The following is a 288,358-nucleotide window of genomic DNA, read 5'->3' on the forward strand; positions in this document are numbered from 1 at the left end:
TAAAAATACAAAAGTCCACTTGGTTTAATTGAACTGGGCAACTCCAAGTAAACATTAGAGGCAAGATCCTGATACCTAGATACCCAGGTAAGAAGACCCTTGACAAATTCTGTTTTAACCTAACTTCCACTTGGATGTCTAACAAGTTGCATTAACCCATATCACATTGGTATTTTATTCAACAGTTTTCACAAAACCATTCTGAGAGAAAAAAACATCACTATTTATATTTTTATAAACCCTTCGTAAGGTGTATTTTTGTGTAAGTTTCATAATGTTCACATTAGAGTGGCAAAGTGTTAGGAATAAATAAAGATAATTGGGATGCGTGTTGAAAAGTATTTAGTGCTGAGGTGTGGTGAAATTTACAACACTAGGGGACGCCTCCTCTATACTAGAAGATCCTTTAAACACAATTATATCTTATTTTGCTTTACATATTCAGAGCCTAGCTAAGTTACTAGAAAATAGCAGTCAATAAATATATGTTGAATAAATGAAGTAACAAATGAACATGGCTATAAACTTGGTATTCCTGGACTCTATATCAGCCCATTTTCATCAATTAAGCACAAAACTTTAGGACTTGATCATAAAGAACAACTTCAGTGAGACCAACCATCAGTCTCCTTCCAACAGGAGACCCAATCTGACCTCATCAACCTCTCATCAATCATCAGATCCTTTGGACACCATGATGTTAGCTAAGAAATGCTGGTCCTTCTCATTTGCAGGCTTACCACAGCACAGAGAGCCTTGTACCTTGTCATACTGAGTAAGCAGGGCTCAGCTGTTGGAGAAAGTGTTAGCCCCTAAGACGGAAGGTAGCTGTCTGGTATAAGCTGAGAAAACATTATTCAGTACCAAACATGCCCTTCTTCCCAGCTGGAATAAACCTGGACTTTCCCACTTCGCCTTGTCTCTGACCTTGTTTTGATGTTCCCAAACAACAGAGTTTGGCTTTTGTCTTCCTAACTCCCCCTCTTCTGCTTTTATTCTACCTCCTCCACCTATGATAGACCTCCTAAAAAGGGAGGCTCTGCAAAGGCAAAAAAGAATGAGGACGATATTCATGTACTGATACGGAAAGATCGCCAATAATATTGTACAATAAAAAAAAGCAAGACACAGAATGATGTACACAGTCTATGGTGGGGGGAGATACATTAAAAAAAATAAATACTGGAATGATAAATAGGAAACTAATTATTAAATAAGTACATGAAACTGATGATGGGGAAATGAAAGCCAAGACTTTGGTGTATATATTTTGTATTGTTCTGACCTTTGAATTATGTTGATATAGTAACTTCTCAAAAAAATTAAATAAGGAAAAAAAGCCTCAAATTGAAAACAAATGGAAACAAATGAAACTATATATCAAACTGGTAAAAGTGATAGAATTTAATTCAAAGGACCTGAAAACATAGTATTTTAATTGTAAAGACTTAGTGTGAGATACTCTAAGGAAAAATAACCACATACACAAAAATAAACCTTCCTCAGTAATTATACTGTTATAAAATTGGTATTGGTGTTTTCAAACTCTTTTTAATATAAAAACTAGTAATTATGTTTTAGGAAACAAAACTTTCAGTATAAAAATAATGCAAGTAAAACGAGTAAGAACATTCCAATGTTAAAAGTCAAATTTAAATTATGAATATGAGCTCACGACTTTTTAATTATATATTCAAAGACCCCTGAAAGATTCCAGAAGCAATGCAATCTCAACAGTAGTGCATATCCCTGGTGCCCAGATTATGGCTTCTATTACCGTTCCCCATGGGAAGAAACCAAGGCTCCCAGAAGAAATGGCTGATTCAGTCTGGGAGAGAAAGAGGAGCAAGATGAGCTTGGGACCTTTTGCTGTATCAGAAAGCAAGCAAGCCTGCAAAGATTAACGGGACTATGCCAAACAGATCCAGGGGCCAACAGAGAGGCTACAACCTGTCAAAGTTGGACCTCAAAAAGAATAATGAGTTTAGTGGGTTGAAACAGATTGAATCAATGAAAAATCAATGAGTACATCATGATACTATAAAAGAGAAAGTCATAGAAATCACATTTGTCACCATTTGAGGTAAGTACTTGCACAACTCCTCTCTTTGAAAATTGGGAAGTAAAACAGCTGATCATTTATCTTGCATTTCTGGTGGCATCTGGTTTCAGGGCAATAAAAACAGCCCACTTGCTATGGGAAATTTGTTCTTTACATCAGAATATCAGCTAGCAAATGAAGGAGCAGTGGTGGAATTTCTAAAACCTTTTAGAAATTCTAACTAGATTAACCGCTTCAAGGAAGGATTATCAATTGGTGTTAACACCAGTAGGTGAATGGTTTGAGGTAATGCATTCATACACTGCCAAATAATGCCAAACAGATTACTCTCTAGTCTCAAGAGAAAAAAAGTAATTTTACAATGGAGCATTCAAATTGCCCTTATTTTAACCCAGGGGTCACTGTTAGTATCACTAATGATGGGTCAAAAAATATGTGTCCCCTGGCATACTACAATATTGTACCTCTAAAATCACCTAAAATTAGCCAGAAACGTTTGCATTAAGCTTTTTGGCATAACTTCCAGTATATGGGAAATACATGAGATTCAAGAGACGTGTGTGCCAAATGGCACCGAGAGCCAAACAAATCCAGATTATAGTACATTCTGTGGGACAACTGACCTGCATAACAAGTCAGTGGCATAAGACAGAGAGGGTGGGGAGTGCTACATGAGATTAACTGATACCAGCATCAAAGGTGTGCCGGTAAATGTTTCACAACCAGTTCAATATGATGGGGAAGCCCCAATTTGTAACTATTTGCCGATTTCCATGCAGTAAACACCCCTATAATGGTGATTTCAAGCTACCTGTGTGATATCAAATAGCTTCCAGAATTCCTTGTACACAGTACAAGCCAGCTGTAGTGTACCGCTGCTGATGGGACATAACAGCCTGCCCAGTGTGGTCCTGGACTGATAACAGGAGAAACCAACTACAAGAGTCATGTGAGTGTCCTTTGGGAGAATATTTGGTGAGTTTGCAACTTAATAAAATGGAAAGGTGGACATCATTACTGAAAAAAGGAGCAGGTTGCAGATAAGTATATACAGTATGATCTCATTTTGGTATAAATATGCACAGATGGATAGGTAATAAGGTGCTAACCATGTTGACTTCTGGATGACGAGAATGTGCTGTTGTTTTTTGTTTTCTCTAAAATTCAACAATACACCTCTACTGGTGCTGTAACATTGGGCTGTAACATGATAGGAATATTTTTAAAAAGGTGATAAATGAGGCAAAATGGACATTTTGGAGCACAGAGGTACCATGACAGATGGTGTTTGAGGGTTGATGTGTCTGCTCTCATCCTTCAAGAAGCCTTTTTTTGCCAGTGGGTCCTGTTTGGGGTCTCTGGAAACGAAACTGGCTGCACCTGGAGAATTTCACAGATAAAACAGAATTCACAGCTCCTAAGCTTTTCCTTTGCGTCCAAGAATTCTCTGTGACCACTGTAGCCCGCTGTGTTTTGAGTTCTCCTTCAGCTTCAGTCTGACAAAGCACTTTTTCATTTGTTTATTTACTTGGTCACTCACTCCTTCACCCACTATTCTGGATCCCCTGCTACTTGGGAGGCTTGACGCAGACCATGGGCATGGATACACGGATGCATGTTCATAGTCCTTGGCAACTTTCCAGGGACTCAGGCTATCCCTCTCCCTCTTCCCCCTTATGGAGCATTTTGAGGGTGAAGCCCATCACACATGCTTCTCTGTTTCTATTGTAAAGTTTAGCACAGGACTGTTTACATACTAGGTACTCCTAAAATAATTCCTGACTAGCAGATGGGCTGACTCTGTTTTCGTAATTTCCTAAGGCAATAAACGTAACAACCAGTACGGGCCATTGGCTGGTTATCTCCAAATGTTTTTGACCCTACACTCCCTCAGTACAAAAATATATGAATAAAAATTGAGCACATACACACATTTCTTTATCTATGAATTATGTACATGTTATATACCACCATACTAACTTAACTGTGTCTAAATTTTTCTTATTTTTACACAACAAAGTATTTCCACATATTCTCAAAAACACTGGGCTAAAATAGCCTTCCTGTTGTCCCTTTTTGTCCTCCCTGCCCCTTTTCCAACACCCACAAGGACAAGTAGTGCAAAATTCTCCTAAAAAGGAAAGCGGGATATGGAAATCACTGCCACCCTGGATTAACGGCAATTCTCCCAGCCTCCACCCTCTCCCCTCCCTCTTTCATCTGGAGGAAATGTCACCCGAAGGGTCTGGTTCATGTATTTCCCGCTCACACACACCCACACCTCTTCAATCCAGAATGTAAGCCAAGTAAATATAGCTTTGTTACCCACTGCATAAATAATACCAGCCCCAATGTAGCTTCCGAATGGCTCCAGATGTGCTCTCTGCACACTGCCAGAGAGAAAATAACTTTGAGCTAGTGTCATTTCGGCAAAGAGCTAACTCAGTGATTTTCATCTGGATGAAATAAGGAAGAACTATCAGGACTTGTCTATTACCCATGCAGGTGAGATAGGAATAGAAACATCCGCTCTGTCAAATTGAACGGCCCCGTACTTTAGCACTCTTAGACTCTGGTTTAACATCAAGATGTCTCAGGCTTTAAATGAAATGTCAAATATAATTTGGCTCTGGATTCCCAAGATATATGGTTGCCCTTGGAGAAAACTTGATAACTCAGCATTCTTGTGTCAAATGTGTATCTACCTGATAGGGCATTCTATAAAGCTGGTCCCCCACTCTCCCTCCACCACATAAAAACCCTCAGCCAGTCTGATGAGCTAGGCTCCATTCCTTGCTTTAATGGGCATGAGACTCCACAAGGAACGTTTTTATGTCTGTGAGGCAAGGACCACTGTTCAGAGTTCCCTTGGGACTCTAATCTGCATGGAATATGACAGCCCAGTACTAAAATGCAGACACTTTCAAAGACTTTGGACACAGCTGGACACACCCACAAAAGTTAATCACACATATTCACTTTCCTCCAAAGTTTTCTTTCTGGGTTCCACATTTCACTGCCCCTAGCTTGGCATTAATTTTCTTAATTTGTGGGAGAATCAGATTCAATGCCAAAATTCAATGAAAGAACAAAAGTAAAGAATACACCCACACACACACACACACACACACACACACACCCATATATAGATACAGATATAGATAGATATAGATATAGATATAGATATATATATAGATGATAGATAGATAGATAGATAGATAGATAGATAGATAGCAGGCTGCTTCTTTAAAGGAAAAGAAACTCACAACCTAAACTGAAAGGGCTGAGGGGCTGGTATTTGCTCAGCAGCTGTTGGATAGTGGAGATAGAATAGTGAATGAGATCAAAAGATTCACAATCTGGTCCAAAGAGATTTTTGAAGACTAACATGGTAGATAAAGAAATGTGACAGCTTTAGCCTTGAGAGTACATAAACATTTTAGTGGAATTTGATCTATAATAAAGGGCCTTTCTCTCACTGATACATTGTAGTGTCGGAAATCCTTAACTACAGCCCTTATGCTGAATGTAAATGTCATCATGAACTGTCTCTGGGAGGGGCAATGAGCCGTCCTATTATGAACATACTTACTGCTCCTTATTAAGCATTTAAAATGAGCCAGGAAGTTTATAAAGTGCATTTATTTATTTTGAGAGAGAGAGAGAGAGAGAGAGAGAGCTAGCATGAACAGGGGGAGGGGCAGAGAGAGAGGGAGAGAGAATCCGCTGACAGTGCAGAGCCCAATGCAGGGCTCAAACTCACAAACTACAAGATCATGACCTGAGCCAAAACCAAGAGCCTGAAGCTTAACTGACTGAGCCACCCAGGCACCCCTAAAAATTGAGCTTGGCATTTTAGATCCATTATCTCTAATCCGGAGAATAGCAAAGGATGACGCTATGGTTGGAATTATGTCCCCAGCCTCTAAGAAAGGTGTTGAAGGCCTCCTCCCAGTGCCTCAGAATGGGACCTCATTTGGAAACAGGGTCTTTATAGAGGTAATCAAATTAAAGTGAGGTCACAGGGGGTGCTAATCCCATGACCAGTGTCTTTATAGAAAGGGGAAGTTTGGACAAGAGACAGACACCCACAGAGGGAAGATGAAGATGATGTGAAGACACAGAAGAATGCCATGTGAACATGGAAGATTGGAGTGATCTATCTACAAGCAGGGAATCTATCTACAAGCAGGGAATGCGTGAGGCCACCAGAGGCTGAGAGAAAAACATGGAGAAGATCCTTCTCTGGTGTCGTTAGAAGGAGCACAGCCCTACAAACAAATTGATTTCAAACTTCTAGCCTCCAGAGCTGTGAGATAATATATTTCTATTGTTCTAAGCCACCCAGTTGTTAGTATTTTATTATGGAAGCACTAACAAACTAATACAGAAGGTAAGTATTATCACTACTATGTTAGAGAGGTGGAAACTGAGGCAGAATTCAAATCCAGCTCTGACTCAAGCTCATACTCATGCAACCATAGCAGTGTTTCCAAACTGGCTTCCATGGGCCTAGGATTCATAGGTGGCCAGAATTCAAAGCATTCGATCCAAAAACTTCTGAATTTTCTGTCTGTATTGCAACGGTCTTTGAAATGATGAGTATATACGGGCTTATGTTAATGGCCATCTAAAAACCAGACATTACCACATGATTTCTGTGTCTACGCTTGTGTGAAGGTTGGTAATGGAGCTGGTTACAACTGGTACTACTTTAATTGTCTAAAAATAATGGTGAAAGAGCACAGCATGTTTATTATGTAAATAATGATTACAATGTAAAGTCCAAATCACATCACAGCTGATTATTTGAAAAGAGGTCACCACAAAGTACACTCATGCTGACCTCCAAAGGCCCATGCCTTGGAGTCAGAGCCACGTGCACCTGGACTGAATTTTTTTTTTCAAATACCATCATCATACATGAGTAACACTGTTAATATAAATTTTATTGGAAAAAATATATAAATTTTATTGGAGTGTGTATTTGTTTCTGATTAATAATTTTATTATGTTTATTCTTGTGTTAAGAGGCAAAGGCATTAAAAAACATTTACTTCCTTTTATGGTTGTACAAGAGGTAAAAGGATTTACTGAGATGTTGTGTTTTGTGGTTTGTATCGCCCACCACTTCCATTCCACACAGTAACCAGGCACTTCGTGTTCTCTCACATCAGGAGTATTTGTGGGGCCGTACTGAATCTGCTTGATGAACACATCACACAGAGCTTTCCATAAAAACTTCACTGACGAAGGAAATATGCTGAGTATACAAGAGGGGGATGGAAGGAGGCAAAGGCCCTTACTAGGGAGAGAGGAAGAAATAGAAAAAATGATGTCAGACTTACCCAACTGTGGAAGGAGAAAAATCTCTGAAGGTCCATCACATAGTAGAAATCCATGCCCACTCCCCATCAGGACGAGGCACAGGAGATGGGATAAATGGGTGCCTAGCACACCTTGGAGAATTGGATCCTAGGGATTTCTGGTCCCCAGACATGGTCTTGAGGGAGCAGAGAAGTGGACTTTAACTTGCCTTGAGAACTTGGACAAGACCACCTCACTGATACATAGCAGGACCAAAGGCTTACGTGCTTTGTCCCTGCCTAAGACTCTCCCAAGACCTTTGCACAACCTTTAGTAGATATGTTAGCTGAGATTCAGAGAACAGTAATAAGATTCAATGTCCTGCAGGCCTGGCAGATTAAGAGCTCAGAGTCTTATTTGGTCTGAATGAAAGTACATAAAGTAATGTAATGCATCCTGTACACTCAAATGTTCTGCATACCTACTGAACTGATGTTATAACTTAAAATTATCTAGGTCATTACTTTGGGTCTGAAATATTTTTTTCTTCTAAAAAGAAGCCTGAATGTTACTAGGTTTAAAATGCCTGGCATTACTCAGAGTTGCCTCCTATGGTATCAACTAACAACTCAGCACGGGTTAGTCTACCTGCCAGCTAGCTGTGTCACCTTGGAAACCGAGGAGCAGAGCCCCGAGGGGTGGGGTGAGTGGATTTATAGACTTAAATACCAATTCCAGATAACAAGAGAAGAAATGTCACAGGTAGTTCATGATTGATTGCCAAACAAGCTGCACAAACAATATCTGCTTAAAAATAAGAGCTCCTTGCATTTTCTCAGGTGGGAGTTTTATAGACTATATCCATACACCTACCTCACTCAGTCTTACTGATGTCGCCAAAATGGGCTGCAGCCATATGGACCTGTTCCACCACCATCAAATAAATACTCTGCCACCCACTTACCAGTGTCTGTCACCCCTCTGGGGAGGAACGGAGAGATTCAAGCACACAAGACAATTGGGTATCTAAGGAAGATGTAAGGAAGTGAAATTTTGAAGGTAACTGCTATTACCTGGGAGACCCAGACAAGGTTTTACTCCCTATCCATAGCCCTGAGTACCACATAGCTAGTCAATCACTAAGTTCTATCTGAAGACCTTTCTCCAACCAGCTCTCCTCTCTATGTCTATCCTGCCTAAAGCAGGCCTTCATTATCCTTCATACAAGCAAGGCTAAATCTCTTAACTGATCTCCCTTGCTTCCTTTCCTAGCCCCCTTCTGACTCATAAATGATATGGCAGCACTGCATACCTATGGCTGGTCAGTATCCCTCCCCGCCTCCCCTCCCCTGGGCCAGCTGGCCTCTGTAGTCCTGACTGCCACTCCTCCCTCACAGACCCAACTTGCAGACTTGCTGAGCTTGGAGTTCACCAAACTCTGTCACCAAGTTTGTTCTCATGTGTCTGCCTAGAATTCCCTCCTTGCTGTCCTCCCTGATGAAACCCCCCCTGGTCCTTCCAGAGCTCTTCTCCCCGATACTCAGTAACTCAAGGCATTCCTGCCTCTTCCTCCCCTTGGACTTGTTTAATCCCTGGCTCCTGTTAACAGTTATCAGTGTGTCTGGGAAGAGTTTGTATTTAATGGGACATCTACCAATATCTTAGAATCTTGGCTAACACTGTGGACACCAGATAAGTAACTACACATTCTAGCAAGAAGCTGAAGACCACCTGACCATCCAGGCTATACGAAAGAACACTGGAAATGGGAAGTGAAGGAATAGAAGTTCTTGGCCTTTCTCAACCAAGGGGCTGGAGAAAGGACTTGAAGAGCATCATTTATAGATCCTGGGGTAGTCGTTGGAGGAGGAGGTTAGAGTCCTACTTCCCAGCAGGATGCCTACTGTGCCACCGAATCATAGGCCTCACGGCAGCCAGGAATCCAAATGCAGTCCAGAGCATTCTTGGGAGAGCTTAAGTTAGGTGACACATGTGGACAGAGAAGCTGGAACCTGCTTCCCACCTGGAGGAGCCTGGCTGCATAGGGTTGGCCAGAGGAGGCCAGGATGGCAGGGAAAGGGCAGCAGGGGAGCAATGTCAGGCTTAGCCTAGACGTGTACATTTCCTGTGGGCCAAGTGCATGGCACAGAGGGTACACGGCAGAGCGGGAGCAACCTAATGAGATCCTACAGAAGAGGGCTGAATGCCTCTGGATTGACCTCCAGAGACAGGAGCTAGAAAGGGGTTGCCAGGAGTCAGAGAATGTGGCCCCCACATCCGGAAACTGCACTGCAGAAATCCTGGCCTTGAGGTGTGGGGGTGGTACTGGGCAGGAGGGCCTACCTATGTGCCTCATGTAGCATTTGTACACTTGCTACAGGCGAAGGCGTGCATGCCTGTCTTACAGACCATTGGTCATGTAAATCATTGTGTCCCCTATCCCTGCAGCATCTAGTGCCTGGCCTCGTCTCTCCTACACCACCCCCAAGCCCCGAAGGAACATGAAGCAGAAGGGGGAAACATGCAAACACAAAAAGAAGAAATAGATCACACTGGTCCCCCCTGGTCACCAAGCCACCAGTTAAACCTGCTCTGAAAGAAGAGAAGCTTTAAATTAGACAAGATCTAGAAGTTTTAAAAAGGACAGAATTAGGCTTCTGAATACCCAAAAGGGACTCTACACTGTCAAAAAAAAAGAGTTACAAGGAATTGCACAGCTATGGAATCTACCCAAGATGCCACCAACAGGCAAAGAAGGGAGGTGCCTGAGTGACTCAGTGGGTTAAGCATATAACTTCGGCTCAGGTCATCATCTCATGGTTTATGGGTTTGAGCTCTGTGTCAGGCTTTGCACTAGAGCCTGGAGCCTGATTTCAATTCTCTGTCTCCCTCTCTCTCTGCCCCTCCCCTGCTTGCTCTCTCTCTCTCTCTCTCTCTCTCTCAAAAATACATAAATAAACATTTTTTTAAAAATAGGCAAAGAAGGGAAATGAGATAAAGCATGCTACAGGAAATAAGAAGAGAATAAAGCCATTTCCTGTTTATACTCTACAAAGATCAGCCCAGGTAATAAATTCATTTTATTGTTTACATTGTGCACATGCATTTATGTAGGTATATATATATGTGTGTATATAAATGTATGTGTATAAATGTATGTATGTAGGTATATATGCATGTGTATATATGCATGTACATAAGTGTGTATGCACACATACATCCTCTAAGTCTGTAGCTTTATGTAGAAAGAGGCACATTTGTTCACTTTTAGGGCCCCAGCCCTGGCAGAGCCCCAGCCCCTGGCACAGCACTTACAGCGAGATGAACACGACGGGCTGCCAGGTGGATACAGACACACTCAGTCTGGCACGCCCACAGTGTCAGGCTGTCCAATGCAGCAACCCTGGGCCACACTTCGCTCTCTCTTCCCGCAACAGGCCCTTTCAATCACTGCCGTGACTCCAGGTGGAATCCCAACAGTGCCTGGAGTCATTACAGAGACCTCTTTCATCCTTCCAACTCTACTTGTCTTCCGGAGGCCCACAGAGGGGGGATGATAAATCCCATGGCCAGGGACATACACACACATGTCACTCACCCCTTTGTCGGAGGGTTTCTACCTGTCAGCTGGGTCCAAATGACAAATGCATTCAATATGAAAATGGAACCTCCCAAGCCCTCTATTACAAAAATGACTTCCCAGGCTTGTGTGAAGTTCCAGCAGTAAATGAAATTTCTGTGGGAGAATCTTAAGAGAAAGAGGGTGGAGAGGCTGCAGCTTTGGGAGTGTGTCCCTGAGTGAAACATTTAGAGGTATTGTTGTAGTCACCTATTGCTGTGCAACAAACTACCCCAAAATAGTAGTTTAAAATAACTATTTGCCTCACATTTCTTTGTGGGTCAAAAATTTAGAAGAGGCAGCAATGGGAAGTTGAAATCTGAACGATGTGGCATCAGCTGGGGCAGCTGAGGAGGGAGGGCTCACATCCAGGACGGGGTTATCTGCCCTCACTACACTGAAGCCTGGGCTGTGTGCCTGGCACTTGATTCTGGCTGATGGCTCGGAGCCCAGATGTCTCTCCATGTGGTTTGGGCTTCTCACAGCAGGTGGCCAGGTTCCAGACAAAGCATCCCTGGAGCAAGGGTACCAAAAGGCACAGGCAGATGCTATAAGGCCTCTTACGACTAATCTTAGGCATCTCAGAACATGGCTTCTGCCACATTCTTTTGGTCAAGCATATCACTAGGAGAGCAGATGGAGAGACTCCATCTCTCAATGACAAGAATAACAAAGGATCCGTGGCCGTTTTAATCCACCACAGGGATGTCAAGATGCGGTCCATGAGAAGGGAGGGTGGCTCCCTCTCCAGTTCTTTCTTTCTTCACCTTGTGTTTACTTAAACATGGCACAGAATGGATATGATAACAAGATAAAAGCCGGGTCTTCATAACGCCCAGAGTCAACTCACTGTTCTCACCTTAAGCACGTCATTTAACCTCTCCCTGCATGTCAGAAAAGGGGTGTTTCCCCAGGTTTCAGCAAAGATAGAGGCCACATCTTTGCAGAGCATGCAAGCTAAATCTAGCCTCCCGGTTTGTTTGGTGTAAACACTGCTTTAACATACATATACAAACATATATATTAAAGCATATATTCACTTCACTGACACACTTAAAAACTGGATGATGCCAGGGGTGCCTGGGTGGTTCAGTCGGTTAAGCATCCAACTCTTGGTTTTGACTCAGGTCACAACCTCACGGTTTCCTGGGTTCTAGCCTCCCATCTCCGCACTCTTGGGATTCTCTGTCTCCCTCGCTCCCTGCCCCCCCCCAACTTGCCCTGTCTCTGTCTCTCTCAAAATAAATAAATAAACTTTAAAAAATAAATAAACTGGAGGATGCCATATAACATTCAGAACTGGCAACACCAGCACCGCAAAAACCACCCAGAATGGAGAGTTGGCTGCCTTCTACAGAAAGGCAGTCACTGTCTGGGCCACTTGGGCATGGCTCAGACCAGGGCCAGGAAGCATCAGGTTTGCTTCTCTACCACGTGGTGCAATGGTTGAGAGCACACAGATGCTGGCTTTGTAAGGCATGTGTTCAAATCCCGGCTCTTCCACGTTTAAGCTGTGTGACCTTAGTGAAGTTCTTTAACTTCTTGCTGCCTTAGTTTCACTGTCTAATAGAGATATTAATAGTGACCCGCCTCACAGGTTTTGTGAGGATTAAGTGAATTTATATGTCTTATATTAAACAATTAATATAACGTAATAATTAACATATTAATAATATATGTAGAATAATGTTTAGCATGTATTATTATTTTCACAGTACTACAATCATGGTAAGAATCAAATGAAAGGATTAATGTAAAATTACTTTGAGAATGTGCAGGCATACGAGATTATCATATTTTTATTACATGCAGCACAGATTTTAAGTTTTTTGTTTTGTTTTTTGTTTTAATTCAAATATAATTAACCTCCAGTGTTATATTAGTTTCAGGTGTACAATATAATGATTCAATAATTCTATACATTTCTCAGTTTTTATGAAGATAAGTGTCTCTAAATTCCCTTTATCTACCTCACCCATGCCCAGACCAGCCTCCCCTCTGGTGACCACCAGTTTGTTCTCCGTATTAAGAGTCTGTGTTTTGTTTGTTTGTCTCTTCTTTTCTTTATTGCTCATTTGTCTTGTTTCTTTTCCACGGGAGTAAAATCAGAATAGATAAAATAAAAACACAAGAAATAATAAATGTTGATGAAGATGTGGAGAAAAAGGAACCTTCATGCACTGTTGTGGGAACACAAACTGGTGCAGCCCCTGTGGAAAACAGTATGGAGATTCCTCAAAAAATTAAAAATAGATTTACATATGATTCGATACTTCCACTACTGGGCATTCATTCCATGGTTAGTAGTTCTATTTTTAGAAGGCTCTTCCTTACATTAAGCCTACATGAAAGCTGTCATACCATCTTTTCATATAACCAGATTTACTCACTTCAGTGAACTTCTTTAGGACTTGCTTTCTGTACTTTTCCTCTGGCATTAACTTCCTTATTCCTTCAAACATATATCATGTGTCAGACACAATGCAGGGGACCAAGAATAACAGTGAATAGCACCCAACGCCCACATAGTAGAAGCTTATAGATTAGTGTACCTGACTATATGTGTTACAGGATGCTACATGCAATAACTATTTTGCTCTTTTATGCATAAAAGTAACACCACCCTTTATTTCTCTCATGGGTTATCATTTATTAAGTGTTTCCACAAACCTTATAGCAATTGAGTCCCAGAAGGACTCTATGAAATAAACTTTCTTATTCCAATTTTGGAGGAGGAAACTGAGGTTTGTACTGTGCTCTCTCCACACCATCCCTCTGACCCATTTCCATGGCCTGGCATACGGTTGGCCCCAGAGCACAACTGGAAAAAGGATTCATTGAATGAATAAACCGCACCTGAGCCAGTGAGGAGCTGGAGTAGTTCTCTGGCCAACACCGTTTCCAAAGCTGAGCAGCTAATTCAGCCCCAAACCAATGTAGCCTGTTAAAAAACAACCCATCTAGATAGGAAGAGTATGAGCACAAAGGGCTCCAGGAGCAGTGTCTCCAAGAAAACATGGAGATCGTGAAATGTCTGATAGGTTTGACTCTATAAAAGCCTTTAATAAGAAGCCACTGGAGTTAGGGGAAAAATCAGCAATAGACATGTAGAAAAATGACCAAATCTTTATATGAGGCAATTATTACACCAGAACAAAATAAGAACATACGTAAGAAATGAAACATAATTTATGTATAACACTGGGCTCAGAGGTAAATGACACTAACATGTACGTAACTGTACTGGGAGAACAGGAGTGACAGAAAGAGAGTAGTTGCAGAATGCTAAGTCTCTGTCTGCAAGAACAAAGCCAGAGACAGAAAATAAAAGAGTGGTTGCCAGCAAGTGGTGGGGGGGGTGGGGATAGGCACAGAACTTCAGTTTTTCCGAGTTCTGGAGACTGGGTGCACAAAATGTGAATGTACTTGAGGCCACTGAACTGCACACTTAAAAATGGTTAAAATGGTGAACTTCACTTCACTTCACTTTTTCACTTCACTGCAATTAAAAAGTTTTCTTAAAATAAACAACAAACAAAAATATCACAGCCTGAAATGTGATGGAGTCCTAACCAGGTGATATTCAAATACTTACCAGCTAGCATGGCAAAGGTGTGGGATAATCAACATGGGCATAAACAGTTAAAATGTGAAAAATTCAGCCACTAACTGCATGCTTACTCTACAATATTCAATTCAAAGCTTTGACCTCTTATATCTATATGACTGTTTCATGCTATGAGTACATAGTTTAATTCTGGAGGAATTGAGCATATAGCAGAAGCCAGGAGACCCAGCACGTGATATATCAGAAAGATCACTGAACCTAAAATCAGAAGGCCCTAAGTCTAAGCTGTGTCTCCTCCCTGCTTAGCTGAATCACTAGCCCTCAGTTGATCTGTAAACTGTATAAAACAATCTTTACCTAGAGGGCCAGAGACATAATAGGAACTCAAGAAATATTTGTTGAATAGGGGTGCCTAGATGGCTCAGTCATCATTGAGCATCCAACTCTTGATTTTAGCTCAAAATCATGATCCTGGGGTCATGGGATCCCAACTCACGATCCCGGGGTCATGGGATCAAGCCCCAGATCAGACTCTGTGCTAAGCCTGCTTGGGATTCTCCCCCCGCCCCTCTACCCCTCCCCCACTCATACACATGCTCTCTCTCTAAAACAAAAAAAATTTTAAAGAAAAATATTTGTTGAATACATCAAGAAAGAAATAATTCTTTAAAAAAATCATAGATATGAAAGCATACTGTGGATGTGTGTGGTGATGGGTGTTGGCGAGATCTGTGGTAATGGTTCTACAATGTATACAAAAATGTCAACTCATTCTGAACTAATACAATGTTGTATGCCAATTATGCCTCAATAAAAAGTTTAAAGCAATGAACACCCTCCCAAAAAAGAAAAAAGAAAAAGAAAAAAGAAAAAAAAATATGACCTCTAAGACTTTTCCCAGCCTGCTCCAGCTTGTTCAAACCTGACAAGACCTCCTTCATTTCCAAGTTATTGAACAAAGTGGGACCAACACTCTAGAATTTTCCTCAGTGAGCTCTCCATGTGAGTTATCAACTAAATTCACCCTCTCCAGACATAAAAAATAAAAAGTGCACAAACAACAAGAATATGGGCACTAAATCATGTGTCCCCAAAGCATCAATCAGAAAAATAATACTGCCTAGAAGAGTTAGTTTCAGTGGGCTATAGAACTGGAAGGCTGTGTTGGATGAAGGAGTTTTTAGAGGGAGGTCTTCAAAACTAGGAGGTCAGGGCAGCAGAGACAGGCCTTCTGAAATTCATTCTTTTATCTAAGGAAAGCCCCAAAGACAGATAGTCCTAGGGGTTCCTCTGGTTTTCTCACTCTGCAAGCCTCCTTCCAGAATTAGAAACTGGAAAGACTACTGCACTGGTAAATCCAGAGTCTTGGATTTAGTGGCTCTGGCATTAACTGGGTGAATGAGCCCACTGTAGCCTTTTTTTTTACCCTTGTGGATCTCAACAGCTGCATTAGTAAAATAAGGAGATGGTTAAGATGGTCTCTCAGGCCCCTTTAGGTTCTTTGAATCAGTAAATCTGTTCCCCTGTAGTATCCAAGAGTTTCATTATTAGTCAAACTTGGTGACAAACTTTGACATCTAGTTAAAGGCAAAGGGAAAAAGACAATCTAACCTTAATCAATGAGAAATTGGGAAGAGGGAGGGTTTGAAGGATTTAATAGATTGCAAGAGCTTGGGAAGATGCAAAGTATTCAAAAGAGACAAATTATTCATTTCTTCATTCGTTCTTCCAACAGATACCTATTTAGTCCTTCTATGTGAAAATAATGAAGACAATGCTGAAAAATACCTTTTTATTTGAATGGTGCTTTATAATTTTAAGTGCAATTTTATTTTATAGTTCGACCAGATTACCTTAACAACCCTCTGGGGGCATAAATGGCAGGTTAGTGTTACTCCTCCTTAAGAAGAGAACAAGACGTAGGTTAAGTGAGTTCAATGAATGTCACAGAGATAATCCACCACAAGTCTGAATTAAAATTTAGGTTTTCTTGGGGAGCCTGGGTGGCTCAGTTGGTTAAGCGTCTGACTCTTGATTTCAGCTCAGGTCATGATCTCACAGTTTGTGGGTTCAAGCCCCGCATCAGGCTCTGCCTTGATAGCACAGAACCCACTTGGGATTCTCTCTCTCCCTCTACCTCTCCCCCACTTGTGCACACTCTCTCTGTCTCTCAATATAAATAAATAAACTTAAAAAGTAAAATAACTAAAATAAAATTCAGGTTTTCTTACTCCTGCTCTTAGGCTCCTCCTATAAGACACAGACATGACCATCTGCTCCAACAAATTCTACTTTTGCCTTATCAAGCGGATGGCCTTGAGCCTCACCATATTAATGCCCCCCTCTTTCCTTCATTTGGCTACTTGAGGACAACAACAACAACAACAAAACCTGAATATAAAAGCCATATAAGAGTTAACATATTATTCAATAGGAAGTGAGAATGTGCATTATCTACCCAAGCAGTAACAGTATCCCTGGTATCCCTGGACTATAGATGGACTCCTGGCTCTGACACTTGCTTTATATTAGCCTCTCTGGACCTCAGGCCAACACCTTCCAAACAGGTGATAACATCTGCCCAATCCAATGTAGAGCTTAGTTTCTAGTATCAAACCAGGCAGAATATGCAGAAGCCCCTGGAAAACAAGAAGAGAGGCCATAAATATGTGTTGTGTTTACTATGGTTCGTAAATGTGTGGTTGGGAGAAGATACGATAGCCACTGCTGGCTTGACTTCAGGCTTGGAGATCAAGCAAATCCAGAGGAGAGGAATTTGCTACACAAAGGAGCAAATTCCATAAGCAGCTCAATGCTTGGAAAATAAGGAACAGTTGGTCTCACAGCTTGGCTAGGCAGGAGAGCTGGCACATATCCTCAGATCATTGTGCTCCGCCTGGTGAATCGAGTTGGCCTCGCCAGGGGCTGGACATTAGCTTCCTTCTGGCTGGAGAGAGGCAAGGGAGGTTGTGACCACCTGTTCTGCTCAGGATGTCACTGTACCTCTTGCACATCTTGCTGCACAGGCAAACACAGTCTAAGCCAGGTCCTAGGCAAAATCACAAAGCAAAGAACCTCTGCCTTCATCCTCCCCCATTTCTCCTTCAATCTCCCTAGTTCCTCACATCATAGTTCCCTCAGCAGTGCCCAGTGGCCCCAGATAGCTCACACCCATGACTCTAGTGGCCCTCAGAGCCAACCTGTGGAGACAGCACCCTGTGCCACAGACACTTTTGCTCTCACCCCCAAGTTCACTGAAATTGCTCCTTCCTTTTCCTGCTCTCAGCAAGTCACCAGCTGGAAATCTAAGCTAATAAGTAGCTCACACCAAAGAGCTTATAAAAGATCACATTTAAAAGTAACTAACTCCTCTCAGAATCACTAGTCTAATAATAAGCTTTTAAATAATTTTCCCAAATGAAAGAATTAATGAATATCAAATGGATTATCTCCAGGAAAATTGGTGGGATCACAGGGCTGACACCTTGAGGCTAAGGCTGGAGAAGTAATGGAAGAATTCTACTTACTCTCCTCTGAAAACCTTGCATTTCATCATTCTGATAAAGTTCCCCTAAAAAAAGCACAATCATTAAACAACAGCCAAAAAACAAATGTGAAGCATATATAATAAAACATTAGCTTTTATCAGTTCTAAATAATGAGTACAAAGAGATTGTATTTCTCTTTTTTGAAATTAAAAAAGTTAAATGGACTCTGGAAACATCCAATGGGTAGTCCAATGTTAGTAAGACAAGTGGCTCCATGGTTGATGTCTGCAGAGGGCTCAGACTGACACATGTAACAACTCTGGATGTGCATCTTGGTTAATCTCTTTTCTTTCCTTTTCTTTTCTTTTCTTTCCTTTTCTTTCTTTCTTTCTTTCTTTCTTTCTTTCTTTCTTTCTAGAGAGTGCATGAGCAGAGGAGAGGGGCAGAGGGACAGAGAGAGAGAGAGAAAGAGAGAGAGAGAAGAATCTTAAGCAAGCTCCACACTCAGCACAGATCCCAATGCCTTATGTGGAGCTTGATCCCATGACCCTGAGATCATGACTTAAGCCAAAATCAAGAGCTGGATGCTCAACCAACTGAGCCACCCAGATGACTCTTGATTAATTTCTTTTTAACCAACTCTTCAACACATGAAGATCTGACATCGTTAGGGGTTTCACTGGACAGTGGGAGTATCAGTCTCCTCTAGAATACACCTGAGCGCTGGAAACAGGCTGAGTTGCTCAGTACTAGTACTTGCTCTGTATCCTCTCTTAGAGTGACCTATACTGGACAGAGATCCAAAGATGAAGCCTGTAGCAGGCATGTGCTTTCTTTCAAACACCTGACATCTCTTGCCTAGGTGAACCACATCATTCCCATTGCATGTGGTTCTAGTTTGAATCCATTCAAGTCCTCCAAGAAATAGACACCAGATCTGAATGAGTAAGCCAGAGATTTCTAGGAGGAAACTCCAGCAAAGGATGAAGGAGAGAGTAGAATACGTGAGAACCTTCATTTTAGACCACAATGCAGGTTTGGCATCTATAAAAGGACAAAGAGAAGGAATAACTGGGTAGAAAGGGTCTCAGATTACTGTGCAGTTTTGAGAATCTCAGCCAGACCAATGGTGGGGGTGGGAGAGTACCCTGAACTCACTAGAGCCCATTAGAGGAATCCCTCATCAGGAAGGAATGACCTGATTTGAGTACCCTCAATGTGCTTGATCACTAGCTGGGAGCAACCCAGTGAACAGGGGTCCTGGTGTGAATGATGTAGTAGATCCAAAGGAGCAGCATCTGGAGGCTGCCATATAGTGTGACTGTCAATCATATAACCCAACACACCAAGAGAGGGACAGATGAGCCAAGCAAGACCACTTAGAGCCCATCTCTGGAGCTGATATACAGATATTAGAAGGAAACAACTCATTTTTCCACTGATGGATCTATAGTAGGTGAATCTGCAGTAGGTGAATCCACTAACTTTCCTTGATAAACATGGGTAGCCAAACTGCATCAGGGAGAAAATAAGACCAAACCACAAATGGAAACAAAGTTCACACTGGGAAGCCCTGAAGCCCAAAGTCATTAAATATCTTCTTTTCATTTTTTCTCATTCCAGTTTTATTTCTACTATAGCTAAAATAGTTATTTGCCTAAAACCATCATGCTTTCACTGTAATTACCATAATATATCAGATCTTGAAAGGCCCTTGAGGTCATCTAGCCCTTACTATACATTATAATAATCTAAGGAGTTTTGTTTTGATACCTAAATTAGACCCCACTCTAGTCCAATTTAAATCAGAATCTCTATAGGTAGAGCCCACCTGTCAGTCTTTGTTTGCTGTTGTTTTTAACTCCTCAAGTGATTCTGACGTTTACCCAAGGTTCAGAACTACTGGTCTTATCAAACCTTCATTTTGCAGATGTGAGAACAGAGGTTCAAACAAAGGAAGTAAGTGGTCCCAAATATACAAGTTCTTGGAGATAGAGCCAGGAGTTCAATGCAAACCACCTCACTTCTAATTAGATTTTTTTTTAATATGATATGTCATCTTACCTTGGTTCTGTAAGAAGCTTATGTTACTCTGTCTCTCCTAGTTCTTGGAGTTATTTATTCAATTATCAAAACAGAAGGAAGTTACCAGTCTCTGAAACAAGACCCAAGTGCAAAACAAACAGTGCATTACTCCATCAGCACAAGTCACTACTACACAGTGCCATCCTCCCCTTTACAGCTGTCAACTGCTTAGCACTGCAGAGAAGAGGGATTCTTGACTGAGCCATGCCATTACGGAGAGAAGCACCAATCGGGAAAAAACTGTTGGTTTTCAGTGTAGTTGCTCTAATATACAATGGCTATTGGTTTTCTGTAGCCTAATAGAAAGATGCATCCCCTTTACTCTTGAGAAATAATGATTCCTACAACTCAAAATCCAATTAACATGTAACATTACTCAGGTTTTTGTCTTCTGAAAAGCCACCCTATTTCTGAGTTCTCTTTCTACAGGCATTTCAACATCATCAAACATGTTGTCATTTAAAATGTTAGAAGAAAGCAGACAACAAATTTATTGTGCCACTAAACTAAGTAAAATTGATTTTTGTTAAAGTATGAGTTAAAGATGACCATGTCTGGGTGATAGGGTTTGGAATCTAAAACAACATCGTAGGGGCCAAAGTAAAGGAGACCATGACCAAAAGTCTAGGCAAGCTGAAGGATGCGATGATGGTCAATAGTCTGAGGACAGGTACCAAGTCCAAGGCAAAGGTGCATGGATATAGTGGGAAGACCCAGGAAGCACTGGGGAGATCAGGAATGCATCAGATCCCTGGAAAAGGGATTCATGTTTTAAGGGGCAATAGTTTCAGTTGCCAATGCAATAACAATTCTGCCAAAAAGTTTTTTCTTGAATGATGGAGTAGAAGCATTGTAAGTTATGGCTCAGTACAAAGAACTCCTGATTCTGTCACTAACCAGTTTTGTTACTTTAGAGAAGACATTTCACCTTTCTGGGCCACAGTGATATGACTGTAAGATGAAAGAGGTGGACTAGATCAGTCAACAGATACTTTTTAAATACCCTGTTTGGGTGTGAGACAAGGACATTCAGTTCCCTGTTCTCATGGAACTTAGTGGGTAATGGTTTTTAAGCATTTTGACATGACCCACTGTAAGAAATATACAAATATATTTTAAATCAAACATCATGTATATGTGCATAAAAATAAAAATTCCATGAAAATTCCACTAATCTTTTTATATGCAGTTCACTTTGCTGTTCTGGTCTGTTCTGTTCTAATTTTTTTTTTTTTAAAGCTGACATTAAATTGATTTCATCCCCGACTAAAGGGTTATGACCAGTGGTTTGAAAAACATCATTCTAGAGGATATTCTCTAAGATTTCTTACAGCCTTTTAAATCAGTGATTCCGGGGGCACCTGGGTGGCTCAGTTGGTTAAGTGTCTGACTGCTGATTTTGACTCCTGCGGTGATCTCATGGTTCCGGGGATTGAGCCCCATTTTGGGCTCTGTGCTGATAGCACAGAATCTGCTTGGGATTCTCTCTCTCCCTCTCTCTCTGCCCCTCCCCTGCTCATGCTTTCTCTATCTCTCTCTCAAAATAAATAAACTTAAAAAAATATTTAAATCAATGATTTCATCATTTATCTCTCATCTCTTTAAGTTCCTCCAAGCAAGTGACCATTTACTTAATTCGTGTTTAAAGTTAGACCCTTTGTAATCATGTGGACAGTCAAAGTGATTTTCCAGATCCAGAAAAGCTCCACATATAAAGTAATTTTGGCCAGAGTGTATAACATTATTTCTAACATACCTTATCTACCAACTTTCATGAGTTTCCTGATAATGAATGGCTTTGAAATGTCCTTTCTTTTTTTCTTTCCAAATTTCATGCTTTCTTTTTTGTTGTTAGAGAAAACCCACATTCCTCCAGCACCTCAACTTCACAGAAAAAAAAGCACATGGCAGAAGGAACATTCAAGGAAAACATATCGACCAGATATTTCCAGGAGAATGCCCTTCTTCCCTTGCCATTTTGCCCTGGTGGAGCTGGGTTATCTAAGAGCCCAGTGCTTGCACCAAACTAAATGCTACTTTTGAAATACAGTTGTGTGACAGGATGACAAAAAAAACCCTGTACTTTCTGATAAAGAAATCATGCTTTTCTTGTTTTACAAAGGACAAATCGGGCCAAAGATGTTCCTCTGTTTTAGTATTTGGTCGGCTGCTTGTTAGCTTCCCATAGAAGGGAATTTCTGAAAGGTGGAAAATAAAAGGAATTTTTCAAATGTGTGTTATTAAGAATGTGGCATGCTCATGTCCAAGAGGCCCTAACTCTCTCCCTTCCTTAATTGGGCAGTGTGGTCTGATGGAAATACCACGGCATCGGAGACAGAAGATAAGAATTTGAGTCTGGCTTCTCTTATAAGTAGGTTGACATAAATAAGGACTAAAAGCCTTTATTCCCCCACTGAGAAATTTTACAAAATATGTGACATTAATAAAAGATAAAAAATAGGTAGAGCAAAGACTTTTTGTTAAGAATTGCATAACAACTATGAAATCTCTAGCACCTAGTAACTCCACAGATGTCGGCTCCCTCTCATTACACGTTGTCAAATAGGTGTCCTGCCAACTAACAGAAGCAGGGGGTCAGTGCGGGCTCAGGGGGATATTGAAGCATCAAACTGAAGACTCGGGGCAATCCATGTGGATGGGCAATCTAGAATCCACGGGGAGCAGACTTTGGCAATCATCTCCCCATGGAAACAGTGAAAGATCATTCAGTTTAAGTCATAAATAATGATTTGAATCCCACATCTTTTGCTTTCTAACTCTGACCTTTGCCAGATTCCATTCCATGTGAATCTTATCCCTTCATGTATTTAAAAAAAAAAAAAAGGTGAATGTTGCCTGCCCTATCTATACAACTCCTTGTTTTATTAAAAGGGACAGTTCTGATAAGAGAACTTTATACAAAGTATAGTGTCTTAGAAATAAAATTAATAAATATCAATTCCCTCAAACAAGTACTAAGGACCTGGGCTGGAGTCTGCAGACACAATCGTGAGCAACCTGGCTGCTTCTCTCCGACTGCTTGCAATGAAGGTAAATGGGAGGAGAGAGTCAGGTGAGGTTTCACAAGTAGTTGATGTATAAGCAGGTTCTTGAAAGATAAAAAGTAGCTCACTAGTCACAGAATGCAGCAGGGTTGGGGGAGACATGGCTGGAGGTGAGACATAGGAGAAAAGAAGATTCCCAAAGGAGAAATAACATGAGCAGAAATCTGTAGTTGGTTCAGTTCAATCAAATGTACATGCCTCAAACTGGGGAACCAAGATGAATATAACACAGATTCTACACCCCTAAATAGATAAGGTCAAGGTACATCCCATGAAAGAGGCATGCCCAGGATGTCACAGGTGAGTCAATCAGTGCATAACAATTTAGCCAGGTACAAGAGAAACCAGGGCAGGAAACCAGTCTGTATGAGTGTGCGAAGACATGTGAAAGCATGTTGCATGCAGGAAGGAAAAATGGCCAATCCGGGGAGAGCAAAGAAGCCAGCCTACCTGTTCTATGTTTGTGGTGATGGAATATAAAGATGGCTAGTGCATGGCTTTCAGTACACAGCTAATGAGTTTATTCTTTATCCTGTGGGTAGTGGGGCACACAACAGTCTTCTGAGCAGACAAATGATAGTATTAGGAAGAATAATTCCAGCAGCAGTGAGCTGGACATATTAAGGTGAAGAACTGGAGGCAGAGAAGACTGGTTGCAAAATAAAGGTTGAACAAATAAAGCAGACCCGAATGGTGATAGCCCAGACTAAAGTAATGGCAGGAGAAATGGAGGGATCAGACATATTTTTCTCATCTACCGAATGGTAGAAGTATCAGTTGAAGATATTAACTAACATGGATTTCTTTCACTTTAAAATCTGATACCAGGATATTTTCTGCTGTTTATTCTAGCATATATTTAAAAAATCAACATCAGAACCATTAACACTGCAAGCCCAGCCCTGAACTGGACCAATGAGGAGCCTTAGGCCAGAAAAAAAAGACTGCCTTAAATCAGCCAGTCTCAGTGGCTGATAAAGGAGAACAAACAGTTCCATTTTTGTGGCTTCCAATGAACCTCTTGTCACACCAGCATTTCACTCTAGAAACCATCCATCACCTTCCAGAGACAACAGGATACAGAGTGAGGGTGGTACCAGTGGAGAAAGGTTGTTCTTGGCTGTCCTGGTTACTCAAAGTGAGAGGCATGAACCCTCCACCCCTCAGGCACTGCCATCCCAGATCACACGTTTACTACCAAGTGGTCACCAAACCCTGCTGAGAACAGCCCTGATGCTAGAGGCTGGAAATGCAGAGACAAACACATCCCAGGCCTGTCACGTGTCTACAATGAGTCCTTATGAAGCTGAGCAGCACTTGGCTGACTCCAATTGCTAGCAGAATCTGGAATTACCTCCTGCCACTGTTAAGTCTGGAATGCTATCCACAGCATCGGTGCCTACTCTATGTGTTCACTAGGGTTGAAACGCAGATTTGAACCTCAGTTTCCCTTGGATGATACCCCTTCAAGCCTGCCTTATCAACGCCTCTTGCTGGGATGTGGGCTATGTCCCTGAAATTCTTAGCTACTGACTGGGATCTGGCTTACAACCCAACAGGCAGCTTGCCATGGGTCTGACTTCTAGCACCCCCTACTGCTCAAAGACACTCACTCCTATTTCACCCGTATCCAAATCTCTTAGATTCTACTTGAATTAAATCTCAATTTGCCATGCATTTGTATCCAAAAATTTTCATTACAGATGCTTCCTTTGGGATAAACTTTGTCAATTCTGTTAGTCCTAATACTGCCTGACCCAAGGTACTCCTCTTCAATCTCCCTACTGCAATCCCAGAAATGCCTTGGAGCAAAACCATCTGGGAAGGACAAAAGCAACAAGTATGGAAGGTAGTATTTCCCAGAAAAATCCAGAAAAAAAATGGGGCTTCCCCTCAGCAGGCAAAATGGGGCTTTTCTCGGCAGCAAAGTACCGAGAAGCAGAAGAAAAAAAAGGCAGGCACTCCACAAAGTACTGAACCCCTAAGACAAGCAACACCCAGACACCCAGTTGTTTGGACATTGCTTCATTTTTAATCTGGGCTCAGGTGTCCCAATTAAACTGTTTGGGTTATTTATATGGGAGTGTTAAGCTGCTGCAAGTATTATTCACCTACAGCTACCAGGTTTATTTGTCTTCCAACCTATCACTGTGGTTCTCAGAACAAGATAAAAAGTAAAACAGAAATAAACCACCCAGAACCATCAAAAGGGGGGCTCCTCCCTCCACTAATGAGCCACCACAGCCAAACAAATGATGCTTTCTGATAATGCACATATATTGCCGTAGCCATGGAAACATACTTAGCAACAAAGAAACCTTGACCTTTTCCCATCTGTTTAGAATCTTCACAATGACACATTAATTTCAACAGATGAAAACAAAAAAAAAAGAAGGGCACAAATGTTACATTTTCTCTAATTCCCAGGCAGCATCTAGTCAGTGTGGGTACAACTCACAGATGAGGAAGGGATGATGTTGTTAGTTCCAGCCCAGCACCCCGAGGTGGCACCCAGGTGACATTTTACTGGCATTAAGCAAAATGACTCAAATCTGTTCTGCTGCTTACCAAGAGATTCCTGGAAAGGCTCCAAAATTGGGCCAGAGATGGACAGCTAGGAGAGCAAACACTAGCCAGTGTAAATATTCTCAAGAGACAATAATGGAGAGCTCCAGAAACTAATATTCTGTGAGCACTAAAGCTTTCTTTCCATGCAAACTATTGTTAGCAGCCTAAGGCTGAAGACAATTGAGACAGATTCAGTTCAATTCTATCCAATCCAATAAACATTTAAGGAGACTGTCTCTGTTTTCATTGATGGATAAGAATTGGATAGAGAAAAAGTATACAACACTGGTTCTGTCTCTAAAATTGTACACTTTTTTGTAAATAAAGAGATATTAACTCACTTGAATCAATTACAGAAACTCTGGAAAGGCAAGATGGATGTTGCAGACATAATAAGGGAAGGTCCCTGCATGAAGTGTCGCCTGAGCTATATCTGAAGATATCAGAACATTTTTCAATAAGTTAACTGTCATATGAGCAAAGAGATGAGTCAAAGATGTATTTAACTCTTTAATAAAGGAAACAGCAGGACGGCAAAGCCAATTTGAGGAGTTAAGAAACTGATATATGTCAGTGCAAAAAAAGAAGATTGCAAACTTAGATTGAAAACCAGTTAATGTCCTACAGGACAATAAAGCCATAGCCCCTGGAGGTATCTATTCTACCTAATAACAACCATTTGCAACACATAAATCTTCCCCAATTTAGCAACCAATTTTAGAGAATCTGAGCCTTAATCTAATAATAAATAATAAACCAAACAAAGTTATCTTCCTCAAAGTGAGATGACCCTAAGGTGAATGTTACAAAATGCTCTAGGAAGACATTGACAGGGGCACGCAAGATTCTTTCTGCCTTACTTCCAAGTTTTGGATAATCTTGCTCAACAAAGGCAGAATAGAAGCAGAGAGCAACAGTGGAAACAAACCTCTATAAAACTGAAGGAAGAATTGGGATGTCAGGGTCATTACTCAACCCTCTATTCAAGTGCATTGTTAGGAGAAAAACACCACTCTCAGCTATGGACTAAATAAGAGAAAAGAGGATTCGGTTTCAATCTGAGAAATACAGAATTGAGCAAATAATCTTCACAGAATTAGAAAAATGTTGAGAATGCTTTTTTTTTCCATTGTCTAAAAATCCTTGTGGGTAGGTTACAAACAGACTAATAATGGGCTAGGAAATGACTTCTGAGAATTACTGACCTCCTAGGAAAAAAAAAATTGAGAGACACATACAAGAACGATTTTGAATTAAAAAAATTTTTTTAACATTTATTCATTTTTGAGAGACAGAGAGAGACAAGAGTGTGAGCAAGGGAAGGGCAGAGAGAGAGGGAGACACAGAATCTGAAGCAGGCTCCAGGCTGTGAGCTGTCAGCACAGAAACCGACATGGGACTCGAATTCACGAACCACGAGATCATGACCTGAGCTGAAGTCAGAGCTCAACTGAGCCACTCAGGCACCCCAAGAACGACTTTGATTTATTTGATGCTGTTTCTCTTAGAGAAATATAAAATACTCAACACTTGCTATTTTTAATTAACAGCTAATACTAATGTATTCAATACAACCAACATGGGCTGAAAATAGATATTACTCTTCAGTTTCACATTTATGTAAGTTGAAAGGGAAGAAAGCAGGAGTAAAGGTAGGGAAAGGAAGAGGAAAGGAAAAGTAGAAAAGAGAACCATCAACAAACTGTCAGACTGGAGAGGAACAGACAAAGATAGAGGCTGGATGGAATAGGGGATGTGGACAGTAGAAACGGGGGGGGGAGGAGTAAGGAAAAGTCACAAATAAGGAGGAGCAGATAGAGAAGATATTTCAAGAGGGATGAGGGGGTGGGCTCCTGGGTGGCTCTGTTGGTTAAGCATCCAACTGTTGATTTCGGCTCAGGTCATGATCTCACAGTTCGTGGGATGGAGCCCCGTGTTGGGTTCTGCTCGGACACTGCAGGGCTGATGGTACACGGTCTGCTTGGGATTCTCTCTCTCTTCCCCTTCCCCCCACCTGCCCGACCCCATTCATGCTCTCTCTCTCAAAATAAATTTTTTTTTTAAAAAAAAGAGATAAGGTTAAAAAACTAAAGTGAGAACAGAAAGGCAAAGAGCACAGTTCAGTAGAGCTATAAGCAAAGGCAAGTTGAAATTTCCATTCTCTTATTACTTATTCACTTGCTCTCTAATGTTTCTGTCATGCTGTTAGAAGCAGGGATCACTTGGTTGACCATTATTCAAAGTTCTTTAGTTATTCCCTTCCTGAAACCCAGAGGCAGGAAACTGTACTCTAATCTACCCAAGAATATCACTCTGCCTGAATGAACTCAAGCTGATTCCCTGAGGTAAGAGATTTCCACTCCCAGTGAAACTGAGCAGCTGAGAAGAGGTGGCCCACGTTCAGCAGGGCTATCACCTGACTGTGTGACCTAAGCAAGTCCCAAGGGCCCTGCCCACCTTCTCATGTGGCAATAGGAACATGGCCCATATATTGCAAGGACGTAATAAAGTTCAAGTGAAATAACAGAAGAGCACACGTTGCTGGAACTTTGGCGGCCTCCAGTCCCCAGGTATGACAGCCGCTGTCCAGATGGAGCAAGCCAGGGACATGCTCTCAGGGGACAGGACACACACGATGACTCCACAGCCACTTCTGGTCTCCTGCTTGTCTGACTAACCCTTTTTCTGATTCACCCTGGGCTCCAGACACAATCGACCCTGCCTTTAAGTAGTTAATACAAGTTAGAGACCGGCTAGTTGAAAGTTTTCTGCTTTTAATTCCTGTTTAATGACGTATTGTCCAGGGCACTATCACATTGTCTTACTTAACAGCCTTTCCTGGACAATAAACTGCTTGGTACCCACCTCGGCCCACAAACCCTACAATTAAGTGATCGTTTGTCCTCACCAGCCTGACAGAAACAGGAGTCTGAGGCGGGCTGGGAGGAACCCAGATTTATTAAAGTAATAAATAACCTGGAAGCCCCCACCACGCGGCCGCCTCCCCCTTCTATGTACTTCCTTTTTGTGGCTTCTGAGATGGGGAGATGGGGGACTTAATTGCTTGGAAAGAAAGTTGCCTAAAAGCTGCATAGCACTCTCATCCCAGAAACAATAAAATAAAACCGGGAGGCTCTAGGGCTACAGCTTAATAATGGCTCTGCTGCTGGCTGGGCTGGGCTTCTTGGCAAGCGCTCACTCATTCTGTGTTTCTAGAAGAGCAACACACACTCCCGCACATAAATGCACTCAGTGAGGCTGACAGCCATCATGCGGCCAACGGGAGGCCCTTCAAGATGAAGCCTTTATTCACCTTGTCAGTCGCCCCATCCCCTTTATTTCCTTGTTAATGATAAGGTGTTTTTTTGCTTTGTTTTTGTTTGTTTTTGTGGGGTTTTTTTTTTTCAAAAAATCATTTGGCAAATACTATCTTCGATCCAGGAATTCCTGGACATGACATTGTGCTGCATATTTTTTACACTTAATATCTTTAAATGTCATTTTCTTTCTCAGATATTCTATCTCATTTGATCACAGATTTTTAAATTATTATCACAAAATGTATTTGCACGGCCAGAACTCATCTTTCTAGAATATTCTTGTATATAAAACTTTATAACATTATTTTATATACAAGCATTAAGTAAACAAAGCAGTTTTCTAGAAAGTCAAAATAGATAACATACACACACACACACACACACACACACACTCACTTTATTTTACACACAACTTTCAAAAATGTATTTGTGTATTTTCAGAGTCCCCAATCTAGAGAGTAATATTCCTTCCTACAGGCTTATTTTTAGGCACAAGTCACTCCTCTTCCTACCTCCTTGTCCAAATTCAGCTTGGGAAATTTACATAACACAAAATTAACCATTTTAAAGTGAACAACTCGGTGACATCTAGCACATGTACAACCACTACCTCTATCTGGTCCCAAAACGTTTTCATTACCCTGACTGTGCCATTAAGATGTGTGTATCAACCACAAACATGGCCTGAGCCTCTAGCATGTGAATAACACTGAATCAGGCAAACAGGGAGTCGATAATTAAATCCCATGGCCAATATTAATCTAGTTACAAGAACTCTGAGAAGCAACCTCAGGAATGTTGTTCTTTGGGATATTACCAAGGGAAAATCAAACTTTCGAATCCTTGAACCAAAGGAAACATAAATTGATACTAAGATCATTTAATTATTCAGAATTTGTCTTTGCTGTTTGCTGTTTTCCAAACCATTTGTTCTGATGGCATTACACCTGACCAGGGTAAAATGCTAGTGTGGTGACTGCTATGGATATTAGGAGAGTTCTCAAACACCAGGGATCTGGAATCAAAGCCAGTTTAATTATTGTTTTTCTCATGTCCTGCCAATATTTTTTAATCTATTCAACAGAGACATCTAATTATATAACCTAATTATATAATTATATATATATGTATATATATATATACACACACACATATATATAATCATAATTATATAATTATAATTCTTTTCTTTGGGGATGTTTTACTTTAATCTTGGGCCCTCTAACACAGTTGATATAAATTATAAGGAATCATGCCTTTCAGTATCTGCCAAGTCTATAGATGCTGTACATGAGAAGGAGGCCCCAAGTGCCTGTAATTGTACCAAAAAGTCTAGAAAAGTCTCACTCCACACCTGTGTTTATGAGGAACCACCCAGTGCAACTGTCTGAGTTAAGGCCACATATTACAGGTGGTTGCAGTGTACTGAGGGGTTAAAACTGGAAGGAAATGTGAAATGTTGCAATGGAGTAGAGGTTTTCCTCTTATTACATAAGCCTTATTCATGATTCATATTTCAGAGATAGGATAGAGATATCCACATCCTGGCTTCTGCCTCATAATATAATGAATTATATGAGTCAGATAGTTCTTTGATTTCTCATAAGTTACTCCAGGACTGGGGCACCTGGGTGGCTCAGTCAGTTAAGGGTCCAACTTTGGCTCAGGTCATGCTCTGTTGGTTCGTGGGTTCTGGCCCCACATCGGACTCCATGCTGACAGCTCAGAGCCTGGAGCCTGCTTCAGATTCTGTGTCTCCCTCTCTCTGCCCCTCCCTCCCTCTCCCCACTCTCTCTCTCAAAAAATAAATAAACATTAAAAGTACAATAATTATAAGTTACTCTAGGACTACTGCAAAAGGAGTTCTGATCTGAGCATCAGCAAATAGCTCATGTCCAAGAAAGAACTATAAGTATGAAAACACACACACACACACACACACACACACACACACACACACACTTTATGCCCAAATGACCCACGTCTATCATTTTATAAAACACTGAATAAGTCATGTGACTTTTACAAAATTGGCTTTCCCAATCTATGATACATGAAGAGGAATTCCTTCCTTGGCTATTTCACTATATTGTACTTAATACTATCACTTGCACTGATCAGTTCTCTCCACATCCCACTTTTCATTCTCTGCATGTAAAATGAGACATTTTTTTTTATCTCTAAACATCTTTCCAATTATAACATTCTCTGCATCAATGAAAGCAAAATTAATCATTCTGAGTGCTGGATACATGGAGGAGGAAGTTAGTTTAGCTTCAGAGAGATTCCAGGACCACTTGAATTTGTCCTTGGAAACAGGTGGGATTTAGTGGAAATGAGAGAAGGAAGTTGGTTTATTTCCATTGGCCCTAGAGAAAGCTAAGACCAGACACTGGACAGTTAGTTGTTTTAGCTGCATCTTTTAGCACTGCTGGCATTAAGTATCAATTGTAGGATGGAACTAGGTGTGAAAGAAATAAGTATTTCTTGAAGACTATCATAAAGACCTCTGATTTCATCTGAACCCAGATGAAATTTTCTCATTTCCTCACATTTGTATCCCAAACTTCATTTTTCTTATTTTTCTGTGATTTTTTTCCCATTTTAAGGCTGCCGATGAGACTTCTGTTTCTGGTCAAGATGAAGTAACAGGAACCAGATTTACCCTCCCCTGAAACAAAATTTTAAAAGGCAATATATAGGGGCACCTGGGTGGCTCAGTTGGCTAAGTGCCCAACTCTTGCTTTTGGCTCAGGTCATGATATCATGGTTCGTGGGATCAGGCCCCAAGTCGGGCTCTGTGCTGACAGCTCAGAGCCTGTTTGGAATTTTCTCTCTCCCTCTCTCTCTGCCCCTCCCCTGCTCACGCATGCACTCTCCCTCTCAAATATAAATAAATAAATAAATAAATAAATAGGCAATGTAAAAACAATTTTCAAGAGATTAGACATCAAGCAATGAAGAAGGGTGATACCCAAAGGGCAGGAAACATGACTTTCTCAGATGACTGAACAAGAGGATGTCCAGACAAAATGCTATTCTGGTCCCACCTAACAAATTTTAAAAATTACACCCAAAGGATCAAACTATTCTCAGGTAATTTAACGAGTACTAAAAGAATCCAAATATATTTATAAAAATACACAAATATCCAGAACCCCCCAAAATAAAATTCACCATGTCAGACTGGCATCTAATTATAGAAGCCACGGGGCGCCTGGGTGGCGCAGTCGGTTAAGCGTCCGACTTCAGCCAGGTCACGATCTCGCGGTCCGGGAGTTCGAGCCCCGCGTCGGGCTCTGGGCTGATGGCTCAGAGCCTGGAGCCTGTTTCCGATTCTGTGTCTCCCTCTCTCTGCCCCTCCCCCGTTCGTGCTCTGTCTCTCGCTGTCCCAAAAATAAATAAACATTGAAAAAAAAAATTTTTTTTAATTATAGAAGCCAGAAAATACAATCCCTAATAAGGAAAAATGAAACCAAACGATTGAACCTAACCTATAACAAGTACAAATGTTATAATTAGCAAACAAAAATATTAAAATAGTTTTTATAACAAGTAGAAAATTCTGACATAATATAAAAAGCAACCATAGGAAGTCTCTGACAGGTAGAAAGAATACAAGGACTTGAGATACACCACAGCAGTGAGTTCCCTGGGTTTTCTTTTTGTCTTCCATATATCCCAGAGATGATGCTGTAGAAGCCTGAAACCCAGAACTCCAGACGGACACAAAGCTCCAAGAAAAGATTATTCTCTCTAGGCAAAATAGTAGGGAAAAGACCAGCCTAACAAAACAGAAATATTTTTGAGAATACTCACCCTACTCCAGCCAAACACCAATGGAAAACAATGGGAAAATGCACTGTGTTATCTGTGGGGCCAACAAGGTAGTGAATGATCCAGCCCCCACCCACAGAAGATGTCACTGGTACTCCAACCTCCCCATCACAGTGCTGATGGCAGGACCAACTAGGGAGCTGGGCTTACATACCCATGTCTCAGCAAAAAGGAGGTACAAGTTCATGCTTCATTTTCTCCAAGGAGACATCAGCAGGGCCCAACCAGAAGCTTCACCCATCCTGCATTCCTGTGCAATGAAGCCATATAAGTCAGTGCTTCTCTTTTGCCAGGGTAGTGTCACCAGGGCCAAGAAGGTAATTAAACATTCCCTCCCCAACCTGGACCTATGCACTGTACCTAATCACAAACTGATTGAGAAAAGACAATCAACAGATACTAACACAGAGATGACTCAGATGTTGGAATCATCTGACAAGAATTTTAAAGTAGTTATCATAAAAATTCTTCAATTAGCAATGATAAAGACTCTTAAAACAAATGAAAAATAGAAAATCTCAGCAAAGAAATAGAAGATATAAAAAATAACCAAAGAAAAAATGTGGAGATGAAAAATACAATCAATAACCAAAATAAAAAACTCTCAGAACAGGCTCAACAGTAGACTGGAGACAACAGAGAAGAGAATGAGTGATCTTGAAGACATATTAATAGAAATTACCCAATATGAACAAAAGAGAGAAAAGAGATTTAAAAAAATGGAGAAAGCTACAGGGACATCTGGGATAATAACAAAAGATCTAACATTAACATCTGTATCACTGTCTATATAGAAAGAGAGGAAACAGTTGGAGCTGAAAAAAATATTCAGATATAATGGCTGAAAATTTTCCAAGTTTAGTGAAAGGCATAACCTTTCATATATGAAGATAAGTGTGTATGTAGATAAGTATATGAAGATAAGTGAACCCTAAACAGAATAAAGCCAAAGAAGTTCACACCTAGATATATCATAATCAAACTTATTAACAAGGACAAAGAAAAACTCTTGAAAGAAGTTAGTCTGTTCTACAGGGGACAGAAACTTTTCAAATGACAGCAGATTTGTCACAGAAACCCTGGAAGCCAGAAGGAAGTGGCATAAAAGAGCCACATTTTTCAAATGCTGAAACAAAAGAACTGTCAACACTGAATTCTGTATCTAGTGAAAATAATCTTCAGCAATGAAGAGAAAACTGAAGTCATTCTCAGAATAAATAAAACTAAGGAAATTTTTGCCAACAAACTTCCTCTTTTTTTTTTAATGTTTATTTATTTTTGAGAGAGAGAGAGAGACAGAGCATGAGCACGGGACGGGCAGAGAGAGAGGGAGACACAGAATCAGAAATAGGCTCCAAGCTCTGAGCTGTCAGCACAGAACCCCACACAGAGCTCAAACTCATGGGCTGTGATATCATGACCTGAGCCAAAGTCAGATGCTTAACCGACTGAGTCACCTGGGCACACCGCCAACAGACTTCTTATAGAATGATTAAAGAGGGGGGCACGCCTGGCTGGTGCAGTCTGTTGAGCATCCAATTCTTGATTTCGGCTCAGGTCATGATCTCAGGGTTCGTGGGATTAAGCTCCGTGTCAGGCATTGCACTGACAGCACAGATCCTCCTTGGGATTCTCTGTCTCCCTCTCTCTCTTCCCCTCCCCTGCTCACTTTTTCTCTAAATAAACAAATAAACATTTTTAAAAGAAAAATAATGGGTAAAAATAGGTGTAAAGAGAATAGACTCTCCTTTCCATCATGAGTTTTTTATATTTATACATGATGGATGAAGCAAAAATTGTAACATCCTCTGGTGTGATACTCAATGCACATAGAGGAGATACTAAACAACATTTATGTCTTAAGAGTGGGAAGTATAAAGGAATCTAAATGGAGGTAAGGTTTCTACATTTAACTCAAAGTAATAAAATGTTGATACAAGTAGACTGTGATATGTTACATATTTACATACAAAAACTATAAAATGTTATATTTAATAATACCAGAGGAAGTGACAATGGAATTCTAATAAAGTTCAAGTAAGTCACAAGATGATAAAAAAAAAAAAGGCAAACAGAGAAACAAGAAAGAGAATGAACAAACAGAATAGAAATAATAAAATTTCTAACATTTAAAAAAGGTAACTGTATTCCAGGTGTTCAAAAAAGAACAGTAAGCAACACTATGGATGATATGAATAAAAGCTCAACAAACATTTAAAGTTTAAAATTACGTTTGAGGAGAAAAAAATACAGTGTGTATGTAGTGGTAGATTAGCCATTGCAGATGAAAGATTAGTGAACTTGAAGACAGAGAAATAAAAACTATCCAAAAGGAAAGAGAGCAAGAAAAAAAAAAATTTAAGTAACAAGGGCATCAATGAACTGTGGGATAAGCTATCTAATAAGTGTATAATTGGAGTCCTTAGGGAGAGGGGCAGAAAAAAAATATTTAAAGAAATAATGACCAAAACTTTCCAAAATCTGATGAAAACTACAAACTAATGGATCTCAAGTACAAGAACATAATCCCAAGTACAAGAACATAAAGAAAATTATACCAAGGCACATGATAGTCAATTTTCTCAAAAGCAGTGATGAAAAATAAAATACTTTCCCTGACCTCAGTGGAATTAAATTAGAAATAAATACCAAAAAGAAATCTAGAAACTCAAAGGCCTCAACTGAACAACTTTACCTTCCATCTTAAGACAGTATTAGGGGCGACTGGGTGGCTCAGTGGGTTGAGCATCAGTCTCTTGATTTCCGCTCAGGTCATGATTCTCAAGGTTGTGAGATTGAGCCCCATGTCAGGCTCGACACTGGGCATGGAGCCTGCTTGGCACTTTCTCTCTTCCACCCCTGCCCCTCTCCCCATTCATGCTTGAACACTCTCTCTCTCAAACAAACAAATGAACAAAAAAATTTAAAGGCATTATAGAAAAAAAGAGTAAATAAAATACAATGTAAGCAGAGGAAGGGAAGTTTTAAAGACTGGAATGTAAATCAATGAAAGTTATGAATTCTGATATTTGAGAAGTGTACTAGGTCCCAAACAAAACAAAATAAAGAAATCAATCCACACTAGACATCTCCTAGTGAACAACCACACAATGGAACTGAGAAAGAGAAATTCCAACTGCTACCAGAAAGAGATGACTATTTCTCTAAAAAGGAATTGTAGACTAATAACATAGACTTTTATAAGCAATAACAGAGGCCATAAAACCAAAGATTCACATTTCTAGAGTAGTGTGGAAATTAATGTCAGATTAGATTTTGAGAGGGAACAAAATAATCACTCAAGAACAAAATGCAAAATAAAATATTTTCACAAATACAAAAAGCAGAAGGACTAACTCTTTACAAATCCTGAATAAAGTAACTATACAAGAGATATACTTACACATGAGGAAAACAGAAGAAGTGGAATGCAAAAAGGAAGAAAAAAAGATAGCAAACATTGGGAAGCAGAAATGTATATTAAGGATAAAAAAAAAAGGCAAAGATCATGATTAAACTTCAGAGGATGCTTCAGAGGAGAAAAGATACTAATTAATTTTAGCCTTTGGGGGGTAAGTGTATATGTTTAAAATGTAAAAGAAACCATCAGAAGAAAACAAACTATCTGGATAACTTGTAAAGTGATAGAGTAACGAGAAATTTGAAATCTTAATCATCCCAACAGAAGCCAGAAACAGAGGAAGGGAAGAAGGAAAAGAGGATAACACTTTCTACTTTGGGTTGAGGAGTCAGAGAGAGCATCTTTCCAGGAAGTGGTATTTGGTTGAGATCTGAACAAGTTACCAGGTCTGCAAAAATCAGGGAGAGAACAAACCTACTGGCAGAGTTAAGAGCTAGAGTAGAAGCCCTAAGATGGGAGTGAACTTGATTATTTCTGGGACAAGTGCCTAGTACCTGGTAGGAATGTGCAGAAAAATCTGTCTAAGAAGGTAGAGATGCATAAAGTGTATTTAGGATCTCTGGTAAATTAAAACCTTTTTTTTTTTTCTTTCTGACTTGGAATCAGTAAGAGTTGGTGGAGCAGCTGGAACTAGGATCTGGTGATGATGCATGGGTTCGGGGTGGTTGCCACCCAAGCAAAGAAATGGAAACGAGCTCCAAAGATAAGCTAAGTCTAGTTCTGGAGCACACTCAATGCCAACTGCGATCAGAAAATACCCTGGATACACTGTTGGATCATCCTATGCCTTGGACTCTCCATTTATTCCACAAGCTCTTGTTTGCCCAATCCCCAATTCCCTGGCATGAAGGACAGAAGAAAAGCCTTTTTTTTGTTTTTTTTTTTTTCTTCTCTCTAAATGCTAAACACCATCTTCTGGGCTGATTGCTACCACACTTCCTAGGATACTACTCTTGACTACTGCAGAGGTTTTTTTGTTTGTTTTGTTTTTTGTTTTTTTGTTTTTTTGTTTTTTTTAATATATGAAATTTGTTGTCAAATTGGTTTCCATACAACACCCAGTGGTCATCCCAAAAGATGCCCTCTTCAATACCCATCACCTACCCTCCCCTCCCTCCCACCCCCCCATCAGCCCTCAGTTTGTTCTCGTTTTTAAGAGTCTCTTATGCTTTGGCTCTCTCCCACTCTAACCTCTCTTTTTTTTTTCCTTCCCCTCCCTCATGGGTTCCTGTTAAGTTTCTCAGGATCCACATAGGAGTGAAAACATATGGTATCTGGCTTTCTCTGTATGGCTTATTTCACTTAGCATAACACTCTCCAGTTCCATCCATGTTGCTACAAAGGACCAGATTTCATTCTTTCTCATTGCTATGTAGTATTCCATTGTGTATATAAACCACAATTTCTTTATCCATTCATCAGTTGATGGACATTTAGGCTCTTTCCATAATTTGGCTATTGTTGAGAGTGCTACTGCAGAGGTTCTAATTGTCCTTCAGTCTTCTTTCTTCAACGTTACCAACTCAGGTTTTACTTCATTATTTTTTTTGTGAGTTTGTGTGCAGTATTCCAAAGTCATTCTTCTATTTATCTTACAGAATTACAAACACTTTAAAACAGGATTGAGTAGTACCCATCCCAAGGAAGAATGAATTCTCCACTTCTGACCTCAATATATGTGAAGACTCACTAAAGTCCCCAGTAATAACACCCATGTAGAGAAAGTAAGCTTCTGAAAACTCCCTGCCTATGTAGAATCTGCAGTTATCAAACAGATTCACAGCACATTCAAGCTATGTGCAAATTCAGAAGCAATCCAATTCAACTTCTTTGTATTTATATATGAGAAACTTGATGCTTAGAGAGGAAACTGTCTTTCCTATCTAGAAGCAGAGCCTGCCTGAAAATCCACTGGCTTCTTTTACATGCAGAGGCCATAAGAAGGAAAAGAAGAAATGAAGCTTTCATGTTAGCCCAAGATCATTTTAAAATAAGTCCAAAACAGCAAGTCCTTTAAAGAGAATTAAATACAAACAACAGACTGGGGGAAATATTTGCAGAAAGACATATCTGATAAAGGACATATACCCAAAACATACAAAGAATTCTTAAAACTCAACAGTAAGAAAATCCAATTTAAAAAATGGGCAAAGGATCTGTATCAACATCTCACCAAAGAAAACAGATGGCAAATAAATATGAAAGATGCTCAATTGCAGATTAAAACAATGAGATACAGGGTGTCTGGGTGGTTCAGTCAGTGGAGCATCTGACTTCGGCTTAGGTCATGATCTCACGGTTCATGAGTTCGAGCCCCGCTTTGGGCTCTGTGCTGACAGCTCATAGCCTGGAGGCGGCTTCAGATTCTGTGTCTCCCTCTCTCTGCCCCTCTCCTGCTCACACTCTGTCTCTCTCTTAAAAATAAACATTAAAAAAAAAACCTTTAAAACAATGAGATACTACTACATTCCCCTTAGAATGGCTAAAATCCAATCCACCGACAAAACTAAATGCCAATAAGGATATGAAACGTCAGGAGCTCTCACTCATGCTGATGGGAGTGCCAAGTGGTACAGCCACTTTGGAAAACAGTCTGGCAATCTCTTACAAGGCTAAACATACATTTATGTCATCCAGCAACCATGCTCCTAGGTATTTACCAAATGATTTGAAAACATGTTCACAGAGAAACTTGCACGCAAGTGATAATAGCTTTATTCATAGTTGCCCACACTGGAAGCAATCAAGATGACATTCAATACTGAATGGGTAAACAAACTGGTACATCCATGCAATGGAATTTTATTCAGTAATAATAATAATAATAGCTACTACCAGCCATGAAAAGACATGAAGGAGCCACACATGCATATTGCCAAGTGAAAGGGGTCAGTCTGAAAAGGCTAAGTACAATGATTCTAATTATATGACATTCTGGAAAAGGCAAAACTATAGTGACAGGAAAAAAAAAGACAATTATATCTATCTATCTATCTATCTATCTATCTATCATCTATCTAAAATCAAGGGAGATCCAGGGTTGTTGCTGGGGGAAGGAGGGATGAATAGGTAGAGCACAAAGTAGTTCTCTGGTGGTAAAATTATTCTGTATGATGCAATAATGGTGGATACATGACACTATACATTCGTGAAAAACTACAGAACTGTACAACACAAAGAGCGAACCCTAATTAAACTATAGACTTTAGTTAAGAAAACGTGTCAATATTGTTTCCTCAGTTATAACAAATACATCACACTAATGCAAGATGTTAATAATAAGGAAAATTGGCAGGAATAGAGGCATCTGGGAACTCCCTGCATTTTTCTGAACAAGTTTCCTGTGAATCTAAACATACTTTTAAAAATAAATCTATTAAATAGAAAAAAAAGGGGGAGGGGAGTTCTTTAAAAAAAAAAAAAATTCAACAGGAACCAGGACAGAAATATTTATCATGCAAACGATCAACAAAGAGATATCAATACAGCAACTAGGACTAAACTCAAGCACATGGCCAATGTTTTCTTATACTTATAAAGTGAATATCTTTTAAAAGAATATTTAGAATAGAAAGAGTGCACTAATCAAACAAAAGAAGCTGACTTCCGACACTATTACGGTATTCCTTGGATATCTGTAATTCAAAGAGAATGAAGTTTCAAAATAGTATTTCTCCTTATAACTTATTCTGTGTTATTATTACCAAAATCACATACATCCTAATGGTATGTATGATTTTCTTTAGAACTCTTAATTGCTTATTCTTGTTTCTATCTAGTCCATATTTTGTCTGGGATGTTTATTTTCTTGATACCTATCTCAATTTTAATCATGTAAACGGAAGTTTAAAAAAATGACCCCAGTCTTCGGAAATTTAAATTTTATAAATTTTTTATAAATTTGCTTTATAAATGCTGACTCCAAAATGGACAGCTATTTCAGGAATACTGTGCTCAGATCTGCGCCTTGTTACTAACCACACTAAATTACAGTTGAGCTGAGTGGAGTTAAGGAAGGCCCTAGAACATAAAAGGAGACTTTCTTTTTTTAGTTTTTAAGGAGAAAAGCTCTTTCAGGCTGTATACTGATAAACAAGCTCTGTGAACTGCGGGCAGGGCAGCACTAACCCTCTATCTTAGTGCGCAGCGCCATCTAGTGGAAACACTTTGTTTCTAGTCTCGGTTTTACCAGCAATTAGGTGGCCAGCTTCAGGAAGTGCTTAAACTCTGCATCAGGGGTCTCCTGCATAAAATTGGAAACCACAGTGCCTGCTCTGTAGACCTTCTGAGCTACTGGGGTGACAAGTACAAAGTAATGCAGAGCCTCGGGGTCTTTATCATAAGTTCATAACTTCACTTGAAAGATGAAAGTTAATTTTTGCTCTAATGCTAACAGAAAGCAGAACCCTCAAGGTCTTGTGAGTTTAGGTAAGTGTAGCTGAAAACTATTTGTTTTCTCTCCTAGGATTGTAGCACACGTGAACCTAATTAGTGCATCTGAAAATTTGTGAAGTGACTGCTTAGAGCCCAATAACCTTTATATCGCCTGTGGCCCACACAAGCCAATTATGCAGGGAAATTATGGGCCCAGTTCTGAAGCAATCAGTGGTAAATCTCAGAGGAGGCCCTGAAGGGGACTTGATTCTCAGTGAGAAAACAGACAAAATCAGATTTGGACTTCTACCCAGCTTGGCCACAAAGTCATACCTGGGATTCTATGGCATTGAGGTGTCCTATCTGAGGCCCTCTAATTGGCTTTTCTTGCCTCTGGGCTTCCTTTGTTGCCTTCCCTCTCATTCATATTCAAGACCATGATCAGAAGCCTTGAACAGATATGCAAAGTATTTCTTAAATGTAGACAATTGAAATATAAATGTTCCTCCCATGCGCTATTAATTATTTTATAGCTTTCCCCAAGCACCCTTTGTATATATAGCAATGTAAATGGTGACCATAAAGGGTGAAGATAATTTTTCCCCAGTTTTTCTGCCCCTGCTTCTCAGTTGCCTATTCCATCAATGCCCACCCCTCCCCTCTCCCCTCCTGTATTTCAAGAAGGAAGAATTGCATCAAAAATTCTTTATGCTTTTCTTTCTTTTTTTAGTGAAATTGTAAAGAACGAGAAGATCTTTCAGTACAATCCCTGCTACTAATCACCCTTGTGACCCTAGTTAAGCGGCCTTATCACTTATCTTCATCTGTGAAATGGAAATAACATTATCAAACTCACGAAAGGCATCAGTGATGCCTGGTACAATATTAAGTGCTCAATAACAAATATTTTTATTATGATTATGATTATGATTATGATTATTAGAGATGGGGAGGGGCAGAGAGAGAGGGAGAAAGATGGAGAGAAAGAATCCCAATATTACACGCACATCTCAAATTCTCACTACAATTCTTCATTGTCTTTCCGTTTTACAAAATATCAACTAGGCCTTAGAGATGTTGAATACTTTGTAAAGAGCACATGGCTAGCAAGCTACAGAGGTGGATTAAAAACTGAATTCTGTATCATTCCGTATTATTCCTTAGGATGAGCTAGAACAGAAGGCCATCCTCAAGGGTATGAGTAAGCTTCTCCAACCAAAAATCCCTCTCCCTCTTCTACCACCTAAAACTTCATTATTGGAGAAGACAGGCAGTGCTGTGTCATAGGAGAAAAAGCATTTGTGAGATTCAATGAATTCTCGTATCTTTGGGCTGAGGCTCACTGTGGCTTTAAATCCTTTACCTGTCTAAATATCAGTTTTATCATCTTTGAAATATACATAATAAAGTCTGTCCTTCCTATTGAATAGCGCTTCTATAATTTAGAAAAATCAGAATAAGATATATGCAAAAAACACTCTTACAGTTTTCTTTCGTTGTTGAAATCCTTAAAGCATTCTATTTTTTTAATCTGAGATACATTAAGTATTCAAGAATGTCCACTTAAAACTCAATAGAAGGGAGGTGCATTTTAAATGATAACTAGTGAATAGCAGAGCTCAGAGGAAACTTTCAGGATTAAGATACATTACAGATCTGTAGGTGGGTGGTTACAAAAGACAAGGAGGTAAGAGAGGTCCTAATTCACTAATATGCCCTACATCCAGCATTAACCCCAAAAGGTCAAACATCCCAAGTACATGAGGAACCTAGGACTGACAGGGAGCCAGGTCCCCAGAGTTTTTCATCTTCATTTCAAATATTAATTCATCTTCCAAATAGCAACTGGAACACTAAATCAACTAAGAGCATCCATCTGATAGAAGATATGCAAATATCTTTATAAATATACAGTATCATCTATAATGTTGACAGGTCAGATAAAGGCACCAACTTTCCCTTCAAACTTTAAATTCCAAATACAGGATGGAAATGCAGAGATTTTAAACACACACACACACACACACACACACACACACACAACACACAGTCTATTTTATTTTCATCTCCACAGATGGTTACAAATTGCATATATTATTCATGGACTCCCCAGTCCTGACCCCCCTTCACATACAAACTAGATTCGAGTATTGAAGGAACCTCCAATGCCAAGACTTGAATTTTAAAAACCAATAGATTATCAGAATTGTCAAGAAATGCTCTGGAAATGCAATTAGGGTACATATCATCTCTGGGTGTGTTCAATAACAACTACACAAAAACATCCAAACAAAATAAACCTGGTTGAACCTTTACCAAGCACAGCCTGTCCCTCCAGCCACAGACTATCTGCTACTCTCCAACCATGGGTTCCGTCAACCATTCCTTTTGTCTCCTTAATAACTAAGTGGGATGTGAAGCCCCAAAAGGCAGTGGGAGGGTCCTCCTGGAGAAGGCAGGATGACTGCACAGAGGTGTCCCTAGAAAGGGTCTGACAAGTGGCTGCCTAGATAGTTCTCACTTGGTCCAAGCCAGCCCTGAGCCAGGAGTCCTAGAAGATGATGGATGGTTCCCCACTGACTTCCCTAATGAAGGTGCCTGTGAAGAGAGGTCCCAATTTGCAGTTCCTTTGTTCTTGTGTTTTTGTGAGCACTGACCTCCTACTCCCTCCTCCTTAATTCCCTCCCTTCCTCCTCCCCCTGGCTCTCCATGTCCACATACTTCTATAATGCCAAAAGAAAATCAGAACAAAAAGAAAGAATAATCAGGGTCAAAAGACCAGAGGGCCCATCTCTGATGTGTCCTATGTGGCTGATGAGGCCACAGGCTCCAGAGTATCTGACAAGACATCGATGGAATCAATGTGGCTAAATTAAAACATGCAGAACATCCCGTGTTTTACATGCCACTATTGGGAAAGAGCAGACACAGAGAGCAGTAGCTGAAAGAACATGTAAAGGCTGAACTGGTCAACAAGGCTGCGAAACTGGCAGACAGGGAGACCGGCAGGGGCTGATGAGAGCCCAAGCATGCAGATAAGCAGAAAGAACAATCAAAGCAGGTGGACACTGCTCACAGTGCTTATGAGTTCAGCTTGGAGGGAACTTTATCTGACCGTAAAGAATGTGTTAATTTTATAAAATTTGGAAAACCCCTAACAGAGCCCTAAAACATGGTAGGGCATGTTGAATGAATGAATGCACCCAGGTAGGCCAGTGATTTTTCAACATGCAGTCCACATTTATTGAGCTTTGACTACCAGGCATTACCTGTATTTGGTATGCATACTTTGCACCTTTCAGTAGCCTAAGAACAGAGGAGACACAGCAACTCAATGCCTAAATGAGCAACTGCTGACAGCAAGATATTGATGGCCATGGGCTAATGAATTGGCATCTTAATTCCTATTGGGCTTCACAGTCCCTCTGAAATCTTAGCCAAATCATTCAGGCACTGTTTGAGGAATAAATTGGGATTTTAACAATTTACCTACTTCACTGAGTAACAAATTAATTATTGTATATATTTAACAAGGCAATATGTCCCATCAACTCATTCTTCTAATCCAGCCAAATGCATAATTTTAATATTTCACTGTCTGGCTATTCAACATTTCCTCTTCATGAAGTCTAGCTCAAAGAAATTCCAATAACACTGTTTTTAATCAGCTACTTCCTGTCCAGTGGGTAAGCCTCATGTATGTAGGTACCCCCACGCGTGGTCTCATGTCACCAGCTCAAGACTGATCCTCTGGCTTCTCCCACCTCTACCTCCACCCCTCTGCAGCAAGCCCACAGAATGAGAGAGAAGAACTAGACGGTTCATCCACATGGCATTGTAATTATGATAATAGCGGATACTTACATGGCAATTACTATGTGCCAGGATCTGTTGTAAGTGCTTTATACACATTAACTCATTTAACCTTCATACACCCTATGATGTAGGAACTATTATTATCCTCATTTTACATGTCTAGAAGGTCTCTGGAGTGGCTTTGCTTGCCAGAGGGAACTGCAGTCTAAGGAAAAGAGAATAAACTTTTAGTTCAAGGGCATTGACTCAGGATTGAAAGGAAGAAGAGATTCAGAGCCTAGCCATACTTCTCACTCAGCTTTTCCTGTGGTCCAGCCCTGTAACTAAACATTAAGGAGGAGACTACAAGTAAAACCTCTGTGGGTTCCCTGCACTAAGGACAGAACTCAGTGGACTGGGAGCCAACTCCAGTCTATGGAACTCAGAGGACAAGAGATGGCTGGTGCACAGTTTGGGAGGGAAAGCAAAGGAGAGCCACTGCTTTGCTGGGCCAAAATTACATTAGGAGTTTCTCATGGACCAGATGTGGTCCAAGCAGGAGAGAGAGCTGGCCAGGAGCCATGCTAAATCCCACACAAGAAAATTGCCAGGAAGGATGATGGGTTCCAGCAGACAGTGTGTGTGTCTGAGGTAAATTGCCAAAAAACGTAGGGCTGAGAGCAAAGCAGCGACCTGGAGGAAGTCGCCGGCAACACATTCCCAGAAGGAGGCCTCTGAGAAGCCCACTGCAGCATGCACCTGAGAAAGGGACAGCTGTCACCTGCAGGACCCAACCATTACAAAGCTGTCTCAGGGCAGTACCATTCAAGGAATGACTTTCCAGGCCCCCCACTCACCTCCTTCTCCATCTCCCTACCTTCAGAGTCAGAAACCTGCATTAGCAAGATGAGACAGCTGAGGTGTAGACAGAAGATGGATGATGATCCCTCCAACCGCCCCCTTCGCTGGTTTTAGGGCTCTTGCCTACATCAGACTGCCAGAGGATGACTAGCACGGCCAAGCTAACACAGCTGCAGAACATCTGCATTAGGGAGGGAGGGAGGGAAGGATCTAGAGGGGACAGGGGAAGGAAGAGATGGAGGGAGAGAAAGAAATATGCTATACCTCACCACTGCTCACCATTGCAGCCAGCACTGTGGGGGAAGGAAGAGATGGAGGGAGAGAAAGAAATATGCTATACCTCACCACTGCTCACCATTGCAGCCAGCACTCTGCAAAGCTCAGTGGGAGGACCAAAACCTTCCCAGAAATCAACTGAGAGAATCAGTGCTTAAGGGTTGGTTTTAGAAAGGGTACAAGTCCCTAAAGCAACAGATAGGATGACAAAAGCATTATGGACTGCAAAGGGAAATAGTCAAAACACATTAACAACTGTTCCATCAGCCACACCTTTAAGGGTGTCCACCCCTTCCACTAAGCACTCTATAATTTTTTATATATCAACTATGCATAGTAAGGTATAGACAGACTGCTATACAGAGTGCAGGTACAGTTATTCCCAACACATCTTCCGGCTGAATTAGAGATTTTCTCCAGGTGTTGTTGTACAGGGAGGGCCGCTGTTTGGTCCACACCTAACCAGCAGATGTAAGGTTCTGAGCAAATTTCTTATAGAAATTTAAGTGTCATGATGGGGCTTCCCTGCCCGAGGGTGCTACAGACTAGTTATAAGTACAAATAACCAGGTGGGAGGTGGGAGTCATGCACCATGGGGAGAAGGCAGATGAAGCTGTAAGTCCAGAATTTTGTCTTTGAGACATAACAGGCAGAAGAGAAATGGAGAATGGAACAAGTGCTTTTCCATCCCAGTGAGGACTCCGTAAGGTGATCTGAAATACTATAGCTGAAACTCCGGATCTACTTTAGAGAGAAGAGAAACAGGAAACCCTGCTGCCTGGGCATTAATAACCCCTGACAGCCAGCAAACAGCAGCAGTTTAATCTGGACAAGTACTCAAGTACTCAAGAGTATGACAATGGGTGTTCCAGCAGGAGCATTCTTGTCAGCAGCATGGAGGTCATTTGTTGCAGAGTGAGGGACCAAAGTCTCTGGGAAGCCAGCCAAGAACCTGATCTGCTGGGCTGCACTGAGTGGGGCCTGACCATAGGTATCCCCTGACAAAAACAACACCTCAGATAACTGTCTGAAGAGGACAAATGGGTGGGACATACACTGTATCCCTAATAATGGTACAAATGCAAGAGCTTGGACTTAAATTTGAGTCATGGAAAATGAAGAGGTAGGAAGCAGTCACAGGAAAAGGTTCTGGGATCCCATCCAATCTTGTTAACTCACTAACTTAACTTTCTCATGACCATGTTACTACAAAGAAATATTGTATCTTCTCATTTAGTAGTCTGATATCATAGATCCTTCACTTAAAACTTAATCTCAAGCGAGACTCGCAAATAAAGGGGAATGCCGGGGCTGTGGCCAGAGGAGGAGCATGGGGGCCAGCGGCAGCATGGTCTGGTTGCCTTGGCCTGTGTGACTGGGCAGCACCTGCACAGCCTCCGTCTGGAGAAGATTCAAGATGACCGAGGAACCTCTTCCCAAAAAAGGTTCAACCAAGTGAAACAGACTTTAAAGCTATGGCATGAGATGAGTTAATTCTAAGATGGAAACAATATGAAGCACACGTCCAAGCTCTGGAGGACAAATACATAGATCTTCATTCTAATGATGTAACTGGGTTAAGGGAGTCTGAAGAAAAACTAAAGCAATAACAAGAGTCTGCCCGCAGGGAAAACATCCTTGTAATGACACTAGCTACCAAGGAGCAGGAGACACAAGAGTGTACTACTCAAATCCAGTACCTCAAGCAAGTCCAGCAGCCTAGCGTTGCCCAACTGAGATCAACGACGGCAGACCCAGCGATCAACTTGTTTCTCCTAAAAATGAAAGGTGAACTGGAACAGACTAAAGACAAACTGGAACAAGCCCAAAATGAACTGAGTGCCTGGAAGTATACACCTGATAGGTAAACAAATCATAGTCCCCAGTCAAGACGTCCCGGAAAGTCCCACTGCGAGAAAGCTGTGGTGGGACAGCCACGTACTCATTGCCACACAAGACTCAGACTTTTTGAGCCAAAAAAAAAGCCACATTCCTATACATTTCAGCTTGTAACTGTTATTGTAAAACTTACCAGATGAACCCTGTGTTTCAGCTTTTTTCTCTTCCCCCTCCCCTCGCTTCAGAGGCCTGATGGCATCAGACTATTCCGAAGAAGTGGCCACCTCCGAAAACTTTCCCTTCTACAACACGTAGACACTTGAGAAATGTTTCTGTTTGAAGAAAATAGAGGGAGAAGCAGAAGTCTTAAGTCTGTGGCACACTGTGTATTCAGACAGTTTGGAGGAATGAAAACCTAGAGATTTAAAATCATGAATTGAACATGTAAACTTCCAGTAAAATGTAAAAGTGGAATATGCATCGCTCTTAACCTTGAGCAAAGTGACTTAGAGACACTGTATGTCAGTTTTACCAATAAGACTGTGGACTTTGTGATTGTTGTTGAACTTCTGGGTCAAAACTCAAATGAGGTGAATTTTGCCTTTAAAGAGTTTCATTCACTAAGAACCAACTTAATAGCTGTGAGAGAATAAAATAATAGATGTCAGTACAAGTAGTTCATATATTTAACCATTTAGTTTGGGGTTCTATATTACCTGACTGAGCCTTAAATCAATGTGGTTTTAATCAGTGGTTTATTCTTTGAATGGTTGTTGGTGCTGTAGATAATCTTATGGAGGACTGTACAAACGTAAAGGTGTGGTATTCAGGTTGAGACTGAAGCATTATGAACGTTCGTTTCACTACTAGATTGTATAGGATATTGGCTGTGATGAGACTCACTGAGTTATCTTTTTTAGTAGTGAAATTAAATCCCCATTCCATTCAATAGGCACATGTTGAAAGAGCACTGTTGTTGGTGTTCATGGGGGAATGTTTCCTTCATTGCATTTGGGCCTTTTGTATTACACTCTTGACATTAAATGAAATGTGCCTTGAAGTAAAAATAATAATACTAATAATAATCTGTATCTCAGGGGTGCCTGGGTGGGTCAGTCGGTTGAGCGTCCAACTTCAGCTCAGGTCATGATCTCACGGTTTGTGGGTTCAAGCCCCACATAAGGCTCACTGCTGTCAGTGCAGAGCCAGCTTTGGATCCTCTGTCTCCCCCTCTCTCTGCCCCTCCCTCACTCATGCTCTCTCAAAAATACACAAACATTAAAAAAACAAAAATAAAAAAACTTCTGAATCTCGAATTTTGTCTTCTCTTCAGGTAAGTACTCCTATGTTATTCCTAACCCAGGAATAGAGAAATGACCCCAAAGAAAACTCTCTATGAAATATTGTCATCGAATAATTCACAGATTTTGGAACAAAGTTCACATAATTACCAGTTATAAAGGATATTCATTTCAAAGGCTGTTCCAATGTTGTAAGTTTTATTTCCTTGTTTTTTTTAAATCTTCCACAGAGAACTTTATTGCCAAGACTTCAATTCTTCCTATCACTGTTAGCTTGTTCTGATTCAGTCTATAGAAAGTTGTTGCTGCTAATTTGTCTTTTTTGTATATTTGAACATTCTAAGAAGCAAGCTCAAAATATATGTTTTTTTTCCTGTATTCAGCAACATTAAGTAGCTTATTTAGATTCACAAACCTATTTCTAACTCCTGCCTTTTGATCCTTTCCATCAGTCAAATTCAAAGAGAAATGCTTCTTCTCCAGTAACCCAACTAATTTTTCAAGTTCCTGGAGACATGGAGATTGATATCTGTTGTCCTAATGAATCCCTGGCAGTCCCTCCTCCCTTTTCATTGTTGCTTCTGTTTTCACATTCTTTCATTCTGAATTATTTGTTTCACATTGTCAGTGTGTTTTGAATTTCTCTCAAAGTCAACAGCAAAGGGGCAAAGGCAGGGGCTTCTATCCAAGAGGTAACATCCACCTTAGCTTATAACCTCTCCTTACAAACTTTATTAAGTCATCGTATCTTACCTGCCACATGTGTGCTAACCCCTCATCAACACATTCAAGGTCCAAAACAACTACAGATGTTGAAATAGACTTTAAATTTTTTTTTTAACGTTTATTTATTTTTGAGACAGAGAGAGACAGAGGATGAATGGGGGAGGGTCAGAGAGAAGGAGACACAGAATCTGAAACAGGCTCCAGGCTCTGAGCTGTCAGCACAGAGTCTAACGCAGGGCTCGAACTCACGGATCGCGAGATCATGACCTGAGCCGAAGTTGGCCGCTTAACCGACTGAGCCACCCAGGAGCCCCTGAAATAGACTTTAAAAAGCATACATATATATCGTATATATCTGATATTTATATATACCTTTTTATTTGACTTCTCGGTCATTTTACTTTCTAAGCCCAAGGCAGTGCCTTTTTACTGATATATCCTTATTTGAAATTTCCCTTGAAAACAATATTCACCTTGCTATTTGAAATACTGATAACACAAAGCAGGTACAACAGAAAAAGCTCTCTTCCTCATTGCATTCCCTTTCTCCTAAACTCCTAGTATAAGCTGCCTGCCCCCCAGTCCCAGATCTCTGCTTGTGCCATTTCTACTTTCTGTCCAGATGTCCATTTACCTCCTATTAATCCAGCCCTTCCTTCTTGCCATTGCTGGTCGTGTTCAAGTTTCTTCTGTTTTTATATTTTTAATTCTTAAGTTGTTCTTATTATTTTCCTAGTGCAAAAATTAGGCATGCATACTCCAAAATTACCAGAAAATACAGACAGGCAAAATAATATAAAGAATATTCATGATACCCACCTGCCCAGAGTCACCTGCTGATAATACACTGGCATATATCCCCTTATAAACCTTTCTATATGCACATGTATTATTTTATTCAAAAATAGGAACGTGCCATCCATTATGTTTTATAACCTACTTTATTTAACAAATCCATCACTGGCTGACAATTATTATACCAAATTTCTTCATTACAGATAGTATTAAGTAAGAAAGACTTTTTTTAAAAGCAAAAATAAAGAAGAAAACTACACAAATTCTAAGCAGAAAGAAAATGCTTAAAAAGTTATTAAATTACCCCATAGTGCACCACAGTTACCAATACTAGAAAATCCTTGGCCAAAAAGGCATTCTTTTTTTTTTTTTTTCCACACCAAATCTTCATTTCAACCAAACTGCTTTCAGCCCAAATCATCTGGAACTTCAGTGTCCCAGGCGGTCCTCACCTTGTCTAAAAGACATCCCCCAGATTTTTCAGTTGATTTTGACTCCCTGCTTCCACAAACCATAGGTCTTGAGGTTGGTATGTTGGCCTTATCATGTTCCGACTTGCTCTCTGGTTTCATTTTTTACCCTGTTCTCAGTTTCCCTCCCCTAAGTTAGGGTGCTTTGCTTATGGAAAGTGTTCAGTAAATGAATGAGTAAATGAAAATAACTAAGGATCATCCACTATTACCCAGTATCCTTGGGATTTACTTTGAAGCTTTTTCCTGACCCAGTTTCAATTCCCCTATTGGGTATAGGTAATTGCATTAGTCAGGAGTCTTACAGATAAAGGTGATAGAAAACCAATTCAAATCGGCTTAAGCAAAAAAAAAAAAAAAAAAAAAAAAAAAAAGAGTAATTCCTTACTTCATGTAATTGGGAAGATCAGGAAGACACTTTGAGCATAGATAAGGCTAGGATTCAAATGACTGCATTTGCCTCTGCCCCTCATGTCCTCTCATTTGCCCCGTTTCTCTCCTGTCATATTTCCTTTGTACCAGGGGGCTGGGAGCTAGGGTTGGGGTTGGAAGGTTGGGAAGATCCACAGAGAGCTCCAGGCTAACACCATCCCAGCTGGTAACCCCACAGCAAAGGGTTCTTAACTGACTCTCCCAGTGACAGCACATAAAGTCCCATCTGTATATAACATGCATGGGTACTATGACTAGGGCAGGGCAGGCGCAAGTCACATAGCCACCTCTGTTGCTGTGGATGCTATGAACCATAACTGGGAGGTCCCCTAGAGCTACATAGAATGTTACAAAAATGCAAAGAATTTTTGTATTGTTATTTGGAAGAGGAAAACACGACTGAAATTTGTGATGGTGTCAAAAACCCCATTTAGCACATTCTTCTCCTGCCACTTGGATTCCTTCTTATCTAAATTCAGAGACTACAATCATCTTGTTTTCTAGCCAGGCAGAATCATATAATTTTAATTCAACCCCCTTCATTTGATAGAAGAGAAAATGGGATCTCACCCATCTTCAGTGAAGATGTGCTACTTAGAGCACAGGGAAGGCCATGCAGGTGCCTCCCCACGGGAAGGAGGAGCTCGTTTGCAGACTGGGAATTCAACACATGGTCTCAGCCCCACACACATTCCCCTGTGACTCAAAGGACTCACTTAGTTGATCTTTCTGGGCCTCAGTTTCCAGAGTTTAGACTCTGTGATTTCTAAGCATTTTATGATTTTAGGCACTACAATTATGAGTTACAAAGATGTATTTTTTGCTGTTTCAAACCACTGCCATTTTATAAAATCTTATAAAAGGAACATAGCACTTTTTAGATATTTTCCCTAACAAGAAACCTTCTACCCTGCATTTCATTGAAAATGGTGGAAACCTCAGTTCACATGTAAAGAAGTTGAAGATTCAAAGTTAGAACTAACATGAGCAAAAATGTTTACCCTGGTATTTGCTTTATTCTCAAGATCCAAAGTACTTGTGATTTTTAAAAATGTAAAATCCCACCAATAAGGTGAGAAAAATTCTATATATATAGATCTGTATGGAAATGCTTTCATAACATGATACATTTCAATGGCAACATTCATTTTTAGTTCACCACTAAGCTTTCTCAACTGAGCGGAAACATGCAGAAGTGGAAAATTCCACGCCAGTTCGCTTTAGGAAAACTGTGAGAACAGGGAGGGTTAGACGACTGTCCTTTCTATCATGAGTTCCTACAAGGCATAACGTGAACTTTTGTTTTGAAGTCCAAAAGGAAATTAGGATGTAGGAACAGGAGTACCATGTATGCAACCACATTTATAACCCATTTCCTTTTTAGGAGAATGGGTAGGAATGAGGTTGCAAAATGAGGTCATTAGAGAAGCTAAATAGAGAATGAGTTGGCATTTCATTGCTAAGCTCAATTCTATATGTGCCAAGAAAATGCACTGGCTGGGACCCTGAGCAGAGATGCTATCTGATTGGCTGAAATACTGAAGAGGGCTGGCTACCCTGGTTGAACACTAAACTACAGGAGGACTGAAGTACAATTAAAAATGTTTGAAAAAGAAGAGGGAATATTTGATCATCTGAGGCAGTTTTCAGACTGTCCCTACATGCCAAGCTGAAAGAACCTGAGTCTCCTTTCCTAAGCAACTTGCATATCCCAAGAGAAGAGTTTGGGAATTTGCTCAATGGCCCTGATTTAGAATCAGGAAAAGTAGCTTCCAGCAATAAGTTCCTGACACCAGATTTTAGAAATCCTTCAACCCTGAATACTTCAGTGGCACATATCCTAAAACAAGACCATCAAGGGTTTCCATTCCAAGACATTCCCAGTTCACCATCTTTCAGTGAAATGTCAAAGTCTGGAAGGCAAAGAAATCATATAAGTCAAACCAGACAATGCTAAGAAAATAACTACAAAAGTAATATGTATAATGAATCTGGACAGGTGTGGTGATGTCAACACTACAAAAGAATTTAACTTACCTTCAGTTCCTAATGGTGAGTCATAATCATTTATTTATGCACAAACCACAAACTTAACCAACACAAGAGAAATATGCACACGATATATAACGAGGCATCACATACTGTAGACTACCATACAGTCTGTCATACCAAGAGCTCTGGGAGGGCCAGTGCTAGAATGTATGGAACAGAACCTGCAGTGCTCACACATTCCTGACACTAAGCATGCAAGGACAAAGAAACTACCAAGTGAATAAGTTGGAAAAACACAGAATTAGAGAGGACCACAGAATAATAAAATGTCCCTTCTCATCTATGGATTATGAAAACGGTCCCACAAAGAAAATCTTTAAGATTTTCTAAGTTTGTTTTTTTTTTAAGGTTTTCTAAGTTTTAAATGAAAGTACATAAAGGTCCTTGGTACACACTTAGATTTGACCACCAAAAAATATTTCCAATGTGCACATGGGTGACACCAATTTTCTTTAGGCAGATGCTGCAAGTTGCTCTCTATTCAAACCACACTGAGGTGTCACCATAAAGCAGATTTGGAGAGAGCAGCCCATCACCACTATGAGTAGTTAGGGAACCATCCTTCTCACTCTCTTCTATATGCACCAAGATGGCCCATCCAAAGCCCAGGCCTCTCAACTGAATACCCCTTACTTTTTTTCTCAACTCTTTCTTAGCTATACACTCACAGTGTCCCATTCTGCAAAGACTATGTCAACATCAGAAATTCCATTATCTACAAAATCTTGGCTTCAACTGTCACTTGGTGACTGTCACCACCTACCTTTCTATCTCACCTGCTCACCCATGCCCACTACATTTTAAATCTCCTACAGACCTCCAATGCACTGACTCCGCCACTTTCACAATCTTCTCCCTCTCCATTCTTCACATCCCATTCTTTGTGGAGTGTAGATTACATGCCTCATCAAATTCAAGAATTTCCTGAAAAAAATCCTGAATTCTCTTACTCTGCTGTGTCTTCTTCACTTTAGTGGGGTCAAACCCAAGCTCTGGACACCCCCAACAATCTAGTTTTTCCACTCTTGCAGTTGAATATTGTTAGAAAAGGAGAAATTACACAACTCTCTTCACTTTATTTCATTATCACAATCTTGAAATGGGCCAAGAACACTGTCAATTATTTACTGGGGTAATCATCCTAGCCAAAGCAATCAAGCAAGAGAAAGAAATTAGAAGAATCTGAAATGGAATGGAAGAAATAAAACTGTCTCTATTTACAGAAAACATGATCTTATATGTAAAAAAAAATCCTAAAGACTCCACCAAAAAGCCATTGGAGCTAACAAGCAAATTCAGTTACGTTGCAGGACACAAACTCAACATGCAGAAATCAATCATGTTTCTACACACTAACAACAAATTATCTGAAAAAGAAATAAAACAATCTAATTTACAATAGCATCAAAAACAACAAAGCAATTAAAAATAAATTTAACTAAAGAGGTAGAAGATCTGTACTGAGAACTATAAGACATTCATAAGAAAAACTGAAGAAGACACAAATAAATACAAAGATATCCTGTGTTTTCAAGTACTGGAAGAATTAATGTTGTTAAACTACCCATGCTGTCCAAAGCCATCTACACATTCCATGTACTTCGTATCAGAAGTCCAACAGCATTTTTCACAGAAATAGGAAACAATCTTAAAATTCATATGGAGCCACCAAAGACCTTGAGTAGCTAAAGCAATCTTAAGAAATAACAAAGCTAGAGGCATCACACTTCCTGATTTCAAACTATAGTACAAAGCTATGATAATCAAAAAAACTATGGTAGTGGCATAAAAACACGTAAATCAACTGAACAGAATTGGGGGCCCAGAAATAAACCCATGCATATACCCTCAACTAATATTTGACAAGAGAGTCAAGAATACTCAATGGGGAAAAGACAGTCTATTCAATAAATGATGCTGGGAAACTTGGATGTTCATGCAAAACAATAAAATTGGACCCCTATCTATACCACTCATAAAAATTAACTAGGAATGGATTAAAGAATTAAACTTAAAATCTGAAGCCATAAAACTCCTCAAAGAAAACACAGGGAAAAAGCTCCTTGACTTTGGTCTTGGCAGTGATTTTTTTTGGATATGGCCAAAAGCGCAAGGAACACAATCAAAAACAAATGTGGGACTACAACAAACTGAAGGCCTTCTGCACAGGAAAAGAAATGATCAAGAAAATAAAGAGGCAACCTACAGAATGGGAGAAAATATTTACAAACCACACATCTGATTAACACAATTAATTAATAATGCTTAATGTTTATTAATGATATTAGACAAATAATACAACTGGCAATTAATCTGATTAAGGGATTAATACAGAAAATATATTAAGAGCTCATACAATAGAAAAAAAAATAATAATAATCTGATTTGAAAAAGGACAAGAGATCTGAACAGACATTTCTCCAAAGAAGAGATCCAGATAGCCAATGGACACATTAAAAAATGCTCAACATCACTCATCATCAGGGAAATGCAAACCAAAACCACAATGAGATATCACCTCCTATCTTTTACAAAGGCTATTATCTAAAAGAAAAGAGACAGTTCTGGCAAGGATGTGGAGGAAGAAAAATCTTTGTGCACAAGGAAATCTATGCGGTAAGAATGTAAACTGGTGCAGCCGCTATGAAAAACAGCATGGAGGTCCCTCAAAAAATTAAAAATAGAACAAATAATATGATCCAGCAATTCTATTTTTGGGTATATATCCAAACCAAATGAAATCACTCTCTCACAGAGACATCCTCACCCTCAGGTTTACTGCAGCATCATTTACAACAGCCAAGACATGGAACAACTTACATGACCATGGATGGATAACAGTATAAAGAAAATGTAACACACACACACACACACACACACACACACACACACACTGGAATATCATTCAGCCATAAAAAGACGGAAATCTTAACATCTGCAACTACACGGATGGATATGGCAGGGATTTTGCTAAGTGAAATAAGTCAGAAAAATACAACTACTGTATGATCTCACTTATATGTGGGATCTAAAAAAAAAAAAAAAATGAACTCCTATATCTAGGGAGTTGCCAGAGGTGAGGGAACCCATGAAGTTAGTCAAAAGATACAAACTTCCAGTTATAAGAAGACTAAGTTCTAGGAATGCAGCCTATAGAATGATGACTATAGTTAAAAATATTGTATATTTGGAAGTTACTAAGAGAGTATGTTACAACTTCTCAACACAGACACATACACGTACAAAATTGTAATAATGTGAGATGATGACATTTCTAAATATAATCTTTCCCATCAAACCTCCCACAGTATCCTATCACTCTCAACTAATAACCTTTCCTACCATTTGTACACTGTGGAATTAAAAATTCAAATTAAAACTCCTTCCTATGTATCAACCTTCTTTTAAAAAAATTAACTAGAGTTCCATTCTTTTTTTTTTTTAATTTTATTTATTTACTTTAAGAGAAAGAGAGAGAACAGAGCAGAGGCAGAGACAGAGGGAGACAGAGAACCCCAAGCAGGCTGATGCTGTCACAGTGCAGAGCCTGAAATGAGCTCAATCCCACAAACCATGAGGTCATGACCTGAGCCAAAATCAAGAGTCAGATACTCAGCCAACTGAGCCACCCAGATGCCCCTGCATCAACCTTCTTATATCTTTCTCCTGCCCCACCTTTTGCCCCTGACAGTGGAAAAATCACTCTCTTGCCAAAGTTCTCCACTTGGCTCTGGATGACAAGCCTCGTCACCTTCTTGCGAACTTTACTCTTTTAGTTACAGCCCTCTCTCCATTATCAGCCTTCCTTCTTTCAATTCATAACCATCCTCTTATGGCTCTATTATCTAGTTCTGTGTTTTTAAAAAGAAAAACATCCCTTTGCCCTATATCCTCTTCCATCTGCCCCCTCTCCTACCAGCTCTGTCAATTGTCTCCACTTATTGTTTCTAGTGGAGACAGTCCTTCACCTGCCATTCACTCTACAACCCTCCCCAGCTGGCTCTGTCCCATACAAACTAATGGTCTTATCAACCTGCCTTCAAAGAGCTTAGAGTCTAATAGGAAATAAAGATAATGCTGCTTTACCAAATACAATGGTTGTTTCCTCATGCTCAGCTTGCTAGCCTCTAGAGATCTGCCTACTCTGAATATTTCATATAAATGGAACCATACAATATATGGCCTTCATGGCTGGCTTCTTTCACCTAGCATGTTCTCAAGGTTTATCTACATTATAGCATGTATCAAAATTTCATTCTTTTTTACTGATGGATAATGTCCACTGTAGTATATACTACAGTGATTTATCCATTCATCAGTCGACAGGTATTTGGGTGGTTTCTACTTTTTGGCTGTCATCAATAATGCTGTTATGATCACTTGTATACAATTTTTATGTGGATGTATATTTTCATTTATCTCAACATAGCTAGGAGTAGAATTTCTAGGTTATATGGTAACCCTGTGCAACATTTTAAGGAACTGCAAAACTGCATTCCAAAGCTTCCTGAACTATTATACAATCTCAACAGTGTATGAGGGTTCCAATATTTCTACATCCTCATCAACAACTGTTATTGTCTGTCTTTATTATTATAGCTATCCTAGTGGGTATGAAGGGGCACATCCTCAATGACTAATAATGTTGAGCATCTTTTCTTTTTTTTAAATTTTTTTAAATGTTTATTTATTTTTGAGACAGAGAGAGGGCATGAGCAGGGGAGAGGCAGAGAGAGAAGGAGACACAGAATCTGAAGCAGGATCCAGCCTCTGAGCTATGAGCACAGAGCCCAACATGGGGCTTGAACTCACAAACTGTGAGATCATGACCTGAGCCGAAGTCAGATGCTTAACCAACTGAGCCACACAGGCGCCCCAATAATGTTGAGCATCTTTTCATGTGCTTATTGGCCATTTGTATATACATACTCTTTGGAGAAATATCTATTCAGATCTTCTCTCATTTTTTAATTATTTGTCTTTTTACTGCCAAATTGTAAGTGTTCTTTATATTCTAGGCCATCATCAAATATATGACTTGCAAATATTTTCTCCCAAGCACAAAAGTTTTTAATTTTGATTTAGTGCAATTTATTTTTTCTTTTGTTGCTTATGGTTTTGGCATCATAGCTAAAAAGCCATAGTCTAATCCAAGGTCACAAAGATTTCCTATGTTTTTTTTTTTTTCCTAACCATTTTAGGTAGATTTAGCTCTTACATTAAGGCTTATGATCCATTTTGTGTTAGTTTTTGTGTATAATGTGAGGTAAACAGCCACAACATTATCCTTTTGCATAAGGCTATCCAACTGTCACAGCATCATTTGTTGAAAACCAGTCCCTACCACAATTGGATTTTCTTGTAAAAAATAAATTGACCATTGGGGCACTTGGGTGGCTCAGTCAGTTGAGCATCTGACTCCTGATTTCAACTCAGGTCGTGATCTCATGGTTCATGGTTTCGAGCCCCATGTCAGGCTCTGCATTGACAGGACAGAGCCTGCTTGGGAATCTCTCTCTCCCTCTCTCTCTCTCTGACCCTCCCTTGCTCACACTCTCTCTCTCTCTCAAAATAAATAAGGTAAAAAAAATCAATTGAGCATAAATTAATGATTTATTTCTGTATTCTCAAATATATTCCATCAATCTATATGTCTATCCTATGCCAATACCATACTGTCTTGATTACTATAGCTTTGTGGTAAGTTTTGAAACCAGGGAACTTGAGTCCTTTAAATTTGTTCTTTTTGAAGCTTGTTCTGAGCATTTTTGATCACTTTCACTTCATAAATTTTTATCCTTTAAATACCATTTACTAACAGAAAACTTGAGATTATATCCCCCAATCTTTTCTGCAGCTGTCACAAGCTGTGCTTCATATATATACATATATATATATACACACACCTACAATGGAATACTATTCAGCCTCAAAAAGAACAAAATCCTGTCATTTGTAACATCATGGATCAACCCGGAGGGTATTATGCTAAGTGAGATAAGTCAAACAAAGAAGGATAAATATCACTTTTTTTGTGGAATCTAAAAAAAAAGAATTTATAAAAACAGAGTAGAATGGTGATTACCAGAGGCTTGGTAGGGAGGGATTGGAAAGATGTTGTTTCAAGGTATAAATTTATAACTGGTAGACAAGTAAGTTCTGGAGGTCTAATACACAACAGAGTGATAAAAGTGAACAATAAATACTGTATTATAAATTTCAAAGTTACCAAGAGACTAAATCTTAACTGTTCCCAACACAAAAAGAATGATAGAGGCGTGAAAAGGGTGTTAACGTTACTGTAGTAATCACATTGCAATATATAAATGTATCCAACCAGCACATTGTATGCCTTAAACTTACACAGTGTTATATGTCACTTATATTTCAATTAAAAAATATTTTTTAAAATGAGTTACAGATGGAAGCCTCATAACAGGCACTGCTGTGCATGGTATGGGCCTTAACCTTCAAAACACCATCCTCACTGCCACAACACGCGCGCGTGCGCACACACACACACACACACTCACACACTCACACACTCACAGAGCTCCCTGACATTTTCGGATGTGCACAGGGCTCTTGGATGTTTGTGTTCTTAGAACACCACTGTCTTCTTTCCGTTTTCCAAGTGAGTTCTGTTTCAAATAAAAAGTGTGGCCTCTTAAAGCTGTCAGTGTCCCCACTTTCAGTCACAGATAGAACATAATTCTCTTATTCTCTCTTTGAGTCTCACTGAATCTCCTCTCCCCTTGTACTGTGGGCCTCCCAGAGTTCTGTGCTCACCTGGCACCATAAATGCTAATGGAGTAGCAAGGGCAGGGGATGGGGACAGACAGATAAACCTACTATGGGCATCTCCTCCTCCACTCGTGCACATGCTCCACTGTCTCAACAGACTTCAGATAAAAAACACCAACTCAAAGATTAAATTACTAAGCTCTTAACAGCAACAACAGAGCATTAAACTAAGCTCAGGGCCCTTCTAATGTGGAGTTTTGTGCAACTGCACACGTAGTACCCCCACCAAGCTGGCCCCCATCATCAGCAGGCCACCACTGGCCTCTAACTCCACGCGATTGGATGGGATAACTTCTGGAAGTGCAGACAGAAAGAACATAGGGTCCCAGCCACAAGCACTGTGGTGGTTCAACATCTAGGGGCTCACCAGAGAAGAACCCACAAAGGTGGCGAAGAAAGAGCAACCAAGGAAGTAAGGACACGATATGAAGAGATATTTGGACTTGATGCTGTTAATTGCATTTTCTGGGCATTTCTTTCTGTGACACACTAAATAGGATGGCAGTGATGTCTGAGGGGCTCACTGTTGAGTTTCTGGCATAACTACCCGGACTGTGGGTGGGTATGGCAGAAGTGAGTCCGTTCAGCTGTAGTGGACTGGCATATAAATGCTCTCATAGGAAAGAAAGTGCAGTAACATTTGAGAGCAAGTTCCAAACAGTTTTTGGATTCAGAGAGATGCTCGTAAGGAAATTTGAGTTAGGTGCGTGTACACAAGCACCAGACATTTGAGGGTTAATTCTACTGATTCAGTGGCAGCAAGGTGCATGGGGGGAGGGGGGGGTGGTTTCTCTAGGGAAAGACAAGCCCAAACCTCTGCTTCCTAGTGGTAATGCCCACAGGTACTGCAGCAGTAACCCTAGAAGAGGGATTAGAACCACTGGAGGTTTCTACCATACATTTTGGGAAGGGAGACAAATTCCTCTCCCGAGGCAAGAAAGAGTTCCGGTAATCCCAGAACACCAGTTTGGCTTTGTCCTCTCATAATTTAAGAAGCATCAATTTATAGAAAGGGCGCTACCCACTGCCAATTCACCAGCCACGCATGCTTCAAATAAAAGGATTAAAGGGGTTACCTTTTTGACGGCAGTGCAACACTCAAAAAGAGGTTATTCTCCTCATGGTGAAGTCGGTGGTGCTTTCTCACTCCAAGCAGGAGAAAGGCCCCAAAGAGAAGTGCCCAGAAGTTGGGAGGTGTCCGCTTATACCTTGAGCATGGCCTCCTGTTTGATTTCTGCCTCGCACTTGACTTTCCAGTCTCAAGCATTTTCTGAATTGAAGACTTCACGTCTCAAATAATGTATAAAGCACCATACTGTCCTTCAAGACCGAAGTCTCGCTAGCAATTTGTTATCTTGGTCGGAGTTGGGCCAACTGCTCAGGAACGTGCGTCCGTGGGCGTCTGCGAGCACCCGCCTGGGGCCTCGGACTTCTCCGTGGCTTCGAGCGGCCTGGGCTGGTCCACACTTACCCCGACAGGCAAGAAAGCTGGAAATGTGCAAGACGTCAGGTTCGGTGACTCTGGAAGGACAGCTGGTAGACGTGGCGTCCGCCAGGGCCTTGGAGGTTCACGGCAGGTCCCACAGCTACAGCGTGGGCGAAACTGGAGACGGAGGCGAAGCCCAGGTAGACACGTGGTGGAAGCGGCGGCCTGGGGTGGAGTCGCCCCGGAACCACCTGGTGCGCAGGAGGCGGAGACCCGGCCAAGGAGCCAACCTACTTCCCCGGCCACCTCTGGCGCCTCCGGAGAGCTAGGAAGCCAGCATTGCCTTGCTTTAGAGCTGGAGTTGCTTCCGATCTCTTTTCCTAACCCTGGCTTTACTGATGTACAATTTACGTAATGTAATCCTGTCGCTTTTAGTAAATATGGACTTGTGCAGCCATCACCAAATTCCAGTTTCAGAACATTATTATTACACAAAGCTCCCTCATTTTTTTATAGTCCATTCTCCTTTTTACCTCAGCGCCTGGCAACCTCTGATCTGCTTTCTGCCTCTGAAGATTTACTGTTTCTGGAGGCTTATACTACGTGGTTATTTTGTGCCTGGCTTCTTTCACTTAATGTCATACTTCTGAGGTTCATCCATACTGTTGCAGTGTAAGCAGTTTTTGTTTATTGCCGAATAATATCCCAGTGTGTGAATGCATCATGTTTTGTTTGGACACTCGTCAGTCGATGGACATTTGAGTGGTTCCAATTTGGGGGGTTATTATGAATCATGCTAGGAATATTTATATACAAGTCTTTAGATGGGCAGGTTTTCAATTCTCTTGTAGATATCGAAGAGTGGGATTGCAGTTTTGAAAGTTAAGTTTATGTCAAACTTTTTTTTTTATGCCAAACTCAGATCTCTTTATTAGGTTTAAAAGAGAAGGTTAGATCAAGAATCCAACTTAATTAAAGTTGGTGATGGAAGTTCTAATTATTATCTTGTTAACTGAGAATTAACCATTATTTTACTTTTTGAAAAACTGAGCTAGATAGACATTGTACTAAGTATTTGGAATTTGGTATAATTAACTAAACATAATTGTTTCCTTTGATGACTGGTAATCTTGCAAAGGGTCATGATTATGAACAAAACAGTAATTGTTCAGTACTGTGTAAAGAGAATGTGGCTGAAGGTATAGAGGCACTAGGATATACTCTTGAGGTGGTTTTTTTTTTTTTTTTAGTTCACTTTTCACTGAATTCCTGCAACTAACTTGGTTTATTTGCTTTTTTCTTCTAAATATATATATATATATATATATATATATATATAGGCAATACCTAGTTATACAGCACGAAAGGTAAACTTTGACTCTCACAGATTCATTCTGTGGATGGATAACGGCCCAAGGAAGTCCAGAGGTTTGGGAGACAGGGGTTGTACAAAGCTGATGGAAATGAGGGACCTGGGTGTAAAGAATGATTTAAGGAGGTCTGGGTCTCTTGCAGTGACCAACATAAACAGAGATAAAGGGCATAATAATAAGACTAGTCCTCATGGTCTCAAGGCAGTTAGGATGGTGATGATCTACAGCTAAGGACCCCTAAGATGGAGCTGGTTCATTCAGATATGGATTACTCTATTTTGAGCTTATTTATATCCATATGTCCCTATCTAGACTCCAGAGTTCCACAATGGCAATATTGGATGCTAAATTAACTTCCGGTTTTAGAAAAATCAGGTATTTTATTTGGGGAGTTATTTGTTAAATTCAGACCAGCTAAGAACTAGGACTCCTTGGAGAAATGGTTGACTCCAGAGCTGAGGCAGAGAAAGGAGATGAGCCTGGAATATCTTGTTGTGCCAAAAAGTAAAAAAAGGGCTCAAAGAATATTGGGACTATGTCAAGGGACACAGGCACCAGCTTGAAAATACCTCAGTTCTGGAGTAATTTTACCATCAAAATAAATGATAATAGGAATGCATTTCCTAATACAATAGGAAGCCATATTAATATAAACAAATAAATGCATAATTAATGGATAAAGGAGAATTCTATCTTACAGTAGAACACTAAAAATCGTAGAAGAATAATGAAATTAAAAAAAGAAACAATTTGGCTTTTACCATAGTAATAAATGATTCAGGCAAGAATCATCAATCCATGTTAAAATTGATGGGTAAAAGTGGTAAAGAACAGGATATTTACATGGTTTTAAAGTATCTCCTCATAAAACTTATGAATTCCTTAATATTTTATAAGTATCAACTACAAATTAATTTCAGAATGAAGAAAGCTGGAAACCATCTTAACCAAGTAATAAGTTACCACACCAGGAATAGGACAAACTGACATCTTGTACCCTCTGGTGGGATGCCTTGAGAAGAACACAGCATTTTAAGTATTCTTACAAAAAAATGAATCAACCTTGAGGAAAATTAGACAAAATTTGTCTAATTTTCTTAGATTTGCTAAGTACAAAGCAAATCTAACTGCTTTGTACTTTTAAAAATATGTCAAAGTCAAGAAAGACAAGAGGGCTGAAGAGTAATTTCAGGTGGAAGATCACCTTCTGAAGCAGTTCAGCTTCTCTAAGTGGACACAAATCATGGGACATTCACGACCCTCTGAGGCTACTCATACCATTCCTCTTTAAACTGCTACGTTATTCAGATTCCTATAGTTTTTAGCTAATGTCCCTTTTTTCTTTTCCAGGATCCCATCCAGGTTGTATGCATTCTTTATGGTGAAGTTCATATCAAATTATTCATTTTGGCAAACCAGTATATTTTCTGTATTTGATATAGATAGTCCATGGTGTTTTGCAATCTATTTTTTTTTTATCCTAAGTCTCAATCTGGTTTATTTATCTATGTTTTAACTGCAATGTTAGGTCTATGTGCAAAGATACAAGGTACATCAGGATTGTAGGTTAACAGTTGCATAGTCAAGATTTATTTTACCTGTATGTTTTCGAATGATTTATGCCAAGGCAAGTATGAATATGTGGTATGATGATACAACTCCATTTCTTAAAAATTTGAAATTTACTTCAATTTACTTTCTCAGGAATTTTTAATTTTGTTTTATTAACTACTGCCTGCACCTTTGGTAATCCTGTTCATTACAGTCAGTCAACAAATCAATCAATCAATCAACAAATAAATAAATGGAATTTTGTTTTGGGGGGATCCAAGTCTCATGGACCACATACACATACCTCCTGCACATAGTAGAGGTCAGGACTGTCACCACGGACTCAGTGAGAAATGAAGGCCAGGAGAATTTGATGGTCAAGACTCTGGTCACTAGAATCTGAGTTATTCAACTTCAAATCCCAACTCTCCTCTCGCTTGCAACCTAACTTTGGGCAATGACTCAACTGTCTTAAAATTCTGGAAAATGGGGACACACATCTGCCTCATTGGACCATTATATACAGAATAATGAGATAAAGCATATGAAGCAAATAGCAGAGTCCTAATATATAACAGTGAGCCCTTATAAATGACGTTGACTGCTATTATTACAACATATACCCAACTGAAACCTCTATAATACAAATGAGCTGGGGAACATCTAAGCCTAGTGTATACAGAATAGCAAAAATCAGGTTGTATCAGTCCTTCATTTAGGAATGTGAGCCACACTTTACTTCTTTCCCCACTTTTGCAGCCCCACTCTTGGTGGCTGCCATCAACATTTTCTTTCCCCAATGCAGAAATCTCACTCTGAGTGCTTATGGTACGTGACCATGGTACCCACATTCTTGAATCAAAGCACTGTGTCCTCACAAACACCTTTCTCAAACTCAAAACAAATATTGACAGAATGTGGAAGGTAATGATAATGAAGAAACATACAGACTACACTGTAAAGAAGGCTCTGAACAACAAAAACAATCGAGTTTGGGGAAGAGAGTAGGAACAAAGAGGTTGCTTGAAGCAACAGAAATTAAGACTGATAAATCACTTTTCTTTCTGATGTAGGCTCACCACCCACAGCTAAAATACTCTCTGCAAAACCATGGCCACTGTCTATCCTCAAAGATGCTATTTCCTCACTCAGTACCCATCTTCCTTCTTAGAAAACTTTATTTCCCTTATGATTCTTACCAAGTTTGCACTGAATACAAGGTTATTCATGATCAACTCTCCATACCACTTGTCAGTGTTGGCCCTTATAGAATTCCTTATTAGTCCAAAAATAATTCATTGAGCCCTGCTATCAACATATTACTACCTATGTAAAGTGCAGCAAAGTTCATAAAGATGAGTAAGATGGGAGTTTTTACCTTAAACTTAGCTCAAACTAGTCAACAAATGAAGGCTCGAGGGTCAAATCTGGCCAAGGCCATTTGTTACATGTTGTCTATGGCTGCTTTTTTCCTCTAACAGCAGAGTTGAGTTGTTGTAACAAAGATTATATGCTTTCCAAAGCTTAACATAGTTACTACCTTGGCCTTTTACACAAAAAGTTTGCCAAACCTCTGAATTGGGAGATGCAAGTATAACAATAATACCCACCTTTACCAAATGCCAATTAAAAGGCCATAAATAAAGAATTTTAAGAGTTCAAAAGGTTGGCCACTTTCAACAGGGCCATTTTGAGAAAAGTTTTCAGAGCCAATAGACATAGGACTCAAAGAAAGAGAATGCAGATGGGTTCAACACTTCATAACAACAGAAAGTGATAAAAACATGTGAAGCACAGAAAAAGCAAGAGAAGGATGGAGCTTCCAGCTCATGTGGGCATCAAGTCTCTAAAGATGATTTGCAGAGGCCCTTTCATCTTTTCTGGTTTTCAAGTCAGCACGTATGTGTTACACAAACCAAACTCCATGTGCCTCTAAGGATGTCTCCCAATTACGTGCTTGCTATCCAGCTGGTGACCTCATTCTAAAAGGGCAAGCTCACAGATAATGACGATGTGGTGACAAACAGATGTTGTAATTGACTGTACTCTCTGAAACAGTGCCTCAATTTAACCTTCTAATCTTTCTGTCATCTGATATTTAATATTTATTCAAATATTATTTACTCAATGAAAGAATGAGACATTGTTTTTCTTCCAAAACAAAGTCACATGTGACTATGCAACGCATTAATTTGTAGAGATTATTAGTGTGTTACTCTTCTATTTTCAGATGTGCCATTTTCCCAAAGTTCCACGAGGCAAAAAGGCTAGATGGATTAGCAGGACTTTTAGTCTTAAAAGACAAACAATTATCAGAAATAATAATCAATAATTATTATTAAATACAAACAATAATCAGGAAAGATATATTATATTAACAAGTCTAGGAGAGCTATTTCAAAAAGCTTTTGAAAAGTAAGTTTACATCAAAAAAGTATTTATTGCAGAAAGACAATTTATGCTTACATGTGTATGTAAAAATATCTTGGGCTCAATACTAACAGCTGTGTCATTGTTATCTTTTGGCCAGTGACTCAGATTGACATATTTGCATGTCTTGATTCATGTACTTACAAGCTAGGAGAACTGTGAACTAACTATAGTTTTCAAAAAAGATATATATTTAAAAATGAGAGAAAATGACTGTCTTATTTGAAGTATATGCAATTGTTGAACTTTTGTAAAAGAATGAGTCACAATATGTAAACCTTTAAGTACTGTAGATTAGGCAAAAACAAACATGAGCAGGGGAGAAAGAGGGGGAAGAGAAGGAGGGAGAAGGGAGAGACACAACAAAAAAGCCTTCTTGAGACAGTCCAAATTCATAACTGCTGTCTTGGTGTGAAGAGATGATTAAAAAAAAAAGAAAAAAACATTTCAAACGCAGAGACTAAAATGTTTTACTATTTCAACACAAAATTCTTCCAGAACTCTCAAAGTATATACATGATCCTGGAATAAATTTTTCACTTCTTAGCTTATTAACAATGTGTACATTTGAAAATAAATATATACAATATTTCAAAACAAACCCTTCAAGACAATATTTAGACAGGGACATCCAAGGAAATTGAATTCAGGCACCATGTAACATTTAGAATATATGGTATCTTGAAGATTAAATGTTCTCTTCCTTGTTACTCTGAAGTCTTCCTTATACAGAGGTTGCTTCTAAAGGAGTTCTCTTACAGAGCCAAACATTTTGAGGTGCCAAACCCAGTTTCATTTTCTCCAGTACTATGAAAATTAAAAACAGATAAACAAGTAGTAATTAACATCAATGTTCACAAAGAAAGACAACAGAGTCTATAGTTTAAAAAAAAAAAAGCTTAGTTTTGTCATGACATTTTTAGAGACTGTGAAAACCTGTTGCTTATTCCACTTCATTGAGTGCAACCACTTTATTCCAGTACTGAGCTGGAATCAAATCAAAGAAAGTAGTCCTGAAAGAACAAGGAAGCCCGGTCAAGAGTTGTTTGGGGGCCAACATACAAACAGTGTTTGATTTTAAGATACCAAGTAAAAATAAAAGAAAACAATGCTTTTATCACCTATTTTTGCTACTTTTCTTCAGTTACCTCAATATGGCTGATAAAGAGATCTGTGACACTGACCTTCTTCTCATTTTCTCTCTACATGAGCATTCATTGAAACTGAGAGGATGCTTACTTTTGAGAACTACTAAGCAAAAATAATCTGTAACAGTTAACAGTTGTCATTAACACGTACAGATGCCACCAACCACCACTTTCTCAGCACAAACAACTCTCCCTGTTGGGCGAACATACCCTGAGTCATCCATAACTCATGTGCCATCTTATTCAATAAAATAGACGTTGGCCATTATCTCGGAGGAAATAAGAATGCTGTACATGTGAAACAAAATCTTGTTTCCGTGAACTTCACCTCATTATTACTCTGATAAAAAACATGAGGGGAAAAAAAACTCACTGACAAGTATTTGTGGATGTGGATGTGCGTTCACATATATGTGTAAAAATGTCAAAGATGCTGACTAATTTTGGTCTGATATGATTTCGGGTGGCAATCCTAGCAAGAAAATGGTAAGATTCAGCTTTAATGCTAATAAAAAGAATGTAATTTCTGATTTAAGAAGCAGTATAGGGGGCACCTGGGTGGCTCAGTCGGTTGAGTGCCTGACTTTGGCTCAGGTCGTGATCTTGTGGTTTGTGAGTTCGAGCCCCGCGTCAGGCTCTGTGCTGACAGCTCAGAGCCTGGAGCCTGCTTCGGATTCTGTGTCTCCCTCTCTCTCTGCCCCTCCCTCTCTTGTGCACTGTCTCTCAAAAATGAATAAATGTAAAAAAATTTTTTTTAAATAAAAAATAAAATAAAAAGAAGCTGTATAGGGGCACCTAGATGGCTCAGTAGTTTAGGCATCCAACTCTTAATCTCAGCTCAGGTCTTGATCTCAGGGTTTTGAGTTTAAGCCCCATGCTGGGCTCCATGCTGGGCATGGAGCCTAGTTAGGGAAAAAAAGAAAACAAAACGCTGTTTGAATATTTTCAAGATGGTATCAGAGAAAATCAACTTCTCAAATGGTCCTGGGCACTTATATAAAATCACATACATTTATTTGGTGCCTACCATGTGCCAGGAATGCCTCCGGTTGTGTGAGAGTCCCCAAGTTACTTAAGACAAAAAAAAAAACAAAAAAAAACCAAAAAAAAACCTGAAGACAAAATGCTCATAGAGAGAGTCACCACTCATATACACACACAAGCATATCCAAAAGTTGGGCAATGGTTGGGGAACTCATTCCTGGCAAAGAGCAAAGAGGTAGTGCTTGTGAGGGTTTGGGGGGAAATACTACGTATGGAAAATTGTCATGGGGGTAAATCATTAGAGTATAATACAAAAAAGGACTCTTTTTAAGGCTGGTAGAAAATGATTAAAGCTGAAAATGCAGGTTAGAGCCAAATTGTGAAGGGTCCTCACAGACCTGTTAGGAAGTCTAAATATCCTGAAAACGATAAAAAAAACCACACAAGTGTATATATGTGTTTGTATGCGTGAGAAAAACACTGCTATTGAACAAACGGTCTATATCTCCTAAGTACTTTAAAGTGTCTCTGTGAGAAAAAAGTTAGTAATACTACGTAGCAGAGCCAGTCCCAAAATATTCAAACGCCCTGTACATTTGATGAATTTATAAAAACCAGTTAAATGTAACCAGAAGGGCAGAAAAACAAGGTTATGACGACTAACCTTCCTAAAAGCAGTTAATGAAGCAAACAGACAAATCTCACCGTGGATGATACTCAAGTGTTTAAAAACTTTCCCCGGAGAAGAAATTAAGAATTTAAATTAAATTAAAGGAAATTAAATTTCTACAGATAAAAAGTAAACTGCAGGGCATTTTAGCTAAAAATTCTGGGGCATTCTGCTGACTGTTGCTATTATAGTAATTAACTGATCTTAAGACTTTAAAACATTTGGAATGCAGCAAGCTCCTCTAGTAGGTTTTTAAATGTCACAGGTTTTGATGGCTATTCGTGCCGTGGTGCTGACAGCAGTGCAACAGAGAGCACATGTGGGTCAATAAAATTCAAGCAAGACTGGTTTATGACCAACGTGCAAAATAAACGTTGTCCCACATTTACCATATTTACCTGGGAGTAACTACTCCCAATGGCTCCTTTTTATATCATACTCCATTGGCTGTCTGCACAGCTGACTTTTTCTTTCACTGGGCAGATGAAAGATCAAAGAAAAAATTAAAGATCATTTCTTTTTTTATTTACAAGTGTATTTTTTATTTTTTTTATTTTTTTTTTTTAATTTTTTTTTTCCACGTTTATTTATTCTTGGGACAGAGAGAGACAGAGCATGAACGGGGGAGGGGCAGAGAGAGAGGGAGACACAGAATCGGAAACAGGCTCCAGGCTCTGAGCCATCAGCCCAGAGCCCGACGCGGGGCTCGAACTCACGGACCGTGAGATCGTGACCTGGCTGAAGTCGGACGCTTAACCGACTGCGCCACCCAGGCGCCCCTACAAGTGTATTTTTTAAAACTCGCTACTCACAAAAAAATCCACTCACCTCCATTAAATTAAAGCTTTAACGTGTATCAAGAAAAACATGATTTAGAAACTGTCTATTTCTACAACCACAGGTCTGGGTTTGATTCTGGACTTTTGTCCCCTATTAACCACGAGACCTTGTGTATGTTATTTAACCTCAGCCTCGGTTTTCTCATCGATGAAACAGGCCTGGTGATATACACACTTCACAGGTGTGAGGATTAAACAAGGCAATGCAGAGAAATCTCTTTACATAATTCCTGGTACATCCAAGTGTTCAATAGGCTGTAATTACTACTATTATTGCTGTTTCTCTGTTGTTAATTTTTATTCCTCCCAGGATAATTCAAACAAATTAGGAATAGATCAGATGGGGGACACAAAATGATATAAAATAGTTTTGTATGATATACTGGCATTATGATACTTATTTAAGCCACTGGTCTGGGAATCATCTGACTCTTTAGAAAATTATTTAATTAAAAAAAAGTTTGTTTCTTGAGAAAAATTTCTCTTTGGCTAAAGAATTTAATACTCTTTGTTTTGTTCAATAAAATATTTTATGCTGTTGTCCTTTATCCCAAATGGTAAAATACGGTCCATATAACATAAACTCAGAAATGATGCTCTCTTCTCCTCTCCGCAGGCATCTTCTGCATCTATGCGCTCTCACGGGAGAGTAGAGGGTACAGCAGGCACAGTGCAAACATCTACACTGTGGTCAGTGGTAAGGTCAGTACACAAAGGTAAAATAGGAACACAAAAAAACACGATTACTCGAGAAAAGCCCTTCACAAGGAAACACATTGCAGACAGTTATCTCCCCCAAAAGTCCAAAACAGGAAGCTTTTCCCTTAATACTGACGCAAAACAACTTGTTTCTCTGAGCAGCAGATGGGGCAGATAGATTGCCTGCACTCAGAAGCCGTGTTGTGCAAAACACGAGAATCTTCAATACTGGAATCACATGTAGCACAGTCATGGGAGACACTGGCTCTGAAACATTACCAAAGGAGCTCCTCTCACATTTATTAGAGGACGTATGCTCTTCAGGAAAAACTTCAGGTAGAATAACCACATTGTTTTTCTCTTTTCATTTTTCTTTTAATCCCCACAAGTATGTATAGTTGAATTCTCTCCAGTTAAAGGCACATAACTTTATCTCAAGTGTTAAGTTCAGGTGCCCCTCTGCTTGGACCTGTGCTTTTCCCCCTTGAACACCACAGGGGCTAAGTAAGGATTCTTGCCAAACGTATAGCAGTAATGTGTTCTCGGTATCTTGGGCTGGAATTTAGGCAAACATTCTGAACCCAATCTGTTACTGTTTTACTCTCAGTCTGCAAAAAAATGCATCTCTAAGTATTAAAATGATTGGAAACCACACCCCACTTTCTAGCCTTCTATCATCAATCGGTAAAGAGAGAGACAGGAGAAAGTAAAAACAGGGAAGAAATGGGTTGTACTGTGAGAGATCACCATCCAAAGGCCTAGTTTTAGTGCAGTAAGTGCCCCAAACTAAGTGACCTCTACCTTTCTGTGCAGCTAAGACTAGAAAGCCTTTTAAAGACCATTTCAGTGGAGACAAGAGTTCTGATGAAGCAATTTCAAAGACAATGACCTAAATAAAAGTGTTTTTCAGTGGAAAATTTGTATCACTAATAGGTGGGTGTTGCTAGGCAACATATATTGCAGTGTTTAATCTCTACCCTTCCTAGCAAATGGTATGATGGAAGATAATAAGGCTTTTCAGCATTGCAACATAATAGTTCTATGTGGCAATTTTGTGGTCTTCTTATAGACTATAATTTCTTTTATGCTGAAAAACTATAGTTTTTGTTAACATGTATCAATTAATTTATCTCCATTTTTAGAAAACTGTCCTACAATCCACAGTGATTAATAGGAATGCACTGAAATTAGCCAAACTCATTTAGCAATGTACATCTTTATAATAAATGCTTTGAGTGACCAGAAGAAACAGATGTTGGTCACCCGGATTTGCATGTGCAAATAATTTATTAGTATCACTACCTAAAAAAGATACATAGTCACTATTTAGAAAATATACTGCATTTAGGAGTGTGAGTTTCAAGAAGAAAATAAACTTCAGTTTAGATATAGCTATGCTTCTGTCATTTGATAATTTCAAAAGACTATGTGAAGTTAAAACTTTACTCAGTGTCTCTTGTAACCCTCAATGCCTAAAAAAATTCCAATGAAATCAAACATCCTTAGTTTATTCTTATTCTGATATTGTTTCAGTTGCACAAGAGTACAGACACAGGTGACAAATATATTTAAGGACACCTCAGATAGCATGAGCATTTTCAAGTTCATCTCTTAGGATGTAGAAAAGGGGATATTCTGGTAAAGACCTGAATTTAATAAGTTAGGAAACGTTTTATGTGGCTCAGCCTTCTCATTTATAAAAGAAGAGAATGTTAAAACTCACTTTTGTGGTTGTTAAGGATTATATAATATTAAAAAATAGCGAAGCACTATATGAAATACAAAGTTCAAATAAATAAAGTATGGCTATTGTTGTCTCAGACACTGTTATCTGTCATTATAAAGTAGACAGCTGAGAGAGATGGTCTAAAAATTTTTGTCTACATAAATATTCATGTTGCATTAAACCTCCACTTTTACCTGTCTGGGATGATGCTGGTAGTATTAAGTCACTGGAATAATCCAGATATTTGCTCTTATTAATATTCATGCTGCTACAGCCTTAATTTTAGATAATAACACTATTTTGTTATCAAGAATCTATCCTAGCCCAAGAAAGTGTGTAACAACGAAGACCAAGTAAGATCAAATAACTATTTATCCAGGATTTCTAAGAAAATAGAAACCTAAAAGACTTAATACTTCTTTCCAAGAAATATAATCATCCATTAGTTCATATGTATAAAATGATCCTTCCCACATCTAAGAATACATCCATCTCTATTACCAATTTATCACCCATATTCATATTTTCTCTGTGAACATTAAAGGTATGTGCATTAACTCTTAGTTCTGAACAACCTTCATAATTTAACCATCAGTGCTGGGGGTTTCATTTACTTTTAGTTTTTGTAGTAGTCAGTATAAGCTTTATATATGGAAAGCAAGTGACCTTTGTACATCTCTGATTATAGATTAAATTTATATTAGTGTTTACCTCAATACCAATCACTTTACCGATGTGGAAACTGAGGCCCAGAGACATTGGTAAATGAAGGTGCCTCTATTACTACCTCCCCCAGATAATAATGTGGTCCCTTTTTTTTAATCTAGCTTTCTGTCTCCTCTATTTTTAACACAGAATATTAAGAAAAAGAGTCTTTCTATTCTTAGATAGAGTGAGCAATGCAAAAACAGGCATCTTATGTAATTGACAACACAATTTCAAAACTATAGTAAAGTATGCCACAAGTTCATTTACAGAACTTGAAGGCTCAAACTGTAACCTGGATTGTATCAGATGAGTGGTAGTTAAGCTTTCAAAGATGTAACACTTAATCCCTCTCCTCCCAAGAGAACACTCTATCTCTTGTTCCTGAGAGCAGGGGCTGGCCTTGAGACTTGCTCTAAGAGGCCTGCTGCTTCTGCTCTCGCGTTCCTGTGGAGTAGCCAGTCACCATGCAGTAGAACAGCAGCCCCGGCTAGAGTCCTGAGTGTGAGAGAAGTGGAGAGGCCGTCTGGAAGAGCACCAAAGAGATGTGTGAAACCTTCTGGGCCCTTCAGACAAACCCAGTCATGGGCTGAAAGCAGCTGAATAGTGAACCCACCTGACGTAACAGGAAACAAAAGAACCATGCGGTTGGGCTCTGGCTGAAATCTTGACTAGAGAATCATAAGAAGTTTTTTAAGTTTTTTAAGCTAGGAAGTTCAGGTTTGTTACATAGCTACAGATAATCTGAAATGAGGTGTTAGGCAGCTGCATTAATTTCAAGTGTGGAATTTTAGCTCCATTATATATGGTAAATAAATGTCCAGGAAAATAAGGGAGAAAAATGAGAAACTTCAAGTATACAAGAAAGAAAACCCATGAAGGAGAGAAATTTGTACAGTTGTCAATAAGGACAGAGCAAAATAAAATATAAATAACCAACTCTAAAGGAAATGCAAAGACACAGAAGTTAAAAGTTTCTAACCTCAAACATGTTACAACTATTTGAGTATTAAAAAAGAAAAACAAAAGGTGTACATAGAAAAAGGCAGAGAGAGATGGGCGACTGAGTGGCTCAGTCAGTTAAGTGTCTGACTTTGGCTCAGGTCATGATCTCACAGTTCATGAGTTCAAGCCTGGCATCCAGCTCTGTGCTGACAGCTCAGAGCCTGGAGACTGCTTTGGATTCTGCATCTTCCTCTCTCTGCCCCTCCCCCATTGTGCTCCATGTCTTTCTCTGTCTTAAAAAAAAAATAAAAAGAGGGGCGCCTGGGTGGCTCAGTCACGTAAGCATCCAACATCAGCTCAGGTCATGATCTAATGGTCTGTGAGTTCGAGGCTGGTATCAGGCTCTGTGCTGACAGCTCAGAGCCTGGAGACTGCTTTGGATTCTGTGTCACCCCCTCTCTGTCACTACCCCTCCCCCACTCACACTCTGTCTCTGTCTCTCAAAAATGAATAAACATTAAAAAATTTTTATAAATAACTTAAAAAATAAAGGGAAAGAAAAAGGGAGAGAAAATAACAGGATTGCGTGGGCTATGCCACAGAAAATTTCATTAACACATAACATAAATAGTGGTGAGCAAAATGTTGACAAGAGAACTGGCTTCAAAATACTAGATATGGAAGTCAAAAGATCTGGGTTCAAGTTTTGGTTCTGTCCCTTCTTTGTTAGCCACATGAAGATGGCTAAGTCATTAAACCGTTCTGGACTTCTATCCTATTCTATTGCTTGTATTGCTCTAAAACGCTCTGCTGTATTATGTGTGGACTCAGATTCACCATTAGCTAGACAAATCACTTACAAACCATCTGAATCACAGTTTATTCTCTTGAGAATTGACTGGATAGGATTAATAACCTGGGATGCAGAACTTGATTTGGTCCTTATAATAAAATATGACCTGAATTGGTGTTCTGGGAGAAGAAACTTTTTGTTAAGCCAGGAAAAGAGTATAAGCTAACATCTACAGGAAGAAACCCCTTTAAGTTCATTGGATATTTTTTAAGTGGATAAGCCATTGTACTAATAGGTGAGTAATAGATATAGCCCTGACTTCAAGAAGTTTAAATTTTAGGAGTTATAAGACAAGAATCCAAATATCTATAATAGAGGGGCGCCTGGGTGGCTCAGTCGGTTAAGCAGCCAACTTCGGCTCAGGTCATGATCTCGTGGTCTGTGAGTTCGAGTCCCGCATCGGGCTCTGTGCTGACAGCTCAGAGCCTGGAGCCTGTTTCAGATTCTGTGTCTCCCTCTCTCTGACCCTCCCCCATTCACGCTCTGTCTCTCTCTGTCTCAAAAACAAATAAACATTAACAAATATCTATAATAGAAAGCAAATATAAGTGCAACTCAATAAAGTTAAAAGTATTATAAATATCCAGAGGAAGATCAATCAAAGTGGCATTAAGAATACATCTTGGTGGACAGACTGGATTTGGTAAGCATTAAATTTACCAAAGATTCATTATAAGAAAAGATGGATGTTCTGGTGCTGACAAAATGGCAGCTGCAAAGTAATCACAGAGACAGAAGAGATCAAAATATTCAGAGACAGTATTAGGGAAACAGCTTGGAAAGTAGCTTGGAATACAATCCTGGAAGGCCTTGAACTTCCAGAGACCGGTCTTCACTGTTAGGCAACGGGGAAACACTGCACATTGACATTAACAAGGGGGGGTGAGAGGACAAAGTAAAACATTATATTGTGAAAATATATCTGATATTTGGAATAAAAAATGCTTACAGAAAAAAAAAAGGCTAAAACAGAAAGAAGAGTTATAAAGCATTTTAGTTATCCAAGGTATACGTAAAGAGCAAAAAAGGGATTAAAATGTTAGGAGTCCAAAAATGATAGAAAATGGTAATTAAAGAAACAGTTAAACTGGCAAGGCTTGGTGATACAATGGTACCGGGTGAGGGAGAAGTCAAGCGGACAGGCTTTGAGCTTGGGTGATTAGTAAAATTACCAACAGAATATGCAAAGTGAGGAAGGGGTGCACAAGGAGAAGAGTGTGAGGGTAGGGGGCAGGGGGAAAGAGGTCTCATTTTTCTGTTTGCTCACCATTTTCATAATCATCCTCATTATGAAATTCATAATGAAACCCGGCTTTAAACCTGAGGTTTAGCATTACAGGCTAGTGTGAAAAGGTCTTCCTCCCTCAGACATTTGTATGCAAGCTTCTGCTAACAGTAAGGCTACAGACAGACCTTTTCAGTACATGATGCACACTGCCTCACTCGGCTTCAAAACTCCTTTCCCAGCACTTCACCATTTGTGAAAACCCAACATGTGCTCAAGTCTCACTTGCCAAGGCCTCCCTGTTAGACCCAAGATCATTCTCAAGGAAGGTTTACAATCACCACTGACGCCAAAGGACAAATACACCAATGCTAATACTCCACAATTTAGCTGACGACTAAGAAAATTTCAGTGGGCTGTTTTAGAATTGATAACGTATGCGGCATGTTCACAGTGGCTGGCTGGTGAGATGGCAAAAACGACTTGACAAAGAAAATAAGGAAAAGGCATCATTAGCAGGAGAAAAGTATGGCTCTCTGAGGACTCTGGGGTAGGACACGGGGAGGCAGAGATAAAGTCCACTGCACTGAGAACTTACCTGGGCAAACTTGTGAATCTGTTCTACCACTGCAGCAAAAAGAGCATGGACACTTTCATCAATTAGACTCTGCATGTAATGCACGGCCTCTTCATCAGATAGGTCTAGTCGGAATTTATCCTGAACCTATAAGATCACAGTATGTTAGTCTTGAGTGGGGGGGGGGGGGGAGTGGGGAACATACTTTGAAGATACAGAACCAAATGGATACAGACATTATTACAATATATTATGACTGATTTCTGTGACAAAGAAGTGTTTTATAACTTACAAGAAGTTCTGAAGTTATTATTCTTTTGAGTGTCAAAGTTTACTGTTTTTGCTATATGCTGTAAATCACCCTATCCTTGTTGTTACCTAGGAATAAACCTAACCAAAGATGTAAAAGATTTGTATGCTGAAAAGTATAGAAAGCTTATAAAGGAAATTGAAGAAGATACAAAGAAGTGCAACAACATTCCATGCTCATGGATTGGAAGGATAAATATTTTTAAAATGTCAATACTACCCAAAGCAATCTACACATTCAATGCAATCCCAATCAAAATTGCACTGGCATTCTTCTCAAAGTCAGAACAACCCTAAAATTTGTATGGAACCACAAAAGACCCCAAATTGCCCAACTAATATTGAAGAAGAAAACCAACATGGGAGGCATCACAATCCCAGACTTTAGCCTCTACTACAAAGCTGTAATCATCAAGATAGTATGGTATTGGCACAAAAACAGACACACAGACCAATGGAATAGAATAGAGAAACCACAAATATACGTACAACTAATCTTTGACAAAGCAGAAAAGAGTATCCAATGGAAAAAGACAGTCTCTTTATTTTATTTTATTTTATTTTTTAATTTTTTTTAATGTTTATTCATTTTTGAGAGACAGAGAGAGAGAGGCGGGGCAGAGAGAGACAGAGAGAGTAGGGAAGGGGCAGAGAGAGAGGGAGACGCAGAATCCGAGGCAGGCTCCAGGCTCTGAGCTGTCAGCACAGAGCCCGATGCGGGGCTTGAACTCACGAACTGTGAGATCATGACCTAAGGCAAAGTCGGGCGCTCAAGCGACTGAGCCACCCAGGCGCCCCAAAGACAGTCTCTTTAACAAATGGTGCTGGGAGAACTGGACAGCAACATACAGGAGAATGAAACTAGACCACTTTCTTACACCATACACAAAAACAAACTCAAAATGGATGAAAGACCTGAATGTGAGACAGGAAACCATCAAAACCCTAGGAGAAAGCAGGCTACAACCTCTTTGACCTCAGCTGCAGGGATTTCTTACTTGTTACATCTCCAAAGGCAAAGGAATTAAAAGCAAAAATGAACTATTGGGACCTCATGAAGATAAAAAGCTTCTGCACGGCAAAGGAAACAATCAACATAACTAAAAGGTAACCGACAGAATGGAAAAAGATATTTGCAAATGACATATCTGATAAAAGGCTAGTGTCCAAAATCTATAAAGAACTTATCAAGCTCAACACCCAAAAAGCAAATAACCCAGATAAAAAATGGGCAGAAGACATGAATAGACACTTTTCCAAAGAAGACATCCAGATGGCCAACAGACACATGAAACGATGCTCAATGTCACTCATAATCAGGGAAATACAAATGAAAGCCACACTTGAGATACCACCTCACACCAGTCAGAGTGGCTAAAATGAACAAATCAGGAGACTGTAGATGCTGGCGAGGATGTGGAGAAATGGGAACCCTCTTGCACTGTCGGTGGGAGTGCAAACTGGTGCAGCTGCTCTGAATGCAACCTCAGTGTGGAGGTTCCTCAAAAAATTAAAAATAGAACTACCCTATGACCCAGCAATAGCAATACTAGGAATTTACCCAAGGAATACAGGAGTGCTGATGCATAGGGACACAGGTATCCCAATGTTTATAGCAGTGCTTTCAACAATAGCCAAATTATGGAAAAAGCGTAAACGTCCATCAACTGATGAATAGATAAAGAAGATGTGGTTTATATACACAATGAATACTACTTGGCAATGAGAAAGAATTAAATCCTGCCATTTGCAGCAACATGGATGGAACTGGAGAGTATTATGCTAAGTAAAATAAGTCAGTGTATCTTAAGAAACTTAACAGAAGACCATGGGGGAAGGGAAGGGGGGAACAAAGTTACAAACAGAGAGGGAGGAAGGCAAACCACAAGGGACTCTTAAATACAGAGAGCAAACTGAGGGTTGATGGGGGGTGGGGAAGAGGAGAAAGTAGGTGATGGGCATTGAGGAGGGCACTTGTTGGGATAAGCACTGGGTGTTGTATGGAAGCCAATTTAACAATAAATTATATTTTTAAAAAAAGAAAAACTAAATAGTAAATGATTCTTAGGCCCTGCAAATTAAAAATAAAAAAACTGTTCTTTTAACTCAAAAGGGTGCTTTATTTTTTCACATTTCGAAGCTAGAACTACTGTGTAAGATTTAAAATGTGACATATTTAGGGGCACCTGGGTGGCGCAGTCGGTTAAGCATCTGACTTCAGCCAGGTCACGATCTCGCGGTCCGGGAGTTCGAGCCCCACGTCAGGCTCTGGGCTGATGGCTCAGAGCCTGGAGCCTGTTTCTGATTCTGTGTCTCCCTCTCTCTCTGCCCCTCCCCTGTTCATGCTCTGTCTCTCTCTGTCCCAAAAATAAATAAACGTTGAAAAAATAAAATAAAATGTGACATATTTATTAATAAATAATCTCCTTCACTTTATCCCTGTTGTTCATTATTAAATGGATATACCAAGGTGAGATGATAATAATATTCTCCCCCACTGTTTCACTGCCTATAGAAGAACAGAAACTATGTTAGTCACCAGCAAAATCAACTGAAGTAGATCTTCCAAAAATGTCTCCCTTCCTATAGCAATTCCTTATATCTCTGCAAAGAACTACTTTAGTTGGTCTGTAATTTCCAGTGACAGAGAAACTTTTCTTTGTTTCATATTTATAGTTCCAGTTGATTCCCAATAACAAGAAGTACTAGAAAAATTAGTAGAAACGTATGAGAATGGTTCCTAAAAAATAAAAGTCAATGTTACTGATGACCACTTTGTGTAAAACACTTCACATCAAGATTTCGCCTGACTCTGAGATAGCAGTGAAGTAGAATAGTATTTCCATCTAGAAGATGCAGAAACTGAGGCACAGAGAATTTATGAAGCCAACCCAAAGACCCTTAACTGATGGCAGGGGTCTCACACTTCCAGACAATCTCATGCCACTGCACGAGATTATACTCTACTCCTTTCTCCTCTTATAAGTGGAGATAATGCTTATAAGCATTATACTCTACTCCCTTCTCCTCTTATAAGTGATCCATATATACTTTGGAAAAAGCAGGCAAGGAGAAAATGATGTTTCCAAGCAGATAAAAAATGGTCGTATTTAGTATTTACTGTTAAGTATAGAATTTAACTACCAGAAAAACGAAGAAGGACACAGTACAACAACCATGGCCGTAGAACGGTGCTCATCTCTTTGCTAGATCGGAGGTATACCAAATGACCCAACAGCTCTGCAGCTTCAGGCTGGGGAAGTACAAGAGAGGTGGGCATAAAGAGTGAAGGACAATTCGGCGGAGGGACATCTAAAGGTCTGGGTTTTTTTGTTTTTAATTTTTTTTTTTTTTACGTTTATTTTTGAGAGAGACAGGGCATGAGCAGGGTAGGGGCAGAGAGCGAGGGGGAGACACGGAATCCAAAGAAGGCTCCAGGCTCTGTGTTGTCAGCACAAAGCCCGACTCGGGGCTCAAACTCGTATGACCTGAGCTGAAGTATGGCTCGTATGACTCATATGACCTGAGCTGAAGTAGGATGCTCAACTGACTGAGTCACCCAGGTGCCTCTGAAAGTCTATCTTGAATGAACTAGCTCTCCTATTTCTGAATCCCAATTAATGGCATATCTCTTCTTTGAGTTTAATCCTTTATTTTCCTTGACTTAGAAAGATGTCTGACAGGTCTGGAACTATTTTTAAAAGCATCAAAAAACTAGAGATCAGAAGAATCAGAACTTCAGCCAATTGATCAAAATTTAAATGCTTGTACATGCGCTTGCAACACAAACAGAATATATATATTTGGCATAAAAAGACGTTATTTACCAAATATGAAAAAATAATCTTTTATAACAACGAAGTTAAGGTTAACTGCATATAAATGGTTGATTTGGTATCACATATACTGACCGGCCTACTTGGTATTGTCCCCTAGGTCCTTAAGATTCTAATCATTTTCTTCAAGCTATATTCTCTTTGCTCTTCAGATTGTATACTTAAGCTCTATTTATATGTGTGCATGCACACAAACATGCACAAACACAGTCTCTAACATTCCAATTAGTACTAAATATTGAGTTTGTCTTCAATAACCTTTTGATGTACACTCTTCTTGCATCCACACTCTCAGGGGTGTAGAGCTATTCCCCACACAACACACATTTCTAGGCTAAACTATATTGTCTTTGGGGGCGACTGGGTGGCTCAGCTGGTTAAGCATCCAGCTTCAGCTCAGGTCATGATCTCATGGTTCATGGGTTCAAGGCCTGTGTGGGGCTCTGTGCTGACAGCTCAGAGCCTGGAGCCTGCTTCAGATTCTGTCTCCCTCTCTCTCTTCCCCTTCTCCACTCATACTCTGTATACTCTTTCTCTTAAAAAATAAACATTAAGAAAATAAATTTAAACTATATTGTCTTTCATAAGGAGCACAGAGATATCATTTATACTTAATCTTTACCCTTTGTCTCTGAAAGCTCAAAACACATCACTGCGAAACTAATTTAGCATTCGTTAATAAAGACTTTTGCTTAAAACAATTTAGTGTTTAGCATCTCTGAAAATATCGCTTCTCGGCCTTTTGGCTAAGATCAAGTGTAGCATCTCTGAAATAAAAGTAACTTTCATTAAAATAATAAAAGCAGATACTTCCTATTAAAATTTTTTATTTAAATTATTAGAATAAAAAAATTTTCCTTGTAATAATTATTCAATCACAAAAGTGATTACAACAAAGGAACACTTTTCATTCATCAAGGTGAAAGAAAGAGTTTTAATCTAAACAGTATTTCTTTGCTGAGTTCATTTGATTATCTGAACTGCATTAGAATAATAAAAAAAAATCCCTTAATAGAATAAAAACCAGAATTTAAAATAAAGAGTAATTAAAAAGAAAAATGATAAAAACTGAAACCCCCATCCAACTACTGCTAAAAGAGAATCAATGCTATAATTGTTTGTAATAGGACACATGACTGCTAAAGAAAAATGACACCTACATTACCAAAACTCCCTAAGAGTGGATATTACGGCTTATATGCTTTAATAAACATAACTTGTAGGCACCAAGGAAATTTAATTTTACAGGTCATTCGAAACAGATCTTCAATTTGTAGATTTTCAATTATACATTAAATATTCATTATAAATATGTGTATACATACAAATATGTATACATACAAATATATATGTATATAATTTTTTTTGTTCTACAGATTAGTCAAAGATCAATTTAGAGAAAGAACATATCCCTTTATTCTTCAACACAAAACAGTATTATCTTGTTAAATTCCTTTGAATAAACTCATTAACACAATTTAAAAGATTTATTACTCATTTAAAGAAAAACACGAATGAAAAAGCACTGCTAAGTGGTGATGTTTATCCATTAAACTATTCTATTTCTCTTTCTTTTTTTTTTTTTTCTAAATACAGACTCACCTGTATCAAAAAGCTAAGAAAATTCAAAACTCCCTGTAGATAGGCAATTGCCTTGTTTCAACACACTCTCCCTGGTAACAAAGTGAGTGATTTGCTAGGAAATACAGTTTTGTTTTGTTTTTTTTTTTAATTGAAGTACAGTCAACATACAATGTTACATCAGTTTCTGAATACACAGGTCTTTTATCTCAAATATCTTAACTTCCTTTTATTCACTAGGACAATCTAGTCGGACAGAGCTAAGAAATCTTATTTCCATACCACAGGTTCATAAAATACCTCCTTTTAATTTATTCAGAAAGAGCTGACAAACCTAATTGGTGAGGCCCTTCCTGGCCACAAATCCTAAAATTTTCAAAATCAATGCCAACTCAACATTTCATTTTCCCCTCCTTTTTATTTTTTTCTCTAAACACTAATCACTATTAATATGTTACATATTTTAACTTACTTTATCCTGTTTCTTTTCTGTTTCCCTTATTAGAAGGTAAGCTCCTCACTGAAGGCAAGAAATTTTATTTTATTATTACTATAACTCAAACAATAAGATAGTGCTTGAGACACAGTAAATCTAAATAACTCAATAAATACTGTTGAGTGATAGAATGAAGTAGAAAAAATATTCATGAGAAGGATAAAGGTAAATGTAGGAGAATAATCACCCTTAGACTAGAGGAAGCAGGTAGGGTGCAGTTCAACACTAATGACTGTTTTGATCCATTAATAAAAGAGGATTTAAAGCAAACAGGGCAAAATGTTTAAATACAGATGGTGATTACTGGGTGTTACATGAGCATCTGTATTCTTTATGATTTAAGTAGTTCATATAAAATTTATTGAAAGAAAAAACTAGTATGATCTGTTTGCTCATTTTTGAAAATTAGTCTACCATTATGCTTTAGTTATATTAGCACTACAACACTTTGCTTTTATCAATATGCATTATTTTTATTAGACTACTTGGATAACTTTGTTCTAAATTATTAAAAGGATTAAAGCAACTTCTGTGCAAGCTTCCCACAGCATATAGCAAAGACTGGCACACTAACCTACTACTACCAGATACTTAACTGATGTCTGTGATTGATGACCATGTGTTTAAATCATTGTGATTCCATGTCACATTTTTTGGGCAATTGGGTTTTAAAAGAAATGAACAAATCTGATCAACAAAAATGTTATGTATCCCATCTATAAGTATTCAATTTCAAAAATTAAAACAAAACTGATATATACTAAATTAAGTTATGGAGACAGGAAAATATTGTTGCACTTTGTTAGGATTACTCGAATAATTTAACTAATCTCTCCTCTCAGCTTCAAATTGCTACACTCTATTTCCCTAGTTGGCTTCTATTCATGAGGCCAACACAAAAATGTTCCAAGTGGTAAGACTTCGAAGTAATGTTAGCAATTGTTATTTCAACAAGGTATAAAAATCTACACTTTTTCTGTTTAATGTTTATTTATTTTTTGAGAGAGAGAAAAGATAGCATGAGCTGGGAAGGGGCAGGGAGGGGGGTGGTGCAGAAGATCCAAAGCAGGCTCTGTGCTGACAGCAGAGAACCCGACATGGGGCTCAAACCCACAAGCTGAGATCATGACCTGAGCCAAAGTCGGACACTTAACCGACTCAGCCACCCAGGCGCCCCAAATATTTACATTTCTCAAAAAATGAAATATATGAAACATAAATTTTAGCCTATTCCAGCATAAGTTTGCAACATTATCAGGACTTTAATGTCAAGTGTATGTTGCAAATAATTACTTCATATTCTTTTTTTTTTTTTTTTTAATTTTTTTTTTTCAACGTTTATTTATTTTTGGGACAGAGAGAGACAGAGCATGAACGGGGGAGGCGCAGAGAGAGAGGGAGACACAGAATCGGAAGCAGGCTCCAGGCTCTGAGCCATCAGCCCAGAGCCCGACGCGGGGCTCGAACTCACGGACCGCGAGATCGTGACCTGGCTGAAGTCGGACGCTTAACCGACTGCGCCACCCAGGCGCCCCTCATATTCTTAATAAAAGAGCAGAAAGCAAAGAAAACCTTTTATGAAATACCCTTTTGAGGAGATATTTGGTGAAATACATTTTTTTCAAGGTTCACTTAATTGAAATCAGAAAACAGCTAAGGAATACCCATCTAAAGGCAAACAACTAATACATACATGCATTTTTTTCTTCACAAAATAAATTACTTCTGTGTTAAAAGATAGGGCCACAAAGACAACTGTTAACAAAAGGTCACTGACCTTATACAGTAAAATCATGACTTTCTAAAAGAGAAATAGAAGATCTAATAAGAACAAGAACGACATAACTTAATTGGCAGAAGAAACTGGAAGACTCAGTTTGACAAACACCGTTACAGAATTTTCATAATTTGACTTCTGAACACAAGTGAAGTTAGGGAAAAGTGAATATATAACCAGAGATAAATGGATTTAAAATACACAGCAAAACAAATCCTGAATATATCAATGCAAAAAACAAAAACAAAAACAAAAAAATAATAGTATTTGGAATCTAGTGCACCCATCAATTATAGTCAAGGAAATTTTTTTTTTCAACGTTTATTTATTTTTGGGACAGAGAGAGACAGAGCATGAACGGGGGAGGGGCAGAGAGAGAGGGAGACACAGAATCAGAAACAGGCTCCAGGCTCCGAGCCATCAGCCCAGAGCCTGACGCGGGGCTTGAACTCCCGGACCGCGAGATCGTGACCTGGCTGAAGTCGGACGCTTAACCGACTGTGCCACCCAGGCGCCCCTAGTCAAGGAAATTTTAAATTTTCATCAACCAATTACTTTTCTTGATGACCAGGTTTAATCCAGAAATAAAAAATAAATGACAAAAATAAGCCACGCCAAAAACCAGTGTGATAAGTAGTCGATTTCCTAAGGGGGAAAGGGTGTTTATTGAAACAGTGCTTGTGGATACAATAATAAATGCAGTTTTAATAAGAGGATAATTTACTTAAAAGACTGAACAATATTTACATTAAAACCCCTCATTGTTTGTGACAGACTTATAAAACCAAGTAAAAGGGATTCTCATTTATGTTTGCAATTGTCTGAATATTTGTGTCTCCTCCAAATCCATGTTGAAATACTAATGCCCGATGTGAAGATATTAGGGTAGAGCTTTGGGGAGGCACTTAGGTCATGAACATGGGACCCTTATGAATGGGATTGGTGCTCTTAGAGATCCCACAGAGCTCCCTAACATTTTTTGCCTGATGAAGATATAACAAAAAGTCAACCCAAAGAGGGCTCTCACCTGACCATACAAACACCCTGATCTCGGACTTCCTGATTCCAAAACTATAAGAAATTTGTTTCTCTGTTGTTTATAAGCCGTCTAGTCTCTAGTACTTTCTTACAGCAGCCCAAATAGACTAAGACAATGTTCAATCCAGAGGAATCTGGAGTTGGTTCGGAGTCGGTTATGTCAGAACTTAGAGCTTTTTGGTTCCAATTATTATTTTCAACCACCACAGAGACTCCATCTCAGAGACTGCTACTGTCCTTGAGTAACTGTATACTTCTGCAAGGTAAAAAGTTTTACTATCTTTCTTTCAAGTTCAATAATGATTATCATACTGATATTGAAGACGATCTTACGTTATCTCTGGATATAAAAAAAAGCACTTTATATACACCACCCCCAACACGCCTGCTGAATCAGAGGATCAGAAGCTAATTCAGATAAAAATCTTCAAATCTGTTGCCCTTCCTCCCATCTCTTGTTAGAATTCATGGTAAAACAGGGGCACCTGGATGGCTCAGTTGGTTAAGCGTCTGACTTCAGCTCAGGTTATGATCTCGCGGTTTGTTGAGTTTGAGCCCCACATCTGGCTCTGTGCTGACAGCTCAGAGCCTGGAGCCTACTTCAGATTCTGTGTCTCCCTCTCTTTCTGCCCCTCCCCCATGTTCTGTGTCTCAAAAATAAATAAATGTTAAAAAACAAAAACAAAAACAAAAAACAAAGAATTCATGGTAAGGCAAGTCTGAGTCACTGTTCACCTACATGATGACTACCCTTTTTTCTTCTCTTTGGAAGCTGAGTTCAAGGGGATGTCTCTACTTTGTTGACATGGAAAAAAACTCTGGTAACCAAGGTATGGATGGGAAGGATATAGAATGGCTTGTCCCAGACAGGATTATAATATTTTGTCTCTGATCCTTAGCATGTATAGCCTGTGAGTGCCAGGCATCAGATATCGTATCAGGACTATTAAAGGAGAGCTACAACTTTCTAAAAAAAAGAGCAAGGGTTGTAGCAGTAAGCTTTCTCTGTAGATGCAATGACCTAGTCATGTGACTGTGGGTATGAACAGAGCTGGCTGCATGGACCTAAGAGGCTGTTGTGTTCTGGAAGGTAAAAAATAATTATACAATAGCTCTTTTTCTTAATTTATGTTACTTAAGAGTCTAGAGCCAGGGACATCAAGGGGAAATGGGTTATTAAAACCTTAACATCTTTTATATATAAAAAGTAGAAAACATAAAAGTTACCTTTTTCACAGTTTTATCTGGTTCAAGAGCAATATCTGGAATGTTTGCATCCACCATCAAGGAAAACAAGTTCAATATCAGGTTAGAATACCTAGAGAGTGGGAAAGAAAGAAAGAAAAAATAGCAGTGTGTTAGAATTTTGCAGCTTCTTCTCCTGTCAAGAATATCCCTAGAGGCACCTGGGTGACTTAGTTGAGTTTCCAAATCTTGATTTTGGCTCAGGTCATTATCTCAGGGTTGTGGGATCAAGCCCTGTGTCAGGCTCTGTACTAAGCATGGAGGGTGCTTAGAATTCTTTCTCTTTTTTCTCTCTCTCTCTCTCTGCTCTTCTCCCCTGCTCGCTCTCTCTCTCTCCCCTTCTCTCAAAAAGAAAATAAAAATAAATGAATAAAAGCTCTCACTGGCTATCTCGTAGGGACTAAGAATGGAGGTAGGGAAACTATTTCACAGATGTCCAGGTAGAAAAGAAACAATATGGATGTTGTCTGGATGTACTTTAGAGATGGAGTGGATGACACTTGCTGATGGTTTCAACGAGCAAGGGAGAGGGGGCAGAGGAACTGAATGTCACCAAGAATTCAGCCTAAGCAATGGGAAACTACTATTCACCAAAATAAGAGAGAATGAACAAAGAGCAGGATTTGGGGCTGAGGATCAGTAATATTCTGTTTTAGACATACTGAGTTTGAAATGCCTACCAGACTCTTAGTCAAGACATCAAGTAGGCAGTCAGAGAACTCAGGGGGGATATCAGGGCTGATGGTATTAGTTCAAAACACCAGCATTTGGTTCCTAACTAAAGCCACAGGTCTGGATGAAAATGCTGAAAAGGAGTTTAGGGGGAAAAACGATCCAGAACTTAATTCTAGACAGTTTAATATGTAAAGGTCAGACAGAAGAGGGAAATCAGGAAAGAAGCGGAAGTGGTCAGCAAGGCAAAAAGAAAACAGAGAAGCGGGTTACACCAAATCGAAAAAAGGTTTTCAGGAACAAAGGGGTGCTCAACCGTGTCAAGCGGCAAGAAAGCAAAGTGGCCACTAGATTTGGTATAGGTGACAGTTTATCTCGATAAAATTAGTTTTGATAGGGTACATCTGGAAGTCTTACGCTGAAGGAAGAAAAGTAAGGTTAGTGGAGACAGTGAGAAAGACTTTTTTTAAAAATTTTTTTTAATGTTTATTTTTGAGAGAGAGAGAGAGAGACCAGAGTATGAGTGGGAGAGGGGCAGAGAGAGAGAGAGGGAGAGGGAGACACAGAATCCAAAACAGGCCCCAGGCTCTGAGCTGTCAGCTCAGAGCCCGATACGGGACTCGAACCCACGAACCGTGAGATCATGATCTGAGCCGAAGTCAGACGCTTAACCAACTGAGCCATCCAGGCACCAAGATAGACTTTTTTAAAGCAAATCGGCTGTGAAAGAGTAAAGAACTAGGGCAGAAGTACAATGTCTAGGACTATCCCAGACTTCTCCCCACCAGACAGACGCCAGAGGTACTCACCTAGCTGTGACAACCAAAACTGTCTCCAGACATTGTGAAATGTGCTTTGGGGAAAAGGGGAGTGTAAAACAGGTCTGGCTGAGAATCGCTACTTAAAACCAATGGTGAGAACACCATGGCTGTTGGAAGTTTCTTCAGTAACGTACAGCTGTTGCACTGTACACATGAGACAGGAAGGAACAGAGCTGTGATTAGAGATGAAGTGTCAGCAGGTGAGGTTATTGGACTGGATAAAAATGTGTAAGAAAGTTTAGAGAGAAGGGCAGTGATTATAGCTTGAGGGCATAAAATTCAGTGGGGAAAAGAGAAAAGTGAGAATATAAGGCAGATTTAGTATGGTGTAATTTTATATGGTGTAATGGTGACTGGACATTATCAGTGAGGTTGAAGTCTTCCAGGAAGGAGTATAATCCAAAAATGAGCTGCAAGGATAGACGATGTTGGTCAGAGTGGAAAGCTGGTGATTGAGATTTTGGAGGGGTAAATTAATGTTATTCATGAGAGGCAGTAGACAAGGCTGGTTCTACATGAAGAGGACAAGACACTCAGAGGTCAGGTCATGGCTGGACCACTTATGTGAATGTGGAAGTCACAGCAGTAGTCTTGAAGTAGACAATACAAGTTTTCAAGGAATAGAGCATGACAGACAGACACCTGACTTTTAGCAATGGGGAGGATACCTATTGGTGTGATCTCCCAGTGTGTGTGTGTCTATGCTTTTCTTCCTTAAGAAAGCAAGGAAAGAAATCATTTGGAAGTTGCAGCAGGGAGCAAGGGGGGCACCAAGCCCTTCTCTAAGCTCTACAATATGTAGGACATGGAAATAAAGAAGATCCACTTGAGAGGGCTGCAAGGACCATGGCATCAGCAGAGTACAGCCACCTGCTATGTATTATGTCATAAATAAAATATGCTCTTTCAATGAACCCTCAATTATCTGTACTGTCCTTTGTTGACCATACAGTTTTTTCCCATCTTGTCATAAGGGAATCTCAGGGTAAATTCAGAGTAATATTTCAGAGGTTCTCAAAACTGGCTGCCCACTAGATTCACCTGGGAGCTCTTTAAAAATATTAATGCCTGAGCCCAATCCCATACCAAGTAAATCAGATGGGCCCCCAAACTATTTTCCCCCTAAAGTTCCCCCAGGCAATTCTAATGGACAGCCAGGATCCATGTTAAAATGTTTGTTTTTGTGGAAACATATGTGTGCTTCTTTTTAAAAAGGCAAATATTAATGTTTTCTGGATTATCTGCTGGTTTTAAGTTAACCACCCATGCTTCTATTATTGTAGCAAAAGGAAACAAAATGTAAATAAGGAATAGTCTGTAAGAAGCTTAAACATTCAATTATTTTGTAGAACATCTGTCACAACCTTAACTTTTACACCTGCTGCTATGAACCTGCATTTTCCATTTAAGATAGGGTGAGCGACCCCAAACAGAAAGTATACATTCTGAGTAGTCATTCAATATCCTACCCAGAAAATAGATTTAAAGGTTACTAGAAATCTTTAAAACCATTATCAAGAAAAAATATAAGGTCATATAAAGATGGTCTAAATTTTTCAGTGAAAACCTTTAATACTAAAAATAGGAATGCATATAATTAATAGGTATTATTTAGTAAAAGATAATAATATATTTTGTTACATGAAAATCATAAAACCATAAAATGTGTTCTAACATCTATACAGTTGTAAGCATTCACAACTTAGTTCAAAACAGACTGCTCTACTTATGTGGTCAAATGTAAGTAACGGTTTCTTGTTGTAGGAAATGAGCAACAATTAACAAAAACCATGAAACCAAACCCTAATAATAAAAGTGTCAAGTAACCTTAGCTCCAAACTGACTCAACCAGCAGGTTAATTCTCATGTCATAAAGAAAAATTTTTACTAACAGAACCATATTCCAAAATACAACATTAAAAAATAAATGTTGATCCAAATATTAGGGTCCAGCTGATCTTAACCAAAGTATAGTGACATTTAAAAACAAATAAAAAATAAAAGTCTTCATGACTTAACATAAAATTATTTAGATTACTCTGTGATTTTTCTTAGCAGTGATAAAAGTTAACTTTGGCTCCACATTAATAACCTGCCTCTGTTTTTTCCATTCTACTGAATTGCTACTAATCCATTATCAATGACAGTTTATAAAGCACATTGTTTTCCTTCTGCTTTCAGTAAGACAGAGCACCCCTGACATTTCTCTAGTTATCATTTCATATCATTCTGTCTGCCTCCTTACCGAGAATGCCATGGTTCCGTCTAGTTTTTAGGAGGCTTGGACTATTTTAAATTAAAAATCCTAAGATATTAAAGTGGAACTTTCATCGCTCTGAAAGTGTTTCTGCATCACCAGACAAATCACAGAGCACTCATCTTCCATATTGTTTTAGCATTTCTGAAAGCAAAACTGAGTCACTCTGCCACCTAAAGGATAAATAGTGTGACTGTTTGTAAAATGCACATCAGAGTTTGTGACACATGGTACAGACTGAGTTAACAATGAAGGCCTAATGAGTCACTGCCAAGATGAAATCTAATTAATAGTGTACAGCCACTCTCTTAGGACCAACTGCATCAACATCGTCCAGGAACATGGTCTCAACCCAGATAAGAAGCAGAAATTCATTTAATAACCATACACTGGGAGTCTTACGTTCTAACCATATGAGTAACAGGTTGTAAAGACAAATAAGACAGAACCCATGTGCATAGGCAGCTCACTGTCTACTGGTTATAATTTCATCTGGAAGAGGTGAAAGAAGGTAGTAGGTCTCCTGGGCTGGGAGTTTTCATTGGACTAAGAATATTCATTTTTGCAAAGTTAAGTTGAAAATGGATTTAGAGTCAAATGATCCCGTCATTTTTGACTAACCATCAGAGCCATGTCCTAAATTTAACCAACCTGACTTAATTTACTTTTTTCCTGATGATATATGATGTTACAAGTTCTAAGTAAACCAGGATGAAGAAAGCAGAGATGGAATGGCACTGGAGAAGAAAGAAGGTATAGAGAAAAATCAACCTTTTTCCTTCAGCAAAATGACTGATGAGGTGTTAAAAGGAGACAAAATCATGTGTAACATTTATTACTCCATCATTTAACAAACTTCTGAATGCTCCTGAAGAGCAACCAAAACCAAGGCTGATAAAGTTGCTAAAGAATAAAAATGAATGGATTAATATCACTTTAAATAAGCTAAATGCTTCATTCTTTGATAAAAAAGTGGGAAGTGAGCTTGGGAGAAGTTAAACAACTCAATATCGTGATTATAATCCTTCCAAACTGGCTTCAGGGAGATGTGAATGGTTATGAAGCTTCTTAATCTTTTCTCTATTCCAGCACTGTCAAAGAACACAGTATATTTTATTAAAATGATTTTAACCCACTGATTTTGAAGCTTCCATATTTGCCTAATCTTGTGTAATGTCAGCTTCTTGTTTGGTGGATTTAGCAATCGAATATTTAGCAGGAAAGCAAGAGAGTCTTCTTTCTCTTGCTATCAGACTGTTTATCAAAACAGACATCAAACGTATATTAAGAAATACCGGGGCGCCTGGGTGGCTCAGTCGGTGGGGTGTCTGAATTCTGCTCAGGTCATCTCACGGTTTGTGACTTCGAGCCCCGGAGCCCTGCAATCGGGTTGTGCGCCGACAGCTCAGAGCCTGGAGCCCGCTTCTGATTCTGTGTCTCATTCTCTCTCTGCCCCTCCCCCACTTGTGCTCTGTCTCTCAAAAATAAATAAATGTAAAACAAAAAAAATTTTTAAATACATTTGTCTGTGTCACTCTGAGAAAGAGTGATGTGAAAGAATGTATACATTGGAACAACTCCTTTTCTTGCTCTATGAAATGAATTTATCAAAATTCTTTATGCCAAGCAAATCAACTTACCTTCGAAGGTGGAGGAAAGCCGTGTAACACTGTTTACGAAACTCTTGGTACTGCTCACTCTGGGTGCCCCCCATTCCTTCTACCATTTCTTTATTCAGCTTCATTGGAGGAGGAAGAGGCTTTGGATCCCGACCCAAAATATATCCGAAGTCTATGTGGAAGAGTTTGCCTGGATGTTGATACGAAACTCATTTGTTATCTTTAAAAACTGAGAAGGGAATATGTCATATTATTGTATATGCAGTGTCTCTTCACAACGAATACTAAGTCATGATGAAGTCTATTCAATTGTTGAATCCTCTACAGCCAGGCTCGGGTGTGGCCTTAAGAGCATACTGCAGTTCATTGTAACGCAGTTATTCAAATGAAACTTCAGTTAAAATAATCTCATAGTAATATTAATCTATATTCTACTTCAAGATCTCCAGAATCAAAGACAATCAAAGGCTACATAATTTAAGGTACTAGCAGAAATTAGTGTCCTGCAGCAAATTTCTCACCCTGAAGTTTACACAAACTCCATTCATACAGCAGAAGACCATTTCTTTTAAGTATTTCTGAAACGAATCCTTTAACTTTTCACTATTCCCCTCACAAAAAAAAAAAAAATCCCCCAAATTGCAAATTATATTCTTCGCTTCTTCTAAACCATTTTCAACTAATCCATGTCACTCATTAGCTGCAAACTAGGAACAAACCACAGTATTTATGTCTACCAAGAACTGAATACAGCTGCAGTGCCCACGAAGACAAATTCTCCATGAGTCGCCAAAGCCCACAGACTAGACATGTAAAAATGTGATTGATCATTCACTTTAGAGAAGGATTCACCACCGAATTCATAAGCATTTTGTGACTTACAAGTAGGTGTAAAAGAAGCATACATTTTAACACAAAGAGTAGCCACGTGGATCCTACAACCCAAGCTCCACCAAGGCAGTGATTTATGCCGTTTCGTACATCACTCTACCCATGCCTTAGAATAGTTTCTGGCACACTAGGCACTCACTTTTGAATGAAGGGATGAATTCATTTAAAAAAACAACAACCTAAAATCTTCCTAGTGTAATCTTCCCACTCTTGTTTGTCTTGTGATACATTATATGACCTGTTTTATGTGAAAACCTATCCTCCATCATGCATTTGGGAAGCTTAGGTTCCCCCTACCCCTCAAGGGGAGCAGCCAAAAACTTTCCTTCTTCAAGTACATGTACTGAGTTTGAGCATACTTTTGCCATCCTGCAAAGTATTTTTATACATCAATTCTATCCATTAACATATTAGCTAAACCCCCTACCTCTTTCTCTGTGCATTATTACTGTTATCTGTGAATGTTATAATCCATCATTAGGTCACTGTTGGAAATTTAAGGCAATGATGGGCACAGAACTGACTCTGGGTGGCAGTGAAATCCCAGGTGAACAGTGACACACTGGCAGGCCTTCTGAGTCAGTGGTATAACTGCCCCTTAGTACGACTGACACCTTCATGTTTCACTTGATGAGGTATGTGACCTGGACAAAGCCACTTAATGTTTTAATCCTCACTTTCTAAACTGCGCAATAGGTTAATACTGTTGATTACCTCATAAGACAGAATTAAAAAGAGATAAAGATATGTTATCTTAAAATAGTACCTGATACACAGTAAACAGTCTAAATGTCTCCTGTCATTATTATTATTTCCAACTAAGCTACAGATGACAGGGTCAAGCAAAATAAAAAACCCCATTTAAGTCAAGAATGATTACATCTATAGCCTTGTCTCATTTAAGAAGCTATGTCCCTCAGAGGAAAAAAACATTTTAGTCTGAACATAAAACTAAATCAAGCTATATGATATCTAATGACCATGTCTCCTAAAGGCGCATACAAATGTTTATCTTAAATACTTTGAATACCACTTTTTAAAATAATGTAAAATACTAAACACTGCTCAAAAAGAAATATTAACAAGTACCACTTCAAAGACATTTAAAATATACTGAATTGGTATTTATATGTTCCTTATACCTGAGATCACTACTGCCAGGGATTAGTAAAATTAAATATTAAAAGGATAAGCAATCTTATTTGCAACTCATCTCAGGCATCGTTCTTACAATGAAAAACTAAATAATACATTAAGCGGGAAATCCTATACAACTTTGAAAATGAGAGAGAACTTCGGATTTGCCAAGACCAGGTAATAATAATAATGATAATAATAATAATAAGTCCAGATTAAAGGCAATAATGATATTAAGCTTATGTAAAATTCAAAGTAGACACTGGCGTTATTTTCACGCATTAGTAAAAAAAACTACACTGAAAATTAACTGGAGTAGACAGCAGAAAATGTACTACATTTGGGATATGGAGTTCATATACAAAAAGAAACAACAGCTTACTTATGATTGCTCACAAAACAAGTATTGGAAGGTTTAAACACTATCATCACCTGCCTATAGAAAAACTACCCATTAACAATGTAACTATTGCACTGAAAACTAGTTTTCCATTTCTCCACATCATCTCCTTGTCTTTGTTTTTCAAGCTTATACCACACTTAAAATGTTCCGTTCAAATTGAAGAAATGATGAAAATCTCATAAGAACTTTCAAAAAAAATGCATGTATCTAGTATAGTAAATGACAGACGGGGGAGGTGAGAGGAGAAGGAATTATAATTAGATAGAGAGAGCAAGGAACCTATAGAGAATTGGAAAAGGGTTTGCTCTCTCCAAAATAACAAAGTAACAGTTTAGCGAATTGGTTCCTCAAGCTCACACCCAGGGCTTACTAAATAAGCAAGGATTCGTAAGTAGTTACTAGTGAGGCTCCTACTTCAAAACACTTCAGCTAAGAGTATAATGAAATTATTTCTTCACTTATCTTTCTCCCCAAAGTTAACTCTTTTTTTTTTTAATTTTTTTTTAACGTTTATTTATTTTTGAGACAGAGAGAGACAGAGCATGAATGGGGGAGGGGCAGAGAGAGAGGGAGACACAGAATCGGAAGCAGGCTCCAGGCTCCGAGCCATCAGCCCAGAGCCCCACGTGGGGCTCGAACTCACGGACCGCGAGATCGTGACCTGAGCTGAAGTCGGATGCTTAACCGACTGAGACACCCAGGCGCCCCTCCCCAAAGTTAACTCTTACTGAACCATTAGGAGTCCTATAATTAAGAATTGTGCTTTATTTATTTTTGCATAGTACTGAAACCTAGGATAATGCCCTAGCATGCAGAAGGGCTCAGTGTAGCTATTTTGCATTTACTTAACCAATGACACCTCAACTTCATGTTTATAGCTTAGGCACCTTTTAGTAACATTGCTATTGCAAGAAATTTTCTTCTGGAAATGATAGTTCTTTTTTTTTTAATTTTTTTTCAACGTTTATTTATTTTTGGGACAGAGAGAGACAGAGCATGAACGGGGGAGGGGCAGAGAGAGGGAGACACAGAATCGGAAACAGGCTCCAGGCTCTGAGCCATCAGCCCAGAGCCTGACGCGGGGCTCGAACTCACGGACAGCGAGATCGTGACCTGGCTGAAGTCGGACGCTTAACCGACTGCGCCACCCAGGCGCCCCTGGAAATGATAGTTCTTATGGGAAATTGTTCTGTTTAAAATTTTTGTATTTTCATTTCCATTAAGATCTACAACAAAATTAATACAGGCTGAGTCTGGATCACCTAGATGCTACCTTACTACTTAGTACTATCCTGTGATTTCACTTTTTGATTGGGTTGGTATTAAACAACAAGGCTACTTTAACTTTTTCAGGCTAACACTAAGAGAAGCAGAATTGGTTATATCTTCAAATTACCTAACAGCATGCTGAAATAATGAAGGTTATAAAGTAGTTCAGGTAGAGAAAAGTAGTTTCAGAATATTCACATGAGATATATTTTCAGTGCTCTGAACTCAAACTCACACTATACTATCTGCACCATATTCACACGGCAAGTGACATTTAGATACAATATTATTTCATCTGTCACATTAATGTTGTTGGATTGCATTTTGCTAGTTTGTAACATGATTTAATTTATAAAGTTATTTTTATTTTATAGTATAGAAGAGTAGACACACAAGAAGTTAGTATCATCTTTACCTTGTACATATTTAAGATTATAAACTCAGCACAATGGGTTTTACTTCTATTTAAAACAGTTCTGTGTATTACTCATGATTGAAAAACACCATTTCAGAATTCCAAAATGGACTTCAGAGGTCCCTAACTACAATAAAATTAATTTTGGGGGGAAAGCCATAGACCTCACCAAATCCCCAAGGGAAGTTCATGATTCCAAAAAGATGAGAAAGTACTTTTAGAACAAGGAGTTTGATAATTGTAGTATTTACTGGGAAAGCATCATTTCTTAATGCTTAAGGTCCAAGGAAGCAGGCTATCATTCAATTTTCCATTATTTGGTAAAAAGTCCTGATCAACTTCTCTTAAGGATTCCATTTCCTTAAACTAAATGTGTATTCCCTGTAGCTAAGCTAAGCACTTCATTCTGTGCTTTCCTCTCACTCTGGAGCTCCCATTTGTTTTCTACCTTGTTAGACAAATACCAGTCTACCCCTCAAAAGGTAAAGAGATGAAAAACTTACATTATAGGTACAGATAAGCTTTTCTTGGTTTTGTTTAATTATTTAAATAATGTTTTGTTCAGGGCGCCTGGGTGGCTCAGTCGGTTAAGGGTCTGACTTCGGTTTAGGTCATAATCTCGTGGTCCATGAGTTTGAGCCCTGCATCAAGTTTTGTGTTGTCAGCTCAGAGCCTGGAGCCTGCTTCAGATTCTGTGTCTCGCACTCTCTTGGCCCCTCCCCTGCTCACACTCTCTGTCTCTCTCTCCCAAAAATAAGTAAACATTAAAAAAAATTTTTTTAATGCTGTTTTGTTCTGTTACCAATATAATTTCTAATGATACTTAGCACTTGAGCAGATAACCTATCTGACCCCTCTTTGATTCAAACTGATTTTTAATAAATCATGCTATCCTAGTATCAAACTGTATCAGCCATCACACATGGTTTATTTAATGGGCTCCATCCTTTAATAAGAAACCTAGCCCCACTTTTCTCTGTCTCACCACAGGCATTACTGGAAGTCCAGTGTGGGCTATGCATCACTGCTTGCAAATGGAGAGTGTATTTCTATCTTTCTTGTAAGAAAACTCTCAAAGAATAGGATTACTGCTTAATTATAAGGTATAAAAGATTCAGTATCTAACAATGAAACCATTATTATGCTTTGCAAGTTCAAAGAGTCATGTATTTTGAAAAGAGGCTATTAATGTTTTAAGAAAATTCATCCTTGCAGATACCAAAGGGAGCGGCTCTTTTAAAGTTAATATCTAAAATGAAACTTACAATGATTTTATAAATGCACTTCATGAAATTTTTAAAAAAATGTTTAATCAAGAAATTCAGGAAGTATGGGCTTATTCAAATCTATTAACAAATTTATTAATCTTAAACAATCAAGAGGTAAAGTGTACATAAAACAAACTGAATGTTTGTTGATTGCAAACACCTCCTTTTGTCCCTGACTTGCAATACAAAGGGAATAAGATGTGCTAATTAAATTTTCTTGTTATTTGAATAAGTGACATGAACTTATTTCTAAAATTGTGGTTCAAAGTATTTGTAGTTCTTGGATTAAAGACAAAAGATATTGCTGAAATGAACTGTATTTTATAGCAGTTTTTTTTTAATTTCCCTTTTGTCTATACAATAATTACATATGACCAATCTCAAAATTGTACTTACTCCATTTTTTTCACAACTCTGCTTATACCTTCTATTTGACAATTTTCTTCTGTTCCCTATAATCCAAACTCGATTTTTTTTTAAATCCCACACAATTCCCCAATTCAAATATTCTTCCCTGCCACTCTACTCTATAGTAAGTTTCCCAGTCTTCAATTTCTTGGCATACACCTGACATTTTACTATTTTTCCACAGAATGCCTTTTATTTCTTTTTTTTTTTTCAAATTTTTTTTTCAACGTTTATTTATTTTTGGGACAGAGAGAGACAGAGCATGAACGGGGGAGGGGCAGAGAGAGAGGGAGACACAGAATCAGAAACAGGCTCCAGGCTCTGAGCCATCAGCCCAGAGCCCGACGCGGGGCTCGAACTCACGGACCGCGAGATCGTGACCTGGCTGAAGTCGGAGGCTTAACCGACTGCGCCACCCAGGCGCCCCAGAATGCCTTTTATTTCTTATGTGAATGTTGTATTTTTCTTATGTTTCTTCATGTGAATGTTGAAGTTGCCCTACTATGAAACCTAGAAACAAAGAAGGTAGTGAACAACCATTTACTGATACAATGGAAACTGTATTTTTAGAATTAAAAACGCTCCTTAAGCTACACTCCAAATGTTCCCAATGCTTATTAGTTAAGCCCTTATGATATACTTGGTTAGAGCTATTTTCACTTACAGTTAAAAGCACAGTAAAGATGAAATATTTTTAGTAATCGTTTTGAGTAACGAAAATAAGACATACATAAGTAAAGATCAGTATAAACATTCCAATTATCTGCTAAATATTTCATGTAATTTATTTTTTCACATTCAACTGTTAAGATCTTAGGTTTCTGATGAATGGAACAAAATTTAGCTAACTAATGAAAGGGGGGCAAAACATATCTATGTAGTATATCTGATTATATAGTCCATTTCTATTCAAGAAAAACTTTTAAATGATCTTCATTTTCATTTTTCCTACAGTTATTAAGGCCAATAAAGGATCTATTCCCTGCAATATTCTTTTCTTCTACAGAACTGTTTTAATGTCTAAAAAAACAGAAACCCTTTATAGATTTTTTTAAAAACCTAAAAAACGGCCTTTGATATTAATTTTAAAACTCTTTTGTGTAAAATTTTATGCTCTTAAAAATTACTGAAGACCCCAAATAAACCTTAGTTGGGCTACTTCTATAGATATTTCCTGCATTTTAAATTAAAACTGAGACCTCCCAAAAATATTAATCTAAAAACAAGTGAACATTTTAACATTTTTTATGAATAATAACTTTTCTAATACAAAAAAATTAATGAGATGAGTGGCACTCCTTTCATTTTGCAAACCTCTTTAATGTCTGGTTTAATAGGTGACTGCTAGATTCTCATATTTGTTTCTTTCTATTGTGTTATTTTGATTTAAGTAAGAAGAGAATCCAGTTTCTAAATATATACAAACTTTTAGAATTTTAATTACGTTTTCAGATAATTATGGATAGTTTTCTTTGATACTTAAATTCTCAGGCCTACCATCCAGGCTGCATCAGAAACTGAGCCTGGGGCCCAGCAATCTATAGTTTAAGTTGTTCTCCAGGTGATACTGATACAAGACAAAGTCTGAGGACTTGTGATCTACTTTACATTGACTAATACAACTCTTAACTTCAGTTAGATCACTATGGAAGAGACAGCGGCAAGGTGAATCACTTCAGTGAATAAAACTCATACTTGATACCAATGGTTACTGTTTCTCTGTGTTGTACAACCCCATTACTTTTAAATTTGACACCTCTTTTGTTCGAGGGGTCACTATAAAAATGTACTAACTTTTTATGTCTGGTTTATGGTTGCTAGCCTATGGTGGAAATTGAATGCTTTAAAGTTCATTAAAAATGAACCCCCTCCAAATTATGTACTGCAAAACAAATACAGTGTCTACCCAGCTTTAAGAAATATATCACCTGATAAGAAAACTTACATAAAAAAAAGTAATGTCCTAATCTACAGTTTTACTTCAATGAATCAAGCTTCGCCATATAAAAGGTGATACAAAAGGAAACAGATTGATTTGTCTCCACAATCTGACCTAAATCAATCTAACCAACCTATGTATTACCTGCAAAGGCATTGATTATTTCAGCTTCCAGGTATTTTTGCTGGAATGCGTACTTTTACTGGAATGTGTAGCTCATAGAAACCCAGCACATTCTTCATACTGTTACTTTCTCTGTGATGTAATTTTCAGCTCCTTAGGCATAAAGAGTATATATAGCACTTTATCATTTTCTATTACTTCTAATGAGAGGAAACAATGTCCTTCTAAATACAGCACCAGGGCACCTGGGTGGCTCAATTGGTGAAGCGACCTTTATTTCAGCTCAGGTCATGATCTCATGGTTGTGACATTGAGTCTCACATCAGGCTCCACACTTGGGTAATGAGACTGCTTAAGATTTTCTCTCTCTCTCTCCCCATCTGTCCCTCTCCCTCTCTCTAAAAAAGAAACAAACAACAACAACAAACAAACAAGAAAAAAACCCAGCACCTTTTAAGGCACCATTAACAATTTCTTTATGATAGGTTTCATTAAGTATAAGAAGGCTGCCAGGGGCGCCTGGGTGGCTCATTTGGTTAGGTGATTGACTTCAGCTCAGGTCATGATCTCATGGTTCGTGAGTTCAAGTCCCACGTTGGGGCTGTGCTCACAGCTCAGAGCCTGGAGCCTGCTTCAGATTCTGTGTCTCCCCTCTCTCTCTACCCCTCCCCTGCTCATACTCTGTGTCTCTCTGTCTCTCAATAATAAATAAATGTTAAAAAAAAAAAGGCTGCCAGATTTCTGATACTGAAAAATTCAAGAAACTTTCAAAATATCATATTTTAAATAATGTCTGAAAAGAAAATTATTCACATGATTGTGAGTCCTTGTCATTATCTAAGCATCTAAAGTAATGATTAATAGAGACTAAAAAGTATTTACGGATTAAAAAGGGGTGGTCTTATGTGCCTGATTCTCTTTTGCATACATCAACTGAGAAAAAAACAAACTGGTAAATACTACTATGTCTATAGTCTACAGTAAAAATAAGTTTAGGCAGGAAAACAGATTATTCTAGAAACCCTAAAGATGGATAAAAATAACAGGAAAAAACTTCATTCATTTGTTCATTTTAAAAGCATTTACTAGGTGCCTACCAACTGCATAAAACATTTTACACTCCTTTCTCTCAAGTCCCAGGGAATAAACAAGCACATTAAGAAAGTAAATCTATAGATTTCGGTGTGCCTGGGTGGTTCAGTCGGTTAATTGTCCAACTCTCGAATTTGGCTCACGTCATGATCTCATGGTTCATGGGATTGATCCCCGCATCAAGTTCCACACTGTCAGGGCAGAACCGGCTTGGGATTCTCTCTCTCTCCCCCCTTCTCTCTGCCCCTCCCCCACTCTCTTTATCAAAATAAATATTTTTTTTTTAATGGCAAGTTGGGGTGCCTGGATGACTCAGTCAAAGTCTGACTTTGGCTCAGGTCATGATCTCATGGTTTGTGGGTTTGAGCCCCGCATGGGATTCTATGCTGAAGGAACCTGGAGCCTGCTTCAGATTCTGTGTCTCCCACTCTCTCTGCCCCATCTGTGCTCACACACTCTCTCTTTCTCAAAAATAAATAAACACTAAATATTTTTTTTAATAAAGTAAGTCTATAGATTTAGATTTTACAGTATTTTTAACCTACCAAACTAATTAACTTAAATACAAATAGCTTAGGAAGCATCACCATTTGAGTAGTAACTAAGTTCTCCCTATGGAAGATTTTGAACTATTGTGTTATATCCTAAGAAAAAAATAAAACACTTAAACAAAATATTTACTTTCAAAATATCAAGATTTACCTTAAAAAAGAATAACATTAAATCCACGATAAAATTGACTGTTTCTCTTTCATAAACCTTCCTATACTACTAAAATAAAGAGCCAATCAAAACAGAATTTAAAAGGCAGTAACTGAAAGGAGTTTGTATTTTTAAGAGTGGGAAAAAGAAATTTTTGAAATACATTAATTATACTTTTATCTCTAAAATTATGACTGCAAATAAAAAAGCTACATAAGCCAAAAAAGGAAGGCATTCTTCTTTCTTGGTAGTAAACCAACAAAGAAAACCATAATAGCTAGCCAGTCCTTAAGAAATGCTGACTATACGCTCGATACGTACAAAACCTTGCCCACATTATCTCATTCAACTCTAACACACCACAGGCAGAGAGGTTCTATTCTTATGGGCACATTCAGAAAAGAGACTGAGTCATAGAGAGAGACAACTTACCCAAAGTCACCCAATGGTGGAGGGGCAATTTAAAACTAAAGATGTTTACTTTAGATCCTGACACATTAACTCCTATGTGAGACTGTTCCTCAGAATTAAAAAAGGATGTGCATCAATTTGACATAAAGTTAAAGAATGATGAAGAAAAGTTTCCAATTAGGGAACAATGACTTTCTTACCTTCAGGCTTTGTGACAAAAGGTTCAGAGAGCATTACTCTGAAGTGCTGAGACAGACAAAGAGCCACCACCCCTCTCACTGTACAAATGGACAGCTCCAGATTAGAAGAGCCATCCTCAGGAACTACAGGGAACTTTCCATTTACTACAGATATCTAGCTCCTTGTTTTCATTTATGAATGTTTTTCACTTATTTATATACTGATATAAATGTTCATTCTGTTATAAAGTCTGTAAATCATAAACAATAAAGTTTTTCAGTTATACCAGTCCTGGTTTTTCCCCCTCAAATTTTAAAAAATAAACAATAAAAAAATTTTTCCCCACAATTGAGATAAACCCAAATCAGGCTTTGAGTCCTGTCACAATCAAATAACCCTGAACAAACTTCTCAAAGCTTCCTCAAAAGATACCAGCTCTGAAAGAAATTTACGTTTCCAATCCCATTCTAGAGCTTACATTTTTAATTTCTTGCCCAAATAATGCTACATCACTGCATTGATAAGTGAAATACCATTCACTCCAAATTTGCTTCAGGAAAACAATGTTTTAAGTGACCACAGGGCAATACACTGACAAAGGAATTAACAGACTGTCACATTTATGGTGGACACACAATGCCCTCTGCTGGACAAGCTGAGGATACTTCAACCAAGCTCAAGTATCAACACACCAATAAACCCAGGCAAAAAAATTTCTGGGAAATCTGTAATTGAGTCTCATATTTTGCCTTTTTGCACATTATTGTTGTATACATTTTGAAATTTTTTCTATGCAGTGAAACATTTTCCTCCACACACTTCTAAAGTTATCAATCTGACCCTCTTGTGTCTCATCTAAGTTTACAGGTGGAACAGTGTGTTAGGGGCAAATCTCCAAGAGATCCCCAATAAAATGAAATCTAAGTATCTTCTTCCTCTCTGCTCCATCTCTCATGCCAAGGAACTGGGCACAGAAGAATCAGTGGAACTCTGATTACAATTCCAAACCACTTTCATCTGAAAGCAAAGTCATGGATACTACACCTGCTCAAGCTGGCAGATAAGAAGACAAAAGGTATTTTATTCTGAAGAATGGGAGCAATGTTACTTATAATAAAAACTGCACCATCAACACTGAGACTGGAGAGTTACATAAGAGAATCTAAAGTTTTAAAGTTTTAATACGTCACAGTCTGTGCCTAAGACATAGTAGATCTAAAATACACAATGGAGGAGCTTCATGATACTTGAGGCATTTTTTAACTACAAGTTCTAAGGTGTATTTCCTGCAATGAACCACATTCAAAATTCATGTATATAATTTAATATGTAATACTTGTCTAAATTATACAAAGTCTAATTATATCACATGTGTAAAAACCACTTTGAAATATAAACTGTCAGTAAAAAATGACTATAAACACAAAACATTTTAAAATAAATTATTACAAATTTTTAGAGGTTGAGGAATACATCATACTTGCATTTGTCCTGATATAATTGGTATTTCCTTATATAATCTAATTTCATTAAAACTAAACTTGAAAATTAAAGGCATTAATCCTAGCAAGTAAGACTTAAAATGCTAACTGTATGATATCAATAATGAAATAATTAAAGACCAGTTAAGAAAAAATAACCAAAAGAAATGCCGTTTCAAAAGAAAGAGAACATGTCTCATCTAGCACATTGTAAGTTTTTGATTTTTAAAGTCATATTTAGAGCACCCTCTAGTGGAAAACTGGTGACAAGATGCTTAAAACCTGCTTCTGAAATTTTATATTCTATTTCCATTAAAACAAATTAATTGTGAACTGGACCACAGAAGTGTATGAAATAGACTCTGATTTCCAAATCTTATTTTTAAAAATCCCCAACAACACATACACACACACACACACACACACACACACACACACAGAGCAGTTCTCAAAGTCCAAAAGAAAAAGGTCTATCATTTATCAATTTCCAAAAGAAGAGACAAGGTATGTGACAAGATACGTGAAAATAACATTATAGATGTAATGGCACTCTATACATTAAATAACTGCATTGTAGTTATAAAATAATTATAAAATAATTTCAATACAAAAACCAACAGAATCACTTTGGTACTTTGATTCTTGTGGTTAAAAGATTCAATTAAAATATCAGAGCATTAAGGAACAACACAGGAAAACTTTTTCCAAATTAAAATTCTCTCCAAATACACCATAACATTTTCTAAATATCCTCTGCTACACTGGCAAATTTGGCGAGAACCTCCACAACATTCTGTGGTCCTAGTTACTACAGGGACAGCCTGGCCTTGACACAGACATGAATCCCACATGCAAATTCTGTCACAGATAATTTTTCACACTAATATATGAAATTCTAGATTATGTGAATTAATAATTATATATTAATAATTAGACTACATTTGATATATTAAATTACATTTGATGTGTTAAATTCTTGGTATCACAATCTGGAGGAATACTAACAAAACAGAAAATGTTCTTACCTGAGAGACCATTTTAAGAGTAATTTAAAATCTATTTTCTGTGGAAGACTGAAGAAACTTGAATTATTTAGCCCAGGGAAGAAAAGACTACACAGAAGAGAAGAATTATTTACTCATTCATTAATTCAACAGTGATCTATCAATCACTTTAGCTAGGTGTTGTTCAAGGTTCTGGAGGAATGGTAGCAAACTGGATGGACAAGGTCCCTGCTCTCATGGAACCTGCATCCTGAATGGGAGAAGATGATGAGGAGATCAACAAGCTCCATGAGGACCTGGATTTGTGTCTGTTCTGTTCATTTTGGTATCCCCAGAACCCAGAACAATACCAGACACATAGCAGTTGCTCAATAAATCTTTGTTTTATCGTACAAAAAATGATAAATTTGGCTGGTGGTAAGTGCTTTAAAGAAACCGAAACAATAATAGAGAGTAATGGAGAAGGGTGGTGTGGCAAGTACATTTCAGAAGCCATTTCAGATCAGAGAGTTAGAAAAGGCTATTCTAAGGAGATGCCACTCAAACTTAGACTCAATAACCAAAGTCAGATTTGCAAAGATCTGAGAGAAGAGCTTTCCAGAGAGAAAAACAAGGGCATTAGTCTGAGGCAGGAGTATTGACATTATACAATCAAATTGGTCAGTGTGGGCAAGCCACAAGCACCACAGTAAAGAGTTCAGATTTTATTCAAATAGTTTGGGCAAAAGATGGTAGTGGCTTCAAATGGAGTCAAAGGAGTGGAAATGAAGAGAGTGGATCACTTCATGATCCACTTTGGAGGTGAAGAGTAGACAAGATTTGCTAATAGGTTTGATATGTGAAATGAGGCCAAGAGTGGAATTAAAAATGACTCTTAAGCCTGGGGCTTAAACAACTGGCTGGATGATGTTGCAATTTACTGAGATGGGAAAAAATTAGGTGAGGAGCAGGTATTATTAAGCAGGTAGTGGAGGAAGGGAACAACTTTTACAACTGACCATATAATTTGGATGTCAAGTGAGTGGTTGGATATTTCAGTCTGAAGCTTAATGAAATGGACTAAAGTACAGTGCTGTAAGTTTGAAAGGTGTTTGCTTCAAGATGGTGTTAAAGCCAAGGGGCTAAATAATTATCACGAAGAGGGGGATGAGAATGATTATTCCATGGAACTCCAAGGGGAAAAGCAAAAAATTAAAGACAGGGGTTAATGTGAGCTCATTCTAACACTAACTAGAGTTGTAAGTAAGGAAGTAAGTAAGTAACACTGTAAGTAAGCAGTAAGTAACACTAACTCAACTGCTTGCATACATTATTATGGGCTTTCCCCCAAAGGTGGCATTTTCAGAAGGAAGAGCGAGAAGACCACCCATAGAATTACTACTGAAGTGATTCTTTGTAAGGAATGGGAGTTTTTGGGGCACCTAGGTGGCTTAGTCAGTTGAGTGTCCAGCTCTTGATTTCAGCTCAGGTCATGACCCCGGGGTCGTGAGATTAAGCCCACGCTGAGCGTGGAATCTGCTTGGGATTCATTCTCTCTCTCTTTCTCTCTCCACACACACACACACACACACACACACACACCTCTTCCCCTAGCTTGTGCTCTCAAAATAAATAAATAAATAAAAATTAAAAAAAAATAAAAAAGAATGGGAGTTTCTTTCAAAGGTACCATATGAAGGGACTTTTAAGACTATATGATTTTTCAGGGGTGCCTGGGTGGGTCAGTCAGGTAAGCATCCAACTTTGGCTCAGGTCATGATCTCAACAGTTCGTGGGTTTAAGCCCTGCATCAGGCTCTCTGCTTTCTGCACAGAGCCTGCTTTGCATCCTCTGTCTCCGTCTCTCTCTGCCCCTCCTCCACTTGTGGACTCTCTCTCCTCCCTCTGTCTCTCTCTGCCCCTCCTGTGCTCATGAGCTCTGTCTCTCTCTCTCTCTCTCTCTCTCTCTTAAAAATAAACATTTTAAAAAAAAGACTATTTGACTTTTCTTCACTTATGCAATGTGCCTACCACATTTTGCAACTTATTTTGTTTTATGCAACTTACTTTGTTTTACTAAGCAGATTCCACAGTAAAAATCACCAGCATATAAAATATATACATCTACTGGTGGCCATGATTTGATACCTGTTTTTGTTAGCAAAAGGTTATCCAGGTGTCTGTCTCCAACTCCAAGTATGTATGTAATCACGCAATATCCAGCTGCAAATAACAGTTAAAAAATTGTGAAAACACACGCAAACCAGGTCAAACATACAAATGAGTATAAAAGCAGTCTGTGTTACTTTCATTTCAATTTAATTACTATTTTTTGATTTATCACCCAAATTCTCAATTGTGTAATTTTCTTTGACTCTATGAAGAGTTTATCAGTTGAAACTCAATATAAATTGCTATTTGCATGAGAAATAACATCTTGTAGAATTTTGTCAAATTATAAAAGTCATTTCTATCAAAAGTTAATTCAGTCTTCAGGAACCTTAATTATAATACGATTCTCCCATTTCTCATTTCAAATTGGACACATGTTACAGATGACAGCAGAAAAAAGAAGTGTCTACAGAAATACACATAATGAAGTCAAGCATCCCACAACCCTATTATCTATAAGATAACAAAAGTAAATGTGGGTTTAAAAGAAAAATCTTTGGAGAAACAATCGTGAAGTGCCAGCAGATAGAAAAACAATTAAATTCACTTGAGTGGTAAAGGCGCTTAAGAAGTTCACAGCACAATCTTCTAAAGTATTAAGAAAAATTACATGAGCAGGGCTAGGGGCAGAGTCACTGGCTCTATCTTTATTCTTTTGCCTTTCTCTTCTAAAAAGTCTGGAAACCTGCCATGTGTTGAAAATTCTCAAATAAAATTAAGCAAATATCACCTTTATGAAGATTATTTTTTCCATTCTATTTCTCTTATTATTAATGTAACAAGAAACATAACTTATAAACATATACATGGCTATATCAGTATTTACAAAAGCATGTTTATTTCAGTTAATATGTAGGAAAAAGACTGGACCACCTGTTAATGACCAAATTAATTTCACTGGACTAATCATTAATTATTAATTAATTAATCATAGTTACAACTTACTGAAAGCTAGTCCCTTAGGCAGGCACATTACATTCATCATCTCTAGCCCTTTAATGATGCCAGTTAAGTATTGTAACTATCCTTCTAATGAAAATATCTCAGGCTCCAGAAGTTAACGAGATTCTCCAAGGTCACTAGGCTGGGATTTGAACCTAACTCTCACTCTAAAGTCCTTGGCTCAAGCCACTTCTGCATCGTATAACTCCTGTTCCCCAAAGTGGCTATTTAGACAGATGCAACACTCAAGATATTTAAGTTCAAGTGTATTTGTTTAGAATAACTAACCATAGACTAATTACAGGTGAAATTATACATTTTATATATTTCAAAATGTATCCGTATGTACAGAATGAATGAAAGCACACTATTACCCAAAAAATGCTTCTAATCATATTACTGGTCTACTAACAATTTTCACTAAACTGTAACAAATCAGTTATTCTCAAAATATAGCCTGCAGTGTGACAGGAACTACTAGTTTGCCTACACACTATCTAATCTGTTTCTTCCTTAAAACAAAACCAGGATCTGGGAGACAAGACCATGCCTAGGTAAAAGACTGTATTTCCCAGCCTCACCTGCACTTAGGCATGTCCAGGGAACTATAAGCAAATGTAGGTTTGTGATGAGCATGTTTAAAGATGGGGCTGGCTGAGCTGGGAAGTGAGCCTTTTAGGTTTCTTCTCCTGGTTGGCTGGACTGCAAATATGTTGACTGCATTTGCAATAGTCATTTGGGACCACTGGGAGAAGGCCAAGAGAATCACAAAGACCTTGGTTGGCCCTAACATCCATAAGCAGCTAAAGCAACTACAATGACTGACATCTGGGCTTCTTACAAAAAAGAAAATGACTTGTGTGTGTACATCACTATAGATTATGTTAACTTCAGCTGAATACAATTGTTGACACATTAAGTGGTCCACTGAGGGACTTGAGGGCCACTTACATAAAGGGTGAGCAAATACAGCTTGACGGCCAAAATGGGACCTCCTCTGTTTTTATATTTTATAGAGTTTACTGGAACTCAGCCACGTCCATTCATTTACCTATTTCTTGAGCACGACACTGGTCTGGCTGAATGGCTACAACAGAGATCATGTGGCCTAAAAATCCTAAAATACTTACTATGAGGAAGGTTGTAGAAAGAAACTAATTTGACTCTTGCTAGGAAACTGCTCTTCAAAATGTGATGCACAGACTGGCAGCATCACTCTCCCCTAGAAGCTTCTTAAAAATGCAAACCCTTAGGGCCCACTTGAGTCCTGCTGCATCAGAATTTCTCGGGGCAGTGCTAGAAAGTGATTGCTATACACACCACAGTTTGTGTACTCCCTTCTGCTTTAATGTACTAGAATCCCCTGGGAATCCTGTTAAAATGAAGATTCTAATCAAAACATCAGGGGCAAGGCCTGGGATTCTGTTAATACAAACAAGTTCCCAGATGAAGCCAATGCTGCTGGTCCAGGGATTACAGTGGTAATGCTGGAGTGGTGCTGCTCTAAAACTGCTGCAAAATATGCAATCCACAAACGACTAATGGCCCTCCACTCCGACATCAGTGAGCGCCGTGCTAAAGGAAATTCATAAAGAGAACACATAAGAACTTAGGACACCGAGCTCTCTAATACGTAAGTCACTTAGCAATCTGGCTGCCACTCAATACTTGTGAAGGACAGAAAACTCCTGATAATGTGCATCAGAACGTTGTTAAAACACTGGCAATTTTCCAAAAGAACATCACTGTGTATCAATATACTTGAATTGTTGTATGGTGCAGCTTATCTTTTGGTTCATTATAAATTAGTTTTATCATTATTTACTTTGTTTCATTGTTTAGCTACCTCTACAGAGTAATGATTCACATGTGTAGCAACAGTACATTTGACCTAAAATTTTTACACAACTAGACATGCCATGAATTTTGCCTGTCTCTACTGACAAAGCAAGATGTTTTTATATACTACTTTCTATCATCACATTTGCTTTTACAGTAATTATTACTGGATTATTTTCCAATGGAAATGGGAAATGTATGGGAAAGAGCCTTTACCCTGCCTCAGTGGGTTAAGGTCATAAATATGTTTAAGGGTCATTTTAATAGATGTTTTTGGTTTTTTCTTTTAAAGTTTATTTGTTTTGAGAGAGAGCGAGCGAGTGCACAACCAGGGGAGGGGCAGAGAGAAAGGGGGAGAGAGAATCCCAAGCAGGCTCCATGCTAATAGCAGGACACAGAGCTCGATCCCACAAACTATGAGGCCGTGACCTGAGCCAAAATCAAGAGCCAGACACTTAACCAACTGACCCACCCAGGCACCGCTGTTTTGTTTTGTTTTGTTTTGTTTTTTTTAAGTCAAGTGAGATAACATATGATCTTCTCTCTTTCATATGTATATAAATGGGGGAGGGGGGTGGTGAAATCAGGGTGTTCCAATAATTCAAAGTATCAATGCTTAAGAGAGAACATGCTGGAAAGGACATGAATTAAGAGTCAGATGATCCCCAGAAATTTTTAAAGCACAGATAACAGATTCAGAACAATATGAGATGGCAAAGAGTAGATTGTCCAAGAGAATTTTGTCCAGAGGATGCTGCCCATTAGTGTTTTGAGCCCATATGAAATGCACAATATCTTTAAATTGGTATTATAATACAACTTTGATGTAAAATTCAGAGAAATATTAGGGAACCAAATGATAGTATCTCCCTTTACTTGACAAAAATATATTTGTAAAAATAATTAATGTTATATTTACTTGTATGAAATATACTTGATACCTTGCATAATCTGGAAAAAAACTGTCACCAAAACTATTATCACTTTCTTCTTACACTCTGCCAAAAATCTAAAACTTTACTTTCTAAAATGAAACTTATACATACATCTATATGATAATGTCCAACAATCAGATTCTAGTACAAAGTAGCAACTTATTGATCACTAAATCCTCTAATGAAAAACTCAAATAATGGCTTTCAATCTCCAATATACCAAACACCCTAAAATACAAATGATTATTTTGTAACACAACAAGATACAAAGGAAAAAGAAGGCTATTCAAAATAAGATGAAGAGAAGGCTTGCCATCAAATCGATTATCAGGAAAGGAATAAAAGTACGATATTGGGGAAAGAAAGGAGCAAGATCCAATTTGAACTGAAGTATCCAAGAGGTGCAATTAATTAATTAACTTATGTCTTTATTTTTGAGAGAGAGAGAGAGAGAGTGCATGAGCATGCAGGAGAGGGAAAGAGGGAGGAGAGAATCTTAAGCAGGCTCCACACCCAGCGCAGAACCTGATCTCAGGACTGTGAGATCATGACCTGAGCTGAAATCAAGAGTCAGATGCTCAACTGACTGAGACACCCAGGTGCCCCCAAGAAGTTCAATTTGAAATGGCTATTTTTTTATATGAAAAACCCAGTCATATTTTCATTAGGTCTTGGAAAAAAATAGAACATTACATAAAAGGTACAACAATTACGACATGCAACCATAATATACTGTTCCAGTAATTTTACTAAGAGTGAGCAGGGCTTTCAAAATTTTAGTCAATATTTATAGATAGTATGTGTGTGTATATATTTCAAGCAGAAAAAGTTAGCATTCATTTATTAAATAGATTCATGATGTTAAAGAGTTTTCAGTAATTAGGCGTGGTGGACTAAAGAATAGCCACACATTCTTTAACGTGCTTTTCACTCAAGGTGGGAACTATAACCACTCCCTTTGGGTCCGGGCAAGCTCTGTGACTGCTTTGACCAAGAGATTATGACAGAATGACAAATGACCAGCTTCCCAGTCCAAGCCATCAGAAACCAACAATTTCTACTTTCTGTTTCTTAGAATACTTCCTCTTGGAACCCAGCTCTGAGAACCCCAAGCCACAGAGAAGCCACGTACAGGACACTTGACAGACAAGTCTTGATATAAAAGACAGTATGAACTATGAACTGTCATGTGAGTGATCTTAGATGTCCTGCCTAGTCTTTAGATGATACGTAATTTTTTCAGAACACAGAAAACAAGAGTTGAAGGTCAAAAAAAAATAGGAAAGAAGAGAAAGGGGAAAAGGAAAGAAGAAAAGAAGGAAAGCAGGGAAGGAGAGAAAGAAAAGAGAAATACAGAGTTGGGAGAGCAAGGGGAACTAAAAGAAATAATACATTTTCTCTAGAATGTTTCAATAATTTTTTTTTAGTCTTTAAATCTAAAAATACACTGTACATGGTCATTTTTAAGGGAGAGCACAGTTACACGTACCACGTTATATTCCTTCAGTAAAAATACAATTAAAACCATAAAGGATTTTAATATACACATACATGTTTTATTTCAGTGCTTTTAAAGTTCCCAGCAATATTACATTTTCTTTATACTTCTCAGCCAACTAGATGTACTTATTTACATATCATCTAGTATAAATTTGGGAGTAAATTATGTTGTCTAAAATAATCTGGAATACTACCTCATAGGAACATTGTGAAAAATTTTTAAATGTCATGTATAAGAATCAGTTTATAAGCCATTAAATGATATGAAAGTTTAAATACAACTGTTACATGTGTCTAATGTCCCTTACCTACTTTGCCTTAGGTATAAATAGGAACTTAAAACAGGAACAACTTATATACCATATCCCATCCAGGGCTAACTCTAGTGTCAACTCCTTTACTAACCCTCTTTTAAACAATCTAGCTATTAAAAGCAAAAACAAATAAAACAAACAAACAAAAAACTGCTTAAGAAAATTAAAAAATCCTCTAGAACACAAACTTCATGAGGATAGGTAGGCATAAATGGTCGAAACGATATGAATTAATCCCTCTGGCATTCTACTACCTACCTATTTCCAGGAAGGGACCATAAAATAAAGTATCATGAGAGGCATCCTCCTAACATAGCTCTTCAGATTTATCTAAAGCATAATTATTGCTGAGACTTTTCCCACAGTCTCTTTAATTGTAGTTACTCAAACACAGGGAAAATCTTGGAGAAAATTAACAGCTTCCAGGAAGAGATAACTTGTAATAATAACACAGTTAACTGATTGCAAAGATACATTCACCAAAGACTAAACAGAATTTATACCTTGTTAATTACTATTATGTCAAAACATTAATTGACTTCTTCTATCAGTATATCTTTTAGTCATCTTCTTATAGAGAATTGAAATGTTATGATCTGAATGTCTTTGTGGCCCCCAAAATTCACATGTTGAAATCGTACCGCCCAGGGGCGCCTGGGTGGCGCAGTCGGTTAAGCGTCCGACTTCAGCCAGGTCACAATCTCGCGGTCCGGGAGTTCGAGCCCCGCGTCAGGCTCTGGGCTGATGGCTCAGAGCCTGGAGCCTGATTCCGATTCTGTGTCTCCCTCTCTCTCTGCCCCTCCCCCGTTCATGCTCTGTCTCTCTCTGTCCCAAAAATAAATAAACGTTGGAAAAAAAATTTAAAAAAAAAAAAAAAAAAAAGAAATCGTACCGCCCAATGTAATGGTATTAGGGGGTGCTTAAATCATTAGGGTAGACCCCTCATGAATGAGATTAGTGCTCTCTAAAAGGAGAGTCCACACAGCTCCCTCGCCCATTCTGCCAGATGAAGATACAACAAAAAGTCTTCTCCCCAAAAAGGGCCGTCAACTGACCAAGTAGGTACCTTATCTTGGACTTCCAGCCTACAAGCCACCTCGTCTCTGGTATTTTGTTAGAGCAGCCCACATGGAGTAAGATAAAATCCTACAATGTACTAATGTGTATGAATATAGCAACATCAGGATAGCCTATTTCCTTGACTTCAGTGCATCAGTGGAAACTAGAGCTTGAAAAACTTACCACAGCTTTTAACATAAGTGTCCATAACTTCAGCACTGATTCCATTTGGTCCATTCTCACTCGGTGCATATTTTCTAAAGAAGTTCTGAAAAGATATAATTTACATGTTTACAAACTCAATACAATCCTTAACAAATCAGACATTTTGCAATTGTAAAACATGACCAAGTGCCTGGCCTCATGTTTAGTCAATAATTACAAAATGTGGACTTTAAAAAGCATATTCTAAGAATCAGTCGTACTACTGTGCTTGCAGACAGTTAAGATAAAAAAAAGTAGGCTGCTACTTTTACACCTTAGGGAAAACATTACATGAAATGAATTTACTTTTATTTCTCTATACTCTATCACTTTTTTTTTCACTTTTCTTCTGAATGTAAACAATTCAGAGGGGTTTTTTGTATCATACATTCTCCTTAAAGTGAACATGAGTTATTGAAATTACTTTTTAAGTGTAGCTACTGAAACACTGTTAGCATTAACAAACTTCCAGTTATAAACCAAATAAGTCAAGGGGATATAAACTACAGCACAGGGAATATAGTCAATAATATTGCTTATAATAACTATGTGTGGTCACAGACGGTAACTAGATTTATGGTGATCATTTCATAATGTATGTAATTGTCAAAATCACTGTGTTGTACACCTGAAAGTAATATAATACTGTATGTCAATGATACATCAATAATAATAATTAAAAAAAAAGCTCAATAAAAATGATTAGAAAGTGCCAATAATTCCCAGGGGAAATTGATGGAAAGATAAATATAAGAGAGATGCTAACTGAACAAAAGAATTATAGGGACACAATACATGCACTAGAGTGTCCAAAGAGTCTGGAAACAGTGGGGAAAATAATGTTTTGTTTTGTTTCTGATTACCAACTAGAACTATTCCCTTACATGTAGATGTCAAAGAAAAACAGAATATACTATTTGAAAACACAAGTAACATGCTGTTTAAAAAAAAAAAAAAAAGTTTACCCTATGTTTCAGCTTTTCTGAACACCCTTGGGCTTGACAAAGGATCTATGCCTAGAATATATAAAGAACTCCTATAAATCAATAAGACCCAAACAACCCCAGAGGAAAATGAACAAAAGATGTAAATAAGGACTCCACAGAAGAAATGCATAGCCTACGCATATATTTCTTAATGTTCAACCTGTGATAATTAGGGAAAACTAAAACTACAATACCAAATTTAAAAGTCTGACAATATTAACATTAGGCAAAGATGTATAGCAATGAGAAACAGAATAACTTCCCAAAAACAACTATTTTAGAAAATACGTTTTAATTGTCTACTGAAGTTGAACATGAGAATAACCTCTGACTCAGCAAAACTATTTACACAGATCAGACATGAAACCAAGAATCAATATACCAACTGCACTGTCCTTATTTTACCAAATCACAACTGCACACAGCAACATAATAACTAATAACTTTATTAAATAATAATTTCAGTTAGAAACTATGTTAAAGCTCTACATACACTTCACCTCATTTTCAGGTACTAATCCTAGAGGCAGATACTATTAAATTATTATCCAAATTTCACAGATGCAAAAACTGAGACCTAAAGGGTATGTTAGGAGGTCAACAACTCTGACAAGTTTGTTAGATGGAATCATAGACTCAACATATGGTTGTACCACAAGTGACACTTATTAAAGCAAAAGTATACACAGTAGAATCAGGACAGGGAAAATACACGGGCAAAGTCTGGAGAAATCCATGTGTCAGCCTCCTGGCTCTCTTCTATGAGGGGATATGCTGAGCATACTTACTACTTTTCTCCAATGCCAATTTAAAAAAAAAAAAAAAAAGGCAATAATCTGGGTGCAATGTTTCTGTCCAGGGAAGCCCATTATAGACTCAGCACTCAAGGTTTTTACTGGGGGCTGGTCATAAAGTCACCCTCTGTCTAGCAACTGTTAAAATTCAAGAAGGAAAGCAAGTTGTTCACTGTAAATCAAATTATTTGTACAGTCTAGGCACACTGAACCACTCTTATCAGAGAACACAGGAATAACACACTGAAAGCCAAGTTCCCAGATACCAGTCAAAGGCTAACTTAGCAAGCAGACCTTTCTAAAGGTAATAGCCTCAGGTCTGCTCTGTTAACTCTTCTGTGCACAAAGGGTTAAGAAGTGACTCAAGGTTACACAGCTGGAAAACTGCATAGCAAAACATCAACCCTAGGCAGTTTAATGTTCTGAGCCCCAGCTATTTGCTTTTCTTTTTTTTCCCATTCCCCCATTCACCCCCCTGCTGCTAATGTTCTGTTTGTTCTCTACAGTTAAAAGTCTGTTTTTTGATCTGTCTCTCTTTATTTCCTTTGTTCATTTGTTTTGTTTCTTAAATTATGCATAGGAGTGAAATCATATGGTATTTGTCTTTCTCTGACTAGCTTATTTCACTTATCATTATACCCTCTAGATCCTGCCATGCTGTTGCAAATGGCAAGATTTTATTCTTTTTTAATTGCTGAGTAATATTCCTGTGTGTGTGTGTGCAAGCATGTATCATCGATTTTTTTTTTTTTTTAGTTTATTTAATTTGAGAGACAATGAGCATGAGCATGGGAGAGGCAGAGAGAAATGGAGAGAGAAAATCCCAAGCAGGCTCTGATCTGTCAGCTCAGAGTCCAACTCGGGGTTCAAATTCACAAACCGTGAGATCATGATCTGAGCCTAAATCAAGAGTAGGATGCTTAACTGATTGAGCCACCCAGGCGCCCTAGTATCTATTCATCTATTGATGGACACTTGGGCTGCTTCCATAGTTTAGCTATTATAAATAATGCTGCAATAAACACAAAGATGCATATATCCCTTCAAATTCGTGTTTTCATATTCTTTGGGTAAATACCCATCAGTGTCAATTACTGGACCATAGGATAGTTCTATTTTTAATTTTTTGAGGACCTTCATACCGTCTTCCTCAATGGCTGCACTGGTTTGTATTTTCACCAACAGTGCATGAGGATTCCGTTTTCTCCACATCCTCACCAACAATTGTTGTTTCTTGAGTTTTTGAGTTTAGCCATTCTGACAGAAATGAGGTAATATCTCACTGTGGTTATGATTTGCATTTCCCTGATGATGAGTGATGTTGGGCATCTTTTCATGTGTCTGTTAGCCATCTGGACGTCCTCTTTGGAGAAATGTCTTATGCCCATTTTTAAATTCAATTATTTGTCTGTTGGGTATTGAGTTGTGTAAGTTCTTTATATATTTTGGATACTAACCCTTCATCAGATATGTGATTTACAAATATTTTCTCCCATTCAGCAGACTGTCTTTTAGTTTTATTGGTCATTTCCTTTGTTTTACAGAGCTTTTTTATTTTTATGTAGTGCCAACAGTTTATTTTTGCTTTTGTTTCCCTTGGACATCATCTACATACAACATCTAGAAGGATGTTGTTACCAGCTGATGTTAGTAAAATTAATGCCTATGCTCTCTTGTAGGATTTTTACGGTTCCAGGTCTCACACTTAGGCCCTTAATCCATTTTCAGATTTAAGAAAGTAGTCCAGTTTCATTCTTTTGCATGTAGCTATCCAGTTTTCCCAATATCATTTGCTGATGATACTTTTTCACATTGCATATTCTTGTCTCCTTTGGCAACGATTAACTGATCATGTAAGTGTGGATTATTTCTGGGCTTTCTATTCTGTTTTAATGATGTGTATGTCTTAATTTTGTTCCAGTACCATATTGTTTTGATTACTACAGCTTTGTAATATAATCTGAAGTCTGGAATTGTGATAACTCCAATTTTGCTTTTCAAGATTGCTTTGACTATTTATGGGGTCTTCTGTGGATCCATACAAATTTTAGGACTGTTTGTTCTAGTTCTATGAAAAATGTTGTTGGTAGTTTTTTAAGGGATTTTCTTTTTTTTTTTTAGTTTATTTTGAGAGAAACAGAGACATCATGAGTGGGGAAGGGATAGAGAGAGAAGCACAGGGAGACAGAATCCCAGGAGGTTCTGCACTGTTAGTACAGAGCCTGACGCAGGGCTCAAACTCACAAAACTGTGAGATCATGACCTAAGCCAAAACCGAAAGTTGGATGACGCTTAACTGACAGAGCCACCCAGATGCCCCAAAGCTGTTGGCATTTTGATAGGGATTGCATTAAATATGTAGAATGCTTTGAGTAGTATAGACATTTTTTTTAATGTTCATTCATTTTTGAGAGAAAGAGAGACAGAGTGCGAGCAGGGGAGGGGCAGAGAGAGGGAGACACAGAATCCCAAGCAGGCTCCAGGCTCTGAGCTGTCAGCACAGAGCCCAACGCGGAGCTCGAACTCACAAACTACAAGATCATGAACTGAGCTGACACTGGATGCTTAAGCAACTGAGCCACCCAGGCGCCCCGACTAGCATAGACATTTTAACAATATTTGTTCTTTCAATCCATGAGTATGAAGTGTCTTTCCATTTCTTTGTGTCATCTTCAATTTCTTTTATCAGTGTTTTGTAGTTTTCAGAGTACAGGTGTTTCACCTCTTTGGTTAAGTTTATTCCTATGTATTTTATTATTTTTGGTGCAATTATAAATGGGATTATTTTCATCTCTTTTTGTTGCTTCATTATTAACGTATAGAAATGCAATAGACTTCTATACCTTGATTTTGTAGTCTGCGACTTTACTGAATTCATTCATCAGTTCTAGTAGTCCAATATCTCTGAAGAACATGGATGCAAAATCTTAAAAAAAAAAAATTGGCAAACCAAGGGGTGCCTGGATGGCTCAGTTGGTTAAGCATCCAATTTCGGCTCATGAATCCATGATTTCATGGTTTGTGGGTTTGAGCCCTGTGTCAGACTCTGTGCTGAGAGCTCAGAGCCTGGAGCCTGCTTCAGATTCTGTGTCTCCTCTCTCTCTGTCCCTCCCCCATTCATGCTCTGTCAATCTCGCTCTCTCTCAAAAATAAACATTAAAAATAATTTTTTTTAATTTAAAAAAATTAGCCAACAGAATCCAAGAATACATTAAAAAAAAAAAAAAGTCATTCACCACAATCAAGTGGGATTTATTCCTGGAATGCAAGTGTGGTTCAATATTCACAAATCAATCAATGTGGTATGTCACATTAATAAGAGAAAGAATAATTTTTATTCTTAAAATTATCTTTGCATCATTTTTATAGATGCAAAAAGCATCTGACAAAGTACAACATCCATTCATGATAAAAAGAAAAAAACACCCCAACAATGTAGGTTTAGAAAGAACATACCTCAACATAATAAAGTCCTTATATAAAAATCCCACAGTTAACATCATACTCAAGGAGGAAAAACTGAGAACTTTTCTCCTAAAGTCTGGAACAAGACAAGGATGTCCACGCTCACCACTTTTATATAACATAGCACTGGAAGTCCTAGCCACAGCAATTAGACAACAAAAAGAAATAAAAGGCATCCAAATTTGTAAGACAGAAGTAAAACTTCCACTATTTGCAGATGACGTGTTACATACATAGAAAACCCAAAAGACTCTAGTGAGCATGAATGTTTAACTACAACAAGTGATTATTCCTTAAACCAAAGAACAATATAACCACTTGCTTTGCCAAGAAATGAGAATAATGCTCTTCTGCAAATCTAAACTCCATACTGAATTACATGCTAAATTGGGAAAGACAAAAACACATTGTAACAAATATCCCCTGTCAAGTCCGTCCTGTATTAGCTTTCATTTCAGGCATATCAGGTTTTTTTGTGTAAATTACATACATTCTTCTTACACAGGGAAAAAGAAAGTCATATTTAAATTGGGGTGCCTGGGTGGCTCTCAGTCGGTTAAGCATCCGACTTTGGCTCAGGTCATGATCTGGCAGTTTGTGATTCAGGCCCCACGTCGGGCTCTGTGCTGACAGCTTGGAGCCTGGAACCTGCTTCAGATTCTGTGTCTCCCTCTCCTTCTGCCCCTCCCCAGCTCGTATTCTGTCTCTCTTTCTTTCAAAAATAAATAAAACACTAAAAAAAATTTTTTAAATAACACAAATTAACCATTAAGATGTGATAAGAATTGATCAATATCTTTAAAGTGTAAAAATTTTCAAAGACACACATGGCATAATCCTAGGAACTGCTCACCTATTCCTATATTAAAGGACAGCAACAAGATTGAAGGGGAAAAGAGGGGTCTTAAAAACAAATGAGCAAAACATGTGTGAGCAAGAGCATGTAGTACTGTTCTGAACAACCATAAAGTTCTTTGGAAATATATTTGGAAATAGCCAAATGTTAATTTGTAGTTAAACACACTGTAGAATTTCCATAATTTGGAATATAAGATAACTATAAACTAACAAACTTTTAAAATTTATTCCCGCTCCCCTATTATGTGCCAGGCACCGTTTAAGGAACTAAGCATCTGTACATACTAACATGGAAGAATTTGCAACTTTTAGTATTATTCACTTCTGAGAAAAGGAAAACAACTCAAGGAAAGAACAGTGATAAAATGAAACATGCACTTTTAACTCTACACACTTTTTATGAAGATTGAACTTTTTAAAACGATATTATATTCATGAATTACATAACTCATTTAAAATTGGTTCTGTACCTGAATGCTTCCTTCTGTATCAAGAACTTCTGCAACAGGAACTGACTGGATAAACTGCATGAAGCCTACACAGAAATACATGCACTGCATTAAGCGCAACACTGGTTAAGCAATAAAAATAATAAGGGTTCTACTAAGAATAACCTTCATTTTCAAATGCATACACTGCATACTCAAATGACTTAAAGAGTCTGTAAACAATATATTAAGTTTAGTCTGGCATTTGAGTCATAGGAACTAGAAGTAAACTCTTCTTTCAATTAAACTGACTTAATCTGTATGTTTCTCCAGGGCAATTTCTATTACTGTATACACAGACAAAAAGTAATAGCTAAGCTTCTTAAATATGCACAAAAATTTCTTCTTTCTGTACTTTTATAACATATGCCAATTAAAAATATTCCAAATTTAAAATCACTTTAAGAACTCTGAAATTATATAATATCAATCAACTAAGCCTAAAACTGCATTATGTTCATTGCCTTTTTTATCTAATACTCCATGTTCTGTCATTTCCTGGAAATGACAGAAGTATAAATCCCTTAAACTACCAAAAAGGAAGAGGACATTATGAAAAATCAAAGTTGAATGAAGGAAACTAGCGTATACTCCTTTAAAGTAAGAAACGTCTCATTCATTCCTGTATCACAAACAGGGAATAGTGTGTAGCAGTTCACTTAAAAGATATTTACTGATTTTCTCCCATGCAATAATAAGTTTGCCAATAAAAAACAGAGCTTTGACCCTGCCTTTATACACTGAAGAAACCTGCAATTTTTACTGGGATAAATATTATGAATAAAAAGGTACTGTGAAAGAGAATAGTGTAGGGAGACCTAAATTACCATAGAGATCAGAGGGCATCTGACATTTGAGCCATGCTTTGAAGGACAGTGAAAGTTAATAGGTAAAGCTGTGAGGAAAGGATGCTAAAGATAATGATCATAACATAAATGAAGGCCTTAAGGCTGAAAAGAGCATGGTGCATTCGAGAAAATGGAAGGTGGCCCATGTGGCTAATGCCTGGGAAGCAAGGGGGAGACTGGAAAAAGAGAGGCTTGAGAGACAGGTACAGGAGTGTGTCACAGGATGCTAGAACTTGTAAAACAAGCTAAGGTTTTTGACTTTGTCCAAAGAGCGAATGGAAGTGAGTAAATCATTTTATGCAGGATAGTCAAAGATCATATGTGCACTTTAAACAAGATCATTCCGAAAGCGAGAAGAGGAATTAAACCACCACCAAAAAGATTTGAGGGTGGCCAGCAGAAGGCCAAGAAACCTAAAATGGATACTTTTGTTTTTCCGAGGTATCGAAGGGTGAGAAGCTCTGAGAGTATCAAGACTATGGAATTGACAATAGGCTGTAGGCAAGCATTCCTAGGGAACTGTCTATCAAATTTCCAGAGGTTATTCAATCTCAGAAAGACTTAGATGCTATCATTCTATATTAAAAAAAAAAAAACAAAAAAAAAAAACTAGTTCAGAGGCAGCATCATTGCTGAGTGGCTTTTTTTAAGAGCACAATACAAAGTCACTCTGGGTCACAGTAACTCTCAAATGATGATTCTGGACACAGATTAGTATGAAAAAAACTACTGTAAATTATAACCAGTTTTGAAGCAAAGAAATACAGTGTAAAGGTATTAATTTGTCTTACAAATATGCTGATTTCAAGAGGGAGCCAGGGAGAAAGGGAAAGAGGCCCAGTCAGCCTTCAGTGCTACAAAGGAATTCAATCTCTAGCATTCTTAACTTTCAATTAAAAGAGGAAAAGTATACTTATTAGACACTCAAATAAACAACCATGGTGTAAAATAAACTTACCATGTTTTGTACTAGTGGCTAATACCTTGTAGGGTGTCAACTTCAAATCCAGATTTTCTTTCCGTAGCAGCTTTTGATCAAATGATAAAATACATTAACCAAACAAGTATAAAGATTGTTCTGAAGCAGTCTTGCAGGTATTATAATAGCTTATTATAAGAGATTATTAATTGTACTTTGATCATCAAAAATAAATTTATTAAGCACTTACTTGATGGAATGTCAATTTTTTAAAACTTATTCTAAATCACTGTCAATAGTTTTCAATCAACACTGGGGGTCTTCCAACTCATTTATGCAGCTCTTTCTAGTCACAAAGTATTTTAGAACTCAGAAAAAAAGGAAATGAGGACAAATACGTTCCTTTAAAAGCCAGAGGCAGAAATGCAATTTAAAGAAGAAAAAGATCTAGTTGACTAAGAGGAAGGGAGTTACTAAACTCGACATCAAGAGAACTTAACTGAGAAAAGAGTTTTAATAAAAACGAACAATTGCAGGGGCACCTGCGTGGCTCAGTCAGTTGCACAACCGACTTCGGCTCAGGTCATGATATCCTGGTTTGTGAGTTCAAGCCCCATGTCGGGCTCTCTGCTGACAGCTCAGAGCCTGGAGCCTGCTTTGGATTCTGTGTCTCCCTCCCTCTGCCCCTTCCCCACTCACACTCTATCTCCCTCTCAAAAATAAATAAACATTAAAAAGAATTTAAAAAAAAAGGAACAGTTGCAATTTCATTTTATACCCAACCCAAGAGTCACTCTGCAGTGCATAAAAACAACTAAAGTTGTTTAAGGTCAACTGGAGATTGCTGAGCTTCCTATGATTGCACCTGAATGTTAAAAAAAATTCAGTGTCCATTCACTGCATATATACTAAACCAAAATTAAAAAATGGTCCCTGCCAATATAAAGTTATAGTTACCTTGTCCATGAGTGAAATGATTTGAAGAATAAGTTGATCTTGGCGTAAATCATCCCCATGCTTAAATATAACTGGGTATTTGCCCCCATCTTCTGTCTTAAAAAATAACTGTGCAGGCATAAGAGCACTCTGAAAATAAAAATATTGTTTTCAAATATGGATGTAAATTAATGCACAAAGATCTACCATGCACATAGGAAATGCTGACACATAAGGTAAACAAATAGGTAAGCAGAACCTAAAGAAACAAAATGGGCTGACAACAAGACACAATAGGAATCCTTGAAGAAAACTACGAACTAGCTAATACTCAGAAGATTACACAGCATATAGAGCAAAAGCTCTGGAGTCAGTCACAGATAGGAATCCAGGCTCCACCAGGTACTAGATGTTGGATCTTGCACATATTCTTTACCCTGTTTCCTCACGTGTAAAATGAAGGTAACACTTCCTCTGCACAGCTGCTAAGGTGATTAGAAACCATAGAGGAACAAGAGTCTGGCACCACGCCTGATACAAAGCAGATGTTCTATCTATGTTTGCCATCATCATTTTAGTATTACAGACATAAATGAAATAAATGAGATAAAACTACAGCATAAAAGTGCACCAGATAGAGGGGTGCCTGGGTGGCTCAGTTCAGTTAAGCATCCGACTCCTGATTTCAGCTCAGGTCATGATTTCTCGGTTTGTGACACCAGATAGAAAGTCATGAGCCATGGTTACTAATAGCAGGCATACGATTAGTCATGCAGCTTTGAGACTCAAACTCCTCTTTTATAAAATGAGGGGAGGTCTCAAATACCTATATTTTATTCTGGAATAATTATATTTTTGCCCTGAATCTTTCCCTTAACTAGCTGAAATCTCCAATGTAGCTTATAAATGTGTCTAAATCAATAATTAATGGAATTAAACTCACTTTAGAAACCACCTCATGTGGAGTAGTAACACACTGAGATACCTACTTGGAGATAAAAGGTCAGAAAACTGTTCAGAAAAAGATGCCCTATTAGTTTAGATCACTGAGGGGAAAAAAATCCTTTAATATTGAAATTGGAAAAAATGTATGATAGTCTAAAGAAATGTGTCTGACAAAGAAAGCCATTACAACCTTAATTTACACAGGTGATGAGAAATAACAGAAAGAAGTATCAGACAGAGGGATAAACAGACAAATTTGGGACAGAGCAAATACAAATACATAAAATGTTAACAAAAGTCAAACAGAAGGTATATAGAGTTGTTTACTGTGTAATTCTTTAAACACTGCTGCATGCTTGAAAAGTTCCCCATAAAATGAAGGGGTAAAAGGCATCAAAAATGCTTCAGTGAATATATGTTTAGAACTTACAACCTCTTGTGTATTAAAACTCTGAATTTTAAATTCTCTTAAATTTGGAGTATCCTTTTATCACCTCAAGCAAAAATACATTTTATAAATTACCTCAAAGGCTTTTGTGACCCAAAAAATGATTAAGAGTTACTATGACTGGGGTGCCTGGGTGGCTCAGTCAGTTAAGCATCCCACTGTTGATTTCAGCTCAGGTCATGATCTCGAGGTTGGTAGGATTGAACCCCACATTGGGCTCTTCATTGACAGGGTACCTGCTTGGGATTCTCTCTCTCTCTCTCTCTCTCTCTCTCTCTCTCTCTCTCTCTCTCTCTCTCTCTGTGTGTGTGTGTGTGTGTGTGTGTCCCTCTCCCACTCCTGCTACTCTCTTTCTCTCAGAGTAAATAAATAAACTTTTTTAAAAATACTATAGTAGAAAAGCACCTGAGAGGCTTAGTCAGTTAAGTTTCTGACTCTTGATTTGGGCTCAGATCATGATCTCAAGGTCCTGAGATGGAGCTCCTCACTGGGCATGGAGCCTACTTAAGATTCTCTCTCTCCCTCTCCCTCTGCCCCTCCCCGACTCCTGCTCTTGTGCATGACCTCGATCTCTTAAAAAAAAAAAAAAAAAAAAAAAAAAAGAATTACTATGATAGAGTTGTGTAGTAAATACCCTAAAACCATTAACCCTAAACTCCAACCCAGAATTTTCAAGAATGCTCACATACTTTAGGGTTGGAAGAAAAAAAAAAAAAACTGAGTATCAGGATCAAAAATACATTTCATGGTATTTTATTGGCTACCCATTTTGTGCATGTAAGACATAATTATCTGCATACTTCAGGAGAAAATGGGTCCAGAATCTACCTAACAATAGTGGCAGGTATATTCTTATACTCCACTCTTACAACTCCTGCTTTCAACTCATCCTGTTTCAAAAAATTGGTAAAACTACCTTTTTGATTTACTGCTCTCAATTAGTCCTCAGGGAATGTGAATATTAGAAGCTGATCTTGTTTGAGAGTTCAAGTCCAAAGGAACACCAGTTGTATACAGGTATACTGGTTGTTAATGTCTGTGTGCAACTCTTTACATTTCAGCTTCCAGTGGGTTGTAAGCACATGCTGAGAAATATTTGCATTTTATCTCCTGTACCAGTATTTTTCAAATTGCAGGCAATAATCCATTAATGAGATTTAAAACCAATTAAACAAGTTGCAAGTTAAATTTAAAACTTAATGGAACAGAATAATTCTTAAAAGAATAGAAACTATCAGAGTCCATACCATGCAATAAGGTTCAGTGCTGCTTTATAAAACTCAGCCTTTCAGTTGAATGAGATGTGCAGCCATAGGCTGCCTTTAAACACACCCTTGAAAAAATTCCAAACTACTTCTTACTATAATCACACCCCTTTTTATATTCATAAGTCATTGTCCTATGAGCCCTTTCTTTTCTGGATACAAAGTAATATCTGAGTGCAACTTATGCCTTGTACCCCTAGAATCACAAAACTTAACCACCAGGTATCCCTGAGACCATTCTTCATGATGCCCAACAGATAATGATGCTTCACAGCTAATGCTGCTCACTCCTTGGGACTAAGTGGAAAAAGTGGCTGCTACCAGCTCTTTCTAACTATCCAAGTCGTGGCCAGCCAAAAGAAGTGTGACATGCTATAAAGGACTAATGAGAATTACTAGTTGAAGATACAAGAAGAAATTTAAGTCACAGAACAGATATCAGATCAAGAAATGTTAAAAAGGTTAACTGAGACTGTTACCACATGGATTTATGAACTGAATGAGTAATATAAGTTTTGCAATTATTTTTTTTTAAAGCTTACATGGAAAAAGTAGGTGTGGTTCTAATTAATAAAAAGTTCAAAAATTAAAGATTAAAAAATCCAGAGTTTAAAAAAAAAGTGTATTTTACACATTTCACATAAAAATGCCTACTGATAATACAAGATCTTTAAATCAAGACACATTGAATAAACAAAAGACAATTTTTTATCTAGCATGTACTAAATCAAACAAAATTATAGATATTGTCTGCAACGCAATCATTGTTGAAGGGAGTGTTTTTGCTTTACAGAATTAGGTTCCAATGATATACATTAGATATTCATCACAATTACCTTAAATAGTGTAGCTGTTTCTGGGATTATTCCTCTAATTTTCACCTGGGGTTCTAAAGGCAATGGGATAAGTTCCACATCTGACAAATTCATCTTTTCATTGTCTCCAAGCAATGCCTGTAGTCTCTCGTTCTAAGAGAACAAATCAGAAAGAATTGAGCTAAAATGTAAAGGTAGTTTATAATATACAGGGTAAAGACATAAAAACTAATTCTACTAACTTTAAAATGTTTGCAAAGCACCATAAAATTATGTGCAATGCATCATAAAGGAGGGGCGCCTGGGTGGCTCAGTCGGTTCAGTGTCCAACACTTGACTTCGGCTCAACTTCTCACAGTTTACAAGATCAAGCCCCGGGTTGGGCTCTGCGCTGATAGCACAGAGCCTGCTTGGGATTCTCTCTCTCTCTCTCTCTCTCTCTCTCCCTTTCTCTCTGCCCCACCCCAATCACACACACATGCACGTGCTTGCTCCCTCTCTCTCTCTCTCTCTCTCTCTCTCTCTCTCTCTCAAAATAAATAAACTTTAACATAAATAAACAACTAGGGGCACCTGGGTGGCTCAGTTGGTTAAGCATCCGACTTCAGCTCAGGTCATGATCTCACTGTTTGTGGGTTCAAGCCCCACATCGGGCTCTGTGCTGACAGCTCAGAGCCTGGAGCCTGCTTCAGATCTGTGTCTCCCTCTCTCTCTCTGCCCCTCCCCTGCTCATACTCTAATCTCTCTCAAAAATAAATAAACATAAAACAAACAAACAACTAGAGTACTGCTGCTAAAACCAAAGTCAGGTCACGTCACTCTTCTGTTCAAAACTCCCAACAGATTCTACGCTAACTCAGTGTTTAAGTCATAAGTCCTTGTAATGACTTACGAGGATATATTCCATCTGTGTCCCTATTATCTCTGTCCTCCATCCTCATCCCCTACTGCTCTCCCCCAGTCTCCCTTTGTTCCAAATACACCGGGCTTCTTCCTATTTCACACATACATCTCTCTATCTCTCGTGCACATGTACGCACGTGCACACACACACACACACACATACACTCTCACCTCAGGGCTTTTGTACTTGGTGTCCCTCTGGCTGCAATGGTCTTCTCTAAATATTCACATGGCTTGCTCCCTCACCTGCTTCAGGTCTTTGTCCAAATGTCACCTTCTTAAGTGAGGTCTTCCTGACCACTCTATTGAGAAGTGAAACACTCACTGCCTTACTCCTCAAACCCAGCACTTCCTACTTCCTTTGCTGCTTTATTTTCCTCTGTAGCATACAACAGTATCTAGCACGCTACATATTTCACTTATTTATTCTATTTACTTTCTCCTCCAAAACTCCCTAAGAATAGAGATCTTTATGTTTGCTGCTGTATCCCTAGATCCATGCTGTAGGCATGCCAAATACATTTTTATACAACAAATACATGAATATTACCACCTAAAGAATGATAAAGTGAAAAGAGAATACTTAACAACATTCAAAATGAAAGCTTTAAATTTTGGGGGCGCCTGAATGGCTGTTGGTTAAACATCCATCCAACATTGGCTCAGTTCATGATCTCACAGCTCTTGAGTTCAAGCCCCGCATCAGGCTCTGTACTGACAGCTCAGAGCCTGGAGCCTGCTTCAGATTCTGTGTTTCCCTCTCCCTCTGCCCCTCCCCGACTCGTACTCTGTGTCTCTCTCTCAAAAATGAATAAAGATTAAAAAAACTTTTTTAAAATATTAGGCTGTATGGTAAAAACAAAAGTTATTTCAGGAAGCTTTAAGCAATGCCTCAAATAGGTGAGGAGTCAGTTATCCTCCAGGATAGCTAAAATTGAAGTGTAGCCAGAGACTCGTGTGTGTGCCAAAAAGAAGAGCACACCACACGAAAACAAGCTGGTTGAAATCTATGCCCCACACTGACAGCCACAGGAACAGACATTCCTGCAGGTGGGTGTGTGGGATCACATTGCTCCCTCACACAGGCACCTCTGGGGAGAGCGGCTCCAGAAGGAACAGCAGTAGGGATTTAGTTATTTAACTTTGGTTTCTTATTTTTCTCAGCAACAACAAAAAAAAGGTCATCTCAATAAAAATGTGTTTCTCTTCCGCCTATTTTCTCCTTCTTAACCTTGTGAATATTATTCCTTACACACATATCTGTTAGCATTTCTCTTTACAGCTGATCCCCTGCCTTTGAACTCCTAACTCAATTTTTCACCTTTTCCTCTCTCCACCTTCCTCTCACAAGTCTGAAGAACAAGAGTAAAGTGTGTTGTGTTCTTTTACAAAGATCACTAAGAAAGATCTGCCTGTGATGGGATAAGGTAAAGAGAAGATTCAGAGTGAATCCTTCACATCATTTGGGCTAGTGATGAGGAAAAACAACATATGAAGAACAAATACTCATCTATTGTCATCAAGTAGAAGCCTTACTTGATGGAAAGATCCCTGTTCTAGCCATGAGAACAGATGCGAAGCCAGTGAGGTCACGAACAACTAATTCTGCAACCTTGGGCAAGTCACTCTGGACTTTCATTTTCTCAGAGTGCTTCCAGTATCAATGATCTGTACAGGTCCTTTCCACATCAAACAGATTATATTCAAAGATGCTAAGATGCTAAAATGAGACCCAATAAAGCACTGTAGATTAAAAATATGGACATAGAGGGGCACTTGGGTGGCTCAGTCAGTTAAGCGTCCAACTTCAGCTCAGGTCATGATCTCATGGTTCGGGAGTTTGAGCCCCCACATCAGGCCTTCTGCTGTCAGCACAGAGCCCGCTTTGGATCCTCTGTCCCCCCTCTCTCTCTGCCCCTCCCCCACTTGCACTCTCTCTCTCAAAATAAATAAATAAACTTAAAAAATATACACGGACTTAGAATGCCTAGGAACAAACCCCAACTATAGTATTTACTAGCTGAGGATGGTAGACAAATTACTTAACCCCTCTACCCCTATTTGTTCTTATAATTGAGATAATAGCATCATCTAACTTACAGAGTTGTTGTGAGGATTAAATCTATCTATCTATCTATACCTATATAGATATAAATTCATAAAAAAGGATCCTGTATATAATCAATACTTATAAATCCTCCTATTATTATAATTGCATAAGAATTTCATAAAATAGATCAACCCAAAAAGATAGTACCAGGACTCAGTATTTTATGATACCAAGACATCATTAGTCAAAAATAAAAAGCAAAGCCCATAGGTTTACCTTTTTCTTACGATTTCCGCTTTCACGCTGCACTGCCTTCATTAGATGCACCAAACGATCTACAAACGTTTGCTGAGCAGCCAGTAAAGAACGCATAACTCTGACAGACTTATCACCCTGAAGGGATTCAAAGGAAAGGAAAATTAGTTCTGTGTAGCATAATGATCAGGGTTTCTTTAATAGCATGGGTGATCTTTATTTATTCTTCTAATAGCTACAAACTTCAATACAAAGTGAAATTGAAAAAGATTAATTATCTTGATTCAGAGATAATGAGAAAACTGCTAGCTTATTTAAACACTGCCAGCTCTTCCAAAGTTGAAAATTATCTGAGTCTTCAGCGAATACTAATCTATCAAAAACAGCACTTTTTTTCAAATACAACCATGTGATAAGATAGAATTCATTCACCCAAAATGCATTCGCTCATTGACTCAGTAAGTATCTGAAAGCCTATGATGTCTTTAGAAATGCACTGGGCATATGGTAGAAACAATATCACCTTCAAGGAACGAAAACTCTACTGGGAAAAAAAAAAAAAAAAAGGAAAAGCACTCAAATAGCAACATAATGCATGCTTGCTTCGTAAAATGTAAGTTATAAAAATTAAATGCCATAAAGTCTTATGTAGTGAATACCCAGTTCATAAAATATTATAAAATACATTTTCTCATTTAATCTTCACAATAAACTGATAAGGGTGGCTTATCAGTATAAGAGCAAATGTTATCCTCATTTTGAAAGTGAGGAAATTTAAGCTCAGAGAAAATGAAATTTCTTCACAAGATGACAAAAGCTGTGACAGACTGACGTTAGAAGAGACAACCAAGTACTTATCTGCCAATAAGCTAAATGCAGAGAAGTTCTGAGAACTATAGAAATGTTTAGGCTCAAAGAGCTCAATAAGATGTGCTTTAAAATTTTAAGAACATGAAACATGAAACTGCAGATAAAAGATGCTGTGAAGTAATATACTTCTGTAGCAAATCACAGATCAATGATGTGGCAGTTCTCACTGCCCATGCACCCTCTGCTGGCTGCACTGTGCCACAGTGCTTTAAGAATCACAATACCTAAGAGGAGAAAATGGCTTTACATAGATTTTAACAACCGTTAAGGAAGCAAAAATATAAGTTATGTAGTAAGTACCTGCAATATGACCATTGTCAGATTTCTAAAAATGTACCTATCTTGATAAACAAAATAGAAAAGACAAAGGGAAATAAAAAAGCAAAGTTCTGGAATTTGTTACATGTATAGTTTTATTTCATTAAATCAGAAGTCAACGAACTTCCTGTAAAAGATCAAGGAAGAAACACTTTAGGTCTTGTTGGCCATACAGTTTCCATTTCAACTATACAACTGTTATTGCAGTGCAAAAGTGGCCATAAACAATATGAGAACAAATAAACATGATCATGTTCCAATAAAATTTTACATATGAACACCAAAATTTGAATTTTACATAATTTTCAAATGTCACAAGATATTATTCTTTTTGGTTTTTTCTACCATTTAAAAACATCAAAACCACCCTTAGCACATGGGACATACCAAAACAGGCAACAGACCAGATTTGGCCCATGTTCGGTGTTTTTGGCAACCCCTACATTAAATGGTTACCTTCAACAATGCTTGGCTGAATCGTCTCATTACATTTAAGTACATCTCATGGGTCTTTGGATCTCTCTGCTGAGTGTCCTGATCTTCACATTCCACTATCACATACCTTAAAAATTCATAAGAGGTGAAATGACACTCAGATTCATTTTGTAAATACATATTCTTTTCCACAAAACTTGATTAATTCACATTTGCAAAAAATAAGTGGAAGAACTGAAACATATTCTTCCATCACTCTTTAAAGGTGGAAAATTAGGGGCACCTGGGTGGCTCAGACAGTTAAGCATCTGACTCTTGATTTTGGCTCTCACAGTTTGGGAGTTCAAGTCCCAAACTGGGCTCCATGCTGATAGTGTGGAGCCTGGTTAGGATTCTCTCTCTCTTCTTCTCTCTCTGCCCCTCCCTCACACACATGCAGTCTGTCTGTCTGTCTCTCTCTCTCTCTCTCAAAATAAATAAACTTTAAAAATTTTAAAAACAATAAAAGTGGAAAAGTAGGGCACATATACAACCATTTATAAAAAAGTAAATTAATAACAATAACGCCTTAATTTGTATAATATCCTAGATGTTCTTTTGATGCCAACATTTTCTCCTAATACTTTATAAGGTACATACAGCATTACCATCCTCAGAAATCATCTAAGCTCCCATGTCTACCAAGTAACTCAAACAATATTTTCATAATCTGTGTAATACTTTTGGTATTACATATGGCTCTCTTATTTTGAAAACTACTCTGAAGCTAACTTCTCATTTACATACTTTTGCAAAATAATTTTAAAATGTTTTTTTTTCCCATCCAATCTCCCCATTTCTCAAAAATCCATATATAATCATATATAAATTTGTGTATCACAAAATTATGGTTTTAGAGGGTTAAAGAAATTTTTAATATATTTTTACACCCGAACTGCTTATATAATTGCCAAGTCATATAACCACTGATCTGAATTAGATCTCAGACACCAATGTTTTCTAACTCCTCTCATAGGAACAAGCCATACTAACAAACACATTTTATATCACAACTCAGGACACACAGCCATGTGGGTACACGCAGATGCAGATGCCCAAAAAACAGAAAAAAAGTTTCAAAAATACTCTATAAACAATATGTTAATATTTGCTACTCTGTTCTATTTCATTTTTCTTTAAATAACAAATGCTAGACTGTGAGGCTTTAAATTGATTTCAGTGGATCAATTTTTTAATATTTATTTATTTTTGAGAAAGAGAGACAGAGCACGAGCAGGGAAAGGGCAGAGAGAAAAGAAGACACAGAACCTGAAGCAGGCTCCAAGCTCTGAGTTGTCAGTACAGAGCCCAATGCGGGCTTGAACCCATGAAACGTGAGATCATGACCTGAGCCAAAGTCGGACGCTTAACCTACTGAGCCAACCAGGTACCCTGAAAGAGAATCTTAAGCAGGCTCCATCCTCCGTGTGGAGCGGACAGGGTACTTGATCTCACAACCATGAGATCATGACCTGAGCCAAAATCAAGAGTTGGGTACTCAACTGACTGAGCCACCCAGAAGCCCCCTAAATTTTTCTTCTTTAAACTATCTTCATAATGTTCCACCTGTATTAACAAAAACATCAATGGTTCCCTCTTGACTACCGTTTTAAATTTTAATAATTATTTATTTTTGACAAAAAGAGAGAGACAGAGCATGAGCAGGGAAAGGGCAGAGAGAGAATCTGAAGCTTGCTTCAGATTCTCTGAGCTGTCAGCACAGAGCCCGATGTGCGGTTCGAACTCACGAACCATGAGATCCTAACCTGAGCCCAAGTCAGACACTTAACCGACTGAGCCACCCAGGTGCCCCTTGACTATTTTAAAACAGTTTCTGTGGCCCCAAGCATCTGGTTCAAACGTCCACTATCCTCAATGTATGCACACACACTGCAGTCAGGTCAGTCCCCTAACCACTCCTAGTATGCACCCACTTGGTGCTCTTGCTCATGTTGTAGGAATTTCCAGAAAGACCTTCCAGTCTCCACCTTTCCATATTCTACTCACCCTTCAAGTACAGGAGACACTTGATCTCTTCTAGGAAGTCTTCACAGACCCTGACGAGTTCACTCTTCTATGATTTCCTAGAATAGGCCTTGCCTCTCAGACAACTTGTGCTGATGTTACCTAGCTCATCACTGTTTCATGTGTTTAACTCTTAGTTCCCTTCATAGATTACAAAGAAACTGATGCCATATGCCATATCTTAAAATTTTTCAGCAGCCCCGGATACACCCCTAATAGTCCTACACACAGAAAAATTTTAAGGACTGATAAAAGTAAAAGCCTCTCTACCTCCTCTATTAGCCAACCAGTGCAATGGTTTACCATGATAATAGCAGCTGTTCTGAAGTCGTAGAGTTGCACAACCTAGAATTTTCTGTAAAGTGGAATGAAGAACTGAATCATGACCTTACAGCCACCATATCATGTTCCCAACAGAAGTTCTAAGCCAAAAATTCAAGAAGGCGTTCTTTAATCTTGAATCAAGGAAGCCTTCTAGAGCCACAGGATACATATGACTAAATAGTATTTATACTAATAAAATTAATTAAAATCAAACAAAATTAAAAATGTAGTGTTTCAATCACACATTCTACATTTCAGGTGTTCAGTAGCCTTATGTGCAGCATTATAGATAATTTCCATCAATGCAGAAAGTTTCATTGGACAGCTCTGTTGTAGATGAATAAGCTAGAACAGTTAAGATAAACTCCTATTTCCTATTCACAGTATTCCAAAATGTTTGGTCATTTCAGGACACTACCTAGGAGTGTTAAATAGACAGTGATTCTAAACTATAAAACTGCCAACACAGTCCTATTCAAAACCTATCCAAAACTTTCCATCCTTTAAAGTCCTTGACTATCTCCATCACCTTAGTATATTAATTGTCTTTTTCTGTGTGTTTACACAGAAATTCACTTCCAAATGAACAATACAGATAACCAGATAACATATAGCCATTGCTTTGTTCAGGTCTCCCTGACCACCAAGTAAACACACAATGGTCACAGCTATTTCCTTTGACTGAGGGTCTACATTGATGCTCATGATAAAGGTCAAAACTCTTCCAAGCCAAAGTTCTTCTACAAAAAGAAAAGTCCATCTAAAATACAGATGACAGTGTCATTTATATCATGACAATTATATATGAAGGACAAATTTAGATCAAGACTAAAAGACGTAGATTTGAATCATTTCTGAATCTTCTGGTCACAGCAGTAAGTAGATTCTACAAAGCACTCTAAGGTATTCCCTTGAAACCTATCATCTTCAAGTAGAAATGCAGACAAAACTGTCCAGGTACCCATTGTAAGATGACATCAGTGGGCTACCTGCTTCCTGGCAATTTCATTTTGTGAGGTAAATAACCTTTATTACCTTGAAAGGTCTTAACAGTCATACAAAAACATGTCAAAGCATCCAAAGTTTACTTTCAATTTCGACATACTGGAATAGCTATAAAAATAAAAAAGTGGAACGATTTATAGATCCTGATGCCTAACACTTTACAGATTGGAGACTATAACTCCCCTCTGTGGCTTAAAAGGTTGACACTATTCATTTTAAAAGGATTGTCTGTACAACTATAGGCCCCTAAGGATTCAGTTATAGCAGGAATCCCATTTAAATCACTGGAAAGGCAACAAATGAAAAAGGAAATTCAAAATGTTCAGAAGAAAATAGCACAATCAATTAAAATTTTTATGTTATATAATAAGAGTATGCTTAGAGTGAGAGGCCTTGAAATGTTACATTTGATTAATATTTTTATACTATTTTGTCCATGTTCAAAGGAAGAGAATGATCATTTTAAACCAAGTACTGAAATTATTTTCCATGTTTTCACCCAACAATCACAAAAGCAGTGTCTACCAACGTCAGAAGCCCCCATCAATAGCTTTTTCCTCCCTGTATTTCTGAATATGTAATATGCAGACTGTAACTACAGGAAAAACAATTACTCCTCTGAGAAGGAACAGACACAGCACATGCTATTGCTTCAATGAATCAGAGATATAGCAGGAAAACACAAATCAAATCTAAGTTTGATGGAATGCTTATAAGACTGGGAGTTGGAGTTGCACTTTGTTTATCATCTATGGAGAAAAAAAAAGCAATCTTTCTGAATGGAAGCTACTGCCTTGTTGGAAATTGTTCCTCTAACAGGGTTCCTATTGTTTAGCTGTTTTCAAAATGGTTTGAAAATTTTCCTACTTGAAATAAGAGATCAAAGTTTCTATCACAACTAACTTGAGATTCTACAATGAAATCTGGTCTCCAATTAAATCTGAATACAGAATTTTAAAACACCATTTAATCAGTATATGCACACATAGCTCTTACAATAGTGACTACTCTAGACTATAAATTCTGAGCCAGAGAAAACTCTTTATAGATAGTGAGAGAAAACAAAAATACCTATAAAGGAATTTTTAAGTAAATGACTTAAAAAATTAAAACTTGGGGCGCCTGGGTGGCGCAGTCGGTTGAGCGTCCGACTTCAGCCAGGTCACGATCTCGCGGTCCGTGAGTTCGAGCCCCACGTCAGGCTCTGGGCTGATGGCTCGGAGCCTGGAGCCTGTTTCCGATTCTGTGTCTCCCTCTCTCTCTGCCCCTCCCCCGTTCATGCTCTGTCTCTCTCTGTCCCAAAATAAATAAAAAACGTTGAAAAAAAATTAAAAAAAAAAAAATTAAAACTTAATTTAAAAATACCTGAGAAGCTTGTACTTACTCAAAAACTCAGCAACATGCTGAGTGCTACATTTTTTTTTATTTCCTTTTAAATATTTACTTAGATGTTCATGAGGAAATTTTCCATAACACCAGTGAATAGACACACATTTAAGAAATTAGATTGGAATATGGAGAACATTAGGAAGCAAGAGATTACATTACAAAGAAATAGGTATTTGTTAATATGTGAATTTCCAAGAAAACTTTTCAAAATAAAAATGGTGATTAACAACTAGACAAAACATTCTGTGGGTGTTTTTTAAGGACATACTGAAAATTATTGTGAAAGAAATGTAGTTTTATGAATATTATATTACACTGCTAAAACAAAAGTAGGAACTATTTTTCTTCCCATTACTAAGATCAATAGGGAAAAAAAAAGTACAGGTTCCAAAGCATTGGGGCGGGGGAGGGGGGAGACAAATTTAGTTACAATTGTTGATAGCAGTTTTTCTTCATCATAAAGGGAACCATAAAGGTTAAAACTAAACAATTATTTACTGTTTATGTCCATAATGGACAGCTATGTTTGTATAAGAGTCCTCTGATTTAGTTGCCTATTTCTTGGCTACAAGGGCAGTGTCCAAAATAACATTATGTTTGGAGAATGGGGGAATGAAGTTAAGGCTTGATTTGATCTACAGCACAGTTTTCCAAACTCAGTCTAAAACAAGACAGTATTTTGTTTCATTTCTTCATGGAAAGCAAAATGCCTCATTATACTTCAAAAATAATGAGTTTTCAAAATGGGTATCTATTCATTTCTACTGTTTAAACAAACACAGTCAAGGAGTATTTTAGATCAGAGATAATTTCCATAGTTAAATACTATCCAGTATGTCAATAAGTTTAAACATTTCTGAATGTACAGAAGGCTTCAGGTAAGGCTGGCCCAGCTAGCTTGGACCTTCATTTGCTCTATAAAACTGGATAAGTCTCTCTTGTCTAGTGTTTAAACATTGTGCCTTCTTTCATTTAACCAATATATTACTCATTGGGGCTTAAGCTACTTGTCCTTTACACTTTAATATCCTGTGACAGATAAAGGGAGCCAAGCCTCATATTACTTGTGTCTCAGGAAGTCAGTCAAACTTTCTATGGCCTTAGTTTCTCTTCCTTCAACTCAAAAGGGAACCTTTCTCATGTAAAATACAGATACTTCTACTTGCCCTATTTAACTTCATGGGAACAAGTGAGAAAAGGTCACTGAAAGTATTCTATAAATGGCAAAGTGCTAAGTAAATGATCTAATTCTAACTGAGGTTCTACCCAGTTGAGTTACATCATGCCTCTCTCTGCCTCAGTTTCTTCATTTATGAGAGAGGTAACTTCAAATTCCAACTTCCTGTGTTTGCATGATTCCAATGTTTTGTTAAACAATGTGAAAATACACACTCCTGAAGGACTGTGATGTATCATACTTTACTTAAATAGCATAAAAGGCAAACAGACATCAAACTGCAAAACCATTACCCAGTTTTATCTTAGATCGTGGCAAATCAGTAAAGGGAAGACAAACAGTGGTGCCAACAAGCATTTCCACGAGCACAGTTGTAAAGAAGCACAGCCAGAGAGATGTAAGTACTACACTTAGGCTTTTGATGACTTCTTATACCTTATTTTAAACTGCCTTTATGTTTATAGTATGGGGAAAAAAATAGTCCTCACCAGTAATAAGAAAATAAACAGAAAATTATGTCACATACCAGTATAAATAATTAGCCAGTGTTGAGTTTTTGCAGGCTCTTGATATCAAGAAGGTACAGAGATCTTGCTGAAAGAATTAAAAGAAATGTATATTTATTACCATCTGCTAATAACAAGAAGGAAAGAAGAGAGTCTATGTTTCTCTATCGTTTTGATCTACATATCTCGTCACAGATCAGATTTTCACACATCCATCTATCCCACCATCCCTTCATCCAATATTTATTCTCAGTCAGGCAGAATATGAGAGGCTAACGACATCACAGTTCACAGAGTTACTTGTCCTACTAGAGTTTAACACTTCGTGGAGGACAGACATCAAAAAAAGTCAGAGGAATAATTCAGATCACAGGAGGTCAGAAAAGGCAGCGAAGGGGATGTGATATTAGGCAAGACCAAAATGACACTATGTACAGGGGCCCTAAACTTGACTGTTAAAGAAATTTTAAAGAGGCCTGGTAGAGCTAAATATGGTGAACATGAAAGTAAAGGAGGCTGAAAAGGCAGGCAAAGCCCAATTGTGCAAGACCTTTAAGGTCATACTATTGAGTATGGATTTTGTCTGCAAAGCAATGGATACAGAACAAAAGGTCTTAGGCAGAAGAATGAGATGATCTGATTTCTATTTTATGAAAATGACTCCAGCTGCTCTGAGAAGTATAGGCCTGAGATCAGTTAGGATGCTTATTACAGTAGTCTGCAAAAGTGAACCTTGAGAATGAAGATGGAGAGGAAAAAACAGATTTTTAAAACATTTGGGAAGTATAATTAATAAGACTTGCTGACGGAAAGGAAGAAGGAAGGAAAAGAATGGACAGTAACTTCCAAATGTATAGGTTTAACAAATGGGCTGATCTGCTACTTCACAGATGGAAATTCCAACTGAGGAACAGGTTGGAGTGTGGGGAAAGAGTTGTATTTTGAAATATTAACTTTGAAATGCCTGTCGGATATATAAAGGAGATCAAGTAGGTTTCTGGATATATGAATCTAAAACTCAGATGAGAGAAATGTGCAAGACATATAAATTTGAGTTTATCAGTACTGCCTGGGGCAAGAGTATAAATTGAGACCTTGAGGAACATTAAAATGTCAGGCAGCAGAGAAAGTGCTGACAAAGGGAACTGAGAAGGCGCAGCCAGAGAAGTGAGGAGGAAAACATGGGCTGTACAGTATCATCTAAACCATGAGAAGTGTCCTTCAAGAAGGGTGCCATTTACTTTGCTGAATACTACAAAGAGGAACTGAGAAGTATATATAACCACAAAAATTAAAGTCATTTCCCACTTTAGCAAAGTAAGTTTTGATATAAAGATGGGAAGCCAAGGCCAGAATGATATGGATTAAAGAATGGAAAGAAAGGAAGAAGAGTCAGTTTGTACAAACAACTCCTTTTAGAAGCTTGATCATAAAGGTGCTGTTTCAAAGGATATGGTGTCAAGAGTTTTTTTTGTTTTGTTTTGTTTCGTTTCATTTTTGAATTTTTCAGAGAAGAGATACTGACATATTTGAATATTTCTACCAGGAAAAGAAGAGAATGTATCTTTGAAGGGAGTTATATTTCTTCTGTGTAAGAAAACATAAGGAAAGGATGGAAAAGGATTCTGTAAATCCTGGTGATGGGAAATTGAGACCATTCTTACCTAGTGACTTCTATTTGTTTCCATTAAGTGTGAGGCAGGGCATGAAGAACAGAGTAGAAAAAGTAGGAAGGAGTCACTGCAGAGCAGGAAGAGCAACCCAACCCACTGAGAGAAATGTAAGATGGCAGACAGCATTGAGTGCTCACCTGATGTCTATGATCATGAATTTAGAGTAATGCCAACATGCTAGGCTATGTGCTTTTCTTCAGCAATATTCAGGTATAAAGCAATTAGGTAAGTAGCCTTATCAAGAGCTGAGATTTCACTAGGGGAACTGAAGGTACTAATAAAAAAAAATGACTAAAATGCTGAGCCAAGGGATAAAAGCTATATTCGGAGGAAAGCAAATATTGAAGGGGGCTGATGAACAAAAAAAGGGGTAGAGATCAACAGACTAGAAGTGTCTATGTGGTAGGGGTATTTCAGAAAGTAAGCTCTAGTAATAAAACGCTGTTATCACAAAGCAGATATGCCAGATGCTGTCAGAAGTGGCAAGAATTTTATCTAATTTTAGAGCTAAAACCTCAGCACTAGATTTTAAATGGGCAACATTTAAATGTCCAGTAAGGAAATGCCTCAACCAGAAAGCCATAATACTGAATCCATGTATGTAACAGGTAGAATCTAAGCCTAAAGTTTATCTCTGGCTTTCTGAGAAGGACATTATGGTCTTATATAGTTTTATAAATATACTTGAATAGAGAACACATATTTCACTTGACAGTGTGCTATTTTCATTAAAAAATGATTTACAGAGCATAAACAGGGAAGAATTAAATATAAAAATATTCATGAAACAAATGTACTTTTTGCTAGTACATATATATGTACTATCAATTTTTAAACTCAATTTAGGTGAGCAATTTTTAAAATTTTAAAACAACTAGAAAAAAATGTGCTTTAGGGAAAAAAATGATCTCCTATTAAAGGTCAAAGATATAAAAAGAAACAGTAAATAAGAACACAGATAAATACCTCTAAATACTTATTACTACTGTTTACAACAATAATATTATCTAATTAGGGAATTAAATAAGATAGGACTGAGTCACTGGGTAAAAGTGACATACAAGTAAAGAGGTACACTGTTTTGGAGGAGGATAATACTTCTTATGCCAAATTTAAAAGATGGATGTTAAAATATCTAGCACAGTTAAAGAATTGATAAAGACAATATAACCTCCAAGTTAGGGGTAGAGACAAAGGATAGGAAGGGGATCCAGTCAAATAGAGGCAAGGAAAAAATATTTAAGGAGAGAAAAGTACCAACACATAAGATGAGGAAATAAATCCAAATAGAGCTCTAAACACAATAAAAATGGGGTAAAACCTCCAGTTAAAAGACAATAGTGTTAAACAGGATTGAAAAACGAACTCAAGCTATATGCTTTCCAGAGAAAAACTCAAATGAAAGGACTGAAAAGTGTACCAGTGAACACTGATCAAGACGAAGTTCCATTACTATCAAACAAAACAGACTTTAAGCCAAATAATATGATTAAATATAAAGGAGGTCATTAATAAACAGTGATAAAAGAATCAATTTACTCGAATGCACCTAATAAAACAGTTTCAAAATATTTAAAGCAAACATCAACAGGGGGCAAAAAGGAGAAATTGACAATTCTACCATGATACAGGGGTATTTTTACCCTAATTCTTAAGATATCAAACACAGAAAAACTTCAATCTTGTTCTAGTGATAAATGTACAATAGTGTACAATTGGGGAATATATCTTCTTTTCAAGAATCCAGGGAATTTATGGAAAATGACCATATTTGAGCAATTAGATTAACTGAGTTTCTATTTTGTTTCTAACATTTAGCCAGACATGCATAGTGGTTTCCTAAAACTCTAAGAACAGGGAAAGGAATGATGGGAAAAGGCAAGACACTCCTCAAGTGCCAAAGAGAAGACAAGAATGTTAGTATCTGCAGTGATAAGAGAGGGAATTTCAGCTTGGCCAGATAGTAATACCTAGACATCTCTAAACACTTAATCATTTAGAAGTACCTTAAAGGGGATGACTGCATGTACAGCATTATTACTCTGCTGGGAGCAATACAGGAAAGGGGAGGGAAAAAGTACTCAAAATAAGTCCCAGTGCTTTCTGGGAAAGCTTGAATTACATAAACCCTTTAAGAAACTATTCAGCTGAGAAAACGCAGAATGGCTTAATCACTAAGTAATAACAGGTCAAACAGACATGTACAATGGTGTATCCAAAAATTGGGGAATATACCTTCTTTCACAAGAGAAGGAATCAGAAATATGTAAAAACTAGGACAGTGTGTACAACTGTATTCTGAATATAACATTCAGAATCCAATCACCTCACACACTCTTCAATGTAAACTATCCTAGTTTAAGCCACCAACAAGTCTTATGTGGATTATTTTAATAGCTTCTCAGTAAAAGTCATTTGGTAACATGGCCTACAAGGCCCTGCATGGCTAATCTCCCGCTCTTTCTTGGACTCATTCTTCTCCCATGCTCCCTTCTTCTCACTCTCTGGAGCCAGGCATCCTCTGCTCTTCCTCACACACTTAAGCTCTAGCCTCTATACTGGCTGTTCCCTCTGCCTCACATGCTCCTTTCCCCAGACCATCCACATGGTTGTTCCCTCACCTCTATCACCTTTACAAAAGATGTTACTTTTTCAGGGAGGCCTTCCCTGACCGCTTTTCAAAATCACAACTGTCTAACCCCACCCCAACACCCCCTAATCATCCCTCTCTGATTTATTTTTTCCTTAAAAAGTAGATATTATTATCTTTTCTACTATATATAAGTATCACTATCATCAGCCTAAACACCACAATATAAGCTCCATGAAGACAAAGATTTTGACTCTTTTGTTCTCTCTTGCACCATCCCTCACACCTTGAATAGTTTCTGGTACATAATAAGAGCTTAAAAAATATGTGTGAGGGGTGCCTAGGTGTCTGTCGATTAAGCATCTGACTTTTGGTTTCAGCTCAGGTAATGATCTCGGGGCTCATGAGTTCGAAACCCGCATCAGGATCCACACTGACAGTGCAGACCCTGCTTGGGATTCTTTCTCTCCCTGTCTCTCTCTCTCAAAATAAATAAACTTAAAGGACGCTTGAGTGGCTCAGTTGGTTAAGCATCCAACTTCTTTCGGCTCAGGTCATGATCTCATGGTTAATGAGTTTGAGCCCCACATCAGGCTCTGTGCTGACAGCTCAAAGCCTGCAGCCTGCTTCAGATTCTGTGTGTGTCTCTATCTCTGTCCCTCCCCTGCTCACACACACTCTCTCTCTCTCAAAAGTAAATAAAATTTTAAAAAATTTTAATATAAAAAAATTAAATTAAATTTTTTAATTTACATTTAAAATCTAAAAAATTTTTAATATAAAAAATAAAAATTTTAAAAATAATAAACTTTTTTTAAAAAAGTGTGTGAAAGGATGAATTATTGAATCAATCTATCAGTACCTTAGCTTTGAAAAGGCAAAACAATTAAACTGGAGCTAAATGGTTCTTTACTTAAAGGGCTCCCCTAAGGATTCTATGATCCTATAATGTAAAATTCTTTTTTAAATATTTCCTATTATATCAAAAGGTAGGCAGATATCAAACTCTGGTTAACAGTAATAAAAACAGGAATAATGCACTCATCAACATTAACTCCTAAAATCTGACTAAAAGCAATATGCATATACATTAAAAAAAAATTAGCTGAACTTTCTAGTATCAAAGCATGTACTATTTGTTTTCAACATCAGAGATGTGAAAAGTTCTTCTCAAATTAGAAGTCTTGGGGAGAAATTCAACAACATACTACATCAGCTTCTGCAAATGTACTTCCAAAAGTACCTTTCAGAGTAGTGCTAGCCTATTTGGCCTATTTTACCTCAAAAATCAGTCTACTTATTTAGAAGAACTTCACTTAATTTTTCTCTATGAGTTAAAAACAGCTACTTAGTATAAAAGTCCCAGTATCAAAGTCATACATTTCTACAATGTAATCACAAATACCGACAATTACAGTAATATTCATAAATGTTAACAATAAATATTCTGAGTTTCCTTAATAAAATATTTACGCCCAGTTTATTTTCACATTTCTCATTAATCCATTTATATGCCCAAAGCACCAATAAAATGCCTTGAATTGAAGACTATCTGGCACTTTTTGCTGAGAAGAAAGTCATAAACATACATCATAAAACAAGTTATTTAATAAGGTTGTAATATTTTGTTTATTAATCAAAATCAATGTTTTAAAGACCAACATAAAATGTTCATTTGAAATCTTATAAGATTTCTCCTGTAGGAAACTTGAAAAGCTTTGTACTCACCTCTAGATTTTCACCATCTGAACTGTCTTTTGTTTTGGATGCAGGAGGAGGGGAAGACACTGGAGGAAGAGGGCTGGTTATAATTTGGGAGCTGAAAAAGTAATAGGAGATATAACTGATAGGTAAAATACTCTGCCTATAAGAGAAGATATACATTTTTTAGCATAGTTCACCTCAGCTCTGTCTGGTTAAAGCATCACTTCCTAAAGCATGTTGTGTGCAACACTAGAGTCACATAGCCTGGAAAAAGCCTATAGTCAACAAATATGGGCCACAGTCCTCTCGGAAGATTTTTGTGCAAGCTGGCATATTAAAGGTTTTTGATAAGTACTGTAGTTTTTTAAAAAGCCCATTTTAATTTAAACCACCATTTCCCAAACATTTCTGCCCACAAGAGCAGCCCATCTCTTTTTTTATCTTTTTACAAAATATAGAAGTTAGTGAGCAGCAGACCATAATTGGGAAATACTCAATTACAGCTTACATTACATTGTAAAATCTTAACAGACTTCTAAGAAAATATTCTAGGTGGCAGAAGTAAGGAAGAAGGTAAATAAGCATGACTGGAGACCAAAGACCTCCAGTACAGTACAGTGGAAGACAAAGTCAAGGGTCTGTTCTTTTAAAAACAAAAAATATAAAGCAGACGATAGAAGAAAAAAAATGATCTTTCCCGTTTTTCTGTTCTTCTTCAAATGAAACACAGAAGATAAAAACAGCAGTATCATAATCATAGTGAAAAATTCAAAAACACAAACTTAAGCCCATGGGATAATTGTAATCATTGGACTAATTCAGGAAATCTGAATTCTAGACCTCATCTGTCATTAACAAATCTCATGACCTTCACAAAATAATTTTCATCACTGAGCCTCAGGTTTCTCACCCAAAGGTTCCTATTTGTTTCAAATTCTTTAAGATTTTATGGAAACTAAAATGGCAAAGTAGAAAGAACATGGGCTTTAGAGTCAACTCTACCATTTGTAGGATATAAGACTCTGGACAATTAACTTCTTGTTCCATCCTTCATTTCTAAATTAGAGATATGAATATGTACTTCAGAGGATTATTAAAATGACTTAATGTATGTGGGCCCCCTCACAGTGTCTGCTACAGAGGTGGGAGTTCTTAATTGTCATTGTTGTTAACAGCTTTTAATTCAAGTACTATGGCATTTTTTTTTATTATGACTACTAAAAAGGTGCAAAGCATAAAGGTGTAAAACATAAACTTTACAATAAAATATTTGAGTCCACTACCATGCCCCACCATTTGTTTTATTTTTGCATGAGCACTTTCTAACTCTTACCAAGCACTATCTTAAGTGCTTTATGTGTATTAACTCATTTAATCTTCCAACAACCTGCAAAAATCAGTTACTATTATTATATTCCCATTTTTAAGATGAGAAACTGGGGCCAAGCAGAGATTATGCACCTTACACAAGTTTACACAGCTAGTAAGTGGCAGAGTCAAGATTTTCACTCAAGTATTCTGACTCCACAGCTTGCAAAACACTGCTCTGTAATACAGTAATGTGTGTTCTGTGAGTGCATATGTCACATTTATCGGTACAACTTTAAACTTAGTACCAACTAGGGCTTGGTACATCTAAGGAAAAAGGAAAGGAGAAGTTTGAAAAGAGGGGAGACTATTAGATTTGAACATAAGCCCTCCCTGCATATCCATACCTATCTATTTCTGCAGAATTGATTCCAGAATTTGACACACTCTCTGACACTGAACCCTGACTATCCTTCTTGGTAGGTTCTAATCCATTCTTTATGTCATCAAAATTTTCATATTTGAGAGCCTGGACCAGCTGTAATAGGTACATCAACAAATCCTGGAAAACAAACAAAAATAGGCTAATATTAGAAAAACAAATGCAACTGATTATAGACATCATTTATTCTTAAATAGCAAGCTAATAGTTTAGTTTCATCTACCACTTATCAGCTGTGCTACTTTTGGCAAGTTACTGGGTTATTTAACCTCTTGCTGCCTCACGGGGTCCTCATCTGTAAAATGGACAAAATCATCTATACCTTAGAGATACGTTGTGAGGATTAAATCAGTTAATAGAAGAAAGTCACAAAACAGTGCCTGGCACAGAGTAAATGGCCAATAAATGCATTTAAAGTGGTATCCAAAAAAGCAAGGCAGAAAACAAAAACAAGGATTAAGATGGTTCGTGTAAAACTAAAAAATTTAGAAAGGATCCTTTTTTCAGCAATAGATCAGATAACGGCATTTTATGTCTAAGATTTCATAAGAAACTCCAAATTTTCAAGTTCTCAAAGAATTCCTGTTTCATAAACTTTTCTGGTTAGGATTTTTTTTTTTTTAATCCTGAGTCCTTTCTTCTTTTTTTTTCTTGAGAGCTCAGGTTTTAGAGAATTTGGGTTGCTACCTAAATGGAAAAATCCTATAAAACAGACATTTTAATTTTAACACTCTTGGTTACGGGAAAAGCTTACTTTCCTGCCAACTAGCAATAATGGCTTAAAAAAACAAATGCCCAAGGTTAAATTTCCCATACTGATATTGACAATCAACACGATAATTAGGACTCAAAAGTGTCAACAAAATCGTTTTTACTTTTCTGAGTTTTCCTTTAATGTAAAAAGACTTTTCCAGTTTAACGTTTAGAATGGATATGAAGCCTATCTTACTCTCCATAAATGTAGTTCTTAGCCCTTCTCAATGACTATTAAGAAAACTCCCAAAGTGTCACTTTTAAAACCAATTATAAACTGAAGAAATCCACACAACTCAAACACTTTTTTAAAGTTTCATTATCTTCGAGTTCTAGTTGCTACTCACCTAGTTAGCCCCTCAAAACTCATAATCAGATAATTGTTGAGACTTGATGAATACCACCTCAATCTCAGTCTCCTCTTTAGGCCTATAAGCCAAGTGAAATCCCCTGTCAGAACTTCAGTCGGGATCCACACTTTCCTTCCTTACTTGTAACAGCTATAGAATTTGTAGTTATTTGCTTATTTACTCTTCATCTTCTCCAGTTTACTGCAAACTCCATGAGGACAAAGTCCACTCCCAACAACCTATTTTCCTTTACTTTATACTCCACTGTATTTTTTTTTCGTACCTTTTTTCTTACATTGACATAGTCAATATTTTTATCATTATCTAAATAGCGACAGGGGAAAAATACACAGGATTTCACGACTATGATTTTGCCACAAAAAAAATTAAATAAAAGTTTAACTGGCCTATTCATTCATATTCAAATATATCAATGTCAGTGGCCAGAGAAATCAAATGACTGTATCAGAGCACCTCTACAGTGTTTTGTTCTCTAAAAATCATTTTTTTTAATGTTTATTTATTTATTTTGAGAGAGAGAGAGACAGAGAGACAGAGAGACAGAGAGACAGAGAGACAGAGTTCGAGCAGGACAGGGGCAGAGCAAGAGGGAGAGAAAAAGAATCCCAAGCAGACTGTCAGCACAGAGACCCATGCAGGGCTCGATCACACAAAGCATAAGATCACAGCCTATGCGAAAATCAAGAGCTTAACGGACTGGGCCACCCAGGTGCCCCAAAACCATTTTTTAACTGGAGTAATAAACATCTGATTTTCTACTATTATTTTGAGACTTATGACATCTAATAGCAATAGGTACGCTTTTTCTAAGGGAAAAAAGGTGAATTTCATAACAAAAAATTGATTAATATATTTAATGACAAATATCCTTCTCAGGAGAATTAAGTAATTGTGTTTCACTGCTAAGCATGCTTCGAAAATGCTGCTGAGTATATCACCTGTTATGTTTTCCCAATTATAGAAGACTTTCCACATGAAATCAAAAGGGCTATATCGTTATTAAATTCCCCACAAAGGAGGAATTCAGAAGAAAACGTTCCTCTTTTTGTCACTCATCACTATCTGATTTGTTGGTTTGGTATTCTATATTCAAACTATACTTTCCTTCATTTGTACAAAGTCTATTTGCTCATTATATAGTCACATCTTGAAAAACATAAAATTCCTCTAAGCATGAAGGACATAGCATTGGAGTAAAACAAAAGAAAAGAACAGGTTTCCATCTGAGGCAATTCAGTAAAATTTCCCAAGAGCTATGGAATATTATCTAGATAGTGATCACCATTTCTCTCAATAACAAGTTAATTCTAATGCTTCAGGGTACACAGGCAAAATTCCGTATCAAAAATCACTAAGTGACTTCCCATTTCTTATTGAATTAAGAGTAATTCTTCATATAGGCATTTACAGTTAGAAGGACACAGGTTCTGATCTCACATCCTGAACAGCTAGCTACATACATCCCACATTCCAGTTAAAGTGAAATACTTGCTATTTTCTTATTACTTTTCACTCTCCTTGCCTTTGCTCATTTTGGTCTCTCCACTTAAAATGTAAACTCATGTCCAACTGTGAACATTTATTCTTCCTTTAATGAGTATCTCTAATGCCACTTCCTCCTCAAACTCTAATGGGGAACCTCTCCTTTTGAACCACACAACAATAAGAAATACAGTTTTTAAAAAATTCCTAAAGGGACACCTGGGTGGCTCAGTTGTTAAGCATCCGACTTCAGTTCAGGTCATCATCTCATGGTTTATGAGTTCGAGCCCCACACTGGGCTCTGTGCTGACAGCTCAGAGCCTGGAGCCTGCTTTGGATTCCGTGTCTCCCTCTCTCTGCCCCTCCCTACTCACGTTCTCAGTTTCTCTCTCTCAAAAATAAACATTAAGGAAAAAAACAATTTATAAAAATAAAAATAAAAAATTCCTACATAGAATATTAGCAAATTAAATTCAGAAAGGTATTCAAAGATTAAGATCTCTAAAACCTAAAAAAAACTACCATATTTTGCAATTTAAAGTGTACACAATGTTTCTATCATTATCCTCTACCTAATAACAAAAATTCTAAAATGGTCTGGAAATAGTTCAGTACCTGCATGAATACAGCTATCTCCAGAGACAATCAAATACTAAGCTAGAAGCTTGTGAGGGAATTGAAATAAGACAATCAAAAATTAGGACTGATAATTTTTCTATTTAAATTCTGAACCCACACGAAGGTACTGTCTTGACTGTAGCCCAGAGGCCTTTAGCTAAACGCTATGACTCATATCAAACATTGAGAATTAATGATTTAAGTTAAATTTCCAATTAATTTCACAATAAATATTTCAACATTTCTACATTTCAAATAAATATGTAATAAATTTTACTTGTGATACAGTAAAGACAGTGAGGAAGAAGATAATATGCTGAATCACAATGCTTAGGATTGCTTTTTGACAGGAGAGTAAAAAACACTGTTCCAATAAAATTATACAACAGCTGAGATTTGCCTCCAAATAATCCGGTGAAGGGTAGGAAAAGGGGAAGAGAAAATAAGTGGTGTTACAGATGAAACAAGACTAGCTGTGAGCTGGCAACTGAAGATGGGTAAATTATATGTGAGCATTCACTAGACTATTTACTTTAGTGCTCATATTTTACTATAATTAAAGACATACATCGACCTTAGTGCTATGTTTTGCCACTACAAATTCAAAATGACTTTTTTTAAAAAAAGATCTTCAGTATTAGTTATTCTATGGAAACAACATTGTTATATACATCGAGGCTTGAGAAAAGTTATCCTGTATCCCATAAGCCCTGCAGGCTAGCATAAATTATTAGGTTATGTTTGGAAAAGGCATTCATTCACCATATAAAAATTAGTACGTTAAAAACCTTGCTGGATTACTCTATCTTATTAGGAATAACTCCAATTCAAAATCCAGCAATGCTTTGTGTCCACAAAGTGTTCCTCCTTCCCTGGTGGTTTTATACGTATATAAATAGCCAGCATAAAGTTTGCAGGCTTGGCTTTCCAGAGGATTCAAACCACCTTCAGAAAATCTACATATACACGTAATTGTCAGCAGCTGAAAGTTTAAAGGAGAAGTTTGAAGGAGAGTAAGATGACCATGCATCTCTATGCTTTAAAGGCCCCAAGGGCTTCTCAAGGCTGCAATTAAATGTGGCTTGTTGTATACTGACTGATAGAGGGGATCTGAATTATTCCCTAGCTGGTGCCGCATTAAACCATTTTTCATTAGAATTCCTTTTTCCAGACAGAGCAATACAAGCTCTGCTGCCAGGTAAATGTCCTGGGAGAGATTGTCCTATCATGTAACAGATCAGGAAGTAAATTTTCATTTCACAGAAGAGTCCTTGGAGGAATATTTTAATTTTACTTCTGAAAACACACCTAGTATATCCTCTTCCCTTCTAAAAATCTCTCTTTCTCTCTCTCCGGTCTACCTATCTCCCTCTCTCTCCCTCTCTCTACCACACACACACACACACACACACACACACACACACACTGGACTGAGTGGAGAGGAGTAAATGAGTCTATAATCAGGCTCTAGTTTAAAATGTACCCAAAGAAGAGTAATGAGTAACAATGTACCTCATCATCTGCCTGTCGCAACCGGGCAACAGCATAACGCCTCACAGTTGGATTGGTGTAATGGGAGGATAAAAGCTCCAAGGAGTCCTCTACATCCATTGGCTTCCATTTTCCTAGAAGTTCCAATGCCTGTTTAGCCTCCTGAGGTAAATCCCAATTAACACATTTCAAGAATTTTGTTAAAGCCTAAAATCAGAAAAGATTTTAACATTAGAAACAACAGCCTATTACCTGGGAAAAGGAAAGGTCAAGAGTGAGTAGGCAGAGTTTCCCACTTGGTCCTGATGACAAAGTCACAGAATTGATGACAGACTCCATGTGTAACCACTAAACATAGTTACACATATGTTCCTAGAAAAATACTGCAGGACAGAAAGAAAAAAAAAAAGCATGTTCCCTGTAACTTTACATTTTTCAGCTTAGTTTTTTCTTGGTTTTTTTAAGGTTTTATTTATTTTTAACAGAGAGAGAGAGACAGAGCGTGAGTAGGGGAGGGGCAGAGAGAGAGGGAGACACAGAATCCGAAGCAGGCTCCAGGCTCTGAGTTGTCAGCACACAGCCAGACGCGGGGCTCGAACCCACAAGCCGTGATGAGATCATGACCTGAGCCAAAGTCAGACACTTAACGGACTGAGCCACCCAGTCTGAACCCACATGAAGGTACTGGCTTGTACCTTGTACCTTGTACCAGGCGACCCTACATTTTTCAAGTTAAACCACTATACAGAGCACTACAAATTTTTAAGTTTTCTTTGACTTTTCCTCATTTTCCTTTTTTATTTTAAAATAGCACAGGCCTTGGGGTGCCTCCTTCAGTGAAGTATTCAAATTCGGCTCAGGTCATTATCTCACGGTTCCTGAGTTCAAGATCCGGATTAGGACTCTGCTGACAGCACGGAGCTTGGAGCCTGTTTCAGATTCTGTGTCTCCCTCTCTCTCTGCACCCCCCCCCCCCGCCCTCTCTCTCTCTCTCAAAAGTAAATAAACATTAAAAAAAATTTTTTTTAATAACAAAATAGTGCAGGCCTCAAGACATGGAAATGAGGCGTACATATTCTCATGAGATGTTTTACAAACAACCTTCATTTTACAACATCAACATGGGACATAAAATATTGCAGCCAATAAATAAAAAGAGTTCAAAGTCAAGCAAAGGTACAATCCCTACCATGAACCTCACTCTCAAACCTCCCCAGGATCACTGGGTTTCCTAGATACTCACACATGAGGGCTCAAACTAAATTAAATATGTACATCTCTTACACAGAGAAGTAACTATTTTAAAAGACAAACAAAAACTCCACACAAACAAGCATAGAGAAAAACACAGAAGCAGCAACAAATATTCTATGATTCAGCTACCTGTTTGTAGTATCTTTCTGGAACCTCACTTCTTTAGACAAGCAGCATAACTATCTAAAGTTTTTACAAGATTGTCCAGGTAAATAAATGACCTTCGAGCATATCATTCATGGTTGCATACATAATAAGTGCTCTTTTAACAAGGTTGTATATTTGTTCTCCATAAAAAACTATCTCTATTGTCACATCTCCCCACTGGGAACAGTTTCCTGGCTGATCCCATTTTCTTCTTTCTCTTTGTCTATGAATTCATCTCTTGAACAAAGATAACTTTAAAATTTAAAATTCCTGGGGCACCTGGGTGGCTCAGTCGGTTAAGCGTCCGACTTTGGCTCAGGTCATGAATTTGCAGTCTGTGAGTTCGAGCCCCGTGTTGGGCTCTGTGCTGACAGCTCGGAGCCTGAAGCCTGCTTCGGTTCTGTGTGTCCCTCTCTCTCTCTCTCTGCCCCTCTCCTGCTCATGCTCTATTTCTCTCTGTCTCTCAAAAATAAACGTTAAAAAAATTTTTTTTTTTTTAATTTAAAATTCCTGTTCTGCCCAACTAAAATCTTTTCATTAGTAATCTAATACAGTTCTGAAGAAAATGCCCTTTTGGACAACAAAACACAGTTATTGGTTAGTATGACATAAAATGAACCCTAATGCCCATGACCTAACTTATTCTTGATTTAAGTAAATTAAGCAAAAAGGCCCGATGGAGATTATCTAGTCCAGTGCTCAAACTGTATATAATCTCAATGAAGTCAGTGGCTTGCCTGTCACCTCAAAATGGTGAAGAAGCTACACCCAAAACTGGGATCCACTAACTCTGAGCCCATGCATCTTTCACCAGATGGTTCCTCCCTACCATTAAGGCACTGCCATCTCCTAACTGCCTAAATCCATGCCCCGTAGAGCCATTATTCCATCAACACTGATCTCCTAAATACATTACCAATTCCTGTCCATTATTTCCCAAGCAATATTTCCTGCATTTTTCCCCTCAGCTTGATTCTCACTACACCACACATTTAGAGTTTAGCATAGCCTTCTAGCTAAGAGCCTTAATACCAGTTTCTCTTCTAATCATTTCACAGGAATTCTCAGAAGCTCAAGTTGGAAGTAATGTTAGCATGAACCACCAATTGTCAACAGAAATGTATCTTCTAATATCCCTGACAAAAAGAGACTTAATATTTAAGTAATTCCAGTGGCTAATTTCTAAAGTACCTACTTTGAAGCCATTTTTGTTGTTTTTTAACTATAATGAACCAAAAGACAGAAGTGTTTTCATGTAACTTCCTCCCAATGTCCGTTTCATTGCAGAGAATGAGAGTAAATTTAACTCCCCCCCAATACATGGACAACTTTTCCAATAGTTAATGATGACTACCATATTGTTATAGTGTGGTTTCCCATTAGATAATAGGATCACTCTAATTTACAAAACAAAACAAAAAACAAACATAACAACAAAACCTTGGCTTCTTTCTCAAAACACTTCAATGATACTTCTCACCACAATCCTCTCTCATTAAGCTAACTCCCATTCTCTTTCTATGCTTCAACCAACTTAACCTAATTAATACATCACTCTCTAATTCCTGTCTACAAGCTTTCCCCATGCTCTTCACCCAAACAGTAATGTCATCTTCAAGGCCAGCTTGTCAGACTCAACTTTTCCAGTAAGTTCTCAGCAACTTTGAGCTCTTCCTTTAGTACTTACCTCAATTTTACCCCTTTCATTCAAATGATGCTCTTCTTAACTGCCAAACACTTTTGTGGGCATTCTTATCTCTACAACTGGAGTCTGTTCCGAAAGGGTAGCTATCCATTTCTTCAGTACCGACAGCATGCCACTTAGCACAGTGCTCCCTCTCCATGTAAGAACACAGACCACCCTTCTAACTTACTCCATGCATTTTATTTTTCACTTCTAGAATGCATTTCTATGTTGAATGTTGAAACAAAGCAATACTTCTTAAATAACTACAGCAAAACCTTTTCCATTTCACAGCACATCAGCAGTCTTAATAGAAATGTGCAGATATGTACTTACAAGCAAATCTTGCAGCATGCTGATGTACTCAGCTCAGTAACTGAAACAATCTAACCCCCAGATTCTCAGATTTACAGATTTACTAGTAAGATTTATAGCATGCTGCTGCCAAGGAACTTAAGACACTGTACAAAGAATTATACAACTTTTAATGCTGAATGTTACAAATGTAAGCAAAGAGGTAGTAGGATGAAGAAGGAAAACAAGGAGAAGGGAAATGAGAAAGATAGAAAATGTAAGAATCTGAAGCAATAATAATACTTAATTCCTGGCCCTTTAAAGATGCTGTACTGATGTATGTAAATTTAAGGATTCAAAAGCAATTTTATCTTTAGAGTTTCCACTGATAAATGGAGAGTACAGGCTTTCGAGCCAGAGTGTTTGAGGTCAAATCCTAATTCCCAGCTCCATGACTTTTTGGCTGAGTCACCTCTAGAACATTATTTAACTTTTAAGTGACTTGTCCTATAAAGTTGCAGTAATGATTAAATAAGTTACTGAACGCAAATGTTTAGAACAGTACTTTGGAAATAATTTGGAAATAATATATATTTGATGTTAATTATTTTATCATCTGATATTATTGTTATTCTACTTCTGATGTTGGGTGCAATGTCAAATGACAACATTACCACTTTTATTGCCATGTTTTAAATAGCAGTATTTCCAATTTTTTTTTAATGTTTATTTTTGAAAGAGAGATAAAGAGCAAGCAAGGGAGGGAGGGCAGACAGAGAGAGGGAGACACAGAATCGGAAGCAGGCTCCAGGCTCTGAGCTGTCAGCGCAAAGCCTGATGCAGGGCTCAAACTCACAAACCATGAATCATGACCTAAGCCAGACACTTAACCGACTGAGCCACCCAAGCGCCCCTAAATACCAGTATTTAATTAACCTCCCTTCTGATCTTAGAACCTCTTCACTATTATCTCCTATTCTTAGAATCACATTCACAATCACTTCAGAGTTGAAAAAAACTATGTTCATCATATATATCTCTATTTTTAACTTCTACCAACTAAGTTATGGGAAATTTCTAATTTGTTGCTAAAGGGAAATCTATTCCTCTACTCAGGACACTTCTGACAACAAATGTGTCGTTTTCCACACCAAACAATTGCTTAATTCTCTGAGAACACCAACTAGATGTCCCAAAATCTAGTTCAATTCTGAAACTACCTGGAGTTACTGAAGATTCCACAGGTTAAAGCGTCAGTCTCACAAAACTGCTTCCTGTTTTAGAGCCAATTACAAATTTTGGATCCCCAGGTTGCCCACACTTGTGTGTGACTTGGCTACAAATCAGAAGTTACCAATGACACCTTCCTCAGGCTCAGTAATTTGCTATAATAGCTCACAAAACTCAGAAATACTTTACTTATTACTACTGGTTTATTACAAAAGATACAAAATGAATAACCAGATGAAAAGGTACATTGGACAGGTCTGGAAGAGTCCCAAGCAGAGGTGGTTCTGTCCCTATAGAGGTTTGGATGTGCCACTCTCCTGTCACATGAATGCATTCACCAACCCAGAAGCTCTACAGACCTTGTCGTTATAGGTTTTCATGAAGGTTCCATTACATAGGTTTGATTTATTCTGGCCACTGTTGATTAATGCAATGCCTAGTCCCTCTCCCAGAAGTCATGGGGTGGGGTTGAAAATTCCAACCCTCTAATCATATTCATCTGGTTGGTTCCTCTAGCAACCAGCTCCATCTTGCAAGAATCACCTCATTAGCATAAACTCAGGTATGGCTGAAAGGGGCTTATTATGAATAACAAAAAGACACCACCCCCATCCCTACCACTCAGGAAATCCCCAGGGCTTTAGAAACTGTGCCAGAAACAAAAACCAAGTATATATTTCTTATTAGATCACAGTATCACAGTTGTGCTTCTAATTTCAAAATTGAAAATATCTGCTCACCCTGCTCCTTCCATTTGCCCTATTTCATTATTTCAGGCACTCAAGCCTAACTCCTGGGAGTTGTCAGCAAGTCATCTTACACATTCTCCTCTCCTTCCCCTGCCCTCCAAGATCACTCTCAAAATCATACATGAGTCTCCTAATTAGGTCTCTTCTTTCATTCTCAGATCTGCTCCAACCCACCCTGATTCAACTTCCTTAAAACATCACTTCTTAAGACATACTCTGTTGCTTTAGTGGTTTCCTATCACCAGTGAAATCCAACTCCCAAGCTAGAATCCAAGGCTCAAACTGACTCCAACTTGTTTATTTCATAACCATTCACACAAATTTTTCTGTCTCTGAACTTAACATGCTGCCTTACTCATGCTTTTCTTCTCCATGAAAAATGATCATCACATAAAAAATATCATCGAAGCTTATTCAAACTTTAAGACCAATCTTTTGCTCTGTGAAATTTCCTTCATATCATAGCACACTGATCTTGCTATACTCTACATATCTATTATAGTAATTACCTAAATGTTTATTAGGAGGATAACCTTTAATCAATTTACATGCTTATGTTTCCCCATTTTGATTCTGTATAAATATCCTTTCCCTAAAAACAGTTTTAATTTATATGAAGACAGAGAAATGGTATCTCGAAGCCTAGAGTCTAAATATTACTAGGCCAAAGTGGTAACTTTGCTTGCTGAAGTGAATTCATTTCTGCTCCTCATCGACTTCTTGACAGCACAAATATGATTATTGTCCTGATGTTACGGTCCCAACAGCTACTTCAGGAAAAGCCTCATATGAACATTCAGTGCATCACTATTACCTCCACTGTGTGACAGTTCCTATGCTTTTTTTCCCCCAAAGATAACAGAAAGGCATTAAGAAAGTTATCTTCAATTAACATTTTTATAAGAAGCCATTTACCATTTATTGGTTTTGAAAAGTTACAATATTCACATTTTGGATTTCATAATATAAGCCACTTTCCATACTATGTAGAAATAGTTCTACATAGTATGGACCACAAATTTTTAAAATCTTCCTGAATTTCACTGGTTTTGCTAGATAAAGTGATTACTGTGAACTTCGTAGGTGCAACATCACATCCAGAGTAGAAGGTTTTCATCCAAAATACTTAAGACAGGTCATTTAGAAAAAAATAGGTGGAAAGACCAAATTTAATTAAAAAGTAAATAAGAAATGTAAGTTTGTAAGAACTAATTTCCATCAATTTTTGACCACTGTTTTCTCTCCACCAAATCTTTTCAGCTTCAGGGCCCAATGCCAAATAACCTAAATCAGTTTCAGAGAAACTGACACGGAAAGAACTTCTTTGTGTAAGTAAATTAAGGGACAGGAGTACAAGAGTATTTGTTTTCTACAAAACCCATTTTAAATTATTACAAAGACACAAATGTGGCTGTGTGAATAATTCTTCTGGTCACTTGAAAGCCAATATATATATCTGGTCTACTGAAAAGTGCTTCCCAAACATTAAGAAATATTGTTTGTTCTACTCTAGTGATCATAAGAATCCTATAATGTGTCCTGAGAACTGAAGTTTCATCACCCACATTTCAAAAACTTGAAATCAACTAGTTAAATGAAACTTGTCACATACTTTATATCACTTGAGCATTTTATTTCTTTTGCACATATCTGGAAGTAATTGAATTTCGGTGGGAAGTGACTACTTGTTTAAACAAACAATTTTTCTTGCAAGTGTTTCTATCTAAGGCAGTTCTGCTCTGTAAATCTTTTCTATGCTTCTTGAACCCATACATTCTAACAGGTTTAATTCAATATCTTGCTGTGTGTTTTAGCAAACACTCTTCTACATTCAAGATGCAATTTCTGTGACCAAGGTTTTTCTTCATTTAACAGAGTATCATGTACTAACTCAATCTTTTTATGAAACCCAGAATCACAACCTAAGTTTTTATTGATGAATATTTCCTTTTTTGCAGTCATGAAGAGAATAACACTCAAAGCTATAGGAAATTTAAAATTCTTCTTTCACTCTTGTTAAGGATGTAAAGGAGAGTTAATATAATTCATCTACAAAGAATCTCCCAAGGCATCAATAAAAGATAAAGAAGTAAAGCTGGAAAGTTTAAGATGAGCTGCAATTGAATTTTTACCTTTACTTTAGAAATGAAAAGAAATAAAATTGTTTCAGAAAAACAAGTTAAAGTAGCTAAAGACAGTCTCATGAGATTGTAAAACATATTCATTCATTCTCATATAATTATGTAATAGCTTTCTGACAGATATTAATTTTCCTGATGCTGCTATGTTTTGTGCCCAACACATTTCATAATTCCTGCTGAGGCATGTACGTGATGTTGCAAATATTTTCTCTAAAATCCACTAAGTTCTCTTCTAATTCACAGATGTGAGCACATCAAGATGGTATAAGAGCTTTGTGCTTCTTGCACAGGTTCCTTAATGTCTTTAAGACTCAGCTTCCTCATATATAGAACACTCATGATCACACCAACATTCTGGGGTTGTTGTGGGATTTAAAAGATCCCTGGCATACTGTGGCTGATTAACAGATACTGGTTATTATTCTTAGATCTTAAGAGTTAGCCCTTGAACCTATGTTCTAAGAATTTACAGACTATTTTAAGAACTAAAAGAGACTTAAAGTTCACATTTAATCAACTCATATTAAATATGAGAAACTAAAATTCAGACAGGTGGAAGTGATTTGCCAGTACTCAAAAAGCTTCTTAGTGGCAACTGTAAGACTCAGAACCAAGTCCCTAGACTGTAATCTAGTGCTGACTACTTTATCCTAATTCTCTCCAGAAACTTAGTAACTCCATGGTTTCATTAAGAAAAGCAAATGTCTAGTTCTGACCTTGCCTCTATTCCGCATGCCAAGATGGATCCCACTCTATGACTCAACTTATACATTTCAAATTACATTTCTCATACTCCCTCTCCAGCCACATCTCCTCCAAAGTTCTATATTCCTTTTAATAACATAAATAGTTTGGTAGTCATCCAAGTTCAAAGAGGTGAGAACCATGAAGATAGAGGTGAAACATTTACTCTGCATCTACTATGTGCCGGGTACTTGGCCAGGTTATTCACCAGTATTACCTCACCTATCAAGGATTGTCATCACCAGAAAAATGAGGAAACCAAGCTTCCAAGGCAATGCTCCTCACCTTACCTAGTAAGAATAAGTAGTGGTACCAAAAGTGAACCCAAGTCTCTCTGATTTAACCCACTCAAACTATGCACCTATACATAATCTATGCAGCAACAAACTGGTACATGTATCTTTGTGTATATACCCTTTGTAATATTTAAAAAATGAAGTATCATATATATTGCTCTATAGCATGTTTTTATTTTGACAATAACATTTTATTTCCATGGCAGTTTTACCTCTCCTGTTCATTAGTAACAAATTTTGCAAATAAATCTGATATACGAAAATATTCAAGATACTCACTTTTTCTTGATTAGTGAGATAATATCTAAACTTCCAAACAAGATCTTGTTCTTCATATGTAAGTTGCTTGGTTGGTGGATAACTCACAATAATCTACAACAAAGAAAAAAAGAACTATGTTGGTTAAATATATTCTTCCTATGTATTTCCATTTCATTTAAAATTTTTCATTTATTTAAATATTTCTATAATAGAATATTACAGATGTAGAGAAATGTACATGAAGCAGAGTAAGGCTTAAATTTGCTGTACTTCTCAGTCCAAAAAAGGATATTATTAGAGTGCAGGGACAGAAAAAAACGATGTAATAAGTCACACTCCATATAGAAATCTGTAACTACAGAGCTCATTTAATTCAACCAAAAATAAACCATATCAAAATAACAAAATCCTCCTTTCTTTCCAAAAGGAAAAAGGAAATAAATAATGAACACTTTCCCTGTCAAGTCAAAGCACACAACAATGCATATCTGCACACCAAGGCTTTCCCTCAGGCAATGTACCTTGGGGCCAGTTTCTATATGGTGGCCAGACCACTATATCAAGAAAGTATATACTATTTGTCTCTCTGTCTCCAGGATTAATATATTTTCTTAAAGCCCCAAAATTGATTTCAAAAAACATACAGAAAATGCAAAATTGTTGAAATTATGCAGATTTCATTACCCTGGAAAACACATGCACCTGAATCACTTTCAAATGAAGTGGTTATCACATCAATTGCAACTAAATTACACATGTCATTATTTTTATATTATTGGTCCATAAATTCTCTTACATTTAGTTGATCTCTTGTGGCAGCGTTAGGTTTGAGATCATGGTCAGAAGGTCCACTTCTTAAACTCCGGGCAAGCTTGTGATGTTTGCTCTCAACTAAATTCTCCTATAAATTATTTATAAAATTAATCAATAATGTAAACTTCATCAAAAGGAAGTTTCAATAGCCAATTAGAAATATAAAAGTAAGTAGTTGCTTACTTAAAACCATTTTAAAATAATTAACATTTTATTCTTGTTACAACTTTCATCCCCTGTGTATGTTTCTTTTAAATATCACCATATTGAGATAGGGAAACTAAATATGCCTTATGCTTCACTAGTGCCATAATATGCACATACCGTTCCAGCTTCTTAAAATATCTCATTATACCCCCTCATTCTTCATATATTCAAGGCTTTCATACCCACTCGGGTATCACCTTTACTCTAAAATCTTCCCTGACAACCCAGACTAAAGCATTCCCTCTTCCTATGAGCTACTAATGACCCTGGGACATCTGCCAGCAGTGACTGATGGAAGGGATGGTGACCATAATGCTTGAACATACATATGTATACTTGGTATGGACTATTTTAACTATAGCCAAAGCCATTAGTTTTGAACATACTGTCTTTGCTTAAGAGATTTTTTTATTTTATTTTTATTTTGCATGTGTGAATTATCTGTTCATATCTTTTTCCTAATTTCCAATTGGCTTTCTGGTCCTTTATTACTTCAGTTTTTAAGAATCCTCAATACATTAGATACTCATCCCTTTGTCTGTGATGTAGGTCAAAAAGAGTTTCTTCCAGTATGTCACTTGTCTTTTGACTTTGTTATAGTGTTTTGCCATATGATTGTTTTAACGTAGTCACATTTATCAATCATTTCTTTTACAGTCTCTAGATTTTGAGTCATAATATGATTACAAAGCTTTCCCTACACTGACAGTAAAGTACTAGTAAGGTTTCATTATAATACTTAAATCCCTGATCCATTTGGAATTTTTCTCTACGTATGATGTGAAGTATGGATCTGACTTAATCTTTTTCGAAACGTATGATGTGAGGTATGGGTCTGATTTTATCTTTCTATAAATGGCTAACCAGTTCCCCACGACTATGTTCCAGTAATGAAATGCCACTAATTATCATATACTAATTTGCATATGTACTTGGATCTATTTCTGGGTTTTTTCTGCTGTTCTATCAGTCTATCTGTGTCTACCTGTGTATGTACACGTGCTAGTACATGTGCTTATAATTACAGAAGTTTTATAGTGCTTTATTCTCTGATTCAGTAGGATAATAGCTGGGGTTTTTTTGTTATTGTTGTTGTTAAAATATAGTCCTCTATTTGGTAAATAATCATGACTACAAACTGAACTAAATTTTTGAGCACGGGGATAAGGAGAGTAGTTTTGGTTTTTTGTTTTAGTTTTGGATTTCTATCTTTTTAGTGTTTGCCCACTTGCATTTAAAACTTTTTTTAATTGTTTTAACATTTTTTTTAATATTTATTTATTTTTGAGAGAGAGAGAAAGACAGAGCTCAAGCCAGAGAGAGGCAGAGAGAGAGGGAGACAGAATGTGAAGCAACCTCCAGGCTCTCATCTGTCAGCACAGTGCCTGATGTGGGGCTGGAACTCACCAGTTAGATCATGAGCTGAGCCAAAGTCAGACGCTTAAACGACTGAGTCATCCAGGTGCCCCTGTTTTGTTTTGTTTTAATTACAGTATCCATAATGTTAAAGCTATAATTCTTTTTTTTTTTTTTAAGCTTTATTTATTTTTGAGAGAGAGTGCAAGCGGGAGAGGGGCAGAGAGAGAAGCTAGACAGGAGATCCAAAGCAGGCTCCATGCTGACAGCAGCAAGCCAGATGTGGAGCTAGAACCCAGGAACCACAAGATTGTGATGCTGGGCCAATTTTGGACACTCAACTTAGCCACCCAGGCACCCTAAAGCTATTAACTCTTGATGAGTATCTTCTTTAGAAAAGAATACACTAAAAATACAAACATCTCATTTACCAGACTTTTTGGTAGGAGTAACAGTGCTAACTAAGGTCCTGGTATAAAAAACTTTTTTTTTTTCTTACATTTTTTTTAAATGTTTATTTACTATTGAGAGACAGGGGGAGACAGCATGAGCAGGGCAGGGGCAGAGAGGAGGAGACACAGAATCTGAAGCAGGCTCCAGGCTCTGAGCTGTCAGCACAGAGCCCGACACAGGGCGCCCAAATGGACTGAGCCACCCAGGTGACCCCAAAAATCTTTTTTACTGTTGGCCACTTTGAAGGTAAGCATAAAATATGTCCATTCATGTGTTTCAAATATCCAGAATAAAAAATATATCATCTTATAATGAAAATTCAGTTTCAATTTTAGACATATTAACTCAAACTTATTATACTATGCATAGGGACTGTGAAGGAATTCAGGATGTTTGTTTCTAAAAGATTTGCAAGTGACCTTTTTTTTCCTAATTTTTATGCTTTTTTTCTGCCATCTCTTCCTTTGATGTTGGGCCATCAGTTATTACTTCCTGCTTTAATGATGTGTATTTACCTCTATCATCATGTTTTTATCTTCTAATATGCCACTTTTAATCCACTTTGGTCTGATTAGGAAGGTAACTAATCCAATTAGAAAGGTAAAAAAAAATAAGAATAAGATGGTTCAGAGTGATGTAAAGGAGTTTTAAGTGTGAATATCATGGTATCCATTATGCTACTAAAAGTATTTTTTGCCTGAAACTTTCTAAATTTAAAGTCATCTAATTAATCCTCTGGTACAAAGTAAGAATTCTTCCTGTTTCCTATCCCTGAAAGTGCTATCATCTCAAACTTCCATATGTAGGTATCTCTCAAAATCATCCAAGTCACCATGATCCAAATAAAAAAGTTCTTGTAGCTACAACAATCTTCCATATTTTCCAACAAAATCAGTCTCCCTATAATTATCCATTGAGCCTACAGTTTCATCCCAGTATAAACAAACTCCCCTTCCACATGACGACAACCTTTCAAATACCTGTTCCCTAAGTTCTCAAGACTACATTCCCTAACTTTTCCAATAATCAAATAAAATGGTTCCCCAATACTATACTCTCCTGACCTTATTTTTAGGTGTTGATACTGTAAAAGTTCACCGAACTTGACTCCAGATAGCTAAAATGGACTTATGAATTACTTTTAGGTGTCTGAATTAGTTACATACTTTTTTAAAAGAAAGTGTATGTGTGGATCCAAGTCATAATCACTGTGGAGAAACACACTTTCATAAGAAATTTGACAATAACTCACCATAGACATCTGAGGATCAGGAACCTTCACTATCTCAAAGCTTGTTAAAATTGGAGATGACTCATCACCATCCTGGGTTACAGTGTAGTAAGTTAAAAAACAGATAAAATTTAACCAAATAGTAAAAAATAATACATGATAATGCACATCCTATGTATTTTAATTCTATTTAATGAACATCATTCCTCTCTTTTAAAAAAAAGTATCTTCTTTCAACTGTATTTTAAAATACATATCCATTTTTTACCTGTTGTTGCTGAGGAAATACTTTGGGAAAAATAAAATCTAACAAAAAGTTGTTACAGTTTTTAGATATATTAGATATAGAAATTAGTAGATTGTTTTTGTAAGTTTTTTTAACTGTTTATAATGATAATGGGTCAAAATTAGTATGTCCTCATTTTCCAACTTAAAACAAGAAACCACAAAGTATAATTAAAATATAATAAGTATAAATATGAATAAAATGCACAAGGGATGTGTTGCATTATTTGCAAAAACTACTGAGTAGATGTTGGTAACTTTTCAAATTATCACAATAAAGTTCCATTCAAAGAAGTCAGATTTTAGGTGTGGAGTTAATGTTGCTGAACTTTATACACAGAGACTCAGCAGCATTGCTTCTTAGAGGGACACCTCCTCAATGCAATGCAAACCTGAATAAAAGGAATCAATCCATCAATTATTAAGAAATAAAGCTGCCTTATTTTGTTGGTATTATCATTTTTGAAGAGTATTGGCTTTTATTTTTATCCAAATCAGGCAAGAGAGGTAATTCAGCATAATAAATGTAACTGTGTACATAGTGGGAAAAGCTAAACTAATTAAGGGCAAAATTCATTTCCTCCTAACTGTACATCTTGGATCAAGTTTTTCTGTCAATTTCCAAATGCTAGTATTTCCTTTGTTAGATAATGTGCACAAAACCAGGAGAGACTGAAATAGGGGAAGTACTGTGACTTGACTTTAGTTCAATAATTGAGTCTTACAGAAAACCACAAATTCCCACAGCCGTTGTTTAACAGGCTGGTTCTCAGTCACAATACCAGAAGACACATTTATCAGCCCAACTGTGACAAGTAATCTTCACTAAGGCTATCTGTCACAAAAGACAGGTGACAAGAAAGTCTATTTCCATTAGATTCAATACACTGGCCCAGCAATCTTTACACTAAGTGGAAATATGACAGGGTAGGTAGACAGGCATTAATTTATGAGCAATTTTCAAGAAGCAGTAGAAAGGGGTCAAGAACCTTTTCAAAAATACTTGAAATTCTTCTAATTTTTGTTCTGTTATTATTTCATCTATTATCAAAGCTGTCTCTCAAAAGATTCTTCACATCTCTTATGTTTGAAAGTACCATTTCCATTATCATGTTTTTGCAATATAAACTCCACATGGGCAGGAAATAATGCTTTAAATTATATGATATATAGTATAAAATGTAAAATGTGAGTTTATTAAAGTGTATTAGTGACAAAATAATTTCACTCATCTGTATTTCCCACTGTTTTTAATGCAGTTTTTCTAATGAATTAATAAACAATGTTAAATAGTCTACCTTCCTAATGTCTTTTTACCAAAGACTATCATTTATAAAATAAAAAGCTGAAACAAGTTAACTTTTCCTAACCTTATATTAAAGAGAAGGGGTACAAGCCTAAGAGAAAAAGATATATGTTAACTTGAAAAGTATCAAAAAAATGATCATAAATGAACTATATAAACCTTAAAACTCCATTACAAAAAGATCTTTCAAATAATTTATAGTTATAAAAAGATGTATATTTTCAAAAATCACTGAGACAGCTTTAATAAATAACACTAGAGCGTAAATATAATTTAGAAGTGCTGCCTCTAATAAACAAATATACTGCATATAACTATATACTAGAAGAAATATTATTCTATTATGCCATGTATCAAAAAGTCTGTCCTCACCCACGATGATTTAAGCACCTAAGTATTTCCACAATAATACCTGGTTTACATAGTTCTGAACTATGCATGCAATTATTTCTATAGTGCTTAAATTAAGACCCTTCAACAAGCATTAAAGGCACAGATATTTTTCATCTAGCTACATATCAAACATACACGTACTTTCTTCTGCATAATGAGCAGACCAGAACAAATCCATAAGTGCGTACTTGTTATCACTCAGTCAGATAACATGGTTTTCTTAATTCTGCATTAATTATATATAAAAAATACATATTTAGAATGGCTTTCATAAGCATACTTATGTAAGGATCACATATACAATTCCAACACATTATATATGCTTACTCAAATAAGAAGTATACGCTTAATTTTCAACACCTTATCACTTAAAAAAAATTATTCTTTTTATTTTTCAAATGAATATCAATTGTTAACAAAGCTATTGCTTTAATGTCCTACTTGTCAATTTACAAAACAATTAATCAAAAAGTTTTTAATCTGTTGCATATTTATTGAATTCTGGAACCCAGAACTCCATTACATGAATGATCAGTTTTTGTAATCTTGTTGTAGCTATATGATCTGATTTGTGTATACACAAACAGCTGCGGCTGACAGCTGTCTGCTGCTATCCTGCAACCAAATAATTCATCTCAGCAGGTACAACAGTAATTTTTTTTAATGTTTCCCCTCCCCTCTACTTCAGAGACTATAAACAGTTCCAAGACAAATACCTTTTCATAATAAACAATACCATATTCCTTATCATCACACTTGACACATCGAAACTCAACCATCAAGTACATGAAATTAGAACTTCGTTTTTCACTCTAAAAAAAAAAAAAAAGATTTTTATGAAAAATAATATCTTCAACATTCCTTTAAAGGATCAGTAATACATCATTATTTCCAATTCAGTAATACATGACCTATCAAGTACAACTTAAAATGTAGTAAATTTTTATTGCATTATTATAAACACACTGTTTTATACAGTATTGCTATTTTATTTTATATAGCACCATTGTTTTATAAAGTAGTGTCTACTATTCTCCTATAATTCCCTCCTCAAAGTCAATGACATTTCTGGTTTATTCTAGTTGGATTATATTATATAAAATCTTGGAAGGTATTTTATATACATTTTCACGAAAACTATTTTATTTCAGAAATAAAGATGTTTTGTACTTCTAATTTAAGCAAATAACTGTTTATCCTTAAACCATATGTCTAAGTATGTAAATTAAGTAAAGTATATAATTAAAAACAGAAGCTATTTGAGCTTCCCAGATACAACCTTTACAAGTTATTCACAATTCACAAATGGTCTTAAGATAACTGGCAATCATTTATACATTTTTATCAATATACTTTAAATATACTAGGAAATAGTTACTTTTCTCCAACATAAAAAAATATTGCATGTATAAATGTGTCCTCTTAAGGAAAAAGCAAACACTAGGACAATAATAAAGTGAAAATAAAGTCTAAAAGGGTGATAAGTCTTAACCCAGTTTTAAAAATGGTATTAAATCTGTATGTATAAAATCATAAAGGTCTAAAGAAGTCACTTAAATAGTTCAGTTTTATGAAGCATATAATAGTCTAATTATGGTAATGGCAATGCTCTCCTATCTTTTAAAGAAGGGAAGGTGAGTAAGGCTGGACAAAGTAAGCTGTGACACAGCTTCTTCTACACTCAAGGGTATCTAAGTTGAAGAACAGAAAAATGAAAACACTTTGATTTAACTATTTTAGGAATGTAACTATTATAAAAATTCAAAAAATAAATTTTTCTTTCAGTTTCAATATGAAAATGTATTATGAATAAATTTAGAAAAGATGCCCAGTTTATTCATACTGAATGTAAGTATTGTTAAACAAAACACTCATTTTTTTTAAATAAACAATAGAATTTAACTTTTATAAGTGTTCATTGTAAATTAAAAATTTCTCTCTTTCAACCTGCTAAAAAAACATTCACAGAATATAAAATAAGTCAGTTATGCCCTGTGGTAATCACAGTAAATTAGGCATATCACAAAAATTGAAATTCCTCTCTCCTAATGTGATTAAAATGATTGTTCTCTCTATTACCCAGACACAGAATGTTAGGCCAAACATGTAGTATGTCAGTGCAAATATATAAAAAAGAAAAGAAAATTTTGTTCTAACTTTCGGAGTTTCACGGAAGCCATCTTTTAATTAAACATATTTTGGGCCAGTAAACAAGATTAAAAAACAAACAAATTACTTTGAACCATGTAACTTTACAAAGGGTGCAGAGTGCTGTACGTAGTACATAATACACACTGTATCTTAACTGGGGAGAATTACTAACAATGACTTAAGATTACTGAAATAAACAGGTAGCACTGGGTTGAAAGAATCCAATACTGAATTGAACATAAATATATGCTGCCAAATGGAGAAAGAGAACACCCAAAAGAGGCATCAAGTTTAACACAGGCTTCACTTGTATAATACTCAGTACACTAAGGATAACTTATACCTACTTCATGGTTTGAGAGAACATTAAAATTAAAGAAAAACAGGTATCTCAAATTTCCCAATTATTACCATAGAACTCACAACTACAGGTTATCCTCAATGCTCTCACATTTGTAAGTTATCTGTCAATAAACAATGCTTCTCAAAAAGTTTGACTTAGAGGGCTGCCTGGTGGCTCAGTCACTTAAGCTGAGGTCACCATCTCATGGTTCCTGGGACCAAGCCCCAAGTCGAACTCCATGCTGGCAGCACGGAGCATGCTTAGGATTCTATCTTCCTCTCTCTCTGCCCCTCCCCCATTCATGCACACATGCACATGCTCTCTCATAATAAGATAAAGTTAAAAAAAAACAAAGTTTGAGTTAGAAATATGGAAAAAATATTTTGTAAGAAAACAAAATGCAAAAAACGAGGGATACAACCCACCTCATTTATCATTTCTATTTCTCTAAATGTCAATCTGTCCAGCCAGTCTACTTTCACCATGTGTCCTTGTCGATGAGCTTTGGTGAGCTGCAGAACAAATACAATGAAGAAAATTTTAACATAGATTTCACAGAAAGGAGAATAAAAATGGTAATGATCATCAACATAATAGTGGGAAAAAGTGCAATAAGACATTAAAAAGGAAATAAATGGCATAAGAATTTCAAAGAAAGAAATGAAACTGCCTTTATCTGCACATGACATGATTATCTATGTAGAAAATAAAGATCAAAAAAACTCCAGGAACTAATAAGCAATTATATAGTAAAGTTGCATGATTCAAGGTTAATATATGAAAGTCAATCCCTTTCCTACATACCAATAATAAGTCAAATTTGAAATTAAAAACACAGTATCATTTACATCAGCACCCCAAAAACGAGACTGGTATAAATCGAACAAAACATGATCTACATGAAGAAACTTACAAAAATCTGTGGAACAAAATCCAAGAACTAAATAAATGGAGAGATATTCTGCTCATGGATAGGAAGGTTCAATACTGTAAAGATGTCAGTATCTCCCAACTTGATCTATAGAATCAATATAATCCCAGTCAAAATTACAGCAAGACATTTTGTAGATGTCAACTGATTCTAAAGTTTATATGGAGTGGCAAAAGACCAAGAATAGCCAACATAATACTGAAGAAGAACAAAATTGAAGGACTGACACTACCCAACTTGAAGATTAATATAAAGCTACAGTAATCAAGACAGTTTGGTTTTGGCAAAAGAATAGATGAATAAATCATGTAAGCAAAACCCAGAACTAGACTCCATAAAGACAGACATATGATCTTTGGCAAAGGAACAGGGACAACATAATGGAGCAAAGACAGTCTTCTCAACAAATGGTGATGGAACAAGTGGACATCTACATGCAAAAAAATGCATCTAGACACAGAACTTACACACAAAAATTAAATTAGAATAGATTATACACCTAAATGCGAAATGCAAAATTATAAAATTCCTAGGAGATAATATAGGAGAAAACTAGATGAACTTGGGTATGGAGGTGATTTTTTTTAAATGCAATACAAAGGCACAATCCATGAAAGAGATCACTGACAAGCTGGACTTCATTAAAATTAGAAAAACTTCTGCTCTGTGAAAGACACTGTTAAGAAAATGAGAAACTAAGCCACAGATTAGGAGAAAATATTTGCAAAAGACCTGATAAAGGACTGTTATGAAAAATATACAAAGAACTCCTAAAATTCAGTAAGAAAATAAGCAACTTAATTAAGAAAAATGTGCCAAAGAACCTTAACAGACAACTCATCAAAGAAAACACATAGATGGCAAATGATCAATATGTCATCAAGGAAATGCAAGTTAAAACAAGATACCACTTGGGGCACCTAGGTGGCTCAGTCCGTTGAGTGTCTGACTCTTGATTTCAGCTCACGTCATGATCTCAAAGTCATGAAAATGAGCCACCGAACCAGGCTCTGTGCTGGGCGTAGAGCCTGCTTGAGATTGTTGGTGCTCGTTCTCTTTAAAAAAAAAAAAAGAAAGAAAGAAAAACAAACAAAAAAAAAAAAAAAAAAAACAAGATACCACTAAACACCTATTAGAATGGCCAAAATCTGTAAAACCCTACAACACCACATGCAGATAAAGAACAGGAAGAAATAGAACAGGAAGAAAATGCAGAAATGGAACAGGAAGTCTCATTCACTGCTGGAAATTGGTTGCTACACGGGGAATGTAAAATAGTACAGCCACTTTAGAAGACAGTGTGGCAGTTTCTTACAAATTAAACATGATCTGGAGCACTTGGATGGCTCAGTTAAGGGTTTGGCTCTTGATTTTGGTGCAGGTGATGATCTCATGGTTTATGAGTTCAAGCCCTGCATTGGGCGCTGCACTGATAGCATGAAGCTTGTTTGGGATTCTCTCTTTCCCTCTCTCTCTGCCTCACCCCTGCTCCCTCTCTCTCTCTCTCCAAATAAATAAACTTAAAAAAATAAAAAAAAATATACATACTCTTACCATAAAATCCAGGAAATGTACTCCTTGGTATTCACCCAAAGGAGTTGAAAATATGTCCACACAAAAGTCTGCATATGGATGTTTATAGCAGCTTAATTCATAATTGCTAATATTCAGAAGAACTAAAACGTCCTTCATAGATAAATAAATAAACGTGGTACATTCAGACAATGTAAAATTACTCAGTACTAACAAGAAAAGAGCTATCAAGCCATAAAAAGATGTGGAGGAACCTGAAGTGCACACTACTAAATGAGAAAGCCAACCTGAAAAAAACTACACAGCATGCATACTATATGATTCCAACTATATGACATCTGAACAAGGTAAAACTATGGAGACAATAGAAAGATAACTGGTTGCTTCAGGTTTGCAAAGAAAGAGGAATCAATAGGTGGAACAGAGAACTTCTAGGGCAGTGAGGCTACTCTGTACAATACTATAATGATGGATAAAGGTCATTATATGTTTGTCCAAGTCCACTGAATATACAACACCAGAAGTGAACCCTGTGGAAAACTATGAACTTTGGGTGATTATGATGTGTCAATACAGATTCATCAATTAAAACAAATGTACCACTCTGGTAGAGGATGCTGATAATGGGGGAGGCTACACAGATATGGGGGCAGAGGGTATATGGGAACTCTGTATCTTCCTATTAATATCACGATGAACCTAATATTTCTCTACAAAAATAAAATATTTAAAAAGTCTTTTAAAAAATGGATAGTAATGTCACCTTCACATTTGACACGTTCCTATACATAACAGAAACCGTATACAACTATCAGGATAACAGATGGACTTGGCTAGAGACTAATCATCTACGATTTTTAGAGAAAAACAATTTTCAAACATTTTATTTAAAGGTCCATAATTTGCCAATCTAAACATGTTAAAAAATAATGAAGCCTTTCCTAAAAGTATCTCCATGTTCTACATTTCTTATATTTTCATTACAAAGAGACAGGTTTATAATAAGAATAGTTTCTTGGGGCGCCTGGGTGACTCAGTTGGTTAGACAACACACTTCGGCTCAGGTCATGATCTCACAGTTTGTGGGTTCGAGCCCCACATCAGGCTCTGTGCTGACAGCTCAGAGACTGGAGCCTGCTTCAGATTCTGCATCTCCCCCTCTCTCTACCCCTCCCCTGCTCATGCTCTGTGTCTGTCTCTCAATAATAAATAAATGTTAAAAAAAAACTTTTTTTTAAGAATAGTTTCTCGGGGCGCCTGGGTGGCGCAGTCGGTTAAGCGTCTGACTTCAGCCAGGTCACGATCTCGCGGTCCGTGAGTTCGAGCCCCGCGTCGGGCTCTGGGCTGATGGCTCAGAGCCTGGAGCCTGTTTCCGATTCTGTGTCTCCCTCTCTCTCTGCCCCTCCCCCGTTCATGCTCTGTCTCTCTCTGTCCCAAAAATAAATAAAAACGTTGAAAAAAAATTAAAAAAAAAAAAAAAAGAATAGTTTCTCAAATGAGAAATAAACTACCTTGTCTATTCCCTTCCTCTCAATCTAAAAAAACTATAAAAAGTCATTTACACACAGTAAGGTATTTCTCTGAGGCCTATAATTTAATACTCCAAGATTTCAGGGCATAGGTATGCATGTGTGTTTTAATTTTGAAAGGAAGTGATAAAAGAATTAATAATAAAAAACAATTAGCAGTAAGAAAATAATTTCCAGGGAAACCTGGGTGGCTCAGTCGGTTAAGCGTCCAACTATATTCGGGTCATGATCTCACTGTTCATGGGTTCAAGCCCCACGTCAGGCTCTGTGCTCACAGCTCAGAGCCTGGAGCCTGCTGCAGATTCCATGTCTCCCTCTCTCTCTGCTCCTCCCAGGCTTTTGCTCTGCTGTCTCTAACTCCAAAATAAACAAACATTTGGGGCACCTGGGTGGCTCTGTCAGTTAAGCATCCGACTTCGGCTCAGGTCACGATATTGCCGTTTATGAGTTCAAGCCCCGCAGTGAGCTCTGTGCTGATAGCTCAGAGCCTGGAACCTGCTTGGGATTCTCCCTCTTTCTCTCTGCCCCTTCCCCACTCAAGCTCTCTCTTTCTGTCAAAAATGAACATTTAAAAAATTAAAATTAACATTTTTTAAAACATTTTTTTAAAAGAAAAAATAATTTCTACAGTTGCAGTTGGTAGAGTCCTCTGAAGGTCTTATATACATACCAATCTACCCTTGGTTTCAGAAATTAAATAATACACTGACACTTCAAATACACAGAGTATTCAAGACAATTTCCAAGGTCCTCAAAATGGAACAAGATTTTGTCTTATAAAGTGTAATTTAAACACAGCATTATTCATGTATCAAAACCCCTCTTTCATTCTGAACAAATTCACAGCATAAAGCAAAACTGGGTGGCAAAGCCTTACATGGTACTCTACCAGTCATTTTCTTTCCCATTATGTATGTTATGGTGGTATGCCTACAAGGAAGCCAAACACTTCCATCAATTATTATGTCTCAAGGAACCAAAAATTTTCACCATCAATATTCTTTATCTTCTTCAATTAAGGGATTCTTATCATGAATACATGGTCATACTGTTTCAGGAGTGAAAAAAAAGTAACTTCATACAAAAAGTTTGAGGATTATCGTAATATAAAAATATCAGATTAGCTTTCAAATTCCTTTTCACCTGAGGTTATCTCTAAATTAAAATGGATAAGGCAACATAAGTGCTTAGCACAGTTCCTCATACAAAGCAGGGACTAAGCATTTCATTGGCTCTAGTTGAAGATTAAACAAATATGATATCATCATGGAAAGAGACTAAGAATTAGTTACAAGAGAACCAAAAGAACACTGGGCAATATGACCTAAAGAGTACTAGACTAGGAGCCAGAGAACCTGGGTTATAATCCTAGCACTCCATTTTCCAACTGTCTTTTTTTTTCTTTTTTTTTTTTTTTTTGAGAGAAAGAGAGTGCATGAGCAGGGGAGGAGAGGTGTAGGGAGAGAGAGAAACAGGAAGAGTGAGCAAGAATCTTAGGCAGGTTCCATGCTCAGCACAGAGCCTGACATGGAGCTTGATTCCAAAACCCTGGGTGGAAATCAAGAGTTGGACCCTCAATCGACTAAGCCAACCAATGAGCCACTGAGGCGCCCCTCTAACTCATCATTTTTTCCATGAAGTATACTTGATAAACAATGTTACATTAGTTTCAAGTGTACAACATAGTGATTCAACAGTTCTATACATTATGCCATGCTCACCACAAGCATAGCTACCAATCTGTAATGTTTGAACCCATATCTACAAGATGAAAGTATTAACTTCTATTCCTACTCCCAAAATTCAGAGATAATGGATGCAAAATACGACAGTTAATATTATTTCCTGTAGTCTATAAAGAATTATATTCGCACACACTTTGCAGCATGTTCCAAACTGGTTTTTTAAATTAATGAAAATATAAAGGGTCATATTACATGCTTTGCTTTTATGAACAAAGTAACGGTAAAAACCAGTAATTAGAGTTTATATTCCTAGACATATATAGCAAGAAGGAAGAGGAAAATAACATTTATTCACACACCAAATTTTTGGCACTTTTTATAACCTAACCACACTATAAAATACATAGTTCTGACCCCAATTTGCAGATGATTATCAACTACTACAGTAGAGCGGCAGAATGAGGAGTTAAAGCCCAGGTCTATATGATCCTGAAGTCCATGTTCCTTCCACCAGGTTTTGTTACCCACTCTAATATGCACTCTTAGTAAGACATTTAAGTTCAACTAATTTTTGTAACTTATTAAATACTAATTTCATACTTATGTTATTGTGGTTGATTCTCCACTAGTTTCCTTTGAGGAAAGAATTAGCAATAGCAGGCTAAGTTTAGATGTGGGAGAATGTGGTGGGGCTCCTTCTTTCCCTTACTAAATCATCAGACAAATCATAAATTTTCTGGGGTCATTTTCATTAGCTCCAGAATTCATGTCTACTAATACATATTACTTCCTATATGGCATATTCCAAATGTCCCCATTTGAATAGTAAAGGTGACCATTCTCAAACTTATAACAAAGAATGTCAATGGTTAAGATGGTAGTACCATAAACTTGGTAAAGCACGAGGACAAGTTTAATTATCCTAAATTCACATTTTTGCATCTTTATTTGCAACACAGAAAATTTAGACATAAAGAAATGTAAATGTCCATCTTAAACTATTAAGTAAATTATGATACATGTACACTATGGAATACTATGTACCCTGACATGGAAAAATCACTGTTTCCATTGAATGCAAAAGTGACTGCCACAAGAGAGATACCACTTATACTATGACTGCTTACCAGTTTGTCTCCTGCATCAGACTCTGAAATTGCAAGAAATTCTATATTCTATAAAACTAATTCTGTTTGAATTAGTTTTATAATTTCTGCAGAATTAGAAAGTTGCCATTTAAAATGTCTACTAGCCATCTGCACTATTTACCTATTACTACGTAACAAAGCACTCAGTTTAAGGCACTGAGTGCCTTAAAACAATATTCAGTTTTTTATTTCTGATACTTCAAGAAGTCAAGAAGCCATCTTCTTGTGAGACACCTAGATTTTTTTTTTTCTATTGGCCTACCAGTGTCTCAACAGTCTACTGTCATATTGGTGGCTGGAGCTAGAATGTTCATGATAGCTTGCTTCACTCACATGTTTAATACATTTGTGGGAAAAAGTGCATTCAACTGGGAAACCAGGATGGGTGGGCCTCTCTCTTTCTGCATCTACTCTCAGTGCTTTTCCCTCTCCAGGTAGTCTTTCAATATAGTCAGTACAATAGGATACCCAGACTTCTCACATATAGCTCCCTGTCCCAAAAGTGAAAAACAGAAGCTTATCAAACTGTCTTAAGGTTTAGGCCTGGAAGAGACATAGCATCACTTCAGCAGGACTGTATCAGTTAAAATGAGTCACAGCACTAATGCAGATCCCGATGTGGAACAGAAGGGTAGAAGTATCAGGAGGCATCACTGAGGGTGTTTTTTAGAGACTAGTTAGCACAGCACTTATTGGAAAGCCCACGCGTACAATATAGTTGATTGCTCAATTGCAAAAGAGCAGTGGGAGAGACTCTGCAGAAGGCAGTCAACTCTTACCTAGATTTCAAGCAATAGGCAAAGTCTAGAATTAGTTATTACAATTCCTAAGTCCTGTTTTCCTCTCCAAAATGATCTCCTACAACTTACACACTATACTCCAGTCACCCCTTTTGTTCTTCAAACTTTTTTTTTTTTTCAACGTTTATTTATTTTTGGGACAGAGAGAGACAGAGCATGAACGGGGGAGGGGCAGAGAGAGAGGGAGACACAGAATCCGAAACAGGCTCCAGGCTCTGAGCCATCAGCCCAGAGCCTGACGCGGGGCTCGAACTCCCGGACCACGAGATCGTGACCTGGCTGAAGTCGGACGCTTAACCGACTGCGCCACCCAGGCGCCCCTCTTCAAACTTTTATAAAGGCATTTTACTTTGAAGACTCAACATGGATGAAATGATTAAATATTAGAGGAAAAAAATTTTACTACAAGTTTTATAAAATTTTATAAAATTGTAAAGCACTATGCACAATATAAGCAACTATCATAATTAGACCATAATCTACGTCATTTCCTTTCTTATAGGTGCTGATAAAAATGGAGACAAACTTGGATGATTTTCAGCAGTCCAAAGCTGCTGGTTGTCTCCAGTCTGGGAACTTTCACAGTAACTAAAAAACAAAAATGAACTTTAACAGGAGCATCTGGGTGGCACAGTCCATTAAGCATCCAGCTCTTGACTTTGTCTCAGGTCATGATCTCACGGTTCCTAAGTCTGAGCTCCACATTGAGCTCCACATCGACCCCGCAATGTGCCCTGCATCAGGCTATGCACTGACAGCGCAAAGCCTACTTGGAATTCTCTCTCTCTCTCTCTCTCTCTCTCTCTCTCTCTCTCACACACACACAAAATAAATAAACTTTTAAAAAAATGAACTTAAACTTATATTTCATTTTGGGTCTGAAATGTCAGTAACCTAGATCTTTCAAAGGAGCAAATTTGCATTCTGTTAAATAGCAGGATAAAACCAGTACAGTCTGTTTCAAATTGCTTGTAAAGAAATAATCCTCACTAGGGTGCCCATCCTAGGAAGGAGATAGGTCAACAAATCAATGAAAGTGTCATTTTCACTTTTTAAGGAACACAGGTTTCTACAGAGAAACTTAGAAAACACAGAGAATTCAGAGAGAAACCCACTGTCATAGAAGTAATAGCAAAATTACTAGCTCTAACTTCTCCAAAATTACAGCAATGGATTTTAAAGTCTATTTAAATTAAAAAAAAAAAAAAATCTGTAAGAAGCAAGTAACAACATGCCCAAGAAACTGCCTGGAGGACTAACCAACCATGTATTATCAGATGTAATGAGAAGGCAAAAACAAGGTCTCAGATTAGTAGGTGTTCAATACAAGTACTAAGAACAGAACTAAAAGTAGGCCAATTTGCTGCCCAAATCTGACAGTCATCCCTGGGAATACCGACTTTGTGATCACAACTCACCGTTCATCTCTCCTTATCTGTTTTACTAGATATATTTCTATCTGCTCTATTAGACTATAAGCTTCCTGAGTGCTAAAACTATGAGGGTTGATAGAACCTAGCCCTTACTCAATGAATATATCTGTTGAAAAGTCTTCTAATGTAAAAGGGTGATAGATGGAAAACAAATGTTTATATACTTCAGAATTCTGCTTCAGACTTGTGGGGAGTGGATGGGAAACACGGTATTAGGGAAAGGGGTAACACTCAAAAGGAAACTGAAGAGAAGAATGATTCATGCCATTGGGCCACTTTTCCGTAGTATTTATTGAAAGGGCGGGCCTACGCCTGCCGACTCCATCTTGTTCTGTGTCCTTCCCCTTGACCACGCCTCCTCTCCTTGAGTAACCTCCCACTCACCCGTTCAAACTTCCAGATCAAAACACGGCCGGTGACCTGCGTTACAGGACTCCAACCCTTCCCCAGCCAATCTGCTGAGGCCATAGCCATTACTTCACCAACTGCCCCCAGACCCCAATAAAACCTTTGTGCTTTTGAAACTCACGCTCTCTCTCCCCGGTATCTCACCGCTGCGTCCGTGCAGGTAGGGGATTGAGCTCGAGCTAGCTCGAATAAAGGCTCTTTTGCTTTTGCATCGGACTCGGCTCCCTGGTGGTTTTTGGGGATCATGAATTCTGGGCATAACATTTATATACTCTCAACATAAATATATAGTACTTGATTGCTATTGCAAGTTACAAACTTCCATTAGGTCCTCTGCTCTGGAGGGAAGCACAGAATATTGAACAACAGAAGCAAGTTCCTGCCCTCATAGAACTTAAGGGTAGGAAGGGGTGAGTCAATCATATGGTAAATGTCTATATGTGTATCAACAAATTGACACACTGATGTAAAAGTACTGAACAGGGTGCTGTGACACAAAATAATAGGTAGTCTTAAGGCTTCTCAAGCACCTAACATTTAAGCAGGCACTTGAAACATAAAGGAATCAGCCAAACAAAAAGAATGAAACCTCCAGGGCAGAGGAAATGGCTGTTAGCATCAAAATAAGCTTGATATGCTCAGGCATTAAAGAAACAGGAGGAAGGTAGTCCTCAGTGAACATTTAATTAAATAAATCAAGTTGTCTTTAAGGTGGAGGGTAGAAAGATCTATATATACATAAGACGCTTACTGGGAATCTGCTTTCTTGAGGTTCATCAATATCTAGATTTTTCCTTATAGTAGATACTACACTTAAAGCCTAAAGAGGGAAAGGAAAGAATAAGGACTAAAAAGCAATGTTTATTTCAAGTCTGCCCAGGAATCTGTGAGGAGGAGGAGGAAGAGACTCACTCACAAGGAAAATGGAGAGAAAGGATTTCTGCTTTACAAATATTCCTTGGCCAATTTCTTCCATATTCATACACCTACTTTATCTTTACAAAAGACATCAATCAACATGTATTTATCAAACAATATCAGATACATGGCTTAAGTTCACAAGTGCCATGAAAGGGGATTACTTTTATTTATTAATATGATAGGCAAAGATAGGATAAAATAGGCAGAGAGGGAAAGGTTAGGACCTGAGGTCCCTGGGTGGGGGAAAAACGCACGTTTTAAAACAATGCTGGGAGCTTTGGATCTAGAGCAAAATCCCTCAGACATAAAGTTCCTCCTGAGAATGTGACAGACACCACTTACCCCTCCCCTTTGCCCCCCTCTTCCTCCCCACCTCAGGCTTCTCTATGACGAAAGACCTGACTAAAAATAAGTAGACCATAAATGACCCACAAGGAACAGTATGGCCACAGACCACCCCTCATACAACAAAAACCCAATTAAAAAGGAATGACTAGGCATTTAGAGTTACCAAGCCAATAAGGATAGAGTCTGAGAAGGAACAAGGGGAAAGGAAAGAGGCCAACAAAAACCTTATAAAACATGAGAAGGAAAGCTGGTAAAAGCAAGCAAGAAGAGCCAGCAAGATGTCTGAGGCCTGATACTCCCCTTGCATGCTTCTGGCTTCTGCAATCTTGCTTGCCTCTTGCATCAGCGAGCAGCCAGGAACCAGAAGCTTGACTATACTAGTCCCACCCAACCTGGAAGCACATTGTATAAAAGATTAGTAAAACCCAAAATGGAGGCTCAGCCCTTGGAAGTGACCCCACTGGCCAGCACAGGTGTGAAATAAAGTCTTTTCAGATTCCCGAGTGCTTGTAGCTGGTCTCTTCCTGGGCTCCGAGTATTTGGAACAAATACAAAGTCCCTTGCCTATAGTCTCAGGCATTCATTTTCAGATGCCCCCTCTCTGTAAAGAGAGGTTCATACTATTCCTCCTTTCTGATCTCATACTTTAATAAACTTTTGCATGCAGCTAATTTTATTGTGTGTCCATCTCTTCATTCTTCGAAGTGGCGAGACAATACAACCTGGGTGCTGAGGTAAAAAATCCTGCAACATTAGAGATGACATGATTGCATAAAGAGTTTAGTATGTAGCTGGAAAACAAGATGAACACCTAAGACAGAATATAACTGATAAATTAAAAGAATTCAAAGATGTACACCAAACTTTAATCCTGATTTTAAGCACCCACATATACCTTATGACTATGTCTGATAACATGGAAATATAGTATATGAGCAAATCAAATTAGCAATCTAAATATGACTCAGAAAAATCCTGCTTTTTTATTTTCAAGCCAACAGAAAATTTAAAGTGGATAATGGCTTTACAACAGCACAGATTCACAAACATTTTGAATATTCAACCATAGAGGACTGCTGAAATTCATTATGGCATATCCATCCACAGCATGCAAATTCCTGTAGTCTTTAAAAATCATGTTGTAGAGGTGATGAGGGAGCATGGGGCAAGCTGAGGGCAAGGTGCAGACTAACAGCACCTTCCCTCCCAGGTGGGACAGTATGATATTTCTTGGACATTCATGGCTACCCAAAAATGGGAAAGGACAAAAAACAAATGGTTAAACTCATAAGAGTCTCCATCAGTTTACCAGAAAAAGGCAATCCCATCCATCATAGCCTAAAGTCCAGGAACTCCCTGCTGTCTCAATGTTAATGCTTTGCTAGAGGGAAAAACAACCTTAGCTTGACCACAGTTAGGCCTCCAGTAAGTCTTTAGCATGTCAAAGTCTCTTTGGAAACCCCCTCTCCCCCAACACCATAAAATGGTCACCACGACCCCCACAAACCCGCCCTCCCCCCGCCACACTTACAGTGTAGCTCTTCCTGCCAATGGGTGCTATCCCCATGGTTTAATAAAATCACCTTTTTTCACCAAAGACATCTTCAAGAATTTTCTTGGTCATTGGCTCTGGACCCCACGAACCCCACCATCACCCCAAACTTCATTAGAGGGGTGCTTGAGTAGTCCAATCGGTTAAGTATCCGACTCTTGTTTTCACTCAGATAATGATCTTGTGGTTCTTGAATTCAGGCCCCACATCAGGATTTGCGTGGACAGTGTGGAGCCTGCTTGGGATTCTCTCTCTCCCTCTCTCTCTCTGCCCCTCCTGCATGCACTCTCTCTCTCTCTCTCTCTCTCAAAATAAATATATAACTTAAAAAAAAGTTTTTTTTTAAATCATGTTGTAGAAGGGCACCTGGGTGGCTAAGTCGATTGAACCTCTGACTCTTAATTGTCAGCACAGGTAATGATCTCACAGTTCGTTGAATTCAAGCCCCATACTGGACTCTGTGCTGACAGTGTGGAGCCTGCTTGGTATTCTCTCTCTCCCTCTCTCTCTCTGCCCCTCCCCTGCTCAGGCTCTCCTTCTCAAAATAAATAAACTTAAAAAAAAAAAAAATCATGTGGTAGAAGTCTCTTAAATGACCTGGAACAATTTTTAAAAAACACATTAAGTGCAAGAATGGGACTCAATTAAACACACAGACAATATGATCCCAATTTAATAAAAATCACAGGGGTGCCTGGGTGGCTCAGTTGGTAAGCGTCTGACTTCAACTCAGGTCATGATCTCACGGTTCGTGAGTTCGAGCCCTGCATCAGACTCTGTGCTGACAGCTCAGAGCCTGGAGCCTGCTTCAGATTCTGTGTCTCCCCCTCTCTCTATCCCTCCCCTGCTTGTGCTCTGTATCTCTCTCTCTCTCAAAAAATAAACATTAAAAAAAAATTTTTTTAAGACCTAGCAGAATAATTTAATTTGATCACCTAAAATAGAAACCAGGCACTAACATAATTGTTCTCTCTCAAATTATTTCTTCCAAAAGCCTTTCAACTAGGTCCAAGTAAAGAACTGTGTAAATTAAAAACTACTATTTTTCAATATGTAGTTTACTAAAAACCCCTATATAGAGAAATTTATAGGTTTTATGTATCAAACCTTACTCATGTCAAGAAACTTTACGAGGACTCTTAGAAATAAATGAATTTCCCACCCCCCAAAAAACAGGAGCTATATGATACATGATGCCTGGGCCAGATACACATATGCTCTCTAGGGGATATAAGGGGGAAAAAATGGTGAAGTTGTGTTTTTTCCCCTGCCACTGGCATATTAAACAAATGAAAAAACCTACTCTGCTCCGTCACTACACAGAAAACTTTCAGATTCACAGAACCTATGTGAAAAGATCAAAATTTCTGTCTTGAAACAGTTATGAGAATATTGACCAATAAAAGTGCTTGCTACTACCAGACACAAGACTATTTTTCTCCTGCATGATTATATAAATGGTGTTTAATTCAACTATCTTGTATCTTCTTCCTCTAAATTCCCTCAACGTAAAGGCCAAAATGTAACTCTTTCAACTCTAACAATTCCCTGAGCCTAGATTGGAACTGAGCTAAATTAATAAATATTCATTGAACAGAATACCATTATAGGCCAGCTAATGCATTCACATGATGCACCATGGCTCATAAATTTCTATTGTTAAAACGTACAATTCTTCCATAAACATAAGACGATGCGTCCTACCTGTATCAAATCAAATACAAACCATATAGTAATTTATAATTCAAGACCAAATACAGTTGTATATATGAATTCATGTGAACTACTGAGATTAAAAAAGCAGCTGTGTATGTGTCTTAGAGACTCAGCACACACACTTATGTATCTTTTCTTAGGAAGCAAAAGTTTCTTCTATCTTCCTGATTAACGAAATCTTAGCTACAAATCTTCAATTTTACTTTGAAATTTTACATGTAAATCTTATTTAGGAAGAGTAGCTTTTGCATCATAAAAGTTTCATTTGGTTAAATTTCTCAGAGATTAATCTACTCTTAAAAGCATGTTACTTCCTATTTTTCTGGCAGAAACCATCGCTGTAAAGACAGACAACAGATTTATAGAACATCAATCAATATTCTTTTAGGGCTCAATCTTACACTGACAAAAACTAATTTAGTCTACTTGCTACCCTTGCTTTCAAGACAAATCTAAAAGCTTTGACAGTCTCAGACAACAGTAAGCAAACCAAAGTGATTGATAAAGAAGATTCTACCATAGAGCATTAGATTCTACCATATATACCATCTACCAAATTTAGAAGAGATTCCCAAATCTTCCTTTTATGACAAAAAAGAACAACAACACAGAATCAAATCATATAAGGTATGTTTATAAAAGTTACACGTATTATTTATATAAAAACCTGTACTTAAGAGGTATTTTTGATGATGTCAGTGGTGCCACTGAAAATGTTTCATAGCCTTGAGTAATTTCAGCAGCTGTCATCATAATTCTGTTGTTTATTACTGTCATTTACAAAAGATCTAAGGAAGGAAATAAGCCAAAGTGAGATGCTTCTGCCTAACTGAAATTTTATAGCAGGATTCTGTTTTTTCATTTTTAAAGTAAGAAATTTTTCCATTAACACTTCTGACCACTGTTTTCCTTCCCCCAAAATGTAAACATTTAAAAATAGGAGTTTTTTGGCTTTGCTGGTTTCTTGTCACTAAAGTACATTATTATAATTTTTTTAATGTTTATTTATTTTTGAAAGAGACAGAGACAGAGATTTCCCTGCCCCTCCCCCACAGAATCTGAAGCAAGCCCCTGGCTCTGAGCTGTCAGCACAGAGCCAGAAGCGGGGCTGGAACTGCGAACCCTGGGATCATGACCTGAGCCAAAGTCAGATACTTAACCGACTGAGCCACCCAGGTGCCCCTAAAGTACATTATTATAGACAAAATACATAAATGGGGTTCTCATTTTTTTTTGAGAGCATGACAATACTTCTACTGTATTCATTACTATGTGGTCAAGTTTCAATTGTTTGTTTTTCATTGTGATGATGATGATAACAATCACAATAATAAGGGCATTTTTATGATTTCTATAAAAACAGAGAGAATGGAGTCCAACTGACCACTTTTTATCAATGAAAAACATCTACAAATGCAGAAATAGCTGGTTATGCAATGAACTGTGAGAGCTATAAATCAGGGGTTTTGACTGCCAGTCTTCGTACCTAGTTATAATATATCTCATTACCATTTAAATCTTCCATCAGTTTTGATAGTTCTATTAATTTTAAAAGCATAAAATAAAAGGCAATGCCTTCATTTTTCAAACCATCTCCATGGATAATTCCATGTTTCTAATGTCTCTAAAATCTAACCAGAGAATACCATTATGCAAGTACACATTTAAATCATCAATTTGATAATCTGTCCTTAAATCTGTAACAAGAAATGATGTCCAGCCTATCACAAACTCCTTTCTTAAATCATATTTCTAAAACCCCAAACATTTGCCAATCTCAGTTTTCCAAAATAGCTCTTCTGTTCTCTACATTCATCTAACGGTAACAGCAGATAAGCAAGTAACATTGGGTTTGAGTTCCAATTTCAATAATGTGAAGACTAAGAAAAACTGAAAATCCTCCCACAACAAACAGCTAAAACATATGAAGTAACAGTAAAATAGGTATAACAACTTAGAAAGGTAAGTCTCGTAAGAGATGAGTTTCCAATCTACAATTACAATCCAATGAAAGCTAAAATCAATAATCATAGCAAACTGGAATACATCTGTCTGAAATTCAGGTAGTATGTTATTGAAAATAAAACAACTATTTCAAAATATAACAATATAAAAACATTAAACATAAATCAAGAAATCACACAAAAAAAGAATAATACATTATTTATCACAAACATACGTATGCCTTAATATTAGGTAGAGTGATTCTTCCCCCTTTATTTCCCTTTTTCAAACTCAAGTGGTTTCATAATCTGGATCCACACAACGTGCTAAGATCAGTATGACCATGATAGTAAAATTAGAGCAATAAAGTCAAAGAAAGGAAAGTTATAGGCAATTCTTACTTATAAATATAGATGCAAAACTTCAGCATAAAATTAGCAAAATGAATCAAGGAATTAAAAAAAACCGTATCATGATGAAACAGGATTTATTCTAAGAATGCAAGAACAGTTTAACACAGAATACCTATTAGTGTAATCCATTACATTATTGAGTGTTATCAAGGGTCCCCAAAATCAGTAGACAAATGCACAGGACTCAGAGGCAGTTGTAATCACAGCTAAGATTTATTATAGCAACACAGTAAGAATATACAGCTAGATGGTTCAGTAAGGGAAACAGAAAAGTCAGAGTCTGGAAAAGTCCATACACAGGCTTCCTATACCTTCCTTCCCCTGCCCAAAAAGAAACATACTTGGGTATGCTTCTTTCTCTAGCAAGGAAAATGCAGCCTAAGAAAGCCCACTGAGACTGAGATTAGAAGTTTTTATAGAGGGCTAGTCACACAGGCATTCTCTGCTATCACCTACCAAAGTTCTAGACTCCTAGGAAGAAAGCAGGTGTTCACCATCAATCACAATGTACAGACAGCCTAGGCACAGTTATACATCTATACCAGCTAGGTAATGTTTCAGAAGCCAAGTTCTCAAACATCAGCCAAGGGCCAACATTGCAGGCAGGACCTCATAAAAATAGCAGCCCTCAGGCCTTCTACACTAACTGCTTTGAAAAAAAATTTGGTAAAAGGATCCCAAAAATTTTTTGGTAAGTTTCAACACTCATGCATCGCATAAAGCTTTGGTAATGTAAAAGAGGACCTTCTTAACCTGATTTTTAAAAAATATACGAGGAAGTGGTAACCAACATCTTATCAAATGGTTAAATGTAAGAAGCATTTTCACTAAAGTAGGGAAGGAACACAAGGATGCCTCTACTACTGTTTCTGTTAGGCACTATACCAGAGCTTCATGTACCAGTCATACAAGAAAAACATAAATGAAAGAAATTAAAACTTTTTAAGATGATTATCACATAAAAAAGTCAAAAGAACTATCAGACAAACTATTAGAAACAATGAGTTCAGAATTGTTGCTGAACATAAGGTCAATAAACAGGAATCAATGTTATTCCAAATTCCTTTTTACCAATCTAAAAATACACTCCTTAGAAAATATATACAATAGCAACAAAAACTACCTGAAATTTAGAAATAAATGGAACAGAAAATGTATGGATGTTAATCTTTGCAATCCAACAACTTCACTCCTAGATTTCTATAGTAAAGAAATCACTTGTGGGCAATAAGTGACATTCACTTTAGCCCTATTAATAATACAAAAAGCTGAAATTGTTGGGAGAACAAATAAACTGATTTATTCATCCAATGGAATACTACACAGGAGTTTAAATGAAAGAACTCAAGCTACATATATTGACATGGATAAATTTCAAAAACAGCATTAAGCTTAAAAAAGCAAATTACAAACAAAAAAAACGAGGGAAGTTTTAACAAGTATCTGTGGTTTTTTTCATCCTTTTTTAAAACACTGTGATACAAGGCAAATGTTGAATGTTCAATCTTAACAATGAATACATGGGTGTCCATTACAGTATTATTTTTATTTGAATTGTTTTAAAATAAAAATTAAAAACATAACTGTACACATACGTGATTTTAAAACCCAGGCATTTAACCTGGCAGGGCTGGGAAAACTGAATTAATCTACAGTCTGTGAGTGCCTTCTACTACCTCTTCTCACCACTCTTAGGGTTCAATTACCACTTAACTTACTTGGTTAACTCCCTTAGGCTAAAGAACATTTTGATGAAGAAGATAAAATTCAACTAATTCAATTAGGTTGTCTCACATAGACCTACTTCAAAAGTGCTTTTAGTGCCTTCAAAACAAAACAATATTTATATTTAAAATATTTTAAATATATATTTATTTAAATATATTTTTATTTATATATTTATTAAAATATATTTTAAATATAAATATTGTTATCTTTAGGGACTTTTTCTTCAAAACAATTCCTGTCATAAATCCTTCTTATGCCCAGCCCAAATCACCTCTTGAGAATCACTGATTCTCTGGGGCTGTCTTCCTTTTTAGATTCTCAAATCACCAGAATGTCTTGCCCTTCTCCATTCTAGTTGAAATTGTTTTCTTAACCCCACTCTTGATCCAATATCCCATTCCTTGGCTATAACTGCAATCTCAAGGTATAATGAGACATCCTTAGTTTCTTCCAAACTTCCTATTATTCCCCTTTCACCAACTGGTTCCTTCATATTGATAATAACTTAATGCTAGAGAAGCCACACCTTTTTTCCTTAATCTTCTAAAAAATTACCCAGTGATCAAGCAATACTTTGACAAAAGCCTGGGCTGCACAAATGAGACTTCATTACCACTAATAACTTTCTAGCTGTATCATTTTTTGTGATCACACAAAGAAACTATCAGCACCTTCCTCTCCACAGCTCTGAAATGTTTTCACAATTTTATCAGCATCTGTTTCCTTCTTTTATCTTTAGCAAAGGATTCTCACATGCATCTGCACCCTGAAGTTCCTACCATATTGTTTCTTTGAACAACACTTATCCTCTTCACTATCATGTTTCCTTTCCTCTTAAGCCTTAGCTGTTTGAGGTCTATGGGTGAAAGAAATCTTAAGAGTGACTGTTACTTACTACCTTTAACTGATGCATTGGTAACAACTGAAGTCACAAGTCTCATTTATAACTCTAGTTCCTTCATGGCACACATTTGCCAGAGGTACTGACCACAGGCAAGTCACTGTTTACTAAGTTCCTGGGCACCATCTTTTTTTATGCCATACCTGAGTGAGTACCTCCAGATATATACAGTTTCTTACTCCCTCTGTCTCTTCTATTTTCAATTCTAATCTTCCTGATAAGAAAAACATATTCTCCATACAAAAAAAAAAAATCCTTCACAAGTTTTAAATCTTAAGAAAGCAAGATAATTACCTTTGGAAACACATTTACATGAAGAATTTAAAGACCTGATTTTAGGTCCAGATTCAACTTATTAACACGACACCTTAAAGCAAATCACTTAACTTCTCTAAGCCTCCATCTTTTCATTAGTTTAAAAACAATGTCTGGTACATTTTCTAATATGTACAGTGTCTAATCATTACACTCATTAGAATCAAATGAAGGCACATAAGATAAAGTAATAACAACAGCTAATATTTATTAATGCTCAGTGATACCTGGCAATATGCAAAATCCTTAATTATTTTATCTCATTTAGATTTAGTCTTCACAATAACTGAAGAAAGTAGGTGTAAGTATTATTTCTATTGTGCAGATGAGGATTTCATGGCTTAGACAAAGTTAAGTAGTTAATCTAAGATCACAACTAAACAAAAGACAACTGAAATCTGAATGAAAAACAGTCTCCAAAGCCATGATTTTTACCACTTCTCCATTTTAGTTCTCAATCTATGCTAAAGGGCTTTATAGACATTAAACATTTTATACATGCAAGCTGATTATCATTACTAGTTATTATTACTCATAATGGCACTATGAATAATGACAGCATCAACCCAATAACTTTTTTTTTTGTCTCCAACATACAGCAGTGTGCCTTCAGTACAGGAGGTGATGGTGATGGAGATAGAGACAGATAATGCTATAATAACTATATAGTGACAGATGGTAACTACACTTATCGTGGTGAGCATTTCACAAAGTATATAAATGCCAAATCACCATGTTGTACACCTGAAACCAATATAATATAGCATGTCAACTGAATTTTTTTACAGTTATAGACGTTCCCAAATCTTATTTTGCCAAGCATAGTCATTTTTTTAAATGCTACTGTCAAATGAGGGTCATTTTAATACTCAAAATACTCAAAAGCACAGAAAGAACACAATCTTAGAATAAAGTCCCTTACATTGAATAAATTTAGTTTTATAAAAACATTTTTAAAAAAGAGGACTTTTCCATATACTTGAAATAAAAATCTCAGTGAGCTCCTCTAATTAAAGCCTCTAGACTAGTACCCATGCAATGTAATGCATTCAATGTAAACTATTTTCTTTCAAGGGCAAATGTTTCAGCAGGTCAAAGAGTACTATAAAATAATCTAAAATAAATAGCCTCAATCCCACTTCACGAAATTATGTCAGCAAAAAATTTGTTACCTTGGTCTCAATTTTAAAAGATTATTTTGTAACCATGATAATTTGTCAACGTTTACTCAAAAGACGCAGTGTAGACGGCATATTCAAGTAATGCTGCAACTAAAAAGTTAGTGTCGAGAGAGAAAGTCCTTTTAAGATTTCCCCAAACTGAAATGACTTACAGAACTTTCTAGCTCCTTCAGGCTTAGCTCCTTTATGGCTCACTAAGAAATCAACAATCTCCTGAAGACTAATTTAATTTCCAAGGTACCTTAAAAAATGGTGTCCATGGGGCGCCTGGGTGGCTGGGTCGGTTAAGCGTCTGACTTCGGCTCATGTCATGATCTCGCGGTCCGTGAGTTCAAGCCCCATGTCGGGCTCTGTGCTGACAGCTCAGAGCCTGTAGCCTGTTTCGGATTCTGTGTCTCCCTCTCTCTGACCCTCCCCCATTCATGCTCTGTCTCTCTCTGTCTCAAAAATAAATAAACGTTAAAAAAAAAAAAAAAAGGAAAAAAAAAATGGTGTCCTGGGTAGTAGATACAAGTTACATGGTTACCAGAAAGATAATAATATGGTTACCAGCCCATTACAAATTAGTAAATTGGCACTCTAGACCAGTGCTATCCAACAAACCATTTGGCAATAATGGAAATATTCCATATCTGCACTGTTCAATAGCTGCTGGCCACATGTGGCAATTGAACACCTAGATATGGGATTATGGTAACAGAGCAACTGAATTTTTAATCTTATTTAATTTTTATTAACTTAAATTGCTAGTTGTGAATTATGGCTATTATTTTAGACAGTACAACTCTAGATTATAACTCTTTAAATTGATTGGCATGAGCCTATTCTCAAGATACTAACTGCTCCTGAATGAACTAAAAATATCCAGATCCTACTGCTATAGACCTGAAGTCTGGACCCTGGACCCAGAATGACTCCATGCAGACAATGTTAGGGTCAGCCTGAAACATCACCTCACTTTACCACAACTTCACTGTCACAATGCTCACCTATACACTCAACTTTCCCCAACCTATCTGTCACACGGACCACAAAGCATTTTTCATCTAGTGGGTTACTTTCTCTTTGCCTCCTCTTAATCAAATTGACAGAAACTAAAGCACATTCCAAAGGCATCAAGCAGAGCTGCTAAAATGAAAAGGAGACAGTGGAGAGGCATGCTTTTGCACTAACCTTTCATGTCTAAAGACATGGATTCAAATATAAATCAAACACTGAAGCTTGGTAGTCACATCCAAAACCCCAGGTGGATATGCATCCTAGTCATAAAACTCTTACAATATGACAAGCTGAAAAACGCAGCAGATGGGAACAATGGGCAAATTTGCTCAAGTAAGGCCCACAATCATTAAAAGGCTGGGTCATGGACAATGAAAGTAGAATAAATGCTCCAGAAGTCTGGCCTTTGATTATTTTCACAAATCAATTCAAACTGAAAGATACTATATTTGTAAATATTAAATAGGAAAATGTAGAGCTGGGGTAGAAAAGATAATTAGGAAGAAATGGATGGGAGAGGAGTATATTTTAATGAATTCATTTCTCCCTATTCCCTGCTAAGTCTAAGAAATCCAACTTTTAAAAAATAAGAACCAAACTGAAGCCTTCCAATGTTTCCTTTTCTCACAAGCGTTTCCTCAAAGGAAAACTAGGCATGTTCACAAAATGATGTAAAATCATTAGAGAGGTTAATTCCACTAAGCTCCCTCTGAAAGGGTCTGACTTTTAAAAATATTCAACCTAAAAGTCAGGCTTTTAAACTTCAGTTATTCATATTGCAGTTATAATACAAACTTCATAGTTAAGCAAGCAATAAGTGAGAATAAAAATATTTAGTCCAGCTGGAGTTTGAGGTTCTTTGCTTAATAATTATCGAACACCATCTTTTCACAAGTCATTTAAGTAGTTCATCTTCATTTCACAGTCCTCTTGTCCCATTATCCCCAGGCAGCCAAGACTGAAGCACTTCTATAACTGAACAGACTTTCGTACACTGCATTTTGAAAATTGTCTCTGTGCTATTTATTTTGGCTCATGGGTACAACGCATGGTAACTATGCTTTGCTATTATTAAGATTTATGTGCACCTATCTACTCTGAGTCCAACTGCCTTCTCAACAATTAGAAACAATCATGGTAAATTCACTGGCTGGAAAATCAAAGTACAAGAAATAAACCATTCAGTTCTAACCATTTAAGTCTCTTCTACTGGAATACTTATTTATTTTCTTAAAATGGTAGTGTGAGAAATTTGAGTATTATATCTAAAATCTGTTCTTACTGTATACAAATGGAAACACAATCATACACATTCTTTCCCAGTTCTTAAAAATGTACTGTACCAAAGACAACTTCAAAGTGTTTTGTGGAAGAGAATGCCAATCTAAAAGAACAAACTTTTTAATGTGGAACCAGAAAAATGAGAGGGGCAGGAGAATAAGGGGGAAAGAGAGCTACTGTGGCACAATTTTCAGAACAAAAGAAATATGGAAGTATAATTTTAAGTTCAGGTATAACAAATACCAAAGTATACTGTCTCTGGTATGAGACAAGAGACACAGACTCAGGAAGCCAGCCTGAAAAAGGTGTAACTAAAGAAACAGGTACGAATCAAACAACAACAACAAAAATAAAATCTAAGAGCACAGCCATATCATTCCTATTAGGCAGGTCGGAATAATACTTTTGGCATACAGATCACAGAAGGAATGACATGAACACAGCTCATTCACAACTGCAAATAGATGATCACATGTTTATTCTCTACTAAAGTGATAACTGTAAAATCCAATTAGATAAACAATCCTGATCATTTGCTATTTCAGTATTCTTAGAATAACAGAGTATGAATAGCTGCTACACAGGACCTACATAGAAATCATCCATTCTAAACTTCTGATTTTACGGGCTCAAATTTTCTGTGAGTCAGTGGGATGGCCAAGTCTCTGACTCATACCACAGTGCTCTTCCCACTGAAAAGTGCTTCCAAGTGCCCAAGCTTCCAATTTCATCAAACCTAAGACATCATTTTTTAAAACATGTTCTTCCTCCACAGCAGGAGGCTTTGAAAAGGTTTTGAAATCTCAAACAGCATGACGAACTTCTATACAGAAAGAATGAAACACATTAGCCAAAAGTGCCAAGAAAAAGAAAGAGTTTCCTTCAAAGAGGGAACAGTTCTTTCAACAATTATACAAACACGATGTATTTTCCATGTAAGAAAAGTAATTACTGGTTTTAATAGTTTTTCTTTCGTCTCTGGGGAACATGAGGTAACACTAAAGTAAGAAGTCACAGCATAGCAAGTTCTGAAGCTTCCATTCCACTCAGAAATAACAAGTACAATTCTGTTAGGAGCAAAGAACTTTGAAAAGAGCTCATTTACAAATAGCCTCAGAAAGGCTGTAAGATGCTTATTCTCATTAATTTTTACACCCATTTTAAAGATTTAGAAATTAATGGATAAAAATTTATTTGAAAACTGTTAACCACTCTGGGAAATACAGACAACATTAAAATTTTAGTATCTCTTAAAAAAGTAGGACCAAACTTGCCATATTCTTCAATATAAAGAATTTAGACAGTTAATGATTACTATCAATTACCAAACATGTTAAGAAAGCTTCTTCCCAACATCTTATTTTGCTCTGCATATGCTTAGTCGTCGTTTCCAGAGTTGCAACTGTGCACTAAGAACCAAAAGAATAAATGTGAACCCATAAAACTCTTTAAGCGGTTATTGTTTCAATCATAAAAAAAAGTTGATCATTATCAAGTCACATCTTTTTTTTCCTACCATAAAATTCAAAATATAAAAATGAGAAATACTTAACATTGTGCTACCTTACAAATCCAGAGAAGTCCAGTTCAAACAAATTCCTATGCTGCATACATATACTGCTTTTTGAAAAATGGCATAGTCACCTGTTATAAAAATTATATCTGAATCTTCCAACAAAAATAATTGGAGAAAAAAAATTAGGAACATATGGACAGAAACATAATTAATTCATTTAAAAGAGAACCAAAATGGATGTATTTCTTGACTCTCCTTGTTACCCCCTCAAATTTGGAATTTCATCCATAATATGCATCACATTGCTGTTCGCAAAAAACAAACAGAAAAAAATTTTAAGAGCTTTACTTCTTCCACACATGCTACCTTCCTCCTGCATTGGAGATTTAACTTTCTGTGACCCACATGCTATAAATGAGCTGATTCTGATAAAATTTCTATAACTGTTCCAGGTTTATAAAAGTCACAAAGTGTAGCATAAAGTCCATCACCAAGATAAACTCTTAAAAAGAAGGCTGACATATGAAAAGCTTGAGAACTTTTCTGTATCCCATGTAAAAATGCAAACAAAACCTCAGAATGAGTGGCTGAATTAGAAATTAAATTCTAATTATGGGGGGAGGGAAGCTGACAACAGTGATTTGCTTAAAAAGCTTATGAGGAAACCATGACATACATCACTTTTCCATAAAAGACCAATACAAAATTCACAGAATGAACTTGACAATGAAAATTTTATGTTGAAGAACAAAGCAAACCCAATGCAAGTACTTATTCTTGATAATTAATATTTCTTCCATATGTGGGTTGAGACAACAAGCTGTAAAATGCTTGGCATGAAAACTTTCTCCAGACACTAAAGAGTTATCCACACGAACAAGATTGCAAAGGAAATTTACATGTAAGAATTAAAAGAGAGTCTCTTAATAAAAGAATTGTAAAAGGATCTTTAAGCAGTATCTAGCATAGCGCTTTGTGAACAAACATTCATAACATAAGATATATTGTTGTGAGTTAAACACAGAATTGAACCTACCTTTTTTCCTAAATGAAAACACTACATTAAAACAATTTTTTGGCACAAAAACAGACAGATCAATGAAACAGAATAGAGAACCCAGAAAAGGACTGACAGACGTATGGCCAACTCATCTTTGACACAGCAGGAAAGAATAGCCAATGGAATAAAGATATTCTCTTCAGCCAGTGGTGCTGGGAAAACTGGACAGTGACATGCAGAAGAATGAACCTGGACCACTTTCTTACACTATACGCAAAAATAAACTCAAAATGTATGAAAGACCTAAATTAAACAGGAAGCCATCAAAATCCTCGAGGAGAAAGCAGGCAAAAACCTCTTTGATCTTGGCCACAGCAACTTCTTACTCAACACGTCTCCAGAGGCAAGGGAAATAAAAGCAAAAATGAACTATTGGGGCCTCATCAAAATAAAAAGCTTCTGTACAGCGAAGGAAACAAATAGCAAAATGGAAAGACAACTGACGGAATGGGAGAAGATATCTGCAAATGAAATATCAGATAAAGGGTCAGTATCCAAAATCTATAAAGAACTTATCAAACTCAACACCCAAAAAACAAATAATCCGGTGAAGAAATACGCAAAAGACATGAATAGACACTTCTCCAAAGAAGACATCCAGATGGCCAACCAACACATGAAAAAATGATCAAATCACTCTCATCATCAGGGAAATACAAATCAAAACCACAATGAGAAACCACCTCACACCTGTCAGAATGGCTAACATTAACAACTGAGGCAACAACAGATGCTGGCGAGGATGTGGAGAAAGAGGATCTCTTTTGCATTGCTGGTGGGAATGCAAACTGGTGCAGCCACTCTGGAAAACAGTATGAAGGTTCCTCAAAAAATTAAAAGTAGAACTACCCTATGACCCAGCAATTGCACTATTAGGTATTTATCCAAGGGATACAGGTATGCTGTTTCGAAGGGGCACATGCACCCCAATGTTTCTAGCAGCACTATCAACAATAGCCAAAGTATGGAAAGAGCCCAAATGCCCATCGATGGATGAATGGATAAAGAAGATGTGGTATATATATACAATGGAGTATTACTCGGCAATCAGAAAGAATGAAATCTTGCCATTTGCAACTGCGTGGATGGAACTACAGGGTATTATGCTAAGCGAATTAGAGAAAGACAAATATCATATGACTTTACTCATATGAGGACTTTAAGACACAGAACAGATGAACACAAGGGAAGGGAAGCATAAATAATATAAAAACAGGGAAGGGGACAAGACATAAGAGATTCTTAAATATGGAGAACAAACAGAGGGTTACTGGAGGGGTTGTGGGAGGTGGGGGATGGGCTAAATGGGTAAGGGGCATTAAGGACTCTACTCCTGAAATCATTGTTGCACTATATGCTAACTAATTTGGATGTAAATTAAAAATAATAATAATAATAATAATAAATAAATAAATGAAGCATTTTTTAAATTAAAAGGTAGTAATTCAGTCTGCTTACAAAAAAAAGAGACAGGGGAGGTGTGAGAGCCATTTAGACCAGCTAGTAATACAAGGAATCTTTACCTCCAAGCAAGCAATGTAAGAATCTGTAGCATGTAACACCTGCATCTTTAAGACTATATCACCAAAAAAAAGTGGTTATCTTGAAAATATCACCAAAAGCTCCACAGTTTCAAATCTGACAGAATTCAAACACAAAGGGCTATGTATTATATAATTCAATTTTTTGAAACGTCCAGAATAGGAAAATCCACAGAAATAAAAAGTAGATCAGTAGTTGCCAGGAACCAAAGAGCAGAGGGAACGGGGATTGACCACTAATAGGTACAGTGCATGGTGACATATTTGATGAAAATGTTCTAAAATTAAATAGTAGTGTGACTACATATTCAACTTTTAGTGAATTTACTAAAAGCAACTCAACTATACATTCTCTAAGGGTGAATTTTATGGTATATGAATTATTATTTCAATAATATTCTTATTAAAAATTAAAATAGGGGCACCTGGGTGGCTCAGTGAGTTAATCAAGAGTCAGTCAGATTCTTGATTTCAGCTCAGGTCATGGTTCCTGAGTTTGAGCTCCGTGTCAGCTCTGCGCTGACAGTGCAGAACCTACTTGCAATCCTCTTTCCCTCTCTCTCTCCCCCTCCCCTACTTTCCCTCCATCCCTCTCATTCTCTCTCTCTCTCTCAAAATAAATAAACTTAAAAAAATTAAATTTAAATTAAAAAATAATCGGACAAGTCATAATGTCATTTGTACTATAGTAGACACATTCAGAACTTTCCACCTGATCCAAATTTCTTGTTTACCTTGGCAAGGCGGCTCATCTGATCTTCTGAGAGAGTACTGCTTGTTCTGCCAGGAGTTTTTGTGGGTTCTGATCCATCTGCTTCTACATTAGGCCAGACTTTCAAGTCGTGCATCCCTTGGCGAAACATGCTAGGCGAAAAGATAGTGTTCAGGGTAGAAGTAAATTAATGCAGTTCATTATAGGACATTTAGGTTCCTAAAACAGAGAGAATTCCACACAGGAAAATGCATGTCTGTCTTGCCAAGCCTGAAACCTCCAGTGGGTTGTAAAGCAATTAACTAAGCAACTAAAATCCATGTTAACACTGTTTTTTTACATGCCATTCTTTTCCCCTCCACACAGAACTATTACAGAAATCCTACAAGTAGAGTAGAAATAGAAAGTTCCGTAATGGACCACACTCACATTTCATCATTTCAGTGGAGATCTGAGAAATAATAGAGACCAAATTCCTATCAAATAAAAGAATGTCACATTTATAATAACTGAAACCAAATTTAAATGAATACATAACTCTCTACTTTAAGTGACAATTCAGCACAGTAGAAGGTGAAGTCAAAATGCTGGGATCTGAATCCCAGCAGTGCCATCAACTATTACCTACATGACCTTGGATATATTACCCAACCTCTATGTCTCAGTTTTCTCATCTATAAAATAAGATTATAAAGAGTACCTGTATCTCAAGAGTTGTTAGAAAAATTAAATAGATCGGTAGAAGTAAGAAGTACTTAGAACTGTGCCTGCCACACAGGAAGTATTCAATAAATGTTAGCTATTATCAGCCTTTCACTAGGTATCATGATTTCTCTCCTATCTTCTTTTGCACAAGAGATAGGTCTAAAACAGAATACAAATGCAGATTCGTATAAGAAAAAAATCCCATGTCTATGAATCAAGAGATTTAACATACAGCCAAAATTCAATCTGAGGATGGTGAGATCCTGCTTTATAGTGAAAAACTATATATATGATTATTGATGGCCAAATTTCCTTCCAAAGCTACCAAGAAGATCTAGAGCAAAGGTTGAGCAAAGTCATAAAGGAGATTCAGACAACTGTTTTTTAAATATGCTACTATTAAGTGTCTGAGTGTTTTTTCAGGGAAGGATTAGAGATTTCCTTCTGTTAGTGTGTTCTCTTTTTTCTTAAGTGTTGTTGTTGTTGTTGTTGTTGTTTAAACAAGACCTTTCAAACAATATAAAGTCTATCAAAGAGCATCCTCCCAAAGCTCAAAGAGCAAGCTGATGACTGCAATGGAAAAAAATAAGACTGGAAGTGAGTAGGCAAGTCCAAAGCATTTTGCACACTCTCACATTTAATAATTTTTTTTAAAATAAAGTACATTATGAGGTGCCTGGGTGGCTTCAGTCAGTTAAGCGTCGGACTTTGGCTCAGGTCATGATCTCACGGTTCATGAGTTCAAGCCTCGAGCCAGGCTCTGTGCTGACAGCTCAGAACCTGGAGCCTGCTTCAGATTCTGTGTCTCCCTCTCTCTCTGCCCTCCCCCCCCCCACTCATGCTCTGCCTCTCAAAAATTAATAAACGTTAAAAAAAATTTTAATAAAGTACATTACATATATTGATATAGCATTTTTCCATCTTTAAAAACATTATACTTAACTATAAAAGGCTTACACAAAATTTTTAAGCCATTTATTATCATATTCTGACTAATGGAGAATTTCTTCACAGATTTTTCCCAGATAATAAAGAGGATTTTCACTGATTCTGTAATGTATATAAGCAATGATGCCATGAACAATGAGAATGGAATGATAAACGATAGCTACAAGCTCATGGAGCACAGTAAGACTAAAGTATAACCATACTTGTTACAAGGTCTTTAAGGCTGGCAATAAACAGGTGGCACCCAGCAGCCAGGCAAAAGCTTACCTTAGAGGCCCCCCAAAAATGCACTGATTAGTTGTAAAGAATAAAAATTCTCAAGATTTATCTACCATATTAAAGATCAAAAAGTTATATTACAAAAAAAGCACATATGCCAGCCTTTTATAAAGTTCACTTTCTTTCAAATCAGGTATAGATTCAATATCAAGCAGACCTGCTTAGTCTCTAAGAAACTGGGTACAGTGAAGCAATAATGCCACTTTAAATGAATATCCTTACATGTACCTTGAGAAACAGCAGAAGGCCTGCCTTCCTTCTCTCTACCTCTGTATCCCCCAGTGAATACTGTGACTGGCTGAATGTAACTAAATCAAAAATAAGTACATTTGGCAGGAAGTCAGTTTACTAAATGATTTAGGTGCCTTGGGATGAATCTGGAGAGAAGATTTAAGGATACGGGACGTGGAGGGAAGGGGTGATGCCAAGTGACTCAAATGATCAAGTGAACATATTACTTTCTTTTGACACTAATGGAACCTTTGCAGAGAGTTACACAGCCTCCAGGTGGCAAGCCAAAAGATGCTCAGAGCATCATGTCCACTTGGGAAATTAAGCCAAACAGGCAAGACAAAAGATACAGCATAGCAGGATCTCCTTCGGACTCCAGCGGAGGCCCCAGCAACAGCTGCTGCTGACGTTCCAGCTCCCAGTGCCAAGCCACTATCGCAGCCACTGCCCTGACTTTCAAATTCACATGTGGAAAAACATCTGCACGAGAAATCTGCAGCCTGCTTATGGTTCTCTGCCAATTCAATCTAATGATCAATCCGTTTTTTAGCTACTTAGAAATCTCACCAGCTAAACTTTCAAAATGAGGACAATTAGTCATTCTGGCTGTATCTTAAGAGATGAGTCTTTCAATTATTAATTATACTATTCTCCAAGAAGCACTGCTTCACACAGACTCAAGTAAACAAAACAGACATTAGCAAATACCAAGAGTTGACAGTCACAAGGTTCCCAATATTATAAGACAACTATCACATGCTTTGAAGACCACTTCTTAAAAACTAAGTCCATACCAGCCCTACTTAGGGGAAAAGGTGAGGAGCAACTGGGGTATGTAATGGTTCAAGAAACATCTGAAGAAACTACAGTCTAAAGCAGTTTCCTTAAATCACAAAAACCGTGGTGGCACGTGACATGATTTTTAACAGTAGGAAGGAAAAAAAAAAAAAAACAACTGCAGCAGCTTCCTGCTGAGGCCACCCAAAAGATGGATGCCACTCTCTCTGCCGAAATGTCAGCAGCAGCATGCAGAGAAGCAGCTGTGACCCCGCAGTACCAGCGGAGGTGTGTACCCTGCCACAACACCTGAACATCCTGAGCAGTCACACACAAAGCTGCACACAGTCTAGTACCGTGCCAGGAGACGCCTGGGCTTACATGCAGCACAACCCAGTTCATCTCAAGGAAAGACCCCAGGACACACAGAGAAAAAGGACTTATTTCAATTTCATAAAGTTTCTTATGCTTCCTTTTTCTGAGGTGAAGGTCAGGATAAATGTCAACCTAGAGGGAACAGGAGTAGATGATCCACCTTTTCTTCATTCCTTCCCCACTGTTCAAAGTATCAGAGAAACCTCTATTGAAATCTGATGTTATCATTTGGCTAACTGACATACAACCACATAGGAGCTATGTGTTTTGTTTTTGTTTTTGTTTTAAAAGTGAGCTAATTCAGTCAATCAAGTACAGAGATACTCAGTACAGAGATAAGGCAGGAATTCGGAAAGTAATAAGTCAAGCAGTCCTATTTGAGAAACCCTGCTCTAAGTGAGGGAGTTGCACAGAGTCAGTACCAATCTCCAACATGTTTTATTTTCACCTGACACCTCATGTGTTCAGGACATGGACGGGCAGCATGACCTAATGTCCAGTTAAGAGTTATGAAAAAACAGAGGACTCTCCAAGATTCAAAGTCTTAATTTACTTAATATCAGGAAAACGAATTGAAGTTGAACTCCCACCTATTGCTACCACTACCTTCATGGAAATATTTGGGGTTTAATTACTTCTTAAAGTACAACAAATACTACTGACTCATGTTTCAGGCACATTTCCATCATGGTTTGGATGGGAGGTAAAGGAATGCTTCCTTTACTGGGGTTCATACAGAAATACAAATCAAGCGGGCAACAGGATGAAAGAAACTTTGAAAACAACTGCTGGCATAAGTTCTATAAGTCGACTATTATAAAAAGGTTGATGCAGCGTTTCCCAAAATGTTGATCCATAGGCCACAGCATCACTCGGGATCCTGCTTACTAAAAATGCCGAATCTTGGGCCCCATGACACCCTCACTAAATTAGTGAGAACACAGGAAGATGACTGTCTAGTGAGCTTACCAGATGCTTCTTATTCATAGGTTGATTACTACTGACTTCATGTACTTTTCAAAAACTTGCCAAAAGTCAAGTAAAACTGGGTCACAAATGTTAATTTGAGAAAGAAAGAGTTTGTTTGGCTTTAGGCAGTTCATTTTACTGCACTTCTGTGGAAATTTCGGTTGTCTCATACTTACTGTCTAGTCCAATTGTCTCCTGAAACTATATCCTAAGGTCATCTAAATGCAGAGGTGTGCTTTTATGACAAAACCTCCAGCTGATTTTCCAAAAGGGAAACCACTTATAAAGAGGTCAAGAGGAAAAACCAAGAGGTGTATCTGTTGTTTCTCAAGAACATTTAACCACTAACTACACAGCAAGAGTAATAAACTGTTGTGCACTTTTTTACTGTGTGGCAAACCCCACCCTAGTAGAGAACAGCAAAAAGGAACAGACGCTCTGGAAAAGGAACAATACTGACTTAGTGACATGTCCATTCTAATGTAACATGCTATTTTAACCAAATTACATGTAATGTGTCAGACTATGTCTAAATTTGTTCTTTCATGAATTTCAGTAATAAATATCTTTAATAATTACATCAAACAAAAATACCTTCACATTATTAAGCAACCAAAGTATTCTAAATGAAATTACATCTAGATTTTGTTCATGAGTTGAAGGCTTTCTGACATACCCTATCCCTGGATGGCAAAATTCAATATTACAAAGGTGTAAATTTTCTCCTTTAATTAACATATCTAATTCAATACAATTTCCTAACAAAATAACAGTGAGCTTTTTTTATTTGAAGAAATAATAAAAAGTTTATCTAACAAACATCCAGAGAAATTATAAAAAGGCAAATAAGGAAAATGCTCCTCATCTAATATTAAAACATTTTATAATAGTATTCAAGACTAACAGAATAGTTCAGAAATAATGTTGAAGCTAATATTTACTGAACACTTATTAGGTTAATTATGTGTCTTCAGTAATTTATCATCATAAACTACTCTATAAGATAAATATTGTTATATCATTTTAGAGATGAGGAAACTGAGGCAGCAGGATATTAAATAACTTGCCCAAGGGTACAAAGATAATAAACAAATGAGCCAGGATTTGAACCCAGATAATCTGGTTCTCCATGCTGCATCCCTAACCACCACCGTATGATATACTACACTGTTTCTCTTAGACTTCAATATGTGATGAACTGAATATATAAGGGTACCATTTCAAAACATTTGGAAACAAAGGCCAATTTAATAAATAGTGTTAAGACAAGTAAGTAGCCATTTGTCAGTCTTCTGGTATTTTTTAAGTTGATTCTCAATACATCACCCCTTTCAGAAAGTGATTTTAGATGAATCAAAGACTTAAATAAGAATAAAAATCATAAGAGGAAATCTCTTTTAAAATTAGAAAAGGACTTTCTAAAACAATTCACAGCCCATAAAAATAAAAGCTGATCAACATGATAATTTAAGGTCCATGAACAGCAAGCAAACAAATAAATATATACTAATTCAAAAAAAGTCGAACAGGAAACACAGTATTTGTAACATGTAACATGCAAATGGGTAATTTCATTAATCTACAAATAACACCTATACATTAGTAAGAAAACTGACAACTCAAAAAGAAAGCAGAATTTTATGGCATGTGAATTATATTTCACTTTTTGAAAAAATAGGTGGACATCAAAAAGCAATTCACAGGGGCGCCTGGGTGGCTCAGTCGGTTAAGCATCCGACTTCAACTCAGGTCACGATCTCGCAGTCTGTGAGTTTGAGCCCCGCGTCGGGCTCTGGGCTGACGGCTCAGAGCCTGGAGCCTGCTTCGGATTCTGTGCCTCCCTCTCTCTGACCCTCCCCCGTTCATGCTCTGTCTCTCTCTGTCTCAAAAATAAATAAACGTTAAAAAAAAAAAAATTAAAAAAAAAAAAAAAAGCAATTCACAGAAACATACACAAACAGTAAACGAACATATCAAAATATGACCATCTTCGTTTAAATTTAATGATGTGCAAGTTAATTCAGGCAATAACATTATCCGACTTTAAAATCAACACAAATTAATAAGTCTGATAATACCTAGATTAAGTTCTCTACCTATTTTGCACTGAAAAGAAGTCGGGTTTCAGAGATTCCAGTTCGGGGATGAGAAACTGCCCAATTAGCCTGAAATAGTGTGTCAACCAGACAGCAAAGAAGGTACGAATGACTACTGGAGTACTGTCACAGAACCAGGGAGGGGATAAGCTTGGAGGAACTATTACTGACCAAAAATGGGAGTGTTTGAACACTGTGAAGACTAAAGACAGAAATTAATTAAAACATTTCAAAAATGTTTAAGACTAAAAGTTAATGACAAACTTAAAAACAAAAAGGAAAAAAAAAAACTCCATCATCAAATAGACAAGTTATCAGAACACCAACTCATTCTTAAAATTGGTAAAGGAGAAAAAAGTGAACATTCATCTGCCTTTCCTATATAAACAGTGTACCAAGATAACTCAATACCTGATGAAAGACCACGTTCTTTAGAGGAAAACCCCAATTAATAAACACAGAAAAGAATAATAGAATATCACCAATTCTCTAAAGATAGTGATCCTTCTGTTCCAGGAGAAAAAAGGAGAAAAAATACCTTTCAGGATTATGCTGTTGTTGTTGTTGTTGTTGTTATTATTTTACAACAAACTTCTATTATCTGTAAATTTTTAAAAACTGAGTTGACACCTTTTCAATGATACAGTCACAGTGATATAATCACTGTCATTATTAGCAATGCTTTTTAACTCTGCTTATTGCCCTGTCACTACTTTGAGGAAGCAAAAAAAAAATGCTTTAACAATGCAATTACAGTATACACCAAAGAGCCTCTTTTTCTAGCAAGATTCGAATTTCTAATGACTATTTTCAAATAGAAATCATATTACCAATCACTAACTGTATAGTAACTGAAGTTGCGTTTCTTAATTAATCTACCTGCATATCCCATAGGAAATTTGTGTCAAATTCAGTCTCAAGAATAAAGGAATCATCTATACCAAATATGTTTTTGCTTCATAGGACACAGAGCACCAGAGTGGGTATAAACTATTAAAGCTCTCCCAAAAAGAAAAGCTCTCTCAACATTCCTAAAAGATCAGAAGAAAAGAATGCTTACCCATATTTTCCAAAGAGCGAAACCGTTGTTCCTCCCACAGGCACTGCCTTCCCTGGTCCATACACATCCCATATAGTGAGGGCCACTTGGGCATTCCTGGGCAGGTCTGGGTATTTTACAGGCAGTTTTAGCCATTCATTCCAGCTATAGAAATAAAGTCAACATAAACATAAAGCTAAGGAAATAAAGTGTGTGTGTGTGTGTGTGTGTGTGTGTGTGTGTGTGTGTGTAAACTTCCTTTTAAATTAACAAACCATACTTTTGTATGATTTGTCCAGAGAAAATGTTCCAAAAGATTAGGTTGGTACTACAAAAAATGTGACACTTACCTCGATTCTGATGGAGGCAACTTCAATTTTAAATACAGAACATATGAAAAAAAAATAATGAAAAGCCAAGCTCATGAAAATTTACACTGGTATTCTTTAATCAAGAAATTCACATAATATCACTAAGACACAGGAAAGTGATAATGGCTAATAAAAATCTGGTAAAACACAAGCATGTTAGATCCAAACTTGTTTTGAACCTAAGTATGATTATCTATAAGCATTTTCCAGAACACAGTTTTTATATTATAAAGAGAAAAAAAAGAATTATTCAAAATGCTGCTGAGGATAGTATGGTCCCATATTATACAAGAGTACCTAAACAAAGGAGAAAAAAACAACCAAAACCCTAAAGAGGTCAAAGTAGACTATCTACTACCACCCTAACATGAAGAAGTTACCAGACTGCTCTGGACAAACATATGACAATTTTTTACATATTTTTCTGTTCCTCAAGTTATTTCATCAATACTGATAATGCAAAGCTATCAGGTGTCACATTTTTAAAGCATACCTGTATATATGATTTCACTAAAGAATGTTCATGCTTAATAATTTAGTAATGATAACACAGCTCCTTTTTTTATTTCTATTTATCCCTGCAAATTTTCTTCTGCATTCAAACTTCATACTGAATCTATTTGACAATTTCAACTCCCTTAAACAACAGATGGCTTTTAAAATCCCAAAAGAAAATTATGCAAACAATATACAAACTAATACCCAGAAGACACACAGAACTGTTTCTCTCTGTTTACTCAAAATTATTCTGTTTACTCAAAATTATTATCAAAGGGGCATATCCCAGTCTAGGTCAAATACATCTGCATCAGTAAGAAATTGAACAGAATTTTCAAAAACTTAAAGGATAAATAATTTATGCCCATAATATAAATTCAAGGACCTACAGGAAAATTAGACATGACTACCAATTTAAAGGAGAATCAAAAGTTATTAAATCGTTTTCTTCTATGAAGAACTTAAAAAAATAAATCATCTCTCAAAAAAGCCTTTCTCAAAAAAGCCATTCTTCACTAGATAAACTTCAGGAACTAAATGAATTTATTTAATTACTGTACACAAGGTGGGTCTGACTGAAAGGATAAATACTAAGCAGTATCATCTTGTGCCAAGGGAAAAAAAACACAAAAATTAACTAATACAGGCTAAAGACAGAAAAATCAACAACAATATCCAAAATGAACTATGGAAATTCTCACTTCTATATTCTGTCCTTTGACTAAAAAACAATATCTATGACCACACAATCATCTGCCTCAAACTTGTCATCTAAAAACACACCCCCACACCTTTTTAAAATCAAATTAACTATACTGTAACCTGTTTTATATACTGGACTGCTGCAGAAGAGTTCTTTTGAAGAAAATCAATCTGCAGATATATGATTTCAAAACTCTAGGGGCGCCTGGGTGGCGCAGTCGGTTAAGCGTCTGACTTCAACCAGGTCACGATCTCGCGGTCCGGGAGTTCGAGCCCCGCGTCAGGCTCTGGGCTGATGGCTCAGAGCCTGGAGCCTGTTTCCGATTCTGTGTCTCCCTCTCTCTCTGCCCCTCTCCCGTTCATGCTCTGTCTCTCTCTGTCCCAAAAATAAATAAACGTTGAAAAAAAAAAAATTAAAAAAAAAAAAAAAAACTCTAGATTTTCCAGAAATTATGGAAAGATCTGATCAGATATCAAGAAGATATAAATTCTGAACCCCATTTTGTTCTCTCCCTCTCAGCACATCAGGCCTTCCACACGCCCCAACCCTCACTGAGCTAGAGACTAAATCTAGTTGGCAACTTTCAAAACATTTCAATATTCTGAAGCCTGATTCTGCATGGCTGGATTCTCACCACCCCACATACGACTGTACTAACCTTCTTGTCTGACCAGTGCACTCCTAAATCCTACTTTTGTCATTTCTTAATTATATTAGATTATCAGTCTATGTTTCTCTCTCTAAAGTCATGTTATATCCTTTATGGGACAGGAGAGAATATAAATTAAAAAAAAAAAAAAGATTTAAACCACTTGCCTACAGAATAATACTTACATATAAAACATGGAAATCTGCAATATTCCACACAAATGACAACTCTATTTAAATGTAACTAAAGTACAAGATTCCCCACTATGGACAGGATAGAATAGGAGAAGACAGAATAGACTTGGGTAAATTTTGGATGAATCCTTACTATTTGAACTCTCACAACTCACTATCAGAATCTCAAAAATCAGATTCAGATCATTAGGAATCTCAACTATCCAAAAATATGGTCTAAACTAAGGAAATGCAAAATTTTACATTGTAAGAGATCCTTTTACAGTATAATTTATTTTTCCTAAGTTTACACTATTTCTTTTTTAAGTGTATAGAAGGTGACTGTGAAAAGTTTGCCCTCAAGCATTTTAGGAGGGCAATTTTTGGTTTGATAAACTGTAAAAAATTCACCTCTTAAATACCAAAGAGCAGGGTGTACAAAATCTACAAATGTCTTCCCCCTGAGCCAAAAGAATATATTTAAAAGAAACAAATAAACCAAACAAAAAGCCTATCCTCATATTAACCCAACATGAGGTATTGTCTCACCCTATCTCCTACACAGATGTGTTGAACCTTTCAATTAAAAGAAGCCACTTTAATCATTCTGCAGTACTTACTTGTGTAGTAAGCACTCACTTGTGTAGTCACAATTTTAAAAATATAAAAAAAATTCAAACTTCGGGACAGCGAATATGGCAGTCTATATCTTTCAACAATACATAATACATATCAAATGAAGAAAGGAGTTGGCAAATGGGAAAAGACTTGAATCTCCCTGTAACTGGGAATATGCTTTTTCTCTAATTTTCTTTATTGCCAAGGCATGAAGCAAAACCACTATACAATTTCCCTCACCAAGAAAAGTGGAACTCACCATAAATGTTGATGGTCTAAACCTAATTTGTAGTTTTAAAGTCTTTTTTGAAGTTATAAGCCACCTCAAAAAATCTAATAAAAGCTTTGAGCTCTGTCCTTGTAAAAATGCACAAGATACAAAATTCTACATACAATTTCAGGTTTTTGCACATTTCCTGATTCCAGTTTAAAAACCTGATATAATTAAGGAATCCTGGTCCATTGCTTTAGATGTAATTATGTATTATAATTATGTACTGCAGTTTTGTTTAACAAAAGAAATACACAAAGGGAGGCCTGGGTGGCTCAGTCAGTTAAGCATCGGACTCTTGATTTCAGTTCAGGTCATGATCTCAGTGAGATCGAGCCCTGAGTCAGGGTCCACGTTAGGCGTGGAGCCTGCTCAAGATTCTCCATCTCCCTCTGTCCTTCCCCCTGCATGTACATATTCTCTCTCAAAAAAAAAAAAAAAAACAAAAAAAAACAAAAACAAAAAACAAATACACAGAACCACAGTTAGAATGATAAAATATTTGGAATATGCTTTAAAATAACTGGATATAGATGAAACACGATTGACTTTGATTTAGTAATTATCAAAGCTAGGTGATAGTCTTGGAAGTTCATTGTATTATTCTCTCTACATTTGCAGGTTTGAAATTTTCCAAAATAACAAGTATATACATATATATATACTTGAGTGTGTTTGTGTGTGTTTATAGCTATCCACAAAAGGACTACTAAAGAAATTACACTATTAAAATAGTTGGTTTCAATGAAGCCAGATCACTAGAGCTCAGACTTCTGCTCTCTGAAAAAACCCTTCTCAACCTACTAGACCACACTTGGTAAACACAGGGCTGTACCCTCAACCTGGTAGTCCATTTGGTCACACCTTTTTTTCATTAACACTGTGGGCATAAGCTTCTTCCTTAAGAGGCACATAACCTGTGAATCCTGCAGAGAGCCTACCAGGGTGCTGAATAACCCTCATGGGTAGAGCAACAAAACTGCACCACATAATCTATCAAATAAGAGGAGACAAGAGTTTGATTTCAGGACCCACAACAGTGTTCTGGAAAAACAGGAACTTCATGTTCACTAGATTTACCTTGCAACCCAACAATGGTCTGCTAATGTACCATGCTCAATAAACCATGAACTTTTTTTTAAGTTAGCTTCATATTTAAAATAATAATAAAAATCTGATCCGAACAGATGACAACAGATCTCTCTCTCTGAAAATCTGAGCTACAAACATCAGGTTGGACAACATTTCAGACAATCCAGAAGTGTTCACGTGTTCAGGGCGTAGAGTGGTAGAAAATTTAAAGATGTTACACATATATTTTTGGTTTGGCTCATTTTGTGAATCAGTCAGGTACTTATAAAAATACACCAATATATTGAATACAAACACAAATTCACTTCTACCTAAACTGCGCTTACAATATTACTATATATAATATTTTATTCCATCTGAGGAGGCTACTGCTTTAAACTATTAGATCAATGCTTATAGGTATTAGGTACAAATTTTTTTTTTTTAATTTCCTCTTTAATCCCTACCAAATCATTCTTGCCACATTTATAAAGAAATAGAAGAATAGTCTGGAACCCACCATATGCAAGACAACAACTTACTTCCATCTTGTACTAAATGCTTTGTAGGACGTTCTCACTGGCAAGGCCAGAGGCTTCCCTTCTGCAAAAACTTGACAAGTAACATAAAGATCTGAGCATGTCTCCTGGTACAGCCCTGAAAACTTCAACATTGGGTCTTCTAGAACGGCTTTATAACTCTTTTGTTCTCTCTTCCCTTCCAAACTTCCTCTGAAAGTATAAGAATAATAATGTTTATAGACATTTTTAAACATATACACAACATACACCAAAGATAGTTTATGTTTGTATCATGGTAATCTTACCTCAACGTTTTCCTGTATATAAAATTAAAGCCACTTTTACATCTTATAAAGGGCTCTTAAAATCCCAACATACCTAAAATCATTCTAATCTTCATCAACATATTTCTCTATTTTACGCTTTTACTTAATTTTATATTCTGTCATCATCTCTTGATCTACCTTCTAGACATCACCAGCTTTCCAGGCCTTAGTTTCACTTAATTTCAAGCTGAGAACTTATTCATGTATTCATTCAACAAACATTCACTGTGCTGGGCACAGACGTCCAAAAATGAAAGATGATATAAATAATAAATAAAGTCTTTGCTTCCACTTACTTGTAACTGTATATTCTTTTATTACTCTTTTAATTTTTGTTACTATGTATTATTATTTATATATGTTTACATATATATTATTATATATATTATCATTATATATATAATGTAACTCATAATATTATCTGATCACATTAAATTAAAAAACACAGTTAGAAATCATAAAAGAGGGGTGCCTGGGTGGCTCAGTCAGTTAAGCGTCCGACTTCAGCTCAGGTCATGACCTCACAGTCTGTGAGTTAGAGCCTCAAGTCAGGTTCTATGCCAACGATTAAGAGCCTGGAGACTGCTTCGGATTTTGTGTCTCCCTCTCTCTCCGCCCCTTCCCTGCTTGCATTCTCTCTCTCTCAAAATATAAAATAAATCTATTTTATGTTAAAATAAAATAAAAACGGGGCGCCTCGGTGGCTCAGACGGTTGAGCATCCAACTTCAACTCAGGTCATGATCTCGCGGTTCATGAGTTCGAGCCCCACGTCGGGCTCTGTGTTGACAGCGTGGAGCCTGGAGCCTGCCTCAGATTCTGTATCTCCCTCTATCTGTCCCTCCGCCGCTCATGCTCTGTCTCTCGCATTGTCTCAAAAATAAATAAACGTCCGGGGCGCCTGGGTGGCGCAGTCGGTTAAGCGTCCGACTTCAGCCAGGTCACGATCTCGCGGTCCGTGAGTTCGAGCCCCGCGTCGGGCTCTGGGCTGATGGTTCAGAGCCTGGAGCCTGTTTCCGATTCTGTGTCTCCCTCTCTCTCTGCCCCTCCCCCGTTCATGCTCTGTCTCTCTCTGTCCCAAAAATAAAAATTAAAAAAAAAAAACGTTGAAAAAAAAATAAACGTTAAAAAAAATTTTTTAATAAAATAAAACAAACAAAAAAAATTTTTTTTTAAAAGAAGTCATAAAAGATACGTACAGACATTAAAAAAGAGGTGGGAACATTGCTTGGACAAGATTATGTCAAATATTGTGCCTGGCATTTTATAAACTTTATTACTTTTCACTCTTTTCTCATTTTATAAATAATGAAGCAGAGACTCAGAGATCAAGCTTATTGTTCACGAACTAACAGAGCTGAGAATAGAAACAAGGGCAGAAGAGGCCAAAGCCAGCCAATGTCCTTCCTACTGCAGAAAGATAACTCAAAGAGTCTCTGGAACACCTAACCTTGCTTGGGAGCAAGAGCTTGGTATCCTAGACAGATGTCTGAAATGAGCCTGAACAATATATGGCGATGAGAACCAAAAGGTAAGGAGTCATCCCAGAAGAACAGATAACCATATATAGAGGCAAAGAGGCAAGATGGTAGGTTTAGGGAAGTACAAGTTGTTTGGTATAGCTAAAGCATAAAGCTCATGTGGCAAAGAAGCTAGAGATGAGAATGAAAAGTAGGTATAAAATGAAGCTAGGTAGATACCATATTCAGCACAGTGCCTGACACAAAGTGAACGTTCAAAAATCTGTTAAATGAATGATCTGAAGCGACAGTAATGCAATCAGATTTATACTTTTGGCAGCAGTATAAGAACATACTGGAGAGGAGAGACTGAAGTGTGGATCAAGGATATGAAGCTGGTAGATTCAAGACAATTTGTGAATGATTAAACACAGAAGGTAAGAGAGGGGTGTGTGCAGAACTCCAAAGTTTTCTGTCTTAACCAACCTGCTGAATGATGCCAACAATCATGAAAATAAGAGAGACAACATGGGAAGATTAGAGTTAGAGGGGTAGGCTAATGATGTGCCAGCTTCAGACAGCTGCTTTTAAAGTGCTTTGGCACATCCAAAGTGACTATGTCTCTCAGGCAGTTTGATTTCCAATTACAGCGCTAAGAAAAGAGACATCAAAGTGTAACTTGTTATTAAAACTGTAGCAATTAAACTAAAGAACAAACTGAACAAACTGAACTGGAGAAACAAACTGAAGGGGAGAACAAGCTGAATTAAAGAATTCACTATTCTCTGATTATGAGATTCTAAGTTGCTACTTCCTGTGCCCCGATAAACAACAATGGCAGTCACAGAAGCTGAAAGACAGTTAGCACTGAATTTTGTCAAACTTCTAATTTATGCTTTATTGTTGCCTCAAAATACCAAGTGTGTAACTGTTAATAACAGGTCAGGGGTTTTTCTGTGTGTTTGTTTTTGTTTTGTTTTGTTTCACTTTTCTTCTTTCCTTCTAATATTCAAAAGTTTCAAAAAATTCATTCATATGTCCAAGAAATACTGAGAGGTAGGAGACTGAAGGAAAGCCCTTTACCAAATAATAACAATGCAGTCCTGTATAAACAACTAGTGCCACATGCTGTAGAAATTTCCTGAAATGGGTGTGTAAATGATTTTACAAAAGTATAGTTTGGTTGTTGAATTATTATTTTTACTACCACCACAACATGGATAGTAAAAGATCCGTCAGAGTCTGAAATAAGTAACTTCTGAAAATAAAAGGAAACAGTCCTTCAAAGGTGCATCTGACAGCTGAGAAAACATACTCACTGCCTGTATGCAGCCCTTTGCCAGAGGCACATTAGACGAATACTGACTAAACATATTATGAATGATGATACGATTCATAATTTATGATAGCTTTCACATATGAAAATACTTCTATAAGACTGCCCTAAAATGGACATAATTTCCAACTCAGTCCCACCAGTTCCCAGTCTCCGTTCCAGTAATCTCATCTCAAGCTGACATGCCCTTGGCCTTTACTTCAACTGTGATGCCCCAAGATTTTCCTGCAAGGCTCTTTTCTCATATCTTCTCGTCCCTTTGCAACTGCCACCGTCACCTCCGAATGACTCCCAATTTCCCTGGCTAAATAATGCCACACGGTCCAAAGATTCAATCTAAGCTTCTATCACCTCCTGTGCTTCTAGTACTGTATCCATGTGCTCATCTTATTCTCAACTACCAGGTCGTTGCCTGTGTCTACCTCTCCATAATTTCTTTAGTCTCCCTTCCACCTGCCAGCCCCGTTCTAAAGACCTTCCAACTATTACCAGCCAGAGGACGACTTAACTGAGACTTGATTCCTTCATCTGTAAAATGTAAAAACCCTCAAAAGGTTGCTGGCAACAGCAAGATGCTCCAAACAAAGTAAAACATCGTGGGACTTTAGAGCAGCCTCCTACCGCTACCCTCCTCCCAGAGACCTAGTCTTCAATCTTTCTTTGACATCGCCCCTCTCCACGCTCCCGTTCTCCTCCGCTTCCCTGGCTGCAACCCTCCCTGCCGCCCCAGGCAGGCCTTTAGGCTAATAACCATCTTCTCCCCCCCAACCCACAGGCCCCTGCCTCAGCGTCCCCAAGCCCCAGCAATCCCAGTCACTGTCCCGATTCTCTTACATCTTAAGCTGCACGTTGATGTCCAGGTCGCAACTGTAGATGTAGTGAAACTTCTCAGCTTCTCCCATGGCACCCGCGGCAAAGGCAGCACCAACCTCTAGAAACAAGGCGCTGGAAAGACACCGGGACCGAGCAAGCTAAGCCCCACAACACAGGCGCTTCCGGTTCCGCCTCTCACGCCCGCTGCTACCAATCCCTGTCCGGAGCGCGACCCGACGCAGCGGAACTCCCCGCCCAACTTTTCCTTCTGCGCAAGTGCAAAAGTAGCTCACCATATTGCTTAAGGGTAAGTGGGACTCCGGAAACAACCTATCTGGTTACATTCCAGGCTTCCTGTGTTTTTCCTGTTTGAAGAACTTTTTTTTCCCCTCGTAAGAAAAGAAGCTGGCTTTTGTGCTTGAGCTCCATCTAAAATCAAAACAAAATTCGATTCAAAAAGAATGGTAACAGTCTTCGCTCGCTGTAGGCTAAACCAGGAGCAATTACAAGAATTAGAATTTTGGCAAGTTCAATTTCCAATGGCGTTTCCAAAATTGTGAATTTAATCCCTAATTTCCTATCTCAAACAAAGATTTTCTCTTTGTGCTATATTTCCTCTGTGTGCTCTCCTTTGTGGAGAAAGGACCAAACAAAGAACAAAGAAACCTGGGTTCCAGTTTGGCACTACCGATGTTTATGTTACTTTGGGCAAATCACTTGGTACTTGCTTGCAATGGTAATTTTCACACTCAATTTGGATCTCAAGACAACCCTAGTTAGAACGTGGAAACATCCAGTAACAATCTAGAACTAAGTTTCCTGAACCCTATGAACTCCTACAATGCATATTTTTTATAACATTTAGTATTACTTAAACTTGTAATTTTTATTTTCAACTAGATTCAAAACTCCTGGAAGACAAGAATAGTGTGCATTTACTTCAGTATCTGCCCCCACTAATGCTCAATACACTGTCGAGTTTAATAATTCCTATTTATTATTATCGGCTATAATAAATAAAAGTTTCCATTTTGTATATGTTTATTTTTAGGTGCCACATTGCAATAGGAACATGGGTAGACTTTGTATAAATTACAGTAATTAGGGGAAAAATAGGTTTCACGGAAGAGTTAGAAGGAGTGTAGCTGTTAAGCTAGAAGAGCAAAACATGGCTTATGCACTATGTTTTGGTCAAAGTAAGTTCTCAAAAACATTTGTGAAAGCAAGGCTAAGGAAAAAAAAATGATAGTTTTTTCCTGTAACTTAAAGTTCCCAAAAAAGAGAAGAGAATTGAGTTGTTCTTAAGTGTAACTACTACCAATGGTTGGAACTTACAGGAAATGTAATATCAGGAAACAATAAAAATTAAACTTTCTAATCCTCAGAGCTGTCCAACAGTAAAACAAATACTTACACGTGCCCTATGGGATAATTCCAGCAATGGTTGTGAAGTTTGATGTGAAACAGATTTATCAAAACTGAATAAAATAGTTATAATTTATGAAGGATAAATTCTATGATCCCAGTACTCACTTAAATTACTTTTATTATAATGTTATTTAATGTATAAACCTAAGTAAAACACCATAAAACTACATATATATATATATGCAATTTATAATTCTTATAAATTATTTTTAAAATTTATAAATTAAATATAAGAAGCTTCAAATTAACAACCTTAATATAATATATAGTCTTTTTGCTGAAACTCTATTGTCTACAGCATGCATTGCCAACTCTTACAGGACTGGTTCTTTGAAATTCAGCATGTCTGTATTGCTGTATTTCACATAGCAATATTTTTTTCTTGCCTCCTTTTTTATTCACATTACTATGAAATTTTCAAGAGTATAAGTACCATAATGGCATTTGGCCTGTATTTGGCCCCAAAAGAGTTTTTTTTAGCCTTAAGTCTATCTCTGTCCATTTCTCCTTAGCTCATGACAGTTAAAGTGATACTAATTGACCCCAATGCAGCTACAAACACAACACAGATAAAGGCATAAAAATGAAGTGTCAGCACTTAGTTCTAAGATATTCATTCATAGAATCCAGGATAGACATATATTAACCTTCTAAAGATAATCATCAAGAAAAAATAACATTAAAAATTTATTATGGGAAATATTAGAAGATTGGACAGTAATTGGTAGAGACACTACTACAGCAGCAGCAACAACAACAACAACAACAACAACAACGCTAGTGTGCCAGTTAAGGAGGAGGATTTTGGTAAGTCATAGAAGGATGGTAAAAGTCACAGAAACCAAAACTGGCAATGCCTTTCCAGACCAATTTTCAGTCAGGAAGATGTTGGTTAGTAGATCTGAGTACCACAGTCCTGTTGGCAAGGCCATGGTCATATAGGAAAGGGAAGCCTTTGGCATTATACTCTGAAAGGAGAAGAGTGATATTTTTTACATGTGATCTTCCACAACTCATAAATATAACACATACTTATAATTATGGGACTCAATTTGTATTTCAAGAATCCACAGTTCTGTGTATCACTGTCTACTGCCTGTCTGTAAGGAAATGTTTTTTATGCATAATCTTTGTGTGGTAGGCTGCTTCATGGCTACTTGGTCCTGCACTTAATTCACCTCAGCGGTTGCAGTTTGGATTTTGTGTTTCTTTTGCCATCTTTTTCAATCTCATGTTTATTATTCAAATAACTGATTTTAATAATAATGGTTCATTCCTTCAAGTTGCCCAGGATTCAGGCAGTGGTAATCAGGTTTGTTTTTGTCAGTTCCTGTCACTCAATTTCTTCTCTTTTGCTTATAGTAAAATTTGGATTTATATTTTAAAACAGGCAACCATCTATTATTAAGCTTCTGCAAGAAAGAAATAATCATGATACCATGAGATTAAAATGATCTCATGGTTCCTTTTTCTCCAGTTAAAAAAAAAAAAAAGCCTTTACATTTACTTTTGCATCCACACGACTCCTGAAACAGAATGCTACAGGCACCAGTGACAGTCACAACAAAGTTTATTGCAATGAGAGGCAAGGCCAACGGATCAGGACCGACACTCTTGACAGGAGTGCAGTCTCAAACAACCAGGGTACAGAGTTTTTATAGCCGACCACATTGTCTTATCATCACCTGGGAACAGAACAAAGAAATAGTTCCCAGATGGGGGTGGAAACAGTTCAGACATGCCCTTGCCCCAATCCAATCAAACACTAATCCAGTTGATTTTCCTTGAACTTTTGTTCCCTTGATTGATAGGACAAGGCTGTTATGTGTTAATCTACAGTGTTAAAACAAAGCTGTTATTTCTTAAGGCTACAAGTTAGCCCTAGACTACAATTTAACCCTTACATTTACCCCAGGTGTTTTGGAACCTAATTAAATGATAGAACAGTGTTAGGAAACTTGAAAACTCCTACTTCATAAGCCAAGACTCTTGGCCTGTTATCAAGTTACTTACAATGGGGGAAAATATGGACTTGAGAAAGTCTGCTAGATCCTGAGCAGGAACCCACAAGGCCTGAGCTGTTCTATTTAAGAATGTAATTTCTTTCAGCTACAGAAGGGAAAAAAGTCAAAAGCATGAGGCATTCTGGGAAATAATACACATATATCTTGCATGTGTGTGACTTTGTAATATTTCTATTATGTACTAGAAGAAGTTCCTCTCTCTGTGTCACAATTGAGGAAAAAAAAAAGCAACTTGTAGTTAGATGACATCCTGTCAAGAATCTCAGCTATGAAAGAGGGATAGAGTCCTCTCTCCCCTAGGAAGTATGATTAGGTCATGGTAAAGAAACATTGTTGTGGTGGGAGCTCTGTGTCTCTTCAAATCTCACTCAATATGGGAGTGGTCTCTAGAATGCAACCTTGGAGAGAAGAGCTAAAAAACAGTGTGAGAAACATCTGATTGTTATATTCTTTTAAGTCAAGATTTTAAAAGATTTTTTAAAAATCTAAGCCCCACTGACTCTGGGATTTTACAAAATTATACTAGACCCTGGAAGAGTCTCCACCCCCTCCACCACCCCTGCCAAAGGAACTTCCATTAGATCTTGGCACTGCAAGCCTAAGCTCACTCCCTCAGAGAGAAGTCTCCTCTGACCTCACCCTCCTCCCCAACACTGATGAAGTCATCCCACTCAAAAATCTATCCATCTTTGCACTCTTCTTTCACAGTACTTTCAAGAGTTTCTGTCATAATAATTTGGTTAATGGTTATCTCCACACTAAATTACAAGCTCTGTAAGGGAAAAGTTGTGTATATCTTATCCAGGACTGCATCCTACTTTAGTTCCTGACACAGGGCAGATGTGTCTAAGCAAAGTAGGGAAGAAACAAGCACTGGTAAAACTTCTCTATGTCAGATAACATGTTAGGCAATTTCATGTGTATTATTTTATTTAACTATTTCAACAATAAGTTACTGTTATCCTATTTTACAAAAAAGTAACTATAAGATAGATTAAGTGATTTGTGTATAATTATTCACTAATACATTGTAAAGCTAAGTGTATCTGGCTTCAAAAGGCATGATATTTTTACCAAACAGCAAGGAAATATTGCAAAATAATTCCTGAACTTACTTTTTGCAACAGAAAACAAATCATTCATGGCAGTATCTTTAGCATCCTCGATGTTAGTTATTTAGCACTGCCCTTGATCCCTCTTCCTCTCTATAGATTGTATTCTCAGGTAAACATCTTGACTTATTATAGATTAACTCCATGGAGAGAGGAGATTTTGGTCTGCTTAGCGTCTTTGCAGGTCACCCATTTATGTAATAAATATTTACTGAATGCTTAAAATGTGCCATGAACTATGCCAAGCATTATATTGAATATTGGCCCCTCCTCGGGGCGCCTGGGTGGCGCAGTCGGTTAAGCGTCCGACTTCAGCCAGGTCACGATCTCGTGGTCCGTGAGTTCGAGCCCCGCGTCGGGCTCTGTGCTGACTGCTCAGAGCCTGGAGCCTGTTTCCGATTCTGTGTCTCCCTCTCTCTCAGCCCCTCCCCCGTTCATGCTCTGTCTCTCTCTGTCCCAAAAATAAATAAACGTTGAAAAAAAAAAATTTGAATATTGGCCCCTCCAATCTCATCAGGGAGAAATTGGTATTCCCCATCTGCATGTGACGCCACCCCTGACATCCCTCACTGTGTGTTCCCTATGTCATCATGCAAACTGTCCTGTAAGATCATAGGCCACAAAGATATTTATTTCATTTCTTCTATGGATATTATGGATGACAAATGACTTTAGATTTTCCTAAGAACTCACAAATGGCCCCGAATAGCCAAAATAATTTTGAAGAAGAAGACCAAAGCAGGAGGCATCACAATCCCAGACTTTAGCCTCTACTACAAAGCTGTAATCATCAAGACAGCATCATATTGGCACAAAAACAGACACATAGACCAATGAAATACAATAGAAACCCCAGAACTAGACCCACAAAAGTATGGCCAACTAATCTTTGACAAAGCAGGAAAGAATATCCAATGGAAAAAAGACAGTCTCTTTAAAAATGATGCTGGGAGAACTGGACAGCAACATGCAGAAGGTTGAAACTAGACCACTTTCTCACACCATTCACAAAAATAAACTCAAAATGGATAAAGGACATGAATGTGAGACAGGAAACCATCAAAACCCTAGAGGAGAAAGCAGGAAAAGACCCCTCTGACCTCAGCTGTAGCAATTTCTTACTTGACACATCCCCAAAGGCAAGGGAATTAAAAGCAAAAATGAACTATTGGGATCTCATCAAGATAAAAAGCTTCTGCACTGCAAAGGAAACAATCAACAAAACTAAAAGGCAACCAAAGGAATGGGAAAAGACATTTGCAAATGACATATCAGACAAAGGGCTAGTATCCAAAATCTATAAAGAGCTCACCAAACTCCACACCTGAAAAACAAATAATCCAGTGAAGAAATGGGCAGAAAACATGAATAGACACTTCTCTAAAGAAGACATCCGGATGGCCAACAGGCACATGAAAAGATGCTCAGCGTCGCTCCTCATCAGGGAAATACAAATCAAAACCACACTCAGATATCACCTCACACCAGTCAGAGTGGCCAAAATGAACAAATCAGGAGACTATAGATGCTGGAGAGGATGTGGAGAAACGGGAACCCTCTTGCACTGTTGGTGGGAATGCAAATTGGTGCAGCCACTCTGGAAAACAGTGTGGAGGTTCCTCAAAAAATTAAAAATAGACCTACCCTATGAGCCAGCAATAGCACTGCTAGGAATTTACCCGAGGGATACAGGAGTGCTGATGCATAGGGGCACTTGTACCCCAATGTTTATAGCAGCACTCTCTACAATAGTCAAATTATGGAAAGAGCCTAAATGTCCATCAACTGATGAATGGATAAAGAAATTGTGGTTTATATACACAATGGAGTACTACGTGGCAATGAGAAAGAATGAAATCTGGCCCTTTGTAGCAACGTGGATGGAACTGGAGAGTGTCATGCTAAGTGAAATAAGCCTACAGAGAAAGACAGATACCATATGTTTTCACTCTTATGTGGATCCTGAGAAACTTAACAGAAACCCATGGGGGAGGGGAAGAAAAAAAAAAGAGAGAGAGAGAGAGAGAGAGAGAGGTTAGAGTGGGAGAGAGCCAAAGCAGCCAAAGCATAAGAGACTTTTAAAAACTGAGAACAAAGTGAGGGCTGATGGGGGGTGGGAGGGAGGAGAGGATGGGTGATGGGTATTGAAGAGGGCATCTTTTGGGATGAGCACTGGGTGTTGTATGAAAACCAATTTGACAATAAATTTCATATATTTAAAAAAAAAAAAAAAGAACTCACTGTTGTTAGGAAGCCCATGGCAATGAGTGCATTCTCAGCCCACATTATGTTTGATCTGCAATTCTCGTCTGTGTTCATTCTTTACTTGTGCTTCTACAAGCTCCACAGGACAGAGATGCTGCTGTTATTTTTGGCACTTCTTATTGCTTCGCCTCTGTGCATTTGTGTTTGTGCATGAATATTTAATCACAGAGAGGTTGCTGACCCGACACTCAGGCTTGCTTCTCTGCAACAGAAGGAAGAGGAGCAATCAAGGTCTGAGTCCATAGACAATAATTAGTGACACAAGTAATTCCTCGTGATCTCTCGAGTCATTTTAAGTCACTTTGCCACCTACCCAGATGCTGTAAATGCATAGGGAAAGAGTAACAGAGACTCTAAAAAAAGGAAAGACCCTCACTGTGTTGTAGGAATTTATCTTTTAATAAGAAACAAAACAAAACCTTTATGTAAATACTAAAAGAAACCCTGGAATGAAAAAATAAAGGGGGAAAGAAGAATTGTTCACTTGAGAGTCTGCTTGGATTTGAGCCATGCATTAGTGTAAGAGCTTCAGAAGTTAATACTCTTTCCAGAATGAGAGGGATCCTTGTCAGGCTGGAGCGGGGATTTGACAAAGGAACAGACTTAAGGCTCAAAGGAGAGAATATGAGAAACAAAACAATGGGACATCCATCTTATCAGAGAAACCAAGTCTAACTAAGGTGCAGGGGCAAAACTGTTTCTTTTTCTGTCTCAAAAACTGTAGGAGGAGGTCATAGAGAGGACGTGACCACTGGTTGACCCAGGAGCTGGCTCCAGGCAGTCATAGGCTCCTCACCCCTCCCCTGTCCTATATTGTACATTCTGCCCACCATTCCCATAGTGGGAACCATTTTAAAGGATGCAGCTTTAAGAGAGTGATGTGGTGTTGAGACTCTCTGGACAGTACATGTGACTGAGCTCCACTAAAGGCCTCGGTATAAACTGTCAAGATTCTAACGAGCAAGTGCAGGACTCTACTAGTATTGAGGCACCTGATACAAACCTGTTGGTAATTCCCTTGCTTTTAAAACCACAACTTCCCAATCTGGAGGGGCCAGCCTCCTTCTTCACATTTCTCCTGGTTTTCTGTTTTGGGGGAGAGGGAAGCGGTTTCAAATTTTGCCCTGGGAACTCCCCAGTTTGGGAACCAACAAAGACAAAACAACACAAAAGTGCTCTTCAATCCTGGGGCTCTTCACAGCAGTTGAGAGGAAACAGAGGTTTTCCAGACTTCATAGACTATTTAGAATTGGAGGTAAGTTTTAGCTGTTTTATGAAATTATTTTCTATTTGCCTCTCAATGTTTGCTTGAAGACATCAGTTTTGAATAAAATCTTTTTCTATTATTCTGTACTTAGATTTTACCTTTATCTTCACCCAGTAGGGGTGTACTGATTCTTGTTATTCATAGCAGTTATGTTCTGTAATGTCACAGAGCACTGAATTAGTGAATATTGAAATATTGCTCTTAGGGGAAATAAAAGGTTATGTTCCTGCAGGCCTCTGATCATAACATTTCATCCAACAATGAACATATAACCTTGTGTGATTTATGTTTCTGTTTAAAGACACCTTATTTAACATATACCCTGTTGATTTGTTAATATTGAACTCATGGCCAAAGCACTATAACTCATGCATGAATGAAACTCACCTATCACGTGTATTTTCTCTATGAGGCACCCTACATTCTTGTGTTAGAAACACCAGAGCGCACTTCAGCACTGCACTTGGAGGCCATTTTAAACAGTGAAATCACCATTGCAAAAAACAAAAAACAAACAAACCACAGCATGGCACTAAGAGACTGCAAAAAGACCACTTGTTTACATTATGAAAAGTGAAAACAAGAAGTCAGAGCATTGCCTTGTTTTATCTCAGCTGGGAACGTGTACATCGAGTGACTCAGACTTTTCACTGCCCTGTGCATGTCAATGGCTGCAAATATTGATTTTTGGGTTATAGAAAAATCTTAGTGAGCAAGCAAATTCGTAAATATGGAATCCGTGAATAATGAGAATAGACTGTATTTGTTCCCCAAAGAGAATGAAGAGCCTCTCTAGACTAGTGTGCATATGATTTTCCAGGGACTTGTACTAAGATGAGGATTCTGGGGGCACCTGGGTAGCTCAGTCGGTTGAGTGTCCGACTTTGGCTCAGTTCATGATATCATGGTTTGTGAGTTTGAACCCTGTGTCAGGCTCTGTGCTGACAGCTCGGAGCCTGGAGCCTGCTTCAGATTCTGTGTCTCCCTCTCTCTCTGCCCCTCCCCCACTCACGCTCTGTCTCTGTCTCAGAAATAAACATAAAAAAATTTTTTTTTAAATAAAATGAGGATTCTGATTCAGTGAATGTGGGCCATGGGACCTGAGAGTCTTTATTTCTTTTAGTCTTGATGAGGGAGCATAAGGCAAGCTAACACCCCTCCCCCCCAGCAACCCCACCCTCACTCCAGGTGGGATATGTGTAATGTTCCTCAGGCACTCCTGGCTGCCAAAGAACAAAGAAAAGGGAAAAGCAAATGTTTAACTGATAAGAGATCACAATCATGCAAGATATGAGTCTCCATCACTTAAACAAATATCTTAGTAAGTTACAAGAAAAAGGCAATCTTATCAATAGCCTAATCTTCAGGAGCTCCCTACTGTCTTAATGATAATGCTTTGCTAAACGGAAAAATTATCTTAGCTTGACAACAGCTGGGCCTCCAGTAATCTGTGAGTCTTCTTTAGCATATGGAAATCCCTTTAAGAAACTTCCTCTTGACTCTATCTCCCCCAGTTTCACAGTATATAACCAGTCACTCTCCACAACTCCCTTGCAGCTCTTTCTGCCCATGGGTCCTGCCTGTCCCCATGCTTTAATAAAATTACCTCTTTGCACCAAAGACATCTCAAGAATTGTTTCTTGGCCATCAGCTCTGAACCCCTATCACTCTAAGATCCCATCAGTTTAGGTTTGTTTTGTTTTTGTTTTTGTTTTGAGAGAAGAGTGCAAGTAGGGGAAGGACAGACAGAGATTGGAAGAGAGAATTTCAAGCAGGCTCTGCACCACTTGGACAGAGCCTGATGCAAGGCTCAAACTCACAAACCAGGAGACCATGGCCAGAGCCAAAGTCAGACACTTAACCAACTGAGCCACCCAAGTGCCCTGGAGAGCCTTCATTTATAATGAGTGACGTTAAGACTGTCTTGAGTAGTGCTAATCTGCACTATCCACTCCTTTTCATTTAGAAACACAGAAATTGATTCCTGTAGGGATTAAAGCAAATTGCTGGTCATATTGATAATTACAGAGTTGGAACTGGAGGAGACTATGCCAGAAGACTTCACAGGGGAGATGGATCTCTGTGAGCTAACAGGCAGCAAATTAAGTTTATGGCTAGTGCTTCCTAGGAAGCTATGATCTACATTGGCTGCTCTCTGCTTCTCCCTTTATCCATTCCTTCCCCAAATCTTTTTGCATTTTTTGAAGAACAACTCTAGCCTATGGAGGATCTTCTCTGATACTTCTTAAGAAGAACAAAAGTTTTCTAACAGGATTTCCAATAATCCCAGATAAGGATCCTATCCATTTTTTCCCCACCTGATACATTATATATCAGTTGTTCCTCCCCTGCTCAAACCCTTTAATGATTCATCACATCTAATGGGATGAAGATCAAGTCTACCAGGGCCTGCTTTATCTTCCAGATTCTTACTTCATTCTCCTTTTGGTATGTTGCTTTCTACAGCTTCTCAAGTTGGAGTCTCTCTTAGTCTCTACCCAACTGCAGTCTTCTGCACAACTTATATTTGCTCACATATCTTTGCTTATACTATATTTTCTCCCTAAAGAGTTTCCTTCTTTCCTCATTGTCCCACTTACTTCAAGAACTAACTTCATTACATTTAGCTTCCTTGATCTTCAGAAACAATTTTTCCAAACTCCTAGACATCTTTGAAATTCCTAGTAATTGGTATGCATAAGTATGTACAAATTGTTATCTTGTGTCAGTATCCTGGAGCCAAAATTAATTTATCTTTGTATTTTCTACAGTACAATAGCATGAAAATTTATTATTACACCTGTTATTCATTCATTCTTTCAACAAATACCTATTAAATATTTTCTATGGGCCCGGCATAGCAATTAGAGAGAACATAGACATAGATAATATAGCCTCTGCCCTCTCTGAGTTACAGTGTCATCAGGAAGGCATAAAACTAAATAAGTATAATCATCCTCAGTATTCATGGATTCGTATTTACAAATTTACCTACTGTCATTGAAATTTAAATTCATACTTACAGTACTTTTGTGGTCATTCACATACATGTGCAGTACAGCAAAAAAACTGAGTTGTCCAATGCATACATTCCCAGTTGAGATAGAACAAGGCAATGCTCTGCATTCATGTTTCAGTTCTATATTGTAAACTACTGTCCCTTTTGCAGTTTATTTAGTGCCATGTTGTTTTGCATGTTTGTCCTATTTATCAGTGACTTCACTGTTTAAAATGGTCCTTATGTGTCATGTTGAAGTGCAGTCTAGTGTTCCTAAATATAAGGTTGTGATATAACTTACAAAGGAAATACATGTGTTAGGTAAGCTTTATTCAGGCATGAGTTATAGTGCTGTTGGCCATGAATTCAATGTTAATGAATCGATAATATGTATTAAATAAGATGTCTTCAAACAGGAACACACATAAAATAAGATTATGTATTGATTGATGAAAATGTTGTGACCATAGATGCACAGGAACTAACCCTGCACTCCCCCTGGGACCAATATCCACTATTGGATATTCAGTATCCACTAATTCAGTGTTCATGGCTACCTGATAGAACACAGTTACTGTAAATAACCAGAAATGACTGTAATTAGTTATGATAGGTATGAAAAATGATATAATGTTCCATGGGAGCACATCAGAATGGTTCTTTACATTTTGGGGGTGTAGGTGAGACAAGAAATTGTTTTCAGAGGAAGAAGGGATGAAGCAGAAATCTGAAGGATGTGTAGGAGCTGGCCTGGTGACAGAGGAGAAGCATAGATGAAAAGGAGGGAAGGAAAGTGTTGGAGGCAGAGGAAACAGTGTGGGTTTTCTCAGGGGAGGACAACTTGAAAGAAACACAGAATGCAGTAGGAAGGGAGTAGGCTAGTTTGCTGGAGCAGCCATAACAAAGTACCATAAACTGGGTGACAAAAATCACAAATTTATTGTCTCATAGTTCTGGGGGCTAGAAGTCCAAGATCAAGGTGTCAGCAAGTTGCTCTTTTCTGGGGGCTATGAGGGAGAATCTGGTTCATGTTCCTTTTCTATCTTCTAGTGGTTTTCTGACAACATGTTGTGTTCTTTGGTTTATAGAAGCATCTTTGCCTTCATCTTCACATGGCCTTCTTTCTATATGCATGTAGGTGTCCAAATTTCCCCTTTTTATAGGGACACCAGTCATAATCAATTAAGGCCCACCCTGCCGTGGTATGATCTCATCTTAACCAATTACTTCTGCAGTGACCCTATTTCCAAATAAGGTCACATTCTTTAACAGAAGAATTTTGAGGGGACACAATTCAACTGGTAACAGAGAGGAAAGGCAATGAGAGAGGGTGAGAGGTAGGAAGAACCAGAGCCTAGAAAAAAACACTAAAAAGTTTGGACTTATCATAAAGGGAATGCAGAAAAAAATTATACTTCAGTGAAGAACTAGGCATTTTCCGATGACACCCTTATAGATTATATGAATCTAGTTGAAACACTAGAATGTCTTTGAGCTATTTTATCACCTTGTAAACCGTAGGCAACCAATAGTTATGCAAAATAATGCCTACTGACAAATTCAAACTGCCTTTGGCCATTTTTGGAAAAAACCCATTTTGCCTTGATTAGCATATTCATGTCAATATTCCTGATCTAAAACTACCATGAATAGTATTTGAGTCTCCTTTGAACTGGTTATGGTATCTGCCTGGTTCCCTCATTGATTAATGAGTAGAACAAAATGGTTATTAATATGTGTCCATTTTTACATCTTTATGACAGTCATCATTTTACCTTTCTCTGAAAATTACCTTTTATAGGAAAGTGAATCCCTCAATGGATAATACATCAATAAATGAACTACCACAGGAATAAGGTTGCCTCTCAGAAGGCAAGACAGTTTAGTTTTAGTTAGTGGGCAGTTTGAGAATGGCAGTGGTAAACTGTATTTGAGCCCTGTATTCCTAGAAAGCAGGGATGATTAAAACAAACAACAAAACAAACAACCCTATTCTTTGTGATCAAGGAAACTGGCTTACTACAAAGAACCGCCCTTCTCCCTAGGACTTAGATAAAATTCACTAATGAACCTCTTTTTTTATTTATAACAAGACCAGACACAGACCCTTCAAATTTCCATTCTTTGTCTCCTAAATGATTAACTGAATTGTCTTTTGTCCAAAACTTAGCCACATACACAGAGAAATATTTCCTATTTAATTGACTGGCTGAGAATCCCTCTGATTATAAAAACAATCCCTACTGTAAAATCACCCCACCTATAACTTGTCTCCTTCTCCCAATGAAAGTCTAAGATGAAACCATCCTGCTGAGAAACTCTGAGCTTCCCATCTGGGGTGTTCTTCCTATGGTAATAGCCTGAATAAAAGTAATCTCCTTCCTTGTTTGGTTTTTGTCTTTGACAGGAACCAATCTCAGATTCCAGGTGACTACAAACAACCCTGAAATTGGAATGAAATCTAGAATTTAATAGACAACTTGTAGGTTCAGTGAAATTATTATTTCCTCTTCAACCCAAGTTCCAGTGTCAAGTCTATTTGCCTTCCCTTTCCCATTCCATAGCTGGAGTCTCATCCTGCAGTTTTGGTATCTATTGTTTGAACACATTGCTGTTGAGACCCTCTGTGAGAGGGTCTCTCTCTCTCTCTCTCTCTCTACACAATAACCACTTGATTAAAATTAAAAAAAAAATTCTTATTGGATTAAATTATTTATAATTAAGCCAAAACTATTAAAATTTTTATGAAAAAAAGAGAAAGAAAAATTCTGAAGATAAAATTATACAACATGCTATTTTGTCTTTACTGACACGTGATGCATGAAGTTATTTGGTACCATGTGAACATTTGATGACGTGCATTTTGGTTCTCACGTTCCCAGCTGACTTAAGGATCACTGAAAGCGTTTTTCAGTGCAAAGCACAGAAGCATTCCCCTATCTATAGAAGTCACCCTTATAAAACACAAGTTTTTCTTAAAACTTCTTCTGCCATGACTTAGAATCTTTCTGGGGTTTGTCATTCCTTCTTGTTGTTATTAGCCTCTTGACAAAAGATCTCAGCTAAAAAGGAAAAAGACCTCACCTTTTAAAATTTCATTTGAACCAGATGATTTGCAGATTTATGAATGAGGTGACTAATATTATGGAATAGCACAATGTATTTACAGGTCAGTATTATGGTACAGAAAATGTAAGCTTTATTTATTTAATACCTGTGTGGAAAACCTAGAAGGTATAAGGTACATTGTATTCCCTGTTGGTACTTTTTTAGTTAGCGTGTTTTTTGTTTTTTGCTTTTTGTTTTTTGCTATTATTTTACGTGTTTGCTTTTTCACCCCACACTGACCAATGTGGAATATGACCTTTATATTCTTATACACATGAAAGGCCCCAGAAAGTGCCAGTCAGATATTGGCTCTCAAAAAAAAAAAAAAAAAAAAAAGTGTTGATGCTAAATTATCTTTGGAGTAATTGCTTCTAGATGAGTGATGATGAGCATTTGCAAATCTCTGTTTTTATTACTATATTAAAATTGTAAATATTGAGGGGTGCCTAGGAGGCTCAGTCAATTAAGTATCCGCCTCTCAGTTTCAGCTCAGGTCATGATCTCATGGTTTCGTAAGTTCGAGCCCCACACTGGTCTCTGCACTGATAGTGAGGAGCCTGTTTGGAATTCTCTCTCTCTTTCTCTCTCTCTCTCCCTCTCCCTCTCCCTCTCTCTCTGCCCCTCCCCCACTCATGCTGTCTCTGTCTCTCTCAAAATAAATAAATAAACTTAAAAAAATTTAAATATCGAGACAAATAGTAGACTAAATAACCTCAGGGCATTCTGGAAGTAACTTAGATAAAACTTTCTTTAAAAGTGAATCAGTATTTCAGTTTTGCTGAAGTCCCCAGAGAAGAGTAGTGATTAAAAAAAAAAAAAAAAAAAAGCAAGCATCTCCACTCCTATTTTGCTTTACGTAAGAGGGAGTGGTTCGGCTCCCCCATTCTGCAAGGTCAGTAGGTTGCTAAGTGAGTAAATGGAGATGTAGAGAAAAGGGGAGCAAGCAAAACATCAACACACAGTGCTGATGTCTGCCTTGCCTGATTTTATGCGGAAGGAGACTGGCCGTGCCCCTGACGTGATTTGAATCCTACAGTGAATTCATAAACTCTCTTTGGTCTTTTTCCTTCCCTCCCAACACCCCCCCATCAATCAGAGATTATACCTCCACAGAAGCAGTCTCCATCATTATGAAGCTGGGATGTTTTCCTGATGTAAATCTGTATTTTAACAAAGGGAGGGAGAGAGAAAAGGAAGGAGAGAGAGATGCCTGGGGCAGGGTCATTCTCTGACCCCAGGCAATTGCCCTTCCCAACACAGCAGTTCCAGGATCCGGCCCAGGCTAAAGCAAACACATCTGCCCCATCAGCTGCTACCTTGCCTCCTGCCTTTTGAAGAAGAGGCTTTCTCCTGTGCCTGCCTAATGAGTGCTGCCTGCCACTCTCAGGCTGGCTTTTACAGCTTGAAGAGCCCTCTGCACACACATTGAGCCCTTCTCTCTACTTTGCACTTCAAGAACTTAGCAAGCTTCAGGGGAAATACGGATTCAGGATTTTTTTCTCCCTCCATTGTGATGAGCATTTGCTTTCCCTACAGGATGCACTGAAGCACCTTGAAAACTCAGTGTGGCTCTCAGAACACTGGCACTCTGAGGCTGAAGGCACGCGGTCTGCAGAGCGAGGACTGGAGCAAAGGGAGATTCTTCACAGCACTGGGCTATGAACATACCCACCTGGCATCCCTCCCTTGGCTCACCCAGCCCTGCTACGCACATGAGAGTGGCTGAGGCTACAGTGAGGGACAGAATAATTGCTGACAGACCCATAATGGTTGCACTGTCCTCAGCCTCTATCGCTACCCTTCCCTCTGCCTTCCCCAGCTCTTCTCATCAAGTCTGCCAAGGCCCTCTGCTTGCAGATTCAATCCCTCCCCAGTGTTTGAAATAATCTGGACTGAGTGGCAAATATGTATAATAGCCAAGGGTTTGGGTGCTTAGCCCTGTACCTGTCCTTGGTCTTCATCCTGGTACCCACTAATATACACACATACTTTCTCCAGTCCACTGGAGAGGCTAATCTAGAAGTATAGCCTCTTGCATTAACACCTCAGTATATACTTGGGCCAATTCCAGATATTTGAGTCTGAATAGAGGGGAAAGATTTCAGGTCCTTGGTAAATAAGGACAGAACCCTGGTCTTGGTGGATTTTCAGGGGAGTAGAGGTGACAGACCTTGACAGCAGGAGCTTGGTAAGAGTTTAAAGCAGGGCCATGTTATGACTTTTCTGGGCCCTGGGCATATTAGCCCCTTTCTTCATAAAAAAAAAAAAAAATACTAAAAAGTATATTTTACAACTGCTTTAATAAAAGATGAATACAATTCAGGTTGGATTATATTCATTTTTTTCTTCTAATTTTAGAATAAATTCTAAAATAAATTTTAGAATAAATTGAAATATTTTCCTAGTTGCCTAAAAGCAACACAGGGACTGTGTCTACTATCTATCAGTATGCCCTATCGATAAGTTAACCTTAGTGTGAAGGAGAATGAAGGAGAAATGCCTGGAAGCAGCAGCAGGGATCACGTGAGTATCTAACCTATCTCCTGGCCCCAAAGGAGGTGGTGCAGAAGAGGAAAAAAGAAACAACAGCCTCCATTTGAGAGGGGGCATGGTGCCCCCCTAAGACAGACACACTTTGCATAGGCATGGAGGTGAAGGTATTTTTCAGAAATGGAGGTGAGGTTACCCTCTGGTTGCAAAAGATTGTTCCAGAAGTTCTAGGGAAAGGATTCAGAAAGAAGAGATGGAAATAAGTCAGATTAGGGATGGCAGACCAAACAGGAGTGAGAATTCAGGTAATGATGGATGGCCTGGGCTTCTAGTCATTAGGGACAACACAGGCAAGGCTTAATGTGCTCACAGTGGTCCTGAGTTGTTCAGAAGTAGGTGGAGAGATGGTCCATGATAGCTCTACTCTGGAGAGTCAGCTCACTGGAATGCTAACTTTAACCTCAGAGGGATAATTCCCTCTGAGGTGGTCATCTGTGAAATGACTGTTAGGGTACACATTGCAGTACACATTGCATTCAAAGCACTTTTTATGCTTTATCTCATTTAATCCTCACAACAACCCATTTTATAGAGGAGAGAACAGAGAAATAGAGAGGTAGATTCTTGCACAGGGACACTCCTCAATAATGACTCCCCATGCCATGTGTATGTATGCATGTCTTTGTGTGTGTATGTGTGTGTGTGTGTGTGTGTATGCTTTATATATACACTTGCATGTGCATAAGCATATGTGTGTATATATACATACAGAGGTATATATGTAATTATATGTGTATATGTATGAAGTATGTATATATATATAGATAGATGCAGAAGTGTGGATGCATACACATATATATACTGATGTATATCAGATGTTCCTGCTGTAGTTTTAAGTGTAACTTGACAAGTGAGGCCCCCTAAGTCATAGTTTATGGTCCATTAATGTATAGGGTAATGCTTTTATTCTTTAGGCTGTATGTCTTTCATGTATCTGTGCCTCCCCTGATGTGATTGCCCTAGATTCCAGCTTCCTAGAAGGCAGGAACCATTTCTAAAGCAATCTCAGTATATAGAAGTGCTAAATAGTGTTTTGATGATAGTGAAAAGATAGATTTTTCAGTTTCCTTACATTAAAATATTGGCTGTCTATAGTCACAGTTAGATATCACAATGGGGAGAGAGAAAGAGCTTCCCATATTCATTTAACAAATGTGTGAGGCATTCCTGCTTATCAGAAGCCTAATTCCTAGGGCTAAACTTGCCCTCATTAGCTGGTAACCCTGGATGATTTCCTTAATTCCTTTAAACTTGTTTACTATCCATGTAAATACTTAGCATAATTCCTTAAAGTCAGTACTTGCTCAATAAATAACTATGACTGTTATATGCCTACTACATGCCAGGTACTTTGCAAGGTTTTAGGGATTCAAGGGTACTCTCAAGGAGTTCATAATCAAGTGGTGAGATATTATCTTTAAAAAAAATTTTTTTAAACATTTATTTATTTTTTGAGAGACAGAGACAGAGCATTAGCAGGGGAGGGGCAGAAAGAGAGGGAGTCACAGATTCCAAAGCTGGCTCCAGGCTCTGAGCTGTCAGTACAGAGCCCGACGCAGGGCTCGAACTCACGAACCGTGAGATCATGACCTGAGCTGAAGTCGGACGCACTTTGGACACTTAACCGACTGAGCCACCCAGGTGCCCCAAGTGGTGAGAATTTAAAATTAAAAAACTACCCCTCGCCGGACACACACACACACACACACACACACTCAAAATTGTGCATGCCATAACAGAAATAGGCATAATGGACTTTAAAAGTAGAGTGGAAGTAACCAAATACCAAAAGGAACCAGAGGACTCATGAGGAGATGGTAGCATTTGGTTTAATTTGTGTGTTGGGTTGGGAGCAGGCAGTCATAGTTATTCTGAGGACATCTGCTTTTTTTAGCTTGAGCTGCTTGAGATTCCCTGCTCAGTCCCATGCCCACTGGGAAGACATAGTGGAGTAAAACTGGTGTCTGCCATTTATATTCTCTGGATGAGCAAAGCAGCATGGAGGAGGAAGCAACACCCCAGAAGCCTGAAGGTCCTACTCTGTCCTTGCTTCTTTCTGTGCTCTCCTCCCTACCTCTCCCTTATAGTAACACTCATCCTGGGAGTATATGACAGGCTCTTTGGTCATGAGGTACCCAGGTGAACGCCAAGAAGTTTCCTCTCTGTGGCTCCTTTCTTCCTCTTTCTTTCTTTCTTCTTTTTTCAGTAGCTTTATTTTTGCTTAAATGAGCGGCAAGAACCCCAAACTTACTGTTTCTCAGAATCAACAGTAAAGAGCCCTGCACTGCTGATAATGTTTGGAGTTTTTCTCTCTCCGGGATTATAGGCCTTTTCACAATGCTGATGCACGGTTTTTAGCTATGTTAGTTCTGTAATGTTAGTTCTGAATGTTTTCATAATATTCCCCTGGTAGTTAGAAGCAGGGAAAGATTTATTTTAAAGGGAAAAAAAAAGAGATCATTATTTCAGCCCCAGAGTCATGAGTTAAGAAAGGAAACTTGGAATGTATAAATGCAACACTCCCGGCTCAAACTCCAAACCACCTCGGGTTTTGCCCAGCTCCATTTATTTATCATGTCAATTACAGAAGAGATCTGTTGCCACAAAGAGGCAGACTGTGTCTATTTTCTAAAGGAAGAAAAAGCAATTTAAGGCAATTTAATCTTTAAACTCTTTTATATGAATATTTTTTTCTGCTGTTGAGCATTTTAGGAAAGGAAGAATTTTACCTATAAACCAGTTTCCTTTCATCCTCAAATCATCTGAACTCAATTTGTTTCTCTTCTTTTGAGATTTTCCTTATCCCCTTTTCTACTGAAGGTTAATTATATGCTTTACAAGAAACAGATTTCACTTCTTTTAAAAAACATGATTCTTAGATGCCAAAGGTCTTTAAAAGTTCCACTAATTTACATGCCACTTATGGTTATTCTCAAACCATGTGTTCAACAATGTTTTTCCTACACAACATTCAAGAAAAATTAATATGATATATTTTTTTCATGATACCATAAAGAAGGACTAAGAAGTCCATGTGTTCAGGTATATTTTAAATACATGTTTATCATTCAGAGTAAAATGCAATCTTCACACTTCAGTGGGAAAATCCCTGTCACGTAGGAACCACTCATCACTAACTCAGTGTAATTAAGGAGACCATTGAAAATACAAACTCTATTAAAGTATCTAATAACAAAAGATATAAATATGTACTAGAAACAGAGTTCTCACTCTCCATATATATATACATGTGCCATGTTCATTTTTAAAAATTGAAGTATAGTTGACACACAATGTTACATTAGTTTCAAGTGCACAACATAGTGATTCAACAGCTCGATACATTATGCTATGCTCACAAGTATAGCTACCATCTGTCACTATACAACACTATTACAATACCATAGACTATGTTCTCTATGCTGTAACTTTCATCCCTGTGACTTGCTCATTCCGTAACTGGAAACCTGTACCTCCCACTCTTCTTCACCCATTTTGCCCAACACCCCACTCCCTACCTCTCTGGCAACCACCAGATTATTCTCTGTATTTAAGGGTCTGTTTCTGCTTTGTTTGTTCGTTTTGTTTTGTTTTTTTTTAGATGCCACATAAAGTGAAATCATACAGTATCTGTCTTTTCTCTGTCTGACTTATTTCACCTAGCAGAATACCCTCTAGGTCCATCCATGTTGTCACAAGGGGCAAGATCTCATTCTTTTTTTATGGCTGAGTAATATTTCATAATATACATACTATATCTGCCTTATCCATTAATCTATTGGTGGACACTTAGATTGCTTCTACATCTTGACTATTGTAAATAATGCTTCAATGAACATAGGGGTGCATATATCTTTTTGAATAAGTCTTTTCATATTCTTTGGATAAAGACCCAGTAGTAGAATTACTGGATCATATTGTATTTCTATTTTTAATGTTTTGAGGAACCTCCATACTATTTTCCACAGTGGCTGTACCACTTTGCATTACCACCAACAGTGAACAAGTGTTCCTTTGTCTTTGTTCCTTGCCACTTGTTATAACACTTGTTATTTCTTATCTTTTTGATACTAGCCATTCTGACTGGTGTAAGGTGATATATTATTGTGGCTTTGATTTGGATTTCCCTGATTATTAGTGATGTTGAGCATCATTTTATTTATCTGTTGTCCATCTGTGTATCTTCTTTGGGAAAATGTCTATTCAGGTCTTCTGCCCATTTTTTAAAATTGGATTTTTTTTTTTTTTGGTGTTGAGTACTATGTACATTCTTTTAAGTTTATTTATTTATTTTGAGAGAGAGAGAGAATACACAAGCAGGGGAAGGGCAGAGAGAGAGAGGGAGAGAGAATCCTAAGCAGGCCCCACACTGTCAGCATGGAGCCCGACGCAGGGCTCAAACCCAAAACCATAAGATCATGACCTGAGCTGAAATTAGGACTCAGATGCTTAACTGACTGAGGATCCCATGTATGTACATTTTATAGCATATTGCATATGTACATGTAGCATATTGTACATATTGCATATGTACATATAGCATATAGCATATGTACATGTATGTACATTTTATAGCATATTGCAAAACTAGGATCTTAACTATATCTCTACGTTTACTGAACAGAACAAAATACTATTATTAACTTTATGGGATGGATTTGCCCTTCAAAATAAAGATTGGGAGCGCCTGGGTGGCTCAGTCGGTTGGGCGTCCGACTTTGGCTCAGGTCATGATGTCACGGTCGGTGAGTTTGAGCCCTGCGTCGGGCTCTGTGCTGACAGCTCAAAGCCTGGAGCCTGTTTCAGATTCTGTGTCTCCCTCTCTCTGACCCTCCCCTGTTCATGCTCTGTCTCTCCCTGTCTCAAAAATAAACGTTAAAAAAAAATTAAAAAAAATAAAATAAAAAATAAACATTAAAAAAATTTAATCTTGAAATACACATATCACAATTAAATAGTGTTTTTATGCTAATTTATCTAATTATTTTAGTAAATTGTCTTTTTTTGTGTTAGAGTAAAAATAAAGGGTGGTTATATTAAATCACATGAAACTAGATGACAGTGGGATGGACCTTTCTCAAATCACATGGCAATGACCAGAATTTCAGAATATATTCATTCATTCATTCATTCATTCATTCCTCCAAAGTATTTTTGCCTAGGAAGATTTCTGGTTGGGCTGGCTCCTGCCTGAGACTCTGGGGCGTGTCTCAATTATTTGAAAAAAAGTATCATACCCCAAACTTTTGGTATGACCAAATTAGAGGTCACCTAAAAAACCCTGGACATAAGATAACAAATAAGCATAAGAAGAGTCTGAAAGGTGGAAAGAAATGGATGGACTGCTTAGGGACCTCAAGGCTTGAGCAGCCATAGGGCAGTGGGTCTCCTGCGTTTCCTTATTGCCTCTCATATATCCCCAGATTGGATCCAGCTGGCAGGAGCTTCCAACCTGGACCCACCAATGGGCACAAACTCCAAGAAAGGCCTGTTTCTTCAAGCAAAAGAATATGGAAAGGGGTGGCCCAGCAGACAAACTAGCACATGCTCCCACTGTGGTTTCAGCAGGACTGGATGGGAAACTGATCTTCTATCCCTTCCTTCCCCAGGGGAGCACACTCCCCTGACTGGGGGCAGTGGCAGCAGGGCCCTGTATGGATCTGAGCCTCCACCCTCACTCAGCAGACAGCAACAAGACTTAAAGACATGGTGCAAGGTAAGCAGGTATAGGGGACTTGGGGCGTTAGGGTGGTTCAGTGCCAGTGTATTTCAGTCCTCCCCAGCCCAACCCATGCAGGTGAGGTTTAGTGAGGTGCTAAACCAAAACGCCCACCTGGCTGCAATGAGACTGAATGAGGCAGTGCAAAGCAGGGCTACTCTGCACTCCAGTCCCCCTTCTCCTCTCCATATCTCACCCTCTCTCCCTTCTCAAAAGCATGACCAGGTGCGGAGTCAGTCTCTACCCCCACCTGGAGCCTAACAAGGCAGAATGAGTTACTAGGAGGCAGGGCTAGTTAGCACTTGACTTTCTCTCCTCTTCTGCTATCAGTGGAAAGCCCAGCTTAGAGCTGAGTTTTCACTCCCACTAGAGACAATGCTGGGTGCTAGTGTTGTCTCACTTTCCTGGGAAGCTGTCAGCTAGGTCAAAGTGGGAGATGAACTTCTGCTCCATACATCTGCAAAGAGGCAATAGGAATCAGGCTCCACTTTTGCAGGACAGTGTGGGAAGTAGAGCCTAGGGAAGCAGAACATACCTAACTGGCCCTCTCATTACACTTGAATAGGTGTACTACCTGCTAAAAAAAAAAAAAAAAAAGATTAAATGGGATCCAGAGTGTCCTAGGAAAATATCCAAAATATCCAGGATACATTCAAAAATCCTTGTCATACTAGGAAAATCACAACCTGAATGAGAAAAGACAATGCATGCTAACCCCAAGACGAATGATATATTGCAATTATCTGACAAAGATGTTAAAGCAGCCATCACTGAATATTTCAGCAAACAGTTATAAATTCTCTTAAATCTTGGTGAAAAAATAGAAGTTATTTTTTAAAAATACCTACTAGAGATGAAGAGAACTGGAAAATATTTGTTTGATGGGCTCACTAGTAGAGCAGAAATGACAGAGAAGATCATCAGTGAACTTGAAGAAAGATCAATAGAATTTACCTTATCTGAACAATAAAGACAAAACAGAAAAATAAAATGAAATGAACAGAGTGTCAGGGACCTGAGCTAATATTTGTGTCATTAAAGTCCCCCAAATAGGGGAGAGAATGGAACTCAAAAGTTATTCAAAGAAATAATAGCAGAAATATTTCCAAATGTGGTGAAAGACATAAGCCTGTAGATTAAAGAGCTGTATCAATATCAAATATAATAAATCCAGAGAATCACACCCCCTAATAATAGATATTAGCTAAGAAGTGCAAAAACATCTGGGCTATAGAGAAAGGGCACATCATATTGCTTAATGATTCCTACTATTCCTTTTGCAAAAAATGAAACAAAACAAAACACTCCCTAGGGGAGGCAGAATTCCACTTGGAACTTTATTAAGGCCTCAAATTACTCATTTGCATATTCTCAAATTTTTGCTTTTCTTACTCCCGCCATTTATTTCTTGTGGATTTTTTTAATAAGGAAATATTTTGTGTTTTCTTTGCCCAAAATATTTACTGAACATCTACTATATTCTGTCTACACACAAGCATGAAAGGGAAGAAGGCAAATTACCTTAAGTTTTCAGAGGTTGATGTGGGACACTAACATTGATATGACCATGTGATAAGAGATATCAGTAGAAGTGTGCCAATTGGAGTCATGCCTACACTAATGTAGATTTGGTTCTTATGGAAGAACATGTATTTGTTTGAAAACGTGAATGCTAAACCTATTATTAAGTGGTGACAGCAAAGACTGCTTAGATCATGTGCGCCTTTCTATTTGCTGGTAGGTAGTAACAGACACTACCAGGAACAGGAAACTTAGGTCAATAAATAATTAAGAGTTGGCTTTATGAAAAGATCAACTTCCCACAAGGTGGCTTTGTGCAGAGCTGTGAGTATTCAGTATCCCAGAACAGCTGTACCCAAGTTCAGACTCTGGTGTCTACGCTCAGACTATGTCTCCATACTCCACAGTGCAAAGCACCACAGGAAGGGAGTAGCAGCAGAAGGCAAGATCCTTCTCTTGGATCCCAGCCTCATGGTGGGAACAGTGCTACTCAGCCAGTTACATTGATCCACAGGACGGCATGAGAGCTGGGAAGACATACATGTGCCAATCCTCTGCCTTTGTGTCCAGCCTGAACAAAATGACGCTTTCTGGTATTGCTCAAGATGCTATTTGTTAAATAGGTTTAAAAATCAATACATGTATGAGAAAACAAAGCTTCAGGTTTTCTAAATTCTTTGTTCAAGGACTCCAATCCAAGAGAGGCAGAATTATGATTTCAGGGCAGGTCTTCTAACAATCAAGCCCTTTCTACCTCATCAAACTATCATTTCTTATAGGATTGAATCAAAAGAGGATATAAATTCTGAATGAAAAAATATATGAGAAAATATATTATTCATAGCTTGAAAAGTTAAACAGAAAACTCTTCTGACTTAAATGTTTAAAGATGTGGGAGATTCCCATTATTGACCAGATAGAAGGCATCAATGTTTCATTTACTAATGTTATGAGGTCTATGTGTATTTATCTTTAAAATTTGAGGAACTGACTTGATTGGCTCCTTTAAAAAATATTTTTTTTCGTGTTACATATACCTCTAACTGAGTAAGAAATAGATAACCCACACAGTATCGAAGTCCTGTAATTTCAAACAAGAAGCAATCCTTATTGTTGATATGATTTAATTGAATTTTTCTGCATATTTACTTGTGTTTTAATGACAATTAATTTTATTAGGATACATGTTTACCTGCATGTTTCTTGATCTATTCTGTCTCTGATCCATGTTGATCTTGATCTAATCTGCTCAATATTACCAAGGTAATTTTCCTAAAGCAGGTTTTATCATATAATTTACATTTTTGTTATTGCATAATGTATCATATGTTAATTCATCTACATTCTGTAACAGGCAACTGCTGGGGGCAAAGCCAGCCTACAAGGCCATGACCCTTCTGGAGGATCTTGATTCACAAAGTGAGATCCCAGTATCCCTATATGTATGGTGCAATCCTCCCTCCTGGCTATAGCTGATTGGGTGAGTGGGGGACATATGACTTGTATAGTACCCAAAGGTCATCTTTCCTGGGATGTGATATTACTATCTATAAATGACCAGTCTGTGTCTGAAACTATAACATGTAAATAGAAGTTGAGAATGCCAGTCTGCAGAGTGAGTGAAAAAAGAAGAGAATGAAAAAGACATGTCAAAAGAAGTAGAGATGAGATGGTCAGAGAAAGTACTTCTGTTAGCTTTCCCAGGTCTGCTTCTCAGCCTTTTCAGAGCCTTGGAAGTGTTCATACATTTGGGTTCCTTTAGTCTCCTCCATATCATTTTAGTTATTTCCCCTGTTTGACTTAGGCTGGCTGAAATCAGTTTGTTTCTTGCAGTTGAAGTATTTTATGTAATGCATGGGGTTCAAAGAGTGTGAGACCTGGTCCTATACTATATAGCTAGCCATATTGCCCAATATTTTCTAATGCTTTCTATATACTTGTCATTCACCTTTTTTACTCACATGGACCTCACATCTCTCCTTTTACTCAAGTTTCATTTCCTACCTAGCCTAGAATGCTTTTCTTTCTTTCCAAATAACAACCATTCTTGACAAACAAATCTCAAGCTGAACACCCTTTTCAAACAGATTTGCTCCATCATAGCCTATATTAGGATTGGTAGGTTATGTTGTGGTGATGAATATTAGACTTGAAATATCAGTCATTTAACAAATCTTTATTTCTTGTTCATGCTACATTTCTAATAAAGGTCATCAAGGAATTCCCTTTCATACAATAACTTAGAGACCAATCCCTGAAACAAATAGCTGTACCATCTGGAGCACACAGTACCTTAATTACTGAAATTAGATTTGTTCCTTCCAAATAATTTATGGAATATAATATCCCATTTATTTAGAAATAAGACTTCAGATATACTCAACCCTGTGGCATATCTGTGGACCAACAAATAAGTGAACAGGGACCCTGAGATTCCAAAATATCTCTTGTAATATTCTAGTGTTCAACAATCTGATTATTTTCTACTCATGCAGATGCAAAGGCTATTAAAGTTTTGTTTGTAATTATGTAACATTGAAGTGTTAGGAAGACAAAAGAAGGAAAACAGGTGGCAGCCAGTTTGGGAGAAATTTTTCTCCGCAGATATTTTTTCCTTCCTCTAGGAAAAAAATAGAAGCCAAGACAATGTCAATACTCAGGGTTCAAAGATGAAAACTGGTACACGAATAAAAAATAATCCTGTTTGGTCAACATCATGCAGCCAGAGGAATGTGTTAATTTATTTAAGTTGTATCTTCCAGTAAGATTAAGAAGCTAATACTATAACTATCTCCTATTCTTGTGCTTATGTCTTAGAAGGAACTAAGTCAACGTAAGAACGCTGTTCTTGCCTCCTCTCTGCTCCTTCTAAAATTCCCCCACATTCTCCTCCCTTACCATCTTTAGGGAAAGGACATTAGTGAGAAGGGAAAGGTGATGGGAGAAGGGATCCTGGTAACAAAATGGAGCTGCTGGGAGTAATGCTACATCTAGTTCATGAGGATGAAGTCCTGGTACCCATCCGAACTCCATTGGCTCTCCTTGAAACTGAAAACATGAGGCTCCATCCATTCTTTAACAGAGAGTACCTTAGCCATCAGTGCTTAAAGGAAGAACGCCTGGACATAAGAACCTTCAAATCTGTTAGTCAAGCTGGGATACAATTGAGTTATGGGAGTGCAGGACAACTGTCCTTCATTTTCATTTTCTCTTTATGAAAAAGGTCCCTTTTTTCCCTCTAAAAATGACTGATGTTAAAGACTTTGTTTAGTTGAAATATGAGGGGAGACTTGGGCAAAATGAAATAATCCCTTTGCAAACATGAAAAGTCTTCATGGAAAGCATTCTGGAATGACAACCGAAGTGACTTGACAGTCTGGGAGGACAGGATACTCAAAACCAATGCAGGGCCAGACAGTGCATTGTAGTGTACTACCGGGAATGGACATTCATAATGCTGACCCCACTTCATGAAGAAAAGTTGGGTGTAGTCACTATTCTTTGCCTCAGAAGTGAGGGAAACAAAGCATTTTTGAGGTGCTTCTATCAAGTATGATTAAGGAGAGCACAATATGGGGCTTGGCTGTAGACATACTTCAGATATTTTGTAGTATTTATGTATATGGAACAATTTTTCCTTAATGGTGACAGGTAAATACAGTATCACTGAATTTTGATTTCCACAAAGGTTTTCCTCAAACCTGATGAGAAAGAGAATATATTTTGTACTTAGAAATAAAACCCAAGAGAGAAACAGGAGAAAAATCAATATTTGGTAACAGGAGTCTTAGGTTCATTATTGAATAAAACTGGAAGAAATCTCATAAAATTCTCTGAACCAACCTCATGTCTACAGATTAAAAAAAAATGTCTAAAAGCATCAGGATAGTTTATAAAATATTATCTTCTGGGACCCCCCACAACAATGCCCACATATTTTCTGAGAGCTTTCTAAAGAATTCTAATAATTTTAGTAATTGTGACAAGATATTCTTTGCAAACCTAACTCCAAATTTCCCCCCTTAAACTTTTTAATAATAGCACTATTGAGATATAAATCACATAATACTTATCCTTTTAGAGTGTACAATTCAGTGGGTTTTAGTACATTCTGAATCGTGCATCCATCACCACAAATTTTAACACATTTTTATCATCTCTAAAAGAAACCCTGTACACATTAGCGGTCACTCCCCATTTCCCCTTTTCTTATCCTTTGGCAAAAAAACTAATCTACTTTCTGTTTCTACAAGGTTGCCTATTCTGGGCATTTCATATAAATGGAATCATACAATATGTGACCTTTCAAATTTGACTTCTTTCACTCAACATAGTGTTTTCAAGGTTTATCCACGTTGTAGCATGTATTATTACTTTAATCCTTTTTAAGGCCAAATAATATTGCACTGTGTGGCTATACTACATTTGTTTATCTATTCATTAGTTGATAGACATTTAGATTATTTCTACTCTTTGGGCTATTATGGATAATACTGCTATGAAAATTTGTGCACAAGTTTTTGTATGGATATATTCTTTCAATTCTTTTGGGTATATATCTAAGAGTAGAATTGCTGTGTAATATAGTAATTCTACCTTTAATGCTTTGGGGAACTTCTAAACTGTTTCCCAAAATGGTTGCAATAATTTACATCCCCACTAGAAATGAATGAGGGTCCCAATTTCTCCACATTCTTGCCAAAACTTGATATCATCTCTCTTTGATGACAGACATCAGAGTGGGTATGAAAGGCTATCTCACTATAGTTTTATTTGAATTTCTCTAGTGGTGTTGAACATCTTTTCACCTGTATATTGCTCCTTTGTATATAATTGGTATATTTGTGTGTGGAGAAGTATCTATTCAAATCCTTTGCTTACTTAAAAAATTGGATATGTCTTTTGTAGTTGTAAGACTTCTTTATATATTCTTGACATGATTCTCTTATCATAATATAAATTGAAGATATTTTCTCCCGTTCCATGCATTGTCTTTTCACCTTCTTGATGGTATCCTTCAAAACACAAAAGTTATTAATTTTGATGAAATCCAATTTATCTATTTTTCTTTCATCTCTTGTGCTTTTGCTGTCATATCTAACAAAACATTGCCTGATCCAAAGTCACAAAGCTTCCTGTGTCTTTTCCTGAGAATTTTATAGTTTTTAGTTCTGCCATTTAGGTCTATGAAACATTTTGAGTTAATTTTTGTGTACAGTTGAATGGTTCACTTCATTCTTTTGCAAGTGAATATCTAATTGTCTTAGTACTGTTTGTTGAAAAGACTGTTTTTGTCTGCTTTGAATGGTGCTGGCATCTTGTTGAAAACCAACTGACCATGAATGTAAGGGTTTACTTTTGGACTCTCAGTTCTATTCCATTCATCTATATGTTTAGCCTTACGCCAGTACCACAATGTTTTGATTTCTATAGTTTTATAGTATTTTCCCTTAAATTTATTTATTTATTTTAATGTTTATTTATTTATTTTGAGAGAGACAAAGACAGCATGAGTAGGGGAAGGGCAGAGAGAAAGGGAGAGAGAGAATCCTAAGCAGGCTCTACACTGTTGTTGCAGAGTCCATTGTGGGGCTCTAACTCATGAACTGTAAGACCATGACCTAAGCCGAAATCAAGAGTTGGATGCTTAACCGAGTGAACCACCCAGATGCACCTTCCCTTAAATTTAAACCAATTTCCTTTGCTTATGCCAGAGAGAACAACTTGACTGTCCCACCCTGTCATTATAAGTCCTTCTTTTCAGTTATGAAATGTCTTCGCTGGAAGAGAACTTAGCAACTAGCTGGCCCAGTCTCTTCATTTTATAGATGATGACTCTAAGCCCTAAAGGTTTGTCTATAGGATGCAATTATATGGGCCTTCCTGCATACATAGTACCAAGTTTAAGAAATCTCATCTATTTGTCTGTTTGCTTCGGACTTCTTAAAAAAGAAATCAAACATCACACACTCTGTACTCCTGCCCAATTCTATTCTTCCCACTTTCATCCCTGGACTAATTACCACCCTGAATCTAATGTGTATCATTTCATGTTTCTGTACTTTTCTAGGACAAAGACAAGGTAGTATATTTTTTAATTATTTAGCAATATTGTTTTCTCATTTGAGCATTTTTTAAAAGATTGTATTTTTAAGTATCTCTACACCCAACGTGGTGCTTGAACTTACAACCCTGAGATCGAGAGTCACATGCTCCACTGACTGAGCCAGCCAGGCACCCCTCATTTACCATTGTTTTGTAACATGTATCCAGGTTGATAACGCAACTTTGATTCAGTCATCTTAAATGGTCTATCATATTCCATCTAACAAATATCTTATATATCCATTGTCCTGTTGAGAGACATTTATGTTTTCTCCTTTTTTTTCCCCCTATTGTAAGCAATGCTTGTGTATCTGGCTTCATGTTCAGATATGAGAATGTCTCCAGTGGAGAAATACCACTGGAGAGCAGCAAAGGGCCTGCAGCTTTTTAACTAGATATTGCAAATTGCTTTCCAAAGTGCTTCTTATAGCTCCTGTTTCTCACATCCTCACTCGTATTTGATATTGTCACACTTTTTAATTTTTGCCAGTCTGATGTGTGCATAAGAGTATCTCATTATTTAATTTGCATTTCCCTGATCCCTAGTAAAACTGAACTTTTTTTTCGTATGTTTATTGGCCATTCGTTTTTTTCCCCTTGCATTACATGCTTAAAAAATACATTTCAGAATACTGTTTTTCCCCCTCCAGTATGAAATTGCTGCTTTGTATTTAGCCTGTAGTTAAAAATGACTCCCCAAAGCCTAGTCTGTTGCTACCTCTAGTGCCGTCTATCTGCTGCTGCTGTTGCAGCCACCAACACCGCATTACTGCTATTCACGGAGTGGCTACTCTGAGCCTAGAATATTTATTATTCTAATTCTCGCATGAAGCTTGCAGACACATATGGTAATTTCCATTTTGAAGATAAGAAAACTGAGGTTTAGAGAGGCTAAGTGATGTATGTAAAGTTATATAGCTAAGAAGAGATGGGGTTTTATTCACATTCGAATTCATCTTCAAGAAAAGTCCCTTTTCTTTCCTAAAGATTTTTCTTCCATCTAATTCTTTCTTTTTATCTTCTCTAAATATGTCTCCTTGTCCCACTGATTTCTGTACTGTTTAAAGGCAATTTTCTCAATTTCTCAGGAACACTTCAAATTTTCTTTCTGTCTTCCAACACTTACTTGGTGATACATTGAAATTTCTTATCTACAGTGTTAATTTTTGAAAGGAATTAGTCATTGTTTTCAACAAATAGACTGAGAAGAATGGATGCTAAGGGTGTATCATTTGGACCGGTATTGGGAATTTCCAGGTGAAGAGTGAGTCATTTCTAACTCCATGGAACATGTATGTTTTTATCTGTGTGATCTATGCTTCATCATGGGCGGAAACTGAACTAGTCTAAAATGCTATGTTCTTCTGGAGAACATGTTGATGCTTGCATATTTTACACACAAAATAACTGCTACTTGATTGATGACTTGTTCTGATATCTCAGGTGCAGATGGCAATCTGGCCTGATCTGCCTTTATTCATTCATTCTATTCAACAAGCACGCATCTAGTTCCAATTATGTGGCAGGTACTATGCTTGGCTGTGGGGATAATAATCCTCTATCTAATGCTTATTGAGTGTCTCCTATGTGAAAAGCACTGGGATAGGTTCTTTATATGCTGCTCATCTCATTTAGTTTTCCCCAGACCCTTACAGGGTTATTGACCCAGTTTTACAAATGAGAAAACTGAGGCTTAAGAAATTAAGCAACATGCCCAATGCCATCAAACTTATAAATGGTAAACACTCGATCAATCACACATATTACTTGGTTGACTTATACATTAGGCAATTGCCAGTCAGGCCAAGTCCTTATGTTTGATGACTTATGTCAGAGTCTGGAGAGAAAGGAATGAGAAAAGTACTGGCAGGGAGGGAAAAGGCAAATGCTAAGGTATAACGTGAAGCATCTGAGTGTGGGTTCCAGGTAAGTACCTAACCTCATGAGGACGCTGGGACATGGCAGTCAGGCAAGTAAAAGGCAAGCATCAATAGCTTAAGATTTTGCATGTTACGAGAGCAGTTGTTACCTTTAGTTGTTGGAGGTGGGTGAAGTGGAGAAAAAAGGCCTGTCTCTTGAAATGAAAATGAGTAACATATGTATCTCTCCTTAGTTATTTATTTTTGCTATTAATTAATCAGAGAATTGATTTATAACTGATTTTCACAAAGAGCAGCATAGTGGTCAATAAACAATTATTTTCAGGCTTACTTGTTGGATGCCATACCCTGACCTACATTGCTTTGCAGTGGGTTCTGAATGTGGCACAAATGGATTTAATCATTATTAGCATCACTATTTTTATTAAAGGTGAAATATGACAAAGAAGACTCATGCTTGTCAACAAGTCTACTTAGCACTTCATGGTTTTCTTTTTCAAATGTGCTTTTGCAAATATTAAACAGACAAATGATTTTACTGTGATGTGAATAGAAGCCACACAGCTGTAACTCCACGGACTCTGTGAATATGTTCCCTGCAATGTCAATTAATTTTGCTTCCTGAAGCATATTCTTTCATGTATAGTTTCATCCATGCTGTGTGTTCTGCCTGGAATGATTAGAGGCCTGCTAAAGTGGATAAAAATAACAAATTAAAAACAGAAAAAACAACAAAACATAATAGCTTTTCAGGAGTGAGGCCAGAACTCAGAGTCTGTTTTCTTTCCATTTTCTATGTTTTAATTTATAGTGTAAATTAATCGCCTTTCTCCCACCCCTTGATAAGAATGGTCTTTTGCACTCTATTAACCCCAGGTTCTAGAGAGAGGCAATTTCCTAACAGGTGAATTAACACTAGATAACATTACCTCAAATGCCAAGTCATTTAATGTGTAATTGAAAAAAAAAATTTTAGGAGGAAGGAAAGCAGTGTCTTAACTTAAAACACACACACACACACACACACACACACACACACACACACACACACACAACATTATAAAGAGTCTTTACAAACTAACTATAGACTCCCTACCTCCCGCGAGTGATTTGCCTATTAACAAAGCACAAGAACAACTCCCACTACCAGTACACGAAGAAATACCCCCAATTTCCAATTACTTTCGCCGCTGACAGTTCAGTGGACTGTTAAGACGCATTCGGCACCATTGTGCGGATGTGGTGAAGCCAGGCGCCTCTTTTTGATTATGCAGTAATTAGACTGTTCCACTAATGGAAGGAGGGAAAAAAGTTTCCAGAGAAAATGACATCTAGTGAAGCTCGCTTTGAAAAAAATCACCAGCACAAAAGAATAAAGAGTAACCTTTTTGTCACGAACACTGTGAAAGGCTTTACGCGTTAACTAAGCTGCATTAAAAATGAAAAGTTGGAATCTCAAATTAGCTCAGGCATAATTGTATGTTTGCTTGCAAATAATAAAGCAAATAGGTGATTCAGACAAGCTCATTAGTCAATAATAAGGCCTTTCAGAGATGTACACAAGAGACTTTCTGGACGCAGACAAGCATCTCTAAGAATTCTGGATTCTGTGTCTCTGCTTCCTGAATTCATTGAAGATCCCTTGACAGTGTTCCAAGAGTGGGAGCTTGCCCTTTTGTCCTTGAACTGGCTTCACCTGAGAGCTCAGCGCTTCCTGTAGGTTATTAATGTATTAGTCACCCTATAAAAGTTCCCTTGATTTATTTTTCTCGTGGAGAATTTAATTCCTTCTCCTCTTAAAATTAAAAACTCAATTCAGTACTGCTCTTTCAGTCTGGCCCCAACACCCACAGCCTTCTTTTCCCCTTTTCTCCTTTTCTTCCCACTTTTTTTTCTCACTCAACTTTGTATTTTTAGTATTTTGTGTGAATGTGACATTTTCCTTTTTACCTATAGAATTTCCCCATTCTCTCTCCCCAGTGTGAATTGAAAACGGCAATTCTTTATTCAGTGCGCTGCAAATGACTGGCAATCTCTTGCAGGTACGAATATAACCAAATGTCTCCCTTTTTGGTCTTATAAATTCTTAGAAGCTTGGATGCCCTTTGCAGTTTCTTCTCTGTCTCTCTCTTTCTCTGTCTCTCTCTCTGTTAACAGACATAGTAAAAAGGGTTTGGAGATGGAAAATGCTGAAATTATCAGTTAAATGCATTGCTCTGATGAAAGAGAATTTTTATTTATATGGGTTTTCATACATTATTGGTTTATACCTGATTCAATGTCTGCATAACGGTTCTCTGGTTCTGTTTCTCTTTTATATGGCAATTAACAAACATTATATTTTTAGCAGATTGCCATGGTGACCATATTTTTTAAACAAAAATCCGGGATTCAGAATCTGACAAAAGATTTTTGTGCCAATTCCGCCATTGAGAAACACATTGTTAGATTTAGATTGTGAGATGGTGACAGACTTGAATGCTAGGATCTTTCCTTGTTTATGGGATGACAGGACATTTAAAATGAGGATCCACAAAGGTTTTCAGCATGGGGCTTGATATGGTCAAAATAGAAGGGCTTTATGGGCACTGGGTGGCTTATTTGGTTAAGTGGCCGACTCTTGGTTTTGGCTCAGGTCATGATCTCACGGTGGTGGTGAATTCGAGCCCCAAATGGCGCTCTGTGCTAAGAGCCTGGAGCCTGCTTCAGATCCTCTGTCTCCCTCTCCTTGCCCCTCCCCTGCTCATGCTTTCACTCACTCTCTCTCTGTCTCTCAAAAACAATGTTAAAAATTTTGTAAAAAAAATAGAAGGGTGTTATGTACAATTTTTAAATACTAGATATATCATCATTTTCTCCTCTCTCAGGAGAGCATATTTGAAAGAAAATGTGTGAAAGTGAAACTGTTCATGGTAGAGCCTCAAAGATCCTCTGTTTTGTTAAAAATCACATTTTAAAGTATTTTCCCTATTAATATCTCATTACTTATATCACACACGAAGATTGATTTTAAAGTACTCCACAGCTGTTATGAACAAATGAGTGTGTCATGACACCTTGGTTGAGAACTGGTGATTTAAGATATGGTTCCCTGTGTCAAGGAACATAATGTAGTTTGAAATTATTTGTGATTCTCTACCTATTATTGCCAATGGAGAAAGGGGAAAAAATAAAGGGAAGAAATGACAATTTAAAAGGGCCCATTTCAAATATGAGATTTTTCATTTGGCAGTCTTGACTACCTCTCCCATCAACATTATTACTGTCATTAACATCATTAGTGTGATCACTGCCATCATCAGACCCTGCAAATCTGGGAATAACTAAAAAGGACTCCAGGTGTCTCTGCCCTTGAGGGCCTTTGTTGTTGCCCAGCATTAAAAAAAATACCCTAGGGGCGCCTGGGTGGCGCAGTCGGTTAAGCGTCCGACTTCAGCCAGGTCACGATCTCGCGGTCCGTGAGTTCGAGCCCCGCGTCGGGCTCTGGGCTGATGGCTCGGAGCCTGGAGCCTGTTTCCGACTCTGTGTCTCCCTCTCTCTCTGCCCCTCCCCCGTTCATGCTCTGTCTCTCTCTGTCCCAAAAATAAATAAACGTTGAAAAAAAATACCCTAAAAATTAAAACAAAAACAAAAACAAAAACAAAATGCCCAACAACAACCAGAAAAACTCTTTCAATAAATACTTGGAAAGTGTATTTTTTTAATTAAATTACCCTTAAAATAAATGTTCTCAGACTTCTCTAGTATGTATTTAATACCACATACTTCGTTCACTATTAAGGCATATAATATATAAACTGAAGTTGGAAAAGCAAGGTTTCAACAGTAACAACAACAAAAAAATAAAGCTGCTCCTTTTTATGAAATACTGGTGTGAGTTATATTTTTACAAGAAGAAGGTTTTAATTGAAACATGCTTTTACATGCACTGGACTGCTCATTTTTAAATTAACCTTGCAGCAAGTTATCTGTTAAATAGGACACTTTTTTTTTTTTTGGGCAATAGAAATAATTGCTTCCCCTTTTTTTAATACATGTTTCAGAATTTTTTAATCCATATTTTCTTATATTGGATTTTCTTAAAGTTTGACATCCATTCAATGTGCAATCTTTTTGTTTCATTGTATAAACAGAGTATACATCAGAAAATATATACCTGGGGAGGTATTATGATTTTACTTCCCAAAATTGTTGAGGGATCTTGTAACACTTGTGACCCAGAATGTAATTATATATTTATGAATTTATTTACGACCCCAGATGAGGAAGGTTGATTTTTTTTTATCTTCCTTAGCCTATACCACGCCATCACTGTAACTTCATGCAAGGCCTTTCCATCACTGTCTCCTATTCCTGTAATTATGCCCTTCTTCCACAGCCACTTTATTCTGTTTAATATACACTTTTTTGTTTACGTAGATTTTTGTAAGATGCATGTTTTATTTGTCCGTGAGTATGTTTAGTGTCTACAAATGGCATTGGTATAACATTGTGTTCTTTCACTGTTCCACTAAGCAGTATCTATTAAAGACCCATTCATTTTGCTGTGAACGTGGATTGGATTTAAAAGTTAGGAAGGAGCTTAGGAGTTAGGATTCCTTAGTGCCCCTGAAATCACTGTTGCACTATATGCTAACTAATTTGGATGTAAATTAAAAAAAAAAAAAAAAAAAAAGTTGGGAAGGAGCTGGCAAGGAAGCAGCCTTCACTCTGCTATAGAGTAAGAGAAATCTTAGGACTGGAATATTGAAGCAGGTGTGGATTAGAAACCCAGACTGAGGGGCGCCTGGGTGGCGCAGTCGGTTAAGCCTCCGACTTCAGCCAGGTCACGATCTCGCGGTCCGTGAGTTCGAGCCCCGCGTCGGGCTCTGGGCTGATGGCTCAGAGTCTGGAGCCTGTTTCCGATTCTGTGTCTCCCTCTCTGTCTGCCCCTCCCCCGTTCATGCTCTGTCTCTCTCTGTCCCAAAAATAAACGTTGCAAAAAAAAAAAATTAAAAAAAAAAAAAAGAAACCCAGACTGATACATAAAACATACAAAAGCATTATTACAGGATATTATTAAGTACCCAAATATGAAGTACATGGTAATTGGTAAAATTTCAGAGGGGGAAATCTGAAGTAAAGGATGGAGAAGTATAAGAAATCTAGAAATGGAAAGATTCAAGATTTGAAAATGCATCAGGAAAAGAGATTTAGGTGATGCAAGTAGGGTGAGGGGAGAGGAGTCACAGAAGAGCAATGGAAGCAGAGGCATGAACTTGGAGGCGGCAGGATATAGGGGAGTGAGAAATAATTTACATGATGCATTATAGATTCTTAGCAAGATTGGAAAATGGTTTTTCTACGGGCTTGCTCTGTCTTCTTTGTGAATATCTACTTCTTTTAACTGATTGCCTTCTGTCTCTGCTATTACAGACACCTTCCCTTATGTGGTTGGGGCAGACAGTGGCAATAGCCCTGGCCCACATCCTCCATACAAATAGTAATCCTTGGTGAGGATATTCTCTCATCAAGAGTCTGCTTATATCTAAATTCATGGATAGACTATTCCTAGTTCTTGGATATGTATTCCTTGAATCCATTGCTGAAGGCATGGGAATGGAATACCACAATTGATCAGGCCTCTACCACATGCCCAGGTCTTAGATATGAAGCAAGCAGCCCCTATGATGGAATATCCCACAGGAGACATGCAGATGCAGAAGGGTCACAGTGCCTCCAAGAAAAGAAGGAGTCAGGCAGACACAGCAACAGATATAGTTTCCTGTTTGTTCCTGGCAACAGTTCCAAGAGGCAGGTAGGACAGGAATTCCCATTCTCATTAATAGATGAGGACACAATGCCTGACCCAAAGTCACATAATTTGTAAGTGGTTGAGCAAGAGCTTGATTAAAATCCACTGAAGATTTTAGAGCAGGGAAGTGAAATGATTAAAGTGATACTTATGAAAGGTTAACAATATAGAGAAAAGCCCTAACAGTTATGTTTTATTTTTGAACAAAATTTCCATCAACTCTTTAAGTTTGTTTTTTTCCTATAACCTATAACCTGTGAATCATACAACAGTTCTTTAAGCATAAAATACAGAAAATCAATGTCAAAAGCTTTTCATTATTTAGAAAAATGTATCTAGGTTTTAAGCGCATGAACACGCACGCACTCACACACACTCTCTCTTTCACACAGACACAGTCCTGTTATGTTTATTGTGAATTTATGGTAATCAGGAACCTCTCACCTGTCTTACCCATATTATATCACTTAACCCTCACACAATGGCCTTATGATGGAGGCTCTACCTTCATTTACATTTTATAGAGTCACAGACAGGTTAAATAATGTGCCCACGTTCAAGGCACCTGGGTGGCTCAGTCAGTTGAGTGTCTGACTCTTGATTTTGGCTTAGATCATGATCTCATAGTTCATGGGACTTAGTCCCGTGTTGGGCTCTGTACTGACAGCCTGATTGGGATTCTCTCTCTCCCTCCCTCTTTCTGCCCTATTGTTCTGCCCTTTCTCCCCTATTGTTCTCTCTCCCTCTTTCTGCCCCTCCCCTATTGTTCTCTCTCTCTGTGTCTCTCTCTCTCTCTCTCAATAAACAGATGAACTTAAAAAAATAATTTGCCCAAGTTCATGTAGATAGTAGATGGTAAAGCCAAATTCATATACAACCTGATTGCCAAAACAGATGTTTTTATCCACTAACCCATACAGCTACATAATGTGTGCATCTGCAAGAAAAAAATGTGTATATATTTTACTATATAGGTATATTTTACATAATTTGTGATTGCTAATGACAATCTGTAATTAATATAAACCACATGCTTATTCATTTAGAACTCAAAAAATTCCTTGATTTAGTTTCCCCCTGTTCATTAGTATAAATGGACATGTAAGTCTAGACCAGTATAAGTTTAATTGCCATTAGATGACCAATTCCAATTCTTCGTATATACATAAAGCCCAAATTAGTCATGAGAGAAAATGTCAGATGTCAAATAGTCTGATATTCACAAGTACATTGCCCTATATGCCATTCTGTGACTTTATCTGTTATGCAAACACTTCTACCAGGACTGAAATCTTACTAAATGTATTTTTCATGTTTCATCCTGAATATAATTATTCTTGAGTTATAATATAAAAGACCAGCACTTAGCAGCTGGAAAATAACATTTTGATGGTAGCTGAGACTTGGGAAAAAAAGTCTACCATGGATCCTGTCAATATTCAGCTGACAGAGGCTACTCCTGTGTGTTTCAGGGGAAGATTTTCAATCTGTCTGCAACTTGCTGCCAAAACTTTTGGATGAATAGGGAGGAATACAGTCAACCACCCAGATGTTCCACCTGCAGGAGGCCATGCACCCAGCTATTTAGAAACAATCAGGTGCCTGGAACATGGAGACAACACATCTGGAGGGTGTGTGTGTGTATGTGTGTGTGCATGCGTAGTTATATGAACTTTTTGAGGAGATATATTGATGTCATGTAGAAACAATTATTAACCCCTCTTGTACCCAACTTTGAGATAGAGTATGTAAGCTATAGTTTGGAGGAATGTTTAAGGATAGTCCATATTATATGTTGGTCTTATTAATGAGATGTGGATAATTCTATCTCAACCTATGTCTGTATGCTGATTATCTCATGTCCAACCCTATTTGGAAACTGCATATTGAATACTTCATCTGAGTAATGGTTAGTTAAACAATATAATCACTTCTAGTTTTTCTTTACTTCCCCCATCTCCATCTAACTTCCAATGCTTTATCAAGGTCATCTAGTCCTAAATGAATTCAAAACCGATAAATATAAGAAAACACGCCAACCTCCTTACTAACTAAGGAAATGTGAATTTAAATAATAAGATACACTGTAGGGATTTTAAACAGGGGGAAGATATTTTCAGAATTCTTTTTAAAGGTTTAGCTCAAGATGTAAATCATACAGATCTGAGATTTTGAAAAACACAAACAAAATGTAGTAATTTAGAGCCTAGAAATATCACAATATTCTGGAATAGTGAAATACTGAAAGCTGGTATTGTAGCACTAATCTCAGATGCACTGGGGTATCAGAGTCCCAGTCTTAGATGGACAGAGATAATTAATGGGCAGGTTGTGAAGACAAAAACACAGGATCAGGGAACAAGAAAGGTGTACTATTACCAAAGTGGGACATAAAGAGAGGGGGGTGGAGTATCAACTGGACTTGGGGTCTAGGCTAAAACATACTCCACACTGCAGAGGCTGGTGATACGGCTTGTGATGAAGAGTCTACTGGGAGCCAAGGGGCCCAGAGGTAGGCCCATATTCTGCAGCTGATGTACTTAGGCCCTTGGACAAATCTCTATACAAAATGACTGAGGTCCAGATATCAGCAGTCTCTCTCCCTCACTCAGAATAAATTTGTAATGGCCTTGGAGACAGAATTCCACTTACAAAAATGGTGTCATTATTTAGGAAAATGCCTTGTTAAGATTCAGAGAGAAAGGTGAGATCATCACTGGGTCTGCAGGAACCCAACACAAAAATGAAATAACTACATGGATCAGAATTAGAAAGAAAAAGAAATTGAGACAGGAGAGAGAATAGATATAAAAGGCGGAAGAAGGAGAAGAGCCAGTGAGAAGACACAGGGCTGAGGCATCACAGATGAAATAGCCAGTTGGAAAAAATCCCTGATGTGGATTAAAGAAAATTGAGAGAGCAAGGCTAACACTCATTTTCAAGTTGTCGGCAATTCTATAATGTGAGTTTGCCTTTCCCCTAAATCATGGATAACATCTGATGGGATTTTTAGTGGGAATTGAGGAAGGGTTTTGGTTTAGACCTGGGTAGAACGCAGTGTGTGCCTGACAAGGTGAGTAGTAAGGCCTCCAAGCAGGAGGTCATTGTTAGGACATATCCCATCCACCCCCTTATTCCCAAGAATTTGGGGAAAATCTGGTAATAACTTTGGATTTGCACAGGACATTAAATGGAATTTGAGCCAATTGAATACGTTCAAGATAAAGATTCTAAAGAGCAAGGAGCCATAGGCTGACATCTAGTCTACTTTGTAGGTCTGGAGCCCTATTCTTTTCTTGTTGAAATAATAAATGATTTTTCTCCTTTAAGAAATAGATTTAATGCAACAGCTGAGCACTGTGATAAATTGTCTGAAACTAGTGTGGACCATCTGGCTGTCAGGAATAGTCTTAAATAAAACGAACCCAAAGTAAGAAATCTAAGGAGACAGTAGGTTCCATCTTAAGAGAATGTGCAAGGTTTGGAAAACATGCTTTTGTTTTCAGAGGCTTTTTCATAGCAATGTGGAACATTGGCTAGTCATAGGTGACAATGACACCATGACTAGTTCTAGATAGTTGAAGCAGAAATAGGATTATAAAAGGACTCACAGATCTCAGAATACTAGAGACTCTCCAGATAACTAATTACTCTGTCCCTATAAACTTGTAGTGAGAAACTCAGTGTTTATTTGACATTAATGAAAACAGTAATGTTAGAACCACTGTCCCTTGATGATTTCTTTTTCTTATAGGCCTGAATTTAAAAGTATCCATTAATTTATTTATTCATCCATTCTCAAGCATTTATTGAGTATTCACTTTGTGTCAGAAACTGTGACACAGCACTGAGAATACCCAGATCAATAAAGTGTGGTCCCTATTCTTGAGAACACACAGTCTAATGAAAGGATAGCAGGTAAACAATTTTAACAGAATTACAAGTCATGAAGCCTGGACAGGGTTTCAGTGGGAGTACAGTGGAAAGAGGCACTGACTGGCTGGGGAAGATGGAAGGGACTTCAAAGAGGTTACACAATAAAGCACAATATGACCAGAATCAGGGACTTCAGGTATCTCATAGGAAATAAAATAGGTTTCTTGGGTGAAATGAATCATGGGCAAATTTTATTTAGCCTCATTTTATTAGTGGCCATTATACTTTTCCTCATTACCCTAACCACAGAAAAACAATCAATTTGGATGAAGACACATATCTCAAAATCATATCTACCATCAGTATGTTGCAATTGTATTAGTTAATGTAAACTAAGCTGTTGTAATAGACTCCAAATTCACTGGCTTAAGGAACATTTTATTTTTTGCTCATGTAATTCCAGGGCAGGTATTCTAAGGTTAGAAGGCAGCTCTTCTCTGCACAGAGATCCAGGGAACCAGGTTCCTTCTGTTTATGGCTCTGTCATACCCCAAGATCTTTTTGTCAGCAGTGTAGTTAAGTATGGTCAACAATTAAGGTGAGCCATCCACGTTCAGGTTCAAGAGTAGAAAGAGGGAAAGAGAATGCAGTAGGCATGCTGCTGCCTTAAAGCCCCTCTGTTTACTCACATTGGGTTGGCTAGAAATCCATCTCAGAGATGTTAGATACATCTAACATAAAGAGGGCTGGGAAATGCAATCCAGTCATGTTACCAGGAAGGGGAGACTAGCTTTTGGTGGCCTAAAGTATTCTCTGTCACATATATAAAATTAAAGTCGATAAAAATTTAAAATCTAGATCATTCTAAATTGGTATAAACACTTAAGATACAGTTTTTCAGTATGGTAGGTAAATTCCTTCATTTAGGCTAAAAAAAATTGCACAAGTACAGAATAGGAAAGGCAAATTAGCAATGTTCATATAGGAAAAATTTGGAGATGTTTCTTGAAGACTGATTCAATATAAGGCTGCTGTTTGATGTGGTTCCTTAAAAACAAGCAAACACAGTTACAAACAAAAAAAGAGAATACAGTTGTAGGCTGCATCAAAACAAGTGCACAGAAAAGAAATGAATTCTGATCCAGAAAGATTTAATTCAGTATCTTTCAATAGCATTGCGGTGCTATTTTTAAGAGACACAAATAGTGAACATAAAGAGTCTAGGATGATAAGGTAACATCGATCCAGAAACTATGTTATTTGAGGATGAGTAGTGAAAAATGAGTAGGTTTTGTCCTAGAGAAGAAATAGCATGATGAGGGAAGGGTGTGTGTGTGTGTGTGTGTGTGTGTGTGTGTGTGGTGTAAGGAAGGGTATGTATTAAGGTGGTCTTTTGCTTTTTATTATTTTTTAAAATGTTTTGTTTTTATTTTTGAGAGAGAGCAGGAGAGACCACAGTGGGGGTTGGGAGAAAGAGGATCCAAGTGGGCTCTGTGCTGACAGCAGAGAGCCCAATGTGGGGCTCAGACTCATGAACCACCTGAGCCAAAGTCAGTAGCTTAACCAACTGAGCCACCCGGGAGCCCCTTCAGTGGTCTTTTAAACTCAGCACATTTAAATATTTTGAAGGTTTGATGCTTGAAGTTTAGCTATATGTCAGAGAAAGTAGATTCATTCTCTTCTGCATCATGAAACCAAGGAAGGAACATTTTGGCTTAATATGATAAAGATCTGAATAATAATTGAAGCTATCTAAAAATGGTGGAATGGGCTGCTTAGAGAACTGTTGAGACTCATGTCAATGGAAGTGCTTGATCAGAAGCTGAATGACCTTGTGTCAAGCCTGCTGTAGAGAAAGTGTTCTCTTAGAGTGTATGACATGATGTCTAGAACATTTTCTAGTTCCATGATTCCCTAAATTTGGCATTATTACTACAACTTTTCTGGATGATTCAAGCCAAAATAAAATTCGTGTTAAAACACATGACTGAAGGCTACCACTGTTAACTTGGCCAAGAAGCACAGACAATGTGGCCAACATCATAGACACTCTCTTTCCCATTTGAAAAGCACTTTTGAAATTGTTGAACTAGCAGCTTTTTTCATGAGACACCATTTTGCTTGAAATCGAACACTGACAGACAAATTATGGTTATTCAGACTTGAGAATTTGGCAGACATTTTTTGAAAATGAACAATGTGAATTTGTCACTTCAAGAAAAACAATGAACAATATTTATTACCAATGAAAACATTTGAACTTTTCACCAAAAATTGGCAGTGTGGATCTCTTGTATTTGCCACATGATCATGACAGCTATCCAATACTTAAGGAATTTTCTGATGAAGTCAGTGGTGATATAATTAACAATTGTGGGGGTTTTATATAATGAAATTAGCATATAATGTTATTGTATAATGAAATATGTCAACATTCGGATGATCTTTATAATTCAATGAGCCAGTAATTTCCAAATGATAAAAAAATAATGTTAAAAAATCGTGCATGGATAAAAGACCTACTTAAGGTACACAATAAGCCAATAGATTTTTATGTAAAAGAGTACAAATATCATTGATATGGTTTGGATTTCACGTTGTAACTAACTTTAAATAAATTACCACTTGCTGAGTTTTGGTGTAGTATTAAAGAACACTAACCACAATAATTTAAAATTGCTACTAGGGGCACCTGGGTGGCCCAGCCAGTTAAGCATCCGACTTCAGACCAGGCCATGATCATGTGGTTCATGAGCTGGAGTCCTGCAACAGGCTTTCTGCTGTCAGCACAGAGCCCGCTTTTGATCCTCTGTCTCCCTCCATCTCTGCCTCTAACCCCCACCTCTCTCTCTCAAAAATAAATAAACATTAAAAAAATTTTTTAACTGCTACTAAAATATTTCTCCCTTTTTCAACTATATATCTGTTTGACACCAAATTTTCTTCCTGAACTGTAACCAAGATCACAGATTGCAATATTGAATGCGGAAGCCAATATAAGAATCTAGCTGTCTTCTATTAGGGCAGACATTAAAAACATTTGCAAAAATGGAAAACAATGCCACTCAGCTCCCTGAATTATTTTGCTTTGGAAAATGTGGTTATTTTTATATGAATATATTACTTATGTAAACCTGTGGGTTTATTATTGTTATTATAAGTGAATTAAGTGTTTTTAAAATATTTTAATTTATAAAAGAATAAATATTAATTTTTTTCATTTGCACTATCTCATCTAATACTTTCAATAACCATGGACCTACATATTATTATCATATTTTACTTTTAGTGAAAGGAAGAAAATAGAGGGCCAGAGAGGTTGTGGGACATACTCAATGTCATAGAATAAATTATATATTCCAACTTAGATTCTTTAGCCCTAGATAGGCTTTATGATTTCTTTTAAGAAAAACCCAAATCAACCCAGAGAAGGAAGAGAGGACAATGGCTAAAGAGATACCTGGGATAACTGCATTAAGCAGAAAATTTGAGAAAATCATTATACTGAACTTGCAACACCCAAGAAGTGTAATCAGAAAACTTGATTTATTTCTCCACCACCCATTCAAACACATGCTGCATGACTAGTATTTGCCTTATCTTTTGGGTGAAAATTAAGGCATGGTCCATGTTTCTTGGTAAACCCGAGGCTATAAAAGTGATTCACACCCAGGAAGAATTAGTGTGTCCAGTGTAACAATAAAAAGGTACAACTTCTCTGGAAATTATAGCTTCTCTGCCTCCTTAACTCACTATCAGGTCTTGTGAAGAAGGAAGGAGCTATGGATTTTTTCCCTCACTTAGTACTACTGCCCTTTGTCTATCTTTCTTAATATGAGTTATCAGGTGCATTGAGGGTTGGGTAGGGGACAAAGGAGAGTCAGTGGTGGCAGGAAAGTTTTTACTTTGACTGGTGGTTATGACTGCGATCTGGGTTTCCTAAACCAAAGGCTGAACCCTATCTCCTCCCTCCTCCCAATCTGAGCATCTCTGATCAGCAGGTCCCTCAAAATGGGCAATTGTGCTTCTTTTCTAACTGGTCGTTTAACTTCCAGGCATCCCATGGTACACATTCTGCTTCCTTTTGCTTGAGTCCTCATGGCCTCTAGACAGGGATCCAAGACAACCTTGTCTCATATCTCTAAAACTCTTGGTTCACGTCTATTCCACAGGAAGTGTTGCACTTGTGACCCATCATTGGTGGGAGTGCAGTGATTTCACAAACTGCAGTGCTTTATCCAGCTGCCCTTACTTTATATTTATCCAGGTTGAGTCAGATGGCAGTTCACAGCATCCTTCAGATTTTAGGAGACATATTTCAAGCCCTTTAAGAAGTCTCACTGAATTACCTCTTTGTAGACTTTGTTTAAGGCAGGCACAAGATAAAGGGCATACACCTTTATCCTGGTGTGTGTGTAGGACGGAGTGTTAGTTATATTCAAAGCACAGCACCCCATCTGATCTCCATTCTTGATGAGAGTGAGGAGTTAGTAACTGCAAACCCGGTTTCACACAGTCCCTTTAAAGTTCTATAGAGGGGCCCTCATGTCACTGTGAAGTATAGATCTATGGGGGCCTTGAGGTAGGTTGAATGGTAAAATGGCCACTTTTCTTCACTTCTGTATCTATATCCTGTGCAAAGTGACTTTGTGGTTCATCCTATCAAGAGGTGGGGTCTGTTTCTTTATAATTTGAACTGGTCTTGTGATGTTTTTTGGCCAACTGATTATAGTGGAAATAACAGTGTTAGTTCCAAGCCCAGGCCTCAAGAAGTTATGAGTGGTTCTGCTCTCTCTGGATACCTTGTTCTGCCATTTGAGCAAACCCAGGCTAGCCTACTGAAGTATGGGAGAGCACAGGGAGAACAGTCAACTTGTCATAGCTATGACCATCTTACAACCTACAGCCAACCTACAGCCAACTAGTAACTAACTAAACAGCAAACTGTTTTCCTATACTCTTCTCACAATATTTCTGACATCAAATGTATAGGTTTCCTCCCCCCCGCCACCGCAACCAATAAGTTCTCCAAATCTCTGAATACCAAATGGGTGTCCTACAATATAACTATGACATTGAGTACCTAGAATTAGTGCAGACCCCATAGGTTAGTGGTTTAGTACCACAAGACTGCTCTCCACTTCAGACATCAGTTGCAAGTCCCAGGTTGTCGTCTGTACTTCTGACCAACTGGCTGTAAACTGGTAGTTCTCACAATCCTCTTCTAAGTTTTGATAATTTATTTTAAGGGCTCTGATAATGCAGGGAAACACTAATATTTACTGGTTTATTATAAAGGACACAGATAAACAGCCACATGAAGAGATACATAGGGCGAGGTCTGGAAGGATCCTGACCGCAGAAGTTTCTGTCCCTATGGAGCTGAGGTGTGCCATTTTGCCAGCACATGGATGTTTACACCAACCCAGCTCTCCAAACCTGGTAGTTCAGGGATTTTTATGGAGGCTTCATCATGCAGGCATGATTGATTATCAATTCAATCTCCAGGCTGAAAGTGACAAGCATCTAATCATGGCTTGGTCTTTCTGGTGACCTGCCCACATTCTGATCCTGAAGCTATCTAGGAGCCCACCAAGTGTTGTCTCCTGAAAATAAAAGACTCTCCTATCACCCCAGAAACTCCAAAGGGTTTAGGAGTTTTATGTCAAGAACCAAGGCCAAAGACCAAATATTAGAACAAAAGATGCTTCTTTCACTCACTTATTCCAAGAGTTTTAGGAGCTCTGTGTCAGGAACCAAGAAAAATAACCAAATGAATATTTCTTATTATGTCACACCATTATACATGTAAAAGAGCTGGACCAAGAAGAGTAGAGCTACCCACATGGCCCACCACTGAGCACAGATGCATGAGTAAGCCTAATCGAGGCTGCAACTACCTGGCTAACTCATAGACTTGAGAACAATAATTAATGTTCTAGTTTAAAGCCACTACAGTTTGAAGTTTTTGTTATGCAGCAATAACTAATTAATACCGATCTCAATGGGAAATAAGACTAAAAAATAGTTCCATATATAACTTCAATATATAACTTGAAGGATAAATAGGGTTGAGTAAGTAGGGAGAAGAGGGGAAGAATATCACAGACTAGGGAGAAGGGACAAAAGTAAGAAAATGACGAGAGGCTAAAATATATATTTATTCAGGAGTCAATGGATAGGTTAAAATAAGGATCAAACTTCATACCAGGACACAGAACAGAAAGAGGCTAGAAGAAAGAGTTTGAGTGAGACTTTAGAGATTTTGATTTTGGTGTGGGAGCTTCTGTTGTTATCCTAAATGCAATGGGGAACTGAAGGTGATGACTTTCATTGGCTCTATTCTCATTTTTGCTTTTCTCTTTCCTTCTAGCCACCATTCAATGCTAAAGTGTTTGTTAAAGTAGAGTACAGTGTCAATACCTCGATTTTATTCCACAGAGTAGTGACTGGTGATAAAGGAGACATTCTCAATGTGTTTCCTTGTGAATAAACCCAGCCTACATTTTATGACTCAAAGCACATTTTGACAGAAAATGAGCCAAGATGCTTCTATCACAACCAAAGAGAAACAGATGGAAGAAATAATTTCTTTAGGAAAGAAGGCAAATACAGAAAACTCATCCTGTTTAAGTAAAAAAGAAAAAAAACACGTTTGGATATTCATGAAAGGCTTTTAAGTCTTTCCTTCTTTTCTAAAGAGCCACGTAAATTTACTTATGGCCACTAGATGGCACTTGTGTACAGCAGTTGAAATTGATTCCAGTCAAAACAAGAGAACCTGTGGTGTGGCCAGAATAGAATTTGAGGTTTTGCTCTTACGCAGCCCGCTTCCTCTCCCCGCCAGTCGCCTTCAGGCGCCCTCCCCGCCCCACCTCCCCGCCCCCAACCCTGAGTCCAGAGGGGTGTAGAAAAGAGGGCCTAAATCTCTTCTGCGCTTTTTTGACTTATAAAGAAAAATGAACATGGCAGAAGTGTTCCTGATTAGATTGGGAGAAAAAGGATGATGCATTCTTGCCGGATGAATCAGGAGAGATGATGTTCTGTCATTCTTTAGATATAGACCTGAAATACTAACTTTAAATTTATGGTTGCTGGTAGGAGCCACGGTTCTCTGTTTACCCAGTCAGTGCATTTGGGTGAAGCATGAATAGTGTGTCTTCCAATTGGTTACTTTATCACACTGACGATTTTAGAAGATATAATAACTCTTACCCTTTTGGGTGAAAAACATGGATCTCACAAGTCTTCTTATCAGATCACCATAGTTTGATTCATCTTTATGAGAGCTGGCTGCCTGGTTGTTCACTGCTGCCTCCAACTCATCTGGACATTTTCAGATGATGTGGAGGATGATAACAACTGTGAACATCATCCACAACTGTTTTGAGACCAGTGTAGGACATGTCTTCAAAAAAAAAGAAAGAAAAAAGAAAAAAGGCAAGCAAGCAGGCAGGCAAGCAGGACTCCCAATAATGCAAGACATCCCAGTGAAGGACCAGAGGAATTGACAATCTTGCCTAATCTGTGCCCGTCATTTCTCTGGGCCTGGAGCTATTACCAACATTTAGAACCACCTAGCAAACATGACTCCTTTTCTGGAAGGTAAGATGCTGGCGATCTGCCAGGTACAGCTCTGCCAGGCCTGTTAGCTTGTCACCACTGTGCTGATGCTGATCTCTTCTGGGTCTCGTCTAATCTGGCCTTTCAGTAGCCTCAGCTTTCTACTGTTTAGCCTAAGCTGCTGTCAGTGCATGTTTTGAAACATCACCAGATCTGATATGAAAGAGACGTCTGTCCTAAAGAAGATTAGGGTAGGGTCAGGGTGTCCCAATAAGGCAAAAAGAAAGCAGCAGATTGAGTCATATGAGTAAAGGGAAATCAGAAACAGAAATGTATGTGCTGGGGAAGTGCAACACCAGAGACAGGAGCGCTCTTTAATGTCTGTAGTCCTATGCTTTTGACCTCCAGGATAGCGTCTCTTGGTCCTTGTTTTCGTTACTTGTATCATTTACACTTTTTTCCAAATGTCTTCATCAAATCCTTTTGCGAAAAGGATTAATAAACTAATTCCAACTGAAGATTGCCATTTTAACAGGAGACAAGAATGTAATAAAGCAATGGAATCAGATTCTAATGGTAGAAATGCAAGTTTTGGCAAGCAATGTCAGAGATGCCTCCCTCTTGTTTGTGAAGCCACCATTAAGGCTTATTCCTTTTGTGTTTTTGACAAAACTATCCCTGACCACATACATTAATGTGTGACCAGGAGCCTAGTTAGCTTCTGGTTTTGACAGCACAAAATATGCTTAATTTGATTAGGAAATAAATAGGGGCTAAATTATTGGTGAAGTACCAGAGTTGTAATTTGGGGAGGGACACATATAAGAACACGAAAAAGCAAATGCAAAGAATTATGCATAAGAAGCTCACAAATCACGTGGAGATAGAGACAGCAAAGGGCATTGGAGCCTGCCTAAGTTGAGGGAATATGAAAGGTGCCAAAACTCTATGAAGGAAAGAGAGCTCATGGAGGGTTAAGGCAGGAAGTCATGGGTCCAAAAGGTATTCAGGTTCCAGAGCTGACAAAGTCTGAGTAAGACAGAGCCCCAGTGATGGCAGGCACTGTCAGGCATGATGAACTGGCCTGAGAGCAGAGGCTGGTTTGCTCACTGCTCTGTTAGTCTTTCTTGTTTTCGTGGTGCCCTCAACCTGTAAGCATTAATCATTGCCAGAAGAAAGTTTGAGGATTTGGGTGATGCCTGCTACTGTTGTCAGGGGCACACAAAGAGATGACCAGAAGATTCTTAAGTTGAGAGAAGTGGATTTTTTTCATACAAAGGGAATGTTTATATGCAGGGCCAATGGATTCTTGTGCTGGACACTTTTTTAAAATCTGCTCAGCATACCGTTCCTCTTTCTTCTAGTATAAATATGACTTTTCCTTTGTGCAACTGACCACAAAACTGATTCTTTTGAATCTACCAAACACAGTTATCTCAAACTTCAGGTTACAGGTTAAGCATGTTATCAGGCCTCATTAATCATAGTATCTGGTACATAACTGGCTTGTGATCCAAAACCAGCTAATCAAACTTCTTCCCTGGGATTTTATGTATGAAAAAAAATGTAATCTCTGTCTCTTGAATAGCAAAGCTGGGATGATGCAACTGGAACTTTTGATGGCCTTACTTCCTTCTTTTCCTCAATACATGGAGTAAGACTGTCTGAAGTCACAGAAAATGAAGCTGATGTGTAGAGAGAAGCAGAGGTGTGAGTTGAGCAAAGAGAAAGATGGTAAAACACCTGTATTTTAGATCCTCCCAGTTAAATGACCCAATGCAGTCCCTTTTTAGCTTAAACTATTTGAGTTGGGTGTCTGTCCTGGCTACCATGAGAATCTTGATAAATATATTACCCCAACCAGTCCAAGTAAGTATTCTAATATGGCATGTATATTGCTACTGGGAATTTCATTAATTAAATTATTTTGTATCTCTAACTCAGCTTACCATCTGATTCTAAGAGAGACAATAAGCAATATCTTTAGAAGAAAATATAACTATAATTCAAATTTTGGTCATCTTGACTCATGACCATTTTAGGACCCAAAGCACAAATATTTAGCTATCCCCACAAGAGGTATTATTTAGGACAGAACAAATAATATTTGCAATAATTTACCACATTTTCATAGGTGAATTTTGAATGAATGTGTATTTCATCAACTCCTGGGCTTAAAAAAAAAACACTGTGGTGATTGGCAGTGTGCTGAGCTGGCCAACATTTTTCTCTTATGTTTTCTTCTAACAAGGGCCAAAAGTAAAATGCAAGAAAGATTTGTTGAGGTTATGAGGTAGTTTAAGCCTAATAGCAACAAGATTAGAAGAAGGAAAAGCACACATCAGCAGGAACTAGAATATAACTTATTGCTTTTTGGTCCCCTAGACTATTCTCCTTACCCCCTACCCCTCCAGAGTAGAAATGCAGGGACCTCAGTCCAACTCCCTTATTTTGTAGAAGAGAAGACCTGGGAGATTAATGGAATCACCTACCCAATGTCACAAAACAAGTTAATGAAGAATCAGGATTCCCCATTCTCTTGATATATTAAACTGCACATAAATACTTGCTTTAATAGAATTTATTTTGTTACTATTTATGGTGATTATTTCCCCCAATTAATGAGCTCCAGAGAGTAAAGAAAGGAGTTAGGTGATCTCTAAACAAACATAAAAACAAAAAAAGGTGCATTCATAACCTATCTTTTTTCTGAAGTACCATCCTACCATCTCTTTTTCCCCCCCTTTACCCTGGACATGCCTTAGTTTTTGGAGTCTTTGCTACTACTTTCATTGTTCGCATGCCTTGGGATAGCCTTCCTATCCCTCAGTCTGGTTCAGCACACAAGTGGTGAGCACCTTCTTTGTGCCAGACACTAACACTGGTGCTGTCTGATAGAAACAGAATGCAAGCCACATACTTAAAATTTTCTAGTAGCCACCTTAAAAAGACGAGTCAGTAGAAATTAGTTTTAATAATATATCCTATTTAACCCAATATATCCAAGATACTATCATTTCAACATGTAATTGATATGGAAAATTGTTAATGGGATATTTTAAATTCTTTTATTGTATTAAGTCTCTTGAATATGGTACACATTTTATACTTTGGCACATTTCAGTTTGGACTAGCCACATCTCAAGTGCTTAACTGCCACATGTATCCATTGGCTATATCATACAGTGTAGATGAAGAGTCTTAGACAGAGGAAGAGTCATAGTACAGCTAAGTCTTTTCAGTTTCTCAAGATCAAGATCAAGCTTCATTTTCCCACTGCAATTGTTCCTTTCTTTTGCGGGTCAAATGAATTTATTACTCTTAACTAGTATGTCTGTAATTGTGAAACTTCCCTTTTGCCATGAGTAGCAACAAAGAGCCAGGCATCATGCTAGATCTTAGGAAGATCTCTCATTATTCCTTGCATCCCTGGAACACTTAGCCTGTATCTCTTAGGGCACTAATATACTGTTATACCTCAGCTTATGTATTTTCTTCACTAATGTACTTTACTACAGTGGCAATCTGCCTGGGGGTGCTATCTCTTACTTATCTCTGTCTATTCTATCCTGTGGTAGACCATTAATACAAACATGTTGAATTGTAGGGGCTCCTGACTGGCTCAGTCAGAAAAGCATGACACTCTTGATCTTGATATCATCAGTTTGAGCCTCACATTGGGTGTAGAGATTGCTAAAATAAAAACAAAAACAAGGATATTGAATTGTATAGATGGGTTGGAATCAAATCCTGTGTATTATATCTTCCCATTTGGAGTGTGAACATCTTGAGGGAAGAGTCCCTATCTTATTTTTCTCTGTGTGTACTCAGAAACTCGTAAGAAAAATATTTGCACAAAGGATATACTTTCCAAATATTTACTGATTGTTTTTGATTTCCACCTAAGGTAAAGGCAGGTGTGTTCCTATCCTGAAGCATGGTGTAGGTGAAGGCCTGATTTTCACTAAATGTTTGCCATGTTTGCCAAATAGGCTTGGTTACCTACCACCCCTATGCCTCTGGGTAAGATGATTCATTTTCTGGAAAACTTTTTTTTTAAGCCAGAATTTATTTCTATTTAAAATGTTGGGGCGCCTGGGTGGCGCAGTCGGTTAGGCGTCCGACTTCAGCCAGGTCACGATCTCGCGGTCCGTGAGTCCGAGCCCCGTGTCGGGCTCTGGGCTGATGGCTCATAGCCTGGAGCCTGTTTCCGATTCTGTGTCTCCCTCTCTCTCTGCCCCTCCCCCGTTCATGCTCTGTCTCTCTCTGTCCCAAAAATAAATAAACGTTGAAAAAAAAATTTAAAAATAAAATGTTTAAAAAAAAAAATAAAATGTTTTTGTCTGGGTATAATATAAGATAATGCTGAGATGATGTCTGTTCGTTCCTTTGTTGCTGAGTTTTTTAAATTTTCTGTCTTATAAAATCAGATTTGTATGGAATACAGATTTAGTGAAAAGAACATGAGCTTTAAATTCAGAAGGACCTGGATTCTAATGTTGGCTTTTTCTGCCTTCTACTCATGTAGTTTGGTTGTTATTTCATTTTTAAACCTTCATTTTCACATCTGTAAAATGGGGTTCATGATATTTATGTTAGTTGTTCAAATGATGACATGAACTCATGGGTTCAAAATCTCTTACCAATATCTGACATATGACCATAAGTTCACAATTGATGCTGTATTTTTTCCTTATTTGTTGCCAGAAGAATCACAAGCAGTGAATGATTAGCTGGGGTTACAAAGTAGGTTTAAGCTCTGATGGTATATTATTTCTCTTTCTTGTGACTTCCCATGTAGCTTCAGGCAATAGTGCACCTACAAGATAAATGACCATTAATCTGGGGGTGAATCTTTTGGAGCAAGTCTCAGGGCTCCATCCAGGACTTTGCCCAGCTACTTATTGAAGACCTGGGTAAGGATAGTGAGAGAAGACTGATAAAATTTGTAAGTAGCACAAAGCTAGGTTGAATATCTAATATGTCAGAGGTCAGAATCAAGGCTCAAAGAGGTCTTTAGATGCTGGTGTAATGGCCTAAATCCAATAAGACAAAGTTTACAGGGAATAATGTGAGGTCTTGCACTTCAATCTGAAAACTCAATTGGGGGAGATGTAACTTAACAATAGATCTGTGAAAAAAACCTCAGGGGTGTCTTAGCTGACTATAAACTTGATATGAATCCATAGTAACAGGATTTTTCAAAAAGAGAAGTCAGTCTTAGGTTGCATTTCTGGATGTTTAGCATTCTGGATGAGAGTAGCGATCACTCTGGTTCTCCATTTTTGCTGGACAATACCCAGAGTTTTACGTTCTTTCTTGGGTGCCAAAATTGAAGAAGGACAGAGATAAATGAGGGCACACCCTCTTAAGGCAAATACATTTGGAACCATTTGTTCACTCACATACTCATCCAGTACATCTTTACCGAGTGCCTACTGTGTTGTTGGCACTTCCCTTGGCTCTTGGGATACATGAGCAAACAAGGCAGACAAGTAATTTCTAAGGGAACTCAGGAAATTTAATCTGTAGAAGGGAAAGCTTAGCAAATATGTGCCATCTATTTTCCAATATTTGATGGGCATAGCATCCTTCTGGATGATCACAGAGCTAGTACTAATGTATGTGTGTTAAAATAGAGTCATGCCTGGGCCATGACTTTTCACCAGTTAAAAGCATCTGCTGATGGAATGGGTAGCTTTGCAACTGAGGTATATGGCTTTAAGTTGATTGATCTCTTTCTTACAAACCATAAGAAGGAATCAAATGTAGTAAAATCCTGTGACAATGAGCCCCATGCTAATAGGAATTCTAATATAATGTAACTGACAATTGGCCCCTTTGTCCATTCTCTTTGAGAGACTGGCTAAATTTTTTTAATCTTCTTATGGGTGAAGGGAATGGAGAACTAACTGAGTTGTGAACAGGGGAGGGAGTTTAAGTAGGGAAATAGCAGGCAAGCCCATCTAGAAGCCTATATTCTCCTAATCCAGTCTCCTCTGACCAGGCCTACAGAACAGGTGCCATTTTGTTAAACGTTTCCTGGAATTGCTAAAGGAATCTTAGAAGTTCCAGCCAGCCCCACAGCCCTGAATGGTCTGCATCAATATTAATCTAGAATAGGTAACCACCATCAGGTGGCATCAAACCATAACTGGGATCTGGATAGATCCAGATTATACCACCAAATGAAATGCCACACTTGTCATTTCATTAACTTCCTAATAATCAACCTGGACATTTTATGTGATAAACAATTATAATTCTCAAATTATGGAGGGATTTTACAGTATCAAAAGCACTGCTAGACCATCCAGCCCTCTGTTTACCTAACTGCCCTAATTCTGTAGTGACCCACTCATCATTTGGGGCCCAGTATGAAAGTTATGTTGTAATGTCTAGTCTGATTCCTCCAGTCAGAAATAATTTTTCTTCATTTGTATTTCTTTTGAATTCTTTCATGTTTACCCTCAAACAGTTATTAAATTGCATTACAATTCTGCAGCCCCAATACATTCATCAGTAAATATTTGCCAAGCACCTGCTCTCGCCTAAGCACAAGGAGAAGAAATTGCTCCTGATTTTAAAGGGCTTTCAGGACTTTTGGGCAGATCAGATCAGAATAGATGGGCCCTCAGACAGCATTGCTGGGCCACACTCCATGGTATGGCATTGAGATTGTGCATTGTTCAGAGATGGGAGAGGTTTGTGGGGACAGAGGAGACAGAAAGCTGCCCAAGTGGGCCAGGCAGGACACATCATTGCTCAGATTACGCCTGAGTCTTCCACGACATTATTCTGATTTCTCCCAAGTTCACAGACTAAAGTGATGTTAGATGAGAATATATGTATTTCAACATTTCAGGCCATGGGATCAGGTTTTCAGGGCAATGCTACGAAGTTATCATAGGTTATATCTTAGCAACTATAGTTCCATTAAAAAACAAAACTCACCTGCAGTCTACAAGTATTATTATCTTGATAGTTAAAGTGCCGGAAAATCATTGTCAACATAGCTGCCTTTAAACACAGAAATTGGAAACAGGATCATTTCCCCAAACATTCTGCTCCTTAAAAAAAATAATAATCAAAGCTTTGGCTTTATCTTTTTATATTAATGTATTAATTGTGCACCTCTAAGCCATTTTCTCTCTCTGAGTCTCAGAGTTATCATTTGTAAAAATATTATCCTACTGTTCAGGGCCCATTGAGGAGCATCAAATGGGATGCTTAATATAAAATTACAGAATACATGCTCTTATATGGGTATCAGATACCCATAGAAACTGAGACGGTTGTTGCCTCAGTTCCCCATTTTCTCAGTGCTTATTTCCTTGCTTTCTGCCTGCCATTGACTTTGCTTGATGAAGTTTAATTGCTGTTTTTCACGATCAATTGCTGTTGGCAAATCTCTCCAAATACCTCATTTTTTTTCCATCAATAACTAAGGGATTAAAATTATTTCATTGAGTGCAGAACAGTGTATTGGTCTTTGGGAGGGTTTTAGATGATCTTACAGAAGACTCGGTCCTTGCCCTCTAGAAGTCAATAGTCTTAAGGATGTATTAACCAAGACACAAAATTTTCTATAAATACATATATTAAGCTCTGTGTTCCATCCACCTAAAATTTATTCTAGCAAGGCATAAAAGAAGAGGTTGTGGAAGCCTCCGGCTCTTCTTGGAGTTAAGGGGTTAGGAACATTTTCCAAATACTCTGATTCTTTTCAAGAACACCTTTAGATCTATTATCTATGAATTCATATCAACCGCTTTTGAGCTATTTTTAAATTTCTAGCTGGTGTTACAACTTGTGAGATAACAATGACAATTGTGAAAATGTATTAAGTATTTATTATGTTTAACTATGCTATGTGCTTCACAGGCATTGTCTTATTTTATCCTTATAGCAACTTTGAGAGGGATGATACTCTGATAACCCCCATTTCACAGACAATCACATTGAGATTTTTGGGAGGTTATTTGCCTTAGAACACACTTAGAGTAAGTGAAAGATCTGGAATTCTAATTCACGTATTCTGATTGCAGAATTTGTCTGCATGACAGGTTTACTAGCTTGCCTTAATAACAACTTTATTCATCTTAAAATTGCTTCTTTCAATTTTTAAATGTCTCTTCACTCTGCCTTACCCAATTCTGATATTCTGCAATGTCATAAACCCTCTGTCTTTCACCATTCCAAACCTTTCATGAAAAAGGATTTGTAGTGTAATGGGTGTAATGGAAGAACATTGGGTTAAGGATTAGAAGGCTCTATAATTTTGGCTCCACCAGCATTTATCTGGATAAATATGAGAAATTCACAACTTCTCTGACTTTACATCCACCTCTGAGAAATAGAGATGAATGATGTCTTCTGTGGGGCTGTGAAAAGCAATAACCTAACATATATGAAACTATATGGTAAACTGTAATAGATAAAACTAAGGTAAAATATAATTAAAACCATAATTTATTTCAGCTCTATCTTGTCAGTTTTTTACTTCTTTTGGATCTTTGTAGTTTGACATTATAGGGGAACTCTCCATTTCGTTAAATATCTTCAATGTCTTTTCTGGATCTTTCAGAACAACACGAAGAACTTCAGAAACACATGTACCAAGGGAAATATTTCCCTCTTATTTTTTTCATTTCCTGTCTTAAAAATATGCTTATTTTTGACTCCCTCAGAATTTTCTGAGATGGGCAGAGTAAGTGCTAAGACAAAGAAGGATTATATTTACATAAAAGTGAAAAATGGGAGTCATTTGGGTTGCCTTATAAATGGCTGTTGAGTGTTTCACATGCAATGCTGGAAGCACGAATCAAGAATCAACTGGTTCTTTGTAAATGCAGGGTAGTGATGACCCAATAAAAACCATTTCTTCCTTTTCATGTACATAGCCTGATACAAATTTACTGTTGGTTAGGTGACATTGTTCTCTTGGACAAGTCTGTGAGATGTCAAGGAATGTTCAATAAAGCCTTGAGGGGTGGGATTTTATTCAGGACTGTCATGGTAGCATGTCCTGACTCCTCATAGTAGAGGCTATCAACAAATCCAGTATACATAAGACTCAGCAGCCTGATTCAAGTGTCAACCAGAAGCCACTTCATGAATTTAGTTCAGGGTGAGCATAGAAATGGCGATTTGGTGTCAAATACTCTATAAAAGGCTTTCCAAATTGAGATTAGAATTTGCCTGTAGGTTACTAGAATGGATTTGGTAGAAAAACTTGACTTGTAATGGGATCTCTCATATGTGTATGTATGCATATATATATATATATTTTTTTTTTCCAATGGAATTTTTCCAGGTTGCTGACACAGGCATACTAGTAGGGGGACAGAACTCCTCTTAAGAGATTTTTCCATGAGTCATAATTCTTGATATTGGGTAGGAAGTATTTCAATAGATTTTGACTAAGTTTCATTAATATACTATTTCTTGATCTATAACAAGTAGGCATTCCATGTTATGCTATTACATTATCCCTTTCTTAATATATTTTAAAGTATTTGCTTCCTGTATGTTAGATGTTGTGTTTAGGTGCTGGGGAATTGAAGATGAATACTACTTTCTTTATGATGTTGGCCAAAGCTTTATTTTTTATTTGTATTTTTTTTAGTGTCCTGAGTTGGGTAGTGGAAGGCAGGGTTTTAGAATCAGGTACAGGGTTTTAGAATCAGGTATGGTATGGCCTTAAGAAAGTCATTTGATTTACCTGTCACTACTCTGCTTCCCTCTTCCCTTGACTCTAATAATCTGGACTACTTGCTGGTGGCAAAGATGTTCCATTTCTATGCCTTTGCTCATACTGTTTTTCTCCCTTCTACATACACAAATCCTCCCAAACTAGGCTCCATGCCACTTGATTTCCTGATTTTCCTGTAGGAAGAAATTTCTTACTTCTCCCTGAATTTCCACAACAAAGTACTTGAAAGTCTCCTAGGGCACTTACATGTTTGTTTATGCAATTGGATTAGTTTATTTACCTGTAAACCTATCTTCCAGATGGTCATATTCAGCTGAGGGGTCTGATGTGGAGGGGTGGGCCTTGAGATATGTTAATGAATTAATATTCCTCAGGATAATATTATATTAACCTGTTTATTTTTTATCCCTGTTCTACCTCCTCACATTTCTAGGCACTTATCTAGTTTTAAATTTTAAGATAGGACAGACAGACAAATAATAGGACAGACAAATAATAATGAAAGCAGTCAACAGTTTCTGAGCACTTAGCATGTATAGTCAGGCACTACCTAAATGCTTTTCTTTTATCTCACTTAATCTTCAAGACAATTTTGTGAAGTAGGTGCTATTATTGTTTTCATTTTATATTTGACATAACTTATTCAAGTAATAAGGATCCAAGTCTCCTTTTGCTTCTGCCACTTTTGACACATTGATTTTGAGGAAAAAAACAAACTTCTTACTGTCCCCTCCTCCCCAATTTCTTATCCTTATAATTACACAGCACATGTGACCTGTCTCCCTAGTTGGTTCGCTGGTCAATAGTTCTTGCTTCAAGTGCTTTGTGAAATGTCTTGATCTTTTGTCTTTGTATGCATTTTATAATCCTAAATTCAGTGATTGGTATCATTGTTGCTTTCTCTGGTTGGTGAGTCAATCAATCATTAAGTAGTTATTGGATTAGTACATACCTTTTGACCTTGGTCTCTGCCGAAGATATCTCAGGTTGTGTTTTGATTTTTGTTTGTTTGAGGGAAGAAGTTACTGTTAATTTCCAAGTGGTCATAGGGAGTTGTGTTAGAATTCTACAGAGAAATAGAATCAGTAGAATGTGTGTGTGCGTGTGTGTGTGTGTGCGTGCGCGTGTGTGTGTATGAAGAGACTTAACATAAAGAATTGGCTCATGCAATTATGGATTTATGGAGGTTGGCAACTCCCAAGATCTGCAAGGTGGGCCAGCAAGTTGGAGACCCAGGAGAGACAGTGTTCCAGTTCGAGTCTGAAGGCCATCTGCTATAGAACCAGGAAGAGCCAATGTTGCAGATGAAGTTCAAAGGCAGTCTGCTGGAGAATTTTCTTACTCAAGGGAGGCTGGTCTTTTTGTTCTATTCAGGCATTCAACTGATGGATGAAGCCCATTCACATCATGGATGGCAATCTGCTTTACTTGAAGTCCACTGATGTAAAAGTTAATCTCTCCAAAAACACCCTCACAGAAATAGCCAGAATAATGTTTGACAAAATGTCTGGGCACCCTGTGGCTCAGCCAAGTTGACACATTTAAATGACCATCACAGGAGTGTTCTAAATAGTTTGAACTAAATTTTGTACAATGTTGGGGGCTCCCAGCAGAAAGAAATGAGGGAGACTGGTCTAGTAGTTGTACGGGGCATGTTGACTATGATAGCTGCATTGGTTCTCATCTTTCTGGGAGGAGCCAGGTGTTAAAGGAAGAGCTCAATCCAAGCTGATGTCAGTACACAAACAAGATCATTTAATACCAGCTGAAAAATGACATTACTTCTTTGTGTACTTATTTATTATCTGCCTCCCCTACTGTGTGTGTTAAATTTTGTTTGTATGAATATTACAGTATCATCAGTGACTGATACACCGTAGTGCTCAATAATTTTTTATTGCTGTTGAAAGAGGGGGGTTGTGGAGGAAAGAGTGGCAAGAGATTGCAGTTCCTGGCTCAGGGCTGTAGTTCAAAGAGGACTATCCAAGACAGGACAAGGGATACTAGACACAGGGGGCAGTCCTGGGAGAAAGGACTAGGCAGAGTGGGTAAGAGACATTCAGGACCCCAGCTGACTGCTTGTGAGTTTATAGCAAAGCTTCATTCTTACTGTAGGCAAGAGTACAAGCAAGAAACCAGGCTTGAAGACCAATCAGATGGATAAAGAATTGGTTGTATACAGTGCATGTTAACCAAGGGAAGCTGCAATGTGATATGCTAGGCATTGCTAGTTCCTTAACAACAGAACCCCAGATCTAGGGCAGCAGTCTATGTCCTGACTTATTAATTTGACATGTTTGCCTATTGGGCACTTTACAACTTCTAAAATCCTAGAATCAGATTGGACACCTCCATCCTCATTTCCTGTTTGCTATTGACTTCCATGCAGTATTCCTTTTCTTATCCCCAAAATCACTGAAAACAGCGCCGCAAAGATATGATATCATTGAAATAAATGTAGTGTGATTTAATGTTGAAATTGCAGTGTCTAATGTGGAGTATTGCTGCTTCCCTAAAAATTAAAAATGTACCAGGACATTCTCATGAATTTCTAAATGAGTACATTTTGAGAATTGTGAAAAGAAGGGTTTTGAGCAGGGTATTCACATGCCGAATCTGTTTTGAAGAAACCACTGGCCTATAGATTGGTAAGAATCAAAAAAGTGGAATTAGGGGAGATGAGTTTAGAAGCTCTTGGAGCAGAGAAGGTAAAATGATGGAGGCTTAGTCTAGCATAGGGTTACTAGACACTAAACTTGGAACTAGAATAAGGGCAGGGAAAATAAAGTATTTGGATCCAGGATTATTTATTTGGGATATAAAGTTTTTGAAAATATATTATGTTCTAATGAATTCTGCTTGACCCAGGTATAGAGATATATTCCTTAGATGTCTCATGTTTTAGACAAATAATTTGCTAATCTTTTGTATAGAAGAATGTCTGCAACTCTTGGTTTCCCCAGACCCCTTCAATGGGATGGGTCAGGATTCATGGGTTACGTAGAGAGGCCTCTGGGTAGTGTCCAGCCCCATGGTGGCTACATGTGTGACACTCAATGCTAGAGGAATGGACTGCATTTTCCTCTTGCCTTTCTTGCCAGCATCACTAAGAAGGCAGTTAAGGTTATAGAACATGCCAGAGAGTTTCAAGGCTTCAGGGCCTTTCATCCTGACTACCTGGACTCATTTTTCTGAACCTCAAATCTGTGTTGGTATTTTCCTCTATTTCCTTGCTGGGCTGGAGCTCTTGCCAAAATATTTCAGCTTCAGTAACAGGGCTGCAGATCATTCTCAGTGTGACAGTTTTTTCAGCCAGCAATGGTCAATGAGGGTTCTAATTCCAGCTCTTTTGATCCTTAGAAGTTGGTTTTGATCTTCAGGGTTATTGCTCTGTCTCTCAAGGCATGTAGGAAGGAAGGGATGGATCCTCATTGGGAACCTCTCCTCATGTACTGGGGTAGCTAAGAGAGATGTTATCTTAAGAATTCTGACCATGACTGGGCCCCAGGAAGAGCCATGTATATAACAGCTTCCCTTGGGCCACATGGCTGCCTTCCTGGGCACTCATGCCTGTGGTTGGGGACCTTTATATCTTTGCTTTTTGTGTAAATGTCTAAGTCCTGTGGTCCAGCAACCTAATTATAAGATCCCAACACCTCTTCGTGACTTTCTCCAGAGGGTCTGAGGGCCAATCTCAGTGTCTCACAAGCCCCATAGGAGGATAGGTACTACACTGCTCTACCAAGACCCTTCCTAAAAGTGTTAGAAAGTACAAATTTACTTCACCTCTCCTAGAAGACAGGTTTCCTAAGCCCTGTGCCATATATACATCCTGGTGCTTTTTTATCTTTCTTTATTCATACTTAGGGACTTTTTTCTTTGGATATTTCAGGCTAGAAGTTGGAACGTCACAGATACAGCTATTTTCCAAATAGAAAGAAACTTATAGGAACTGTTAGTACCTATCCCCAAATACTGAATTGCCCTTAATGAGAAAAGCTTCTTAATTTATCTTAAATCCATAGTGCTAACATGAGCTGGACCTGTACCCCGATTTATGGGGTTATATTTATATGAGTAAGTTGTACAACAGACATCTACACATGCATATGACAACTTCCCTGCAACTGTGTGTCTATGTGCAACCTTTTAACTGTGATACCTTTTCTTTCTTTCATTCAACATCAGAGTAGGGATGGCAATCTCATTGTGTGGTGTGGCTTGGTAAAAGTCTGCTTGTGGTCAAACACAGCTCTTTGAGGGATCCCTGGCTCTGAAGCATAAGGCATCTGAAATGGTATTTGCAAGATGGAAGCAACCAACAGATCAGCATTTGTGAGGTGCAGGAAAGATGACTTCAAGCGGCAAAGCTGGGCCTTGACAGACGGATTTAGCACCATTAGCAGTGGCTTGTTGAAAAACAAAAATGACTTCAAAACTCTTCCCTCTGAACCAGAATGTTACATTCATCTCTTCGTTAAAACATCCGTTATTTGCTGACTTGTTTTCTGTCGTCCCCCCACCCCCCAGCCTCTCACTCTTTTGTGTCGGAGCTAATGTTCCCAGCGTCTACACTGCGTAGGCCCTGATTATTTGTGAGACAGAGTGAGTTAATGCAGATTTGCAAGCTGTTCCCATTTGTTAAATGTCAGAAAAACACATGCAAGTCACTGGCTTTAGCACTTAGCTGCCAGCTGGCTCTTCTGGAGGCAGGGGACAAATGACAGTCTATCACACAGCATGCTTTCAAAGAAAGAGGGGACCTATTCCAGAACTGCAGCATCGGAGCGGCTTTTAACAACATAAGCAAAATAAGAAGCCAACATCAGTTTTTTCCTCCCTTATTTTTCCCCCTGTTGTTGAATGAATGGCAGCACAACATTTGGGAGCTTTTTAAAGCCTTGGGAATATCGATTCCACTGCCCACCATCTGAGAGAGTGATGGGATAATGGGAGCTTGCCAGAAGTGCTGCATGCTCTCTGGTGAGTGACGGCAGAGATACCCTTCGTGCCTTGAGGGAGAGGGTGAGCCCCTCCTCACTCTGTCCTTCAGGTGGTTGTAGCTCCCACCTTCCCACTGCCAACCTCTTTGCAGGTATCAGGATTAAAGTTGAATTTCTGCCTCACATCATGCTACAGTCCTTGTCTGGTCCTGGACTCTGTCACTTGGAGGCCCCCACCCCACTCCCTTAAGAAGGTATAAGTTATAGGATGGGAATAATGCAGAAATTTTTCTTTAATTCATTCACTCATCTATCCATCAGTTATTTACTGAGTAGCTACTATATGTCAGGTATTGTGGGGATGAAAAGAAGTTGGAGGCATGGATAGTTCTTGTATGCAAGGATCCAATAGGGTTGTTGGTGATAAAAAAAAAAAATTCCAGAAAGTACAGATAGTTGCAAATGATTACAGAGGAGGAGAAGTCATAATTCTCTGGTATGAAAGGAAGAATTCATGAAATGAGCAAGTAATGAATGGACTGGGCTGGGAAAGACATGAAATATTTTAGCAGCCAGAAAGGAACAAAGAGCACCTGAGCTGGGGATGAGGTTGGAGGGAGGAATGTGCATGAGGAGGTGGGAATAAGTGTTGGCTGTGAACACATCAGACTGTTCTGGGCAGAAAGTGGGGGGTATGGTGAAAGAAAATGAAAAACCAAATTGAAATCAGGCTAAGGAATATGGGCTTTCAATGGGAGGTTTTGAATCTGACGGTGCCATTTTACAGTGGTATTTCAGATGATTTTTACCCACTCATCCATGTGAGATCAAATTCAGTGCTCTGATAAACTTCATTGATTAATGCACAAAACCAAACCAGGTTTTCTCCATGGTAATCCCAAACAGGGCATGTTACAGAGAACAATTCCACGGTTTGGTTAGAACACCTTTTTGGGGGCATTAAACAATGTTCTTGGTAGAAACCTGATTTCACACTAAAGCCACCATCACCCTTATTCTAGTAGGACTGCTTGTCTTCTGATAGTTTGCCAGTATTTTGTTAATTCTTTGTTGCTATTCCCAGATCATTAGTCTTATTAAACTATCATGGAAAACAATCCCTCCCTTTTCAGGTTCATGCAACTGGGTGGCTACCCTTTACCACCTCTTTTCATTTAGGACTTTGATTCCTATCTTACCTTATTTGCTCTTCTCTCTAAAGCTCTAGGTAACTTTAATATCTATGTAGACAGCCTGGCAAGAAGTGGCAAAAACTTGCCATATGTTTCTACTTTTACCCTTTCAGGGCAGTTATTACTTATTGTCTATGGCACCCTTTTCTGTTAAGCCTCAGTGAACCCCTAGAATCCTTGTCAACACTGAACTTCATGAGACAAACATATTTGACCTTTTTGCTTCAGCCTTAATACTTAAAACAATATTTATCCTTCTACCTCACACTCATACTTCCAAGATCATACCTTGAGTTTTTATTTCTTGTAAGCAGCTAAAATCTTAAGCTGGCTCAATGGTCTCTGACCCCTTTTCCATCCTTCCTAATCTGATAGACCTCCAATTCCCTCCTTTTTAAAAAAAAAAATTATTTTCAGGCTGCTACCTGGCATGAATTTGCCTCCTTCCCTGGTCAGCCTATGTCTATGGTGATGGTCGGCATCTCTACAAAGGTAAGTCCTAGTTCTGGCATTCCCAAAGCTCGAATGTCCTGAAGGGTCACTTTCATCATGTCCCCAAAGTCCCCCAGCTTCAAATCTGCCCCTGTCATAGCAGAGATCTTGCTATATATATTTTATTTTTGACAAAAAGAGAGAGAAAGCTGGGGAGGGGCAGAGAGAGGGGGACAGAGGATCTGAAGCAGGCTCTGCAATGAGAACGGATAGCTCAATGCAGGGCTCAAACTCACAAACAATGAGATCATGACCTGAGCCGAAATCAGATGCTTAACTGACTGAGCCACCCAGGTGCCCCTTGCCTTTTACTTTCTGAGGAATGTATACTTTTACCTAGGCTCCTCACCTTTCCTGAGGAACAGCTGAATCCCACCAGAGCTTCTCATGATCCATCCCATACTTCTCCACTAAGACATTGTCATTTTCTGCTCCTCTTGCCATTTTCAACCTTTCTCTCTCTATTGGTTCTTTTTCTTTATCCTATAGATATGCTCGAGCCTCTTCTATCTTAAAAAAAATCCTCAAAATAGTCTCTCTGTATTCCACACTCCCCTCTAGAAATCATTTCCTCTCTCCTTTGGATGAGAGTCAAGCTTCTTGACCTCACATTCAGGCTTCACCTCACTGCCTTCTGATTTCCATCCTTGCACTTCTCTTCAGCATTTCTGGCAGAGAGCATGAAGGAACATCTGAGACTCAGTCCGTAAAGACCTTTCTGGCCCTTCTTACGTGACCTCTCAGAAATGTTTAACCTTATTGAATATGCCTGAGGACAAATGACCAGATTTCATCAATTTCCTTATAATGCTGATGATTATGGGCTTGGGTTGTTATGGTAATAGGAATGACTTGCAAAAGCTGCTTCAGTGTAAAGATAGGCTTAGTTCATATAACTTTGAAAAGCCTACTCTTTGGGCTGTACTTGAGATGTGATATTACTTACTCCCTAGATGTTTGTGTACATCACATAGTAGGTGCTCTGTAAATATAGGCTCAATAAATTAATGAGGTCAGCAGAGAATCTAAATAGTGGATAAACTCTTCAGACTTTTTCTGCTTTCATGATCTTAACTCTAGTGGTTTCCAGAGGCTGTAAACACTGTGGGCTGGTGGGTGTGGAGTCTGGCATGACTAGAAAAGAACGTGTAACCCAGACTGGTGGTTCCTCTCACTGAAACTGAGTCTTGGAGGACAAGTAGAAGTAAGTCAGGCAAAAGGGGTTATGAGGGCATTCCACAGAGGACAAATATGACGTGTAGAAGGCATGGCTTATGCTACATCGCTGTTTCCTGATTCCCTTCTTATTTTATCCTTCTCAACCTTCGCAGGTTCTTTTTCTTCTATCTGTTCTTTAAATGTTCTTTAAATGTAATAAAAATAGTAACATTGATGGAATACTTATTCTATAATTTGCATGCTTTATATCATTTAATCATCAAACCATTAATCTGTTGAGCAATTATTGACCATCCAGCACATATCTGACATTGCTTTTGGTTCTACAATACAAAAATGGAAAGACACATGCTAGACCATTCAGTAAGCTCACTGTCTAGAACTCAGGCACATATACACATATGCTATATGATGTAGCTAATTTGATGCTTAGAGCACAGTAGGTACTCAATATTTGTTAACTAAATTATTAATATAATTCAATTATTTAGATATTATAAGACTGGCTTCAATTTTTCATCCCAATCCCTGCCCCCACTAAAGATTCATTTCTCTCTGGTTATTAGATATGTATAAAAATGAACTCTAAATGAATAGATGAAAATTGAAACTTGTGGAAGGAGATTTTTCCTCACCTCTTTTTCTTAGTCAGACATAACTGAACCTTTACATTCTCCAGCCAGCACTCCAATGGTGGTGCAAATGATTCTACCTTTTCTAACAATTGCTGTTCAACATACAGAAAATATACCACCACCTTGAGTAATCTCATTCTAATGAAAGACACTGGTTATGTAATAGCTCTTATAGAACTAAGAAAGGGTATAGTTTGACCAGAAGTCATTGGGAAAGAGGAGATCAGAATAAGACAGTATAAATGGTCTTGGTAATCTCAGATTACAGAAACACTATCTCTATCTCTACTTCTCTACTTCTACTTACACCTAGATCTACATCTAAATACTATATATATCTAACTACATATTCCTATTAATGTGGCTTACAAAATTTGTCTTTATAAATTACTCTAAATGCCTCATCTCAACTCCCAAAGAATCAGGATGGGTGATAATTCTTTTGACATATGACATATGTTTTCTAGGCTGTATATAAATACAAAAGAATTTTTCAGATGTAGCTGGAAAAAAACAGTATAAGCTTTTCTTTTCTGTATTATGCTTGCAACAGCACTAACAGGCAAAGACAAAGTTATGGTATGGAATAGAAGAAATAGACAAACAGAAGCTCAGAATGGTATGAGAGAGAAGAAAGAGTATCTAATTGAATTATTTTCCAGAGATAAGAGACCAGGAGAGGAGAAAAATTGCAATCTATACATGTAGTCGATTCTATTGGTCTTTCCAAAAGGATTTTGTCATCATGACAAATGCAGGGCAGATGGCCCTGGATGCTCAAGTCTGTAGGTGAGTAGGAGTGCATGCACAATGCTGGTTACCACTGGGCCACTTTCTCTGTGCTTGTACCTGGGCTAATCTCCAGGGGAATAGTGTCCGTAGAGAAGCTACTTTATGAGGGAAGCTAATTTGTGATGGTTTTTTAACAATGATGACAATGATATTTAGCCAGCATTTTATTCTTTACAAAGCTTATTTTAAAACATAGTCTTTTTTTAGATTACAAATTATATTCCACATTTATTAAGCATATTCCTATTTTTGTATGTTACCTCCTACTTCTTATTCTCTAAATTAAATGGCTTCCATTTCACCCCAAACTGTTCTATTCTGACCCTTGAAACTGGCTTATACTTTTCAGTATTTTTATGTATCATCTTAGGTGCAATGCCTCTTTTCTCCTTTCTATCTTCCCCAATTCATACAAGTGTGGCTCAAGCCCCATCTTCTCTGGAAAGTCTTCCCTTGACCTTTAACCCTCAGCTCCCATAATTCGTTATCTGTATATTTCACTTGGCAGGTGTCTGTATATATTAGTTAGATCTCTTTCAGTTATAAGTGATAGAAACCCAAACTCAAACTATGTTAACTAAAGAAGGAGATCTTTTGTGGGAGGTCACAGAACAGATAAATTAAAAATGTGGATGCAGCTTTAGGAACAGCTGAATTTAGAGGTTCAATGACATTGCCAGGACCCTTGAAGTCTCTCTACATCTCTCATCCTGGCTTCTTTCTCACAGAGGCTCTCCCCATGTATTGGGTAAATTGCCATTGGCAGCCCCTGACCCTCATTCTCCAAGTTTATGGAGTTTAGGACTTCCTGGTGATAGAGGGGGATTTTCTTAGGGAGACCTCTAGCATAAAATTCTTGGAAAGAACCCTAATTTGCAAACTCAGATCACAGATCATTTCTGCATCAATGGCTGTGGCTGCTGGTAGAGTTATTGTGGGGTCAGTTCTATCTGAACCACAGTGAGAATATTCCTTATTGGAACAAAAAAATGGAGGAACAAAGGCAAAAACAAAGGACATCCCAGCATCTAGTAGGATTATGTTATCATGTATTTAATGGTTTTCCTTCTACCCGAGAATGTAAAGCATTAAGGCTTGGGCTGTGTCTCAAAGTCCTTTGTTTCCCTAACCATTCTTTACCCATACGTGGTGTTCAAAAACATATTGAAATGATTTTGAAGCTATCATGTAATATGTCTGCAGCTGGTTATTTTAATTGGTTATGATGTTTTTAAAGAGACCAAACTATGGAGTATTATCCACACAAAGGCTACTATCCTGTACATTTTTCCTGGGCTATGGAATACTTCCTAAGACCTCAGAAAGCTGTGTTACAAATACAGCCATTAGATTGGGGTGGGGGTGGGGTGCAGATGAGAGCCTGGAAATGGATCACTGCAAATCTAATCCCTTTGTTGGAAAAGCAATTCCGTGTGCACATTCTGATGGTGTATTATCTTCACAAGAGAAAAACATGATTAATAGTAGAACATAATATATGACGCTAGGGTGGCTGGAAAAAAAAAGCCAATTTTCTGTTCAGCACTTGGACCCCCTTGGAAGTAAGTTGTATTGTAAATTCAAAAGAGTCTTGTATAAATCTGGTAAAATTTCTATTGGAATAGATGACCTATTTAGTCTATTACATCTCTAGTTTCTACAATTCTGAGATTCCTTGGGGCGTGTGCAGAATGGAGCAATCGAAGAACGGCAAATTTCACAGTATGGTCCACCATCTGTATAGGAACAGCAAGAAAACTGATGGGATTTCTCTCCCTGGCAGATATTTATTTGTCAAGTGCCTTTAAAACAGGAGGTCTGCAAAATTCTTCACGAGCGGTTAAAACATGAAGATTGATTTACAAATGTATATTTACTAGGAAGAAATATTTCACAATGTGCCTGAAATTTCCATTAAAAAATCTAACCAAATATTTCTAGCTTCTCCCCAGACTCCTTAGCTCCCACAATTTTAATAAATCAAGGAACATTTGTAAGTGCTAAATGTTAAATGGTTATTCACAGTTAATTTTTAATCAACTAACAACAGTTATGTGTTAATTGAATGCCATTAACAAACCATAACTTGATGCATTAGCTCTTTTGTTATGCAAAGAAACTTTTCCCTACAGCTTTTATATATTGTCTGACTTTCTTCTAAATAGAACATCAATATATACAGACTGTGAATTTAATAAGTGTGTTTGTTGACAGCTAGGTGTGTGTAAGTGTATGTGTGTCTCTGTACCCATTTAAAACAAATCAGAATGTGCTGAAGTACTGAAAATGAAAGAGAAATCTAAATTTAGTCCCATGAAAGGAATTAGATAAGTAGCAGCCAAAGTAGAAGTCAATTTGACATTTTGGAATTTTAATCTTAACTCATTGTTTTTACTTTGAATATCTGAGTAAGTTGCTTAACATTTCTTTGACTTCTAATTTTGTTTCTGCTTCTATTTTTCAAGTTTTTATTTATTTATTTTGAGATAGAGGCGGGGGGGGGCAGGGGAAGAGGAACAGAGAGAGAGAGAGAGAGAGAGAGAGATAGAGAGAGAATCCCAAGCAGGCTCCACACTCAGCCCAGAGCCTGATGTGGGGCTCTATCTCACAACTACGAGATTATGACCTGAGCCAATATCAAGAGTCAGATGCTTAACCTACTGAGCCACCCTAGCACCTCTTTTTTTGCTTCTGTTTTTAAGAACTACTTTTGAAAACATAGATTGGTTATTTTTTAAAGTTTACTTATTTATTTTGAGAGAGAGAGAGAGAGAGAACATGAGAAGGGGAGGGGCAGAAAGAGAGGGAGAGGGAGAGAGGGAGAGGGAGAGGGAGAGGGAGAGGGAGAGAGAGAGAGAGAGAGAGAGAGAGAGAGAGAGAGAGAAACCCAAGCAGGCTCCATGCTGTCAGTGATGAACCAGATTCTGGGCTCCATCTCGTGAACCATTAGATCATGACCTGAACCAAAATCAAGAGTTGGATGCTTAACCAACTGAGCCACCCAGATGCCCCTGGTTGGCCAGACTTCTAAACCATAGGTGTTGTGTTTGTTCTGTTAAGGTTCTGTCAATCTTGTTTCTATTCACATGCTGTCTCTTTAAGGAAAGGAACACATACCTTAAGTTCCCTTCTGCATTTCTTAGCAGAATTTAACACAGAGTAGGTATACAATTAATGCTTGCTGAAAAGTTATTAAATTTATGTGAGCCTGTGCTTTTCTTGGGGACATCCCAAGTCAACTGTAGTTCAAATCATTAAATAAGGCAGCTCATTTTGAGTTGCCTTCTTTATTTTTTTTCTCCTCAGTAATTCAGCTACTTGTTCTCCTCAAGTTCTAATCTGACTCTATTAGGACTCACTTTTATGCTACCTTTATATTTGCTTTCCCTAGGCAGCACCCATGACTTCAGACTACTCTTTTCAAGCATGGACTGTATGTCCCATCTCTTCAGGGTCCTGCTATGCCAATGCAGTAATGACTGCTATTGGATTCATGTGAAGCCTTCCTAGAAGTAGTAACATTATACTGGTGTTTTCTGAAGACAAAATGCTTTATATTTTAGTGGTTTTGGAACAATTTTCTAATGGCAAGAACATGATAGGCAAATGACAGAGAGGTTTCAAGGCACAAAAGTACTTTTTTAGTTCTCATATATTACACATCACAGGCATTTGCCAAAGTATGAATGCAGCACTACCATCATTCCTGCCTTTTAAAGAAAAATAGGAGGATGTAGAAGAAGAGATTCCCTGTAGCCAAGTTTACCATAGGAAATGTGGCTTTTATATCCAGTTGGAATCCTCTATGGAGAAAGACTGCTTCTTTTACTAGGTTGGCTGGAACGTGGGGAGGAGAGTCTTTCTCAGGAGGCAGTAAGAGGGAGTAAGAGGAGATAAGCTTGAGAGACTGGGGTCTGGCTGTATGACTCTGGATCACTGTTTTGCCCACCTTCTCACAGTTGTAAAGTACACTGTCTTTTTAAGGCTTTTAAGAGTCCCTGTCATTAACATTTTACCTAATCCTTCTAACGAAATCTTCCCTCAGCTTGGTCCCAGGAGGGGTAGGATTGCTGACCTTTAAGACCTCTTTCAACAATAAACTTATATGTATTTGAAGATGGTTATTAATTGCCTTTCTACTTTCCCTGCCTTTATCATTTGGGGATTAATTGTACAGATTAAAAAAATTTTCTTCGTTTCTTTCTTAAAAATATTTATGAAAATATTTCTAAGTGGGTACTTTTCAAGCTATTAATTACTAAACTAAAGATGAAATATTTAGGCCTCTCAAACTTGACAATGTCTCTTTAAATTGCTTTTTCCTCCTGCACAGCTAGATCCACATCTGTAAATGTCTGAGTTGTATTGCCAGCCAATCTTGCCTACAGCTACTTGATTCTGGGAGAGCCTTCCATAAAACTGATTATAGCATTTCCCTGCCACACAGTGAAAAAACAATGTAGTGTGATATGATAAAACAAGGATTGAATACGGGGAATATGAAAGTGTCTGTCATCAGATTGGAAGGGGCAACAAGAGTGGCTTTCTTCTTTCTCTGGGGTGAGGTGGGGAGGAGGTTTGCATAGATATTCATTGAGATAAACTCCCTGGTCTTTCCTGAGAAATCACTCTGTTATCAGAGCTTTGCCCCCTCTCAGCTATCAGTGGATATTGTCAGCTTCCTAGAAGTGTGTGTGTGTGTGTGTGTGTGTGTGTGTATGTGTCTGTGTGTGTGTTATGATAGGGAAGACAAAAAATGAAAGAGGATTAGTGTTTGCTAAGTATTAATTTACTGATTATTTCTGTATATGCTAATTGAGAGCCTAGAGTTTTGGTAAGTGTCTGGCATCTAGTAGGTACTCGATTAAGTTATTTATTGAATGAATAAAAACAGGTTTTTAATTCAATGAGACAAAACTGAAAACAAAAGGAATGTTTCATTTTGGGGTGAAATGACAATGCAGTGTCTGGGATTGAGTTTCTGTGAATGGAAGGAGAAAGGGGCCTGGTCATTTTCCTCAGGGAGATTACAATCCAATTAAATAAAGGGGTTTGTATAAGGTTTAATAACAGTTTGAGAAAATAATTTAAATGACAATCAAAAAGCTGTTTTAAGACAATGAATTGTACATGTTGACTGGGTGGACGTGGCAGGTGGGAATTCAGAGTAGTGGGCTGTTCCTGGAAGGGCAGGGTGGGTGGATGCAGGACTATACACCCAAAGGGGGATATATTTACATAAAAAATGTTTATTGATTTTGTAGCTACTAGAGGCCAAGCACTCTGTTAGTTGCTGGGCACACAATAATTAAATTTAGGTCATGGAAAAACTCAGAATTTGGTGATTCTGAAACTTTCACGGACTTAAAATTCATTTGGGATACCTGTGACAATGCAGGCTTCTGGAACCCATCCAAAGAGAAGCATATTCAGGAAGTCCAGAGTGCAACTTTGAAAGTTGCATTTTGATGATCCTTTAACATGACTGTGTATAGATTATCTGGGAACTGTGCTTTGGGAAACACGGATATAGGACAGTCAGTACTCAAGGCATGGTCCCCAGACCAGTAGCAACACCTGAGGATTTGTTAGAAATGCAGATTCTCAGGATTCACCTTAGACCTACTGAATCAGAATCTACAAGGTGGGCCCAGCAATTTGTGATGTGATGCTTACTGAAGTATGTGAACTAGATCTAGGGGCTGTACTAGGATTGGGGATGAATTCTGCCTCCTTCATTTAAGTCCTCTGGGCACATCAATGAATAATGTTTATCCCTTGAATACATGTTTGTATTATTCAATTCAATCCAAAAGCACAGTGTGGTGTCAAAAATCCAACAAGTCTGCATGAGATTAAAATATAAAAAAAAAAAACTGGCCTAGATTAAAAAAATAAGCTTAACTGAAAAGAACTTCATAATACCAAGTATGTGTTCATCTGTTGGTAAGTAGCAGATCAGATGTTGATTAAAGCACAGGAGAGATCAGTCAGCAAGGACATTTTCCCCTCAACTGCCTTCCACGTTTGTACTTTTCCTCATGTTGGTATGATTTTCCCCTCACCCCTACCATCAGAGGGAAAGTATGATAGGGGGTGAGCACAGGACTTGAGAGAGAATGCCTGAAGTCCATTGCCTTTACTAGCTCTGTCACCCTTTACAACTAACATAATTTTTCTCCTCCCCAGTTTTCTCTTTAATGTATAAATAATGTGTGCCTTATCTATCTCACAGGGTGATTGTAAAGTTGATAGTAGGAATTGCTAACATTTACTGAGGGCTTACTCTGTGCCAGACACTGTGCTAAGTACTTTACATGAATTATCTCTTTTAATCTTCCCAAGAACCCGATTATCATTGTTGTACAAATGAGGAAATTGAGGCTTGGCAAGATTAAGCAAATTGCCTGAGGTCGCACAGCTGGAAAGTGGTAGAGCCGGGATTTAAATTTAGACTGTGGCTCAGAGCTCAAGCATATAACAGCCAAACTGGACTATAAAGTTCCAAATGAGATAATATATATAAATTGTAAAGTACAGTTCACACTGAGGAAGAAGAAAGTGTCCATGCACTTTACTCTATTTTTTTCATAATGTCATCCAAAATATTATGCACATAACAGGATCTCAATAAAAAAACAGTTGATAGATCATAATTTTGTGTTCTTTAACTTTTTTTTCCTAACCAGAAGGTCTTATCTGATTGCTTTCAATGTTATGTAACGGGCTATAATTAGGAATGAAACAGAAAATCTTAGAACAGTAACATAGGCATGGAGAATGTTCTTTGAAGTTTCAGCCCAGCTCTTGGGTTTTATCTTCAATACATGTCTGGGGCAGATTGGGACACATGTGGTATGGTTCTACCTCCTTATAATAATTAGAGCTCTGTGGGTTAATCATTAGCATCTAGACTTTTATACTTGTTGAATAATTGTCGGTAAATCTGTTAAGCAACACTGAAAGTTTCCATATACCCAGACCTATGCTAAGCCCCATGGGATATGAAAGAAGTTTATGTCTTGGAACTAGGAACTACCCTAGGACTTTATAATCTATTGGGCAGATGAGGTAGAGGATAAGGCATGTAAAATGGAGCTATAATGAATAATGTAGTTTATAATGGTATCTTATAGTGAGAGAATAAAGAGCTAGGGAAACAGTTACCAGAGGCACTGAAAACAATTCTAAGAAAGAGTCTACTTAATAGGAGCTTGATAAATGCTTGCTGAATGAATAAACAGATGGACATCTAAGAATTAGATCTGAACTCTAGTTATGGTTCTTATTGTTATTGGTATTATTTAGAAGTTACTTTGAGGCCTTAGTTTTCTCATTTGCAAAATAGTAAAATGATACCAATCCTAGCTAGCATCTTTTACAAAGTATACGATGATAATTAAATAATATGCAGCAATACTTTGTAACTGGAGAATGAAATACAATTTTCAATTCTTGTTTACAATTTTAAATGTTTATATAAACATTGAAAAATATTTTAGATCACTGTTTTAAAATGTGCGACATGTGAAATAATGATAAACAAAAAAATATAAAAATAAAATGAGGTAGAGCTCTGTGATAAATTCAAACCAATGAGATTCTTGGTTGAGGATGGGCATAAAGTAGCAGCAATGGTTCCTTGCATAGAACCTCACTTCTGTTGCCTTGCTGCCTGATTCAGGGAACCAAGGCTCAGACATGTATCTGTATCAAAACCTAGGAACCATTTTGATATAATCTCAGCATCAGGAGCCCATTATCTTTTGTCCAAAAACTGTTCTTAAAAAGTCACCTTCCAATGCAAAGTAGACAGAAACAATAATCGTCTGTCTGATTTTAACTCCTTGCTCTAACTTTAGGAATTTAAAAAAGATAGAAGGTAACATTGATTTCTCTTTTTTCTTTATAAATAATTATATAAGTGGTTTATGAATTTTAATTCTTCTTTTCAAAGAGAAAAATGAGAATGGTAAGATAAAGCTTCTTTGTCCACCATTTTCAATTCTG

General features: G+C 37.8%; 1 protein-coding gene and 1 pseudogene across 1 annotated transcript; one reads left to right on the plus strand and one right to left on the minus strand.

Annotated features, from left to right (window-relative positions):
- Positions 1-64,555: 64,555 nt before the first annotated feature.
- Positions 64,556-212,330, minus strand: PIK3C3 (phosphatidylinositol 3-kinase catalytic subunit type 3). Its single transcript, XM_047086907.1, has 25 exons — positions 212,211-212,330; positions 208,277-208,465; positions 203,402-203,545; positions 195,984-196,113; positions 168,792-168,878; positions 166,589-166,684; positions 163,910-163,981; positions 160,625-160,729; positions 159,847-159,939; positions 151,050-151,235; positions 146,279-146,433; positions 144,588-144,678; positions 138,617-138,684; positions 132,153-132,258; positions 130,530-130,646; positions 127,322-127,453; positions 123,849-123,977; positions 122,931-123,000; positions 121,107-121,171; positions 114,513-114,597; positions 107,717-107,791; positions 92,889-93,057; positions 87,481-87,571; positions 77,238-77,363; positions 64,556-67,652 (listed from the first exon to the last, which is right to left on the minus strand). Exons 1-25 carry the CDS (start codon positions 212,276-212,278, stop codon positions 67,638-67,640), a joined length of 2,664 nt encoding a protein of 887 aa, XP_046942863.1. The 5' UTR covers positions 212,279-212,330; the 3' UTR covers positions 64,556-67,637.
- Positions 82,088-82,176, plus strand: LOC124517674 (uncharacterized; annotated as a pseudogene).
- Positions 212,331-288,358: the final 76,028 nt, after the last annotated feature.

Source organism: Lynx rufus, unplaced genomic scaffold, assembly GCF_022079265.1.
Source record: "Lynx rufus isolate CCGP_SWC_20201006 ecotype Redwood Valley unplaced genomic scaffold, mLynRuf1.p SCAF_22, whole genome shotgun sequence".
NCBI lineage: Eukaryota > Metazoa > Chordata > Mammalia > Carnivora > Felidae > Lynx > Lynx rufus.

Excerpts from the sequence above, each read along its gene's own strand:
- PIK3C3 (XM_047086907.1), bottom strand. The coding sequence starts at position 212,278 with ATGGGAGAAGCTGAGAAGTTTCACTACATCTACAGTTGCGACCTGGAC. Across the intron at positions 138,685-144,587 it reads CAGATGGTGAAAATCTAGAG|CAAGATCTCTGTACCTTCTT; the intron begins GTGAGTACAAAG and ends TAATTCTTTCAG. Across the intron at positions 123,978-127,321 it reads AAACAGCTACACTATTTAAG|AGTGCTCTTATGCCTGCACA; the intron begins GTAATTGTGATG and ends TTTTATTTTCAG.